Source organism: Podarcis gaigeae (assembly GCF_964106915.1).
Source record: "Podarcis gaigeae genome assembly, chromosome: 12".
Taxonomy (NCBI): Eukaryota; Metazoa; Chordata; class Lepidosauria; order Squamata; family Lacertidae; genus Podarcis; species Podarcis gaigeae.
In genome coordinates, this window is record NC_139688.1 from 31,354,034 (window position 1) to 31,642,391 (window position 288,358).

Consider the following 288,358-nt stretch of genomic DNA (forward strand, 5'->3'; position numbering starts at 1 on the left):
GACAATTATTATTATTTGTAATGAAGTCCTTAAATAATCTAGCCATATTTCCAAGGTCTGCAGTTATTTAACTTTTGTACACCAGGTGGCATGCTGGGAAGAAATTGCCTTAGCTAATTAGGAGGAGCCATAACCTACCTGCAGTATCATTTAATTCTGGTAAATAATTGAGTCCACTATTAGCTGAAACCATTACCTTCGACTGTCTTCAGGCAATTATTATTCCATCTGGGTTGTTAAGAAGCTATTAATATTATGTTATAAAGACACATACACAGTAAAGTACCAATCCTATGCACAGTTACTAAGGAGTAAATGCACATTTACTGTACTGTGGAGTGAGCCCCACTGAACTCATTAAAAAGCTGATGAAAAGGAAAAAGAACTTTTTCCAGTGTGTATCCAAACCCATTTGCTTTTCTTGGTGAAGCTATTGTGGATTCTCCCACCCAATCCAACATTTTTATTTGTTTTTAACATATAGCATGGTTCTATAAGCATCACCATACATATTATATATTACTATTCATAATAAACATGAGTTGCTATCTAATTTAGCAAGCAGAAAGTAGAAAAAATCTAGGGTTGTGGATATATAAATCACCCTGATTAATAGCACATCATTAATAAGTTGTCTTCCTGTGTGATGGTGATGCCTACATACAACAATCAGCCATCATAGTTTTTTCTACTCTGAATGATTGGGGGAAGTGCTCTGTTGCCAATAGCAAACTGCCCATTGATTCCCAATTTTGAGCCACCCAATGCTTCCATTCTGCACAAAGAGGTCCGTCCAGTTATTATGCAAGAGACACTGATGGCTCCATCTGGGCCTGCGGCAAGGATAGTTCACAAACTTAAGAGGTACTTTTTGCCTTGGGAAAAGGATGGATGGAGAACTGATGCCCTCCAGATGTTGTTGGAGTCCAACTTTAATCAGCCCTAGCCAGCATGGCCAATGGTCAGGGATGATGGGAGTTCATAGAAGTGTGGAGTTGGAAGCAGTGGCAGAGCTGGGGGGTGAAGCACTGGGGGGTGAAGAGAAGGTGGGGTGGGGCTGGCGCGTGTCCTGGGGGCGTGGTGCGCCACTTGGGGGGACCTGGTGCCCAGCACGGGCAGGGAGGCAGCAGCAATGGCACCCCACCGGGATCGCGCTGCCGGGGGCGGAGCACCCCCCACTCCTCTTCCTCCGCCAGTGGTTGGAAGAGACCACAAGGATCATCTAGTTTAACCCCCTGCACTGCAGGAATCTTTTGCCCAACATGGGGCTCGAACCCACAACCGTGAGGTTAAGGGTCTAAGGCTCTGCTGACTGAGCTACTGTTTCCCCTAGTAAATGTAGACCAGTAACATCAGGAAGGACACAGGTTCCCCACCTCACCTTCAAATGAAGCCCCAAATGCTACAGCACAATGGTTTGCCTCTGCAGTTTTTAGTATACATTTGGTTTCCTGGGATTTTCTATTCTTAGGAGATGTCTTTGAGCAACGTCTTTAATATTTACAAGGAACTCACTGCACTCTTCCACATTTATTATGCCATGCAGATGATGCTTAGTACCAGACGTGGTTTCCCCCCCTACAGTACTTGGCTGAGAGTTTATATAATCATGAGCCCTATCTAATGAGATCTCCTGAAGCTTCAATCTATGTTAGTCCACTGTTAGTCAATTATGCTATTGTTTTCTCTTTTTCAGCACAGGCACTCTCATGCCCTCTCAAGGAATAAAATGCTGCAACCAGTCAATAGGACTGTTGCATTTGCATAACCTCTCATTGTTAACCACAGGCTGCCACAAGCTGATAAAAGGTGAAATGAACGGCAGCAGCTAACCTCAAATAAATAAATAAATGCTAAATGCATTTAAACCTGGCAGTCGCCCACAAACATAATTGACATATATTGATTTTCAATTGCCACTGGCCTCCAAAATCACATCCTGAGCCGCAGCCGCGCGGGTAAGCGAACAATAACAAACTGCTCTCTTTAAGTTTGTCATAAAAAGCAGCTTAGCGGCTCGAGGTTTCTATGAAGAGAGAACACACCAGGGCCATCATAGCTGTCAGTCATTTCAGCCCTGAAATGTTTGCAGGAATAAATAATGAATCAACCATTAATGCAGGGCATTCTAAGAGTTAAGACTGATGTAGAGAGACAGCCTATTAAAAACAGAGAGAGAGAGAGAGAGAGAGAGAGAGAGAGAGAGAGAGAGAGAGAGAGAGAGAGAGTCTCCAAGTCAATGTACTTGGGAGTTCATGTTTTAGCACACTTGTGTATTGAAAGCTACGGGCGACAACTGCAGTAAGACTAGCACTAGCAGCTGGAAGATCTGGGAAGCTAGGAAAGAGGACTTAAACCCTGTGCACCAAGTCTAGGCGCTATAGGGCACTGCAACTATGCCATTGTGAACTGAGACATAGCGGAGTTGAGAGGGGAGGGGGTGCCCAATTTTGGCCTTGCACAGGACACCGCTGAAATTTGAAAGGCCAGAGCCTGCCCCTAATTTAAACCAGGCTGCTATGGTCCCCACAGAATGCAGCAAGCCCAGCCTTGACAGCAGCATGGGTTAGCTAATCCCCCCACCCACCAAGTTAACTATTTGGTCTAGATAATTTCTTTGGAATATTGGATGTATTCTATGTTTGATGAATCGTGATCTAGACCAAATAGGTACAATTGATAGCATTTCAGTCATTGATACATTTTGTAAACAAATCCCCCAACCCACCAATTTTCTATTTTATTATGCATTATGGCTTTGCTCTGCCTCCACAGTCAGAGGCAGAAATGATTCTGAATACCAGTTGCCAGAAACCACAGAAAAGGAGAGTGCTCTTGTGCCGGTAGAAGGCTTCCTACAAGCCACGGTGAGAACTGGGTGCAGGATTAGATGGGCCATTGGCCTGATCCATCAGACTCTTTTTATGATCTTAGTAGCAAGTTGAAATGTGTCGCAAGCTGCTTTGGGTGCAATGCACTATGGGAAAATGGCACAGGAAATAAATAAGACATGAACTTGGTTAGGATTTTAGTTTGTGCACCAACTTGGGAATTGTGACTTTGGTGCAAGTGAATTTATCCCCCATCCCTACAGCCAAGAACATGTAAGAAATTGTTAGTTATTCAGTTTATAACTACTGTATATTTCCAGCCAGGGAATGGTGCTTGTGGGATTTCCAGTGTTAGGTGCCAAAAATAGATACAAAATTGTGTGTAGTGGTGGTGATGGTGATGGTGGTCATGTATTGTTCTGCCTCAGGCGGCAAAATGTCTTGGGCTGGCTGTAGGAGCAGCAGCAGACAGCCACTTCATTTCACTGCTACAGACTCTACATTAGAAAGGGAGCTCATTGTGCATTCACAGCTTCTTTTTTTATATATTTCTACCTAGGTTCTAAATAAAGCCAGAATGGCAATCACCGGTTAGCAAGAACTGTGCTGTATTTCAAGGGGACCACCATGCGCCAGATTGCAGCCGTTGTAAAACATGTAAAACATGCAGCAACGAGAAACTGCTGCTGGCTCCCTGTATGTTCAGCCCAGTTCAGCTATGTGATCCACAAAGCAAAATATTTGAAAGTGCAATTCCTGTGCAGAGCAGACTGTAATGAAAGAGAAGTGACAATGGCAGTTTGTTGGGAGTTCTCTTTAAAAACCCTAAGCCAGGAACACTGGGATCATTGCTTTGACGTTGCTAGTGCTTCATCGTTAAAATGATAATTTTAAGCACATTTTTGCTGGAATTACTTTCAAGCTCCCTGGCCCCTTTCTTCCACAAATTGTTATGGATGGCAATTGGGTAAAATTAATGACTACTTACGCCATGTAGCAGATATGCATTTAATTAATGGCGATCATTAATTCCCTGTTATTGCCCAGAAAATTTCCATGATGCTGCTGTGATTTGCGGCTCAAAGCAAATTAGAGAAATCGGTTGCCCTTGAGAGGCGCACAGATTCCTATACATTTCTTCACATGAAGGAGCAGCACCCTTAAATACTGAATGCTGAGAATGGAACTGAATGTTACCAGGACATATGTGTCTTTGCCATTTCAGCAAATAATATGCTCTAGGAGTAGAGAAACCCAGAATGTGATCATGTATCATTTAGACCAGGAACGGGGAATCTGTGGTCCTCCAAGTCTCTCAGTCCCATCCTTGGGACTCCAGGACAATAACATACTTCCCAGATCATGCCCCTCTCAAGCCACATCTTCCACTTGAGCTGCTTTGTGCCACCCTCAATTGCTTTTTGCTTAACTGGAATATGTTCTTAAACTGCGGTGAAGTCCACTTGCTAGCCTGGATGAAGAAATGTAAGAGGTGTGTGTACAACCTCTGAATTTTGTGTTCCTGGAATGTAGCCTTCTGCAAGAAGATAAATGCCATGTCCACTTTCTGCTGTTGTCCCCATCTGCCGCTGTGTTGTGGACTGGTTGGACGTAGATGAATGGTGGGAGAAAGTGGCTGGGGAACCCCCAAGGGAAGAAGGCTCAGAGCCCTGGGGGTGCTGGTGCTGGTGGGACAACTATGAGTGGTCAAAGGGAGAAGACTGGGAAGAGGAGGTGTCAGAAGCTGAAGAGGTAGGAGGGCTTAGTGAGCTGGGAGAGTCAGCGGCAGACTGAAACCCAGAATCGGAGGCAAAAGCTGAAGCAGGAGAGGAGGGAAGCCAAGAGGCAAAGATGAGACAGGCTGGTGAAGAGCCAAAGGTGTCTCCCCCTCCTGCTGCAACAAGCTCACCCCCCCCCCCACTTGTCTGCCAGAACCAAAAGCGGCAATCGGAGACACTGCCTGGGTGCATTCAACCTCTCCTCCTCCCATAACCACTACGTAGCCCACAGAAGATTGCCCACAAAGGAATGCAGTCCTTGGACGGATAAAAGTTCCCCATCCTTGCCACAGGTGGTCACTTTAAGTGCAATAAAGTCACATCTATCTGCAAAGGCAATATTGCTTCTTTTGACATTCTGCCAACAGGACATCCCTAAAGTGTCACTGTACACACTCAAGAAGACACTGTGTGTGTGTGTGTGTGTGCGCGCGCGCGCGCGCGCGCAGACTTGTGTGTTATCTACCTTAATGTTATCTTCTGAATAAGCTGTCTATATTATGAATAGAGTCCAAGTTTTCAGTAGACATAATCTGAACACTTCCCCTGCTTTAGATCAAAGCACAAGAGGCATTAGTCTTTATTTACGTCAGCACTTTTCTTTGCTTGATAGCTTTTATATTTTCATGTCAGAAACACCGTACCTTAACGTTTCAGAGTTTTACAGCAAACTCTTTCTATCCTGCCCTGTGTTCCTTAACAACATGGTGCCATCCATCAGCCGTTCGGTGTCAGTTCTCACAAATCAACTGCCAAGAGAATGCACTTCCAAGAATAAAAATGAAGATGAAGTCAGCAACATTTGAGCCTGCTCCAAGTTAATGACAAAAGAGCTGCATCCCATCATGAGATGAGTGGGAACCAAGATCTCTGGAAAGGAGAAGGTAAATCGTTACACATTAGTTGCAACGTGGCTGTCGATATAAATTATATGCTAAGAAAGGAGGTGTTCTTAAAAAACTTCTAGAAAGAAAAACGACTTCATTTATGCACGTTTTGATTCAGTTTTAAGGCAAAAGCAATAAATGGAAGAAAGAATCAGTAAAAATAGTTTTTCCATGATCCCAAGCTGCCTTAATTCTGCAGCCAATATACACCCCACCCTAATCTCTGAGCAGCAAGAGACTCCAAGTGTTCCAATCACTTTTCCGGGGCTGAGTTTCCTTAGAATGAAGATTAACAGCAGATCAATGTCTTTAGGATATATGCTTTCAATTACCGTATTTTTTGCTCTACAAGACTCACTTTTTCCCTCCTAAAAAGTAAGGGGAAATGTGTGTGCGTCTTATGGAGCGAATGCAGACTGCACAGCTATCCCAGAAGCCAGAACAGTAAGAGGGATCATTGCACAGAGATCCCTCTTGCTGTTCTGGCTTCTGAGATTCAGAATATTTTTTTTTTCTTGTTTTCCTCCTCCAAAAACTAGGTGCGTCTTGTAGAGCGAAAAATATGGTATACATTCAGTACATACAACCTAAGCATAGGATGGAGGGGCTCACAGCATTAATACCCCAACAGATCTTGCTTCTCCATTAAGTTTCCAGAGAAGCCCAGCACAGAGCAAGACACTTCCAAGCTGTTTCTGGCTCACCTGACACACAGCTCTGCCCATTGCTATCCTATGTAGCAGCTAGTTGAGGGTGGGGAAGGCCCACCCATTTGTTCTATGGCACAGAGCAACTTATTTTTATTTGCTAAATCATGGTACTTAACTAGCCTGTCAAAGTCATTATTTTAACAAAGGAGCTGGTTTGGCTGGTTTCCCTCTTGTAGATTCTACCACATGCACACAGGATTACAGGTTTGGAAGTGGACCGCAGGTTCCATCCGGACTACCCCCAACTCCTAACACTTTATATTCTATGATCCCAATCTCACACTGCCTCAAATCTGCAACCAGTAAGTTCCATTATACGTAGTGAGCTGGTGACATGAAACCAGTGATTGGTAGCAAGGCTTTTTGCAATTAGACTCTGCTTAAATTTGGTGCCAAACGCAAGCCCCTATTTCCTCAGAAGCGTCTGAATGAATCTGATCCCTTCCTAAAGTAGTATGACTTGCATTTGGCAATGAATTAAAAGGCCAAATGCAAACCCTGGTGCCAAGGAACCACTGGGAACACATGGCTTAAGAGTACATTCCCAATTGCTCATTTGCAACTGGGCTTGCTTTGGAAGGTGCTTAAACTCAACACCACATGCAAGCCCCACTGCCTTCCAAGAGGGATCAGATCCACTTGGGGGTCATGATGACATCAGATGATAGACAGACTTGCCCACCTGTCAAAAGTGATCTATGGAGAGGTGGCCACTTTTTGATCTGACCCACCAAGTAACTGTGGTTCCCCACCATTGTTCCAAAGTTAGGTTGGTGTGAGCAACTTCTGAGAAGACCTTTTCAAATGGGGTAACCCAACTGTGGAATGTTCTCTCCAGGGATGACTGCTGGGCACCTACTATTCTGTGTTTGGGGTACCAGAGAATTTTGTTTTATTTTGTTTTCTTTTTGTTCCACTTAGGCCTTTTAAAACATCAACCGAGCGGTTTCCAGAGTTGTTTCAAACTGCTCTTCTGATACTATTGTTTTCACCCACAGGCTGTTTTCATTGTTGAGTTCCTTTTTATTGGATTGCTTTATTTTATTGTCGAATTCTTTATAATATGCATGTAAGTGCTGCCCTGGGAACACTTTCAAGCTGGAGGTGCAAGATATAAATAAAATAAAAAGTGGCTTTGCGTACGAGAAATGGAAGAAGGGTAGGATGGAGAAAAATCAAATGTTCTGTTTGTGATAATTTATAATGCTGCATGAAAGCCACAGTTCAGATGTAATACTAGCAGGAGTGCATAGCAACTGGGATAAATTATACCTTTTATCCTTTGCTTTCCTTCTCATGTTAATCATCTCACTCATTTGTCAGCCAGCCCACAGCTCCTATCATTTCAGACCACAGATAGCATCAAGAATGACAGTTGTCAATAGCAGCACAATATATCAAATGCATACACCGGATATGCTTATGCTTTATTCATACAGAATAGTGTAATGCAAAGATATCATCATCACAGTGTACACAGGGTTGAGATGATCCACCAAGAAATCTATCTGTGAATTATAGATTGGTGCATTCATCATGGACTTATTCTTAAGGGGAGCATTGGGAAAGCCTTACTTCTTTATACACCCTACCTGCCAATATAAGCTTCGCTTAGCAACTGAGGGCAGGTGCACACTCATGTTGCCTCTGCATCCAGTGCGCTCCCACTGCTGGTTTGGGAAGCAATGTTCACACAACGTTAGGCACAAATCATACCTATTGTGCCATTGCTTATGAAATATTGCATTTTTCTCCAAACCAGCTTTGATCCATAGCAGTTGAAACCTAACCATGTTTAGGCTCCAAGTATTTCAGGAACTCTACTGGCCAAATTTGGATTACAGTACCCATCATCCTGACCATTGGCCATGCTGGCCACAGAAGTGGATGAACTAAATTTGTCTTGTGTGATGTTTACATACAGTGGGACTATGTAAACCTAAGTCTCTCTGCCTTCTGCCCAAGCAGTCCTAATGGTCACCAGCCAGCACCAGAAATACCCCAAACACATGCCCCCTCTCTGTGCATACAAATTCTGCTCAATGCAAATCTGAGGCAGATCCCCCCCTTTTTTTGGCAGATCCCCAAATTTGGACACTGCTGTTTCCCCCAGAACATCTGGGTCTTCTTGCTGAACCCTGCACCCAAACACACAAGCAAACCTAATTACTCTTCTTTTTTTTTGCCTTGGGTGTTTAAGAAATCCTTCTTGGTCAAATATCCTACGTTGTGGTACATCTGAAAAGAGGACTTTTCAGAAATTAGCTACCTGTAGTCAGAGCTGCTTTTCTTAGCCAAAGATAGGAAATTTGGACAAAGGGTCTCTCTCTCTCCCCCCCCCCGCCCCCATTCCAACTGATTGCGAATACCTAGGAAACTCCCCACCCCCTCTCCTATAGGCCACAGTAGTTATCAAGCAGTCAGGTCGCTATACCCAGCTCAGAAAACAAGGCAGATACATGCATAAAAGAAAGGTGATGACTGAAATCCAGTTATTCACCCTTCTTCTATGTTGCCATGTCATTGCAAGCACCTACACATCCTCTTCCTGTGATGGCCAAACCCCTCCCACCCTTATTTTTTTTGCAGCCAGTTCTCCTTAATGACAGTCAATTAGGACGATGATTGCAAAGGGAGGGAGCATGCTCCGTAGAGCATCCTTGGCTCCCCACCCCCATTATAATTATTATTTTGCTCACGCAAATACCGCTGCTTTTTCCTTCCGCCTGCATTTCCCCCCCCCCCCCCCGTTTCCAAGATCAGGCGTTGCACAGCCCTGAGCCACTCCGCCGTTCCCTATCTCAGCTCGGCAGACGGAGCTCCGATTCCAAGGATGGGCAAAAAGGAAGGGCAGAGGGCTTCAGCGTCTGCTACGGAGCATGCTCAGTCGCCTTTCGCCGTAGAACTCGACGGGCAGCTGTTTAGGTTGCTACACCGGGAGCGGAGGGAGGCGCTGAGCCAAAGGGAAAAAGAGAAGCCCCACAAAAACAAGCCGCGCTCCTTTCGCTTGGAGAAAAGGCTCGGGGGCGTGCGGTGAGTTTCGGGGGGGGGGGGAACTGGGCGAGGAGGGAGGGCTGGGCAAGCGGGTGTCGCTAGACGGGTGCTCGGAGGGGGGAGGTCAGGGCACCTTTGGGTGCCGTGAGCGCGCGCGCGCACGGGTGGGTTGTTTTTCTGCTTATGGCATCAGCTGCGCGTTCCGACGAGCAACTCTGGCCCACAGTGGTGGGAGGGAAGGATCGCGGCCTGCACGCATCCTGGGCTTCTGTGTCTGCGTGTGTGCGCGCAGGAGCGTTGCCAAACAAAAAGGGGGGGGGGGGAAAGCCGGGAACGGAGAAATAAATAAATGCATCGCCAGTGGGAGCGATGGGGTAATTCATTGGGAATTTGGGCCGCCATCCTAATACATATACAGCCTTTTCCTAGGCATCAGTTCCCTGCTTTGAGTGCAGATTGGGGGGCGAAAGAGAGGAAAGAGTTGTGCTGCTGCCTGTCATTTCTGTCGGGGCCTCTGAGAGGGTTAGGTTTGGGAAGGCCTTGGAACCGGCAGCCCTTTCTTGCAGCATACATGTAAAATACATTTAAAGAAGTCCTGGGAAGTGTAGTGCTGGTAATCGTAGCGAGGGTAAACTACAGTTCCCAGGATTCGAGGTGTGCATGTCTCATGTATTACTTTCCCCTCCGCCTTTCTGGAGTTAAGCCTCAGCATTTCGGTGCCTAATTACGTTTACTGTACTTCCCATTGTCTGTCTGCCCTGGAAGAGCAAGTGTGGGGTCCCAGCTTTTCTCTGGGTCATTGGGTTGTTGTTTTTATTTTGATTATGTACTTTGTGGTTTTATATTCTGATTATATCCTGTGAATCGCCCTGAGACCTGCGGGTATACGGTGGTATATAAATTCAGTTATGATTAGAAATAATATATTGAGACAGGGTTTGTATATAGGGGGTGTCTGAAATCTAATGCCAACTAAAGCGCTTCTTGAGATAAGCATTTATATTGTAGGTAGATGTTAAGGGCTCCTGCCAATGGTACAGTAGATTAAGAAATGCTAAATCATTACTTCCTCTCTACTTCCTCTGTATTGAGGAAGAGTCTGCATTGCAGTTTCACATTGCACACTAATTAAAATCTTTTTTTCTGAATCTGGAGCAAGCTACTAATAATTACTCACTCCCTACTAGAGTTGCAGAGAAGTGCATCAGTACAGGTGTGTTCATAATTTGGGTGTGAAGTGATACACCACTGCGGGTGGAAAAAACCACCTGATTACAATGTTTTGTTACTTCCCATAAATTCAGATATGGTTCTGAAACCTGAGAAGTTGGTAGCCATTGAGGAATACAGTGGTACTTCTAGTTACGTACTTAATTCGTTCCGGAGGTCCGTTCTTAACCTGAAACTGTTCTTAACCTGAAGCACCACTTTAGCTAATGGGGCCTCCCACTGCTGCTAAGCGATTTCTGTTCTCATCCTGAAGCAACGTTCTTAACCCGAGGTACTATTTCTGGGTTAATGGAGTCTGTAACCTGAAGCGTATGTAACCTGAGGCGTATGTAACCCGAGGTACCACTGTATGGGAAAGGAGAATGATTGGAAAGTCACCCTCTCCTCATAGCTTGGCAACAGGAGACAGGTGAGCTCCAGGTCTAAATGAGTAGCTTCTTGCTTACCTCATCCTATATCTCAGCAGCCTAGGCATATTAAATTACCCTATGAAATTCAGGACTAATCTGTTCATCTATGGTCTGAACTGGACTGATACAGTGTTAAGGGAGAAAGCTTATTTTTGCTTCCCCTCATGGGTTGAGGGATGCATGCCTCATTGATGTGCATCCCTGTTCTCTATTTTCACACCGCTATTTGAATTCCAAGATACTTTAAGCTGTTTAAGGATCTACCCCTCCCACAGCAGAAACAGTCCTCCTGTGAGTATCTTATTTATTTGGATTTGAGAAAGTGCTTTTCTTGTAATCATAAACCTAAGGAAGCTGCCTTTTACCGAATCAGACCATTGATTGATCTAGCTCAGTATTGTCTTCACTCTGCACTCAGAGTTTCAGGCAAGAATTTCTGCTTATACCAAACTCATTGGTCCATTTAATCCAGTATTGGCCCAAGATTTAAGGCAGGTATCTTTCCCAGCCCCATGTGGAATTGAGCCTGGGAAATTTTGTATGCAAACTGCGTGCTCTACCACTGAACTATGATCCTTCCCCAAGTTTGGGAACAAGAGCTGTTTTGAAGAAAGTTTAAGCTCTAGCACCACATATGTTTTACTTAATTATTTAAATTATTTTATTTATTAAATTTCTATACATCTGAGGAAAAACAGGGTGGTTTACAATATAAAATTATTTATAACCTACTCTTAATTGCTCACACAATCCTGGACTGAAGGACGTTAAAATGCAACAAAACAATCTTCATTTAAGTACAACTTAATGTAAAATTAGACAATATACTATCACCATAATACTACAACTGCCAAACAAATGGTACCACTTTGGCCAAATGCTATGTGTTTAACCTGGTGTGCTAGCGGGTGTGGAATTTGTTTAGGTATTGAGTGAGCGGATGTGTACAGAGCAAACTCTGTTTTTTAATGGATTTTTATATTTTATCTGCTTTATGCTCCGTATTATTTATACACTATATCACATATTTTTAATACCCTCTTTAAAACGCTTTGCAATGAAAACAGTAATTCCAGAGTTGGGATTTTTTGAGAATAAATTGCTCATTATGTGCATTGCTCTCTTCTCACTAAGGGCAACTTGAGTGTCAAAAGCCCTACATGGGCAGGCACCACACACACATGCACATAGAGCTCCCTGCTCTTTTCTGCCCTTCTGGCCTGTACTTGCAGGATGTTGCAGCCTGTAAGCCCTGCATCTTACAATTTTTAGACTCATCCATACAAACTCAAGCGACCGTTTTCTTTCTTAGGCAGGCCCGGGAATGGGGGTGAGGGGCAGAAAAGAAACAGGACCTTTCTTTTAATTCCAGTACTGCATGTGAAAAGCTGAGGGGGGGGAGGGGGAAGAGAAACAGAGAGCATGCCGGGAGCTGTAGTCCTGGATGCTCGCTCTCCTGCTCAGCATCCTACTACATCTCCCATAAAGCCAACCATTTTGCAAAACAGCCCCCTCCTCCGCCTCTGCCTCTCTTGGGAAATTCGTCTCCTGGGTCCCGAGGAGGGAGGGAGAAGCAACCTACCGGAGCTACTTTAATGGTTTTTTCTTTTTATGGCGTGCGCCTTCCCTGATGTTGCAGCTTGCAAGCCGCGCAGCTAGGCTGGGCACCAGAGCCGTGTGTGTGCTCGTGTGACAAAAGAAATCCGTGCAGAAACGGGGAGAGCAGGGGTTCCCCTCCGGAGCTTCTTTCTGTCGGGCTACGTCACAGGGAGGGAGAAAATACCCCGGGCCCTGCGCCCAGGCATCGCGGTGCGTGGTGTGTTGGCGCGGCGACTGACCTGCAAATTGATTGCTTCACTGCTTATTTTTATCACTGAATTGCCCGTAACTTAATGTCGGCTGCTTCTGGAGGGTCTTCCATGTCTCGTTTTTGTCCCTTCAGGTGAAGCGCCCATACCTGCAGGAGGAGGAGGAGAAAGGCGGTGGAAGAGGAGGGAGCGGGGCCAGGGGACGCAGGTGAGGCAGGCAGAGCCAAAAAGAAACTGCACACCTGCTGCCTTCTGGAGCCGAGGCTGTTGGGGAAGAGGCAGGTGATAGCAGAAGGAGGGAAGGGGTTAGCCGACCATCTATCTGTCTATTTATTTATCTTATCATCTGTCTGTCTGTCTGTCTGTCTGTCTGTCTGTCTGTCTGTCTATCTATCTATCTATCTATCTATCTATCTATCTATCTATCTATCTCACATACACCCAGCGCTGTTACCTGAGGGATGGGAAGCAGAGGGGAGGTGGGGTTTGGCTGAGGAGCAGGAGGCAATTGTGCTGGTTTGCAGGGGTCACTAGAGGGGTTTAATTTGCTTGAAATTTCCCCTGGTTGGCTACATCTTTTATTAAAAGATAGGGTGCTTTTTAAAGACATGCTATGCATATTTATTATGGCATGTTTTTTTGTAGACTAAATCCCCCCCTTTTTTTTAGTATGGTGCAAGTCCAAAGCTTGCATGCTACTCTGCAACATTACGGTTGGTCCTCCCAATAAAAGGTTTGCCCATTTGTGGATTTGGAAGGATTGTTATTATGTGCTGACATGACTACCTTTGCTTTTCATATTTCTTTCCATCTTTAAGGTGCCATGGTTTTGTTTTTGCTGCAACAGGCTAACATTGCAGTCCTATTCAGGTCTATCTATTCAGAAGTAACTGCTGATGAGTTTAGTAAGGTTTATTCCTCTTAGTTGCAGCCTAAAGGAGATACACATCTAGAAGTTGTTGCACATTGTCTATCCTTGATATATCTGATTTCCTTCCTTCATTCCATAATTGCTTCTTGAGTTAGGTCTTGGAGACATTTGGTGTCTACTGTTTACAAGGCCTCTGTCATCTTATGTGTGCTTTGGCTCTGGGAAGTTTCGAATCTAAGATTCATCATAAAGCTTCTTACTTTCATTTATATTACAGAGTATTAAATATTCCTCCCTCTTCTCAGAGGATTGATGAATGCTAAATGATTAGTAACTTGCAAATTGTGGTTTGCATCAGCAGTCATTATATATTACATATGTACTGAGATTATGACTTCAGTTTGTATGTAAGTCATGTTCAGAGTAGACCTATTAAAATTAATGGATTTAAGCAGGTCATGACTAACTTACCTCCATTTTAAATGGGTTTCCTCTGAAAATGGCTTACATATAACTCTTGATCTCTATTTCTTTTCTAGTGGGAAAGATGCTGTAGCCCTAGTCATTCATTGTTATTAAAATAGAAAGGTGCAACAGAACTGCTGTTTTAATTTGGGTGTTGTGGAATTTATACTCATTTTCTCAGGTAGTTTTAATGAATAATTTTGTTTCTTGGGAAAATGCAGAAAGGGTTAAAATACTGGGGACTATGACCTTTTGTGAGTTCCATTTGTTTTGATAGGTGGATGGGAAGCCTCCCACTAAGGAATTATTTACATATGTATAGCTAGGAAAAATCCCAGGCAAGCCAAAATAAACTTTCTGTTACTGATTAGGACTCTGAATACTTGATTCAGGAAAGAAATATATTATGAGCAGAGCTTAAGCTAATTACTGTAATTAGTTTGCATTAAATTATTATTAGGCATTAGGTTGCTGTGTGTCCCACTTGCATTTTGGGTCAGTTTGTTTTTGTGGACGAGAGCAAACTGCTACAACTGTTTTTTAAATATTTGATTCAGCAGACCTCTTCAGTATTACATAGGGTTGCCATAAAAAAGTGAAAATCACATTTTTCTTAGGAAAATCAACACTTCAATTATGGGCTGCCATAAGCCCACATTTCCCTGGACATTTTAGCCGCTTTTCAAAAATTGTACCCGGACACCATTTTCAACAGACGAATCCCGACTGTGTCTGGGAAATTCCAGACATATAGCAGCCCTAGTATTACACAGTCTTATTATGCGTGTTCTAAAGGATTTATTCCCAGGTTAACGTGCACAGGAATACAGTCTTATAATCAAATTCATACTTATTTTGATACAGTTTGATCTATCTATCTAAAATACAGTGGTCCAAGCCAAGCTAACCATATCAGATACTGGCTTGCACTGAATTCCATTACTGCATAGTTTCACAATTCCTCTAGTCTCACAGCTGTACCTGAATTGATGTTTATTTTTCGTTTCAAGTAGTTGTCTTATCATGGCTAGCACACTGTCCAAATGTCCAGTGTGATAACTGCCTGTTTTATCTTTAACTCAGCTGACTTTAAACCCTGACCCAGCAAGCCTTCCCATAGTCCAGGAAATTTTAGGCTGCAATCTGGCCAGCAAAGCTGTATGAAGTGGCAAGGTACTGCTGTACCTGCAGGCCTGCCATGCGCAGAGGAATATATGTGGGTGCATGTAGCTGCACCATCCTGGATCTGGCCCATGTCATCACATAGCAGTGTAACTGGTTGGGATCCAAGACATTCTGGGGCAGCTCAGCCCCACCTGCTCCCTGCCTCCAGAATGTCCTACTTAAAAGCTTTCTGCTGGCCGACACCCCAAAGACAAAACTCACAGTCAGTAGGAGGCTAGCTTAGCTAGGGGAGCTGGGTAGAGGGACCTCATCACTCATTTCAAACTGCCCCCAGCCCCGTTCTGGGCTCCATTAGTCAAAGTTCTGCAAGTATAGCAGGGAAATGGAACAGACATTTTTGGACTGCAATTTCCATCAGCGCTAGCCAGCATGGCCAGTGGTCAGGTTTGATGGGCCGCCGGTTCCCCATCTCTGGAAGCAGAGTAAAAGCAAAGCAGGGATAGCCCATTCAGCCGAGAACACATATAACATTGCTGTGGATTTCAATTCACAGGAGCTCTATCTTAAAAAGTTGGCGACCCTACATGTTTAGTGTACTTGCAGATGGCTCTCTCGGAGACAGCTGATTCCAGGATTTCAGATCAATATTTACATGTTCTGGTTTCTGGCTGTCAGGATGATTTGTGAGGAACAAGTGTAGGATTAGTGTACTGAGTGGAACACATGAGTAGCTTTGCAGCAACATACATAGTACTGAAAGAAAACCAAGAGGTAGGTATTATGAAGAATGTATTCCCCATAACTAAAGATTCTGCACACAACTAGAAACTTTTGGCATAATTCTCATAAAATGAATGGGTGGTAATAATTCTTGAAACAATATAACTTTTTTCCCCAATCAGAAAAAGCAGATGATGATGATGATGATGATGATATCTTACTTATATCCTGCCTATCTGACCGGGTTGCCCAAGCCACCCTGAGTGGCTTCCAACAGAATATAAAATAACAACAAAACAGTACTAAACACCTCCTCAGCCTTTCACAGACATAATGCTGAACAACTGTTTGTTTTCCTTAATTGGGATTATGTGTTGCAACTGAATACTTCACCTGTGATTAAGAATTGGCTTGCAACCAAACCAGGATGGGAGACCACAATGTCTGAGGTTTGCACATTATGGCTTGCATCAGTCACGGTTAAATATTACATCTGAACTGAGCCAGTCATGATTATGGCAGTTTGCCTCCTTTTCTAGGCTCCCTGCTAACAAGTTGCAAGCAAGTCTCCCTGAATGTTTTCCTGGTGGGCAGTGGTTTATCTCAGCAAGCTGAACCATAGTTTTACTGTTTTCATTTATTCAATTCAACAATACAGTGGTACCTCGGGTTAAGTACTTAATTTGTTCCGGAGGTCCGTACTTAACCTGAAACTGTTCTTAACCTGAAGCACCACTTTAGCTAGTAGGGCCTCCTGCTGCTGCCGCGCCGCCGGAGCTCGATTTCTGTTCTCAACCTGAAGCAAAGTTCTTAACCCGAAGCACTATTTCTGGGTTAGCGGAGTCTGTAACCTGAAGCGTATGTAACCTGAGGTACCACTGTATTTATAGCAATCTCAGTTAATAGCTCTCCAAATGAAGCCTCCTATATATAACATGCCTCCAGGTCTAAAGTCTGCCTCTTAACTTTTCCTACCAGCAAACATGGGGAAGTCTCTTTCAATGCCTTTACATGGATCTAAAGAAGATGGGGTTTCATCAACGGACAACATGAGGAAGGGATTAGTTCACTCAGAATCTCACAGTGAAGATGGAAGAAATGGAGACGTGTCACAGTTCCCATATGTTGAATTCACGGGAAGAGATAGCGTCACATGTCCCACGTGCCAGGGAACAGGGAGAATTCCACGTGGTATGTCTAAAATGCATGAAACATTCTAAATAATAAAGTGTTGTGTTTTTGTCTTCCTCCTCTTCAAGTCCTCATGAGTCCTTATGCTTATCTGTTGTAGAAAGTGTATAATGACTGAGTACTGATATGTTTTGCTGGCCTTTTTTGTATATGAGAATACTATTGAAAGACTTATGGTGGGATATCCTTGGATTTGGGTCCTTTGATTTTCTCTCTCTGCTTTATTCACCAAATTCATAGAAAATCACATTGAACTTTTTAAACAATACTAATGTGATACCTTACCAGTTTTCAGTTGCAAATATGGCAGCTGGGCATTCACAATGCAAGAAGGCAACCATCAGTCAACACCAGGCAAAACAAGCCGTGGTTTATTTTATTATCTGTGAGCAGGATTCTGGTTTCTTCAACAAACCATTGTTAAAGCAAACTACGGCTTAGTTTTTCATCCAGTCATGGTCTATGATATCCTTTTACCATTTTAAAGCTATTTTTTCTCTTTTTTAAATTTGGAAATGTTAGAACTTTTATCTGATGGCCTATGTAGAGTTGTGGTTACTTGTTAAAGTTATGCTAATGTACAACTGGGAATCCCTTAAGATGGTGCTAGTATATTGTACAATGTAACTGGTAGCTGAAGCGAATGTTACTCAATATACCAGTACATTCACATAAGTATAAATTGCTTATACGTTAATAGGGGTAAGTTCTAAACAATGGATCCTATTGATACAGAAGGCTAAACTTAAAGCCTGCAGCAAAGTATGTTTTGAATGAAGTTTGAGGGGGAAAACTTGTTGGGTTAAGTAGCGTAAAACAATATGTGTTGAAATTACTGAGTCGTTTTAACAAAATAAGTGAAAGGGTTTGTGTTTTTACTTTTAAAAAGGCATTTCATAGAAGGTTTCAGAACATGCGGTGCCATGAAAATTATTAATTAATAGATGTTGTTGCGGTTGGGGGGGGGGGGAGCCAGCACCAAGCTAAACAAAATACTGTACTAAATATAATGTCCATTGAAAATTTCCAATGAAAATTAGAAGCTGAGGGTAGGGTGGAAGACATATTCAGTGTTTGTTTGTTTGTTTAGTCATCCTGTTTATGTTGGATCTTTCCTTCCATAGGAGCCCAGAATGAATTAGGCAGATTTTAAATTTAGGGTCTAAAAGTAGAGAGATACCTTTTATATCAACGGCCTCAGATATGCAGATGACACAACCTTAATGACAGAAAGTGAGGAGGAATTAAAGAACCATTTAATGAGAATGAAAGAGGAGAGCGCAAAATAGGGTCTGAAGCTCAACATCAAAAAAACTAAAATCATTGCCACTGGTCCTATCACCTCCTGGCAAATAGAAGGGGAAGAAATGGAGGCAGTGAGAGATTTTACTTTCTTGGGCTCCATGATCACTGCAGATGGTGACAGCAGTCACAAAATTAAAAGCAATGACAAACCTAGACAGCATCTTAAAAAACACAGACATCACCTTGCCGACAAAGGTCTGTATAGTTAAAGCTATGGTTTTCCCAGTAGTGATGTATGGAAGTGAGAGCTGGACCATAAAGAAGGCTGATCGCCGAAGAATTGATGCTTTTGAATTATGGTGCTGGAGGAGACTCTTGAGAGTCCCATGGACTGCAAGAAGATCAAACCTATCCATTCTGAAGGAAATCAGCCCTGAGTGCTCACTGGAAGGACAGATCCTGAAGCTGAGACTCCAATATTTTGGCCACCTCATGAGAAGAGAAGACTCCCTGAAAAAGACCCTCATGTTGGGAAAGATTGAGGGCACAAGGAGAAGGGGATGACAGAGGACGAGATGGTTGGACAGTGTTCTCGAAGCTACTAACATGAGTTTGACCAAATTGCGGGAGGCAGTGGAAGACAGGAGTGCCTGGCATGGTCTGGTCCATGGGGTCACAAAGAGTCGGACACGACTAAACAACAACTTTTATATTGTGTCTCTGTCGTAGAAATTCTACTCAGTATTGATCCAGAGTAGAACCTCAACATATACTTAGCTGAGTAAAAACCTAAACACGTTGTAGGATCCCCCCAAAGTAGACCAGAGGCAATTGTACTTCATCCAGCAGAGCTTTACTGCTACTGAAGGCAAATGAGCATAATGGTCACAAATCCAGTACATTCAGGATTGGCACTGTCCACAGTAAATCCAGTTGCAGCAGACTTAACTTAAACATACAATTGTTGCTTTTTTTCTGGGGGTTTGCAGGGGTACACATACCCCTAAACATTTGGCGAATCTTAACGGGAGAAGGGACGCAGGTGGCGCTGTGGGTTAAAGCCTCAGCGCCTAGGACTTGCCGATCGAAAGGTCGGCGGTTCGAATCCCTGCGGCGGGGTGCGCTCCCGCTGCTCGGTCCCAGTGCCTGCCAACCTAGCAGTTCGAAAGCACCTCCGGGTGCAAGTAGATAAATAGGGACCGCTTACCAGCGGGAAGGTAAACGGCGTTTCCGTGTGCGGCTCTGGCTCGCCAGAGCAGCGATGTCACGCTGGCCACGTGACCCGGAAGTGTCTCCGGACAGCGCTGGCCCCTGGCCTCTTGAGTGAGATGGGTGCACAACCCCAGAGTCTGTCAAGACTGGCCCGTACGGGCAGGGGTACCTTTACCTTTACCTTTAACGGGAGAAGAAACTTTAAAAAATAATTTTTTCTCTAACATGATGAATTGTCAGTTCTGTTACTACTTCCGATGGCGGCCTCATTTGTTGTCACGGTGTTTCCTGAGTCTCAGACAGAATGAAAGTACTCCTAAACCTTTTTTAAGAAAAAAAGCACTGCTTACAATAACTTATAATAAGACAAAACCGTAACACTATATACAGAACACCACACTAGAAGAGAGACAGAAAGAGAAAGTGAAACCCAGGCTCCTTCTGGCCTTACTTTTATAGTCGGCATGACCTTGACAGAAGAGGTAACAGAACCAGTTTAAGCCAGCTGTACTCAGCTTCTTTGAAGGAATAACCCAAACATCAGGAACCCTTCTGCTTGTTTCTTTCACACAGAGAAGATTTCCAGAACCCTCTTGAGCTAATTAGAATAGGAAAGATCTCTACACATCAGTTCAATACTTTCTGTACTAAGAAATGCAAACTGACACTCTCTTCTAAGGAGCCCAGGGTGGCAGACATTTATTTGTGTACAAAATTTCTATACAGCCCATTAACAAAGTTCTCTAGACAGTTTCTCTCTCTCCCCTCTGACATCTCATTTTAGTCTTACAGGCAATAAGTGGGAAGTAGGTTCGTCTTGAGTGTGTATGTGTGTTACTTGACTGAAGTAACCCAGCAAGTTCCCTTTCTGCATGAGGATTTCAGCCAATGTGTCTCCTTGTCAGATGTTAACACTGAGCCCATTGCCCCATGCAGGCTCCCGTGTGAAGCCGATTTATGCATAATTGCAATTTTGCAGCCTGCTTTCTTGACATTTTGCCAAAATCTTTGTTAACAAGAGTACACAAATCAAAAGCGATAGAGGCCTGAAGCCAACGATTTGACTGGTTACTTCAATTCTCAGTGCAGATTCATAAAAGCTTGTTGCCTCAAGCCTCCCTACTATTCCCATGTTTTGCCAGCTCTGTTACTGTCCACCACACACTCCCTACCCCCAGGATCCATGAAGAACACCCAAATGTCTCGTTTCTATTGTGGGAAGGAATCTGCATGAGGGTTTATCCTCATGTCTCATTCTGATTACCAAGTAATTCCGCCCACTCCTTAGGTGCCTCTTTCCCTGCCTCTTCTGCCTCCCCTTTCCTTGGGTTTCAGCTTCTCAGACATAAAGACACCAGAAGAGCCTGCTGCATCAGGCCAAAGGCCCATCTAGTCCAGCATCCTGTTCTCACAGTGGCCAGCTAGATGCCTATGGGAAGCCAGCAAGCACAACAAAACTCTTCTCCTGCTGCAGTTTCCAGCAAGTGGTATTCAGAAGCGTATAGCCTCTGACACTTCCTCTCTCATCCTTTTGCCACCCTAACCTGAGCTTCCTATCCCCTTAGTGTTGCCCTCTTTGTCCTCCTTGTTCCAAAGCTGCCAATGAGCTTCCACACAAGGAGTGGTTGTGGATGAATCACAAGTTGTTGTTTTTTTAGTGATCAGATTTTCTGCAGTAAGGGGAGGGGGAATCCTGATTAAATACTTAAAAAAAAATCATGCAGATGCTACGAATAACTGTTTGTGCATGAACAGGGTTGATTTCCTCAATAAACACTTGCCTGGAAACACCCAAAATGGAAATCTCCCTTTTCATTCAGGGCAGTGGCAGTGAAATGCTTTGCACCTCTTTTCTTAGCCATGCGTAGTGATGTGAGGAGAGAATATTCTCCACAAACTGTAAATTCTAATGTAAGAACCAGTTTTACAACCCACATTTTAAAAATCTAGTAAATAGTAAGTCAAGCTGTGATATTGCCAGTGTAAGTAATGAATAATGATTTCATTTTGATCCAGTTACATTACTAGGCATTGTGTCATTCACCATTGGCAGTTCTGAAATGTGAGCTACAGAAAACTTTTTTTAAAAAAGTTTTAAAAATGCTATTCATTTAATTTGATCAACATTTGAATTTGTATGTATTTCAGCTATATGTAATAGCCTTTTCTCTATTTTGGTGTGACCTTATTCTTAGCAATTCTTGGACATACAGTATGATTTATTTATTTTTACAGAAAATAGCTTTAATGCTTTATACACTTAAAAGTACCTAGGCCTATACAATTATGTGTAACAGCATGTAAGCTGGCCTTGATTTAAATGTTTCTATATTCTTATTTAGTGCCAGTAACTGGTTGTTTATATAATTTTCAATGAATTAAAATGAATATTCTATTTCAAATGAAAATTCTCTAATATTCTCATTAATTGAGAATATTCTCGGGAATAATCTCCAAAAGATTATTCTTGAGAATTTAACATCACTAGCTGTGCGTGTGTTTGCGCCCTTAGAACTGCTGGATATTGGTGATACATTCAGTAAGTGCTACTTGTCACACAACTATAGTCATGGAAAGTGGCACTGGTTGACTTTCTCATTATAATGTAGCAGTTCAAAGCACAAGAGGCACTACTGAAAAAGAAAGTAAGAACTCTGATGAAAGGTAAAGAGCAAATAATTTTCTGACCTAATTGGGACAACAGGGTGCTTAGGTGATTGGAGCAGCTATGCATGTCTTGTACTGGTAGTTTCAGGTACAGTGTGGCCCTTGCCATTTTTCAGCCTTACTTGCCATTTTATCCTTTATTTATTTTAACATATTTATTAGCTGCCCTTCCACCCAAACTCTCATAGCAGTTCTCAAAACTAAAACCATAATATAGTACACAATAAAAGCAAGGCAGAGCTAAATAAAATAAAAGCTCTGAAAGCCATGGGCAAAAGGTTTTCACCTGGCACCAAAAAGAAAACAGGTGCAGACAGGAGTCCTCTTGGGAGAAGCCTTCAGAGGCATTATGCCACAGATGAAAAGGCAGCACAGAACGAAGTGGCGTGTCAATAAACCCCAAACCAGTTCTCTTCTGCAACAAATTTCCTTCAAAGAAATTGCCTCTTGATAGTTTTATTGCACATTTTTCTTAAATTTAGTAGACTGCGAAAGAATTCAGTGCAGAGCTGTAGTCACTGCAGACAAGTCATTTTTATCATCCTAGGATGCTACACGTTTTATTGATTCTTTTTAGCTGCATCGAACATGGGTGGAAACTCAAGATACTGAACAGTTATGTTCTTATTTGTAGGTCAGGAAAATCAGCTTGTTGCCCTGATTCCATACAGTGATCAGAGACTGAGGCCAAGAAGAACGTAAGTTTTGAAGAAGCAATATAAACATGTGTTGTCCATGAATTATTCAAGCTGGGTTTGGTCTATCCAAATCTAGAATAAAAAGATGTAATTTAGATGGTGTTCACTATGTGGCTTTTGAGTACTCGGGAACAATTCCCATTAACTTCAATAGCCATTTTTTGTGTTTGTGATGATAGGTGGCTGCTTTGCTAGATGTGTTCTTGTGTATCAACACTGAAGCATTGTCATGTTTCTTTGAGTGGATGTCTTTACTATGGTTCAGGTCACTGTAGTGTTCTCAGGGGTTTCAGGGAAGAAAGCTGGCATCCAAGGTGTGCTCCTCCATCAGTGCCACTCTTTTTCGTTCATACCATTGGATTTTCTTTGCTATTATTTATCTATCTAAGATGCTTTGTCCCACTGTTAGAAATCATAGGATGGCTCAGATAAACCTAGCTCTGCCTTGACTGGGAAAGTGCTGAACCATGTTGCAGTGGCTGTGCATAATGTCTTCATGCGCTGTGCATAATGATCTTGTGGGGAGGGCGATCTGGCTCTCAGAAGGCTTAGTTGTCTCTTTGCTCCCATACTTGCAGGATTTAGGTAGAATGCAGCCAAGCATTTGCGAAAAAGCATATGCACACTACATGCTCTGTTCAAAACGCCAATTTGCTTTAGAAGGTGAATGGTGAAGGGCAAGTTGGGTGCAGCTTCTCCAAGAAGGTATCACATATATATATAGTGTGTGTGTGTATCTATGTATCTACAGTGGTAACCTGTCTCTTCTTTCTTCCCTGCAGAAAACTTTACGTTACTGCTTCTGTAATTGTATGCTTACTACTTTCTGGGCTGGCAGTATTTTTCTTATTTCCTCGATCAATTGATGTTGAATACATTGGAGTCAAGTCAGTATATGTCAGTTACGAAGCACAGAGGCGCATAATATACTTAAATATTACGGTATGTTCATTGTTAAGTTCTCTTTCGCTTCCTTCTGTGGTTGGCATTTTACTGTATATGGATCATTGAGATATGCATGACTTCTCTTTAATCTAGAATTTTTTTAAAAAATTCTCTTCTGTAGAACACATTGAACATCACAAACAACAATTATTATTCGGTGGAAGTTGAAAACATTACAGCGCAGGTGCAGTTTTCAAAGACTGTTATTGGGAAAGCACGGCTGAGCAATAACACTCACATTGGCCCACTGGACATGAAACAAGTAAGTGTAGTTGACTTAATTCCATACAATATGGCTGAATGTGCAGCAGTCATCTCTTGTTTCATATTCTTTATCCTGATCTTTCTTTTTCTTTTTTCCAGATTGATTATATGGTGCCCACAGTTATACAAGATGAAATGAGCTACATGTTGTAAGTGGTTGGCTCTCTAGAGTACACTGACACACAAGAAGGGGACCCACAGTGAAATATTGCAGGGTATCCTCAGCCCCTAGCTAGCAATTACAGTCGTAATTTGGTTGTCGAATGCCTTGGTACTCAGACGTTTTGCTTCCCGAACGCTGCAAACTCAGAAGTGAGTGTTCCAGTTTGCGAGCGTTCTTTGGAACCCAAACGGAGCTTCCGATTGGCTGAAGGAGCTTCCTGCAGCCAATCTGAAGCTGTACTTTGGTTTCCGGAACAGATTCTGTTCCACTTCTGAGGTACAACTGTATGTCTATACTTGAAGGAAATTTGTCGAAGAAATACAGTAAAGTGTTCAGGTTCAGGTGCCATCACTCTGACTTTATTCCTCTTTAGCTGGGCTTAACTTCTTGGTGTGCATCTGTCTAGGAATTACTGCTGGACAGCCCAGCAGAAATCAGAGAGAAGCACCTTCCTGTTCAAAAGTGGCCTCTACACCTGACCATTAGGCTCACTTCCAGCCCCCCCCCCATTTTTTCATTTTAACCGTTGAACATTCCTTGGGCAAAACTCCTTCAAGTATAGGCATAATTGCTAGATTCAGGTAGTCCTCATTCTCACATGAAGCTAAACTATGGCTTAGTATTACATAATTGAACCTGGTTGATAGAAAAGACTACAACCGGAATACAGAAACAACACACGGACTTTGGTAACTCAAGAAAACCACAAGGAGGAGATTGGAAGCTTTCATTTTTAACTAACTGTGGTATAGCATCCTGCCCCAAAACAGTTAGTCTTAACTATGGGTTACTGAAATAAGCCAGTGCATTGCCTTATTTCAGTAAGCTGTTATTAAGACTAATCAGCTGCTGTCTTGGTTTAGACATGCTAAGCTGATGTTAGTTAAACATTGAAACGAAAGCTTTCTGTCTTCTTGCAGCTGCATGCCAGAAGAGGAGTGCTCAACCCCAAACCTTGCCATGGCTTATTCATATTGGCGTTGTGTGCAAACCAGCCACACAGTCTGCCTAATCTCTGGTTCTTTGGGACCATCCTTTGTTCTTCCGTCCCCTGGCATGGAGCTCTAATAATAATAATAATAATAATTTTTATTTATACCCCGCCCTCCCCAGCCAAGGCTGGGCTCAGGGTGGCTAACAAGCAATAATAAAACAAGTTGAATGATTACAACTTAAAAACAAAATTAAATTACGACATTAAAATACTGAAACATTAAAATATTAAAATGTAGCCTCATCGCAGGAGGAGTAAGGAAAAGAAAAAAGAAAGAGAAGGAGGGAATCAAATTGGCTCCAAGCCAAAGGCCAAGTGGAACAACTCTGTCTTACAGGCCCTGCGGAAAGAAATCAGATCCTGCAGGGCCCTGGTCTCATGAGGCAGAGCGTTCCACCAGGCCGGAGCCAAAGTTGAAAAGGCCCTGGCTCTGGTTGAAGCTAATCTAACTTCCTTAGGGCCCGGGACCACTAGGGTGTTGCTATTTATGGACCTTGAGGCTCTCCGTGGGGCATACCGGGAAAAGCGGTCCCGTAGGTACGTGAAGGGCTTTAAAGGTCAAAAGCAGCACCTTAAATCTGACCCTGTACTCCACCGGGAGCCAGTGCAGCTTGAAAAGCACTGGGTGAATATGCTCCCATGGCAGAGACCCCGTGAGGAGCCTCGCTGCAGCATTCTGCATCCGCTGGAGTGTCTGGGACAGCTTCAAGGGCAGCCCTGCGTAGAGTGAATTACAGTAGTCAAGCCTGGAGGTGACCATCGCATGGATCATAGGAAAGCATGGATCATAGGAAAGCAATCTGAATTTCTCCCATTTTCTTCTGTCACTCTGACTTCAAAATACCTTTGTTTTGTTTTGTTTGTGGAACGGCAGGAAAGTTTGGGGGATACATTTGTGTTCGGTTCAAGCCCGATTCCTGCCATCAACCAATTTTTGTTAAGTACCTCGTTTTACCTAAGCCCATTCCCAATTGAGCTAAGGGGAATCACTAGTTAGAATTAAGAACTTGGCGTGTTTGTTTTAGCCTTGCTAGCTTTTAATTATGCTTACATTACTTTTTTTCTTTCTTACAGTGATTTTTGCACCTTACTCTCTATCAAAGTGCACAACATAGTAGTCATGATGCAGTAAGTATATTTTGCATTTTCATTTACACAGAGCCCTAACTTTCTAAACTATGGGTTGTAACCAACATTCGTAATACTCAAGAGTACTTCCTATTTGCCATTAATGGGCACGACCAACTTAGGTCCATTAACTTCAGTGTGTGAGCTCTGATTATAATTTTAGTTCTGGAGTGGGGAACCTTTGCTCTGTAGGCAATTTTTGACCCTCTGGCAGTTCCAGTTTGGCCCGTGAGGCCATGTTTTCTAAAGCCACATCTGCCTGTCAATCAACTCGTGTCACTCTGATGGATGGGTGGCATCACTTCATTAAAGTAAAGGTAAAGGTACCCCTGCCCGTACGGGCCAGTCTTGACAGACTCTGGGGTTGTGCGCCCATCTCACTCAAGAGGCCAGGGGCCAGCGCTGTCCGGAGACACTTCCGGGTCACGTGGCCAGTGTGACAAAGCTGCATCTGGCGAGCCAGAGCCGCACACGGAAACGCCGTTTACCTTCCCGCCAGTAAGCGGTCCCTATTTATCTACTTGCACCCGGAGGTGCTTTCGAACTGCTAGGTTGGCAGGCGCTGGGACCGAGCAGCGGGAGCGCACCCCGCCGCAGGGATTCGAACCGCCGACCTTTCGATCGGCAAGTCCTAGGCGCTGAGGCTTTAACCCACAGCGCCACCTGCGTCCCCCATCACTTCATTAGATGGTGTTAAATCATGCTCAGTTTGGCTGTGCATGTGGGTTTCCCACAACCAATGTAGCAGGATTCAACTCTTTGCTTATCAGCAAATGATTGGGGTTGGGTGGTGTTCCATTAAGAGCAAATGGTATGGGATAAGATGAGGAGGCGTATGATGACATATTTTTTCTTTATCTTCCATTGAATATCATGAAAAGTGACAGCAGCTAGGGTTTTCTTCTCTTTTGTTCCTTTTCTTTACAGTTTGTAAAAAACAGAGTTTAGTTTGTTGCAGGGTGGATGAAAATCAATGATTTGAAATAAAAATATATTTTTTAATATTATTTAAATTGGATTTTTAAAATAAAATGCTTTTGGAAGAAAAAACCTTTCTAAGGATAGTTTTCTATTTAAGTTACATTGTAGTCCAAAGGCTATTCATCAGGAAATAAGGATTTGTTTTGTTTAACCACATCAGTTAACAGTAAACAAACATATGCTATAATGTTTTTGTTTTAGTTAAATAAATTGTTTAAATTGTTACTAAGGAAATGATTATTTTTCTCCTTCCAATAAAGTACTGCAGAAAAGTTTTCCAAATATAAAGTTAGCTTATTAAACCTCACAATAATTTTATAATTATTGGTCTATGTATTTCCAATAGTATAACCAAATCTGTAATTTTCGATATAACAGTTAAAAACTACTCTGAAAATTTATTATTCCCAAAATGAAACCTTCCTCTGGTTGTAAATATTAAGATGATACCAGCAAGAATGAGTCTGTAAAAAAAATGATTTAAATCAAGTCTTACTGGCTAGAGATTTAAATCGATTTGATTTAAATCAAATCCACCCTGGTTTGTTGGAAAAGAAGGTTGTCAGTAAATAAAAGAAATCTTAAGTCATCCTACTGAGAGCCGTAATTTCTGTTAAGAAAGCCTTGGCTGCTGCAATCCTGGGGCTTAAATCCTGCTCCGTTCAGCAGGATTTAACCCAAACCCCTGATCAAGAAGGTGTTTGCATTGAAGCCCTAAAGAAAAGGAATTTTCCTCCATTTTAGCAGCACCTTGCTGTCTGTGAGGTACCTTGAGCTACAGCACTTAAATCACCAAATCGGCTGATGTCAGATGATTGACAGGGTAGGCCAACCTGTCAAATTTGGTCTACAAGGCCAATCCAGATAGTTATCTAGCTCACAGAGCCAAAATGGTTCCCTACCGCTGAATTAGTTGGTTGCAACTCAGTTGCTGTGTGACAACTGTTTCTTTATAAAACCAGAGTGTAGCACTTTATCAATCCCTGTCTACATATGTTTTATTGTTGTTGATTTACCGGTCGCAGAACTGGAGTTTGGGGAACGAAACTAAAGGACTTGCATATTAAGTAAATGTTTGCATAGTGTGTGTTGGTTGCACTAATAGGAAAAGCCCTGTCAAATAACCATAAGCTCAGAAAATCCTGTAATTGCGGAAGAACGATATTTCTAACCTGTTAGGTGGTAGCAAAAATGGGTTGAATATGCTAGATGGACTGGAGGAGCTAGCCAAATACATCAATCTGGAGCTGTGAAAGATGTTTATCTTTATTCCCTCACTAAACCAAGAGTGTGCAGGCCCGATGTGGCCCAACAAGCCTTCCCCAGAGACCCCACAGTCCCCCAACCCAACTTGGTGCCACTACCAGTGGATTTTTCATCTCAATATGGGTGCCCCACCAACATGGTCATGATTGCGAATGCCCCCTCACCTCCAAAAGCTGAGGTAGTATATAATGTATAAACTCTTCGTTCTCTCTTCCCTGTCCCTCCCCCCCCCCCTTTTAAGAGTGACCGTGACCACCTCTTACTTTGGTCACTCTGAACAAATATCTCAGGAGCGGTACCAGTATGTTGATTGCGGTGGAAACACAACTTACCAGCTGGGACAGTCAGAGTATCTAAATGTACTTCAGCCGCCTCAGTAGAAGAAGTAGAGTTTCTGGCTGCAAGAGGAAAGAAGATTAACTCTTGGTTCTTCTACTACTCATTGAAGTTGAACTTTCATATATAGTACTGCTTAAAGAGGTGGATGTATATAATTTAGCAGCCCTGAAGGCTTCTGTATTTTGGAGGCGTGAGCAGCAAAAGGTCAAACTGTATATATTCACGTTTGATAACTTTTCCCTTTCCACTCTAAATGTGTAAGTATTCTGTCAAACTGTTACAATGGGGAAGCGGGGAGGGGTGGCTGTTAAATCAGCAAATCTGTATTTTCCCTAAATGGAAACATGGGTACATGATTATAAAAGTCAGAGTGAAACCATATAATTGTATAAATTATGCTGTGATGCTAACAAGTATGTATTAGAAAGTAAACTAATAACGCACCAATAGTATGGCTAAGGTGGGGTTTTTTTTTTTTTTTAAATGAAGGAAGTTTGGCCGTATTGCAGCATTATAGAGGGTTACACATTGCATTAATAACAATATGGCAAATTTCACTGTGTTGGAATTTTGATCTTAGAAATTTTTATTATAGGCGAAGTTACTGCTGTTTTTTCCACAAAGAACATAATTTGCTTGAAATCTTTGGGTATATTGAATATATGAATACCACTAGATTGCTGCATATTTGCAGAGCAATAGGTACAAAATGAAGACTAAAATGTATTAAAACGTGGTTTTGTTTTTAAAAAACCTAAAATAATACATGTGCTTCAAAGCTTCACTATAGAAATCTGTAATGAGGTTTTATGGGTTTTGTGTTTTCCATATTAATCAATATAAAGAGATCAACATGCTTATCTCAGAATGTGTTGTGCATTTTAAGCTTAAGTTCACTTCATTGTCATTTGAGTAATACCATAACTAGACCTCTGACAGCTTGAAGTGAATGTAAAATATACCAATGAAAACTGATAATGTCTTGGAAAAATCAACCATGCTTTGACTTAAATCAAATTTGAGAATTGCCATAGGTCAAAGCAATTGCATTGTCTTAAAGAGCTTATGTTTTGACTATCTTCTAACTGAACTGAATAGAGCGGTCACTGAATGAATGGTGTAGTCCTAGTATGGTTTGACTTGCTAACACAGCCTTTCTCAAACTTGGTTCCCCAGCTGTTGTTGGACTACAACTCCCTAGCTAGTAGTGGTCAGGGATGATGGGAGTTGTAGTCTAACAAACAGCTGTTGACATACTCCCATGTTCTTGTAATTTCGGAATGGAAGCAATTGCTATAGGAGACAGAATTGTTGCAGTGGTAGGTTATCAGTCACCTTTCAGGGATTACTTCTTTTCTAATAACATGAGATGCAACTGTTTTACAGTAGCTCCCATGTCATTCTGCTTATGTATGGATAGGGTTTGTTGCATCCAACTTGGACAACTGGTGAAAGGCACATCATTTTGTCATTGCTTTGTTGAAATAGATACATTTTCAATTTTCTGTATTTTCAGTTGTATAAGCTCTGTTTTGTTGGTTAAGGAATACTAAAACTCAGCTGCAGTATTAGGCCCTGCTCATAACATATAAGCTAATTACTAACAATTTGAAAATACTGGAGTTGATCCAACTCAAGTAAAGCAAAGGAACCATTGGTTTATATGCCCATTTTTTTGCTTACATATATGTTTTCCATTTACAGATGTATATATAGACTTGATATGACAGGATTTGGACAGCCACACTTGTAAATTCTTATAGATTTTTTTTTTAATGTTAATGGGGATAATGCACTTTGCTTGGGAACAATAACTGGTATGAGTTTTGCTATTGGAAAGAAAACCTACATGGGATTCTGAATCCTGAGATTTCTCTGGTATAGAGGAGTAAGTACATTGTCACAAACTGGCATACTGCCTTTGTATAGATATTTAGAATTTTGCTGTGTAACATTTTTGGAATCAACCTAGTTAACATAACTGGGAAAATGTCTCATAGCAGGGGTTTTTAACATGCTTTCTGCTGTCTGTGGAGCCTCTATGAATAGCCTTATTAAAATCATGAGACAACTCCAGGATGAAAATAAATAAATATTGGGCTATATTTGGCATCCTGAGTGAGGCCTTAAAAACCACGTTTTACTTAATATACAAACACAGAAGTAGTATATTACAATTCTGAAGATTAATCTTTTCTTAATACAAAATGTCTTAAGCTTTTTGATCAAAATACAACAAACAAACCGACCAACACAACAAATATAAGCAAAGGATAGGGAATATAACACTGTAAAATCACTGAGATTTAAGAAATAAACTCTTGAGTGGTCAACGCCTCTTCTGTAATTCATTTATTTATTTGATGCATTTATATACTGCCTTTGTGACAAGGGGCAACAAATGGAATGAACACATTCTCTTGAGCTCTCTATAGTGACAACAAAACACAGTGATTGTTTTACACCCCTTAAAAGTTTTACATCCAGCAACCAGGCACTTGCGGTTTGGTGAAATGTAATTTTCGGCAATGCTCTTGCGTTCCATCTCACAAAACCTAATTTTGAGAGCATTAATGTTTGGTTGGGTTATTTTTCTTTTTTGGTAGGCAGTATACACACTTGTACTATTTTGTGACTTTACTTAGGCACTCACACTTTGATGAAATTCATACATCAGCAATGTAATTAAACTTTTGGCATAGACTATAAAGCATAGGCCTCTCACAGTGATCTAGTCCAAACATGATTTAGAGGTATATGAGGGGGGCTGCTGTGAGATCCTGGGGTTTTTGTTTTGTTTTTAACCTTATTACAGAATAAACCACATTTCTATGTTTGGATGTAGCAGAAAACTCTGGTTTATTCAAAAACCGAAATTGGATGCTTTCAATCTTCTCTCCTTGCATGTTGGGAGCAGGGAGTCAAGAGATTCATCACAGCACTCCCTTATAATGCTAAACTGCAGTTTGCTTTCCTTTGGGCTAGCATTGAACTTTTTTGCCATGGAGCTTTGGGGAGAAGGAGGAGTTGACATGTATCTGAAGCAGTTTCTTTTAGAATAAAACAACAACAGGGTTTATGAAAACGGGTTTAAAACTAATTCTTTTGTGCAAACAGAATCAAAATGGCATTATTCATTGCTATCTTTCACATGTCTTTGAATGCCTTGTTTCTGGAAATTGTGATTGCTATGTTGGTATAAAAAATGGCTGCTACAAATGGAAAAAAATCCCTTTTTTTTCTTGAGTATGGAGTGCAGTCGTATTTACAGAACGCCAGTGCCACATTTAGACTACCAGCTATAATTAGAGATTAAATGTGCTGTGTCCAAGGCCTGAATACTAGCTACATGTCAATATTCTTGAATTTGTGCTTGTCATTTTAGCCCAACATAAGGTAAATTGTGGCACATCTGTCATTATGCTGCCATGTTTTTAGCTGGTAAAGGTAGGGCAGGCCCTACAGTTTTTCTCTTCCTAACAATTTCTACATAAAACCGTGAAGCAGTAACCTGATGACCTACTTACTACTCATTAATTAACCACTAATAGTGCTCATAGGCAGATAATTTGTGTATAGAAATTCTAAAAGGTTATAACTATTTTTGTAATTTCAGAATTGTAATTGTTCCTGTAATTCTGTGTGGCAAACATACCTGTATGCAGTGTTTTGAAGCATGATAAATAAAACTTCTCTATGCGGTTCTCTTATTTGGACATCCCTTTGGGGATCCTCTGATGTAACTTCAATAATTTGTAACCTCTTGCAATTTTTTATTGGAAAGGAATGACATTATATCATGAATTAATTTGCATTCTTGCCAAGGGAATTGTTGAATTTTATGAGAAGAATGTCACAATGTACCGGTAATCCTATAATGTCTACTAAGAAGAAGGCCCCATTGAATTTGTTAGGACTTCATTCCAGGTAAGTGTGTGCAGGATTACAACTTAAGTTAGCTAGGAGTCCTACTGGTGGTGTCAGGTGTGGGGCAAGTAGAGACTTATTGGATTAGGCCAGGTACGTCCCAACTCCCAAGAGACTGCATTCTACTCCAATACTCCCAAGTATTTAAAAAATGGCAGTTATCTACACATTAACATTGGAGGGAGGAGGAGCATGGGGGGTGGAAGGGGAGGACTGCCCAGAGTTGTTGCGCTTTTGGGGGGAACAATTGCCCACAGTTGTTAGGGAATGATTGCAAAAAGTTGACGACCAACCAATAAACATGCAAACGTGAAGAGCAAACAATTGCACACAGGATGCAATGGAGGAGCAGAGTGAGGGGGTGGGGGGCGGAGACATTCAAATTTTTATACATCCAGAGATTGATAAGGATCCCATGTTCTTTAACAAGGTAGACTTTAGTAGCAACTCAGTTTTATTTCAGTTTAGGTAATCAAAGCTATACTTTCACTAAATCTGCTTTTCCAAACAGTTCATCTCACTCTCTGCTACTTTTCTAACTCTGGTCCTATAAAATTTTACATAATACGGTGAGGATATGCTCAAAATATCATGCATTGTTGATTTCTCTCAATAGATGGTGCCATATACTTTACATTCCTATTAGTGAAGCACATATTTGTAATGTAAGCAGACAGGCAAGGCCCATATTTTTATTAATTGTTCAATGCTATAGAAATATTAAATGTATTGGGTTTTGCTGCAATATGGGAAAGTAAAAGAGATACAATATGAAAAGTAAGAACAATTTATAGTACAGCTTCTGGCATAAACTTTTGATTGCCTAATAAAAGGGACTTAAAAATCAAGCATTGCCCAAAAAGAGAGAATGTACATGTACAAAAAGATAACATTTTTTTAAAAAATATTTATTAAAATTTTTAAAGATAAAGCATAAGCAATAAACAACATTACTTGTGTCGTAACAAAGTTTCATAACTTCTTTGGACTCCCTCACGTCTCCCGCTCCCACTTACATCGTTAAAGAGAAATTTTTTCAAACAAATTATCATCATCTTTACATTCTTGTAAAAGATAACATTATTCCAAACAAAAAGTGTTTGTATGCAAGCTTTTTCTTTTTTCTTTTTTTTAAAAAATAGGCTTACCCAGTTTACTTTAATGGTTTCTTAGAATGATCTGTTGTAGTGCTATGAGCATAGTAACTACATTGCCATTTTAATCTGCTTGAGTTCCTCAAATATGGATTGAGGCCCAATCACGGTATTCAGAATGCACTTCACCTTCCAAAAAAGATATGCTCTAATTAATATATCTAAGTTATTCCGTGTGAACTTAACTCTGTGTATTCAGCATAAACTAATGTTAGCTATCTAAGCTGCTTACTGTAAGAGAAGTGGGTACAATGGTACCTCGGGTTAAGTACTTAATTTGTTCCGGAGGTCCGTTCTTAACCTGAAAATGTTCTTAACCTGAAGTACCACTTTAGCTAATGGGGCCTCCTGCTGCTGCCGCACCACCGGAGCCCAATTTCTGTTCTCATCCTGAAGCAAAGTTTTTAACCTGAAGTACTATTTCTGGGTTAATGGAGTCTGTAACCTGAAGCGTATGTAACCTGAAGCATATGTTACCTGAGGTATATACATTGCATTGTATGCAAATTTATTTCAGCGATAGGCTCAGCCTTACAGGACTCCTTTCACTCCATTGCTGCAGTCCAGCTTCCCCCTTTTTGCACAGGGCATTCACTTTGAGATCAGGTTTAGGGAGTATAGCTCTAGCCTTGTATCCAATGAAGCTGTCATGTTAGCACTTGGACTTTTGTCCATGCAATGGGATGCCCTCTCCTGCTGCCCTCCTTCTGTGCCCTTTGTGCATTCCTCTCCCAAGTCTGTTTGGGTCATTCATCCAACCTTCTGGAGTAGATTGGGGAAGGGCAAGAGGAACTAGGAATGGGAGAGAGATGTAGTTTTGTCCCTTCCTAAGCATTTTAGAGCTGCCAGAACGCACTGCACTTAAACTGCAGCATGTGCAGAAACGTAGCCAAGAGCACAGTCGAATGAATCAACTCTAGCTTTAAGTTCCAAAACTTGGGAGAATAGGAGAAAATTCCCAAAAGTAAGCGTGTGTCCTGCATTACAACTCTTCAAGCCAAGAACTGAGTGAATAACTTTCCACTCACCTAAACCAGCTATTCACAAGACACTAGTGTCTGAAACTTTGCAAAGTCTGTACTTTGCTTAAGGGATGTTTTTCTCTCTATCCAAATGTTGAGGAAGGCACAGTATACAAGTAATAACAGACTTGTATAACTAAGGCCAACTGCATATGGAACTTTTAAGATACAGAGATTCATTTCTATATGCATTCTGCATCTGATATATTTATTTATTAAAGAACGTTTTTTAAAACGCCTTTCTTTCAGTCTGACAACTTCCAGAGCATCTTGCAGACAGCATTTAAAAACAAGAAAAACTATACAAAATAAACAAGAGTACCGTAAGCATGCCAGAGCATACATCGAACCAAGATAATATGACCAATCCAACACTGCAGTTAACACTGCAATCCTCACCACCTGCTCGACTGACTGGAGGCCATATGGGGAGAGAGTTAGAGCTTCACCCCTGGAGTTGCATCTCCACTGAGGAGGCCCCACAACATGTGCTAATGGCTTCATCAGTGTAGATGTACTACTGGTGGTGCTGTGGTGTAAACCACTGAGCCTCTTGGGCTTGTTGATCAGAAGGTTGGTGGTTCGAATCCCCGCAACAGAGTGAGCTTCCATTGCTTGGTCCCAGCTCCTGCCAACCTAGCAGTTCGAAAGCACACCAGTGCAAGTAGATAAATAGGTACCGCTGTGGTAGAAACGTAAACAGCATTTCTGTGTGTTCAGGGTGTTCCGCTGTGCCAGAAGCGGTTTAGTTCTGCTGGCCACATGACCCAGAAAGCTGTCTCTGGACAAATGCTGCCCCCCTCGGCCTGAAAGAGAGATGAGCGCCACAACCCCATAGTCGCCTTTGACTGGACTTAACCGTCCAGGGGTCCTTTACCTTTAAGTGCTGGTGGTTCATTTGCCAGCAAAACCCAGCATTAGGTCCCAAAACAGGATATTTGGGTGGGGAGGCAGGGGTGGGACAGAAGTAGTATACTAAACCCTGTATCTTTTGCTTGTGTTCAGAAAATATTTAAATATTTCTAACCAGGCTTTTAGAAAAAAGTTACAATAAATTGTTGACCATCTAGAAATGTACACCCAGGGTTTTTTTTGCATATTTTCCCCCATCCTTGCTTCAGATAATGATACTGGCAATGATATTGCTGCACTAACAACAGTGGAGGCAAACAGGGCTGTGCCCCACCAACTTCAACCAGCCCTCATCTGCCATCCGTACTTAACATCCAGTCCAAGGGGTGGTATTGGCTGTCAGCTCCCTCCTCCTTAGCCTCAGTGATGCCCTTGAAGAACTGGGCAGGGAGGAGGATGGAGCAAAAATTGAATCAGTTGCCTCCGACACTTACTAGCTCTGGCTGCAGCTGTTAATCTCCCTACTTTATCCCATTCGGCACCAGCCACCACTGGAAGTAGGGTGGCCAATTATGCATTATAGGAAAAAAATGCGTCACCCAAAAAGAAGACGAAAGGGGACACAGGTTTCCAATAAATTTGCACATGCTAATTCATATGTATATATGCAGATATAGATGTCATAGTAACAAAATAGAAATGCATCTCACCACAGTGAAGAAGGCTGATGAAGGAGAAACCTGTGCTGTTCATGAGCTAATCGCTGGCAGGTATTTTCAAGCCCGCCCTCCCTCCCTCTGCTTTCTGATGGTTCTTTATCTTTACACCAGGACCTGGACCAGACAGCTCTTAAAATAGAGGATGCAAATAAAGTACTGTAGGACATTTGACCACTCCAAATGCAAGTGACTCCATACGTGAAGATTTTGAAGGTGAACCAGAAACTACATTTAATCCAGAATGAGGCAGCTAGACTGGTGACTGGGAGTGGCCGTCAAGACCATATAACACTGGTCCTGAAAGACCTACATTGGCTCCCAGTATGTTTTCAAGCACAATTCAAAGTGTTGATGATGACCTTTGAAGTCCTAAACAGCCCTGGCCCAATATACCTGAAGGAGCATCTCCAACCTCATCGTTCAGCGCCAAGGGCCTTCTGGCAGTTCCCTCACTGCGAGAAGTGAGGTTACAGGGTACCAGACAGGCGACCTTCTCGGTAGTGGTGCCTGCTCTGTGGAACACCTTCCTATCAGATATCAAGGAAATAAACAACTATCTGACTTTTAGAAGGCAGCTGAAGGCAACCCTGTTTAAAGAAGTTATTAAAAACTTCTGGGTAGCTCCCAACAGAGTATTAAAAACATGTTTTATCATCAAACATTAAAGTTTGACAATAAAACATGTTTTTAATATTCTATTGGGAGCTGCTCAGAGTGGCTGGGGAAACCCCGCCAAATGGGCGGGGTATAAATAACAAATTATTATTATTTAGTGCATATGCTGGAATATATGCACATGTGCCAAATCTCTAAAATTATTTTAATGCCTTCACGTTCTTAAAAATTGGATGAGTTGTTTCTTTATCTCTCCATCTTTCCTAAAACGGTTTTCTCCACCACAGGGTAAAAATTGCCATGTGCTAGTTTAATTTCCTCCTTACTTACAAAAACCCTTGGATGTTTCCTATCTTTGTCAGTGTAGTCGTTTAATTAAAACCATGAAACAAATCAATGTTAAGTCATTTTGCAAAACTGAAGACCTGGATAATGAAATCTACAATATGCTCTGTGTCATATATGCAAATCACTGAAATATAACAGGTAGGATATCATTAAGATAATTTTATCAGAATTTCAAGTAATTGGACAGTAAGATAAACAACTCTTAGGCCTCTGGAAAGGATGATTCATACTGATGAGAGCTGACATCTTTAAATTAGCTCTCAAAAGTGCATCTGGGTGAGGCCATCTGTTTCCCCTACCCCTTTAGTTTAAAACTTCATGAAAATATACTGTATTTTTTGCTCTATAAGACTCACTTTTCCCCTGCTATAAAGTAAGGGGAAATGTGTGTGCGTCTTATGGAGCGAATGCAGGCTGCACAGCTATCACAGAAACCAGAACAGCAAGAGGGATTGCTGCTTTCACTGTGCAGCGGGATCCCTCTTGCTGTTCCGGCTTCTGAGATTCAGAATATTTTTTTCTTGTTTTCCTCCTCCAAAAACTAGGTCCGTCTTGTGGTCTGGTATGTCTTATAGAGCGAAAAATATGGTAGGTTTTTGATATACAAAAGCTTACGTGAATGTACAGTTGTTTTTCTGTAAATGATAGAAGAAAATTAGATGCTGCTTTTTTCCTCACCTAGGGAATAAAATAGAGTACACTGAAGAACCAGCTGCCTCCTGCCACACATCACAGGGCAGCACAGGGAGTCTGTGGAATCAAGTGGTGTAAATCTTCAAGCATTCAGTTACTGACCCCAGTCCTAAGGTATAGACTGCAAGGGGATAGATTCTCTTTTATATCATTAGAAATTCAACATGACATTATACAGACCACCTAAAAGTTTTAACTTGCAACTTGCTATCAGCATTTTGATCCTAAACAATTTCAGCTGCCCTCTGTGCCTTCCGGCATTGTGCTGGTGGAGTTGGTGGTTTGCTGGGGTAGCCAGTCTTAGGACTGAGCTGTTAAAAAGTTTTTCAGACTGTCTGATAAACCCATTTAGAGCCAGCAAGAAGGAAATGAAATCTGCAAAGCGATACAAAGCCTTGTTCCCTCTTGGAATATTTCACTGCTACATAGGTCTCCAAAAAAAGCAGTCCTGCGATTATGTTTCACCTGAAATGTTTGCCAGTTCTTTCACTGTTACTTTTGCTGCCAAACAAACATAACAAAACAAACTTTTATATTCCATAGCCTCAACATGTAATTCTGTATTATAATTTAAATGGTAATGGGAGTGTGTAGTAACTAGTGTATCCAATGATTGCAGAGTTTATACCTTTGTGGACTTTGGGGCTTTTTAATTGAGCAAAAGGGTGGCCCCAGGAGCGATCTGTACCATTTCATCACCTGAGCAAAATGGGACTGTGCCGTCTTCCACCTCCCTGCTGTCCTCACACTCTGCTGCTCCTCACTTCTACCAACACCAGAACTTGGTGAGAGGGGAACATTCAGCTAGTGGTGAAAGCAGCAGGGTGGGAGCTCCGCCTCTTGCACTTCAGCTGCCTGAGGCAGCTCTGGGTAGCGCTGACTGTCAGTTTGTAGAACACGAGGAGGAGGAGGATGGGGTCAAAACCAGAATTAGTTGATTCTGTGTGTCACTGACTCCAGCTCTCCCTACCGTTGGCCTCACTGGCTTCTGTTCCATCACTCTCAAAGGGCACCAGTCACCATTCTAACTTTGGTGTCCTCCCTGGCAATGTAACTTCTACAGGACATGTTATGCAAACAGCTGATTCTGCTTAATAAATATTTGCACTGCACACGCCTCAGTCAGAAGTTCTAGAGACAGACTGACCTGGGCCGTTGGTTTACTTTAGATAGGTTTTTGCAATATCTGTTTTATTTATAGGTATACAAGAGCATGTTCTTCTGTAAGGCAGCGGGCCATCAGATTCCCAGGGGAGAGACCCTGAATCTCCAAAACGCTTCTAGCTTTCAGTCAACTCCTATCTCTTCCTCCCCACCCCCCAATTGCAGAACTCCTGATTCTACACACACACACACACACACACACAGAGAGAGAGAGAGAGAGAGAGAGAGAGAGAGAGAGAGTGTATATCAAGTCACTGACCTGGGGAGGATCCCATTCTCTAAGCTCTGTTGGTGGCAACCTCTTTCAGACACATAGAGAGATTGCATTTCCAGGGGGAGCTAATGACTTTGGACACAGTTGGCAATCTCTTCAACCCTATAAATAGGTGAAAACTAGGAAAGCACTTCAACTGGGCAGGAAGTAGGAGGGCTTTTGTTCTTCCAGGCTGGCAGTCAAATCCCTGTGCCAGCACCATTCTCTTCTCCGTGCATAAAATAGTTGTTCTGTCCAGCTTGATACCCCCAAGAGATTGCCATCTGCCTCCCAGCTGTATCATCACAAGGCTCAAGCTGAGATGCTATCTGGATTTCCCTGGGACAGCTACAAAGTCCACTGTGCAACTTTCCCTGGGAAAGAGTGCCACGTATAAACACATTTATGGTCATTTCTCTACCAATACTTGACTGGTGTCTTTGACAGAAACACCACTGTGATATTTCAGCAGATGACAGAGTGGATTGCCCTGGTAACTTTCCACGCTAATGCACTTCACTGGACATTACTGCCTCATGTTGATACATTGCACAGTGGACAGGGGGGTTTTCAATGGAAGAAACAGTGAGCTGCTTTGGCTCTCTATATCCCCCTGTGTGTCTTAAAATACTTTTTCTTCCATTATTTCTTCCTCTGCCTTTTATAATTCAGAAAGCACACACAGGAGCCTTTGTTGCCCTAAATTTACTGTACATTTACTGCAACTGTATTATTGGCTTCCGGGTAGTCTCCAGACCTATTCAAAAGCACTGGTTTTAAGTGGGGTTTTTTGGAAGCCTGGGTCCAAAATGCCTTATGGACCATTTTCTTCCATACAACTATGAAGGCCTTCCTCAGACGTCTTGCTCTTGGTTCCCTTATTATCTGGGGGCAGGCAGTGGATGGAGAAGTAATTGAGACAGGGGCCTTTTCAGAAATAGCACCAAAAATATCATCTTCACATACGTGTGTTGCTCTGTCCTTTCTCTGTTGGCCTTTAGCAAGGCTGGCTCAGGATTTTTTGCTGCCAGCAAAACAGGCAAAACAGAAAATGTCACTCCCCTCCTGTAGTTCTGTACGCCATCCACTGCCCACTTTCCTTGCTCATGCATTGCATTTCCAGATTTGTATAATGCCTAAATAAGACTAATGCAGGAAGCATCTGTGTACATGGAGCATATTGCTAATTTCTGCAAAGGTTTACTTCAGGAATGTTAATGTTCATTTAAATAATACCCGAGCACAGCAACCGTGATTTATTAGTCTGCTTTTATTTCAGGCTGACACTGTCCCTCTGCTAAAGTTTAATTGATATATATATATATATATATATATATATATATATATATATATATCCCAGCTTTTCAATTTATCATAGACTTGCAAGCCTCTTTTGTCCCATATTGGCCATCCATTGGCTCTCTGTGAAGCTCCACACAGAATCACGGTTTTAATGGATAGTCTGCTGAGGGGTAAGAGCGAAGGGATGACATGAATTACTTATAAAGTTCAGAGATATACTGTGGCTGACAACAAGACTAATGACTGGCTTCTAGGCTTAACTACTCCATTTCCCACCCACCCCTCACCTATAGGCTGTCATTAACAAACCACAAAGGTGTAAATGGGTTGAGAAACAGTCTGATGCCTGGGTGTTCACAAAGTGATGGAAAAGCTATGAAATAATATGGGACGTGTACATTTTTCACGGCATCATATCTTAGCTTTAAATTCACAGAGATCACCTTCTGGAAGAACATGCGGAGAGAAATGGCTGCGTGCATTCCTTCCACTTCAGATTTAGTGGGCAGGAGTCCTGCTTTACATCGAGACTGAGAGCGCAAAATGCTTTAGCAGGCTACAGTTAAGTCTGCAGATTTTGATATGTTTCCCAAACAAAGCAAATGTGTTTCTGTGCTGGGCTGCGGTTCAACATTCTGTGTTGTCTTCCTGTGAACAATGCAGCAGCTTCAGCAAGAATGCATGTGTGGGAGAGAAGTGGGGTAAATCCTTCAAAACATAGTAACGTGTCATGGGAAATGCTCCACCATCTGCTTTTACTAATCGTACAGGCACCCTGATCTTCAGTCCTCAGCATCTTTTTATCCAGAACACACAAAGGGGCCAAATGTGGTACAATGCAGTCTTCGTGCATCAGCTCCAGGTTCAGCTTCCAGGAAGAAATTGTGGACTAACCCAATGAAGCCGGATGCTGGATGATTCAAGACAGATAAAAGAAAGTGCTCCTTCACGCAGCACATAGTTAAGACTATGGAACTCACTTTTGCAGGAGGCAGTGATGGCCATCAACTTGGGTGGCTTTAAAAGACAATCGGACAAAATCATAGAGGACACGGCTATCAATGCCTAGTAGCCTTTTTACATTACACTTAATGGGAGAGGTTGTGGTAGGGAGAGTTCTTTTTACCTTACACTTAATGGCTGCCACTTCTCCAGCCCCGCACTTGCAAATGGGGTCACGAAGTTGACTAGACTTGATTGCATGCAACTTCTGGTCTAGTTCGTTTCTCTCTTCATGGAGGACAAAGGAAAGAAACGTTATTGCAGTGCAGCTTTGAGAGGAAGCTCTACAAATATATATAATCAGATAGTTCAGCAATATAGGATCTGTTCTTCTAGAACCCAATATAGTTGGGTTAAATGAGCAACAATAACAAAACAATGCACATTGTTAGACGTCTAAGCTTTTTATCTTCAGTAAACTTCTGTCTCACTCACTGGTACATTAGTAATAAGAAGCTTTTTCTCTTTTCATATGATGCGTTGTTTGGATATAGAAAGTGCATGTTGTCGTATTGTAATAGCTTACCCTCAGTTAAATGTGAGACAGTTGATTAAGGTGTTGCCCTGCTAGAGTCAGTTGCAAGTCTTCTGCAGGACATCCATTTGATGATAGAAACCCTGTGTGAGAGTGTGCATACACGCACATTTACGTGCACACACAGACAGACATGTGTGCTTGGAATTGAAAAGAAGGATGTGTCTATAGTTCAGCAAGGCAATCGAGTTGGCTTTTATTATTAGATTCATTGCTCAGACAATAAAACTAAGATCTTGCGGCTGGCGAAGTGCACTTTCCCTCCCCTTCCCAAATGATGTCAAATCACAAGGTGCTTTTCAAAATTGTCATTGTAATAAAGAAAAATGTGCTTTGAACATACTTCATTGCAACTGTTCTCCCGTGTATTGTATTGAAGTGGAACACTTCAAGCTGAGAAATAAAATTTTTGAAGAGAAAATATAACCCGCTTCAACTGTTTCAAAGGAAAATGTATGAGTATATATAAATGATAAACTTGCTGGGTATTAATGGACAAAGAAAAATGGTGTGATAAATGACCTTATTTGTAGAAACCCAAGAATACATTTTTGGACTTCAGCTCTGCTCCCCAACTGTCTGCCATTGATACTGGCTTGCTGAACCAAAAATTGGCTATTTCATAAAGCTTAAGCTGTAGCTAGGTTTTTATAAAACACTCAGTACAATGGTACTGAAGCATCACAATCCATTGGTTGTTAGTATCAACAAAAGCTAGCAGTACGGGACATTTTGCATATGTATACCTTGCACTATTGGAAAATAAATCAATATCGAAAATAAATACGCTATCACACACCCTTTTGAAAGCACAACTGGTGCTTGATGTTCACAGGTTTCCTTTTTCAATAAGATGTCACAACATTAGTAAGAACATTAAGAAGGCCCTAACAAGAGCAAACCAAAGGCCTATCAAATCCAGCTTTCTGTTCTTGCAGTGGCCCTTCAGATGCCTATCGGAAGCCGACAAGTAAGACCTAATGGCACACTCCTTTTGATGCACACGTCTCAAATGTTGCACTGAAGGAAGAAGCCTTGTCTTGGAGAAGGGATGAGGGTGGCGCTGTGGTCTAAACCACTGAGCCTCTTGGGCTTGCCAATCAGAAGGTTGGCGGTTCGAATTCGCACAACAGTGTGAGCTCCTGTTGCTCTGTCCTAGGTCCTGCCTACCTAGCAGTTCGAAAGCACGCATTTCATTGAGCCACACTTTATTGTTTTCAGTGGAACACACATTTGAACATGCATCCCCATTGACATAATGGCACAGCCAGTCATGTGTAAAGGGTACTAAGCTAAATCAGCACCTTGGTATTTTAACAGATAATGTGTGATCAACTTTTGCTTCTAACCTAATACGTAGCTTTTCCAGCCCATTAACAGATATTTCAGACTGAAACAACTGAATCGTGACTGCTATAAAGTTGTCTATGGTATTAGGCATAAGGGGCATAGATAGAACAACAGAATTAACAACATTTGGTACACACATGCAAAGAGGAAAGTTGCTTCTTTGCTTGTATGTATTCCAACACATGACATCAGCTCTACTGCAAGTTTACTTTGTATGGATATAGCACATTTAACCCTTGCTACCCAAAGCTTTACTAACATTAATGAACTCTTACAACGATTGAGTTCGATCCTGTGCTGTTTCAGAAAATGGAAGCCTTGTTAAATGCACACCTAAGAAAAGCACAGATGTAAATAGCAACAATGCCAGCTGCGCAGCTCAGGGCAATGCAACTATGCATGTAATTACCACAGAGTTCATTGGCGCTTACTCCCGAGAAAGTATCCATAGGAGTGAATCAGATCCAAAAAGTAAAAAATGATGCCCATTTTTCTTTATAGGAGCACACAGATAGTTTTTTGTTTTTAAATGACAAGTAGAAAGATCAAGAACAGATCTTGGCATTATTCCTATAAAAAAGAGAGCAAGCATGCCAGAGATCATATTAACAGGAAGAAGAGTCCAAGCACGGTGTGTGTGTGTGTGTGTGTGTGAAGTATGAATAGGAGTAGCAGAGTGAGATGTCAGAGACCTAACAAGACAACGACTTTGGAAAGAGTGAAAGAGGGCATTAAAAAGAAGCTTCCAAAGTTTTAAATTGTAAGTGAAATTCAATAGATAACTTTAAAGTAGGCACACTACTAAGACTCAAAGTCATGGCTACAAGTATTTTTTCCCCTTGGTAAAAGTCAACCTTGCCCATTTTTTCTTGCAGTCTTCTTTCCACCTCTGTTATTCACATACCCCAAAGATTCAGAGGCCTTTTAATAAATTGTGCACCTACATATCAAATCATGATTGTACCGGATTCACATATACTGTACCAAGTTTCAAGAATGTGTAAAGCATTGATCTTAATGCACTGCTATAGAAGGACAGCTTGAAATGGTTCTGGCTGCTGTGGCATTGGCTTCTTTCTTTTGATCATGCACAGCATTATATTTTAGCATCCATTATGCAGAGGTTGTTGGGACCTTTATCTACAACAAGGTGAACTTCAGGAGTGACATTTATTCAGTACAAAGGGCCATAGCTCAGCGGCAGAGCTACAAATGTCCCTCATCTGAATCCTTGTAGAGTCACTGCCAGCCAGTGTTTGCATTCAAGCACCCATGTCAAGTTCAGAAGTGAAAAGAATTCATTTGGCTTTTGGCTTCTGTTCCAAAAAAGTCACAAAATCTATTTATTAAAAAAGAATGTCACAAAACTAAAATAATTTCTAAAGAACACTAAGAGATTGGTTTCATGAAACAACAACTTAGAATGCTCTTATTATTCTGATCTTTGTTTGAAGTCCAGCAATGCTAATGATGGTCTCCAGTATCTAAATATAAGTGAATACAATCTTTTTCCTCATCGTTCCCCTGAATTGATCTAAACGGCTAAAGAATATCTGCAGTTCTATTCTAAGAACAGCACCATTTCTGCTGGGGATGACTGCTCTGTATTTTGCATACAGAAAATGGTTACGAATAGTTCAACATACCCGCCTCCCCCCCCCCCCGCCGGTCGTCAATGCCCCCTTTACTCCAGTCCCTATTTACATAGAGCAATCTATGTATCAATCTATGCATCTCAGCATCAGCATCTATAATAAAACAGCACACACAGAGATGGCACCAACTGGCTCATCCACCTGCAAAGGGGCTTTACAAAAGCCATTTGTAAAGACCCCTGTAACAGCCATTGATTATGTCTTAAGACAGAGATAGACTCTTTGCTCTTCTTCACAGTGGCAATCATTGGTTAGGCTCAGGAGGAAGGAGCTCTCTTTATTAGCATCAAGGCCAGGGCACTGGGGAGAGGAGGAGGGGGGCATGATACTAAAGGGGCTAAACCTTTTATCTGCACCATTTCCCCAATATAAATGAATCGCTCCCATACTGCCCTAGTAGTATGGCTAAGAGAGGGAGCTGTAAAGTCCCCAGTGTGAATCTTGTTTCTGCTATGAACTCATTAGTTTGGCCTAAGCAAGCCACTCTCTCTTATTCTCAGCCTAGAATAGGGAGGATAATAATACTAATTTACACAGGGCTGTTGTACAGATTACACCCAGATGATGCATGTGAACATTTGAAAATGCTATTAAAAAGTTGTAGTTGCTGTTGTTGTTCGCAATACAGACAAGCTTTGAGGGCTGCTTTTCTGATTTAAATTAGGGAAATGAAAAATTGGGCAAATGAAATCAGGCAAAGAAAGATTCGATTCTGGATCGCCTCCAGCAGATCTAGCTTTGTCTTTAGGGCCAACTAGAAGAAAGAGCATGAGATACATTGTCAGCTGCAGCAAAGCAGTCTCTCCTCTCACTGGTATAATTGTAAAGGATTTGGTCTGTTATTCTGGATCTAACTCATATTGTTGTTTCAGCTGCTTATTTAGTCTCAAGGAGGAGTGTCAACACACTTCCTAAAGGAAGGTAGACTAGTCAATGTTCTCTTCCAACATAGTGGGAAAATAAATATTCCCCACCTTGTGGGGTCGGGGAGGAAGCCAAAAGTGAAGTGTTAATTCATGGGTAGGCAAAATAAGGCCTGGGGGCTGGATCCGGCCCAATCGCCTTCTAAATCTGGCTTGTGGACGGTCCGGGAATCAGCGTGTTTTTACATGAATGTGTCCTTTTATTTAAAATGCACCTCTGGGTTATTTGTGGGGCCTGCCTGGTGTTTTTACATGGGTAGAATGTGTCATTTTATTTTAAATGAATCTCTGGGTTATTTGTGGGGCATATTCCCCCCCCCAAAAAAAAAATATAGTCCAGCCCCCACAAGGTCTGAGGAACAGTGGACCGGCCCCCTGCTGAAAAAGTTTGCTGACCCCTGAGTTAATTGGACACATGGCCTGGAAGATAGGGAAGACAACAGCATCTGTTGGCAGTGTAATATGGGAATATTCCTGCCCTTTGTAAAGACACAGGATTTATTTATGTATTTTACAGATTTATATAATAAGCACCAACCAAGGATGGTAACCCAAAAACTGAAAATCTAGATGTATTTATATTAAGAAATGTACTGTTAATTCCAATGACCTTCATTTGAAGGTCTCACCCCCCCTTTAAACTTTTATCAATTAATTACCATTGTTTGTGCATTCAATAATGGTAGGATTTTGTTCGGCCTTTCTTTTGTGAATTGGAAGAACAGTCCCTCCTCTTCACACACAAAACCAATTGAGCAGCTATTGGCTGCAAGGTTTTTGGTTTGGTTGTCACCAAATGTTTTGGAAAGATAAGAGCTTAATAAAGTTACAGCATGATGGTTGAATGGCTAATTGTTTTCGATTTACTGCAGTTAATGTTTGCACTAATCTTTTTACAAGCAAATTAAATGGATGGATTTAATGGATGGCAACTGCAGGGCTTTTGTTTGGTTTGGTTTTGTATCTGCAGCATGCAAAAACCCTCCAGCAACCACATTTTTAAATGTAAAACAGAATGACAAAGCACCAAACTCTGGGTTTTTTTTAAAAAAATTAATACATAATTTGTAGATATTTCAGTTACTAGTCTAGAGATGCTGGTAAAAATATGTCTGTTTCTCTGGTAAAAGAAAAAAACATTATATGCTACTGTAGTACCATGACACTCTGCCAAAAATTTCCATATTCTAGTGCTAAATAATTGTAGGATTGGATGAGACCCCGTCTCGTCTAGTTCAACCTCTTGCAATGCAGGCACTATGCATGGTGCAGCAGGTAGGTGTCAATATATTTACTTTTTTTAAAAAAAACCAACAACAGCAACACCTTGGACAATGTAATGTGCAATGTGTTCACAATGGGTTATCATGTCATTTTCTTTTGTGGCAGAATTACAGTAGCACTTCCCCAACAGACCCAAACCAAACTGCTCAGATGGATTAAAACATAGATCAGTTGCTCTGACTGAATTAAAAACTATTGCTGCCCTAAGCTGCCATTAACTGAACGCTATGATGTATTTTTTGGCTGGGGAAACTGGCGTGATCAATGCTGCTAATCTATGATGTAATTTTTCATTGTCTGGTGTGATAAATCATAGATAGAATGATTATCGTGGTCTGTATACACGGGGCTGCCTTTGAAGATGGCTCAGAAACTGCAGCTGGTGCAGAAACCAGGAGCAAAAGTACTGATGGGAACAAAGCAGCTTGAACATATAACACTGGTTTTGGCACAGCTGGCTAAGCCACTTTGAATATACGCAGATGCAGCATTCATCCTCTTGAGTCACTTCTCCAGGTGGCCCCACTGAGAAACATTCGGGGGGCGGGGTGGCAAGAGAGAGGTTCCCCATCCATTGTAGTTCCCCATTTATGGAATAATCTCTCATGAGGCCTGCTTCGTGCCAACATTAACATCCGTTTAATGCCAGGTTAAAACATACCTCTTCTTCCAGGCGTTTGAAGAAATATGGTCATCATTACTACCGGTGTTTCCAAGTTATACATATCTTCTTTGAAGGGGCATTGTTGAACCACGTGAGTTTCAATTGTGTATGCAAATTGCGTAGAAATGCTTTGTATTAGGCAAGAAGGATGCAGCTAGCCCCATATGCCTGATGTTACCGTGTGCACTTAAAACATGAGCCTGAATATTTTCAAGAACCGGCAAATGAAACCCCTCTCTCTTAAGTAGTATGACTATGGGTATGGGTTGGCTTCATCTGTACAGTCCACTTTTCATCTCTGTGATGCAGATCTAGTGCATGCCATAAAATTAGTTTCCAGGCCCAATTCAAAGTGCTGGTATTGACCTATAAAGCCTTAAACAGCTCAGGACGGTAATACCTCAAGGACCGCCTCTTTCCATATTAACCCACCCGGACCCTGAGATCATCTTCTGAGGCCTTTCTTCGTGTGCCTCCTCCTCCTCAAGAGGTCTGGAGGGTGACAACAAAGGCCTTCTCTGCAGTGGCTCCCCGTTTGTGGAATGCTCTCCCCAGGGAAGTTCGCCTGACGCCTTCATTATACAACTTTAGGCGCCAGCAAAAATATTCCATTTTAACCTGGCCTTTGGTTGATTTGATTGATATCCTATGTCCTTTTAAAATGTGTTGGGCTTTTTTTTGGTGGGGGGGAGGGTTATTGGGTTGTTTTTATTTTGATTACGGTATGTGTTTTGTGGTTTTACATTTTGATTTTGATTTTACTCTGTGAACCTCCCTGAGACCTGTGGGTATAGGGTGGTACATACTGGTATATAAATTCAATTAATAATAATAATACTAATACTAACAACAACAACAACAACAACAACAACAGTTAGAAAACTTAACTATACACTGATGTCATACTCACCTGTGTTATTTCCATGCATCCCTCTTACCTGAGGGGAGCAGTAAGTTGTGATTCTGTTCCCTTCTGCCTCCAGGGACAACAAATGGGCTAGAATATAAAACATAACACTCTGTTAGCCTACATATAGCCAAGTGACACCATTCTGCTTTGCAGGGCAACTGGCATCATTGGGCAAGAGGTTAGGCAGCTACACAAGTGCAAGGAGACAAGGGGCCCCCTGGTGCCCAACTTGTAATATGAGATAGTGCGTGTCTTTAGGATCCATTTGACAACTGGCAAATTTTATTTTATTTCAAGATTATAAATAAATAGTTTTTAAATGGGTATGCTTTTTTGGGGGGGTGTCTAGTTCCATGTCTGTGAACTCAGCATGCATCCCTTTTTATTGTTATTTTTATATTAAGCGGCAATATTATTCAGAAAGGAAAAACATGCCTACTGAGGTTACAAGCACTCCTGTTTTAAATGAGGTACAAACTGCATGACTCAGGCAATTTAAAAATGCAGATTACCAGACTCATAAACCCTTAGATGAATTTTGGTGCACAAAGATAATGACTAGACCTAATCCCTAATATTGGAGATAATGTTTAAACAAATGTATTTAATTTAATGAGACACCTGGACAAGCTTATTTAATTCACCCTTGCATCTAATTAGCTGTATTGAAGGGACAGTTACTATATTTCATCTTAAGGATTCTCCCCCCACCCATTTCATATTAATCCTTTTAATACCCTCAAAGGAAGCACAGATGAAAACAGGGAGGGGCGAATCTTGTTAATTAACCTGGACCTCTGGAAACCCTTTTCTGGGGTGTTATAGAGTGCTGCTAATACTCTGACCTCCTATTAAAATCTGAGTTCTGTGCATGAATAATAATAAGTATGCAAATAAATGTATGCTGTTGCCAGAAAGAGGACTGTGTTAATATTAAGTTGTTCAATAGTTATACCTAATCATATAAAACCAAACATTATATTAATAAAAACTGTGGTGTTTCCCTAGTATTTTAGAAGATTTCCCAGAGAAATGAAAACAACGGCCTAAGGCCCTAATCCAAAGATGTTGCCTTGAGCTCCTTGGGAGGCAGGATAAAATTGTGTAATAATAAGAAGTAGCAGCTTATAATGCCAATCCTGCCCCAACCGCCAATTAGTTTCTGGGCCCAATTCAACATGCAGGCTTTGACCTATAAAGCCTCTCCCCATATGAACCAACCTGGACCCTGCAGCCCTTCTTCATGTGCCTCCTCTGCGAGAAGTCTGGAGGGTGGCAACATGAGAACGGACTTTTCTGTGCTGGCTCCCCTGGCGCCCTTATTACATATCTCTACAGGGGTGCCAACTTGAATAAAATATTGTGGGGGCCCAAATAGGCCCCGCCCCGTTTAATTGATCACAGGACACAGTGCACACAAACACCATTTGAATGGGAATGCCCATCAACTTATTGCCCAATATTTTATTGTGGGGGCCGAAACCCCCACAGCCCCTAGGAGTTGGCTTCTATGCTTAGGTATGTCTCTCAGGCAGGGGACGGACTTTCAAATGCCCTCAGTGTCCTATGTGAGGCCAAAGTTTGGTACCCTCTGCCTTCTGTTCTCTGTGTGTGCAGTATGTCAATAGTTGAATTTGCTTTATGTTTTACTTGATGTTTCAATGTGTTGTCTTTTTTCTTTTTTTGATACAGTGTTACCTCGGGTTACAGACGCTTCAGGTTACAGACTCCACTAACCCAGAAAGAACTTTACCTCAGGATGAGAACAGAAATCGTGTGGCGACAGCAGGAGGCCCCATTAGCTAAAGTGGTACCTCAGGTAAGAACAGTTTCAGGTTAAGAACGGGCCTCCAGAACGAATTAAATTCTTAACCCGTGGTACCACTGTATTTTTATTTAAAATATTAAGCAGTATAGAAATGAAATTAATAATAACTACAATGCCCTGTGGTGCCCACCCCTGTCAGCTTGGTGCCCAGTGCAGGACCGTATTTAGGTTTGATGAGGCTCTAAGCTACTGAAGGTGATGGGGCCCTTTATATGTCCAGCTGTCCTCTGTCAACAACAAATTGTCACTGTTTTTTGTGTTGAATATATGCTGTATGGTAATTTATGGACCTATTAGGTATCTAAAGCCATTCGCACATAACAAAATATGCACATCATAGGAGCCCACGAAACACTGTTGCTGTATGTAGGTTTTATTCTATTTGTTTTTTATTTTATATTTTGGAAATGTACATCCAGTTTTTTTCCCCTTTAATTTTTTTGGGGGGGCCCTAAGCTATAGCTGGTTTAGCTTAAACAGAAATCCGTCACTGGAAGTGCAATGTTAACCTGATGCTATAAATTTGCCTCTGCCCCAGGCCTTTCCCCCTTAATAATTAATTAAACAATTTTTAGCCTTTAAAACTGGGGGTATATTGTTTCTGTTTGTTACGATGTTATGCTTTGTTTCCATTGTAAACCGCCCTGTGATTCTCTCGGATGAAGGAAGGTTTAGAAATCAATAATAGTAATAATAATAATAATAATAATAATAATAATAATAATAATAATAATACTCTTGCATTGGACAAACGCTTGGATTTTGCTTCGGAACATAAATTCACGTGCTCAAGACAGAGCTTCCTTTCAGTGGCTCCAGCCACCCGAAGAAATATGTCGTGTAACGAATATATATATAATTTTTTTAAAAAGTGAAAAAGAGAAGCGAGTGAAACGAGAGAGGGTCCGGGAACAGAAGGCGGGGAAGGGGAAGGAGGGAGAGAAAGGGGGAAAGCAGAAGAGGAGGAAAGTGCGGGAGCGGAGGAGCGAGCGGCAGCGCGCACAAGGGGAGCGCGGCCGGGACCAGAGAGCGCCAGGCCGAGCGATGGGGTGGCGCGTGGCGGGAATCCCTCAGGCGGCGGCGCTGTGGCTGCTCTTGGTGGCCTGCGCGGGGTCGCCGCTGTTGGCGCTGGCGCAGCCGTCCAAGGTGTCTCGCGGCGTCGCCGTGCCCTTCGTCTTCGACCCGCGCGCCGTGTGCGACGCCCCGCCTTGCCAGCACGGGGGTCTGTGCATCCGGAACGGCACCTGCTTCTGCTCCAGGGGCTACGAGGGCGAGCGCTGCCAGTATGGTGGGTAGAACGGGTAGAAGGGCGGGTGGTGGCCGTAACAAGTGGTGGGGAGGGGAAAGCCCCCTTCCCGTGCAATGTGTAGGTCATTGCTGGACTTGAGATGTGTGTTTTCAGGATCCAACCACGTACCTTGAATTTTAAATTGCTGTAAGCCGCCCTGGGATCTTGCTGGGAAAGTGCCAGTAATAAATGTAACCCTAGTCCCTCTGGTGCAGGTTTGCAGTTAAGCTCTCCTGCCTCTCTGCACCTTTCTTCGGGGGCTGCCCATCGAAGTTTTACTTCGAAGTCAAATTGCAGTACTCTGCATGCACCTTTACCTGGGAGAAATGCATGGGTGTTGGTTATTCCAGATTATAAATACGCAGGAAAGGGGTTAGGGCACATTCAGGATCGAAGTTTTGCTGCCCGATCCTATCGTTTACTTGGAAGCCCCGTCGATTTCTGGCTGTCAAGTCAAATATCGAGTCAAGTCCAGGAAAGCTAACAGTACAGTAAGACTGCAATCCTAAACCTAGGAGTAAAGCATCATTGGGCACAACGGGACCTTATTTTGAGTAAACATGATTGAGCACTACACTTCTTCTAAAGATTCCTGCCACAAAGCTCATGTTTTGTGTCTGCTGTGAAAGTTGACTGCCTGGAGTTTGTCAGCATTGATTTCATTGGTGCTGCTTGTTCCCAAGAAAGTGTCTGTGGGATTGCAGTCATGAGAACAAAGAGTGTTTTGGCTTCAGCAAGAGATTCTTCTTACTGAAAGCAAGATCTTGCTTGGCCGACAAGCCCTGCCTCAATTCTTATACTGAAGTGCTTTTACAGGAATACTTTTGTGACTGTGGAGGAAGATGTAACCCAAGTATTCATCTGGTGGGAATAATGTGCTTGGCTGTTCCGCTTGCAAGTCACCTATTTTCCAGCACCAGGGAAAATGTTTGAGCAGGGAATCTAAAAAAGAAGAAACGCTTACCCTACTTTGTGTAATGTTTTTGTCCTCCTGAAAGTCCCAGATCCCAAAGAATGGGGGGGGGGGGGAGAGAGATATGGGGGTGGACCACACTTCAGGGACTTTCTGTAGTGCTTTCCTAAATATTCAGCTTGTTTAAAAGTGGGTCTCTAGCCCTTGTAGAAACTTTTAGAGAAACAAGGAAGAACTCAGTGAGTATACTCTCCAGTTGATCCTTGCGCCCCAAAGTTGTTCCTGCCTTCTGCTGTTCTGATCAATGAGTGCAAAGGCATGGGGACAATTGACAAGTGCTGGGGCAGCTAGGGAATATTGCATGGATTGTGAATGGAGCAACGTTTTGACAAACTTTGTGCAGAAACATCCAGGAGCCACCTATCAGTGGTGAGTGGAGCCTGGTGCAAAAGTGGATGTGACTTACTCAGAGCTTTCCAAACTGTGTGCCGCGACACGTTAGTGTGTTGGCTGCAGTGTGTAGGTGTGTCACACGCTCCTCCCGGGGCTGGAAAGGGTTAGTTTAACCTCTGGTTTGCTAGTAAAACCGAATTACTGTGTTATGAAATGATGCAAAATTGAAGTACTGTGTCGCAAAATGATGCACGTCCCAAAAGTGTGTCACCATCTTGAAAAGTTTGGAAAGCTCTGCTCTTATCTTTGTACTGTAGGCTGTGTTCTAGCTGTACAAATTCAGATGTTTCTACAGAACCTGTTGCATCTCTCTCCATCTTCGTTCTGGCAGGCAAGAGGAATTGCCATCATTCAAGGAAGGATACATTCCAGCCAGGCAAAAGCACTAAAGGACAGTGTGCCCCAGAGAGAGCTTTGAGGGCCAATAGAGAGACCTAGAGGACCAAGGCCTGAGATTCCCCACCCCTACACTAAGTCCTTATTTCTAACGTTGCAAAATGTTTTTAAAAATTTGAATTAACATTTAATTAATTCATTTTATTTACTTTTATGGGCTGTCCAGTAACAAAAGTTCTAAGGGTGGTTTATGATGGCATATTTGTGTGCTCTGGCTGTACTATGGTGATTCCCTCCTTCTTTAGGCTTCCTCACCAAAAACCTTCAAGACCTCAGGATTCAGTCTGAGATATAGGTAAGTTGAGTAAAAGCTGGAAGATAGTGAGGACATAGCGTTCTAAGCCTCAAGGCTAGAAGCAAAGAAGATGAAGGGTTGCAAAGAAGATGAAGGGTAGGGTTGCCATATTTCAAACAGTGAAAATCCAGACAGAAAAGCAAAAAATGCCGTTTTTTAATGAAAAATGGCACTGCCGACATGGGGTGCCATACGTCCGGATTTTTACCAATTTCCGCCCAGACACTGCTGCTGACTCCAGTGTTCCAGATATGTCTGGGAAATCCCAGCTATATGGCAACCCTATGAATAGGCCCAGTCTGTCCCTCAAAACTCAACAATCTGTGGAGGCCATTTTGATATTTTGCCAAACATATCCTAAGGCCAATGCTTGTTTGTTAATTTGTTTTGACATTTACACTCCATCTTTTATGATTTAACTCAAACTCTATGAAATTCCATTTGATTATGAATTAAATTTCAACTTAAAATTATAAATCACAACAAGGTTCAAGCAATCCTAATGCTTAAATGAAACATCTGGAAGAATGGCAGCATAAAATCAGCCATCAACAACTGACAGAAAACCACACCAGTGGCTTATGTTGCCAGTGGCTTTAACTATAATATGCCTGCCAGAATACAGTCTTGGGAAAATGTATAAAAGTAGACACCTTTATTGATACAGCCAGTATAATGAAAGGAGATTATACCAATTAATCAGGTATAGTTATGTCTGGGGTGAAAAGCTACTTATAAGGATTATCACAAGAGGGGGTCGAATATGAAGAATCTTTTATTTGCATAATTGAATTAGGAATAGTTCTTTGGAGAATCAAATGCATATCACTCTCTATTAGTAAAGTGAATAGTTAGCATGGAGCTACTCTGGGTATTAAAATGGGTGGGTCCCTGAAGATGGGAAGAAACAAAACCCCTCCCAAGTATGCAAACAAATCTTGCATTTAAAAAAAGAAAGCCCAACTTTTACTTTAAAACCTGGGTTACAGAGCTACTACCACCACCCTATATCCATGGATCTCAGTGTGGTTCACAATGTAAAATCACAATATAAAAAACAGAAAAGGAAAAAGGAAAAAATACATAATGAATATGTGTATCTATATGTGTGTGTGTGTGTGTGTGTGTGTGTGTGTGTGTGTGTTTGTGTGTGTGTGTATACCTAATATGTACATGCATTTAATAAATAATAATACATTTAAAAAGCCATAAACTGCTTAATTAGCACAAGGCCTGGGAGAAGAGGAATGTTTTTGTCTGGTGCCTGAATATTTGTAACGAAGGTGTTAGGAGAGGCTCTCTGGGGAGAGCATTCCACAAGTGAGGAGCCACTGCAGAAAAGGCCCCTTCTCGTGTTGCCACCCTCTGGAGCCACCTTCATGGAGGAGGTACACAAAGAGTGGCCTCAGATGATGATCACAGGGGCCAGATCAGTTCATATGGGGAGAGGCAGTCCTTGAGGGACTACAGTATTTTGTTGAACATTTGAACAAGTTTTAAAATACTAATTAATGCTTACCGCGACCTTTAAAAAATATTTCAAGGATTTAATAATAATTTTGAAAACACTACAAAATAGAGAAAAAAGAATGGTAGCAGTGGACTACTTATGGGCAATACTTACTGCAATGCGCTGAAATATTTTTTTCTGCTCTTCTTCATTCATGAACAATGATTTAAATAATTCTTGCTCACGTACTTTTCTGAGAAGTGTTTCTTCCTGTGATAAGCTGTTAATGTTTGCCATTCATTATTTTTTGTTAAAGTGCACAACTTTTTATTATTTTTAAAAATTGCCATTTCCAACATTTAATTTGTGCGTTCAGAGACCAGAACCGTCATCACACATTATAGACTCCTGCCAGTAAATTCTTGGTGATCATCTGAATCTCAATTTAATCCATAATGCAAGTCCAGAGGAAAACCTGAAAATGTTCTATTGAAAATTGTTTGCAGATAGCAAATACATCGAAATCGGGATTGGCTCATGAATGATTTATTAGCCAAGAACTAGCTAAACTTGTCAGATAATTTGTTTGCACAAAATCATCGAAGCAGCCGTATGCCAAAATGTGCAATTTCCCAGTTATTTATTTGTCCATCGTGCAGGCACATCTTGTAGCTGCCACAAAGAATTCCCCTAGAATCCACAAGGAATACTGTCTTCTCAGCAGGTTTTCATTTTAAGCCCATATTTAGCATGGATGAAAACTTAAGAAAATGCTGTTTGCTGTAGGAAAACTATGTGTGAAGAAGCTGATTAATCACTGGGAAAGGCTGGTGAAAGGGGTGGGGTGTGGTGATGAGAAAAATGGTTGTTTGAGGACATAATCAGTTTTAACTGTAGAAAGATTTGCAGTTGTGTTGTGCAGTTCCACTTGGCTTCCAACCATAAATCAAAAATTTAAGAGCTCAGATGAAGTTAGATGTGGGTTCACAGCTGCTACCAGAACTGTCCTGAATAACCAGACAGTCTAAGGACCAATGATATTCCCAATGGATTAATAGCATCAATAAAGCTTTAGAACCAACCACAGTTGTACCTTGGAAGTTGAAGTTCCAGCAGCCAATCGGAAGCCGCAGAAGTTGTGATGGATGTTTGGGTTCCAAAGAGCGTTTGCAAACAGGAACAATCACTTCTGGGTTTGTGGCGTTTGGGACCCAAAACATTCAACTCACAAGTTGTTTGAGATCCAAGGTAAGACTGTAGTTCCTTTTAGATAGACCTGTTAATTGTGTATTGCCCAGATCAGTGCAAGGGGTAACAATGAATGAATGAAATCTGTTTTTTGAAATGCAACTTTAAATCTTAAATAAGAAGCCATTCATGAAGCAAAATGGGCACTACTCAGAACGAAGCATGCCAGAAAATAAATGATCAAATTATTAGTGTTACCGAAATGATAAACTCGTTGATTCAGGGAGAATCAATCAGGTGTTCAAGAATAAAGGGAGGGGGGGAGTTAACTTTATGCAGACTGAGCGCTCACTTCTGTCATATCTATCAGTACACCCAGCACTAACTTCAAAGGGACTTCAAGAGCTAAACCTGTCCTACCATCCTTTGACCAGTGAGATAGGAGTGATTCATTTATAATATTTCTGTAGCCATATTCTACTGTTAGATTTGCACCAATGTTCATCTGGATTAGCTCTTAATCAGAGTTTAAAAGCAAAGCATTCCCCATTACTGTAGCTCTTCTCTATTGCCTCTGGTTTAGCTATTGAGGAATAGCTAATCTATTGAAGAATAGCTATTGAAGAATAGCATGACCCTTCACTTTGGAGCTTGGATTTGGTTCAGGGTCATCCTGTCACCAGTTCTTTTCATATAGTATTTGAAGCTAATTAATATAATCAGTTGTTGTGGTGGTTGTTATCGGATGACAAGCTTTGCTCCTATCACTGGATAGCAAATAGCATTTAACACAATAAGAAAGTTCAGTCTTCATTATAGCCATTTCACAAACCAAATTAGTAGATTATATTTACCATTACTGAATGTATAGCATGCAATCATATGAATTGCTGCCCGGACTACTGGGCCCAGGCAAATGTATGAATTAACTGGTAGGCTCCTTGAAGGAGCATGGTGCTTTTGAGTAGACTGTTCCCAACCCCGAAGCCCAGAAATGTCTCATCTAACTTTTTTTGTCCCTTTCTTTTGGTTCAAAGCAACTTGTTATCCGAAATGTAAAAATGGTGGGAAATGTCTCAGGCCTGGAAAATGCAGATGTCAGCCTGGCTATGGAGGACGATACTGTCATAAAGGTAAGTTGAATTTAGACAGTTTTCAAATTGTAGCAAAGAGTGGGGAGTAGTCTAAAACCATTGCACTTGTAGTCCAAAACTTTTCGAGGGTACTAGGTTGATCAGGACTGTAATACAGACATGGTATAATGTGTCTGGAACTCTTATATATTGAGATTAATATTTGATTACTATTTGCATTTCTGGATCTGTCGTGCAGTCGCTTTGAGTGTTTCATTTTGAGGCAGAAAGTCAGGATAGCAACGTTTTCCATAAATAACAATAAGCAGGTATAACGTTATCGTAAACAAATGAGCATGAAATTTCCACCTATATGCCTCAACTCCATTCTAGAATTGTTGCTTGGAAGAGGCAACATTTATGCAACAAAACACCCTTGCTATAATGCTATAATGGCTTGCTTTGTGTCTGTGCTGTTTCCTTCCAGTAAGCTGCGAGGGAGGGTGTCAAAACGGTGGGGAGTGCATCTCGGTCAACGGATTGGTCAAGTGCCTTTGTGCTTCAGGTTGGACAGGATCCAGATGCCAAGAAGGTAAAAATCTTCACTTCGTTAGTTATTGCGTTTCAGTCCCACTCTTCTTTCAACTTGGAGTTTTCCCCATTTTATTGTTGAAACAATCGGTATAACTAGATGAGGCCGAGAGAGAGAGAGAGAGATTTGTTCAGGGTTGCTCAGTAACTTTTATGGCTGAATGGGGATCTGAATTCAGGTCTCCTGTTCCAAGCTGAACTTTTTCCACTATGGTACACTAGTTATCTAATGCCTGGCAGAGGAGTGAAGAGCTCAACTGGTGCTTGGATGCAGTTCATTAAAATATATCCAGTGTGTTTCAGGGGCAAATCGCCTTATATGATTCTGCACGGAGGGGTTCCTCCTACTCTTCCCCCCCCCCAAAAAAAATCACTGTCAGAGCTAACACAGTTTACCCTCTGTTCAAGAGGTAACCGTTTCTGAGAATGACAGCTAAAGTCACTGCTCTCAATCTGTCAGTTTCATGCAAAGGTAGAATGTGGTCACTTTTAATGATGTTAGTGTTCTGTTCTGGTCCGAGGAAGGAAATATTCCCCCCCCCCCCCTTAAACCAGGGATGCCTAACCTATGGGCTTCTGAATGTTATAGAACTACAACTCCCATCAGCCTCACCCAGCATGGCGAATGGCCACAGGTGATGAGAGTTGTAGTTTGGCAACATCTGTAAGACCCCTGCTTTAAACATTCTCTAATGCTCTATAGTAGGGATTGGGAAATCTCATCATCACCCCTTCAGATGTTGGTGGACTACAGTTCCCATCATCCCTGACCACTGGCCATGTTGGCTGGGGCTGATGGAAGTTGAACTCCAGCAACATCTAGAGGACCATAGGTGTCCTCCCCCCCCCCCTGCCATCCCCAGCTCTACAGTATAATATTGAGAGACCGAGATAGAGGACTTTGCTTTATTGTTCTTTCGTTGCAGCGGTTTGTCCTCAGGGATGTCGGAATGGAGCGACTTGCGTCGCTCCTGGAATCTGCAGCTGTGCAACTGGCTGGGTCGGCGGCGCCTGTCATTTAGGTGAGCTACATATCTTTTAGAGGAGCTTGCGGGCCTCTTGAATGAAACGCCTAAAAGCTGACATGATCATTGCGACACCTGCAAGAGCTACAAAGTTTTTGCGGAGGCATATGAACTGCACACAGCTTCCCACCCTCATCTCCTGTTTCGTGCGCGTACTATCCCCTCATCTAAATATGAACAGATCGATGCAGATAGGAAACACTGCATGAGTTACTAATTTTGTATTGGGATATAGCTGAGCTGAGCAGTTGCTGGCATGTAGTTGGCAGTTCATTAACTGTACCTGCCTTCGGTCAGTGGCCTTTTCATGGCTGACCCATGCAAGATTGACTGAAATGAATGAGACAGCAGCAATGTAAGGATAGATTGCTGGTTTGCATTGTTAGGCAAGTCCTACTGAAATTTATGGAAAGTGAATAGTAGTAGGAATGATGATGATCATTGTAGTAGTTGTAGTAAATAATAATAATTAATAATAATAATAAATTTTGTGCTTCATCTAATGCGGTCTGTTCTATATGAAACCTGCAATCTAATCTAACTTCAAATTTCTTTGGGTAAATAGCCATTACCACTCAGATGCTGATATTGGTGAAAGTTGGGATAAAATAGACAATACTGATGCTCCAGAAATGAGTTTCACAGTACAGCAACCTCTAGGATTTCTTTTTTCAGTTCAGCAGGGCTTTAAAAAGAAGGGAAAGAGTCTTCCTCTTCCCTAAAGGCAGACAAAAATAGTCTGTCCATAGCTGCTGCAGGCTTGAAGTGGAAAGCATGCAATCCCTTTAATGCAGTGGTTTGCAAATGGTGGGTCAAAGCCCTTAAAGCAATGATAGATGTCAAGTGGGCGGGTCACTAAACTGAGTAGCGAGTGCCAAGCATGAAGCAATGCAAGTGGATAAGAGAGTATCTTAAAAGCAGCTTCTGGGATCCTTCAGCTAAAGGATATAAGTGACTGTCAAGTATGTCTGTGCCTGGAGCTGCATTTGTCTGGGTCAGTGGCTGCAATCTAGTAGTGCATTCTGAATTAAGGCAATGTGGGATGGATTGGGTACAGAAGCTTCCAGGCAGGACCTTTCTTTAGGCAGAAAGTCAGCTGAATTGAATTGTGCTGCCATCTGTCTTTCCTTGAGACTAACGTGACAGCTACTCTTACAACAAATGACTGAGACTAACTGTATAGGAGTGACTGTGAGGACCATAAACCTCTTGTGTTTACTGTACCTCTAATTCTCAAATATACCATTAAGTTCCGTTGGGACATCATTCTCTTTCAGTACTTGCATGCCATGCGCGCTTTCAGAACTACCAGTGGCAACTTCTTTCTTTTCTTGCTTCTAAGATGGGGGAGGGCTGCTTTCGAGAGATGGCCCTTAAACTGAGTTCCCTGTGAAGTAGTGATTAGCTACTTCCCTTTTGAGTCTCTGGATTAATCTTATGGGTTAATCCTCTTGAAATGAATAATCATTGCAATAGCAGTATGTTGAAGTAACAGGTATAAAAATATAGAACAGCACAGAAGCATGCAAAACAGTGGGTACTGCATTCTATTTGGTTGCTTTTATTAGGAACCCACACAAATCACCATCACTGGCTAAATAACTTGTAATTTGCTTCTCTCACCTGCAATGGTGCAGACCTGGAAACCGCTTTAAAGTTCGAGAACACCCATGAGGGTTATTTATTTTTCTATTTGTTTTATGAGTCACTTCTCAACAAGTTGTCTCCAAAGCATCTTGCAATATTGGAAAAGTTTGAAGCAATAATGAATGATAAAACCATAATCAACAGTAATGTAAACAACAGGCAGAAGTGAAAATTAATAAGAGAGCAGTCAATAAAAATGCAGATCCAATAGAAGGCAGAAAACAATTTAGCTCTGGTAAAAAGAAAAAAGTCGACACAGTGTGTAAATGATGATAATGTTTAGATTTACAGACCTGTCTAGGCAGTTTGTTCAAAAGATAAAGCGTCACCACTGAAAAGGCCCTCTTTTTATTGCCAAGGTGCCAATTACTCACAGTGTCCTCCTGGAAGGGAAAGACGCTTGAGCATCCATCAGTTAGCACAACAGATGTCCGGCGTCAGGGAATCCGACCCCCCATGCCAGGAACAGATAGACAAGGAAGGCTCTTACCAATGTCTTATATTCAATATTCCCAGAGAGAGGCTTAGAAATGCAGCCTCTTGGAGTAATGGCATTGCTCCGAGTAATCTTCACCCCCCCTTCTCTCCTCAATCATCAACAGCACCACCCAGCTTACGGTGGCTGCTTAGGGCCATTTGTCTCTGAGCCCTTTGCTCTCCTACTTTCACTGCACGCTGGGTTCTGGGAGAAGGGGGGTCTGGAATGATTTCTAGTGATAACGTGTTAGCCAGCTGCTCCATCTCTCCCTGCCCCTCCTCTTCTCCCATTATTTCCCAACTTTGCCCCTCATCTGCCTCTGAGCTGTAACCTCCCTCAAACCCCTGTTGTAAATCTAAACTATCTTCCTCTTCTCTGGAAGGTTCAGGCTGGGGAGGCGGTTTCCACCATTCCTCCTCTGTCCAGTCCCTGACAACAGATTGCCCTGCTCAGGCCTAAACTTTGTACTTGCATGGAATTGTCATAGTCCTGCCAAGCCATGTTTCCCTTTCAAACCAGTTTGTAAACTCATGGGCAGGCAAGCAAGCAGGATGGGTGAGATTTCAAGAAGCCGTAGGTTTTGAAATCACAAGACATTTCCCCACTTGAATTATTTTTAAATCACGACAATCGTTTCTCCAAGTATAAGATTTAACAAAATTCCGACACTATAAGGATGAATGGCAGGCACGGATACTGTAGTTCTGCTGTATTTTACTGATATTTTCTTCTTAGGAATAATTGTGATAATTCAATAAAATACTATGCATCAAATGTGGCTGTTGAGATGAAATCTGTGCTGTGTAACTGATGTGAGTTTTGGACTCTGCCCCCCCCCCCAGCATTGTGTAGGTTGCCATGTCAGCATGGAGGCAAATGCATCGCTCCAGATGTGTGCAGATGTCGTTCACCATACTCTGGTATACAGTGTACAAAGAAAATGAAGCAATGAGACAGCCTACTCTGAAGACAAGCTCCTTTTATTTTAATGAATAAACATTTGGAGAAAGGAGAAATTTTGCATTATGCTAATCGGTCCATTCATAGCATTTTAAAGTCTTGATTATATATTAAATGAAAGCTCTCCTATACCGAAGGGCGTTTTTGTTTTTTTAAAGTATGACAATATCAAAGCAGTTGAATGTGTATCAAAATATATGTGTGGGGAGAATTTGGAAGCACGTGGATACCTTATGTTTCATTTTAGCACATGTAACATTGAATATTTTTTACTGAATAAAGCATTCCCGCCCCCCGCCAAAACCTCCCCTGCTCTTGCTGTTTCATTCACTTCCACAAATAGAATATGTTTTCCCATGTAATGAATATAATCTTGGTTTTTAAAGCTCTTTGATCTAGCATGAGAAATCGCTGGGCAGAAGCAAAGAATGAAATGTGGATCTTGCTGCGTCATACGGTTTTATAGACATTGCTTTCCTCTAATAGTGAACTCAATGAATATCAGGATAGCCTCAGTGGGGACACATGAGAAAAAAGAGGGATGTATCAGAATGGTTTTTTGGGGGTGGACTCCAAGGTGTGCAGAAGTACAAATTTTAAAATCTTAAGGGAATCGCACACAAAGTATGCGCGCGCACACACACAAAATAAGAGTCCAGTGAATATAACAGGTGCTTTGGTTTTATAGCTTCCTGGCCCAGTGTGAAAAACCTCTGGGGCAGAAGCAGAGTCTTTGTGTGGATTTTGCAAGCATGTACTCAGGGCTTGGATGCCTATAGCCAGCAGTTGGGGCTGCGCATGTGGTTCTTGAGGAAGCCTGTGCACACACTCTATGGCACTTATGCAGCCCCCGGCACTAAAGTGTGGTCAATTCACCTGCTCTATTAGCTTGTGGTGCAGATAGGAATAACACATGGGCACCCTCTGTCTGGAGCCAACCACACACAGTTATTTCTCTGCATAGCTAGTCACACACAACGTTTTCTTCTATGCAATTATTGCTGGGTTGGGGACAAGAGCTCCAAGGAAAAGTAGCTGCTGTAGATATATTTCCTACTTAGTGATTTCCTCTGTATATTAAAAAAAACAACCTAGCAGTCAACAAGAGAGAAAGCATTTCTCCCCTCCTCCCCCCAATCCCTTTTGAGGCAGTAATCAGAATGTGCATGCGTTCAGAAATCTTATTCTGAAGTTGCCACGGTGCTAGACAAACATTAATTTCATGGTTCTTTAATTAAAAGCATGGTTGCTTTGCCAACGGCAGGCAAATGTTGGCCTCTTGCAAGGTCAGTGAATTTCTGTAGTTTTGGATTTTAAAAAATTGCTTGAAAACAGCTCCATCTGCTGGCTGTTAAGGTTGTTTTCCCACCCCTCCTGCCCAACTTTGTCTATTCCCCTCTGAACCTTCAATGTAATTTTACTATTCAGCATCAGCTCTCTTAAGTCTGGTCTGACACAGCAGCACATAGAATCCATGTCTTAAAGGATCAAATCACAAAGGCTGTGTTAACACAGAGCCTACGTCATAGCATTTACATTTGAAATGGACAGAGTCTGTGCCAAAACTAAATTTAGTTAGTTGCTGTAGTAGCCCTTTACTTTGTGTGTGTGTGTGTGTGTGTGTGTGTGTGTGTGTGTGTGTGTTTTACTACGGTCAGTGGGGTGGATTTTTTTCTTTTCTTATTAGGCTGCATTTAAGATTTTGTCTGGGTAGATGACTCATTGCTAGAAACTGCTGGTTGCAGTCTAAATGTGTTTGTGTGTGTTGTAGAGTGAGGTATAATTATATTGATTTAAAATGGTAGATAAGAACAAAGCCTAATTACATGAATTGGCTTTAGCTGCAAATAGTTGTTTGTGCTCCTTGCTACAAGAGATAGCCTCTTCTGCCTCATTTGCCATAAAAGCTACAAAGCTGTTGGTAAAACAACAACAACAACAATGACACAGGGTTACACCATTGCTGCTGCTGGGCCAAAAGACCTGAAATCAGCATCTCTTGTGGCAACAACAGTCAGTATTTTTGGGCACCTGCTAAAACTCATATCAACATCTTAGGAGGAGAGTGGCTTCTTCTTAGCAAGCAACAGGCCTCTAGCGTTGTTCACTACTCAGCTGTTGAAACAGTATTTAAGCGTAGCATAAGGAGTTTATTTATTTTGAGAAAAATCTTTACTTTTCCAACTTTTAGATTATGGCTCCAGGTGAGCACTGTAACCTCTGGTGAGCTGGTTTAAAGTAAAGGGTATGGAAGATATAACGATAAGACTCTTGCCAAATGGCACCCAGTGAAAGAAAATGTGCAGGCAACAGGTTTTATGTTAGTGCTACCAACCACTCCTGGTCACTCACAGCATTCTTGCTCAGATTTGAGGGGAGGGGCATTGGTGAAGCACAAGGTGCCCTCTTCCCCATTTCACACACAGAAGCCAACTAGACTGGGCAGATGACTCTGACTTCAGCACCGGCAAGAGGACAGCGTCCTCCTCTTGGCAGTTGGCTAGATTAGGATGCACAAGCTGGGCTGTGTCGATACACCTGCTGCTCTGTCCAGCTTCTGGAAGCACTCTGCCTAAGGGTAGGACCAACTTGGGCTCTATTGAGCGCATCTTGCCCAACCTCCTCCAAATACCGGTAATCTCTCATCAACCCCTTTTGCAGCAGAGGGGGAAAAGATTGCACGATGAATTGCAGAGAAAGAAGTGTTTCTTCTGGAATGTGAGTCCATCCAATGAAACTATGGGTGCTGGAAATTTCAGGACGCATAAAAGAAAGTGAAGAATTTACACAATGCATAGTTAAACTGTAGAATTTGCCCCTGCACGAGGTGGCGGGAGCCATCAATTTGAATGGCTTGAAAAGAAGACGAGACGAATTAGTGGAGAACAAAGCTATCCATAGCTACTAGGCACGTTGACTATGGTCTCCCTCCACTGTTGGTAATAGAGGCAATGACTGGCACAGCCAAATGGTGCATTATTGCGCATGTGCACAGAGCACTGAACCCAGAAGTAACCCCAAAATGTCATAAAGGTGTCATGGAAAGGAGCAGGGTGGGCTTACACGTGCTTCACTGATGCACATGAGGGTCCAGAACGTAACCCTCACGTAAAACAAGAAATGTCTATATGAATCTTAACTACCAGTTGCTGGGAATCACAAGTGTGGAGAGTACACCAGCAGGCATCTATCTGGTTGGCTGTTGTGAGAACAGGATGATAAGACTATATGGCCTAGTCTAGGAGAGATTATGTTCTTATTATGAACATTGATCTGATTGAGCAGGGCTCATATGTCTTCTTCTTTGGTGATCATTCGTAGCTGAGTAACATTGTCTTCCATAAACATGGTTTTAACAATGAGTTCATAAGTGACTCTGGAGGCCAATTGTGGATCCACATGTCCTTTCACAGTGGGGTTCAGGAAAAAAGGGAGGCAGACTATGTTTAGGGCATCTTTTCTAACCCCTCCCCCTTTTCAGGGTGAGCAGAGTGGGTCCTAAAAAGGGCTGCTCAGTCATGGATACAGCTGCTGAGCTGTTCAACTGCCTCATTCCTTGAGTCAGAACGACTGAATGTATCCACTGCCCATGTGCCAGTTCATGACTAGGAGCTTCCAGATTTCACGATCCTGCGCCCGTTACCATTTGCTGATCGCCATGGGACTTTTGGGGTTTGGGATGGGTTTTTGGAAGACGCCTGTGCATGAATTTGTTTTATGTGTGTAGATCAGTGCATGCTGACCAATGCACAGTCTTCAAGGTAAGGCTCTGTTCCAGTGGCATGAGTAGTCACGAGGACCAGTAGATTCTTATCTGCTGCAGCTTTCATCTGCCTTCACAGCCATTGTAACATACCGTTTGTTATCACCCGCCTGCTCTGCCATTGAGGACATCTTGGATCATTCTTTGTCTAGCTCCTTCCCTTTGACCTTACCACTTTGGGTGACTCTGCTGGGAGTATGAGATTCCCAACGGCTTTGCTCACAAGGGTCGTAGGAACATACAAGCCCATTCATCACGACAAGGTGATGATCCAGCACGTGAGGGCTCGTATGTACAGTGGTGTGGATCAGTACTGCTAAGGTAATGTAGTGCCAGGTCCAAGTGTAGCACTCGTGCTTTGAATCGTTACACCTGATCTTTTACACCTTTTGAGTTGCAATCTGAAGGCAGAGGCTCATGTGACTCTATTTTAATAGACGAGGAGAAATTCAAAATTACTCCACACTTTTGTAGCTTAACTTGGAATTGAAGTGGGGCTGGAATCATGTCTTTTGTTTCAGACATCCCTTAGGCTTGCACATTTGTCATGTCTTTATATTCTGATGATACCAACATAGCCTCCAGCCTTCCGCAGTGGCACTCATAGAGTTGCTGTAGTGAGATTTCCAGGCTAAAGTCACCTCTGTAGGAAGACTATGTCAAGTTACTACAATGAAATGATAAAAGAAAGTTACAGATGCAAGTCATGCAAACCAATTGAAAAGTCACAGGGATATGTTTCCCTTGTCTCTCTCTCTTGACAGAGGTTGTCATACAGGGCGACCAAAGCAATTTCTGTGCCAAAACTGGGCCTAAACGCTGATTGAAATTGATCCAGAAAATCAGTTTCTTCCAAAAGCGCCTGGATCTGGTCTGCAACCACTCACTCCAGAGCTTTGCTCAGGAAAGGGAGATTAGCAACTGGCCAGTAGTTAGTTAGATTTCCTGAATCCAGGGAAGGTTTCTTAAGGAGTGGCTTTACAGCTGCCTCCTTCAAACAGGCAGGGACCACCCCCTCGCGTAATGAGGCATTGCTCCCTGGTACAGCTAGCTGTTCCCTTCTTGCTGCTTTTTATCAGCCAAGAGGAGCAAGGGTCTAGAGCACAAGCCGTGACAGATCCAAGCACCTTGTCCACATCCTCAAGCTTTGCCAACTGAGCCTTTCCTTGGAACAATCAGGAGTGCAGTCCCAATTATTCCTTTGCAGCCACACATTTACCTGTTCCATGTGGCAGGTGTAGGTCAGGTGGTTCTGGCTTGGGCAAAACAGCTTCCCTAGCCACCCTTGCTTAGGCCTAATTTCTGGCTCAAAGTCTTATTGTGCACTCTAAATGCTGCCTTCAAGATGCACACAAGACTTCAACAAAGTTAGATGGTTTTAATAATAATAAATCTCAATAAGTCTTTTTCCTCCAGGATGGTGCCTCCTCCTGGTTGGAAGAAAGGTTGTATGGTGTCTTCACCAGGGAAAGGAGAACCCAGAGTCTTTATGAAGCTATGTTAAATTCCAGCTTCTGTAACGAATAAAGCTCCCTTACTCCTCCATCCCTCATGACAGCAAATTAGAAACTTGTGAAGCTGCCATTGGTCTACCTAGCTCTGTACTGTCATGATAATGTCTGGCAGTGGCTCTCCATGATTTCAGAAAGGACAGTCTTAGATTTATACTTGGAGATATTAGAACCTTATGTTCCACCACTGAGCCACCATCATGTCAAGTCTGGAGGTTTGATGTGACCCATCTTCTGTGCAGACATATAGAGCACAACAGCACTGCAATGTCAATTTCACACCTTCTCCCCACTCTGTCCTAGGCTGAAATAGCTCCAGAAGCCTTTTCAAAAGATAAATGCCAAGGTTGGACCAGCATTATCTCCCAAAGCCTGGAATCACAAAAGCTACAAAAAAAGTCAATAAAATCTCTGGCAGTACTGCAGAAATTGCAAAGTCAATCCCAGGCACAAAGTTCAGGAACAAGAGGGAAGGTTCAGCCTGCAGTCTCTAATTGAGAGTCTCAATGCCCCGAAGGCTAGAGCCACTGCTTCAGTTAAGGAACTGGCCTAAGGGAATTGCTGGGAGGGAACAGAGAGTCTGGCTAATTGGATATGATGAAGGTATGCTCTTTGATTTAAAGCTTCAGGGGAAAGCAGCAGCAGCATCCTTTTTGAAGAAAGAAGATACCAAACAGTCCTTACATCATCAGTCATGTCCTTCCCACCATTTCATCAACAGACAAACTGCATTCTTCAAGGTAACTGCCATTGCTCCCATCAGAGAGGAACATTTCACTGGATGTTAAAGCCATCACAAATATTATGGAACAAACCAGAGATGGAAATAAATTACATCTATCCTTCTCTCTGTCTTTAAAGTGAAATTCTGTGTTTCCACAATCCCTAGCACAGGTGATTCTCCTATGCAACCCAAGGCAATTCCCATCACTTGTTTGCCCATGGGACTCCAGTGAGCCCACATTTGAGTTTCATAATCTCTCAATACTATAACAAATCTTACATAGGGCAGAAAGGAGATGCTGAACATGACATGTCCCCCCCAAAAAAATATTCATCATGAGCTTGACTTAGATTGCTGAATCAGAACTATAGTCTAGCATTCTGTCTCATCCTATGTGTGGCCAACCAGATACCTATGAGAAGCTCACAAGGAAAGCAGGACGTGAGCTCAATTTGGATAGCTCCGTTGGTTAGTGCATGCTGCTGATAATGCCAAGGTTGCAGGTTTGATCCCCATAAAGGACAGCTGCCTATTCCTGCATTGCAGGGAGATGGAGTAGATGATCCTCAGGGTCCCTTCCAACTCTGTGATTCTATGAAGAACATACAGTGGTCTACTCTTCCACTCATGTTTTCCACCAGCTGATACATATTGGAGGTCATATCTAGCCAATGTTACTAGAAGCCATTGATAGTCCTATCCTCCATATGAGGCAGGTGATGTTTCTGTGGTTTTAAGAACATAAGGAGAACCTGCTGGATCAGGCCAATGGCCCAACTAGTCCAGCATCATCACAGTGGCCAACCAGACTCCTATGGGTAGCTTACAAGCTGGACCCAAGCAACAGAGCACTCTCCCCTCCTGCCGTTTCCAGCAACTGGGAATCAGTTTTGTTGCATTTTCTTGCTTGCCGTTTTAATATGTTTCATGAAGCCTGGTGGAAACATAAAATTGTAATGAGTGTGCGTGTGTTGGGGTGAGAGCTCTGTGCAGGCTAGGCAACTGTTGCCAAGGAGATCAGAATGCTAGGAGAGTGATAGTCGGAGGGCATTTTAAGTAAGTGTGCAGCTGTTGGGAGGGGGAAAACGAAATAATAACTGAGGGGAAAGAAATAGCTGTTTGGAGTTTGTGGAGGACATCTTTGGTGGCGACTGAACAGACGACTCCACAGCATCGAAACAAGACTTGAAAAGCGGAGTGGGGGAGACTGCAGTGCCAGCTCATCTCTCTATAATATAATAATGTTGGGAAAAGGCATCCCTTTCTCCACTTATAATAAACACTGATTTGCCAAAGTGTTTGTGTAGGCTTTCAAACTCCCTTCCCAAACGGCAAACTGAGTGTGGCTGGTCACAAGTCTTCTGGTGTCAGCAACAGGATCTGGGAATGAGGAATTGGAAGCAGAGACAAACAGGGAAGCTGGAGAAGAGCAAGGCCTGCTCAATCTGGGCATCTCCAGGAAGGGCTGAGATGGACTTCTGTCTGAAACTCTGTGGTGGCACTTAACTGGTGTGGCTCATGGTGCCAACCCATGGTAATTCCTCACTTGTGCCCTCTTTGTTATCTAATGACTCTCATGCCCGTCCTAGATTTCAGTGAAATCCTATTTCCAAATTCAGGTTCATGTCTGCTGCTACAGCTGGATGCCCTTTGTATTCCCAAGGTGTTCAGCTTTCAGGGACACGGGCTGAAGGCTGCTCTAAGCTGTTTTTCTTATGCTTCAACCTCAGAAATCAAGCTGCAGGAGCCCTGATTCTTCTGGAAGAGTTTAGCTCATGGGCAGCTATGATGCTGAAACATCTGCGGGCACTATATCAGCTACCCCTGCTTGATTTAAGTTCTCTTCCTTGCCTCTTGTTCTCTTTCCCAGAACCTCTGCACTGTGTTTGATATTTTCTCCAGGTTTAGTCAGGCTTTCTCAGCCAAAAGGCACCAGTCAGTGTCTTTCTAAATGCTAGATTTCCATTTTAAACTATAACAGGGGAACTAAAAAATGAACCCAAATACAACTTAAAAGGGAAAAAACTTTAAGAGGGTGGGAAGCCAGCACCTCCTCTCAAGGACGGTGGTACATGAAGGAATCCCATGACTTGAAAGAGTTGGTGGTAGTCTCCATTTGGGTATAAGAATCTAGACCCCGGTTTCCCTCAACAACCCAAAAGTAATACAGATAAATATCCTAGTCCATTCGTGACAATGTACTTCAGTGAAAATTCAGTTGTTCATTTTTCTTTGTTCACTCTGACAGGACAGGTCACCCTCATATTTCAACTCCTTCACTTCTTTCTGACTTTCACACTCCCCCAATCTTGCTCACATTTCCCCCTCCTTTAGTTGGAACATGTACTGTGTGGCACATGAACTTTGCCTGCTTTTTATCTGTCCTTCCACAAATAAGGTGGGTCTCTAGGACTTCTCCACAAAGCAATTCTCCACCTCTAGCCCCTTCTATTTCCACAACGTGGAATGGATAAACATGCAACCTTTAACCATTTTACTCTTCTACATCAACACTTCAAGCCTCAAAGCCTTTTTTATTTCTTGTTTGGCCAGTTACTTGTGGAGGAGACTCTTGAGAGTCCCATGGACTGCAAGAAGATCAAACCTATCCATTCTTAAGGAAATCAGCCCTGAGTGCTCACTGGAAGGACAGATCCTGAAGCTGAGACTCCAATACTTTGGCCGTCTCATGAGAAGAGAAGACTCCCTGGAAAAGACCCTGATGTTGGGAAAGAGAGAGACAGGGGACAACAGAGGACGAGATGGTTGGATAGTGTTCTTGAAGCTACCAGCATGAGTTTGACCAAACTGCGGGAGGCAGTGGAAGACAAGAGTGGCTGGCGTGCTCTGGTCCATAGGGTCACGAAGAATCGGACACGACTAAACAACAACAACAACAAAGTATTCTAATTATAACAGCAGTGTGATTATTTCCAATTCTCTGAAGCAAGCACTCCTACTGGCATTCAGGGGTCATTGTTAAGTCTCCCTAGTGCAAGTGGCGTAATGGGGTCTACTACAGTAACAGCTATGATGTGCAACCAGCTGCAGTAAAGATCTCCATAGCGGTGCTAACTCTCCTAAACTGGCATTTCTGTGACTACAGGTTCTTCTTGGGCATATGCCAACCTGGTGACACCAACAACAAGCAGCAGGTCCTGCCAGGGCCCTGAAACAGCTTCCCAAGGATGCCAGCTGCTGCTCATTGGGCAATGGAGTAATAAGAATTAGAAACAACATGCTATTCATTCTCTTACATAGATGAATTGCTATAGGAAACCAAACTGTGATTGGCTAAGGCAGAAATGGGTAACATAACAGGAGCACAAGGATGTTTGAAGCAGTAACCCTGAGAAGTAGATGGAGCCATCCAGCATCCGCCAGCTTACTCAGATGCCGGTGTGAGGTTACGGTGGTTCATGATGTCCTATCTTACTCACAGGTCCACAGAATGCTGAGCATGTTCACTGGGTCGAGCCAGTCCTTATGTATGTGGGCGTGTTTGATCTTTAATTTTCAACCTCAGCAAAAGTTCATCGCATACAAATATGGAATTCTCCTGGCTCACAGAGTATGGTGCAGGCATGTTACATATGGGGGGATGTATAAACCGTTCCAGAGTTTCAAATTCATATTGTCTCCAAATGCTCATTTTTCAGTCAGTTGCAGTAAACAGATGGCTTTAAGCGGCACAATTGAATCCTACACCATACATATTGGCAGTGTCGTATTCCACAACTGAACTGGCAGAGGCACCTCACAAATTGCAAGACAGAATCCCAAGCAATATTAGGCACAGGTTTCTTTTCTAAAGCTTGCTCCCTCCAGCTATCATGGATTGGGAATCCGAATTATCTGCCTTATCCAAGTATTTATTACACAAATTTAAACCTGCCGTAACCTAGTTCTGAGGCACCATGACAAACGTGTAAGTGATGGTGTATTATGCAGGATTTGGATGTTTTGCATTAATTAATCTCATTGGTTTTCAAAGCCATACTGAGGCATATTCTTTGCTGTAACAAACTTGGGGTACTCCAGCCAGAGTAGCAGTGTGATGGATGTTGAGCATTTGCTGCTATTCTGAGGCAGCTGCAACTTACTCAGCCATTTGTGGTTAAGGTAAAGCCTGGTCCAACCTCACTTGGAAGTATCCAGCAGCCCAGTCCCCCTTGGATCCCACATTTGATGCCACCATCTTTCTGCTGCAAAGAGTCTGTGCACCACAGCCATGGGGAGAAGCAGGCCACTGGGTGCTTCGAGTGAGGTGAGCCCTAGACAGGCTCCTGTTTAACGTGATTGGCTGGGAAGGTTGCAGCATGCCTGGCAAAGCAGCGTTGTGCCCTACACAGAGGCAGCCTGGTGGGGAAGGGAAGAACTTCAAAGCATTCATACGAAGAACAACTCTCCACTCTGCATGTGGAAGGGGCCAGATTGTGCCACTCGTGTAACATTGTCTTGAGTGATCCTCTCCACACCAGAGATGGCTGGCATCCATGCAGCACATTGTGCGACCCAGAGACATTTGTTCTTCACGCGTGACGTCCTTGTACCTTGAAACATAAGCAGCAAAAAGACCGGCAAATTAGGATGCAGCTTAATTTCTTCCTAAACCTCTTCCATCATTCGAATGCACTGAGTATTTGTACCATGATTACCTGAATTTTTTTGGCACATGTGACTCCCGTGTAGCCAGGCCGACAAGCACATACGTTCGGCAGTATGCATGTACCTCCATAGAGGCATTTCCGGTTGCACGTGGCTGAAACATACATGTGTGAATGTGTTTTAATCTGGCAATCAAAACAAAACCTGCCTGTCGAGGAGAGAGCCCCTGGTGATTCTGCAGTAACTATTAGAGTGCACAAGCATGTGTTTAGATGCTCCAGCTCAGCAAGATAGTGCAAAAAACAAAAACAAAACAAAACCAGAACAACAATAAAAAGCATTGGTCAGAAAGGCATCCCTCATTCAGTTTCCAAATGGCCCATAAATATACAGCAAGAAAGCAATGTTTTCAAGAGTGTGTGGCTCTGCTAATGGCCCAGTCATTTGATGAATGTTGCACTTCTATAAGACGATTTAAAAAATGATATCACACTCCTCAAAGGCTGTGAAAATAATGTATGTATTGACTTCCTATGACACAGTGTTGGAGATGCTAATTTTAGACATATTTGATGAGGCTGTAGGGAAATACAGAAGTACTGGGCTGATGACTATATAAAAGAGATATCAGGGTAAATGGACTGCTAACAAATACAACTGTGTAGCTTTTAGGAAAGCTGGATGGTGCAATCCTGTAAAATGGCAGGTAATATGTGGATTGCAGCCTGTTTGCTAGTGGAAGCAACAGCAAAAGGGTGTAGTATGTATTTTATATTTGCCAATAATGAAGACTAGGAAAGGAATACATGGCATAGGAATTTAATGTGTAAGGGCACAATTTTAACTCCAGCTGGCTGAGGTGCCTCAGGAAGAGCAGGAACCACTGTTCAGCTAGGGAAGATGAAGGTACTATGCACATGTGGAACAACCTGCCACTGGATGTTCCCTGGCATTCGTGCAGAAAGCTCAGCTCTGCTGATGGACTGGAGAGGGGGAATGAAGTGTGTTGGGTGAAAGCATGGAGATGCCATGCTCAAAACCTCTTCACCTCCCCCAACACACCTGCAGAAATGCTGAGGTTCCATGCAACAGCCCTGGGCTGGAGAAGTTAATTCCCTCAAGTTATTGACAAGAGGAGGAATAAAGAATGCCCCCTCGTTCACCTCCAGCGGTTAAACAGCAGGGCAATGGATGCAGAGTCTACTGTGCCAGCAGATCTCTTTGCACAATACTGGAATAGAAATGCTAATTGTGAAAATGTTAAGAGGGAGGTATTAAATCATAGAATTGTGGACTTGGAAGAGACACCCAGGGTCATCGTCCAACCCCCTGCAATGGCCATCCAGCCAAGAAAAGTTTCATTATATTGTTTCAAATATAATGTTAACTTATTCACCAAGGATTTAAAGAGGATCTTTTTTTGGATTCAGGTTTTAGATTTATTTTTATTTTTTTAATGTTATGATCTCGTATAGGGGTGGGGAACTGGATCTGACCAGAGGGCTAGATCCAGAAGTAGCTAGCCCTCCAACAAGCCACTTTTGACAGGTGGAAGGGCTCTCCATCTGTCAGTCACCTGATGTTGTGTATGACATTGGCAGGTGACTGAAAAGTCATGCCTCAGCTGCAAAGAAGAAGCCACAGTTTGAATTCAAAAAGACAATACTGAAGTAGATTGGCAAAAATCTGGCTGGGTATAGGGCAGTCCTACATTCCATGGAACTGACATTTCTGACCATCAGACATAAAAGCCCTATTGTTTTTAAACATGACTGATTACCCTGGGATGAATGGAAGGTGAGGCAAGAGTACCTGATCTCACAGGGAATGCTCTCTTTCAAGTTCCTTTAATAAAGACCAGTTCATATGATGCAGCTCTGGATGAACAAGCTATTAAAAGTCCTATAAAAACACTCACTCCACTGTAATCCAAATATTACATCTGACTCACGTGTTTGACACTGAACTCCTTCCCATCCTGGAGGGCAATGGCAAGTACTTGGTCCAATACACTCACCCCCGTTCCTGCACTTCTGAAGGCATATAGCTGTACAAGAAAGGCATGCGTAGAAAGAGAAGTGTGAATACCCACAATGGCTCAAAATCTGCGCAAACAATGAACAAATGGTACTGGAAACTGTAAGATATACCTTTGCTTAATCCTCATGCCATGTTGATGTGTTCCCACCCTTGATAGTTTTGTGTGAGCTTAGGCAAATTCTAACAACTCTTGGCGATGGCATTCACCGGCTTTTTATACATGAAATTAATGCAACCTAATGTTGACCTCATTTACATTAGTTTAATCAAGCTACAGCCTCATGTCTTCTGGAGGAGAAATGGGAATTTGTCTCCCAGAACTGTGGTAATGCTTCAAAAAGACTGAGGGAGACATGCTGTGCCAGTGAGATACTAAGTTGAGCATTCAAAGCCTGTTTGCTTAAGAACAGAGATAAACAAGGAAATCTGAGCATGCCATTCTGGAGCAGAAGCTAAGACCTGCTTCCATCATTTAGACAGGAAAACCCTCAGGGTCACATTAAGCGGCAGTGGAAAGATGCCCTCCAGTTACAAGCAAATCTAAATTAAATGCTACTTATTGCTGTAGCTTGGACGGAGAGCCTTTTTTATACGCCCAATTTAACAGGCTTCCAAGCGGCTGAGAGTAATACCTACGAGTGTTACATCTTTTGCCTCTCCAGCCCGATGGGCAGGAACAAATGTTTGGGCCCACGCATCTTCCTCTGTTCATGCATACTGGGTCACAGACACCTGAAACCAAAGAACAACAAGAAAACGCTCAGCACACGCGATTGAGCTGCTGGCATTGCCCCAAGTTGGCATGTTGAGATGCGAGAGCGTTTTTTTTTTTATGAAGCAGTCTTACTTTTTTCACACCGTCGGCCACCGTAGCCGCCAGGACAGGTGCAAACATTGTTTCTCATGCAGTGGCCACCATTCTTACAGGCAGGGTTGCAGATGGCTAAAGACAAGAGAGAGAAAGGTGAGGCAGTGGTTCAAGTGCTGCATAGTAGAAGGGCCTATTACTTTCATTTTCTTTTCTACAAGGAAAAGGCACCTTAGGAAGGGGTGTGGGATGCGGCCCTCAACTCTTCTGTATCTGGCCCTCCAGATTCTTCGCAGGCCACATCCCCTCATTGGCTCCCCTTCACATCCTGTTTTTGCCAGGCTGGAATGTGTCCTTGAACTCTGATCATGCCTCTGGTTTCACGGGATGGAGGGCACAGAGGGGTGTGTGAGTGCAAGCACACTAGTGGCCAAAATTGTGGAAACCTTTATTGGAAAAGCCTATTGGTGTTTCACAACTTTCAGACTAGTTGCAGGTCCTTAGCCAGACCTAGCAGAGTAAACGCAGAATCCATGAAAGCAATTGGCAACTTGGCTGCAGACAGGATAGACGAAGTAGGAACCAGGAACTTGTAGTTAGGTGTTTATTATATACAGTGGACTATTTACAGGAAGAGAACATGGATCTTTTGCTAGCTCTCTCTGACACGACTCGTAACTCCTACACTGACACACTGAACCACTGAACTCTTGAACTAACATATTCCAGTTAGTAGGCCATTAATTATCACTCCCTTGAGAGAGCCTGACCAATCAGGGAGCGGTCTCCATGTCTCTGTTATCACCAGGCAGACTTACTCCTTCAGATTGCCTTCTGGCTGTCTGCCAAACCTTAACTGACTGTGTGAGTAGCTGCACGTACAGTTTCCCAACAACCCTTTGGGGGAAAGTGTATTTCTGAGGTTTGACGGCTCATAACACCTGACTGACTCCCTAAACACTTGTGCTCATTGGCTACATTCAAATGAAGGAAAGCAACCTAAGCAAGTTGTGCTTCCATTTTCTGGTCATTTGGCTATAACTTTGGATAGAATACAGATAATTGAACAAACTTCATTGCATTACATTCTTCATTAACTTATCTTTCCACTGATATATAACTTTATGGTATTACTCAAAAAAAGTGTTATGAGCCATCAAACCTCAGAAATACACTTTTTCCAAAAGGTTTCCACAATTTTGGCCACTAGTGTAAGCTACTCATGTGACCCTCAGAAGGAAATGCCACCCATGGTGTTTTAAATGTTCCCCACTCCCTGATCTAGTTAGATCTGAAATTCTCATCATCGAGGGTTGAGAATGGGAGCTGATCGGTTCTCTCCAGCTTCTTAATTAGAACAGCTACTGCTGCTCTGAAGCCTGCAACTACTGACTGTCCACACTTAGGCCTATTCATTCCCCATCAGCACAATCTGATGAAGATCAAAGGTGGGGCAGTGTCCCCTTTTGTGGATCATGTATAAAGCGGGTCGTATATGATGAATGGTGCTGGAGTTGAGACCTGCCTCCTGCTGCGCTGCCACAATATGGTTAAAATGGGAAAGGCAATGAAAACCTTCCTATGGATCCAGCAGTGCTTTTGCAACAAATCGCTCTCCTTCAGCTCCTACAAATTCTGACCAAGTGCTTGGGTTTGCCCAATGCTTGGACCACGATAAGCTACATTATCCCCACCAGGGGTGTTTTTAGAGCAGTGGTCCATGACACAAATTTGCATGTGCTAATTATATGTTCCACCAGCACTGGATTGTGCAGAGTGCCATAACCAAAATGGGTGGAGGCACAGAAGTTGTGGGGTCCACCGCAAAGACACAAGGGTCACCACCCCATTGCAATGCCCTTTCTGCCTGCTATATGATCCATTTGGAGCCATTCTATCAATGTTTCTTCCCTGAAAAGTAGAAGTGTGTGTGTGGGGGGGAAACCATTAATTATCGCACGTTTCTTTTAAAATAGCACAACAAAATTACCATTCTGGCAATAGGCACCGAAGAATCCATTAGGGCAAAGGCAAATGTTTGGTTTAATACAGGATCCGCCGTTGAGACACACTGGGTCACACACAGCTAGAGAAGACAAGGAGAGAAGAGAAGAGTATTTCATTTTAAAGGTTAAATGGAAACACATTTAAGCATGTGTGCCATGTAGCGATTTCATTTCACTGCACGCAAATACTTCGTTAAGTCACTTAACTAAGTTGTAATGGGAGAAAGAACTGAAGTGTAATTTGCTTTGAACTGTTCTTTGGAAGGAGGGCTGCTATTTCTACCAGGCCAAAAGACAAAAGAATAAGCTATGCTCATTTGCATAGGTGGTTTATATAAATATATGCTTAGTTAGAAATGCCTTTTCACAACTAGCACGGAAACTGTAATTAACAACAAAACACCCTCCTTTTCTGGGAGAACAAAACACAAGGGGGGGGGGAGAACATACAAACAAACAAACAAACAAACAAACAAACAAACAAACAAACAAGAAAAACCCTAGTTGGGTGGCTTAAGAGGCCAGGTGACAGTCCTACCCAGTGTTTAAAAAATCAGTGAGAACTACAAGAAACTGCATGAAATATTATTAAAGCTGATCTTGCACACATAAGAGGGTATTTGATTTTTAAAGCTATAGCAACCCCTGACTTCCCCCACAAGCCTCTCTAGAAGGTTGGAACTCACCCCCCCAAAACCCCCAGTTTAGAATAGGAAGCCAGGGGCTGCTGAGGGGAGGAGCAGGCAAGAGCTCCTGTGGCTTCAGTGGAGAGATCCGAGCAGCAAATTCTCCTTCCATAACTTCCTTAAATAGGATTGAAGCCTTGACTGTTTTCTGCAAAGGAAGGCTGAGCAGAGCTCCACCATGTGGTTCCTACAGAAGCTTTTCTTGTGGGAGCCGCTCTCTCTCCATCCCTACCTTAACCCTGGTGCAAATAAATCTCTTACCACAACCAGCGTAACGCTGGTCCTTCAAAGCCTGCCACTTTTCATATCACCAATCGTAATTTCAGCATTTTTGAGCTGATCTTGTCTCTCTTTGTGGCAACGTGTGTGTATGGTTTTACTGAAAATAAATGGCCTTTGGGGATATACTTTTTTACCTGTGCTGCATGTGGGTCCATTCCAGCCAACCCTGCACTGGCAGACATCTGGGGTGAGACATTCACCGCCATTTTCACAGTGCCTGTTGCAAACCACTAAACCAAGCAACCAGTGTTTAAGAAACATAATAAACAGAAGTTAGTAGAGAGAAAAAGGGGTCGCTGTCATACCTTTATTGCATATCTATATACACCCAAATAATTTCCCAGGTGTTGTCTGCAATTGTCTTTCCGCTATGATATTTATTTAATAAAATTCACACGCCAATTGATTGTAAAAACAAACAAACCTCAAAGTGGTTTACAAAGAGAAAATAACGAGAACTACACCTCAAGATATTTAGCTGAATCGGGACTTAACCATGCTTACAATAGGCCTGTTGACATCAAAGAGGTTGCTGTTAGTATGCATTATTCCATCCAAACAGCTAAATAGGTGTATTTTTCTGTTTTTTATCAGAGCCAGTGTGGTGTAGTGGTTAAGAGTGGTAGTCTCGTAATCTGGGGAACTGGGTTCACGTCCCCGCTCCTCCACATGCAGCTGCTGGGTGACCTTGGGCCAGTCACACTTCTCTGAAGTCTCTCAGCCCCACTTACCTCACAGAGTGTTTGTTGTGGGGGAGGAAGGGAAAGGAGAATGTTAGCCGCTTTGAGACTCCTTAAAGGGCGTGAAAGGCGGGATATCAAATCCAAACTCTTCTTCTTCTTCATTGCAAAGTATACTGTTGTAACATACTCTGGGACTAATTGGTGAAGAATGGTTATGGAATCAAATAAACAAATGACCTCCAATTAATTCATTCACTGGCTTAGTTTTGAGGGTTTTGGATGGTGATTTTGGCATTGTTTTCATTGTTTTCTTTTGTTTTATGCTGTATTTTGTGTGATATGGTTTAATTTGGGGGGTTGTTTGTATTATATTATTGATTAGTTGCCTTGAGTTTCTTTGGAAAAATCAGGAAGGTCGATTTTAAAAAAGCAAACTAATTTATTTCTGACAAATTCACCAAGAGGTTATTTTGGGGCACAGAACATCAGAAACGTATAGTGCCTCTTATCTATGTGCATCTTGCGACACCAGGAGGCTTTGTTTATATGTTTGTCACTTATTCCATTACTTACTTGTTTCACAATGTGGACCCACAAACCCATATGGGCAAGTGCAAAGGTTTCTGGTCAGACAGGTCCCTCCGTGTTGGCAAGGTGGCTCACAATGTGCTGGAGGTGGAAAGGGAGACTGGTCAAGATATCAGTTCCAGAAATCAATTAACATTAGAAGCTTTTAAACAAAAGGTGTAGAAATAGAAAGAAAAGATTTCTACAACACTATTTTTGCATTGGTTACTGGCAAAACTATCATGTTGGGTCCATGTCCCCACCTAGTGGTCAAAAGGTAGGACAACAACTTGTGAAGTATGGGACTCTCAGTTCATCCTGCCTTTGAACAAAACCAGTTCAGGTTTGCTTGCGAACAATTTGAAATTGCCAACATCTTGTTAAAGAAACAATTGAAGTTGTTTCTTGGAATATCGAGAATATCCTGGTAAATGTCAGTGCTGAACTCAATCTATGTTTGTTTTTGACAGTGGTCTAAGTAGCTTAATGACAGGAAATGTGCTCCATGGCAGATTTAAGACCCCAAGGGCTATTTCATTTATTTCATTATCATCCTGTGCTTCACAGGCAAGCAATCCCAGGGTGAGTTATATAATCCAAGCAGACCATATACAGTAAAGCAACACAATATTGAAATGTGTTTTTACAATCTTCCATAACTTACTCCATCTCCTCCTTCTCAGCATTAAAACAACTGGCCTACTATATTAATCCTCCCCCTCACCAAGAACCTGGAGGTAGAGCTGGGCCTTTAGCAGGGCTTTTTTCAGCCAGAACACACCTGAACTTAGTTCCGGCCCCTCTCAGGTGGGCTAAGAGAACAAGGGAGGTGTTCATGGTGAGTTCCAGCACCTCTCCAGAAAAATAGCACTGGCCTTTAGATTATCTATTCTAAAGGAAACATTAATTTGGCCGTGAGGGATATGTTTCACCGAGTACTGTGCATTTAGACAATATGTCAAAATGTCGGCCATCAATAAAATAAACACCATTGACATCCATCTTTATACATATGAACAGGCATGGGAACTATGATTCTAAAAAATAGGGTCTTTAAGGACAAGCATATGTACAAAATTGTGTGTATGGATATTGTTAAGATGGAGAGTTGGGAGGTATATTCTGAGCAGCATAGGGAGAAATTCGATTTTGTTTGCCTTTTACTGAGAAACTTCCTAATCCGCGCTTTTCAATTCAATATGCGAACCACAATTTGCGTGTCTCCAAATTTTGTGACGCAGTTCTCCAGTCAAATAATGGGTGCAGAAACGAGTGTATTTGGGGAAGTGTGCACACATGATTGAAAATAACATAAGTAAATGCATTACGTTTAAGAAATTTCCTTCCAAAATGCATACATTAAAAACTGCATAGAGGAGAAAATGTATGTATTAGGTGAAATCTGTCCTAAAATGCTGGTGAACTTTCATGAGGATTCTTTTTAAAATGCAAATTGCTGCAGAAAAGTGAATTGCATTTAAAATTGGAAAAAATAAGAAACGGAGAAACAAAAATTGACAGATTCATTGATATCCCTACTATACGTTCCCTACACATTTATCACACCAAAAATAGAACACAAAGCTGTGATGCAGGGTGGAACTAAGGAAGATGGAATAGGACGCAAACAGAACTGAGAAGAGCTTGGGGGTGACTCATGCATGCAATTCACCCACTCTAAGGCCAGTTACATCGGAACAAATCTTTGCACCAGACATATGGTGGCAAACCGTTAGAACAGAACAAGAGTTGCCTGCCTCATGCAGGGTGCCATTATTGCTATTCTCAGTACAGTTGCAGTTCTTTGGAATATCTTTAGGACCAAGAGTGGCGCACTAGAGCTTCCGCTGTTGTGGGAACGTTGTGATAAACACAAAATACAACTTTTTCATTTGTTTCAGCTGTTTTTTGGAAGGAGTGAAATAGCTGACACTGCAACTTCTGAGAATCAATTTTGACACCGACATTCAGCATGCATTTTGGGTCATCCTTTAATTTTAAAAGGACAGCCCAGTGTTACCTTCATCACAGATGGGGCCACTGAATCCGGGGGGGCATTCACATACATTAGGCTTGGTGCATTTCCCATTGTTTTTGCACTCTGGTCGACACAGAGCTGTATAAAACCAACATTAAATTCTTAGATGTACCATTTAATATTATTAAATGCAGAGGGTGCATAAAACAGGCATCACTCACCAGCCTGACAGCTACGGCCGGAGTAACCAGGCTTACACCTGCAAGTATTGGGTGCCACACATTCCATGTTTTCACCACAGTTATGCCTGCATATCGCTATGAGAGAGAAAAAAACGGGGGAAATAAGATCAGTAACTCATCTGGTTTGTGGTATTTACTTTCAATACCTAGCATGCAAAATTAGCTAACAGCATTGACCTTGAAAACACTATACTTTCTCCGAGACCAGGGAGAAGAGTCGGTGGAGGAAGATTGGAAGAAATTTAAAGACTATCTACAGAAACATTGTAAAATTAATGAATGTCAGAAGGATGTTGGAATGAAGTTATGTGGTTTTAGCAGAAATGTTATAAAGGTTTAGGAAAAAACAGACCGTTAATTGGTGAAAGGAGGGAAAGTAAAGTTACATTATATTAAGATAAATTACAGGACAAAAATTGGAAAAGATGGAAAGGATTTGCTGAAATAGTTAACCGAACTAGAATACAAAAAAGGGAAGTGTGAGGAGGTCAAGGAAAGAAGCAAATGAAAGATAAGTTATGGGAAGATTTGTTGTGTTTTTTAATGGATTTTATTTTTCTGTTTTCTTCTTTTTCTCTCTTTTTTTTTCTTCCTTTTCCCCCTTATTGTGATGTGCTGTTTTGTATTTGTTTAATATGGTGTTTTTATTTTTTATTTTTGTAACTTTTAAAACTTTAATAAATATTATTTTTTAAAAAAGAAAGAAAACACTATACTTTCCATCAATTTGTGCAATTATGAAGTTCAAGTTGTTCTGCAACCCCATCACATGTGGCCACCAGCAGATATGGCGAAACGCCATGATCAGTGAACAGAATGTGCATTTAGGGAGCCATTTGTGCAATTTCTGTGACCTTCTTGATAGCGCTCCTGCTCCCCTCTCCTTCCCCACCATGACTGCTCTTTAGACACAACTCAGCCATGCAAAGTTTCACATAGAACAGCAGCTACCCTAAATTTTTGTATACCCTATGCAGCTTGGAAGCAGCAAGCTGTCCAGCTCTATGGTATGGTTCACACATAACAATAAGCCTTAGCTTGTTTAAGCAAAATCATGAGGTAACCATAAGTTGTTTCACAGGTAATCAAACAAAACATGGTTTGTTCCTCCAAAGTTTGTTTCCAGCTGCTCATGCCTCATGTGTTTGTAGTTTGGTGAACCTCTGGAGGGAAGTGCTCAAGCCAGAGTAAAGGGTGCTGAGTTCACATATAATCAAAGGTTCCTAAGTCAACAACATAAACATGGCTTTACATCGTGTTTGTTAACAGTAAACCAATGCTGGGCTGGGTTTACACACAAACCTAAGCAACGGTTAATAAACCATACTTTAATAAACCACAGTTTTGCGTTATGTGCATATCAGGCCTCTACCACCATTGTAAAAGTTCGGCAAGAACATCTGCTGGAAATAGGATTATGTTGCAACAAAACAGCAAAACATATGTTGCCGCAGTACCTCTACAAATAATACCATCTCCGTAATAACCGAAAGGACAACGACCGCATCTGAAGCTTCCATTTTCACTTGGCTCACAAGGAACCCCGGGGAAACAGGGTGACTCTGCACAAGTGAGTAACAGGGAAACAGTTGACGCAGAGCCTGATTTTCGATCTGTGCCAGGCCTTTGGAGTGTCACAGCAAACCTTTCAAAGGTGTGTTGCAAAGTGCTGTCTTTAGGTTTGCCGAATGGCCTTTGGAATTTGTGGCCACTTCCTCCTCCCAGTTCTTTGCTGGTTATTAGTGTCACATTAGCTTTGCTGCTCAGTGTTATGCTGGCTTCTAGGGGAGAATACATCTGCTCTTGTGCCACCGTCGTCTTCTCAGGAAATACTGTCTTATTCCTAAGTGGCGTGTCAGATGCAGAGCCTACTGCATCTGCTGCTGACTCTTCCTTTGCGGTGCCAGAATGTATGTTTACAGTACTGGCACCTAATGCATAATCAGGGGATGCACTACTAACAGGCTTCCTCAAAGCTGGGCTCTGGGAAATGAATACATGTGAAGACACAGTTGTTTTGGCTGCAGAAACGGATGGACTGCTGTTGGCTACTTCTGTGGGAATGAAACTTCTGGGAACATCTGTGGGATTAAGAGGGAAGTCTGAGGTATTTGGAACCTCAGCAGTTGACAGTTGCAGGAAATCTGCCAAACAAACAGGAGACAGACACAAGAGCATTATTACAAGATTTACACTTCAAAGAGAATAGTTTTAAAACAGTAAAAAAAGGAAGTAGACTTCTACATATATCTGGATTTTTCCAGTCGTGCTTGCTGCGGTGTACTTAGCATTAGAAGTCTACTAGAAAAACACACAAAAGGTTAAACCCAAACAAGAGCTCCCAGAATTGTCGGTGGGGAGCATAAGACATAACGGAGAGTTGGCAGGGAGTGTAAAACATAAACCTAAAATTAATACTCCTTAGCATCTACCTATCAGTAGCCTGCGCAAAAAGTGAGCAGCAGCAGAAACCCTTTCCATATCCTTTCCTGTTTGTCAGTCTATCTTCTTTTAGATAATACATTCTCCAGAACCTACAGCCCAAGCAAGATGGATAGAAAAACAGAAAAGAGTGAGGCCAAGAGCTTATGCAAAGTAAGAGTAATGAGAATAAGGCATAAAGGAAGACCAGGGCCTGCAAAAAAGGGTTTCAGTGAGGAATGCACCTGCTCAGGATTACAGCCAGCCATGCAAATAATAATAATAATAATAATAATAATAATAATAATAATAATAATAATAATAATAATAATAATAATAATTTATTTATACCCCCGCCCATCTGGCTGGGTTTCCCCAGCCACTCCGGACGGCTTCAACAAAAGGTTAAAAATACATTAAAACATCAGTCATTAAAAACTTCCGTAAACAGGGCTGCCTTCAGATGTCTTCTAAATGTCAGATAGTTTTTTATTTCTTTGACATCTGATGGGAGGGCATTCCACAGGGCAGGCGCCACTACCGAGAAGGCCCTCTGTCTGGTTCCCTGTAACTTTGCTTCTCGCAGTGAGTGAACTGCCAGAAGGCCCTTGGAGTTGAACCTCAGTGTCCGGACTGAACAAATGGGGGTGGAGACGCTTCTCCAGGCAGATGTCATTCCGTTTTTAGAAATGGCATATCCCCAGGAATACACTGCTGTTCATTCTGATGTTCAGAAATCAGAAGGAATTCTAATAATAAGGTTTGCCTCCCACCCATTTCTTCTATCTTAAAAATATATATGAATAACATAAACCTGAGCTCTTTACTTGCCAGAGACATTTTCATCAGTATGGGCACCAGCAATGCTATATCCGTGATTTTTGCCCACACCGATTTTTTCACTGGGGTCTATTTTGTTATATCCATCTTCTGGAGTCAAATGACCAGAGGGAGCCTTGCTTGTTGGTTTTATTCCAGCTGCGACATAAACAAAAGAATGCCCAAATCAAAGGGATAGCAAACCAAAGGTAGCTTATTTAAAGGACAGCCAAAGGGTTACATAAAAAGTTGTTAGGCTTATTGAAAAATGTTCAGAGTTCCAGGTTACAGCCACTGCTATCCTCACTATTCCAACTGTGGCCAGAAAGATTCTACGCACAACTTCTGCAAGCACACAGAGGAATGGACTGTACAAACAAACATTTAATTGGAAGTTGCTTATATGGGAAAACACGTACAGCCTCAATTATTTTACTGTGCTGTGCTGATCCTCTCTTGGAAAGTCTTAGTTTCTTACCCAGTAAATGCTGCTATTGTTTTTGTTGTTTGATTCCAACTCCCATCAGCCCCAGTTAGCTCAGACAATTGTCAGGGATGATGGAATTATTGCCCAAAAAATCTGGAAGGCAACTGGTTTGGGAAGGCTGACAGGTCAATCTGTTCAACCTGACTACCAAAACCTTTCTCATTCAAAAGCATGTTTCCTATCCCATATAGACAGAATCAGCTATCAAGCAAGAAAGTTCTATGAATTTCTATTATATGGACAGGATTATTAGACAGGTTTTTGCCTTAGGCACATCCGTTTTAAGCACGGCTTAGTGCAATGAACAAAACACTGGGAAATAAAATGAAATATGATTTTTTTTGGTGATCAAAAAGGGATAGCTTTTTACCATAACATCTTTTCCCATCTCCGTACAGGCCAGTGGGGCAAGGACCACAATAATAGGAATCCATAGTATTGAAGCAAGCTACGCCAGGGAAGCATGGTCTGGATTTGCATTCATCAGGGTCTTTTTGGCAATGTCTACCTAAAGAGAAAGAAAGATATTCGGGCATGCATCAAAGGCTCTTTTCAAGTGTCTGTTCCTTCTCGGGAACTAGTAACTCTCTCTCTCTCACACACACAAAAAGCCACAAAGATTTTCAAAACGGAAAGCAAATGTTGGTTCATTGCCTAACTCTTGGGAGATAGCAAGCCCTTGATTTTCCAGAAACAAAAAAATAAATAAATCTGGGATTTTTATGATGTATTTGTTCTATATGCATTTAAGGCAGGGGTCTGCAACCTTTAAGACAAAAAGAGCCACTTGGTCCCGTTTCCAAAGAAAAAAAATCTGGGAGCCGCAAAACTTGTCATTATAAAAATAACTTTTTTTGTCATTTTTTAAATTATTTCTTTGTTTGACCCCTCAGAATTACTCCTCCTCATAGAAATAAACGTTAAATTAACAAGTTACCTTTGTGTGTGTGTGTGTGTGTGTTCTTCACTCCCCTTCAAAACAGTGACCAGCGTACATGCCCCCTTTCAATGCAGTGACCAGCGTACAATGCCCCTTACAATGTAGCGGGTGGGCGGGAAGGTGACATTGGGACGGTGCGTGACTAACGCACGCACCACCCCCATGCGACGTCACAGCCAGTACAGTGCCTGCCACAGTGGGGAGTGTTGGGGCGCACAATGCACCTCCTCCCCTCGCTAGTATCCGCCCCGGAGCCGCGGCAAAGGTGTAAAAGAGCCACATGCGACTCCGGAGCTGCGGGTTGCAGACCCCTGATTTAAGGGGACGTGGCCACTTTTGCAGAAAAAAACCTCCAGCCTCAGGAAAAGTTATTTGGGATTGATTTCAAATAGCTGGGATGGAGATTCTGAGTTTTGATCATATAGATTCATCTGGACACATATCTCCCCTATTTATTCTTAATGTTTGGTTGTTTCAGATAAGATTTAAGACAAAATGATTTCATGTATATATTTATGCGGAATTTAAAAAATGAATTTTATGTAAAAAAAATTGTTTGTTCTCCTTCTATGCAGTCTGCAGACTAATTTAATAGTACCCTATCCTGTTCCTATACAACCCTACATCCAAGCCTCATTAATCTCAATTGCATGTACTTCTGAGTAGGCATGTATAGGATTGCACTGTGCTTTCTAACTCCTTATTCTAGCTTCCACTGTAATCCGCAAACCACACAAGCTTTTTGAATGCCAAGCTTTTACCCCTCTTCCTCATTGGCTTTAACTGGCCTGAAGAGGCGTACGCGAAGATCTAACTCAGTGATGCTTGAAAAATATTTGTTCTGCTTAAATAAACCTCACAATAAACTGGAGCCTGAAATCATGCATGTAATTGAATTATTGTTATGTAAATGTAGAATAAGTGACAATTCACCCTGCAGCCCAGGTGTACATTCACAGCAGAAGCTATTTATTCCATCAAAACATCTGCCAAGGCCACAGGGGTTGGATGCACAGTCATTGGTATTCACTTGACAAAGGTCACCTTCAAATCCTGGCATGCAGATGCACAGATATTTCCCACTTCCAGGAGGGAAATTGGTATCGGTCACACAGGACCCTCCATTTAAGCAGTCACATGGTTTCACGCTGACCTACAAAACATGCCCAATAAACAGCAGGCTATAATTACTCTTGAATGGGATATTCCATTTGCAATGGAGCTCTTGTCATGGCTGCATGATAGCAATTAGCGTTGGCTATTTGACCACAATAGTTATTACCTCGATTGCAACTTTGGTTTCGGCACTGCAGTCGTCCGTTATGAAAAAGGTAAACAGCTCAGGCTTCTTTGACAGCGCCTTCCATATCAGGAGTCCAGCGGGAGAAAGACTGGCACCTGGCGGGCCAGAATTCAATAAGAAAGCGACAGCAGAGCCTTCTGCGTCCGTCGCTGAGAACTGATACACAAAATCCTCCCCATAAAAGGTCTGCAGCCTTTCTTGCATATTTTGAAATACAGGAGGCTGGTTGTCTGAAAGGAAATAAATGGAACAGCCACAAAGTGAGAAATAGGAAAAATGGATGACATCAGGAAATTTTTATCTGTGCCCCACCTACTTACATAGCCACTGTTAGGGGCCTATACAAAATGTGCACCTGACTGTAGTGCTTTACTTGATCCCATATTATAGAGTGCAACCCTCTGCAATGCAGGAATCTTTTACCCATGTGGGGCTCAAACCCAGAGCCCTGAGATTAAGAGTCTCATTCTCTACCAACAGAGGTATCCTCTTGTGCTTTGTCATTAAGCATTGCAGTAAGTCAGCCTTCCCCAACCTGGTGCCTTACAGATATTGTCAGATACCAACTCCCATCACCCCTGACCACTGGCCATGCTGGCTGGGCCTGATGGGATTTGGGGGTCCAACTGCACCTGGGGGTTGCCAGGTTGAGGAAAGGTGTGCAACCAGTCTGTGACACCAGCTCTAAGCATCTGCTGAAAGGGATTTCACTGGGGTGTGTGAGTTCCTGCACAAAGTGGTTTCCTGCTTCCCACTTCCCTGTGCCCATCATGATGGCAGGCATTGCTCTATACAAGGAATCAGATACAACTACAATTCCATTTCCTGGAATTTCAATGGGAGAGAGTTAATCGCAGGTTGCTCTGAAACCAATGGGACTTCAGTTAAGTTAGTCTGGATCCAACTCAAGGCTCTTTAACATTCAGTGGGTCATGAAATGAGTTTCTTCAAGACCTCTTTGCAGGTGCCAATGGATGCAAACAGGTCTTGAAGAAACACATTTCATGACCTAAAGGTAAAGGTAATGTGCTGCTCCAAACTCTCTGGCAAGAATGGACAGCCTGTGGTCTTCCAAGATGGCGTTGGACTCTCAACTTCAATCAGCTACACCCAGCATGGCCAAGGGTAAAGAATGATGCAGGTTGTAGTCCAAGAACATCTGGAGGGCCAAAGGTTTCCCATTCTTGTAGGAGTAACACTTGACTCACTGCCAGCTCCATGACATATGTATCTCCTCCTCAACTTTCTGGAGATGTGTCTCCCCTTCACAGTTTACTGTAAACATTGGTATGTACATGGAAAACATGCATGAATCTGAGAATACAAATCATTTGTTAGGTTTAGGCATCTGAACCAGTGAGCTTCATAACTAATTAGAACTTACTTTCAGCAACTGACCAAGTTAACTTTGATATTTCCGGTCTGCAGAGTAAGCAAGGGCTTGTAGGATTTGTGTCACCTTCACCATAACAAAGTCCATCTATGTTGCATGTTTTCTCCTTTGCAGAAATAAAACATCATTCATTAAGATTCTTTAAGAATATTTTTCCTGCATGTTTATTCATGTGCCATAAACTGTCAAAGCAGTGGCCTGCTAGTTACTCTCACGTGGCCCAAGGCCCCAATCTAATTTTTGCATGCTTCAGAGAGTTCACAACTTGTAGCAAGCCAGGTCTTCAGAAAGGTATTCTACACCACTGTCGCTAAAATGAACAGAACTTGGGCTGGACTGAGTATGGCCAAGCTCTTGCACAAACAACATGCCTTCCAGTGGGGCATTCAGGAAATCCTTTGTAGTCCACACCTGATAGGATTTCAAGGTGCCGTGTTGAAACTACTGAGTTTGGTGTTTCAATTCTTGATCACACAAAAGGTCCATTATGGGAATCTGAATTATTGGGAGGGTTTTGTAGTAGATCACTAAATTCAATGCTGTATTGTATTGTTCTATAGAAGATTGCGAATTTGGGTTGCAAATATTGTAGAGATTTGCCATAGAAGAATTCTTGCTGAACACAGTGGGACTTACTTCTGAGTAAACCTGCACAGAATTACCACGTCCTTCCCTGAACTGGTGCCATCCATATGTTGTTGGACTCCAACTTCCATCAAACCCAGTCAGCATGGCCAATGGTCAGGGATGGTGAGACCTGTAGTCTAGCAATGTCTGAGGGAACCAGGGCAGGGCAGGCATGATTATATTTATTTATTTATTCATATCATGTTTTGGGGTGGATACCTTGTAATACAATACCATTTTGCATCCAAGGAGTATCTGCCTGTTTTTACTTAGAAAATATATTTTAAACAAACTACTCTGTGCCTGAGCCAATCCATCAATGTTGTGCAGTGCGAAGCTTCCACAAAATCTGTGTTATGCTGATTCAAGGGCTGCTCCGAAGCAGCTCTGCTATTGGTCTAGGGCAGAGTTGGAGAAACTGCAGTCCTTCAGATGTTGCTGGACTACAACTCCCATCATCCCCAGCCACATGGCCAATGAGCAGGGATGGTGGGTGTTGGAGTACAAGAACATCTGGAGGGCCATAGTTTCCCCATCCCTAATTTAGGAGATGTCAGACTCAGTAGCGCACACAAGGAAGTGATATTTTCATGGCTGTGATAACCTCTTAGACCTAGAGATGTATGAGACACCTTAAGGACAGGAGGAGGAGGAAGGGCTGAAAGAGAGCACTTTCCCTTCTGGAAACAACCAACAAACACATCAGAAGTTATTTCTGGAATGAATCCAGTCAACCCAGTTGGAAGCTGGGAAGCAGCATTATGAGTAAAGTTGGGAAGTAAGGCATTACCAGTAACAGACTGTCTACTTCCAACCTGTGAACCTTAAAAGTTTCATGTTCCCATCACCACTGACTATTGGCCATCCTGGTTGGAGCTGCTAGTCAATGGGGAACTCCCCAGATGCTCCTATTTAGCTGGGAGTCTCACTTAACTCAGTCAGGCTTGCTTCTGAGCAGATATGTCTAGGACAGTATTGTTGGTCCTATGCATCTGTTGGTGTGGACTCTAGTCATGAATACATGTGCCATAAATAAACGTGTTGCTCCTTAAGGGAGTATACCCCAAGGAAAAATCTGTACTCGCTCCCTTGCTAAGGAGCAAACCCTACACAAATCTGGAGTGGAGTCCCCAAGATGGTTGGATCACGTCTTGTACACCTCCTTCCAGCAACTCCTGCAGCCAGGCTCCTGTCAAATGTATTGCTCTGCTTCCCCTTGTATCACATCAGCAAGGCCAAGAGTGGGGGGCTTCTCCATCTGGGCAGCCCAGGACCTCCATGCACACTGCCAGAACTTACACTCCAGAGAGGTCACTTTGGTGCTGCTAATGCAGCAAAAACAACGCAGGAGGCAGCAGTTATGAGTTACCGATCTCTGCAGCCCCAGCAGGCACTATGATTCTCCTGCAGTTTGGCTTCACCCCCGGAGGAGCGCCCTATCATCTCTCGAGACAGACAGATGCCAACAACAACTCATTAAGGTGCCACAAGACTCACAGCTATAACGGATTAACACTGTTGCCCCTCCAGAAATTGTGTATTGCATATTTAACTGACTAATTAATTGATCACTCCGCTGAAATTGTACATGATTAATCTATCCCGTTTCATTTAATGAGATGACATCTCTGCTAGATTTATCTCCTAGCCCTAATGAGGTTGTAAATATTCAAAGCAAAACAACAACAAAAATAAGACACTTGCCTTTAACGTGCAAAATCCATGTGATTGTGGGTCGCATATCTGACAAGCTCCATCAAATAATGTCACTGTTTTAGGGTTGCTATAAGTGAACCCGTCATTAGAAATCTGTTTAGACATAGAGCAACAGTTCTGTGAGTTATATAAGCATCCGAAAGGGGATTATGGCGTGTTTCACTATTAACAACATGCACATCCTACCTAGATCCCTACATATTTTAAGCTTGATTCCTACATACTGCAGGGGTAAGCAGAAAATATAACGGGAAGTAATGGTAGATCTCTGGGTGACCTATTATAAACAGAGAGCAAAACTTGTTTCTTTTGTGCATCCGCCCCCCCCAGTGTGCCTTTTGATGATTTTTTAAATGGTTTTACAAGTTATGCTTGTGCACCTCCTCAGCTTACTTCTGCAGGATTTGTTTAAAAAATTATCTCAGTTGCTATATGACTATATGAAGTAAATCTCTAGAGATTACCTTAATTTGCCACTTTGCAATGGGTTGGCCATCCACAAGATCCAGTCCATCATTCTGGTGTCCTTCAGTGGGAAGTTGGCAATCCACAGACCTGGTGTTGTGGAAAGTGGCGTGGGTGAATAAAGATTCCCCAAGCACCCACTTGTTATCACTGTACTGAATTAAAGGACCAAAAATGCCTGATTTAGTGACCCTATAAACAAGACGGTGATATACAAATAGATATACAAATAATCTCAACTGAAGCAAATCTCTACAGAGTACCTTAATTTGCCACCTCTTTTGACCCAATTTGGCAGTTCTGGGGGTATAAAATGGGCAAGTATTCTGCAGCACTAATGCATCATCAAATCAGAGCCATACAGCGTAACGGCAAAAGATCAGTTATTGGATCTCCTCAGGGCTTTTTAAAAAAAAAAAAAAAAAAAGCAATGGAGGCCCTAATTTAGATTTAGGCTATGACACTTGGCAATAACCAGTTCCCACTCCCCACTGAGGAATACAAGTAGGTCCCAGCTTGTGTGTGTGGGTGTCATTTGGATTGCAAAACCAGTGCAAGGAAGAAAATGGTTTAAACCATTGACCTACACCATCTCACATCTACTTCTAGAGGAGGGACTTTTTTTGCTGCATACCCTGAGATGATTCTCATTCAACCTGCGCAAGCACCTAGCTTCATCCACTGACAATGGGTCACTTTTATATTCTGTCAGTGAACTCTTTATTTACAACATAGTGGGTGAAATGTCCACGGGCCACTTAAAGAGTAAAAACCCTTCTGCTTGCTTCTTTAGGATGGTTTCCACTGCTCCCACATATAAGGTAAAAGGGGGGGGGGGAAGGTAAAGGACTCCTGGATGGTTAAAGTCCAGTCAAAGGCGAATATGGGGTTCTGGTGCGCATCTTACTTTCAGGCTGAGGGAGCCAGTGTTTGTCCACAGACAGCTTTTTGGGTCATGTGGCCAGCATGACTAAACTGCTTCTGGCACACTGCGACACCGTGATGGAAACCAGAGCGCACAGAAACACCACTTACCTTCCCACCACAGCGGTACCTATTTATCTACTTGCACTGGCATGCTTTCAAACTGAGGTTGGCAAAAGCTGAGACAGAGCAACGAGAGCTCACTCTGTCGCGGGGATTTGAACCGCTGACCTTCCGATCGACAAGCCCAAGAGGCTCATTGGTTTAGACCACAGTGCCACCAGCATCCCTCATATGGAGCAACTCAAATATATAATACCTTTCTGAGAAACAACAGAAATGCAAAGTACTGCACAAGCTTTCACGTTCCCTCAAACACAGAGTATTCAAGTTGAAAGTTAAGCAAAAACACAAACACAAAAAGGGGAGTCAGGGGGGGGAAAGAAATAAAGATGACAGTGGGTAGGCATAGTGAAAAAAGTATGCCGTCTGTAAGGTGGATTGCAGGAGCTGTGCAACACAACTCCATGCATACAGGCGCTGAAACAGGTCCCACTGTGTCCAACAGAGCTTATTCCCAGAAAAATGAGAATAGGACTGCAGGCCTAATTAGGTCAGGCTGTGCTGTATGTGAGCAAAAAGATCTCAGGTTGTGCCAGAAGTTATAGCAATGGCTGTTCTTCTCCCTTTGCAAAACATAAAAATTAGACATTATTCAGATCTAATGACTCACATGGCAAGCCAAAACTTTATCTGCTTGATAAAAGGATAGGCCACAGAACCTTTTTTGGGGGGGAGGGGAGCATAAGACCAAGAGTCTTGCTGCTGAAAGTGTTATTAAAACCCTCCAGCTTGCAATGAGTGAGGAGTGAGACAGTTCAAGCTGTGATAAGTGAACTCCCAATAATTGTCTCACTAGGAGTTTGGGGAGTAGCTCTTAACTTAATGGAATGTAAATGTGCTGTTGGCTTTCTCGTTTCAAACTGACTTGCTGATGAGAGGATCCATGTTGTGTACAAAGGGAAATCCACAGCCTGCACTGTAATATAACCTGCCAAAATAACCTCAGCATCAGCTGGACGGAGCCAAGTATAAAGGTGCGCTGGAAAAAGAAAATGTTTTCTACTGAGTCAATGGGAAAATTGAATTTCTTAAACATGAGGGATTTTTTATTTATTTTTTGAAAGTTGTATTATATCTCAGAGGCCAGGCGCTAGTTTCAGCTCCTTTAGCTCAGGCTTCTGACACTGGCCAATTGATCAAGGGTCTTGGATAAACTCCAGTTTGAGTAATTGCTTTCTCCCCTACAAAAATTGTCCTGTAAATTTTGCTCGCAGTCTTCATACTTAACCAGTAGTAATGCAGAACCAAGTAGCTGCACCCACAAGTCTGCATGGGACTTTCCAGTTTGTCACCTTTGCACAGGGCCAAAAAATAAAGCTGAGAAAAGAAAAGAAAACCATGCTGAACTCAGTTTCTCATAGCCTTCTATTTGCAGGCTCTACCACTTGTACCACCTATGATTTCCTCAGTCAGCAACTGCTTGAATATGGAGAATACGGATGCAGAATGGCTTACAGGATCTCCAGGTTCTAAAAACCTGAACGCTGAACCTTTATCAATACGACATAAAATAATCCACCTGCAACTTATTAATTTCACATCTGGGGCCTGGCGACTCCATGAATCCACGGCCAAAAACTCTTACAGTTGTGCAGTCATACTGCCGGACATCACACAACCCTCCATTGTTCAGCTCTGTAATTTCCGGAACCTGATCTTGAAAACGAAAATCAGAAAGTGAAACACACCGAGTCAATCAATGGGCTCTTCGTGTAAACAGTGTGACAAAGCTTTTGTGCCAACAAATACCTATCGAACAAATATGAAGAAAATAGGGCACTACAGACACAAAATCTGGGCAAAGAAATAGACTAATTTCAACATATTCCGCATTGAATTTCTTTGAGAAAATTTGACATACCGAGTTCTGTTAAAGGAAGACATAGGTTTCACATACAGTGAGAATGGGGGCACACTTGTCTCTTAATCTCAAATTTCCATTCTGCGGCCGGGGTGGGGTGTATGTGCGCTCATATGATTTGGATAATGTTCTATCCAAAAATATCCCCAGCGCTCAGAAAACTGAATGTCAGAGAGAAGTGTTCTTACTTAGATATTCTAATTGTTTCATAAGCGCAAAGAATATGGGGATCATATATAGATCCATTCCAATCTGGGTTCAGACCTGGCCACAGAATGGAATCAGTCTGGGTTGCCTTGATGAAGAACCTTTATAGAGAGCAGGACACAGGGAGTGGGACCTTGTTCCTGCATCTTGGTCTCTCATCATCAACCATGGCATCCTCCTGGACCAGCTCCAGGAAATGGGAATTGGGTGCACTGTATTGGGTCCTCCCTTCAGTCCAGAGAGTAGTATTTGGAGAGTGTCTTTCGGCATCCTGACAGTGATGCTGTGGGGTGCCACAGAGGACTGTCTTATCTCCAGTGCTATTTAATATCTTCATGAAGCTGTTGGGAGCGGTCATGAGGAGTTTCAGGGTGAGTTACCATCAGTATGCTGATGACACTCAGCTCTATTTCTCCATAACATCTGAACCAGGAGGCCGCACAGTCCCCTGGCAGAGGCATAGTGTGGGGGGTGCCAGGGGTGTCCATGGCCCCGGGCACACAATTTATGAGGGGCTGTGAACCAGGCAACCCCATGTAGACACCCCCCAGCATGGTGCTCCTCTCCACCCACCAAGGGCCGTGTCGCATTATATAAAAGACCCAAACAGTATCTAATAGAAATACCAAATAGAGGCATCCGGCTTCATTCTATAAGGAGGCTGGAATGTGAAATTGTACTATTTCCCCAAGCTAGTAATTGAGACTAGTGTTCCAGTGAGCAGTGGTTAAATCTGGCACGACTGGAGCCAAATATTACATGGCTTACCTCTAGGAAACAGGACAGATGCAGAACAGACTGCAAAGCTGACTGTTTTACAGATTAGAATATAGATGTTGGATAAGGAGTCTTGCTGTCGGGTAGAGAAAGAATGCTAGTAATTGTAACTCGACTCACCAGATGAGGTGCTGCAGTCGTACGAGCTGAAGCCTTGAAAACATGCACAGCCCCATTCAACGCAGTGACCTCTCCCACTGCAGAGGTTGGGACACTTCAGGGCTAAAAGCAAGTCCTCAGATAATCTCTTGCCTTCTTCTCTGGTGTGGTAATTAACTTCTTCCAAAGCTCTCTTTTCACATTCGTTTTCTAGGAGGGCCAAGCCTGCCTTTGCCCAGCTGAGGTCGTCTTTCAGTTGCAGATCCTTGATGCACAAGTCTACCACATCGTTGACCCGCTGGCCGAGGAGAGCCTTGCAAGCCTTCACTATGCTGGAATTGGCAACTGTCTCCTGGCAAAGGTCCAACGCATCCAACTCAGTGAGGCCAGAAGGCGTAGGCCATGAAGAGATGGGCTCTTGGTATGGGTCAGCCATGTGATCTTCTGGGAAGAAATAGCTAAATCCATCCAGATCTGTTTGGCTTAGGCTCTGGGATGGAAACACAGAAAGGTACTCGTAGTCATGTTGGCGCTTTGGGTGTGAATGTCTTTTGCGGCGCTGCTGGCTGCCAAATTTGTCTGTGTAGCTGTCAGCTCCCCGGCCCCAAACAGCCTGTTTGTGTGTTGTAAATCCTGTCTTTGAGTTCAGAAAGAGAGCCGTGCGTTCTGGGGTTGCTGTCTGAAGAGCTCTTTGATTCAGAGAGCGTCCCTCTCTGGAGGGAACAGCAGAAGAAACCTCCTCCAGCACAGAAGCACGTTTCCTCAAGCCCCTGATAGCATCAAGCGAGCTGATGTACTCAGTGGTTACATCCAGCCCCGGGATCAAGGAAGGGAGCCAAGCGTTTTGTTTGTTTCTTCTGCAGGGCAAAGACAATTCTGCCTCAAAAACAGAATTCAGTTTATTTGCTGGTTGGTCTTCTGCCAGGTCACCAGCATTGCAATTACAGAAAACTATTTCCTTGGTTGGAGTTGAAAGATCTGGTATTTGGTCAAACAGACTCTCTCCTGGTGAAATCCTGTCAAAAAAACAACTGGAAAATCTCAACATGCTGCTATCCAAACAAGTAACATGCATGGATGGATGGATGGATGGATGGGGGTGGGAGGAGAGAACTGTTCATGCCACTGGAGCTTTGTGATACTTGTTACCGCAGCAATTTTCTTTTTAGACATTTGGCTGTCCAGCCTCTGTTCCAGCAAAGGAAATCCTACCAGACCTCTAGGCAATTCATTTAAATGTTGAACCAGTCTAACCATCAGGAAATTTATCCTGCCACCCAACCAAAAAGTATCTTTCCATAACTTAACGTCCAGTAGATACAGTCGTGACCTTTGGGGCAGCAGAGAATAAGAGCTTGCTCTCGTCTATGTGACAGCCCTTCAGGTAATTGAAGAATGTCCCCCACTTCAAACCCCCTAGGACTTGTTTTCCATACTGTTGAGCATCTCTGTTGCCTTTATGGACTCTAATTTGTCAATATCCTTCTGAAAGCGCGGTGTCCATTATTGCACAGTGCTATATGTTGAGATTTTTCATGTACAGTATGTATGTATATATAAATACACAAATACATAAATAGTGGTGACACACCTGCCATCCTTCAGCCCAGATTGTCTCATTGTGCGGATAAAAAGATCAGAGACCTTAAGCTATGGAACAGGACACATTCATAATGACAGGGGAAATTAATTAAATGGAAAATGGAAATTGTGTAAGTTTGTGCAGTATCTTTTCATTATTATTTTTTTATGTTATTGAGGAACTAGATTCCACATCCCCTTCCTGCTGTTATCATTTCCATAATTAACTTTAAGTGGCAAGAAGTCAGGGCATTTTGGTACAACATTTCAAAATCCGGTCAGTGCCTGGATGGAAGGCTGGGAACTGCATGTATGTCACCTTGGGTTCCATGACAGAAGAAAGGTAGAACAGAAATAAGTCTGCACTATTGCGAGCCAGTGTGGTATAGTGGTTAAAGCAGGCATAGACAAACTTGGCCCTTCAGATGTTTTGGGACTACAACTCCCACCATCCCTAGCTAACAGGACCAGTGGTCAGGGATGATGGGAGTTGTAGTCCCAAAACATCTGGAGGGCCAAGTTTGCCTATGCCTGGGTTAGAGCGTTGGACTAGGACCTGGGAGACCAGGGTTCAAATCCTCACTCAGCCATGAAGTTCATTGGGTGACCTTGGCCCAGTCACTGTCTCTTAGCCTAACCTACCTCAGAGGGTTTGTTGCGAAGATAAAATTGGAAAGGCAAAAAACCCCTCACATGTATGGCAGCTTGAGATCCTTGGAGGAGAGGCGGAATATAAACAAATAATTGAACGAATAGATCTCCCCTTTGCAATAATATAAAAGATTACCTCCATTCATTAATAAAAGATGTGTAAGTATCAGCTCCTCCAGTGATTTCAGTTCCGTCCACATCGTGGTAATCATTCTCCACAATGCCATCAAATGTTCCACAGAGGCCCAGCGTGTGTTTATAATCCAAACTGGGGGCCCTGAGAGTTAGACTCATTCCCCATTCACTCACGTCGGCTCGAATAAAAGCTCCAGAAGAAAACGAGATCTAAAAACAAATGGCATCACACCGAGAGAACAGGAAGACCTTTTCAGACTGTGGTTTCCATTTATTGACCATTTTGGAGATGAAACAAATTACTGCTTTGCCCTATCTCATCTGACTCCTTTTTTCTGTCTTTTAAGTACAGTAAGCCCACAATTTATGCAAGGAATACATTCCAGGGATGACGCCTAAAGCCAAAATTGTGTATAGTCAAACACATTGGGCTCGACAGCGGGTGGAATTGCCAATGTCTTTTTTCGTTGCCCCCATTCTAAATTTTCTATTTTTCTATTTTGCCAAGTATGTAAAGCTGATTGCACACAAGTTAAATGCCCATAAGTTGCAGGCTTACTGCACAGCACTGCATTTAAATGATGCATTTTCAAAGGAAACGAACCCTGTGCAACAACTCCACTTGCAACTGACTGCTATATTAAAGGGACGGAGGACCTCAGGACAACCAACCACAAATCTGTAAATGGTAGGGAGAATTGTCACTTTGACATAGGAAAAGTTGGCTTATCAACACAAAAACCTCTGTTCATCCCTGAACCTTCTCGTTCATCCCTGGACCACTCCCAAATCCATCTCAACCACAGGTCACCAGATCATGTGAGAGAGGCAGAGGACTGTGACCCAGATTCTACAGATAATATGACTAACAGGACAATGGGGTCAGGAGCTTGTACCGCTCTCCTCCTCTGGTGTGGTCACAAGGAGATCAGAATCTTTTGCTCCTGCTTTCAATTAACAATAGTTTAGGATTTGGACATACGATTCATCTTAATTATGGCTTATTGAAACAAACCTGCTTTATCAATCACAGTTTGAAGTTGGCTTCTTTCAGTAATCATAAAAGGTAAAAGTAAAGGACCCCTGACAGTTACCGTATTTTTCGCTCTATAACACGCACCTAACCATAACACGCACATAGTTTTTAGAGGAGGCAAACAAGAAAAAAATATTCTAAACGAAACAGTGGATGTAGGATTTTTGTGGTTCATGCTGTGGCCACAGACATGTGATCTACGGTGAGTTTGGGGTAAAGGTAAAGGTAAAGGTACCCCTGCCCGTACGGGCCAGTCTTGACAGACTCTGGGGTTGTGCGCCCATCTCACTTAAGAGGCCAGGGGCCAGCGCTGTCCGGAGACACTTCCGGGTCACGTGGCCAGCGTGACATCGCTGCTCTGGCGAGCCAGAGCTGCACACGGAAACGCCGTTTACCTTCCCGCTGGTAAGCGGTCCCTATTTATCTACTTGCACCCGGAGGTGCTTTCGAACTGCTAGGTTGGCAGGCGCTGGGACCGAGCAGCGGGAGCGCACCCCGCCGCAGGGATTCGAACCGCCGACCTTTCGATCGGCAAGTCCTAGGCGCTAAGGCTTTAACCCACAGCGCCACCTGCGTCCGGGGTTTGGGGTAGCCCAATGCAAAAATCCTGAGGATCCATGTGGATCCATGCTTTGTAACCATGTTTTTGCGCCATTGCGGCCCCATGAAACAGTGGGTGCGTGTGTGTTTTTTGGTGCAGGCTGTAGCCATGGACATGCTATGTGATCTGATGGTGAATTTGAGGTGACCCAGTGCAAAAATCCTGAGGATCCATGTGGATCCGTGCTTTGTAACCACGTTTTAAGTGGGGAGGGAAGGAAAAGCACTCAAGGGACAAGGAGCACGCGTGGGGTGTGTGGAGAAGGATGCTGCTAATAATGCAGGAGAGGCTCCTCTCCTCTCCCACTTTGCTCCTTTAAAACAAGCAGGCTCTGCTTCTCTCCCTCCTCCCCGGCTTGGCAGCTGCCAAAACGCTCACACTCACACTTAAAGATAATTAAAAGCAATGCGCTAAGACAAACAAAGGAAACCATGATAGTAACCACTCTGAGAAAAAAAGGAAAAATTGCGACCAACACTCTCCCCCAACAAGCGCAGTGAGGTCAAAACACACACAGAGAGAACCGGCCCTAAAGTCGCAGGGACGCTGGAAGTCGCAGGGGCGCAGGGAGAGTGAACGGGAAGCAAGAGAAGGAGAAGGATCCCTCACACACACACAGACACAGAGTATCAATCCTAAAGTCGCAGGGGCGCTGGGAGAGCGCAGGGGCGTTGGGAGAGTGAACGGGAAGCAAGAGGAGGAGAACGATAGCTCAAGCACACACACACAAAGCCCCTACAGTGGCTAATCCAAAATCGGACAGCAAAAAACTGCAGGCAGGGACAGAGAGCACGGGGTTGTTTTAAAGCAGCCAACCGGACAGGAGCCGCTTACACTCATGTAAGCGGCTCCTCTTCTCTCCTGCTCTGCTTTTCTCCCTCCTCCCTGGCTGCTTACACCTGCTTTGCTGTTTCAAAGCAAGCCACGGACTGCTCATGACTACAGCAGATTCCCCCGCCATCCGTAGGCATTCGCTCCATAACACGCACAGACATTTCCCCTTACTTTCTAGGAGGAAAAAACTGTGTGTTATGGAGTGAAAATTATGGTAAGTCCAGTCGCGAACGACTTTGGGGTTGTGGCGCTCATCTCGCTTTACTGGCTGAGGGAGCCGTTTGTCCGCAGAGTTTTTCCGGATCATGTGGGCAGCATGACTAAGCCGCCTTGGCGAAACCAGAGCAGTGCAAGGAAACAGCGTTTACCTTCCCGCTGGAGCGGTACCTATTTATCTACTTGCACTTTGACATGCTTTCGAACTGCTAGGTTGGCAGGAGCTGGGACTGAACAACGGGAGCTCACCCCATCATGGGGATTCAAACCACTGACCTTCCGATCGGCAAGCCCAAGACTCAGTGGTTTACACCACAGCACCACCCGCATCCCTTTCAGTAATCATAGTTAAGACTAATTGCAGTTCATCAAGGTTCAGACATTTCCTTGTGGCCACACTGGAGTAGCAGAAAGAAGGAATGCACAAGTCCAAGACTAAGCCATGTTTGTTTAGATAATCATAAATCATGGCTTATCTTTAATGTCCGAACACAGCCCATGTATGTTTATTGGATTTTTTAAATTAAAAAATCCCTAATGCTAAACCATGGGTAACAAAAGCTCCTAGTTTCCTCATGGCTAAGTTTGAGAAGGGCTGGGCAATGCAGAAGCCCAAGGTTCAGCCAAGCTTCTTCATGCAACGATAAACCATGGTTTATCATTAATATCTGAAAGTAGCTTATATATGTGCATTGATGAAAAACGAAACAGGAAACTCCTCCTGAATCAAGTTGCTTTACAACAGATATAAAATGGATCAACACACCGTGACTTTTCTTCCTGAATATGATTCAGTGATCCTGACACTGCTGTCTGCTGAACCTCTGCTCTTCACAGATAAGTGTGGCTGCGAATCACGTAGCTGACCACTGCACATGTCAAATGCTATTATATCAGCCCCTTCTTGGGCAACAAAACCACAGTTACATGATGCTGGGTAGTAGAGGCTCCCACAGTCCCACTGGCGCACGTGGACTTCAAAATCACGGGAAGTACTTCTGTATAGCACAAACGTTCCCGTTTTAAAGTTGTCATACAGCCTAGAAAAAAGAAGAGCATGTGAAATTATTTGTGTTTCAAAATTATCATCACTTTTATGAATTGCTCTTTTGATGCATTGCTGATTCATCAAATGTCATTTTTTAATTTAACTTTTTTTGCGGGGGGGGGCTGTTCTAACTGTTTTTTATAAAGACTCTCCTCCCTGGAAGAGAGGGGAGTGGTTGTGGGCGGGAGCCCGAGCTCCACTTCCTGGCCAGGGGCCATAGCCCCCGCCCCTCCTCACCTGGCTGGTGCCCACGCCCACCGGAGGCAGCCAGCCAGGTGTCTCCAGGGGGCGTGTTTAGCAGCTTAATGCTGCGGGGCCAGCTCCACCTCCTCCTCAGTCGTCGTCGTCCCGCAGCGAGTCACCCACCCTCCACTCCCATTTAGCTCAGGGTCTAGGTTTTTGGCCTTGCTATGGACCTTAGGTTGGTCGCCCCGGTTGTCTGGGGGGTCTGGTAGGAATTTTTCCATTTGGCATTAGGCTTTTTGGATTTTTCGCCTACCTCGTAGCAATCGTCACAACTTTTGTGGCATTGGTGGGTAGGTTAGGCATTGGATTCATGTGTGTCAAGGGCTAGGTGTGGCCATCGCCTATGCTATCTACCGTGGGTTATTCCGTTAAAGGAATCTGGCGGTCGTGTATTCCGTCCGATGCCTGCTTGGCGGGAGGCCATGGCACGACCCTCAGTGACATCAGGGGGTGAGCCTATAGTTGAATTAGCATCAACAGGCTCCACCTACTGTTGAATAAACCCACCTCCTATAGTCATCCAATGCCTAAGCCAATACCTTTTCACTGCTGTAATCAATAAAGTTGTGGCCTTTTCTTGCCCATTAACCTTATATTGTGTGTCCTTGTCTGTTTATTTCACATATTGGGGGTCGGGCCCTCGATCCACAACTCAATCCTATGTATGTTTACCCACACGTATGTTCCGCCTAGTTTTAAAGGGCCTTGCTTCATGAACAGGATTGCACACTTCCTCACTGAAATACTAAAGTCAAATTATACCTAGCATTCCATCACATGTAGTTTATCCTAGATTCCTTTTTATTTACAAAATATAGCTGGACTACAAACAAAAGTTGAAGGTCAACATTAGGTGGCAGTGATTATTTCTTAATCATTTTCCTTTTGGCATTTCCCACTAAAAATTGCCCCCCCCCCCCATTTTTGCCCTGCCAAGGAAAATATCATTTTACTTGAAGGATAAAAAGTTATTGAGGGTAAGGAGTAGTTTTTAGGGTGGAAACTGAATGAGGGGAAAGGGTTATGAACACCCACTTTTGTTTACTGCCCCCATAGCTGCATTTTTGAAGAAAAAGAAACTATCAGGGACAAACTATATGTGACTGAGGATCAGGTTTAACTTGGCCTTTGTCAGAGGATGTTTCTGGAACTTTCTTTTTCCTTTCAAGGCTGAAGAAAGATTATTGGGGGCGGGGGTTCTCCCCAGGGAGCTGAAACTGCTATAGGATAGCCACTTTTACTTATCACGTGCAGACTTATTATCTCTGCTCACACCCAGGGTGTAGGGTGAAGCCAATTCCCCCAGAAGAATTCCTGTACAAGGAGAACTGAAAGAAACCACTTTGGATTTGGCTTGGGATATTGGATTTTGGACTCAGAGATGCTAACGTTTCTTTGAGCAATGTGTGCTTTGCTTCAACAGCTCCATGCTACTCATGCAGCTTCCACAATTGTAAATAGCACAATTATTATCCAGGCATGGCAAGCACCCGATCTCCTGTCCTCTAATGGAACCTTACCTTACTCAGGTAATAGCTTCACTGAACTTCCTACTGCTCAGGAAAAGAAGGTAAGTTATTTATTTGTTTGAAAGAGAAACAAAAGAGTATGCCTCAGCCTTCACCAACCTTGTGGCATTCAGATTATTCAGATTATTCAGATTATTCAGATAACTGCCGTTATCCCCAGCCAGCATCAGCCTGGGGCTGATGGTAATTGTAGTCCCAAACACCTGGATGACACTAGGTTGGTGAAAGCTATATTCCACAATATTATTATTTAATCACTCCCTCCCCATTCCTTGGTGTGTTGATGTTCCTCCAACTCCCTAAATAATACCTTTTCATTTTTAAAGGGAAGGTTTTGTGATGACGTGAGAATGGCATGATGGACAGTTTTTTCCAATACCATTCAGGCAGGCCACACTTACCTGTGTGAATTTCAGGTAGTTGCTAGGAGACTGGGCTGAATAAAAAAATCTCACTGCCTCTTTGCCTAGTCAATGCTCACATAATATGGGTTTTTATAAGCACATGCTCATTCCTGGCTACGCATTGTGGGTGCGGAGCATTCAATGTAACCACCATTACTCATCTCTAGGGACATATTCTGTAGAGCTGCTGAGAAGATATGATCATCCCTAGCTGTGTTTCATTGTGATAGAACAGATTTCCTTCATAAATATAGCAACCAGTGTCACTGAGTTGAAGCAAGTCACTAAAGCCTTTCTCCCCAGCAGTGGCGTAGCGTGGGGGGTGCAGGGGGGACCGGCCGCACCGGGCGCAACATCTGGGGGTTAGGGAAATCCACGGGTTAGGGGGCGCAAATTACTTGCCTTGCCCCGGGTGCTGATAACCCACGCTACACCACTGCTCCCCAGCATTTTGATGGGGTGGGAGACGGTTTCGATTAACAAGTGACAGATAAAAAATATTAATGTATTCATCTTAGTGCCCATGATTTTTTTAAAAAAATCCTCTCTTGAAAAGAAAAAGGGGAAAGAGTAAGTTTGTAAATTACCTGCCATCAAATGTAATGATATGTGGGTCAGTAAAAGAGTAGCAATAGGCAGAGGGCAGATCTTTCACAGTAACCTTTAAAAGAAGTGAAGACATTAAGGTAAATCAGCTGATCAGGAATCCTTCAAATATATTGACGTGCTGATTACGGAGATTGACTTACAAGTAAATAACACAGCAATGCTTCAATTCTAAGCCTCACTAATTTCAAAGACACTTACTTGTGTCAGGTAATTGTGCAAAGCAGGCGATGGGGAATCTGTGCCCTTCCCAGATGTTGTTGAACTACAACTCCCATCAGCGCCAGCCTGACTGGCCAAAGGCCCGGGATGTTGAGAGTTCTAGGCCAGCAACATTTGGTCACTGGTTTCCCCCATACATGGTGTATAGAGCGGCTGCTTAAGGGGGTCTACCTCACACATACCAAGGAATATGCTAGTCATCACTGGCTTTTCATTACGTTTTAGCCAACAATAATGTTTTTAACTAAATTTATCCATCAATTAGAGGCTTCTGATGAGGTGGCAAAATGGTTTTAAAATAGCTTTTTAATCAATTAAGATATCCAAGTGCTGTTTTTATTTCATGTTTTATATATACATGTAAGCCACCTTGGGAGAGCCCTGCCCTGAAAGAATTTCACAAAACAAAACAAAACGACATGCTGTGTGAATTAGAAATGTCATTATAAATGATGCTCGTAAGACATTGTTAAAAACGTGCAAAAGAGAGAAAACCTAGCCAGTTTACATCAGCTAACTTCCAAGTGATTTCTTTTTCTTTTATCAAGACTGAACGGAATGGGTTTCCACCTGAATACTTTCCACCATGTAGCCATTCCACAGGAAGTTGTCGCTAACAATAGGTTCTGCCGCAATTCTGGTTACTCTTTCTCCATTTCGGGTGAAATCTGTCACTGCGGTATAATGGATGCTGGCGTGGCCACACGTCCCATTGTGGCAGGGATGCTGAAGAAGCTCCACAGAGCAAAAAGAAAGAGCCACGTTTAAGCTCTGCGGACCTTTACCTGTTCCAAAGCAGACAGCCATTAGCAAGATTTCTCTTTAAGATGCAACAGAGTTCTGTTTTTAGCATTAGTGATTTGTTAAAATCAAAGCAGGTTTTTGGGGAAGTGGCAGGATATAACTGTCAGGTTGCAAATAAACAGAGAGGCAACTAGTTTAACCTCTTGCAGGATCTTGTATACATTACTCACTTCTATCTCATCGTCCTCTCTTACCTCCAAAATTTACTTATTTTATCATGTGCACACAAGCATGAAGCAGGGGTGGGAAAATGTGTTATTGGGGTGTCAGGCTGTGTGCCGAGACCCTTCTCACCCCTGGATACAGCAATGTCAGGGAATGGTCTGAATAGGATTGGGAAGTGTATCCTCAGCCAAATCAGCTTCTGTCTGAAGAGGAGGAGGAGGAGAACGATTCACATCCCTTCTACCGCGCAGTTTCAGTAGGTGAGAGAGAGGAGAATGCTGCACAGCCTCCGCAGGAGTTACCTAGCTACAAGATAGTTGAAGAAGAGGGGGAAGGGAGGGAACAGCCAGCAGAGACCTCCCTAGAGAGACTGGATGACCCCCTCTCTCCTCGGGCTCATAGGTCTCTCCATAATAGAGAACAGAGGATGCAGAGGGGTGAAACTTACTGTTGGCGCCCAGGATGTTGCTGGAGATGGAAGGGAAAGGCTCAGAGTAGCCAACAACCTCTCTTTGTGGGGAGATATGGATTATTGCTTTGCAACCAGATGACTGAATAAAAAGGACTATAGAATACAAACTGCTTGTGATTCATGCCTATGAAGTTACCAGGGAAGGAGAGGACTCTCCATGCCTGACAAGCGAGTATTAAAATATAAGTCAGGCTAGCCTCCTGATGAGGTGATCACTTTGGTAATGGACCATTAAGGGAGACAAAGTAAAGGGGCTCTGTGTGAGACAACAAATGTCCAGGGTGAACAAACCATATGTCATAAAGACACCACAGTCTCCACTGTGTCTCATTCCCAAAGGAGACATGAACCCTGGGTAAGCATCTGAAAGCCCTGAATCTCACACTGCTTGGAGATTGGGGTGGGGGGCAACATTATCACAACACAGCCAGTGCCAGACACCAATACATCTTATTGCCTTAGGTCAAGAATGAAGAATGGAGAACCTTTGGTTCTCAAGATGCCATTGGCGTTCCCATCAGTCCCGGTCACTATGGGTCAATGGTGAGAAAAGGTAGGAATCAAAAATTCAGAACAGACAAAAGGAATTACTACCAAAGAAAGGCCATAGCTCAGTGAGAGCATTTGCCTTGCATGAAGCTGGTTCCAGGTTCAAACTGCAGCATCTCCTGGTAATGAATGGAACATCTCCTGTCTAGAACCCTAGAGGGCCATGGTTATTGTCAGTATAGACAATTATAAGCTAGATGGCTCAATGGCTGACTCAGTATACGGCAGCTTTCTGTATTCTATGTAGCCCAGTTTCCACACCTGTGACTAAGAAAAAGAACATGATGAACCCTCCTGCAACCACACTGGTTTAATCTTAGTTTAATGTGGGCATTGGCATGGTGTTTTCCACTGTTCCAAAGGGCAGCAAGCTAGGCTAGAGGTCTGAATGCAACACAGTGCTGGCTCCTCACACAAAGGCTGCCATGCAACCAGCATGCAGCACCTGAGCAGAGCAATGCATGAACATGTCAAAATGAGGATAAAAAGTACGTATTCAAGGCACAAGCCAATTAAAAAAAAATTGAAGAAGAAATTACCTTCCTCTATTGTTCTTAATTTTAATGAGATTTTGCAGTCATTTTCCAGCTGACTAGCTTGAGGACAAGGAATGGGAATTTTGCTTTCTATCGTCAGTCTGTATTCCTTTCCATCTTCTGATATTATAAATGCCTCAGGATGTAGCTGAATATAAGAAAAGGAACATGCTATGAACACAAGGTATCCGTGTGGAATTATCTCACAGTAAATGTTCAGAAGAATGCTGAAAAGAATTTAAAGTGAAAACTGGTTTTTACAGCTGCAGAAAACAACAGAAAGGCAATCAATAAGGTAACATCCAACTGTAAACCTTGCTGTGATGATGGCAATTAAAAAAAAATTCCCTTGGACTTAATTTCAGTAATCTTGCAAAATAGATTTCTTCCCCCCCTCCCCATGCAAAAGGAATACAAAAGTAGTTTGCTTTTATAAGGAAACTCCACAGAGTGTGCCTAAACACAGGCTGATTTAAACAAATAAACAAAATGATTGCATGCCAATTCGTTAGTAGAAATAATTTAAATGGTTTGACGAAGACCAATTTAGCTTGCACTTAGTTCCCACTATGTCAAGTCTCAGAAAGCTTACGCGCTGCATATTTAAAGCACATGACTTCCCCCAGAGAATCCTGCGGACTGTAGTTTACTCCTTGCATAACTACATATCCCAGCAACCATGGCAAGCTACAGTTTCCATGACTCTTTGAGGGACATCAGGTACTTTAAATGTATGGTGTGTACGCAGCCTTTTCACAGTGATTTAAATGGGACCTAGGTGTAATTAACTCAGGCTGGAATCCTATATACAATGGGGTTTACTTCTTAACAGGGTAAGCTTGAACAGCATGCCTGGGTCCAACTCAGGAAAAAAATTGCATGCATTTGGAGTGCCATTTATTACCTTTACATGCTATCACACCACTAATTTTATTGCCAACAGACAAAAAATCTTGCCCTAGCAAATATTACAATATTGTTCTTCTGAATATTTGCATCACTGCAGTGAAGACAAATATGACTTACAGCACAATCCTATACAGCAGGGGTGAGGAACTTGAGGCCCCCCTCCAGATGTTGCTGGATTCTCCCATCAACCCTAGTATGGCCAATGACAGGGATAATGGGAGTAGCAGTCTAGTAACTTGTGGAGGGCCATCTACACATACTGTATCTCTACTCAGAAGTGAGCCTCACTGAGTTCAGTGGGGCTTACATCCAAGTACAACGTGCAAGTGTGGGTCTTGTGGCCCTCCAGACGTTGTAGGAATTCCAACTTCCAGCCAACATGGATGATGGGAGTTGTAGTCCAACTTCATCTGGGTGTATGGCTTTTCCACCTCTGGGGTACAGGGTTATAACTACACAATGCACTGTTTTCTTTTCAGCGTACCTTAATTCCTGCAAAAAATTCCATGCTCTCGATGAGTGAACTCTGCATTTCTGGTTTCTCTAAGAAAAAGGTGGAACTGCTGCAGTAAATCTATGTAAAGGACAAGAGAAGGGACAACACTATATTAAAGCAAGAATGGCAAAGAGCCTTGCGGCACCTAAAAGACAAACTAACTTAGCTTTCAAGGGTTAGAGTCCACTTCGTCAGAGGCATGAAGTGTCGTCCTCTGTTGCAGAAATATATACAAAATCAAGAGAAGCAGTGAGATCAGAAGGCAATGAAATTCAAGGAGTACAGGCAATGCAGAAGATCACAGAATGATTAAAAAGCAATTCCTGAGACTTGGTGCTTCACTATTTTTGTGTTCCTTTTAACACTCTTATGTATCTCAATTAGATCTCCTTCAGTTATATGCCACTGGGGTCATTCCATATATCAAGTGATCCAACTTTTTTACCTCATGTCATCCAATTATCTTAACATTTTGTACACTCATTGAATGAGCAAAACTAAGTTTAAATCTAAAATTTTAATTTTTAATCTTATCCAGTTTTTCAGTTATGAAGGTTTGAAATGTCAAAAATAATGACAATTTTGGCCTTGCCAGACTACACAAAAACCTTTAAAGCTCAGCCCAGGATTGAGATACATCAAAACTAAAAACACCAGTCTCTTCAGAACTTTAATCATTTCACAAGTGTACAAAATATTAAGAAAGCTGGATGACATGAGGTAAAAAAGTTGGATCACTTGATATAGAATGACCCACCTTGAGAGTTTTAGGTCCTTAAAAATGAGATATAACTACTTTAATTTTTAAAAAAATTATCCTTTTCCTTCGCCAATTTTGATTCTGGCACAGCCTATTTTGCCTCTAGCCACACCCACCACTGGCATGTGGCCCCCAGGAGCCTGGCCAAAAGGGAACATGGCCCTCAGGCTGAAGTCTTCACCACCCCTACTGTAAGCTTTATGGCCAGATGGAGATTTAAACCTGGATCTCCCTGGTCAAAGTCTAGCCACTATGCAACATTGTCTCTTAGGTTGTAGGCACTCCCAGTGTCCCCTAACAGAGGGAACAGCAAGATGCTCTAGGTCAGTTTTCAGTTCACTTTATACTGCCTTTCCATATTACTATACAGTTTTTATGGAACTGCACTGAGATACATGTTATTTGTTTGCTCTGTACCTGGTAAAAATTTGCTTGCTTGTGGCAATTATGAGGGGGTAACTTTAACAAAACCAAGTGTTTAGACAGATGCAGATATAACCGTCTCCATCCCAACCCTAAAATCTCATCCGGTGAGCTTGCTGGATTCTTAGAATAACAGATACACAAACCACAACCTGGGAGTTAAGGGTGCTGCTTCTAAGGGAATCACAAATAAGGAGTTTTGGAACTCAGCATTTATCATTTGGTGCGACTCCTTGCTTAACATGGATTAACTTGTTGGACTTGTAATTAGAAGAGCACTGAGGAGCATTACCTCTTTGCAGAAACATAAAACAATAATACAGAACTTAAACATACCCTGTCTCCTAGCCGGAGGTTTACCCCATCCAGTTCTAAGAGAGAGAATGCCTGGACTGTTGTCTCTTGCTTCAGTTCTTCTTTGATGCTTTCAGGAGACAGTCTGGACCAAGCCACAAGAAAGCCCACAGAGGTGTTTGTGGTAGGAACATCAAAGGAGCACCTTAAGAAAATGCTTCCTGCAAGTAAGACCGCCACTATTTCAGGTGTGCTTGGAGGGGGTGGTGAAGGAAGTGGCAACTGTGAAGTAGGTAATTTCTCTAACGACAAAAACAAGTGGAGAGGTGGGTTAATGCCATTTAAGAAATGTAAAGCAGAGAGAAGACTTCCAGAAACAAGCAGCAAGCAAAATAATGTAATTTCCTGCTAACTATTTTAAACAAGAACATAACAGGAGCCCTCCTGGATCCAACCAACGGCCTGTCTAGTCCAGCATCCTCTTCTCACAATGGCCAACATTTAAATTTAGAGTCTTGATGAAATCAGAGTCAAACAGGTATGGTGGTATAGCATAGCATGTGGTGTGAGAGTGTGTGGGGAAAGGGTGGCTGTTGCGAACAGAAAAATCAACACACAATTAACACACAATATCCATTGAACCTATGAGCAGATCATCATGACACACGAAACATAATGAAAACTAACCTGTTTATTATGTTTATTACTTTGAGCTTTAAAGAGTTAGAAATTAATGCTGGTGTGAAGTCACAAAATGGCCGCCGTAGGGTGATTTTTATACAATGGGAACAAATAACTTCAAACATGGGGAAAGAAAGAAATTGACGGATAATACTCCATAAATTCCTTGTTACTTTTTAGCTGTTGTATTTCATTTCCCCACCCCCCTACCCCAAACTGGTCAACAACAGGCATTTTCCAGTGTCTTTTTGACAGAAAGACTTTATCATTGCCCAAACTTGAGGGTGGTTACAGGACAGGGAAAGAAAAGCCAAGTATGTCAATGGGAGTCACCTCATGTGGGAGACATCACAGGCAACCACCCTTCTGGTGTCTCCCACTCTGGGCCAGTGGGCCACCATTGGGAGCTAATAGCTGCACCCACAAGGAAGCGGGAGATAGTTGGTGGAAGGACCTGAAGTGAGAGGCAAGGAAGTGAAGATCTTGAGAGGCTGCAAGAAGAGACAAAAGCTCCCAGGTGACTGCTCAGCAGGTCTGTCATTTTCTGCGGGCGGCCAGGACTGAGAACTACCTTTGAGAGAAGAGTCTCAATTTGTGTGCTGTATTTGTATTTTAGATACCACGTTGCTGATTTTCTCCTCTTTTTATGCAGTTGCGAGAATTTGTATTGCATTCTGTATTCCTGAATGTAACTACATTTGTATAATTGTTCTGATTTTAATGTTGCACAGATATCCTGTTATGGTATTTGTGTTGTAAACTGTCCTGTGGTCTTCTGACAAAGGGTGGTATGTATAAACAAAACAAATAAATGTCAAATAAAATCAGAGTTAAGACAGAAAATACACAGAATCCCTGGGTCAAAATAATATATTGACAAAATCTGTACAAAACAACTTACCACTGCATGTGTTTTCTTTCCCCCCAGTCTGGCAGGCCTGCAGTTCAGCACCTGAAGTAACTAGAGATATATTTCTTATATATAATTGCATCAGGTGACTGTTCAACAGGAACTCTGAGCATTTTTGCCTTGTATTTTATTAAAGATAAATTAGACAATTAATGGCCTAGATTTTTGAGCCTAGATTAACAGACCCTCCAAGTGTCCCTATTTTCCAGGGACATCCTTGATTGAGAGAAGCTACCCTGGTTTCTGATTTGATCCTGGAATGTCTCCCTTTTCCTTAGGATGCTTCTATTTTCATTGGAGAAATGTTGGAAGTTATGGAGTTATCCAATCCCCAAGCCGTCTGAAGGCAATCCTGTATAGGTAAGTCTTTTTAATGTTTAATGTTTTATTAGGTTTATATATATATATTGGAAGCTGCCCAGAGTGGCTGTGGCAACCCAGTAAGATGTGTGGGGTCTAAAAAGTAAAATTATCATTATGGAATGGGACGTCCCTATTTTCATAGGAGAAATGTTGGAGGATATGGATTGACAGCTGTCAATTGACAAATTCCAGAGTGGTGGCCATGCCAGTTTCTCACAGCAAAAATAAGGGTCCTGTGACATCCTTCTTTCAAAGCAGGTGATGAAAGCTAGCACCTGGTATCAAAAGCTCTCCTTCAGATGCCACAATACTTTTTTGGCTTTTGCTCCAGCAAATAAGCATTTGGATCGGGGATTGGGGGAATGTGGCCCTCCAGTTGTTTGTTGCACTACAATTCCCATCATCCCTTGCAGTTTGACATGCTAGCTGGGGGTAATGGGAGCCGGAGGGTGTACATGTGCTCTCAGAGGCCTTCCTTTGTGCCCACATGTCCCCTCTGACCCTCCCTCAGCTGAAAGAAGCCCTGTTTAGCCCTCTAGTTTTGCAGTGTGGGGTCAATGCAGGTGAGGCTACAACTGGGGTGGGGAGAGTCTTGCTGTGTCTGGAACCACAACAGTTGCTCTGGTTTTCAAATGTGCCCATAGGCCCCAGAAGGGTGGGCAAACCCTTCTATACCTACTCCTGTTTGAAAGTTACACCTCTGGGAAGCTCTGGCCTGGTTTATTTCTTCTTCAAATATTAAACACCAGCCAAGACTGAGTTATAGAGTGGACAGATTGTTCACCCGCAGTGAGTAAGTCCCTGGTATTGTTAAATGTTGACATCTAAGTTCACCCTGAGAATGCTTATAATTAAAAGTTCAGTTTTTATTATAAACTATTCAAGCTGAGTGAACTGTTTAAAAAACTTTTCAGCACGCTGCAATTTCACTAAACAGCGCTAAGCTTTTTTAAAACCAAATGTATTTCGCTTTTTTAAAGACAGCTCATTACTTTCAGTTTAAGAAAACAAGTTGGCTTTTAGTTTAATGTAGCAATGAAAACGTTTTCAATATTTAAATTGTTCTCTGCCATAAAAACAAATGGTGTATTATACTATACACATTTCGCATTTTCAGTAAATAAGTTGCATAGAATGATGAAGAGTGTTTATGCCTCTCACTATCGGCTTTTCGCTGGCATAATAAAGAAATCCATTAAATTATGATAATTTCTTTTGGCACATAAAAGTAATAAAGAAAACATTATTATGGTGGCCTACTCAGGGTAAGTAACAGTTCCTCTTCCTGATAATAAAAAGTTTATTTCATGTCTTTTAATTAAAACACTAGACAGTACGAATTTAAAACCCTCTTTTACTGCAAGTAAAGTGACTTTTACTAAGAGATCCTTTTTTTGTTCTAAGGCCAATTTTCAGATGCAAATGGAATTTTGCTCCAACTAGTCGTCAAGTTTTTGAAAAATAATGCAACTTAGCATGTCAATTGTTCATTTATTCTTTAATGGGAGGGTGTTTCAGAGGCCAGGAGAAGCATCAAATCTCCTTCTATAAAGAAGAGAAAGGGAGAATCACAAGCCGAAGATTCAACAGGAGATGCCTCCTTCCTGCCATTGTGAAAACCTCCATAGCCCTTGCCCTACCGGAAGGGTGTGCAGATTAGTGGATTGGAGGTGGGTTAGTGGGAATTTGGATCTAAAGGATCTATAGACTACCCAGTCCCTCCACACACCTCCAAACCACAGAAGCTGGCATAGGAAACCTCACTTTCACAGTTTCCAATGGGAGGGAAATCATTAACTACAAAATAACAACAATAAGAAGAACACCTGGAAATGGAGACAGAGGTGCTCGTGCCTTGCTTTGCCATTACTTCTGTACTGCTGGTGAGAGGTTGGCAGGATTTTGGAAACTGCCTTTGATTCTCCCTTTCCCGCAGCTTTTAGGATCATCATCATCATTATCATCATAATTTATTATTTATATCCCACCCATCTGGCTGGGTTTCCCCAGCCACTCTGGGCGGCTCCCAACAGAATAATAATAATAAAGCAATAAAACATCAAACATTAAAAACTTCCTTAAATAGGGCTGCCTTCAGATGTCTTCTAAAAGTCAGATAGTTGTTTATTTCCTTGGCATCTGATGGGAGGGCGTTCCACAAGGCGGGCGCCACTACCGAGAAGGCCCTCTGCCTGGTTCCCTGTAGCCTCACTTCTCGCAGTGAGGGAACTGCCAGAAGGCCCTCGGTGCTGGACCTCAGTGTCTGGGCTGAACAATGGAGGTGGAGATGCTCCTTCAGGTATACTGGGCCAAGGCCATTTAGGGCTTGCAATCTAACTCAACTAATTGTTGTAGATGGGGCTGCAGCCTTGTCTGAGCTTATGAGGAACATATGATTTATTATTAGAGACATTTTATGTAATAACTTATATGAATAAAGCACAATGCCTGTCAAGATTTTGGCTCGTGATAGGTGATCGCTGATTGTTTGGATCACTTTTGAGAGAGGACACATTGAGAGCAGCTTTCTAGAAAGGAAATATTTGAAAACAATATTTGAAAACCTCAGCTGAAGTCTGAGGTGATGCTCTATAACACTTCAGAATTTTTTCATGAGTAGACAAGGCCTAATATTCTCTATAGATGTAAAAGGTAAAGGGACCCCTAACCTTTAGGTCCAGTCGCGGACAACTCTGGGGTTGCGGCGCTCATTTTGCTTTACTGGCCGAGGGAGCGGCATACAGCTTCCGGATCATGTGGCCAGCATGACTAAGCCACTTCTGATGAACCAGAGCAGTGCACGGAAACACCATTTACCTTCCCACCAGAGCAGTACCTATTTATCTACTTGCACTTTGACGTGCTTTTGAACTGCTAGGTTGACAGGAGCAGGGACCAAGCAATGGGAGCTCACCCCATCGCGGGGATTCGAACCACCGACCTTCCGATCAGCAAGCCCAGTGGTTTAACCCACAGCACCACCTGCGTCCCTTCTATAGATGTAGAAGGACTTATAAAAATGTAACAAGAGGCCAAATGGTTTAAGACCCATTTGGGAAAAGAAAACATACACATGTTTTGGGATGTAGCAGGCAGCATGTGCTTCCTCACCTTCTGCACAATATCCCATGCACCCCTGGGTGGGCTGGAGTAAGTATACAAAGAAATCTCCACAGTTCCTCACACTCACAGGAATTCGGAAAAGGCAGCAGTCCTCTGTGGTGCTGAAGAAAAACTGCCAAGTTGCACAGGCTGTTAAGTGTTTGATCTCACCAGGCTGAGGCAAGGACTCGGACCCTCTCAGAGACAACCAAACAGGGGCCTGTGTCCCACAGTGATTCATCTTTTAGCACCAAAACCAAAGCAGAAGAAAACAGTTGATCAACAGAATGTTTCCACCATCCAAGATAAGAAAACACACACATACACACACCCCAATTTATAAGCCAAGCCAAAGAGGAGATTATGGCCACTTCACTCCTTGGTTATTTTGTTGGGCTGATCCAAGCCATGGTTTGGCTAGGCTTAGCAGACTGTCTGATCATGGGCTCATGGTTTAGCTCTCTGCGGAGTAACCATCAGCTGTAACCAAGATTTGCTCTATGGTTTACAGCTCATGGTTCAACAGGGAGACCAAGAAGCAGATTCAGATGAAGAACTAAGTCAAACCATGGCTTAGCTCAGCACAGAACAAAACCAAAGAGCAAAGGGGTTGCAATCTCCTCTCTTGGAGCTTAATGCTGATGCAAAATCATGGTTAGCATAACATGCAAAACAGCCTTTTGAGAAATAAGGGACACCATGGGCAACCCATTCCCACCCTGTTGAGTGCAATAAAGATAATGAGGTTGACAAGCACTTGGCAGGCAACAAATACATGCTGGTGGGCAGCCTCAGACTACGGAACACTTAGACTATACAAATTGAGTAGGTCTATAGCTGCAGCCATCTCATAATACAGGGTGGGGAACCTGTGGTGCTGCAGAGGCTGCTGAACCACAACCTCCTCATGCCTGACTGTTGGCCAAACTGGCTGGGGCTGATGGGAGCCAACACTAACTAGAGAGCCACAGATATTCCAGCCTTACTTTAGTGATAAAGGAACATAGGGAGCTGCCTTTTACCATCTTGGTCAGATTATTGTGCCTCCACCTTGCACTATACAAGTTGATTTTGGCACAGATGATAGAGAGCTAGAGGATGTCTTTCATAAGTGGATCATCTGCATGCACTCAGTGTCAATAATGTGGGGAAAGTAAACTTGTTTTAGAACAAGAACAGAAACTTTTTGATGCTGCCTACTAAAATCTTGCCCACCTCAGACCAAACAGAATTTTCTATCACTACTCTAGACGAAGAATATTCAGGAAGGTTTTAGGATGCAGCAGTGGACTTTGCAGCCTTATGGTGGACCAGAAGGACACTTGCATTATAAAGCCAAGCATAACAGCTCAGATTTACATGTATGGAAGATGAGCAATATATATATTTTAAAAGGAGTCTGACATATTATACAATTATAGGTTAAAAGGAGAACATCCATACCTCCACACACTTGGTTGGCATTTCAGCCTGCTTATCGAAAATCAGGAAGCGGTACCACCCTGATGGCAGTGAATGATCACATATTAAGTCCTGGATGGCTGATTGCTGAAGCCGTGATGAATCAAAATCAACACTTCGGTATGGACTCTGAAGGATCTGATGACCGCCTGGATGACATTCCAGAGCTGTAGAAAAATTGGAGACATTAGCATTCTTATGCATTCATATGCAGCGGGTGTTGCCAGTCATAAAATGGCTGCCATGGAGGGTGTACGAGTGGTTTAACACAAAATGGCTGCCTGGAGCATAGCATAACACTAAATCATAAGCATCCTCCTTATGCTTATGACAGAAAGTTAGCTATGTCCTGATTATGGAGGTTACACACACTGATGCTGTCTAATAACAACAGGAGAACATTCTAAGCCAAGGTTGCCACACCACTGTAATTTCACAGAAATTGCTTAGAAGTACCTGCACATTTTGCCCCATAACTACCTTTCTAGGAGGGTTAGAGACTTACTTTTTTCTAAAACAAAAGCTGAAGTCTAGGGTACCTGCCAGAAGCACCACTGGAAACCTGCTGGGGTGCCATGGGCACCAGGTTGGTGATCTCTGATCTACAGCATTCTATCTAATCTTGGTCTGGTTTGCAAAATATGGCAACCCAAACTATGGCTATACCAGAACAACTCTTGGGCACAACTTGTGGTTAGTGAGGAGAAGGCTTAACTATGAGCCTCAGTCTGTAATACAAACTAAGCCAAACTGTGTTATGCAAACCAGGCCACTATTTGCTGGAACAAAATGATGCCTTGCTTTCGCTACTAAGATTTATATTAAATAAAGGTCTATTGGGCTCTATTTAGCAGGGAGCTAAGAAGTTCTGGAACATGAATCATTTAGCAAATCTGTCCCTTCTGTCCATCATAAAGAAGCTATGTTTGCAAACTAAAGGAGTTTGAATCTTCTTTTAAAAATGCAAAGCTTGTGAATCAGTTGCATTATGATAATATTGTGTGATATTTGCCAGAGACTCTAATCAAGACAGGAATCAAATATATAGCTTTTTTTTGCTTTTTTTTGTCTTTGGAACAAGCGCCTAGTACATGTGGCTCTTTTACACCTTTGCCACGGCTCCGGGGCGGATACTAACGAGGGGAGGAGGAGCATTGTGCGCCCCGACACTCCCCACTGTGGCGGGCACTGTACTGGCTGTGACGTCGCATGGGGGCCGTGCGTGCATTAGTCACGCACCGTCCCGACGTCACCTTCCCGCCCACCCGCTATATTGTAAGGGGCATGTACGCTGGTCACTGCATTGAAAGGGGGCATGTACGCTGGTCACTGTTTTGAAGGGGAGTGAAGAACACACACGCACAAAAAAAGTAACTTGTTAATTTAACGTTTATTTCTGTGAGGAGGAGTAATTCTGAGGGGTCAAAGAAATAAATAATATTAAAAAGTGACAAAAAAGTTATTTTTATAATGACGAGTTTTGCGGCTCCCAGTTTTTTTTCCTTCAGAAACGGGTCCAAGTGGCTCTTTTTGTCTTAAAGGTTGCAGTCCCCTGGCCTAGTATATCATGGCTCATTTCACCACAGAGACAAAAAAACAACCATCCTGAATTGAAGAACTTGAAATGCAGTATTAAACAAGAAGACAACTGCTTTAAGTAATCAATAGACAAGGGAGCACAAGATAACTTAATAAGACAGTCTCGGTTACCATGATAAGCTTAGGTCAAAACATATCAGCAATGCAATCTGTCTTTGGTTTGTATAATATGGCTAACTTCTGCCAAGTTGTCAAACAACATTTATATAAATGTTTTCTACTAAAGCCCATAACATCATAAAAAAGCAACTCGGTTGTCACTTTGTGTAAAAAATCATTATCAGCACTAAAATCAGTTTATAATCAGTGCCAAGACAATCGATTAACAATAATATTGAAGCCTTTCTCACTTGGATTCTCACATTTTACGTACTATCTTAACCACAAAGGGTTCCCCATACAAACCACAGCAGAAGTATTATAGTCCTGTCTCTTAACTTCTGATCACCATCATTATTCATTTGATTTATATCCCTCTCCTCCTCCCAAAGGAGTCCATTCCTGTATATATTCTGTTAATTCATCTAGAATTAGTACCCCGACTCCCTACATTCATACAGCAAGAGAAACATAGCATCAATTATTAGCAATTATTTCTAGCAGTAATAAGGAAATCACTATTCTGTTATTGAAATTCCTGAGGCTGTGCGCACACCATATCTTTAAAGCACATTCAAACCACATTTTTTACTCCTAAAGAATCTTGGGAACAGTCCTTGTTAACCCTGTACGGAACTGTAGCTCCGTGAGGGATAAACTACAATTCACAGGCTTCTTTGGGAGTTAAAAAGTGTGCTCTGAGTGTGCTTTAAAGGTACCAGAGCGCGCAAACTGATGCTCAACAGGCACAGAAGGAAAACAAAACCACAGAACAACTTTTGCGGAGTTTTTCTTTTTTTTTTTAAAAAAAAAAAAGAACGATCCACTACAGAAGAGGGCATTCCATTTGCCAGCATTACACCTATGAACGCGCCCCTTTCCGTGAGCCTAAAGATGCTCCAGAGGCTCTTCTTTTCTTTCTTCGTGCCCAGAGCCACCGCGCGCCCTCGCTCTCCTTTCTCCTTACCTTGCTGGCCGCGCGCTACCTCGAAGCACACCACCAGCGCTGCGCAAAGGGAGAGGAAGTTCCCCGGCAGACTTGGGGAGCGCATAGCTCTCTCCTTTCTCGCACTCTGGACAAAACGCTTTCTCCCTTCAGCAAGCCAGCTTGGAGAGCGAGCTTGGCCCCGATCCGCTGGGCACCCTCCGCCGAGCGCGCTGGGAACGAAGTTTGCGCGCTCTGGCTCTGCTGCAATCTTCTCGCTGCTGCTGCTGCAATTTCTCATGTCCCGGGACAGCCTCGCGCGCCCTCTCCCTGCAGGCCGCTCCGCCTGGAAGAAGGAGAAGGAGACAAACAAATGCAACAGCTGGAGCACCAAAGCTGGGAGGGGAGCAGCAACCCGTGTAGCTGCAACCGAGCCTGGTCGCTGACCCCACTCAGGTCGGCGGGGCTTTCAGTTTTGGCTGCCAGAGTAGCAGCGCAGTCCTAGCCGTGCCGCTTACTGCTAGGTAAGTGAGGTTGGGATCGCAGCCTGTAAGCCCCGTCGACCTTACGCTGTGGGTCTCTCCGGCGTACACGGGATTGGCCATTCCTCCGGCATTCTCACGTTTGGAATGCACGGAATGCTACCAGTGTGCGGCAGTGAAGCGTTAAGAAGGGGAGGCCCGGCACTTGTTCTTTCACAGGCCTCTCCACTTGCAGGGTCCTCCTTATTCAAGGTAGTCGTGGGATGATAGAGGCTTCTACAAGGAGATGAAGAGAAGGTGGCAAAATAAAATAATCCCAGGGTAGGAAATAAATTACCAATCTCTCCAACAGAAATAGGGGATGTGGACAACACGCAGAATTATGAAAAACCCAACAAATCAGAAGAGTCCAGCTTTTAGGATTTGGCTTAGTGGTTAGTCTTAATTCCAAACACCTTGGGGCAGATACACAAACAAATTTTTCTGGATTATGCCCATTGTACAGAAATCACTGCTGGCAGTAGTAACAGAATGTTAGACTAATTATGCATACATTTAGTACATTGGGTCTTTCATAGAAGCATAGTATCAAAGAGCTGGAAGGGTCCCCAAGGGTCATAAAATGCTCCACAGCTGTGCCATGGTTTGTTTTGTAGGAAAATATAATCAGCAGGTTAATTAGCCAAATCCTATGTGGAGGATACTCAGTTTTGCTTCTTGTTTCTGTTAACTAATCTCAGGGAGTTACTGGAAATCTTAACCAGGTGTCCAGAGGTGGCTTTTGGATGGATACAGGCGAATGAGCTAAACTTAATTCAGATAAGATGAAGGTCCTTGGGTGTGGGTTGGGAAATCAATGACCATTTCCAAATGGTTCTAGATCAGGGGTCAACAACCTAGGGCCCATGGGCCGGAAGTGGCCCGCGGAGGTCATTTGACTGGTCCATGAGCCACCCCCGAACCAAATTGCCCACTCGTGCGCTGCACTAAATCTGCGCAGCACGGCGCAAGGACCCACTTCCATGACGCCGAAAATTGCGTCTGCACACGGGCCTGCGCGCGATGCGGCCCATGGAGGGATCTCCGCGGGACTGATCTGGCCCAGGCAAGATAAACCTTGCCGACTCCTGTTCTAGATAGTGTCATTCTTCCAAGCTTGTGCCTTGATATCAGTGCAATTTCTGGTAACACACCAACTGCAACCCTTTCTAGAATATGGACCTTGCCTCAATTTCTCATGCCCTGGTTACACCCAGACTAGACTCCCAGTTGGTAAAAATGCAGCTGCCCAGCTGCTTGTTGGAGCCAGATGTTTGGAACACGATAACCTATAACTGCACCAGTTGCATTGCCTGCTTGTTTGTTTCTGGGCCCAAAATCAAATGCTGGTATTGATTTGGAAAGCCCTAAATTGTTCCGGACCAGGTTATTTGAAAGACTACCTTCAAATAACCTGGGAATGACAAGTGGGGGAGAGTCTGTTGCACTTAAGTCCTGCTAGCGGACTTCTCATAGGCATCTGGTTGGCCACTGTGAGAATGGGATGCTGGACTCGGTTGGCTCTTGGGCTATTCCAGCACAGCTCTTACGTTCTGATGTAGGTTCCCCATGTGATGCAAAATCCTGGAAATCAGAGAGCCCACAAGAGTGAAAAGAGGCTCATTGCCTTAAGCAAGGAACTGTTGCCCGCCATGGGATAACTCACTTGGTAGAGCATGGTAGAGCATGAGACTCGTAATTTCAGGGTTCTGGGTTCGAGCCCCTCATTGGGCAAAAGATTCCTGCATTGCAGGGGGTGGAGTAGATGACCCTCGTGGACTCCTCCAGCTTTACAGTTCTACGAGCTTGTGGGAGATGAATGGAGGGGGCAGAGTTAATGCACTTGTCCCTGTATCCTCCTGCTCATGTGTTAGTTTACACAGTAGCCAGAACACCTTAAGAGGGTTCTTGTGTATCCTTTTGTTTATCCTTCTAAGCTTGAAATCCTAAAACCCTTAACAGGGAGTAAGTCTTACTGAACTCAGAGGGACTTAATTCTTAAACACACAGGATTCTTCTGTAAATCTCCTTGGTTTACACATTGCATTGGTATTGAACTCTGCAGATGTATGCTGGTTTTGCAAGAGATTGCTTAAGATCACACATCGTTATATGATTTTTGACAATACTCCAATGTCCCACATCAAATTTTTACTCGGCTTCAATCTTATTGACTTTTCTTTCCCTTTCTATCCTCTCTATCCTTATTTCCCACTCCAAATCGTTCCTTTTCTCCCTGCCTTTCTTTATCACTTTGATCATTTGCATCTGCATTGGGTGCTCAACAAAACTGTTCTGAATCCCACTTTGCCGAGTAGTAGGTGTGTATTTTTATTTTAAACCAAAGTTAGCAAAAGGTACTCCTTTAAAACAGAGGGCCAGACTTTGTTTAAAACTTGGAACCGCTCTTTCTAAGAAATCTGACATGTTGATTACAGGACCAGGCATCAGTGTGCAACATTAATCACTAGAAAACAACATCGGGCCAACTTCCAAAGGTATAATCTGAACAGCAGGCTCCAGGGGAGCTGATTCATGCATATTAGTCTCCTGGACAACTTACGGTAATTATTCTGTCAATCCTGTCCTTGTTACCTTTTTTCGGCCAGGGTAATTTTCCCTTCACAGTCAACTGACCCTCACGCTTTGTCTAAGGAGCTGTGCAAGCGACAGGCAATAAGCTGTCCAGTTTCTTGGCCATTTTGTAGATACTTGGTTATCATCATTGTAACATTTAAACATACTCTTGTTTTTTGTTTTGTTTTTTGTTTTGTTTTGTTTCTTTCTTTTTTAATGATTTTGAAAAAATCCAAACACCACTTAACACTCACATTGATAAAAGAAATAGCGAACTGGTAAATCTGTGCTGTGTTAGGGTCATAGATTATGTTACTTTCAGGCTGCAGCAATGTATAATCTCTACTAAAGTTAAAAGGTAAAGGACCCCTGGATGGTTAAGTCCAGTCAAGGCGACTTTGGGGAGCTGCACTCATCTCACTTTCAGGCCGAGGGAGCCAACTTTTTAGTAACAACAAAATTTATAATTCTCTGTGTGTAGACATATGTGGACATTCTTAATTAGAGGACAGGAGAGCTTATTAAAGGGAAAAGATGTTGTGAGAAATGGCAAGATTATGGTGGATTGCAGTAAAACAAATCTGCATTAGATTTTCACCACTTGGAAGCATTTCTTAAGGGAGTGATGCACGGCAGGGATTTTTCCTATTGTACAAAACAGCCCATCTCACCATTTTGGTCTTCATCTTTTGTGAGTTGTCAGGCACTAAAACTACACTGCTGGTCTTTGCTCTGTAAGAAGCTTACATTTTGTAGCCTAACAATTGTTGCTATGATCACCCTGAAGGATTTCCCTGCTGTTAATCTAACTCTGCAACGCCACCATTGGTGTAAATTTGAGCCAAGGTTTATCTCAATGGTAGTTCTGAGAGAACTTCCATAAAAGTCTCACTATAAACTTCAAAGCCTATTAAAAAAACAACTTTCTGAGATGGCCAAAAGCAGTTGAGGCCAGTTTTGTTGTTTAGTCGTTTAGTCGTGTCCGACTCTTCGTGACCCCATGGACCAGAGCATGCCAGGCACTCCTGTCTTCCACTGCCTCCTGCAGTGAGGCCAGTTAGTAAATGTTAAAAGAAGGTGGAGGTGTTTTAGGATCTTTTTAAAAGACTTTATAATTTAGACTTCAAGTCTCACCTCACTTACCTAAGAGTAAGCCCCACTGAATTCAATAGGGCTTATTTCTGAGTAGGCATCCTCTCTGAGAATGGACCTTTCAGCCACTAATTCCTTGAAACTGAATTTTGCCATCGCTATTCCCTTTAACAGGAAAAGGGAATAGCGATGGCAAAATTCATGAATGGTTTTCTGATTTTATAGTTAGTTTTAATTGATTTTATCATTATTGTACCTTTTGTAACCTCACTGTATATCAGAACACACAATTTACCTCTGTGGCAGCTTTTTCACTACCCTTGAAGAGTGTTCTTAAGTCCTAGCAGGAGTTATGCAGAAGGTGTAAAGTGTGCAGCATTTTTTTAAAAAAAGAGCATGTGGCTTCTTGTAGAGGATGCTATTTAGAACAACGATAATGATGGCCTTCAGAGTATAATGAAACTACTGTGTCTTTAGACCAAGACAAAGGCTGAATTTTGCTTCAGGGCTTTTCTTTCTTTGGTCATCTTGTTCTGCTACAGAGAGAGGTTCGCTGAGTGGCAGCTTCTGATCCCAGAGGTAATGAAAAGCAAGTAAAGGGCTTTGCAGATGGTGATCTGGTCATATGAAGTCAACAATAAGAAGCTAAGGAGAATCTAATTGCATCCGTGAAACTTTTCCTGTACTGAATGAAGAGTGCTCATCCTGCTTTGCCATTTTGATTCAGTTTGGCCTGGGCAAGAGACATTCATCCCACCTCTCTATAATTATCACAATTTTTAAATAAATTGAATCTGAATTAAATGCACCTCTCACCTACTCAGAGGAACTAACTTCTCATTTGCAAGTCAGTCCCTGCCCTGTGGGTCACCCTTCCTCCCATCCTTACCTCCCTTAAACCTTTCCCAAGTTACTTCTGCTGCCCATCATTCTCATAGGCTGCATGCAGACTTAAGGAGGGCCCAGGGCAAGTGCTGCAGACCCTCCAAGTGTCCCTGTTTTCCAGGAACAGATTTACAGAAGCCGGTCTGGTTTCTGATTTGATCCCAGAATGTCCTACTTTTCCTTGGAGGTTCCTATTGTCATTGGAGAAATGTTGGAGGGTGTGGAGTTATGTGACGCCCGAGGCAAGGAGATAAGTAACACTGTAATCTTTAGAAGACATCTGAAGGCAGCCCTGTATAGGGAAGATTTTTAAATGTTTAGTGTATTGTTATGTTTTTATATATGTTTGAAGGCTCCCATAGTGGCTAGGGCAACCCAGTCAAGATGGGTAGAGTATAAATAATAAGATGATGATGGAATAAGACATCCCTATTTTCATCTGAGAAATGTTGAAGGGTATGCAAGTGTTATCTGTGAGCACTGCCAGAGCTCCAGCAGATGGCCAAGGATGCCAGATGTTAATGCAGGCCCTGTTCTACCTTAGTATCGCAAGATTGTCATGAGAGCACTGGGACTAAAATTGTCAACCAAAAGCTTTACTTTTCTGGTTTATCAGCACAACAGTTATTTACACTGGGCTTCAGTAAAGCAAATAATTTAATTAGACTTCCCTATGACTTCGCTATGATATTGAGTGACAGAATAATCTGGCCACTATTAGGAAATTTTGACCATGGTATGATTATTTCCCACCTAGCCATTTTGACACTTTGGCACCCTATTTGCAAAATTTAAAAATTCCAAAATACAGGCGCGCTTTCACTTTCTCAAGATTGAGTATACTGCCTTCGGCTGTTCTTGAGGGTCGATTTCAAAAAATTCCACTGGGAAAACGGTTGCTGTATTTTTCCGTCTATAGGACGCCCCCATGTATAAGACCCCCCCCCAAATACACGGAAAAATATGGTATGTCCCTGTGGAGATGGCAGTATTGGATGAGTGGCTCATGTGCTTCTGGCTTGCACTCTTGATGAAGATTTGAGGAGTGAGGTTATTACCCCTCTATTAATTGTCTACGCCAGGTCGCTCAACCATTGCTACTGTGTCCTTTGTTTCAGCGGATCAAGATGATCAGGTGGCAGCAAAAACTGCAAGGTTTTGAGTGGGAGCAAATAGAATAAGATCTATTATTTGATTATTGACGTAAACCTCCAAAATGTATTTTCCACAGTTAAGTTTTTACCTCTATCTTCAGTACATTTTATTTTATTGTATTGCTATGGCTAGTGGCTGTTGCAAATAAAGATTCTTCTGATTCTGATTCTAACAGAAAACAAACAAACAAACAAACACCCCCCAAGATCTGACACCACTGCAGTAAAGTCACAAAAGAACATAAGAAGAGCTGCATCAGGTCAAAGGCCCATCCAGACCAGCACCCTGTACTCACAGTGTCTAACCAGATGCCCCAATGGGAAGCACCCAAGCCGCACACACACCCTAGCAATACCTATAGCTCGTATTCCGAAGCATCCTTTTCCCAGCTCTATTTCATGTGATGCAGCTGCAGCCATAACTTTGAATAAGCCTCAGATCTTTTAATTTCCTTGTTTATCTTTTTTTTTTAAAGGAAACATTAGCAAAGCTATAACCCTCTGTTTTGTATCCAAGGCATCCATTAATAAAAGTGTTACTCGGAATCCTAAGGAAGGTGTGTGTTTCTGAAACGTAAAAGCTCCATGTGTTTTATCTTAAGAAACAGCCATAACAGAGCTAGTTATTTAAAAGTGACGCACCCATTTTTAACAAAAAGCTTTATCAGATTTCCCACCAATCCATTAAGAACTCTCTTGGTTCTTCCGCAAGCAGCCCAACGTTGACTCTATGACTCAGAGTCTCAGAACCCGTATAGTGCGACTTCTAACAGATGCAGTTAAAGTCACAATTTTCTCCCAACTATTTGCTGCTGATGGGGTGAGCTCCCATTGCTCGGTCCCTACTCCTGCCAACCTAGCAGTTTGAAAGCACGTCAGAGTGCAAGTAGATAAAAAGGTACCACTCCGACAGGAAGGTAAATGGCATTTCCGTGCACTGTTCTGGTTCATCAGTAGGGCTTAGTCATGCTGGCCACATGACCCGGAAGCTGTACGCCGGCTCCCTCGGCCAATAAAGTGAGATGAGCGCCGCAACCCCAGAGTCGTCTGTGACTGGACCTAATGGTCAGGGGTCCCTTTACCGTTACCTTTATAGGACAAGCCAATGAAAGTTAACCATAGGCAACCATAGGCACTTGTCGCCTCTCTGCTATATATTTTTAAAACACCCTGTTTTTAACTGTAGCCTTGCTTAATGCCTCTCCCAGTTTTAGTCATCATAGCAAGTCACTCTGGCAGTGCCTGAGCAAACTTGACACAGCTAGGTAAATTTATGTCATGCATGTCTAATTCTTAGCAGCTTGAAAACAAATCATGTCTTTAAAAACCTTCGTGTTTAAGGATGGGAACAGCAGGCAGCATCTTGGAAAACCTGAAACCTCCATGAAGCAGCTTCTAAAAGCACTTTTTATAAATGCATGGTTAAAAAAAGTTTGAAAAGTTGAATCCTGCATTTCGTTTTTACTTGTACCAGAGTGATTCTATAGTAAAGTAGCTTATGCAAATATATAGATTCCAAGCCTGGATATTTTAATGCCTCCTTATTTGCACCACAGCCAACTTATCTAAGGTTATATGCCCATTAGCAGTTTAAAACTGTGCCCCCCTTCTCCCACAGGGTTCCAAGTTGCATTTGCATGTTTCTATACCAGGCATAGGCAACCGTGGCCCTCCGGATGTTTTTGGGACTACAATTCTCATCATCCCTGACCACTGGTCCTGTTAGCTAGGGATGATGGGAGTTGTAGTCCCAAAACATCTGGAGGGCCAAGTTTGCCTATGCCTGTTCTATACACACAAGAGAAGGGGTAGGGGTGTCTTCTCCTAATGTGCATTACCTGATGTCCTCTCACACACCAAACTCATATTCAGTGAGACTCATCTGCACAAGCACAACGGCTACCTCAAATGCACATACCACAGCTTAACTGTGAAGTGAATGTGGCAAATAGGATGGGAGCTGGTTTGAGGGGAAGTGCATCACGTAGCTCCAGGCTAGATATGGATTGTGACTCATGTTGTTGGGACACAGCTTCAAAGGCCAGGCGTGAGAGCACACTGGAACCAGAGTAAACATTAATGTGTACACAGCCCAAGTGGATCACACCAGAGGTTATTTAGTCTGTAATTCAAATTAATACATCATGCAAGGAATACTGGAACAGTTCCCCACATTTTTGTGACAACAAATAGAACTGCAAAATGGGAAGTTTCCATGTGCACTCATGTTGACGGTACTTAATTTAGAGTGGGGAAAGGATGTTGGGGCTCAAATCAGTCTGGAAAGGTCATCTTCCAGTCTAGAATCGAGACCCTTATTTGGGTGGAGACAGAAATTCACTCTGGACTTGCTCAGAGGCCCTTTTAAATTCTGTTCTTACTGCTTGTGTTCCAGAGTTGGAAACTTGGCACTGGAAACGGATGCCATGACTGAGCCTTGGCACAAATCGAGTCATGTGTAGTGAGTAGCAGAAGTTGGCATGGCATGAAACTAAACTGTGGGCAGGGTACAGCTATGATTGCTGTTTCGGCATGAAGGTCGCTCCCATGCAGATCCTGAAAGTCCCACAAACCTCATGTTCAGCAGGGCGGTCTCGGTTCCAGTCATTGCTACTCTCTCTTTGTAAAACTTCATTAAAAGCTTCTACATAAAATGCCAACTAGGCTCCATATATATATGGAGTTGATTTTGACATGTTTGAAACCCAGGCTTACCTATAAAAATGACCTTTTAAAAATGAACTAAAACAGAGACCAATAGTTTAGGAGCTCTTGCAACGGCAAACTATTTTAGATGTCCAAACACCCTCTTCAAATACAATGGATGGGTGGAAAAGGCCATAGGTGCAGTGGGTCAGTTTGGCTGGCTGTTGACTGGAAGTTTGGTGGTTTGTGCACAACTAGGGATGGCTGTGGGCGATTCTATCCCTGCCCCCCTTTTCCCCTTCCCCGTCTTCTTCTTCTTTTGACAAAGTAATAACCATAAATAAATAAGAATAAAAATGTGCACCCACCACTGAGACCATTCCATTGTAACTATCCAACCTTGCAAAATTTCAACACCTCTTGCGATGGTTTGACCCCTTTCCGTTTTAGCAGTACAAATTCTACAAACACCTCCTTTATCAACTCAAAATCATTTCTCCTGTGCAGTCCTGGTCTTACCTCAGTGACACATGTCAATTTATCAGTAATAGATACATCCCACTCCTCTTTATACCATTATTCCATATTATATTCTGCTTGCCCCTTCCTTGATTCTATTATAAATTGGATGGTCAAGCTGAAATCTGCGTAGACTATCAATAGCCACTAGCCACAATAGCTCTGCTCTGCCTCCATGGTTGGAGACAGTAATTTTTCTGAATACCAGTTGCTGGAAACCACAGGAGGCGAGAGGGCTCTTGTGCTCATGTCCTGCTTGCAGATTTTCCACTGGGGCACTTGGTTGGCCACTGTGGGACAGGATGTAGGGCTGAATGGGACACTGGTCTGATGCAGCTGGTTCTTGTTATGTTCTTAAGGTTTGCTAAAATCCTATTGAACTCAGCAGGGCTTACTAAACACATAGGGTTGTACTGTTAGATCTACGTACGTATTTTGATGGAGGTGTGAAATTTCTCTACCAGGACCGTAAGACTTGATATCCACAGGCAAAACAGGTTTGCCATGCATTAAGCTAGGGGATGTGACTTGATTGAAACTTGCAAGGAAGACCAGCTGACTATAATCAAAATACCACGGATGGAAATTTCTATGCAAATCTGAATCTTTAGCATTGCGGGTGTTGGAGCAGAGTTTGACATATTTTCCAATCCTAAATGGGTTTCCGAGATACAATACCTCTCTCTCTCTTTTTGTGTGGCTTCCCCCTCCCCATTTACATTTTGGTTAAATTACACTTCCTTCCACTCTGCCTCCTATAGCGATGGGATTTCAGAGGCTTCACTTTTCAATCATAATTCGCAGGATTCTTTTAACACGATGTGAGCACAACGCCGTCTTTGTTCATAGCTAGGAGCTTTTCGAAATATCGTTACTGAGATAAGATCTCTGATTCACAGAAGGCCGGACAAAGCACTTTTTAATGCCATTTGGTTAAGAAAGTAAAATGTCTTGCAGACAGGTTAAGTATTTAAAATGATAATAAACACTTAGTGAGGGGAAGATTTGCTGTTCAAAGCCACAAATTTGAGCTTGAGTGATTCACTAATTGCTTAGGACCTGGGCTGGACAGCTGTGATAGAGAAGAAACTGTATCATCATATAGGTAGTTGATGGATGGATGATCTGCAGAGAGTTAATGGATTATTTGACCCCCCTGTAATTTAGCGGGTAATCTGAGCATCAGCTCTATATAACTCATTATTATTATTATTTAAAATGTGTTTATTGAGTTTTCAAAAACAACAACATGCAGACAAGACGAACAATGAATAAAGAACAACAAGTGTGTGGAGCACATTGTTGCAGTTAGAATGAAATAAACAGAAGGTTCAGCACACTTTTGCAGACATAATAAAATAGATTCTGCAAAGGGAATCAATTTTAGGCATGTGCTGTTGGGGGGCCTATGCAGCACATTATTTTTATTTGTGAGGCATATAAACAGAGATCACGCAACCTCAAAATGGTCTTATTTCTTAACCCCTCTTATCAACCTCCTGTGATGGGTTAAATTCTCAGACAAAGCAGCGGTCCCACACCCTCTCAAATCATCCATCCCTAGAGAGATCCAGTGCAGACTTCCAACTTGTGGGGATTTCTAGTCTGGCTGCAGCCAGCAGCAGAGCTAGCAGCTCCTTGTGAACAAGAGTGGGATTTAAATCACTTTCAATTATATCTTGTAGTTTGCTTGTTTTGTGTTATATATTTACTTTTAGCTAAATGACCACAAAACTAGGAAGAGGACAGGAAGAAAAAACAGGACTGTGGCTGTTTTTGGGTCTCAGTGCACCAACACAGGTAGTTGTAGTGCGGCCACAGTCTTGCCTCCTGGACAAGGAGGAGAATGGTCTGAGGAAAGGCATAGAGAACCTTATTTGGCTGCATGGCCTGAGGTTCCTCACCTATAGGTTCACCCATAGGTTTAGCGAAGTGCAAGTTAGGGAAACACTTGTCCTACCAACCTTACTGTATGCTTGTGAAATATTGACCAATTATAAACACCATCTCCAACTCCTCAAAAGATTCCATCAACAGTGTCTCCAAAATTTTTTTACACATCACTTGGGAAGACAGGTGAACTAATATCAGTGTACTGGAAGAAGCAAAGATCACCAGAGTGGAAGCAATGATTCTTCAACATCAACTTCGTTGGACTGGTCATGTTGTGCGGATGATTGTCTTCCAAAGTAACTACCTGTACTGTATTTCGAACTTAAAAACGGAAAGTGTAATGCTGGTTTACAAAAGAGGTTTAAAGGCTCTCTCAAGACAAATCTTTAAAAATGTAGTATAAACACCGACAACTGGGAAACACTGGCCTGCAAGTGCTCCAATTGAAGAACATCCTTTACCGGGGGGCCACCAGGTGGCGCATTGGAAGATGGCCGACAATAACATCTCTCCAACCCACACAAGGTAATAAAGAGGCTGCTATGGGAAGTATGCAGTCTTCCTACCCCCCCCCCCAAGGAGATGGGGGGGCAGCCTTGCCAGCAACGTCCATAATGCACCCCCGGATTTGAAAGAAGGGGGTGCAGGACATTTGGCCTCAGCCCTTGATGGGTTCGGCGCTCCTGACGCTGTCTCCAATCAGCGCCCTGGTTCGCTTCAGCTCGAAAATATAATTGGAAATATATAGTTGGAATGAAGCTGAAGCACTTACATCAAGCAAAGTCCGAGAGATAAGGCTGCTGATTAATGCATCTCTGTATTTGGAGCGACGGGAGGAGACAAATAAATCAAGCGATGTCCACCATTACGAGACTGGTATGTGCGGAGCGAAAAAAGAGGGGGGTGGAGGAAAAAACTTTTATTTTCTTTGCCTCGTGTGAGTATTTATAAACCTTCACCCCAGAGAGACGAATCGTCGCCTTTTACTAATCGCAAGCAAGAATTTAAGAGCTGTGTGGAGTGAATTATTGATTGAAGAGAGGACTGGTAAATATGGAGTGCGGAGGAAAAATTCTATGACGCAGTTTGTAATGGCGTCTTGCTAAGACAGGCTTGTCGAAGAAAGACAAGGGGAGGAGGACCCGGGTCATTGGAATGTAAATGATGGATTGAATGTGATAACTTGGCAGAGCCCCTTTGTGATATACGTGGCAAACTTGGGAAAATTAATAGGACAGACCGAGGATAAATCTCCGAAGAAGGGGAGGAATGGCGGCTGTCCTTATGAGATATGACTTTTGGAGTGTGCAAAACCCACGCAGATGTTGTTTGTTCCTAACCTGCTTGTGAAGACTATCAGAGATTGCAAAGAAAGGAATACATGATAACAACAAGAAGATGAAGAAGTAATAAAGAGACTATCTGGACAGATCTGGATAGAACCGTTTGATAAAAGCAGTAACAGAAGTGATGTTTTGATTCTCGTTCGGAGCTTGATGTAAGGGTACCCCCAACAAAATTTAAAAATCTGGCTGTTTAATTTGGAAGTAATATGATTTGGAAATAATGTGATTGGATTGGCCTGTTAATAAAAATTATGTTTTAAAAAAGAAGAACATCCTTTACCAAAGGTGTCATGGGCTTTGAAGACACTCGAACTCAGGACAAAAAGGAGAAACGCACTAAGAGGAAGGCATGCTTGGCAAACCCTCAGCACGATCAATTTCCGCCTGGAAACCTATGTCCCCACTGTGGAAGGACGTGTGGGTCCAGAATTGGCCTCCACAGTCACTTGCGGGCTCACTGTTAAAACCATCTTACTTGGCTATGAGTGATCGCCAAAGAAGAAGAAGGGAAACACTAACTCAGAGAAAGAGAGATGGGGGGAGGGGAGAGAGAGAGAAGGAGCCCAGTTATTAGTAGAAAATTCATGTTTTTTTTGTTTTTAAAAAGAAGCCTGGAAGCACTTTTAGGTCAGTTTTTAAGTGTCTTTGTATGACTAGAACATTTGCTAGCCCCTTAGTGAGGTAGCATCTGCATATTAAGGAAACTAATGAATGTATGGTGTGGTAAAATAGCACATAGATTTTCTTTTAAAAGCATCAATCAGTCAATCAATCAATCAATCAATCAATCAATCAAGGTGGGGAAATTCCTGATCTTTTAAAACGGTCATTCTGTTCTCAATTTCCTGTTTCTCAGTGTTGAAGGCTATTAACAAAATAATAATAATATGTGTCAGCACCAGGTAGTAGTTCATAAAAGCTGAACTTTGATTCCGTTTCCTGTTCATGGAAATGTTAAGCTTTTAAGATTTGTCAATTGTCCCTTTGTGTTTATTAAGAGGACACCATTGCATTCTGAATTCTGAGATCCAAAGGAAATACCTCTGTTCAAATCCAAACATTGGGAAACGATAAATTGCCACTAATAAAAAGTACCCCTTTCTTTGCTGAGATAAGCTATGGAATCGGAGTGTTGTCTTTTCCATCACTAGCAAAGTGGTCACATACAACTTATGCACCACCAGCCTCACAGCTGATTGTTGAATCGTCTCTGCACAGCATCCACAGAGCCGGCAAATCTTGCACAAGGGAGCAATTCACTGACTCTGCTAATGGATCTACATCAATACAAGTGGCCATTGAATCGTACCAAAGGCTTGTAGAATCACAGAGTGATAATCCTTTGATCTGCGCTTCCTTCCATTTCCTCGTTTCACCCATCTGACAGCATCTGTGAAAAAGATATGGCAAATTTCCTGTGTATTCAATCATCTGCTGGTTTACAGCTTGGACAAAAAAACAAAAAGAAAAGAAGAAAGACTCCCACAAGGACATTAAAAGCATAAATAGCAGGAGCTTAGTGAGGCAAGTGTCTCCGTGGATGGAAGAAACCATGAATTGTCTGATATGCTTCCACAGAAATTGCACTGGTCTTCAAAGGCTGTTCTTCCTTGGAGCTCCTAAACAGAATGTCAGTCTCTCGATTGTCCCCAAGTCCCCATCCATGTGTAAAAGGGCTGGTTTATTAGATTGGGGATGGGGCACCTGTGGCCCTCCAAATGTTGCAGAGCTACAATTTCCATCCTCTCTTACCCTTGGCCTTGCTGGCTGGGGATGATGGGCGCTGGACTTCAAAGTGCATCTGTGCTAGAATGTTGCATGAGAAAAGTTAAACTCAACAACGTACATTGGAAGCTGCCAAGTCAGACCCAGATTGTCTGCATTGTCTGGCAGTGACTCTCCAAGGTTTCAGACAGACCACATTCCCAGAGTACCTACCCATATCTGTGTAGCAACTGCAGGGCTGGACTCTCGTTTAAGCTCTTGCACAAGAGTGCTAGCAAGCTATTTCCCTTCCGCCCACAGTTCTCTGGCTCTGTTTTTGTGAAATTCCAACCTGGTCTCAAGCCAAATAAACAATGAAGAGAGAGGAAACCGATATTTGGGAATACTGTATGTTCCAAAACCCTATATATGCTTTTTCTTATATGTGTCTGTGGAGTTGATCTGAGCCAGGGTTTAACTAGACTCAGCTCCAGAGGCCGATTTCAAATGCTAGGGCTCTGCACTTAAAGCAGAAAAGAAGACAGACTCTGGGGATGTGCAGAATGTTTTTCTTAAGTCCTGACTGGGCTGCTTCCCCTGCATGTGAAGACAGGCTCTGGTGGATCGAGCAAACAAGACCAAGAATAGGTCCAATGATCAAGAAGGCAGTTTCTGCATGTGCTGTAGAGGGAAACAAGGGTGCCTGCCAAGTTGAATAAAATATTGGGGGGACCCAGGTAAGCCCCGCCCCACATAATTGATCACAACACATGGTGCATGCACACCATTTGAATGGCAATACCCATCAACTTTGGGAGCTCCCAGACCCCTCAAATATTTAAGGGGGGGTGAAGCCCCAAGGAACTGGCTCCTATGGGGGGAAGTGAGAAGCAGATGGGGCTTGTCAACCTGGAAAGGGAGCTCATCTAAGAGAAGGGAAATTCTGATCCTGAACCTCTTCTGCCTTGCAGGATATCTTTGGGAGAAGAAAAGAGTAGGGAGTAGACCCTACACAAATTTGGAGTGGAGTCCCTAAGACTGTTGGATGGTGTCTTGTACACCTCCTTCCTGCAACTCCTGCAGCCAAGCTGGTGCCAAACATATTGCTCTGCTTTCCTTTGGATCACATCGGCAAGGCCAAGAAGGGGGTTTTGTCACCATACAGACAGCCCAGGCTTGCACCCCGGAGAGGTCACTTCGGAGCTGCTTCTTAAGGGTGAATCTTTATAGTGTACTTCAGTCAAGCGTATTAAGCACCTCTTGGTGATCAGTAATATAAAAGGGATGGTTCAGGATTAGAGAATACAGTAGAGAAGGATGTCCAGTTGTCCGTGTTGAGTGGAGATTCAATTGCCAATCTGATTGGCTTCTGTATCCGGAAGGGGGAAAGGTGCAGCAAAATGCTTTGGAGTTGCCTAGAGTAACAAGTGCCTGGAATTTCTGATCTCCTAGCTGTCCTTTGTGAGGTCACGCATGGATCTTCCTTTGGGTTGCTTGTCATGAACCGGCTTTTGTGAGATCACAGGCATGCTTCCGGATGGAAGGAGCCCTACATCATCGAGCAGCGTCGTGATCTGAGCCATTCGCCTGCATGGCTCTGCGTCTCATCCAATGGGAGTTGTTAGGGTGTCTTTTGTTTCTGTACGCAGACAAAAGTAGAATTAATGTATGTGTTCTAAAAGCAACCGAGTCAGAGGGAAAGGGGGATCAGGGAAAGAGTGCAGATAGGTAGGAACTTTAATGATCTCCTTCATTTCCAAGCTTCCTTGATATTTTCTGAATTCCAACATGAGTGACTAATATTCCAAATTAACTTTTGCCCCATAGTGAGGCACTGCCAATAAAGAAATAGTTTGTCCACAACTCTGATTGATAACACAGCCTGTAGGACATTTGAAGTTACTGTAAATAAATGTATAAATCTCAGCAATGGTCACAAAGGGCAGTACAGTGTCCCTTGAATTGCAAGAGTATATAAACTTTAACATACCCGATTAACAAAATGTTCCACTTGGCCTGCTTTCCCCTTCCAGTGGCATAAAGAGAGATTTTGCAGACAATCATTAGGTTTAAATACCTGGTACAGTGATCCCCTTTAAGCCTCTCCCACAGGTTTTGTTAAAAGGCAAGCTAAAGACACAGACAATATTCCTACAGTTTTATTGTTCATGACCTGGTGTGGATTTTTTAGGGTTTTAATGATGATGATGATGATGATGTTGATATGGCATATAGTGACCGGGCTTAATCCTACGTAGGACTCCATCTTGTACCTAATTCTATACCTCTGAAATCAGTGAGGCTGGCAAGATTGGAGCTACCCATTGCCAAAGTAGAAAAACAGAAGAAGGGAACGAACCTGTGGGCCTCCAGACATTGCTGACCCCGTCTCCCATCAACCCCAGACAGCAGGGATGATGGTCAGGGATGTTGGAAAGTATAGTCCAACAGTATCTGGAGGACCACAATTTCTCCATCTCTGCCGTAAACTGATTAGGACATATTGCTGTTTTCAGGTTGACAAACAAGGGATTTGGACCCTCCGTTGCTATAGGGAATCACAATGTGGCACAGGATCTACAGTACAGGTGGGAAGAGGTAGGTCGTTCTATGTTATTAACAGCATGTGCATCCTGTGTCAATATCTTCAGATGCGATGGGTGTGACCCCACGAAGGCAGGGCCTTTTTGGTGGTGACGCCTCAGTTGTGGAATAGGTTCTCCAGGGATCTTGGCTGCCACCTAGCACATGACCTTTTGAGCACAGATTGAAGGCAATTTTATTCTCTCAAGCTTTTAATCAGTGATGTACAATTGACTCCTGCGTTTGCTATTTCACTCATTTTATTGCTTACTTTTATGGTGGATATTGCCGTTTGGCTTCAGCTTTCAATGTCACTTTCTAGCTCAATGTTAATTGTTGATATTAAACCTTCATTCGTAGGAGCCTTGGGCGCCACTTAAATTGCAACATGCGATAAAAAACCCCAAACTTTATAATAAGTAAATCACTAATACATAGTTCTTTAAGCTGGTATTATTTCCATTTAAAGGACCGATAGATTAATCTTGGAGTCTCTGAAAACGGAACATTGTGTGTTGTTTGATTTGCAGTTTCTTTAACAGTATATAGATTAGGACTATGCAGCCTTAAAATAACTTTTGAACTCTGAAACTAAATGTCTCTTAGCTCTGGCCTTGAATCTGAGGTATGAAGGGATTGTTTAGGCTATAACAAGGGGTGTCTCTAAATTTCCCACTAGAGATCCTGCTTTTAGTGTTGGCAGTTCCAGTCCTCTGAAATAGGCACCTACTGCAGAAGTTGATTTTGCTTAAGAAGGCTGTCCCAAAGTGTGAAATATTAGGAAATACTAACTGAACATTTGTATGAATTGGTTTGTTGTTTTTAGAGTTTGTTGAAATGGGTTTGATTGTTTTTAGAAATTGTGTTTTCTGTACAGGCAACCCCTGATTTGTGTGGGGGTTGCATTCTAGGTCATTGTATGTGACGGGGAAGGTGTATAAGCCTGGTCTACCCTACTCCCACCCCCAGTCCCCTCCCCTTTTCTGGCCACTTCCAGGTCACCACGATGTGCGCAGTTGCGCACATATCAAACGCATGTCAATCAGTCATTACCTGCATTTTGTTTTTATCTTGTTTTGCATCACTTTGATGGCCTCAGGCTGCAACATGGTTTATAGACTCCTAAGATCATTATGTCCAGGGTCTGAAATTAAGTACTTGCACCTCTAGTGAGAATCGGGCTCCCCACTATTTAATTAGTTATGGAAAAACAAATTATGTATTGAAGAATGTATTAAGTATGATGTATGGTTTTTGCCAGTGAATATAATAATGTATAATCTATAGATTAAGCTAACATGGAAGGGTTGACCCAAACTTGGTTGCAACCTGAGAATCCAGGCTGTAGGTGTTTTTAGCTGAACATGGCGCAAACATCCTCTTTAATTATCTGTAACAAAATCTCCTAATCCTGTATCCTCAGGAGATGATGAGCAGTCATCAGTTAACTCCATTTAATATACGGCTGTTTGAAATGAGAGGAAGTCTGTGTAGTCAAGCATTTTCAGCACAGTGAAATTGAGTAAAAAAAAAAAAAAGGTAATATAAACCTGTCGGAGAAAATATCAGGAAAAGTAAGTGCTAGGATGATGGGGGCCTACAGGAAACAGATTGAATTATTTACACACATAGAATGATAATGCAGTAAATATATCCGGAAAGCCGTGGCTTATCCTTTATACACGGCAGGTTCCAATTAACCTACAGCCTGTGAACATCCAAATCCATTATATTCAGAGTTTAGGAAAGAGAATGTAATTGATTTAATGGTAACTTAATGGCACATAATTTTATACCATATTAACAACAATTAGATTTTTTCTCCTCCTGTTATGGGATGGCGACTGTGGAGCAGTAGTACCACTGCTTCTGTGTGTTTTAAAAAATTCTGTTAGAACTTTGAGGGCTTTTGGGGGGGTGAGGGAAAGGATTTGTACAACTCAATCCTTCTCCATTCTGAACGTTTAAGACAAGTACCATCTTATATTGGGTTGGATCCTGACAAAAGCTGCGGTCCGACCTAAGCCCACTGAAGTGCCACTGAACCCAGGAGGACTTACTTCCGAGTAGACATGGTTGGGATTGCACTTGTTCTCCACTGAAATCAATGGGACGTAAGTAATGACCAATGCAGGTTCAACTAAGTTAGGATTTAATTACCTATTGACAAATCCAGGTTGCATAATTAAGGTAGATTTAAAGCTCTTACACAACAAACCCACTTCCCCCTCCCATACTCATAGCTGTCAACGTTTCCCTTTTTCAAAGGGAAATTCCCTTATTCCGAATAGGATTCCTCGCAAGAAAAGAGAAAAGTTGACAGCTATGCCCATACTGGATGGGGAGATGCACTTGAAAGTGCGAGGGAACACCTGATGCAATGTTGTCTACCCTCTCCACAAGCAGATCAGCATAAATGATCCATAAATAACAGCCAACGTTGCTGAACAGCAACTTCATGCAAACGAACAAGAATGAACATTCAGTGAGGTTATCTGGCAGTGACTTTAGTCTGTTTCCAATCAGTTATGTACTATTCCCCCCCCCCCCTTCCAGTTGTCATAGTTTTATTTGGCATGTATACTATTGTTCAGCTTCTCACACTGTACAAGTAACAATAACTCCAGTAACTTTCTGGACCTTTTGCTAAAAAGTATGAATCTCTGGTGTCTTTTTTCGTTGGTTTTTTTAAAAAATAATTTTTTATTGATTTTCCAACATAAATTAAGAACAAAACAACACACACACATAAACAAACAAAACATATAAACATGTATAATTTCAAGACCTCTTTTTCATAAACCTTACTTCCCAGACTTTCCCTTACCTCCCCTTTTCTGCATCCCTGTTTTGAAATTTCTTCAACAACCCCTCACACCAATTAATTAATTAATTATTTTCTTTTTTGGCTTCTTCTCATACTTAATCAATTACAGCTGTAATTCTATATTTTCCTTTCCCTTGACATTTTAGCACTCATTAATTTTACAACAGTTCTTAAGATATACTTTAAATTTCTTCCAATCTTCTTCCACCGTCTCTTTTTCTTGGTCACGGATTCTGCCAGTCATCTCCGCCAGTCCCATGTAGTCGATCACCTTCGTCTGCCATTCTTCCAGCGTGGGTAGTTCTTGTGTCTTCCAATACTTTGCTAAAAGAATCCTTGCTGCTGTGGTGGCATACATAAAAAACGTCCTATCCTTCCTTGACACCAATTGGCCGACCATGCCCAGGAGAAATGCCTCTGGTTTCTTATGAAAAGTACATTTAAGTACCTTCTTAATTTCATTATAAATCATTTCCCAGAAGGCCTTAATCCTCGGGCAAGTCCACCAAAGTTGGTAAAAGGTACCTTCAGTCACATTACATTTCCAGCATTTATTATTGGGCAAATGATAAATTTTTGCAAGCTTGACTGGGGTCATGTACCACCTGTAAATCATTTTCATTCTGGTGTCTTTTTTCGTTGCCCCTGCAGCTGTTGTTTTGGAAGACTCATGCCAATAAACCAGTGCAGAACCCATAAGCACATCTAAGATGGCTGCTCACGCTGGTCACATGGCATGATCAGGAGGGCTTTCCATCCTCCAGATGGTTTGGTGCAGAGAATACAGCAGCACTACTAGCCCTTATGGAAACATCCAGACCTTTGAAATTGTAGCAACAGAGATGGTAGCCGGTAGTTACAAATACACTGCACAGGAATGTCTACCAAAACTCAAAACCAGGCATAGGCAAACTCGGCCCTCCAGATGTTTTGGGACTACAACTCCCATCATCCCTGACCACTAGTCCTGTTAGCAAGGGATGATGGGAGTTGTAGTCCCAAAACATCTGGAGGGCCGAGTTTGCCTATGCCTGCTCAAAACTATCAATCTCCCTCTTTATACAAGGAGCGTGTCTGCACCTTGGGTGATGATGTCCGCATACAGCCTCACAAAATCCTTCTTCTAGCTCTATGTTTTCTGGAACGCAGAGCATGTTTAACGGTGGAATCATGTAATCCTAGAATATACAATTGTAGAATTGGAAGGGATCCTGAGGATCATCTAGTCCAGCTCCCTGCAATGCAGGAATAGCCAGCTGTCTCATATGGGGATTGAACCTGCAACCTTAGTGTTTGTGTAATCACTCTGAATAATAACAATAACAATAACAATAACAATAACAATAACAATAACAATAACAATAATACACTCTGGGCAGCTCCCAACAGAATATTAAAAACACGATAAAACATCCAACATTAAAAACTTCCCTAAACAGGGCTGCCTTCAGATGTCTTCTAAAAGTCAGATAGTTATTTATTTCCCTGACATCTGATGGGAGGGCCTTCAACAGGGTGGGTGCCACTACCTAGAAATCTCTCTGCCTGGTTCCATGTAACCTCACTTCTCGCAGTGAGGGGACCACCAGAAGGTGTCTCTGGACCTCAGCTGAACGATGGGGGTGGAGATGGTCCTTCAGGTATACTCCTTCAGATTCCCTTTAGCACTATGATTCTCAGTTTCACAAGTACTTCATCATGGGTGGGTGGGGGGAATCTAAGGACCAGGGATTTAATGTGCCCCCCACTCTGGCCTCCGGCACCTTTCAGTGCTCACTAGAGATCTGCCACCACCCCCGTCACCGGGCCAAACCTCTGACCAACTTTGCTCCAAGCCCTCTATGAATCCTTTTGGCTGGCTGGAATGTGCCCTCAAATTTGATCTGCTTCTAGTTTTTGTGGATGGAGGATGGATCTCTGTGTTTGTGTTTGTAGAATCCTCTGACTTTTGAATGGCAAGAAAGTTGCATCCATTGCCCTGCCCATGCTTGCATCTGGCTGCACCCATCTTTGACTTCTGGCCAGACGCGTCACTGAAGGGATTGCTGCACTCCTACCTTGGCTGCATTCACACCATAAATATAAAGCACTACAGTACCACTTTAAACAATCATAGTGTCATCTAGTCCAACCCCTTGCCATGCAGGAATCTCAGCTAAAGCATCCATGACAGATGGCCATCCAGTCATGGCTTCCCGCAAAGAATCCTGGGAGCTGTAGTTTGTTTGAGGTGCTGAGAGTTGCTAGCAGATCCCTATTCTCTCCTCAGAGCTAACATTCCCACCCAGAGAGGTTTAACAATCAATCCTTCTTCACAGGGAACTCTGTGAGGGAGAAGGAATACTTTGTTCTATCTTTCTTTCGTCTTTCTCCAAACTGGATGCCATTGCCTCTTGCTTTTATTCATTTCACAATATTTCTGCTTTCATTTAGATGTAAATAAATAATGCCTTGGGTTAGAAAAATATCGATTTATTTTGCAGAACTATTTGTGCTTGCTTTTCTAATTTTTTTCATTATTATTATTACTATAGCAAGTAATACCCTGCCATCTAGTGGAGAAAAGAACCACCCAGTTTTACACTTCTGATGATGCCGAATATAGGAATTCCCTTCACCTTTAATACACAGGAATCAATTCTTATGATTAGGAGTTAATATCATGGATAGAAAATCTCAGGCTAATGCTAGTTTGATGCCAGTACTTATTCTCAGCTTAAATCACTGCAACATCGACTATTTAAAATGACAACTTTTATACATTTTAATATTCTGTGCATTTCATTGAAGAAGAAGAAACACAGCAAGAGCAGAAAATGGAACTCTGAGTACAGGCTGATTGTCATAAAGGCTCACTATTATTTGTATATCATCCTTTTGAATTGCAGGTTTGTTATGTGATGTGTTAGTGGATGTGTCCATCTTGTTCCTAGAAATGTTTTTTGTCTTTAGCGTTTCTTTGCTTGCAGCAAATTGGTTCCCCTATATTTCCTTTGCCGCTAGTGCTCCTTGGAGTTTTGCATGTCACTAATGATGGTGATGGTGTACAACCAGTGCTTTTTTCTGGGGGTACAAGATGCATACCCCTAAACATTTTGTGAATCTAAGTTTGGCCTCATTAAGGGGCAGTATTTCAATATGAGTAGGAAGATGAGAGTACCCCTAAACATATTTTATTTTATTTTTTAGAATAAAAGCACTGGATAGAACACTTCTTCCAAAAGCAGCCAAGGGCTGTGCACAACGATAATCAAAACATCTAAGTGCTACCACAGCATGGTACTAGAACTGCTAGATTCAGACTATGTATTCATTTGCATTTGGTATACACACACACACACACACACACACACACACACATACATATATACACACAGAGAGACAGTGGAACCTCGGGTTATGTACCATCCTCCTTATGAGCTCTGCTAACCCGGAAGTAGGTGTTCCGGGTAGCAAACTTTGCCCTGGGATGTGAGTGGGTCACGCGGCAGCAGGAGGCCCCATTAGTGAAAGTGTGCCTCAGGTTAAGAACAGTTTCGGGTTAAGAACGGACCTCCGGAACGATTTAAGTTTGTAAACAGAGGTACCACTGTGTGTGTGTGTGTGTGTGTGTGTGTGTGTGTGTTTGTTTTGAGACTGAAAGAATAAAGAAACTTATGGTTTATTACGAATGGCAAGCAAAGCCATTGTAAGTACAAGCTTATATGTGGCCATCATGGAGTCATAACAAAAGACAGAACACCAACTGACTGAGGGAGGAGGAGAAAGGAAGTAAAGCCTGAGAGAAAACAAATCATCAGCAAGGGAAGAGAAGGTTGCCTTTCTGTTTATTGCCTTCCACTGGTTCAGATAACTTACTGCAAGTGTTGCAACTCCCAACAGTACTGGCCCTTTTCTATCTGCTGTTCCTGGAGACAGGACTAGTTTTCCATATTTTAAAACTGGATCCATTGGCCATAAATTGTGGAGTACTACTCAAGTACAAAGGAACTAACTTGGCAAAAGGTATACCATACCCTCCAAAATTTTCTGATGAAATGGGGACGTCCTATTCCATAATAATAATTTTACTATTTGTACCCTGCCTATCTGACTGGATTGCCCCAGTCACTCTGGGCAGCTTCCTACACATATATTATATAAACATTAAACATTAAATAACTTCCCTATATGGGGCTGCCTTCAGATGTTACGGATAAAGACTCTCCTCCCTAGAAGAGAGGGGAGTGGTTGTGGGCGGGAGCCCGAGCTGGATAACCTCCAACATTTATCCAATGTAAATAGGGATGTCCTAAGGAAAAGCGAGACATTCAGAAACTGGGACGGCTTCTGTAAACCTGGGATTGTCACAGGAAAATAGTGACACTCAGATAGTCTGGTATATGGGAGAGAGCTTGTCCTATAAGAACAGGAATAAAACGACTGTCTTTGTGCCGGTTCTCTCTCAATGGCCTGTTTCATCTTGTTCATTTTCCCTCAGTTTCATTTCCCTCAGTGAACTTTTCTGTTTCCTAGCATTTGAAAAAATAGCCTTGAACTGGTGTAGCTTGTTGCTAGGTTTCAAGCTCATTTTATACAGCCAAGAGAGGCACTCTTTTCAGGGTTGTTTTTCCCCTCTTTTTTGAATTTTGAATGACGTCCTGAGGCAAGAATTGTCCTGTTTCTTAGCAACCCAGATGGGTTGAATACATTTATGCATTCAAACCTCTTTGTATAACAAAAAAGAAAGAAAAAAGAAGAGCACAAACATCTCCCAGAACAAACATTGCTGTTATGAGACTCTCCTCTCTCTCTGTGTGTGCTTGCTTTGCTCTAACCAGGGCTGCAAAGGGAAAAATGTGATCCGGCATGAAACACTTGGGAAAGGACTTGGCTTTAGAGAGGGTGAGTAGAATCTCCTTGCTTCTTCAGCTCTGCCTCCTTTAAAAGGGTTGCAGTTTTACTGTTATTAATAACTAGGGCAACACTTAAAAGAATTGTGATGGTATCAGGGAGAACTGTGTATATAGCCAGGGGAGATTTCAAAAGTTCTCACCGCAATTCCTAAAAAATGCAAGTTTGCACTCCATGCCAGCCTACTCCATGCCAGGTTCAGGGTTCCTGGGCTGATATACAAATCCCAGAACAACTTAGCCCCAGGATAGCTTAATATAAAGCTCAAACACTGTGATCATCTGGAAGAGTACAGTTAATTGTCCCACCTCCCACTCCTCCCCGTAGCAGAGGCCCGCCTGGATGAACTACAGGCTGGACATTTAGTGTTGCTGATCCCATGCTTTGGAACACCTTCCAAGAGAGATTCAGTAAGCATCCTTGCTACTGACTTTCAGGTGTCCCTTGCAGACTTGTTTAGCTGACAGGCCTTTGCAGTTGTCTAGTTTTTATTTTTGCTTAGCCAGTCACCTTAAATATTAACTTTTAACAGTGTTCTAACCATGTACACCGCCTTGATATCTTGGCAGTACAGATATACTTCTATAAAGGCATAAATATCTGGCTGCGAATATATCTGCATATGGGAATACAAGCTAGCTATTGATTGCATTCTACCTTCAGGGAAGGAACTTTTTTTGTTTTGTTTTGCATTCTTGTTGGGTGGGGGGGGAAATGTATGTGGTGATGTTTTGCTGGGTACCATGTGTTGCCACAACCCCAATTTCAATTTGCTCATTGCCTGAGCACAACTTAGTACAGTGATACCTTGGGTTTCATATGCTTCAGGTTACAGACGCTTCAGGTTACAGACTCCACTAACCCAGAAATAGTACCTCGGGTTAAGAACTTGGCTTCAGGATGAGAACAGAAATCGTGCTTCAGCGGCGCGGCGGCAGCAGGAGGCCCCATTAGCTAAAGTGGTGCTTCAGGTTAAGAACAGTTTCCGATTAAGAACAGACCTCCGGAACGAATTAAGTTCTTAACCCAAGGTACCACTGTACTCAGCTACATTCGGAATGAAAAAGCACTTTATATGCATTATAACACTGTGACACCAGATGGCGTTGTGGAATCCCATCTTTCGCAAACACGATTTCCCTTGATGAAGTTTACAACGTGTTTAACTGAAACACTTTATTGATGTGTCTCAGTCCAGACCTAGCCAGTTTTTTTCCGATGGTGACTTCTTCTGTCTGCCCAAAGGAAGCAATGCAGTGGGCTTATTTTCATGGGTTGTTGCTGTTGTTTCTAAACAGCTGTTTTCTGCAGAATTGTATTAAAAATAAATTTGTATGATAAATCAGTAATAATCGAAGTCTTTCTTCTTATTCCTCTTCCTCTTTACCTTTTTACCTTGTTTAGGCATAGAGCGGCGAGTGCAGAATGTTCCCCAATATCCATGCTGGGAACCAATCGAAGTGTACTTTCGATTTGAAGGGGAGATTTGCTACGAACCTGGAGCTAGCCTTACAACGAGATCGAGTCAATGAGTCTCAGCCACTCACAGCCCCTCTGGTAAAGGATAGCTGCCTAAAACAACCTCCCGATTTCAGCTACAGGCTTTATATCACCCGAGGCCTTCTCAGGAAGCCGCGAGGAAAGTCGAAAGAGCTGAAAAAGAAATTGCCCCCAAGCACAGTGCAGGAAGAGTTGCAGAGGATAAGGTCCAATTTATTTTTCTCCATCGTGGAACGCGAACAGGAGCCCAAGATCATCACAAGGTTTCCCCACATGGGTCCCTACGAAGCCCAGATAATGTTCGTGAAGATGGGAAAGTTCAAGAGCAGCAAATACCAAGATCCAAAACCATTTGACTATAGACAGGTAAAGGGAAGGATGAATTGAGATAGAGGCAACTGGAAAAGGGTGGTCTTTGGTGGGGAGGGGGCAATGCGCTGCACCAGGTGTGGGTAGACTACAAGGCTTCTGGAATCTACTTTGTTCTGCCCCAGATGTATTGGGACATTTATGCACAATCTCACTTTCAATACCGTTTACACAGTTTTGGGGTGGACATACCGCTTTGTTTCCAGTCAATGCATGTCCCATGACTTCTTGCTTAAAACATTTAACTTTTCATACTACAAATGTTCCGGGTTTGTTTGATTGCTTTCCTTTTTCATTGTGCTGCAGCGCAAGACTGTCCCTCCAGACAGCAATAGTAACTAACATCAGGGAAGCGTCACAGAGCAAAATGACCTGTGGATGGTCCACAGCATAAATCTACCACAAATGTGTTATTATTGCATCAATGGCATGTTGCAGAATAACCTGCAAACAACAACAACCAGCCAAGACGGACTGTTTGGGGTGGTTTATTTCTTTATTTGCTTTAACTATACGGTCGTACCTTGGTTCGCGAACACCTTGCGAGTTGAACGTTTTGGCTCCCGAACGCCGCAAACCCAGAAGTGAGTGTTCCGGTTGGCGAAGGTTCTTTGGAACCCAAACGTCCGACGCAGCTTCCACTGCTTCCGATTGGTTGCAGGAGCTTCCTACAGCCAATCAGAAGCCGCGCCTTGGTTTCCGAACGTTTGACTTCCGAGGTACTACTGGAGTTCTAAGATCTACAAGTTGGAGCCAAGTCTTTACACAGTCAGACAGATGTACATATAGAATTGAAAAAGGCTAAAGGGTACTTCTGAGAACATGCTTGGCCCAGAAATTTGCTTTTATCACCAGGGTGGGTTTCTCACAGAAATTCAATCCTGGTCCGTCCCCCACAAGTTTTCTTCATTTTAGCAGTGAGAGAGGCACATATTTTCATTTGATGCCTTTCTTAAGGAGCCAGATGTCAGAAACCCTTGCAATCTAACTCAACTCACCTAGAAATCTACCATTAAAACTTAGGTTTTTTTCTGCCTTTACACATAGGGATCGGGGGGGGGGGGTGTGAACCTACGTAATTCACGCTTCCCGAAACAATATGTGAATCAAAACCCAGCCATCCTTTGAAATTTGCATTTCTCCAAATTTTGCAGTGTGCTTCTCTGGCCAAGGAGTATGTACAAAAATGCATGTACTAGAGGAAAGCATGCATATAAAAGCATGAAATAAAAAAAACATACAACGGGAATACTGCTTTGCAAAAATGTCAGTATTGGGCAAAATTGTATGCTACAATGCTGATGAATTTTCATGAGGACTTAAAAAAAAAAACTAATGTGAAGAACCAAAATAAATATTAGGAAAATGAGAGAACCCTAAATTGACAGTTTCACCTAGCCCTACCTACATAACACAGAAGCTACATCATTTCTGCTTGGTGTGTCTATAACAGGCATATGCAAACTCCGGCCCTCCAGATGTTTTGGAACTACAATTCCCATCAGCCCTAGCTAAAAGGACCAGTGGTCAGGGATGATGGGAATTGTAGTCTCAAAACATCTGGAGGGCTGGAGTTTGCCTATGCCTGTTCTATAAAGTACACACACACACACCAAGAAACACACACAAGCAACAGAATTTAGTGTCTCCACAAGATGGCACTATTGCAACAAGTGCTTTGGTCAAATGAATTCAGTGATGTGGCTCACATTTATCTTTTCCTTATAATGTATTTGGGTTATGTGGTTATATTAGCCTTTGAAAAATGTCTTTGAAGCCTCAGGGTTCTTCAGAAACTTTTTAAACATTAAGATCTTCATCTTCAATCAGGGTACTCTGTTGGTGACTGGATTTTTTTCATGAGACTTAAATTATTTTATAGAGGCACATTAATGTCCAATACAGCCATTTCTATTGCATTTCATTGTTTTTCTCCATTCACCCACAACACAAATTAACAGGTTAACCCTCTCCGTGGTATTAAAAAAACCCCCAATATCATTACTTTTATCACACCAAACTTTTAAGGTTGCAGCTAGGACAGGAGGCCTTTCCACCTGGTCCTCAGGACTCTTCCTAGGCCTCATCCCTTCCCAGGCCAAACCCCTCACTGGATCTGCACCCTTCTTGAGTGTTTGGCCTGGAGCAGTGGCGTAGCGTGGGGGTGCAGGGGGGGCTGGCTGCACCGGGCGCAACATCTGGGGGTTAGGGTTAGGGGGTGCAAATCCACGGGTTAGGGGGCACAAATTACTTGCCTTGCCCCGGGTGCTGACAACCCACGCTACGCCACTGGCCTGGAGGATGCAGAGAGGTGTAGGGCAGTTCTGAGCTAGGTGGACCAACAGTCTTCCTCAACAGAAGGCAGCTTCCTATGTCCCTATGAGTGTTTATGAGTGGCTGGAATATGTTCTTCTGCCCTTACTTCAATGGAGGACAGAGAAGGGTGCATGAATGCATGTAGGAAGTAGCCTACCATACAAAGGTAAACTTTAGAATTGTTGTTCTCCTACTTTCCCCTCTCATCTCATGTACCACTAGCATGAGCAGCAGGTTGCTTAAAAGAAAATGTGGCCCCAAGCAGAAATTGGTCCTCAGACCTGACTTAAAAGTGTGGGTTTTTTTCATTGAAAGACGGCCCTGCTTATGCAGTCACATGTGAACCTTATGATGTTAACAAGGGGCAGGTGTTTACTAGTAGAACCGGTTAAGAATGTGTATACGGAGATGATTATCTGAGGTGCTTTGAAAAGCTAAGATTAGCATTTCCATACTAAACTTACTGGATAACTTATTCCTGCCTTAAACCAGGAAGTGACTGTATATTATTAAAGACAGCTGTGTGTCTTCTGTTGACTTTTGAGAGCCTCAGAAGTTTACAAATCAGTTTTATTGATGTTAGCTGAGCTTTAACAACTGAGTATGTGGCAAGAAATGAGCTCTGTCCGGTTCCAGGATCACTTTTTGTTTGTTTATTTCTTTTAGAGAATCTCTACCCTACCTTGCAATCTGCTAAAATAAGTGTCTTCAACCTTTTCAGACCCATGACCCACTTTTAACCCAAACATGCATTTCTTAGTCTTTATATTTGCAGAGGGCTCCTGTTGCCACCCACCTTGAATCAGGCTGCCACCCACTAGTTGAAGACTACAGTGGTACCTTGGTTTACAAACTTAATCTGTTCCGGAAGTCCGTTCTTAAACCAAAGCATTCTTAAACCAAGGCGTGCTTTCCCATAGCAGCGGGGGACTGAGTTTACAAATGGAACACACTCAACAGGAAACAGAACATGTTCTGCTTCCAAGGCAAAGTTCACAAACCAAAACATCTGCTTCTGGATTTGCAGCGTTCTTAATCCAAGTTGTTCATAAACTAAGCTGTTCTTAAAACAAGGTACCACTGTAGTGCCGTAAAAGGACCCCAGTGTTGGCTCGAGACTGAAACACAACAATACCAAAAAAAAAACAACAACCCCAAAACCCACCCTAGTAACATAAATAAATAAAGCAAAATATGGGATATAAATCCATTAAAAATAGCAGCATGAAAGAAATGTAGAACGGCTCACTTATTAAAGCTATGTACACAGTGTATATTTAAAACACATTACTTCCCACCCAAAGAATCCTGGGAGCTGTAGCTTGTGAGTATGCTGGGAATTGTCATAATGTGAAAGATAAACTACAGTTCCCAGAATTCTTTGGGGGGAAGTCGTGTGTTTTAAATGTGTGGTGTATAGCCTTTGCTTTAAAAGTACAGTGCCACAGCAGGAGGCAAAAAAACTCGACAAACCTAAAAAAAATTAGAAGTATGTCAAAATAAAATAAAATAACCCTGTTTGCTATATACACAAGGAAGTCGCTGTGAATGGGCAGTAAGAATGACAAGCGCCAAAGCATTGCTCCCAAGTTGTTTGCCAACAAATCCAGGTGTTCCCTCTTCATGTTTTTCCCCGTGCAGTATGAGCCAGATAGACCAAATTTTGTGACCAGCTATGCCAGAGACCCTCTGAATCTAAAGTTGAAATCCCAGTGTCTAAGCAAAGGTAAGTCCTCGCTGATCTTCAGAAGAAGGTATGACACCCGTTTAGTGCATCAGAGGAACATTATAGTTTGAACATCATGTTCTCTCAGTAATAAATTAGATTGGGAAGCTTGCATTGTGCTGGGCATGGGGTGTGGTGTGGGGTGTGGCTCTCAAGACTCTCTCCAGGCTGCGCTTCATCCTCCTGTTCCTGCTTTGCACCCTCCTTCCTTAGCTGAAATATGTCCTTGAAATCTGATAATGCTTCTTACTTACTTGGGTGGAGGATAGATAGGGGTGTATGAGTCGATATACTATATACTGTATAGCGGCCTACGGTATAATTGCACTGGATAGCTCAGTTGGTTAGGGCATGGTGCTGATAATGCCAAGGTTGCAGGTTCGATCCCCACATGAGACAGCTGCCTATTCCTGCGTTGCAGGAGGTTGGACCAGATGATCCTCAGAGTCCCTTTCAACTCTAAAATTCTATGATTCTATAAAGGTAACATTAATGTCTGCTGCTCTACCAACTTTTGCTGCTGGCCCTGCAAAAGTGAGCCCACATGACAATGTGGCCCCCATAAGCTGAAAAGGGCTCCTCATCCCTCTAATAAATAATAGAATCATAGACTCATGGAGTTGGAAGGGACCCTGAGGATCATGTAGTACAACCCCCTGCTGAGCTATCCAGGAAGTTAAAGAGGGTTGCAATTGGCTCCTAGTATGTTTCCGAACCTCCTGCCAACCTAGCAGTTTGAAAGCACGTCAAAGTGCAAGTAGATAAATAGGGAGGGTAAACAGTGTTTCCATGCGCTGCTCTGGTTCGCCAGAAGTGGCTTAGTCGTGCTGGCCACATGGCCAGGAAGCTGTACGCCGGCTCCCTCGGCCAGTAAAGCGAGATGAGCACTGCAATCCCAGAGTCGGCCATGACTGGATCTAATGGTCAGGGGTCCCTTTACCTTTACCTACCGTATTTTTCGCTCTATAACACGCACCTGACCATAACACGCACATCGTTTTTAGAGGAGGAAAACAAGGGAAAAAACATTCTGAATGAAACAGTGGATGTATCATTTTTGTGCTTCATGCTGTGGCTACAGACATGTGATCTGATGGTGAATTTGGGGTGACCCAATGCAAAGCTCCTGAGAATTCCTGTGGATCCATGCTTTGTAACCACGTTTTTGCACCATTGCAGCCCCAGGCAACAGTGGGTGCGTGATTTTTCTGGTGCAGGCTGTAGCCATGGACATGCTATGTGATCTGATGGTGAATTTGGGGTGACCCAATGCAAAGATCCTGAGAATCCCTGTAGATCCATGCTTTGTAACCACATTTTTGCACCTTTGCAGCCCCAGGCAACAGTGGGTGCGTGATTTTTTGGGTGCAGGCTGTAGCCATGGACATGCTATGTGATCTGATGGTGAATTTGGGGCGACCCAATGCAAAGATCCTGAGGATCCATGTGGATCCATGCTTTTTAACCACGTTTTTGCACCATTGCAGCCCCAGGCAACAGTGGGTGCGTGATTTATTTGGTGTAGGCTGTAGCCATGGACATGCTATGTGATCTGATGGTGAATTTGGGGTGACCCAATGCAAAGATCCTGAGGATCCATGTGGATCTATGCTTTGTAACCACATTTTAAGTGAGGAGCGAAGGAAAAACAAAGAAGGGACATGAGAGGGGTGTGCAGAGAAGCAGCTGGCTAAGAATGCAGGAGAGGGATTTAACGGGAGGGAGGAAAGAAAGGCAAAAGTTTCCCCCCACCCAAGCCAGCCATCTCTCTCTCTCTCTCTCTCTCTCTCTCTCTCTCTCTCTCCCCCTCCCTCTCTCTCTCTCCCTCCCTCCCCCTCTCTCTCCCTCCCCCCCTCTCTCTCCCTCTCCCCCAGCAGCACCGGAGCACAGAGACCACACGCTGCTTTCCCCTCTGCTTGCCTGGAGGGGAGGGGCTTTCCCTGCTCTTTGTTCCGTTTCAGCAAACACAGCAACGAAACAGAGGAGGGTGGGCAGTAAAACCCTGAGGCAGAATGCAGGAAAGCAGCCACTTCCTCTTTTCAGGTTTCCCTTCTCCGTGAAGCGCGATTTGATTTTTGCCTGATTTTTCGGCTCCAGGGACCACACATTCGCTCTATAACACGCACAGACATTTCCCCTCCCTTTTTAGGAGAAAAAATCTGCGTGTTATAGAGGGAAAAATACGGTATGTTTCCGAGCACAATTCAAAGTGTTGGTGCTGACCTTTAAAGCCCTAAACAGCCTTCGTCCAGTATACCTGAAGGAGCTTCTCCACCTCCATTTGTTCAGCCCGGACACTGAGGTCCAGTGTCAAGGGCCTTCTGGCAGATCCCTCACTGCGAGAAGTGAGGTTACAGGGAACCAGGCAGAGGGCTTTCTTGGTAGTGGCACCCACCCTGTGGAACGCTCTCCCATCAGATGTCAAAGAAATAAACAACTATCTGACGTTTAGAAGACATCTGAAGGCAGCCCTGTTTAGGGAAGTTTTTAATGTTTGATGTTTTATTGTGTTTTTAATATTCTGTTGGGAGCCGCCCAGAGTTCTTCTTCTTCGACACTGATAGTATTAATCTTCATTAAGCAGACATATTAAGTAGTTGGCCCTCACAACAGCCATTATTTCCTTTAGGGAACAGTAGTAATAAAGGTTAGTTTCAGGCATATTTATAACACAAAACATTAATGTTAAGATTCTCATTTGACTGTTTATAACACTCAAAAGTCAACATATCATTACAAATGGGTGATTGTGAAGCTTGGCTAGGGCAGTCCAAAGCTTCCTCTTTTGTCTGTATACCCCACTTAAATTTCACTTGCCATATTTGACCATGCTGCTGCCATTTAGCAGTGTCCTAGGTGCTCTGGAGAATGGGTAAGTGGCACTGATAGACGAGTTCAGAACTGAACATCTACGCTAACTGGTTGCGATCTATGGAGCAGCAAACTCGGCAGAAGGCCGAACATCTGCTGTTGCATTTACAAAACTTCATGCGAATATGTGTCCACCTGTTAGGTAAATGGGATACAGCAAGACGCACAGGTGTATGATGTGCCTGGTGCAAATCTGGCCGCTGATTCTTGATTTATTAAGATATGCATGGCACTTGAGTATAAAAGCAAATAATTTTAATGTGGTTTGCAAAATGAGTAAAAGAATGGAATTATCAGTAAAAAAGAGAGTTTAAAACAACTATTTAAAACATTTTTTTTTGGGGGGGTGACCCACCAATAAACAAAAAACAACAACCCTACCCCAGAATAAAACATATATCGATGTTCTACCTATCTTGGTAGGCTTGCCTAAATGAAACTGTTTTACCAGGCACAGAGAAGGCCCTTGGCTGTCCCCTAGTTACTTTCAATTTATATGTACGTTTTTCTACTAAAGCTAATCTCCAAGCACTTTGATACCAGTAATCCAACATCACACCCTTTAATAAATCTACCCAAAATCTAGCCCAGTGGCAGACATTGGGCTCTCAAATTTTTGTGTCACCCTGTGCAATGCTAAAAATTGGCACACACAAACCCCACCTCTCATGCTCCATTCTGCATAGTGGTTGTGGCACCCCTTGCGGTTATTGGCACCAGGGCAGCCAGACCAGTGTGGCTCCCCTAAAACTGGCTAGTTGCTTTGGCTGCAATACTATTAGTCCCATTGGCTCTTGTTGGACTTTCTCCCAAGTAAACACCATAGGATTGTGCTGCATGCACTTTCAAATCCTTTCCCTGTCAGCAGCAATGCACAATATGGATTCTGAGCACAAACTGCCTTTTGTTTGCTGTCCCTCTTCAGTCCACGGACTCCATCCTCTCGCGGAAGAAAAGAGGGGACCCCGATCCAAGGAAAGATTCACCACCTGCTACAAGCCTCAAGAACTCAAGTGGGATTCGAAGTTACTTCTGCCAAAGGAGCCTTGGCCTACTAAACCTGTTTCCTTCACAGTTAGTACAACACTCCATAATTCCCTTCCCTTCTCCGCATCTTCTTCCACTGAGCTCATATTTGGAATAGAAATCTGTGGGTGTTCTGAATGGTGTTTTTTTTTTTTTTTTTAAAGTAAAATAAAATAAGGGCATTGCTTTGCTGGAGTACTTGGGAGTTTCTGCAAAGCTGATAGCTAGCCAGATTCTAACCTAAGGTGATATAATTAGAAGACAGGCTGTGGGTTGTTTTTTTAACTGTCTGTCTCATATACAGGTTCTCACAGGTGGAAGATATTTGTAGGCCTGCTGCTATTTATAGTTTTGTTTGAAAACTGTAACTGTTTCTCTTGCAAAATGCCATGAACGACAGTGTGTTGCTTTCCGCTATCAGATATGGGGATACTTTGTAAAAAAAAATATTTTTTTTAGAAAAAGCAAAAAATATACTGTAGAACCTTGGGTACATTGGCTACATTGCAGGCTGAAAGGAACAGATTCACCCAGTTTTCCAGGGATCAGAAGCGACTTGGGCTTTCTGACAAATTATAGACTTTTCCTAATGAGGCATGAATGACTCTTGTGTTGCTTTAAACGGAAACAAGCCAGAGCCATTTCAGAATGTGGGAGGCGTAATTTTCCTGAGCTAGTCTTGGAGATTCAAATGCATGTCGGCAAATAGTGTAGAATCTTGCCTACTGTTTAATATTGCTTGAGCGGCAAATGCTCTTAAATTATAAGCACTAATACATGTGGAAGAAAATTCCATTGTAACCAGTAAGGTTTCCGTTTGATCCCCTGCTATAGATACGCTATATTGGGGAAAAGGAACCTTTGACCCTTCATATGTTTCCAGACTACATTTCCCATAATTCCTGAACTTTGGCCATGCTGGCCAGGGCTGATGGAATCCAAAAACCTCTAGATGCCCGCATGTCCCCCATTGATGCCCCATATGGAATGGGGCACCTCCCTGACATTGGGTGAGGATGCCCCTGTGCACATGCAAAGTTTTGCGTCGTAGCTATGAAGATATCAGTTAAGAATTTTTAGTCACTTTAGGTAATAACATACTACGATTATGTCGTTTATGGTGAATGCTTGAATTTGTTCCTGCTTAGATGCTACATAAAGTAGGTATAACCACAGATGCATGTATTCACATGCCAGCATTTGCTGGGCAGCACAGAATCCAAATTTCTGATGCAGAACCTTTTTAGAGCCACATGGAAAATAATGGGCAGAGATTTTTCTTGCAAAGCAGGGCCAGCCCAACTATGAGGCAAGGGGAGGTGACTGCCTTGGGTGGCAGAATTCACAGGGGCAACAGATCTGGCCTCCAAGGCATGCATTGCCCACTGCCACTGCTTCAGTGGCAGCAATAGCTGCGGTGCGCTCCTTGGAAGCTGGGTTTGCTGCCTCCTTGGTAGCCCCCCCCCCAATGCCAACTCTATAGTGGTCTCTTGGCTAATAGGAGGTGCTGCTGGTCTCCTCCCTCCCCTTGGGAGGAAATAGCAAGGGCTGCCTTCTGGAGTCTCCTAGGCTCTGCACCTGCCTAGTGCAGGCGTAGGCAAACTCGGCCCTCCAGATGTTTTGGGACTACAGTTCCCATCATCCCTGACCACCGGTCCTGTTAGCTAGGGATCATGGGAGTTGTAGTCCCAAAACATCTGGAAGGCTGAGTTTGCCTACGCCTGGCCAAGTGTGATTCAGATTGGGCCCCTCCGACCCACCATGATTCACTGCTGGTTAGGTGCCCTGTACATTATCCTGTCCCTCCTGTAAGTTCAGATGTTTACTGCTGCCCCCAACCTATGCTTTCTGTTATTTTATTTGTTCCTCTCTCTTTTTGTTCTTCTGTGTTCAGCTTGATTTTTTAAATTTAAAAAACACATGGCATATTTTTAGGCATTGTGCAAAATCATATCACAGTACAAATCTTGCCAGTCCTCTGTATGCATGATTGGATGAGGTGCTTCCTGTTGTTGCTGAAGGGACTTCAATCGCTTGAAATGAAGCACACATCATGGAGGCTTTCAGGAACTTCGGCTTTGCCAAGAAACTGCAGGAAAAATAGTGCCAAAACACAAACATGCCACCACCGTTACATAAATGGATTGCTAACACCCCAGTACGAACCATGTCTGCTCTGATGTAAACCCTGTTGAATTCAGTGGGGCTTATTCCCAGGCAAATGGAGGGTGACAGGGATGGTGTAGAGCTAGTTTGCTCGCACCTACTCTCCCCAAACCCCTTGCATGTTCATGTTAGGCATGTACTGAATGCCTGAAGGAGCGTCTCCACCCCCATCACTCAGCCCGGACACTGAGGTCCTCCTCTAAGGGTCTTCCCTCACTGCTAGAAGTGAAGTTACAGGGAACCAGGCAGAGGGTCTTCTCAGTAGTGGCGCCCTCCCTGTGGAATGCCCTCCCCGCAGATGTCAAGGAGATAAAGGATTTAGCAACTTGTAGAAGACATCAGAAGGCAGTCCTGTATCGGGAGGTTTTTAATGATTGATGTTTTTATTATGTTTTTAGATATGCTGCAAGCCACCCAGAGTGGCTGGGGAATCCCAGCAAGATGGGCAGGGTATAAATAATAAAACAACTGTTGTTGTTGTTGTTAGGCTTATATCTGCTGAGGCCAGTGCTCCTCACAGGCAACCACAGATATGTGAGGAGACGGGCCTGCTGGGGAAAGTTTTTTGATAGGCTCTCATCATATTTGGCAACTGTGAAGCACTAGCATTAAAAACACTTGAAACAGGCTGAGTACATATCCTAACTAGTAAATGGGTGTCTGTATGATATTCAATTTGGATGGGTATTCAATTATTGCAGCTAAAGCCTTTTTTTGCCAGTAAATGTTGTGTATCTTCCCTTCAGGCTATGCTTATGTTATAAAGCCTAGCTGCAGAGCAAGGCCCTTTCGTTTTAAGATGTTTGATATCTGTGAATCCCCTTTTGGTTAAAACCATGCTCGTCAGTAGTTTTCTTATATTATTTTAATGATTTTGTCTTCAGAGGCACAGAAGCCAACGAGCTGCACACAGTGCCTTTCTGGAACGTGTAGAAGAAACGCTAAGCCAGCTGTGGTTGAAAGAGGTATGTTGCCTTCAGGAAATCTATAAACCCAGTTTAAAACCTGTTTATGCCCCTCTAAGGAACTCTTATAGTATAAAGTACAGAGAATATTTAGACAACTCCCACCAGTTCCATTCAAGACACAGAGAGCCACAGGTTCCCCACATCAGGGGAGGAACTGAAGGAAAGTTGGGATAGAAGTTGTGGTAGTGGTTAGTTGTCCATGGGACTGGTGGGGCGGAAGGTCGGTAGACCAGCAGTAGGTAGAGTCAGAGCCAATGACAGGCAGTGCCACCTCCTGATTGGTTCTAAGTAAGAAGATGAGGGCTGACTGAGGACAGACTGACCCTAATGGACTCACCCAACTTGCCCTAATGGACCAGCCTTCACTGAGAAGAAGTGAGGAACGTGCTCCAGGAACACACCTACAGCCTTCATGGGTCACGTAGATAAGATATGGAGAGCCCTCTGCATTGTGCCAGAGGCCCATCTAGTCCAGCTTCCTGTTCTCACAGTGGCCTTATAGGAAGCTGGCAAGCCAGAACTGATCACATGAGAACTTCCTCTTCCTGTGGTTTCCATTCAGAAGCATTACTGCCTCCAGCTATGGAGGAAGAGGAACAAGCATTGCAGCTGGTTGGTAGCCATTTCCTCCACAAATGTGTCCGTTCCTCTTTTAAATACTTCCAAGTTGGTGGCCACCACTGCCTCTTGTGGCAGTGAGTTCCACAGCTGAACTGCGCTCTGTGTGAAGCAGTGTAGCATTTTATATGTCCTCAATCTGTCCAAATTTTGGCTTCATCGAATGCCCGTGAATTATAGTGTTGTGTGTGTGAGAGAGAACGAAATTAGGCAGGCTTTCTAGATATGGATGTTGACCTTTTGTGACATTTCCTCCCTGCTTTCCAGGCAGCCCAGAAGCAGGCCCAGGACAGAAGAAAACCTGCATCTAGTCTGAGGCAGAAAATGCCAAGCACAGCTGTTTCCATTGTCAGCGATATTGAGATGCAGCAACAGGCAAGCAGGCAGCAGGAGAAAAGCCTGCAAAAAGGACAGCTCTCACAGCCACCACCTATGGCAACACTGGGGTTGCAGCTGTCAATGCATATAAAACCAGAACCTTTGGGCTTCTTGCTGCCAAGCGGCGTTGCCCAGAGTGTCGAGGAACTGAGGTGCAAATAATGAGGGAGAGACCACAGAACACTCTGCAAACACCTGGATTGCATTATACTCATTGCTGCTATTCTAGTGCCAGTAGGGTTCTGTATTGCAGGGGGATAAATCTCATCCTCTCTTTAGCACAGTGAATGTAATAATTGTAAAAAATAATAATAATAAACAAACATACATACATACAAGTGCAGCAAGGGGTGGTTTTCTTTATATAATACACTCCCACATCTAATGGCACTCAGGAGTGTTTTGCTAAAAATGATATACAACAGTACCTCGGGCTACAGATGCTTCAGGTTACAGACTCTGCTAACCCAGAAATAGTACATCGGGTTAAGAACTTTACTTCAGGATGAGAACAGAAATCGCTTGGTGGCGGTGCAGTGGCAGTAGGAGGCCCCATTAGCTAAAGTGATACCTCAGGTTAAGAACAGTTTCAGGTAAGAACAGACCTCTGGAATGAATTAAGTTCTTAACCCGAAGTACCACTGTAATCAAAACCATCAATACATATTAAAATAGGGGGAAATTAGCAAATATATATATATATGTTAATACTGTGAGAATGAAGTAGAACTTCCTTCGGAGAAGACAAATGGGCCTGCTGCAGAATCTGCACCATGATGGTGTGAAAGCTCTGGGATAGCTCAGATTCCTGCATTGCGGGGGTTAAGTTAGATGACCCTCGTGGTCCCTTCCAACTCTATGATTCTACGAAGCGTGTCTCACATGAGGTGCTTCACAACACCTGTACCAGTGTGGGGTAGAGAAACAGGCTTTGAGCACAGCAGAATGAGCAAATGGAATCACACAGTACGTGAAATCAGAGGGACAGGCTAGAAACAGATGAAAGTTTATGTGCCCTCATGGAATAATTTCACATGGGCTTCTGACTGCAATGATAGTTAATGGCTTCTGGAGCAGAATGGGCATCCTTCATCCCAACTAGGTATGCCTCTTGAGGCATGAATTTGTATAGCGCATTCGGAGATTTGAACATGTCATTTGATATAGCATATAAAGATGGGTTTGGATCAGATGGATTTGATATTCATATGGGGGTTGGCAACCTTTTTCAGCGGGAGAGCTCTTCTTTACAGCCAAGTTCCGAGAGTGGGCACATGCCCACACAGAAGGTGTGGCCAAAGCAAAGGTGGGTGTGGCTGAAGTGGGCATGGCCACAGCTGTCACTCCAGCACACCACACAGAAATGCAGGCGCATATGCACTCAGCCCATGCATGAGCACACATGCAGGTGTGTAAAAGAAGTTCATGTCACATAAAGGCAATAGGATGCATGCATCTAAAAACAAAGGGGAAACCATCCTACCACAAATGAGTGTTATCTGTCCCATGCGTATGGAAGCACACTGTAGACACAGCATTTGCCAGGCTGCTGAAAAAAATTCTCACAGCTCCATGAATGAGTATAAAGGTGGTTTCCCTGGAAAAGCACATCACGTGCGACAAAAAGCTCTCACCCAAACGAAAGGCTGTGTCAGCGGTTGCTGTTTGTCTCTAAGCCTCGAGTCCATTCAGTGCTTACTGCAGGGGAACAACAAAGATGTTCATAGTGTATGGTGCCAGATTTGCATATAAACTAAACAAGCTACAGCCTAGGGCCCCACTCTCTTGGGGGCCCCAAAAAAGTTTAAAGGGGGAAAAAACCCTGGATGCACATTTCCAAAATATAAGATAATAAATAAATAAAAGAAAACCTACCTACAGCAACAGTGTTTTGTGTTGTGTAGGCTCCTATGATGTAAATAATGGGCGCCGCCTGCTAGCCTGCTCCCTAAAATATCACTGATTTGCTAATTTCTATATATAGGGTGCCTGTATTCTGCATGGACTGGTTGCATCAGTGACTACAGTATCATATGAGCACTGATGCAGAGCATATTTTCTACAGAGCTTATATTTGCTTACATGTAAGATTGACTTGTTAAGAAATTGAACTCCATCCTTCTCATATTAATTCTTACAAGTTTGGCTGATGAAGAATTGATGAAGCATTGAACGAAACAGATTGGTTATCCAGAAACTCTGTTCCGGCGATATTTGGTGACAGATTATGTATATATCAAACTTTTGAATTATTCTACTGCGACTGGTGAAGAAGATTTAGAGACTTTGGTTGTAATTTCTGATCATTTGTATTAGTCTATAATAGTGTTTAGTGCCATTGTTATTGGCCATCGTGTTGTATTATATTTTTCAGCTTGTCTATATTGCAACATGGGTCTGTTTACAGAAGGACTGGTTGCATGGCTTTAGATATCTATTAGGTCCATAAATTTCCATATACAATATATTCAACACAAAAAACAGCGACAATTTGTTGTTGACAAAGGACAGCTGGACATATAAAGGGCCCCATTACCTTCAATAGCTTAGGGTCTCATCAAACCTAGCTCCGGCCCTGACTGTGTAGATTTTCTTTATTGAACTATAAAAAGCATTCAAAGTTCTTCAATGAAGAACTTTCAATGAAGATCACTTCATTCTTTTATTGAGCTGGTCTCAAGATATGGTGTTGAGGACTCCCAGACTGCTGGTTTTGGGGGACGTCAACATCCATGACAAGGCAACTGGCTCTGGGATTGCTTCATGGCTGCCATGATGACCAAGGGGCTGCCCCACATTTCACCATTTGGCAGGCTACACTCTGGACCTACAACTGGGCACATGCTTAGAGTATTTCTTCTTTAAAAAAAGAGCTCACGGTTGTTTTTGCTGTAACACTCTTAAGGAGTGTGGAAGCAATCGTAAAGCATGAAACAGTGTGTGCTTCACTCCCCCTCCCTCACTCCCCCCACCCCAGCAAGACCATTAAGTCCAGGGTCTAAAATGATGCAGCTGCCCCAATGGAGATGACTGGTCAGCTTGCTACATCGACACATCACAAGTTGTCATGATCATCTTGTGCAATGGTCTTTGTGCCCCATTCAAAGTACTTTTTGTTGGCATTCATGACCCATGAGATGAGGCCTTAAATTATTTCATGTATTTTTAACAGTACGAACGAAGTTTTTAAAGACAAGTCAAATACATGTAGCTTTTTGGACCGATAATCCACATTTTTGACAGGGATCCTTGTTTTCTCTATTAGGCTTGTTACATAACTCTGAAAACGACAGCAGTTTTTTCTCTCTCTTTCTAACGTCAAGGCAGCTTCCTCTTGTTCCCTGGAGTCAAAATAGCCGTCAGAAACAGAATAGGAATTTCCTTGTGTTTTGGAGATGTGCTTATTAATATCTGGAAACAGGAACCATCTAAAGCTTTGATGCAGAAGGGATCTTCCTTAGCACTGGAAAGCTTTTAGGCAACTTTGCTTTGGCCACTCTTTAGCATACAATGCTTGCTTCTCTCAGGACCTTAAAACATGTTGGGGAGTAGGAAGTAAACACTCTTTTCCTTTCTATTCCTAGAAGACAGAGCCAGATCTTCTGTAAATGCCACTCGAGACAGTTTGGAAATAGACCTGTCCCTCTCGCCTCTGATCCAATTTGCTGGACTGTCCTTGTGAGGCCTTGATCCCTTTGAAATCAGTTGAAAGACCAAGCGCTGAGTTTAATGGAATTTGAATCTATCCTTTCCTTTGCAAGACAGAGCTGTAGAACAGTTCATTTCCTGTCTTGTTCAAATGGAAACACAATACTTGAAAGTTTGTAGAGTGCTTTTATAGCAAGAGAGGCTCCTGGGCTCTGAAGCAGTTTGGCATTGTTGTGCATGTCTTGTCTAAGGTAGCTGTTGACATCCATTTTGCAAAATACTATGGGAAAAGCCGTTGCGTGTCGAGGTCCCCAAGCCACCCCTCAAAATAATTCACAATTCACACATAATTTTTGTTTAAGGTTTTTGGCATAATTTTGACCACAACTTTATTAAAATACATAATCTGTGAGTGGTTGCTTAGGCTATCTGTCCCCCCGCCTGGGACAGAACTGACTTCCAAACTCCCTCAGAAGCCAGTGAAGGGAAAACAATATTGGGGAGCAACGGAGCTGAGTCACAGGCCCTCACCGCTCACCCAACCTGCTCCCCAGGGCTTGCCGGCCCTGGTCCCATTTCAGGGATTGGATGAAATCGTGGCAAGCCCCTGGATTCTTTTAACGGAATTCCCTTCCACACCACCATTGGAGGGGCAGGCCCAGCCTATCCTTACCCCTCTTCCAACCAATTTTATAACCAATGCCTAAGCGCAACCTTACAAGTTGTGACGAATTGCTAAGTAGTAGGCAAAAACCAAATGGCACCAGCCAATCAGCCAAATGGACAAAATTCCTACTAGGCCCCTGCCCCAACAGCAGACAACCCCATGACAGGCAGAGCAAGGTCAACCGGAACTCAGGGCGGTCAGGTGGGTGATCCGATGCACTCAGCAAAAGAGAAAGCAAAAGCTGAGTGCCCCAATATTTAAAGCCTTTGGTCCCACCCACCACATTTCAACATGCAATTAGCCCCAGCAACCCGGCCATCCAATCATTGCCCCAGGCCAGCTCCCCTTTACCTGCCTGGCAACAGAGGGTTGGCTTGGCAGACCCCCCCGCAACATGTGCTCTTATTTTAGGGAGAACACGCTTTGCAAAACAAGAACTGGAAATAAATTAGGCGGACTTTGTACAGTTGCAGTTTATCTGCACCAGCCATTCTGATTTCTGCTCGGTAGAATATGAAACACGATTTTAATTCTGGCCACTTAGCTCATAAAGATTGTTACATCATAACATGATCGTGAGATTTAATCACAGAACAATGCAAGTGCTCTAAATAGCTTGAGGGTTGTCTCAGCTGCTGCTTAATGTTCTGCTAACATTGGATTCTTGGATTTTGAGACAGTCAAGGGGAGCTGTACTGAAGAAAACTCAGCTTGCTATTTGCTTATACAAACTAGATGCTTCTCACTCCTGTGGTTTTCTTCAGGCAGTGATGGCAAGTTAAAGGGAAGTGTCTATTCAAAGAATAATAGAATCATAGTTGGTAAAGATCACGCCTTTCGCACATTTGTTCAGTGAGAGACAAACTGTGTGGTGTAAACAAAACGTTGGAAAGTAAAGGTGAGAATGCTCTGTGGTGTACTGTGTCGAGCGGGAACAAACTATGAGGGGTTTATTTGTTTATTAAATTTATATCCCATCCCTTCTCCAAAGGAACTCAAAGAGCAGGGAGAGGACATAAAAGGTAAAGGTAAAGGTACCCCTGCCCGTACGGGCCAGTCTTGACAGACTCTGGGGTTGTGCGCCCATCTCACTCAAGAGGCCAGGGGCCAGCGCTGTCCGGAGACACTTCCGGGTCACGTGGCCAGCGTGACATCGCTGCTCTGGCGAGCCAGAGCTGCACACGGAAACGCCGTTTACCTTCCCGCTAGAAAGCGGTCCCTATTTATCTACTTGCACCCGGAGGTGCTTTCGAACTGCTAGGTTGGCAGGCGCTGGGACCGAGCAGCGGGAGCGCACCCCGCCGCAGGGATTCGAACCGCCGACCTTTCGATCGGCAAGTCCTAGGCGCTGAGGCTTTAACCCACAGTGCCACCTGCGTCCCCGCGCCACCTGCGTCCCCGGGAGAGGACATATCACCCAGCAAAGCAGAGCTTTCCAGGTGCTATTCAACTTCATGTTAGTAGTACATGTGAAAAGGATCCAGGGATCTTATCATAAGTCAACAAGCTTAACATGAGTCTACAGTGTGATGCAGCAGCAAAAAAGGCTAATGCTGTTTTTTTAAAAAGCTAATCCCACTCTGTTCTGCTTTGGTCAGGCCATACCTGGAGTACTGTGTCCAGTTCTGGGCCCCACAGTTTAAGAAGGATATTGTGCAGAGGAAGGCAACCAAGATGATCAAGGGTCTGGAAACCAAGCCTTATGAAAAAATCATTGAGGCAGTTGGGTGTGTTTAGCCTGAAAAGAAGAGACTGAGAGGAGATATGATAGCCATCTTCAAATATATAAAGGGCTGTCACAGGGAAGGCTAGGACCCAAACAAATGGCTTCAAGTTACAAGAAAGGAGATTCTGATTAAACATCAGGAATAACTTTCTGACAGGAAGAGCTGTTCAACTGTGGAACAGACTCCCTCGGGAGGTGGTGGACTTGGAAGTTTTTTATTAATATTAATAATAAAATAATAAATTTTTATTTATACCCTGCCCTTCCCTGTTCAGAAAACCAGGCTCAGGGCAGCTAACAACAAATTTAAAACACTTAATTGATGCAACAAAAAACAGCATAAAACGTGAATAACAATAAATTCAGAATTCAAAAATCAGTTTAGGGGGGAAATCCATCCAATAAACATTAGATGATCACCAGGGATAGCTGGCTAAATTAGTCCTATTTGGACCAGCGAGGAGACCAGGGGAGAATTAGCTGTGGGATCCCAGAGTGGGTAATCTTCATAAAAGGGGGAGAGAGAGGGAGGAAGGGGAATAAAAAATCAGGCTAAGTTCAAATTGAAAGCCAGGCGGAATAGCTCTGTTTAAACAGATGGGATGACCATCTGTCATGCTTTGGTTGAGATTCCTGCATTGCAGAGGGTTGGACTCGATGATCCTTGGGGTCCTTTGCAACTCTACAATTCTATGAATGTATGATTCTGTGATGCCATTCACTTCAGCAGGCATTGTTTATGAAAAGACCCTGGTGAATTGTATCTCATGGAGTCTGACTGCTCTGGATTTTTGTAGGGTGAAGTTGTGGGACATCACTATACATTACTATGTAATGTATATTATGTCACTATACACTATACATTCTGTGAAAATACAAAACTGACCCCTGTTACCTCAGCACTGTGGATCATTTAGGACAAGATTAGCCCATGTGGCACCCTTCAGATGTTGTGGACTATGACTCCTAATCAAACCTGACTACTGACCATGCTGGCTGAAGTCCAAAACGTCAAGGAGAAACCATATTGGCTACCCCACACTTAGGGTCACTCAGAATAATAGAATCATTGAGTTGGAAGGGACTCAAGGATCATCTAGTCCAGGGGTCAGCAAACTTTTTCAGCAGGGGGCCAGTCCACTGTCCCTCAGACCTTGTGGGGGGCCAGACTATATTTTGAAGAAAAAAATGAACAAATTCCTATGCCCCACAAATAACCCTGAGATGCATTTTTTTTTTAAAAAAGGACACATTATGACTCATGTAAAAACATGCTGATTCCTGAACTGTCCGCGGGCCAGATTTAGAAGGCGATTAGGCCAGATCCGGCCCCTGGGCCTTAGTTTGCCTACCCATGATCTAGTCCAGCCCCTTGCAATGCATATCCCACACACTTCACTCATTACAAAACTCCTCCACAGGAGGCATTTCTGTGGACATGTGGAAATTGTAAGGACAAGTTGGGAAAGTAGAATAAACACATGTCTATGCAACTTTGGTGTTTCCTGTGTGAAGACATGGACTACTTTGGACCTAAACTCCTGCCCAGATCTGTTAAGAAACTGTCCTCTGGCCCCTCCAGTTCTTCACTGCTGCCTTTGAACTTATCTTTGCCTCCTGCCTGTTTGGGACCACATAGCTGGATAGCTCTGTCGGTTAGAGCGTAGTGCTGATAATGCCAAGGTTGCAGGTTCAATCCCTGTGTGGGACAGCTGCATATTCCTGCATTGTGGGGGGTTGGACTACTAGATGATCCACAGGATCCCTTCCAACTCTATGATTCTATGATTTGCTTTTGTCCCACTATGATTGACAGGGACCCAATGTCTTTGGAGCCTGACTTGACAAGGCCTCACAGCCTACAAACTTGTTGTTCAGTGTGTGTGTGTGTGTGTGGTCTTTAAACATGCTTCCTCTTTTGATAACGCATAAATGGCCACCTATACAGCTCCAAGCAATCTCAGGAAAGATCAGCCCTGGAGTGCATGGGGAACCCTTTGACCAACTATCAGAAAGCTTTCTCCTTTTCCACCACTGACCAAAAGATTGCAGTCCCATCCATGGCCCATTTGACAGCCTGTTATTAGGGCCACGTGACTTACAGGCCAACACACCTGCTGACCAGTAAATCCCTCTCCCCATTTCCCCCATTAAAAGCAGGAAGAATACATAAATGCTTCCTTATGCAATTCTCTGGAGGGAGTAGCTCTTAAAAGCATTTGTAAACCTAAAGCCCCATAACCTGCTCTGAATGACCTTAATGTTCCGCTGTGTATGCAAACAGTGACCATTAATGAGCACAGTCTAAAGTAACTCAGGAATAGCGACTCAATCTGAAGAATATAATGGTGTTTTTGAAGAGTATAGTGAGCAATAGTTGGCTTAAGTTTAGATTATAAAGCAGTGAGAAAAAGCAGGTAAAAGAAATGACAGATAAAGGCAATTCCAGGTTTAAATGCAAGCTAGACTCTTAGTGAGAAGGTGTGTTAAGCCCAGTATTTAGCAGTGACTTTTACTTTGGGGATCTCTCTATAATCAGAGTGAGAAATATATCATTAAAAAAACTTTGAGCTCCTCCAAAGCTTATATGGAGGTAAGATTTATTGAGTGTGCATTCTGATCTGCTTTCCCTTCTGTGACTTCTCACTAGTCATTCATTCATCCTGTGTTTCACTTTCCTAACTGTAAAAAGTTCAGGTTTCTTTAAGAAGCACATTTGTTGCACCAGGGCAAAAGAGCACTCTAATCCACTTTAATCGTGCTCACCTAATTTCCAGGATGCACTTGAATCTTACCTGCAAAATACTGACAGTTTGAAGGCAGTCATAATACGTTGTCAATGATGGAGATACAATAGGAACAGAAGGCCAACTGATAGGGCCATCCTGTTGTTGTCAGTATGTGGCATGACAGGACCTGCGCTGAGTTTGCCACATAGCAAAAGCAGTCATCGGATGGATTGTTAGGCAATGAGTTTGTAATGCAATGTTTCCTAAGTAATTTCCAGTCTACTCTGAGCATATCTTTAGTCATTTAAAAAACAACAACCCACAATCTACTCTTGACGACTTTAGTTTTGGCCTACATATGCAAGTAGGGATGCGGGTGGCACTGTGGGTTAAACCACAGAGCCTAGGACTTGCCGATCAGAATGTCGGCGGTTTGAATCCCCCTGATGGGGTGAGCTCCTGTTGCTTGGTCCCTGCTCCTGCCAAACTAGCAGTTCGAAAGCACGTCAAAGTGCAAGTAGATAAATAGGTACCGCTGCAGCAGGAAGGTAAACGGCATTTCGGTGAGCTGTTCTGGTTCACTAGAAGCGGCTTAGTCATGCTGGCCACATGACCAGGAAGCTGTACGCCGGCTCCCTCAGCCAATAAAGCAAGATGAGCGCCGCAACCCCAGAGTCGGCCACGACTGGACCTAATGGTCAGGGGTCCCTTTACCTTTACCTTTACATATGCAAGTAGTGGGCTTTAATTGTCTGTCCAAAGTATCTCAGGAATGCCTGAAATACAGTGTTTCTAAAAAGTAAAGTGAGCTAAGTCAAGCAGGAAGTTGCTCTACAAGCTGAGAGAGTGGTGAATCAATTAAACAACCATTTCACTAAACACCAAACATAGCCTAGACCCACTCAGCCTTGATCCTTGCCACGGTTGCACCAATTGGTGTGAGACTGAAGCATTTTTTAAAGTGCAGCAGTGCTGATACACATACTGTTTTGGGAGTACCCAGGCACTTTGGCGGGACACGTAAGAGGAACCAGCCTTCCCTTTTTCTGTCACATTCTTCTAATAACTTGTTAAGAGGATGTTGTGGGAAAGTGGGGCTGTTGTTTTTTGTTTTGTTTTTTGAAAATGTAGCAATCAGCTATTGAGAGATCTTCAAAGCAGAGCTTCCCTTTTCTCAGGACTTAATGGCATCTATTGAGTGCTGGCACCTGGCACCGCTTTCAGGTGAGAAACTTCAGCTTGGTAAAAAAATGAAAACCTTTGAAAGTTCTGCTGCACACAAAATCCAGGGCTTTTTTCCAGCAGAAACTCGACACCTCTCAGGTGGGCACCATTGCCATTATAAGGGAACAAGGGAGGTGTTCACGGTGAGTTCTGGCATCCTTCAGTGTGTCCATTGGAAAACAGATGTAGGTGGTCCTGGCAGCGAAAGGTGTATCCACACCTGCCTGATAATATGTTATGGTTACCAGACATTCCCATTTCCCGGGGACAGTCCCCAGATTTACAAATCTGTCCCCTGACAAAATCCATCCCCGGAATGTCACCTGATTTCATTTAATGCAGGTATGTCCAAAGTCCGGCCCGGGGGCCACTTGTGGGGATTGTAACAAAAACACTGGGTCCTAATTTGAATAGTAGAGTGCCTGGTATCTGGTGGGCAGACCAAAGCACTCGTCAGGAGAGCTATGAGATTCAGGTGAAGGTCAGATGCCTTGTCAATCCCAGCAGGTATATAACAGGAAGACCCAGCCTGCCCAGGCCTGCCGCCTGCCCAAGGCATATTGAAACTGGCACAATTGATGCAAAAATGAAAGTATGGTAGTCAGCAGTTAAAGACACCCACTTTCTCCAGCATGAAACAAACTTAGTCAGCATATGCAGCAGATGGTTGCTAAGGTCTGGCAGTGGGGGCAGGGGTCATATGGCATGTCAGTTTCACAATATTAGTAGCTAACAGAACTGGTGCAAACCAAACTGCTTACTCAACAACTTAGCATATTATAAATGCTGGATTACCACAGGTAGGATATTACCAGTTTAGAAGACACGAAGCAGTCTAAAAGACTCTATGTGGCGTATAGTCTAAAGAATATTACATTAAAACAAAATATTAAAACACAACCTAAAACTAGCAACCACACCCACCCTTGCAGATGGCAGGATTAAGAATCAATCATGAATGAAAGAAGCTTGTTGAAGATAAGCCTGAACAATTCCAGATCAAGAAAAACTACATTTTTGTGTTCCAGATGGATTAGTGGGTATGCAGCCTAAGTTGCTGAGTAAGCATTTTGTTCTGCATTGATATTGTTTGCTAGCAAATATTGTTAACAAGCATCTTACTTCCTTCTCTTATATCCAAATATGTAGCTTTCCGTAACCTTTGTTCCTGCAGCTCCACCACCCTCAGCAAGCTGAAGGTCTACTTTTCTCAGTCTGTGTTTCCCACCCCTTATGCTTCAAACTGCCTCTGAGCTCAGCTTGTGTGATGCCGTCTCTTGCTGTTCTTTCAGATCCCAGCTCAAAACCCACCTGTTCCACTAAGTGTGTTGTTTCAAACCAATACTGTTAGCTGCCAATATTGTCAGTCAAACTCTTCTTTGACCCCTGAACTTAGCAAGCAAAGCATCTCATCTGATTTCCTAGCAAGCTGCATATGCTGTCTTAGATTTTGCCCTCTTCTTTTAATACTGGAGAAAAAGTGGAAGGTTTTTTAATTTAATTGCTGAGTGCAGCACTTACATTTTTGTGCCCAGTGTGCCAGTTTCATTATTGGACAGGGGTAAAAGGCTCAATTTTGCTGTGGTGTGCTTAAAACCTAGGGTGGCTCTAGTTCCTCTTACTGGTGAATCCCAGAGGGCTGATCTTGCGAGTCTGTTGCAATAAACTCACACAGGGTCCCCTGGCATTTCAAGAAGTTGGCTGTATGCCACCTGAGTTTAGGCCACCCCCATCCTATTAATCTTTAGAGTGCCACAGGGCTTGGGGTGTGTGTGTGTGTGTGTTTTCTTCTATCAGTCTCCTGTCCTTTGCTTTGGGCCAATATTTAACAGGTGCAAAAGTAGAAAAAACTGATTCATTGCACTCAGAACTCTCTATGTTTTAATTGAGCACGCTGCTGAGATTGATCACACTGGGGTTGTTGGTTTTTTTTATTGTAACTTGTACATCACCTTGACATCAGTGTGTGGAAGGTGATAAACTTAATTAATTTATATTAATAACCATCCTCCTCAACACCTCTCTTATCTGATCCACTCTTGCATGATGAAGCCAAAGCTGCAATCCATTCTCAAACTGATATACTATACGGTGCTGCATAATACACTTTAGACATATCATTCAATCAAAAGGCAGATAACAAACAAACAAACAAGATGGGAAAATAAACTGTCAGCAGCCAGGCTGTTTCCATGTACCATTTCCTCAAGGCTGCCGAGGGTTTTGGGGACACACTCTCACTTCATGTAGAGGCCTGGCTGTAATAATAATAATATTTTATTACTTATACCCTGCCCATCTGGCCAGGTGTCCCCAGCCACTCTGGGTGGCTCCTAACAGAATATAAAAAACACAATAAAACATCAAACATTAAAACTTCCCTAAACAGGGCGGCCTTCAGATGTCTTCTAAGGCAGATAGTTGTTAATTTCATTGACATCTAATGGGAGGGTGTTCCACAGGGCGGGCTCCACCACCGAGAAGGCCCTCTGTTTGGTTCCCTGTAACCTCACTTCTTGCAGTGAGGGAACTGCCAGAAGGCCCTCGGAGCTGGACCTCAGGCTGAATGATGGGGGTGGAGACGCTCCTTCAGGCAAAGCAACAAAGTGCTTTCGACATGGACTGGCTTCCCACAAAAATAATTCAGCCTATAATTCCCTGCAATATACATTGTAATGGGGCCAGTGTGGAGCCTCAGTGAGTGAGGAAGGGCCATAGCTCAGTGGCAGAGCCTTGCATGTAAGCCCCAGATTCAATCCCTGGTATGGCTTGGGAATATCCTCCATCAGAAACCCTGGAGAGCTACTGCCAGTCAGAGTATGCAATACTGAGCTAGATGGACCTTTGGCACACCCTATAACTTCCAAGAGGGACGCGGGTGGTGCTGTGGGTTAAACCACAGAGCCTAGGACTTGTCGATCAGAAGGTCAGCGGTTCGAATCCCCACGATGGGGTGAGCTCCCGTTGCTCGGTCCCTGCTCCTGCCAACTTAGCAGTTCGAAGCACGTCAAAGTGCAAGTAGATAAATTGGTACCACTCCAGTGGGAAGGCAAACGGCATTTCCATGCACTGCTCTGGTTCGCCAGAAGCGGCTTAGTCATGCTGGCCACATGACCTGGAAGCTGTACGCCGGCTCCCTCAGCCAATAAAGTGAGATGAGCGCCGCAACCCCCGAGTCGGCCACGACTGGACCTAATGGTCAGGGGTCCCTTTAACCTTTACCTTATACCTTATGTGTCCAAAACACATTCTTTCCCTCAGAAGATGGTAGGTACTGTAGTTTGTCAAGGGCTGCTGGGAATTGTAACTCAGTGGGGGATAAAACTACAGGGCCTGGAATTCTTTGAAAGGGGAAAATGTGCTTCAGGTTTGCTTTAATAGCATGTACACAACCTTGTGTATAATGTATAAACAGATATGTTGACTTCCTGTATCCCTTTATCAACCTTGCCCTGCCTCTCTTCTCACACAGGAATACCACTGTACTTTTGCTCTGTCCAGCTGAAACTGGCACAACCACCAGAGCTGGCACTGCTTCACCAATGTAGTGTAAAATTTATTAAAGTGTATGCATTTCTGAAACAGATAGATGAAGGAAGAGTTTTCTCCAGTTGCAAATCCACCTGGGGATCCTTTCCTCACCAGCTCCTCAAAGGCAGAGGAAAGGGAAGCGCTCTGTGCATGTTAAGAGACTTTAAAAACTTATTATTTCACATATTCAAGGAATGACGTCTCTGGCCCTTAAAACTGGAGAAAGAAATGGCCCCGACAGCTTTATATAGATTTGTAGACAGGCGTTGGCTGGAACTGCTGTAAGAATGAATCGCTTCCAAACAGGAGAGAGAACAAGGCCGGGATTGAGAGGAGAGTTGAGCAGCACTTTGGAGGTTTTCCTGCGGTTCCTCGACGCACAAGCGGCCTTTGAGCAGCAGCAGCAGCTCCTGCCCTCCGCGCGCCCTCGCCTTGCCATAGGTGCGCTTGGGGCAGGGCGCAGCGAGGCCTCTCCCGGCCGCCCCGTCGGCTCTGTGGAGAGATACAACCGCAAGACCCGCCTCTCGGGGAACTGACAGGCCTCGCCCCTCGGCTGTGCAAACGCAGCGCTCGTGCCATAAAACAGGGGAGCTGCAGCGCCGGCTTCGCAAACTCCGTCCGGCTGCGTAATTGCAAAGTGGGTTTAAAGCTCGTGCGCTTTTACGCTCAACTTTGGGCCACTTCGGGAAGGACTTCGCTGGTTGACACCGGGGCAGGAGGAGCATCGATGGCGCCCCCGGAGCTGTACCACAAAGAGTTCGCCAGTGCGGGCCACCGGGCTGGGCTGCAGATCTGGCGGATCGAGAAATTGGATCTGGTGCCGGTGCCCGAACCGCTGCACGGCAACTTCTACGTGGGCGATGCCTACTTGGTGCTGCACACGGTCAAGAGGAGCAACGCCACCTTCTACAATCTGCACTACTGGCTAGGTACGCGACAGCGGGGGTGGATGCAGGGAAGAAGGGAGGGGGCAAAATCAGCCGCCTCCTGGTCTAGCGGCACCTGCCGCTAGGCTTTAAGGGGCCACATGATGCGCTTTTGTTTTTGGCTGCTTCCCCCGCCGGTCTGGAGAAGTTCTTGTGGATGAGCCAATCTCTTCTACTCAAGCGAGTTTGACACGCTCAGGAAGGTGCTTTTTCCATATCTATATTTTCTCACGCTTTGCTTAAGGGAGCTTGGGAAAGCGGCTCCTGGTCGAAATGCGGGGTGTTCCCATTTTATCCTCCCAAGAACCCTGTCAGGTAGGTTAGGATGTGAGACTGTGGCTGGCCCAAGGTGAACTTCATGAGCTTCAAATCCCAAGTGGTGATTTGAATCCTGTTCTCCCAGGCCCTCGTCTGGTGCTCTAACCATTACACCATACTGTCTTGCCTTCTGTGTTGGCTCCTGACACGCCCACCTTCCTTGTTGCTGCTACACATTATTAGGAAGCTGCTTGGTATCATTGGTGCAACTTGCCCAGTTATAGACTGACAGGCATCCACTGCCCAGGGTTTCAGGCAGGAATCTTTACCAGCTTTTACCTGGGGATGCTGAGTTTTGAAACTGAGCCCCTTCGTGTGCAGAGCAGATGCGACACAGTGTTCCTCTCAGCTGCCTGAGTTTGCTGTCAAAAAGTTTTGGCAGTGTTACCCAGCTGGTGCCACAATGTTTCTGCAGAATTCTGTTTCTCCTTCGGGGCACAGATTATAGGATTTAAGGTACTGACGGGGAGATGTGTGTGTGTGTGTGTGTGTGTGTGTGTGTGTGTGTGTCTTCTTTGATGCTGATTCCAGAAGATGAGTTGCAAAGGAGCTCAGCACCGGAGCTGTTTTGTAAGCAGCAGATATCTGTTGTAGGTGCTACAAAGAGGAATCTTATGGCACCGTTCAGTCTAGATTGTAAACTCCCCGCAGGCGGGGACCTGCCCTCTTGTGCCCTTTAAAGCTCTACACACACATGTGGCTTTGTAGAAAGAATGATATTATCAACATATTTATTGTGGGTTCCCACAATGTGGCTAAATCCGGTGCCTTCCAAGGTGACGTGTGCCGGAAAGATGGAACCAGATTTGCCTCCTACAATAAATGCAAAAGAGACTCTCTTGTTACAATGAATCTGTTAGCCTTCAAGGTGACATAAGAGTTTGTTTCTTTGCAGATACTAGGAACTTGCAGGTAATGTGAATCTTGGTCTTAGGGTCCAACCCATTTAGCGTCACCTTTTCCCTGCTTTGGTCCTGCTCCATATTTAAAGAAACAGTTATGAATTAATATTTTATAATAATTATAAAAAGTATTCCTGAGCATGTACAGAGCAATTGCCTTAAGTCCCTGCATATCTGGAACTGAGGTTCAAGGCTTCCTTGTAGGAGAGATAGCAGGACTCCCATACTGTCCTGAAAGACGTTGCCTCTCTTTTTAGAAATAGTTTTTAAAATAAAATAATGTTTCTCTCCCGCTCTTCCTCCAAGATGTTCAGGGTGGCATACATGTTTCTCCCTCCTTATCCTGGCAACAACCCTATAAAGTCGGTTAGATTGAGAGAGAATGACTGGCCCAAATAACCTAGTGAGCTTCATGGCTAAGTAGGAGTTGGAATTTGATTTAATGTTTGTACACTGTGTTTCCAACTGCAATATTGAGCTCAAAGCAGCTCACAATCATGACAAAGCACTAAAAAATAGTGGACAACATTTCCATCAAGATCATCGCATCAGAAATCTCAATAGCATATAAGTAACGCAAAAGCAAATAATGAAAGCAGAACAATTGAAAGCAATTGAAAACAAAATAAACATTTATTTATTCCACTGATAGTTACCTTTCCTCCAAAGAGCTCTTTTCTAGATCACCTCATTCCACAGTGCCAGGTGGATGCTGCAAGGAGTAATGTGAGCATGAAATGTGGTAAACTCATTTTTCTGCAGAAAGAACCAGAGGCTATTGGCAAGGTGAGGGAGTTGGCAGTTTTGCTAATTAATTTTGCCACCCGCGGTGCTGTGTTGCGCTGTGTTTAAGTATCTCCTGTGGTTTGCAGAAGAGGCTGTGTGCAGGGCTGATAGGAGTGGGGGGAGGGTAGAAGGAGGGCCCTTTGGCCTGGGTCTCAAGCTCAAATGTTGGGCCCCTCAGATTTAGACTCTTGTCAATTTTGGAGGCATTCGATAAGTTTCACAGCTTGTGCTTATGCACATAAGACCAAAATGCAACACACTTTGTCAGCTCAGAGCTGCATAGTGAATCAGCGAAGAGATGTGGTTTGGCGAAAGGCATTTTTTGGGTTAGCTGATAATAGGTTTTGTCACATTAAAGAATCATAGAATTTGAAGGCACCCCAAGAGTCATCTAGTCCAACCCCTTGCAATGCAGGAATCTCAGCCAAAGCATCCCTGACAGATGGCCATCCAACCCGAGTTTAAAATGTTCATCCATATTAATTAAAAAATATTTCTGTTCTGATGGCACAAGATTGGACTGTGATGGACATGCTGTCTCGGATATGCTGATTATATAAACAAACCATTCATTATTTTGTGCTTTATTTTGTTTGCGTGTATCATCATTTTTTATTATCATGGCTAGGGACCTAAAATAGTGAAAGTGGCCCAGGCCTCTCAGGAGAAGGTCTGGCAGTGTGTAAATCTTTTTCTGCTTGGTTTTGTGCTCAACTCATATATCCCTTGATGAAAACTCTCTATCTACATCTGCCAATTTCCATTTTGACCTGAGGTTGCACCTGAGGTTTCGCACACACACACGCACACACACGCACAGCTTCTGTTTGGTGCACAAAACAAAGTCCTGGACCTGAAGATACCTTCTTTGGCTGCATGTAACGGGAAATTATTAAAGGTTATATTGGTGATTAACGATTATATTTTGAAGTTGTGAATTACCAGTACTTCTGAAGTACAGACAAGAGCATCAAATGGGGCTTTGATTTGGATTTGCATGGACTCAGCCATGTGGAAATGCAGACATCAAGAGTGTTACGCAGCATTCAATTCAGTAGGACCCCAACTAGATAGAGTTCAACTTGGACTCAGCCATGAAGCTCAGAGGACGACCCTGGACCTGGCACTAGGCTTCAGCTTAACGTATCTCAAAGGGCTCCTGTGACAAGAGGGTGAGGAAAATCAAGTAGAGCACCATGAGCTCCTTGGAAGAAAAGCGGGATATAAATGTAATAAATAAATAAATAGTAAAGGTAAATGGAACTCTGACCATTAGGTCCAGTCGTGGCCGACTCTGGGGTTGTGGCGCTCATCTCGCTTTACTGGCCGAGGGAGCCGGCGTACAGCTTCCAGGTCATGTAGCCAGCATGACTAAGCCGCTTCTGGCGAACCAGAGCAGCGCATGGAAATGCTGTTTACCTTCCCGCTGGAGAGGTACCTATTTATCTACTTGCACTTTGATGTGCTTTTGAACTGCTAGGTTGGCAGGAGCAGGGATTGAGCAATGGGAGCTCACCCCGTCGTGGGGATTTGAACCGCCGACCTTCTGATTGGCAAGTCCTAGGCTCTGTGGTTTAACCCACAGTGCCACCCGCGTCCCTATTAAATAAATAGACATATGTCAAAACTGCACTCTTTGGAACCTGGTCAATGTATGTGGAGGACATCATTGCTTCTCCCATGCTGGCCTCAGCAAACCGGATTACCCAAAGTTCCTTAGGAGGAACTCATGGCATCTAAAATAATTTAACTGTATTGTACAGGAAGGCATTTAATCTGTAATGGTTTGCCCTTCTTTGCTATTTTTGCTCCTCTAAATATTCTTATTTTAGGAAAATACTTTAGGAAAAATACTTTAGGAAATTGAGAATATTATTAAGAATATTCCTGTTTGGTTTTAGGAAAAGAGTGCAGTCAGGATGAAAGTACCGCAGCAGCCATCTTTACAGTTCAGATGGATGATTATCTTGGAGGAAAGCCTGTTCAGCATCGGGAAATCCAGGGATATGAGTCTACGCAATTCGTTGGATATTTCAAAGGCGGCATAAAGTATAAGGTACGTAATAGTGTGATTGCATGATGTTTCTACAATAATTGGAACCTTTGAAAAGGGAACTAAAAAGAAGTTACAGTTCCGACTTGGTGTTAAAGCAGAGCTTGAAGCAAACAATAGTCTCTAAGTGGTTTACAAACATACGATACAAAAAAATCATAATCATTTAAGACTGTAAAATCACACATCAATTAAAATGCATGCTGGATTTATTTTTTTAAAAAAGTCTTCAATAAGTGCTAGAAGTTCAATAGGGCAACCCAACGTAGAGTGTATTGGAATAATCAAGTCTATGTCCCACCAGTCGGTTTAATCCGGCCCCTGTGGCAGTTTATTTCCTGGGGTAAAATCCTAAATAAAAAGCTTAAAAGGTCAACAACTTTGGTTGGCCCTTTGGTTGGCCCTCACAGCCCTTCACTTCATCAAATCTGGCCCTCTTTGAAAAAAGTTTGGACACCACTAAGGTTACTTATGTATAGATCCTCTTGGCCCAACTATCCCTGTCGAAAAATGGCTGCTGTTGATGATGTATCAGCTATAGCTGGTAAAAGGCACTGAGGCCACCTGATCTTTCAGTGACAAAGATGGATCCAGGTACAGCCTCAAACTTCAAACTTGTCCTTTCCAAGGAAGTGCAAGCCCATTGAGAAGAAGCAACTGGTCTATCTCCCTGACCATCTTCTCAGGTTTCAAACTCAGTTTTCCATGTTAGTGCAAATCTGGTTGGGTGTGATGTATGATCTGCTTATGTATATGTGTACTAGGTCCTTATATACTCCATCATGGAAACCAACTAACCCTAAGTTGCTTCACTTTATTTAGGCAGGTGGTGTTGCCTCGGGCTTTAATCACGTGGTCACCAATGACCTCAGCGCAAGAAGACTTCTGCATATCAAAGGCCGGAGAGTGATTCGAGCCACCGAAGTCCCTCTTAGCTGGGACAGTTTCAACAAAGGAGACTGCTTCATTGTTGATCTTGGAACGGTAAGTGGTCAAGGAATGAAGTTTTCCAAAGCAACAAAATCTCCCACAAAAACTACCATATAATTAAGTCTGAGCCCCAAACCAAGATCTTCTCTATACATTACAAACACTTCCTCTGCAGTATTAGACTCAAAATAACTTGTGTCGCAAGCACTGGTGGTTTGCTGCTGACCACATCCCTTGAAGCATTTAAGCAGATAAAAGACCAACAGGAAATAATATTTTCTAGAATTTGTGATGCCCTAAAATGGTCCCAGCAAAGCTTGGTTAAAAAGGAATAAAGGTAAAGAGAGCCCTGTCCATTAGGTCCAGTCGTGGCCGACTCTGGGGTTGCGGCGCTCATCTCGCTTTATTGGCCGAGGGAGCCGGCGTACAGCTTCCGGGTCATGTAGCCAGCATGACTAAGCCGCTTCTGGCGAATCAGAGCAGTGCATGGAAATGCCATTTACCTTTCCGCTGGAGCGGTACCTATTTATCTACTTGCACTTTGATGTGCTTTCAAACTGCTAGGTTGGCAGGAGCAGGGACCGAGCAACAGGAGCTCACCCCGTCGTGGGGATTCGAACCGCCGACCTTCCGATCGGCAAGTCCTAGGCTCTGTGGTTTAACCCACAGCGCCACCCGCGTCCCTTTAAAAAGGAATACTTTCATCTTAATGTAGTTCTGATTCAAAGACAGAAACAATCATATGTAAGAGGCATTGAAAAAAGCCAGGATTTCTCAAGATTGGAATCAGATTTGCTATTTCCCTTCATCTTTACTCCCCTTGTGTGGTCAAAAGATTAAATTTGACTTAGGGCAGTGGCATGAGACCTGGTTAAGGATGTAGTATTCATTATCAGGTGGTCAATATGGGACTCAGGCTGGATGTTCACGATTTAACATTACAAAGAACTGAGAATAAGCAGCCCATTGTGAAAGGTTGGAGAGAATGCAGAAGGAAGATGCTGTGAGCTAAAAGCAGGGAAGGGGAAACCTATGGCTTTCCTGTTGTTGTTGAATTTCAAATCCCATCATCTCTAACCATGCTGGCTGGGGCTGATGGAAGAGGGAGTCCAGTAATTTCTGGAGGGCTACAGATCCCCCACACCTGATCTAGAGTTTTGAAGGAAAGACTTGCTTTTCTCTGAATAAGAATACTGTAGAAGAAACATATTTATGTCCATAATTACAGTTGGGTCACTTCAGAATGTTGCTTTTGTGTGTGTTGAAAGGTCATTCAGCTCTGTTGTACTGCTGTCCTTCTGAGGAATTTAGGGATCACAGTGATACAATTTATTAGACAGTGTGGCAGATTATTTTGAGCATGTGGTGAGGAAACACACAACAACCTTCAAATCTTGTTGATTTACTTTTGTAACCAGATAAGGTCTATGGATTGCAAACACAGCTTCCATGGAGCCATGGTGTTTGCCCATGCAGTATATTTCCATATGTTATTTGCATATTTATTTATTTTTTAAATGCTTTGAGCTTTGTTTTCTGCTTTTTGACTAAGCCAAGAGATGTTGAGATTTTCTCATTTCATATCCCTACGTGGTTGTGCATCTGGTTGGCATTTACTGTATATGAAGCAAGAACTGGAAATTCAGGTGCCTTACTAAACAATTAATCTGATTAATTTGGCAAGCCTTCCATAGCAAATGCACACTAGCGTTGCTAAATGAGAATATTCTGCTATGTTCGCATAACCGTTTGTACTGGCCACCAATAAACATTGCACAACTAAGATAATGAAAATGCAGAATACTTTGTAAAATCAGCAATGAGATGCTATTAGCTGCAGCCGAAAGAACATTTCTCTAGAAGGCAATATGTGCTTTGAAGCAACTTGGACCTGCAATAAAATGCTGCAGAGTAAAAGTGTGTCCTGTCAGGGTTCCAGCCAGCTCTTCCAGGAAACTCCATTTTATCTTCCTCACATATTCCATTTGCCCACCAGCAGTGAATCTGCAATCTGTGCCTACCGAATGCAGTCAGTTTGCATTGGGTCTTCCCCAGCTTAGAGTTTTAAAAATAACTTTTTTTGGACTTCTCTGGGTCTCCTCAACCCTACTCATACTTCCCTCTTGTGTGTGGGTGATTCCATTTTGGCTACATAAGAATGCACACATACAGAATGAGTTCACTGTTAATGTACAGAATTGTGCAATGAACACTTTGAAACACCCCAATTGCTGTTTCTTCTTTTTGTTTCCTTAATAACCCCATCTCTTTTTATTTAGTTTATGTATGTGTGAGGGGGGAAAAAAGAGGTTTTCATTATCAGTTCAGAGGTTGTGCTGGTGACATGTGTTCGTCTGTCTAAATATTGTTCTGGGGTGCCTTTCAACACTCAAAAATGATGTTAATTGGCTAATTAGATTTCTCACTTGACTGCATTGCCACTACCTCATTTCCAGGCCAGTAAGGATTCCTTACTGTGTGAATGATGATACACATAAACACAAGTGTTAAACAGATCATGTAACTGGGAACAGGCATCCAGACCACAAAAGGAAAAAAGGATAAAATTCAGTTTTATTAAATGATAAAACAAGGCCCCAGTATGATAAATATGCCACAAGGCTGCAACCAGAGCAGGGGATAAAAAGGACTGAATAATGACTGAATGCCCTACCATGAGTTGTCAGGGAGATAACTTTTAGAAAAAATCTGAAGGCAAAGTTTTTAATGTCTGACACACACACACACACACACACACACACACACACACACACACACTGCTGGAAGCCACCCAGAGTGGCTGGGGAAACCCAGTCAGATGGGCGGGGTATAAATAATAAATTATTATTATTTATTATATTATATTATATATACACCCCTCCTGCTATGTAACTAGCTAGGCATCTACTCCTCTCCACGCTTGTGCCCTGAACTGGACCACTGATGCAACAGCATGACCACACCTCTTCCCAAACTCAAATCCCCTCACCTGACGGGGCTCATGCAGGTAGCCGGCATCTTCCGCCTCTGCACCTGGCGCAAAGGGCCTCTCCTTGACCTTGGAGACATTGGACTGAGGAGATCCTAATGGCCCAACTCTCTCAGGGACCGGCTCTTTCTCCTCTTCCTGCCCTCCCTGCAACGCTTCCCCTGTCTCTGACAGCCCTGACTTTCAAGCCCTGACTCCTGCCTTGTGCACAAATCACTGGCCCCATGATCCTCCACCCCTCTTGCCTCCTCACACACCCCTCAGAGTCCTGCCTGTCTCTGATGACAACAGCAGTCCTCACCCTTTCAGCTGAGCCGCATGTTTATGTGCCCAACGCCTGGTGATGCAGGATGTGGCTTGGCGAAAACCGACTTGTTGGTCAAAAAGGGAGGGGATTTGCATTAGATGTTGCTGTCTAGGAATCTGGAATGTTTATCTACTCTTGCTTTTCTGAAAGTTTCAAAACCTTTTCACAGCTGGGACTCTGAAAGGCTTTCAGATACTCGGCTTTTATTAAAATTGTAAAGAGTTGTGTGAGACCTCACCAACTGGGACCCATTCACAGCAGGCAGGGGAATTAATAGCTGTCTTGACTTTAGGCACATGCCAAGTGCTTTTACAGTGGTACCTCAGGTTAAGAACGTAATTCGTTCAGGAGGTCCATTCTTAACCTGAAACTGTTCTTAACCTGAGGTACCACTTTAACTAATGGGGCCTCCCGCTTCTGCCACTTGATTTCTGTTCTCATCCTGAAGCAAAGTTCTTAACCTGAGGTACTATTTCTGGATTAGTGTAACCTGAAGCGTCTGTAACCCGAGGTACCACTGTAGTAGCATATTTGGAATATGAATCAGAATTCAGAATTGTGAATTGTGAATAGTGAAGCTGTTTGGTCTAGAAAACAGGCGTGGGCTTAGTTTCATTTAGTACTCCTTTCACTCGGACAGTAGAAAACGCTGTATTCATGGGTGTGTGCTCAGAATGGATTCATTATATGCCAAAACGCCTGTGGACTGAGGAACAAGACGTTTATTAATGGACATAAATTTTAGGCAAACTAGGAACTGTAGTTCTTTTAGAGTCCTCTTATTCCACCTTTCTGTTTTCCTACTTTCAGGCTACCAAAATCTGTGCATTCCATGTGATTCTGTCATTAAATTATTTGCAGCTTGTCTTTGAATTAAGGCTTCTGCTTCCATACAAGCTTATTTGGATGAGTTTGTGGGATTTATTTATTCAGTCAGCTTGTTAGCTGTCCTTTAGCATAATCTCCCAGGGCGGTGAACAATTAAAAGAATGAAATGAAACAATCAAAATGCAGCAATCAAAGCCACAGTGACAGCAATTAAGAAGAGCCAGCTGTGAACTGTGAAACAATAATTAAGAAAACAGAAATGACTGGCTAAACCAACGGCTGGGATGCCAGGGCAAATCAAAGAAGCCTTCATCTTTGGCAGCCAAGGGAGCACTAGGCAGGGCTGGCATCAAGGGCTGACATGAGTTGCCTTCACACCAAGTACTTACAAAGCACTGTGATGCCACTTGAAGCAGTTATAGCTTCCCCCAGTAATTCTGGGAGCTGTAATTCATTAAGGGTTCCGAAAGCTGTTAGGAGACCTCTATTCTCCACATGGAGCTACAATTCCCAGGTTGGTTCCACAGTCAACCCCTCTTTATAAGGAACTCTGGGAACCTATAGCAACCAGCATATAGTGTCAAATAACCATACTTGCTAGTCCTTAACAGAAACAGTTATGAATCATTCTGCCATATAGACGCAACTGATCTGTATACTAATCTGTAGACACAGTTGTAGCTTTGTGATGCCACAATGAATAAACCATGGTTTATTGTGTAAGGAATGAACTTAGGTAAGGCTTGTGGTTATTGCTTTCCCTTCTCATGGGTTATGGTGTTGGCTTGTTTCCATAAACTGTAGTTAAGATCAACCACAGATTAGGGTGTAGACGTGATCCTAAACTCCTCACAGCCATCCTAGAAAAACAGAGGAACAAAGTGGGGAGCAGGTAAGCTCTAGGCTTGCCTTAGATTTGGTCCCATAACAGTAAACCAAAATTTACTTAACATCCAGGTGCAGTCAGTATTAACAAATATCTGCAGCTGCGTTCCAACAGAGAATTTGGAGTTGTAATGATGCTGAAACGTTGCAAGCTGTCCATGTGAAGCTTTCTCCTGAATAATTCTGCTGACTGATGTGTTCTAGGAGATCTACCAGTGGTGTGGCTCTACATGCAATAAATTTGAGCGCCTGAAAGCTACGCAGGTTGCTGTGGGCATTCGGGACAATGAACGGAACGGAAGAGCCCAGTTGATTGCTGTGGATGAAGGAAGTGAGCCAAAAGAACTCCTAAAGGTATTGTATATTCACTTGGTGGCGAAACCGCCCCTCCCCCGCTCCATTAGCTGTGTTGTTTATCTGGCCAGTCACCCTGCCTCAGGCTATGGCTCGAGATACCATGAAGTAGACAGAACAGGGCTTGCCTATTGCATACATGGGGAACAAGAGTTCAGTGATGGACCACATGCACTGATGGACCACCTGGAGTGCGTGCTGAAGATCCCAGGTTCAGTCTTTGGCATCTCCAGGAAAGAGCCTGAAACCTTGGAGTTCCATTGCCAGCAAACATGGCAGCTCACCATTTGTGGGCTGGACCCAGGTCACATTATGAGCTATTAACCTAGATGGTAATAAATGGTTAATGAATGATATTTTTAAGTTGCATTCTCCCTCGGTTTCTAATGGAAAATAAGTTAGCAATTAAGTATAGTAGTGCTAGAACCCTTCTTATTTATTTTTGGAGTCAGTAGGCTTCACAACTGTTTGGAACGTTAATATTGGTTTGGGTTAGAGTCCCTCTCACATCCGCATGGGGAAACCAATGGAGTGTGCATGAGAGCACTGTTGCTGATATTTGCGTCTCTGCTTTGTCGTGCCGATTGCGGCTTGAGCAACCGAGTATGACAGATGTTGTGCCTCGAGGCATGTTGGCCATGCATGATTCATTGATGCCTGGGCTGGTGAGGGGGAAGGAAGAAGGCCATAGTTGAGCACGGCCTGTAATTTTTGCTGAAGGAAGAAAGGCCGGTTGACCTTTTCAAAGCCAGTTTCTTTTAGCTCCGCTTCCTACCATTTAACTGGTGCCGGTGCTAAAACAAAGTGGCAGAGGAGCAGCGCACCATGGGAGCCTTGCTGGATCTAGCCCAGCGTTCTGATCTCGCAGTGGCCAACCAGATGCTTCTGGGAATCCTGCAAGCAGGATCTGTGTGCGGCCACGCTTGCTCCACTTGCGATTCCATGCAACATGCATTCAGAGGCTTGTTGCTTCTGCTTTTTACAGTTGAGGTAGTACAAGTTCCCTCTAGTGTGAATCAGGCTTTCCACATGAACAGCTGATGATATGAGGGCCTGGTTGATGTGGATTGGAGATCATCTGCAGGGAGACATGGAGGGGTGCGCTTTCTTCCACCTCCATGCTCTTCCAGCTCCGCCACTGCCTTAATATATGAGCCAGGGTATTAGAATCATAGAATTGTAGAGTTGGAAGGGACCCTGAGGATCATCTAAGTCCAACCCTCTGCAAAGCAGGTATATGCAGCTGTCCCATATGGGGATTGAACCTGCAACCTTGGCGTTATCAGCATCACGCTCTAACCAACTCAGTGGTGTAGGAAGGGGAGTGCGGTGGTGCAGGCCGCCCCGGGTGTCATCACTGAGGGGGTGACAAAATGGCAAAAATATGTGTTTTTAAAATAAATTTTAAAAATTGGGCTCATGACACTTTCCCCCCCTAATAACTCCTGCACCCATCGCGCACCCCTTCCTATGCCACTGGTAGCTAGGTGAGGTGGGGGGCACTGGGCGCCACACCACGGGGCCTGCAGCGTGCCTGAGCCACACGTCACTCCTGAGGGGGAGGCGGTGGGCGGACTGCCTGCAAGCTCCGTGCTGCTTTTTCGAGCAGTGTGGAGCTTGCATCTGCCCACCGCCTCAGCAACGCTACAGCTGAGGGGGAGGCTGCAGAGAGGCTCCACACAGCATGCCCTGCCTTGGCTCGCCTCACCCCCATGGGCAGCAGGACGTGTGTGCCGCACCGGGCACCATAGTGGCTAGCTACACCACTGAACCAACTGAGTTATCCAGGCTCCATTAGTTCATAGGTGTGGAACCTTAAGCCCAGGGGTTCATGCAGCCCTCCATGCGTGTCTGTCTCTCTCTCTGACCCTTGACACTCTCCTCAGGCCACACCCCACTTCCCAACCACACCTTTTCTCCCCACACCTCTCAGCAGCCTTGCTTCACACCCTCTTCAAGGGCCTTTGCCCAGCTGGGATGTGACCTTGATGCCTGGTAATGATTCTTGCTTGCCTGGGTGCCGGATGTGTGGAAACTAGCCTATAAGAGTAAAATCTGCATTTGTTGATCTGTCCACTTTTGCCTCTGGGTCTCCTCCCCACCACTGGCAAGTGTCCCCTGGAAGCCAACACAGCCCTCTGATTGCATAAGGCTCCCCACCCCTTTGGTACAGTCGCCGAAGGAATCTTCCAAGCTATTTACTAGCATAGACTGGCAGAATTCCATCTAAGTTAGTACACTCCTTTTTACAGCTGCAAAGACCTTGAAGCTATGAACATAGCATTGCATGAGTACAATCCGCTCTCAGTTTATTTTTTAGGAGGTGGACTCTCCAGGACAGAATAAAAAAAAGGGGTATTCCCTTTGCCCAGTGATTTCATATAAAGTTTTCATCTGTGTTAACCAGCCACGTGTTTAAAATATGGGGTGTTTTCCTCTATCCTTTTCTTTGGAAAAAGGTCTGTATCTTTAAGCAGCTACAAACAACAACCTCATGCTGGCATCCTTCCAAAGTCAGTGGGAACTTCCTTATAGACTCCATTCAGCCATAAAGGTCAAACAGCACATTTCCCTAGTTAACTTCTAGATAAGATCACAGATCATTCAGGCAAATGGGCATGGAGTACCGAAAAAGGCACATGTCAAACATAAATGTTTGACAGCATATGTCTGCTTTTTCCATTTTTTTTTGCACTGAAGTGCATGGATTTGAATTCGTTTCATAGAGTCTCTATGCTTCATATTTTTTTTTATTTACAATAAAACAAAACAAGTTGGTTTCAGTATTTTTAGGAAGTGTGTGAATTATATCACTTCTATGTTGTATTGATCAGGACATTCAAAAATAAATCCCACCGCACTCAGCGGGGCTTCATTCCTACTCGCAATGCGTTTCAGATTACGTCCTCAAAATACCTTTTCCTAGGAAGGTTTTATCTTGAGGAACTTTGGGCAAAAATTTACCTCTTTCCAAAGCAATTGGCCAAATGGTTCAGGAAACATGTGGCAGTTACTGGGCTGGCCCACCAGTGAGCTGAGGCGACTGTCTCAGGTGGCTGGATCCACAGGGCCAGCAGATCTGGCCTCTGAGAACTGTGTCACCCATGGCTGCCACGGTGGCAGCAAGAGCTATGCCATGCTATTTGGAAGCTGTCTCTGCTCTGTCTCTTTAGCTGCCCTTCATAATGCCGTCTCTGCAGCAGCCTCTTGGCAAATAGGAAGTGCTTCTGATCTCCTCCCACTGTTGTTTCTGATGTAGACCTTTATTTTGCCCTTGTTCCTGATGTAGTTCTTCACTGGTGGAGGGTCCCCCCTCTTGTGGTTCCCATCAGGTGCCAAAATGTCTTGGGCTGGTCCTGGGCAGTTGTAAAGGTGTGCAAGGACTCAGAACGACTTGTGTAGTTAATTGTGTGAGCAAGATGCACCTGAAACAACAGATACTTTGGCTTATTGGGTTGTTCTGGTTTTTATTTTGATTATATATTTTGTGTTTTTATATTGTGGTTTTTATCCTGTGAACCACCCTGAGACCTGTGGGTATGGGGTGGTATACAAATTTAACAAACAAATAAACAAACAAACAAAAACCAACCAACCAACCACAATAGATATATCCTTGCTCTTGTAAGTGAAAGTCGAAAATGGAAGTGAAAATGGAAATGACTCACCACTGCCTAGACTGATTGGGATACATTTTCTACACAAAGGGGTCTGTTACCGCCTTGAGCTGGTTCAGATGATCATATTACAAATTTACAAGTTGAGATTTGAAAAACAAAAACAAAAAAGTTTGCCTTCTTCACTCAGGGGCGTTTTACCCATAGAGGCTAGTGGTGCGGGGCGCCAGGGCGCCAAGTTCTGGAGGGTGCCAGAGGCTGGAAGCGGCACCTCCCGGCATCAGCTCACCGCCCTCACCCACCTCTGCATGCTGTGCCAAAGCAGTGCCGCGCCCGGAGCCTCTGTCTGCCGTGGCCACCGCGGCACGAAGCGGCCAGCTGAGCCGGGAGGCGCCACATCCAGCCCCTGCCTCTTCCCTGCCAGAGGAGCTGCCCTCCAGCCACTGCCCGCTGCCTCCAGCCCCGCTGGCAGTGCCGTCCTCCCTAAAAAAACTCTGGGAAATGGGGGGGCGGCGGAGGGAGCTTTGCACCGTGGCGCCGGATATGCTTAAGACGGCCCTGTCTTCACTCCTCGTTTTTTGTGAGACACAATTAAATCAGGAAGTTTCAAAATAACCAGTTTCCCATTTGATCTGAACTGAGAAACTGTGGCTGCCAACTTCAGAACAAGCCAGAAGTTTGTTCAATATTCTGGCTTGTTTTGAAGCTATTAACCAGAATTTCTAAGTTTGGACAAAATGGGAAACTGTGGTTGGTTAATTTCCTGGTTATGTCATGGTTTGCTCAGAGGGAAGGAACAAAGCGGATATGAGCACAGGTGAAAGGCTCATTCATATCTTAGCTTGTTAAGCAGTCATCTGATCTAACTCATTGCAATGCAGTTGTGCACCATTGGTCATAAAATGCTTGTAAGTTAGACTCTTGCCTCAGTGTTCTGAGAAAGCATAAACTCTTCTCCTGACAAGGACAGGTGTCCTCTGGACTTGCCTCTCATGCTTTTTGATTACATAGTGGCTGTCACAATGGGGATTTTGGCATTTATTTGATTAGCTTTTCAACATGATGATAATTGAGCTAATCTCAAAGTAAACTTATTCCTCTCTACCCCATTCCCACATCTGTTGTGGGTTTCTGCATATTGTATTGGGAAAAGTAAACTGAAAGATTTTTTTCAAACAAGTTGATTATTTGAGTAGAGAATATCCACTGGGCTAGGCTCCAGTAATTTCCATCTTTCATTGGTTGGGGACAAGCATAATGTGCTCAAATGCTGCTTAGAAAGTTTCACATGATATTTAGGCAAATTAAGATAAGTTAACAAGCAAAACACCTGTGTACAGTCGCCTTCGCCTTAATGTGAGCTGGGGCTTAACACACCCACCCACCCCCTATAACCAGAATGAGACAGACAGTAGATCAGTAGAAATGAAAAGATAAACAGTTATCCAAGCCATTAAAAATCCTACTCCTTAGTTCTACTTCCTTGACCAATTTGAGCCTCAGTGGCCAGATTCAGCTCCTGACTTCTGCAAGAAGGGCTGGGAAAAACTCCATACCCTCCAACATTTCTCTGATGAAAATAGGGACATCCTATCATCAGGTCCGTATAGTTAAAGCTATGGTTTTCCCAGTAGTGATGTATGGAAGTGAGAGCTGGACCATAAAGAAGGCTGATCGCCGAAGAATTGATGCTTTTGAATTATGGTGCTGGAGGAGACTCTTGAGAGTCCCATGGACTGCAAGAAGAACAAACCTATCCATTCTTAAGGAAATCAGCCCTGAGTGCTCACTGGAAGGACAGGTCGTGAAGCTGAGGCTCCAATACTTTGGCCACCTCATGAGAAGAGAAGACTCCCTGGAAAAGACCCTGATGTTGGGAAAGGGCACAAGGAGAAGGGGACGACAGAGGACGAGATGGTTGGACAGTGTTCTCGAAGCTACAAACATGAGTCTGACCAAACTGCGGGAGGCAGTGGAAGACAGGAGTGCCTGGCGTGCTCTGGTCCATGGGGTCACGAAGAGTCGGGCACGACTAAACGACTAAACAACAATCATCATCATCCTCATCCCTCCCATCTGACTGGGTTGCCCCAGCCACTCTGGATGGCTTCCAACATATATAAAAACATAATAAAGCATTCAACATAAAAAGAAACTTCCCTATACAGGGCTGCTTTCAGATGTCTTCTAAAGGTTGTATAGTTGCTTATCTCCTTGGCCTCCAACATTTCTCTGATGAAAATAGGGATGCCCTAAGGAAAAATGGGACATTCCAGGATCAAATCAAAATCTGTGTACAGTTCTGAAGAAGTGTGCATGCACACGAAAGCTCATACCAAGAACTGACTTAGTTGGTCTTTAAGGTGCTACTGGAAGGAATTTTTTTGTTTTGACTATGGCAGACCAACACCTATCTGTAATCAAAATCTGGGACTGTCCTTGGAAAATAGAGACCCTTGGAGGTCTGAGACTCCTGTCCAAGAACCTGGTGACCCACTGCCAGATAGCAAACACACCGTAGGGAGTTAGATGGACAGTGGTCTGACTTGGTCCAGCATCATGCAGCTTCCAGTGTTCCTGATCATGGCTCTCTTTCGCCATGTCTCGCCTGATGCTCAGCTCAGTTGTTCTGGAGCAAGACTTTATTTGGACATTTCTGTCCTGCTCTCCATCCTAAGATCTCAGGATGGGGCACAATTATTCATTCCTTGGCTTCCAGGATTCTGTTGGAAACAACTTCTTGGGCTTTCATTTTCCCCCTTACAATGGTCATCTTCCTTCAGGCAATGGTAAAGAAGGTATTGAGAACACTAGGAGAATCCAAGGTTCAAATAGATAAGGTCCCAATTCACTTGCTGATTTCTGCTTATGGAGAGAGGAGTCTGAGGCTTACTTCCAGTTTGGCTAGGAGTCAGTAAGTAATGAGCCTACCTTAAATTCCAAGTTCACATAGTGTGATTGTGCTGGCACCTCTTTCTCAAAGCCCGGGAAGCCTCTGCCCACCTTAGGGAGGGAGGTGCAATGCTCACGCTCATGACATCGGGACCTTGTGACATCACACATGCGACATCCCCTCCCCCATCACCCTTGCAAGCTGGTCCTCTGGCCCCAACTGTTCCCCTATGAAAAATTCCACTGCAAACCACTGCTGAATGGGGATGGGTGGATAGTGTTGACGGTTTGGGGGAATATGTGGCCTTCCAGATCTTGCAGAACTACAACTTCCATCTTCCCTTGGCCATCAGCCATGCTCACTAGGGCTGATGGGAGTTGTAGTCCAGCAATGCCCTGAAGGCCAAAAGCAGGCTTCCTCAACCTCAGCCCTCCAGATGTTTTGAGACTACAATTCCCATCATCCCTGACCACTGGCCCTATTAGCTAGGGATCATGGGAGTTGTAGGCCAAAACAGCTGGAGGGCCGAGGTTGAGGAAGCCTGGCCAAAAGCTCCCCATTCCTGGTCTACAGCTTGCTATTTGCCAAGTTAGGTTCCTGACGTACAAGATGTGGTACTTCTCCAGAGGCCTAAATGCCAATTTGTGTGGCTTGCTTAATGTTTCTTCGCCTGACAATTATTTCAAGGCATTAATCTTAGACTTCAGGAGAAACTCTACAGTGGATGGTTGCCAATGCAAATACTCTTTAATTCCTTGAGCAAGCGGAGACACCCTTTTATTAGGTGTTTAAACAGCTTTCTAAAGCAATTACAACTCTTTTGGGGGGGAGGGTAGTGCTTACAATTAAATTATAGTATACAGAATCTGCATGCTGAAACCTACTCATCTGTGTTTTGTGTGGTCTCCGACTTGGCATCATAACTACACAGAAGGTTAGATCCTTAGACAGTTATAAATTACTTTCATGCCCTTACCTTACAATTATCAAAACAGCGAAGCTTTCTTTCATGCACTAGGCTATAATTCACTTGAGATAGAAACAGTTGTTGGTTCCATCTTCCGCCCATCAGATATGGGAAAGGTGGTAGGGAAAGGGGTGTTGCGCTGCCTTACCATGGAAGGAGTCATGGTTTATCTCCCCAGGAACCACGCCCATCCCTGCAATTATTGCAGGACCCACTTAAAAGCATTGTATCATCTGCACTGCTGGATGCCCAGATTCATTATGCTTAAAAGCAAATGGTCCACCTACTTTCACATAGCCTTCTGTGCTAAGATGACATTCCACTTGAGGTGAGTCCAGGGCCGGATTTAGGTTTGATGAGGCCCTAAGCTACTGAAGGTAATGGGGCCCTTTATATGTCCAGCTGTCCTTTGTCAACAACAAATTGTCGCTGGTTTTTGTGTTGAATATATGCTATATGGTAATTTATGGACTTATAGGTATCTAAAGCCATTTGCACATAACAAATAGGAGCCTACACAACACAAAACACTGTTGCTGTTTGTAGGTTTTATTTTATTTGTTTTTTATCTTATAGTTTGGAAATGTACATCCAGTTTTTTTCCTTTAATTTTTTTGGGGGCCCCCAAGAGAGTGGGGCCCTAAGCTATAGCTTGTTTCTCTTATACATAAATCCGGCAGTGGGTGAGTCTCCTGATCCCTTGTTGCCAGATATCTAAAAACATTATTACCCTGCTTTTCAGTTTTCAAGGCAGCATCCAAATTAGTAAAACAATGATTGCAACTATCGAAACTATAAAACAACAGAAAGCATTAGTCAGAAGCCATAAGTGTGCTTCACCTTGGCCAGTTCTAAAGTCTTCATTCATGGATATAGTTGGTGCATCAGCCTAACTTGAGCAAAGGCAACCCTCACTTGATACCTGGGCTTCCAAAGTCACCATCCTTGCTAAATAGTGTGAAATCCTCAAGATCCTTTTCCCAGCTGTCTCACTGTAGAATATACAGCTCTCTTCCCTAACATAAACAACTGTGCATTTCTTTCTAGTTTGTGCAAGTAGTTCCAAGGAACTTGAAACCGCTTTCCATTGTCCGATAATGAATTCAGTTTTCAAGCACAAATATGAAGCCTATTGTTTGGTGGCATAGCGTGAAATAAATATTTGTTTTGATCGGGTGGTTAGCTAGAAAAGAATGACTTGCAAAAGCCTTGTTGTCAAGACATGGCACTCTTCAGGGATAATTCTTGAAAACAGCACGGTTGTGATGAGGAGGATTAATCATGGCAGTGATTTGTGCCTGAGAATCTTCCCATGGCTGTGGCAGTTGCAGCTCTAAGGAAATCTTAATTAAATTATGGTCATGGATATCATGAGCTGATATGACTGAATGATTTGGTCTATGTGTGTGTCATAAGCACTCATGTAATCATGACTGCTACTTTTAATTATTGTACTTAGAGTTCTATTGCAGGGACCCGGGTGGTGCTGTGGGTTAAAACCACAGAGCCTAGGACTTGCCGATCAGAAGGTCGGCGGTTCAAATCCCAGTGACGGGGTGAGCTCCTGTTGCTCAGTCCCTGCTCCTGCCAACCTAGCAGTTCAAAAGCACATCAAAGTGCAAGTAGATAAATAGGTACCACTCCGATGGGAAGGTAAACGGCATTTCCGTGTGCTGCTCTGGTTCGCCAGAAGCAGCTTAGTCATGCTGGCCACATGACCCGGAAGCTGTACGCCGGCTCCCTTGGCCAATAAAGCGAGATGAGCGCCGAAACCCCAGAGTTGGCCATGACTGGACCTAATGGGGTCCCTTTACCTTTAGTTCTATTACTGTATATTGGATTTCTGTTTCTTTTGTGAGTTGCATTGGATATTCATTTGAACCGGAGAGTCGGGCTGAAGTATATAATAATATATAATGAAATAACAACAATAATCTCAACTCTCAAAATTGGCTGCCATATTCAGAGAGGTTCATAACAACAAGCCCAGAAACTAAGAGAGCTAAGTACTTTGACTGATGCGCGAGTATTTCAGAGCTGTGAGTATGGTCCATTATCTGTTACGGTTTTTGAAGCTGAGTGCTCACCTATTGCTGAACAAAGGGAAAGAGATTCCTAATATTTATGCAAGATCTATGTGTAGAGTGTTGTAGTGTAGAGAAGAGAATTCATGCCACCTCAAAGTGCACCTTACAAAGTGCTTTCAAGCAGCAAACGTTTTATTATTATTATTGGAATGATGCCAAAGTGGAATGCCTTGTGTTGTAGAAAATTGAGAGTGATACACTGTGAACAAAGAGTCACAATACTTATGAAGCTGAAAATTGAAAAAAAGAAATGTTGCCTGGTGATTTCAATTCCATCTTGCCATTTTACAGCATCCTAAATAGGGACACATTGGGTTGAATGCCCTGGTGCAATAAAACCTATTTGACTGCATTGTACAACTGCAGGAGAAGGTAAAATAATAAGTACCTGGGCAGAAAAACTGTATCTTCCTGAAGTCTTTTGTCTTATTGCTCTAATTTCTATGGGAAGCCTTCTGTTAGAAGCAGATATTGTCATTCTACATCTCTGAGCATTCTACTCGTAATCTTATATACTAATAGGGAATTCATTTCCTCAAGTGCCAATGCTTTTACAGCCAGCAAATATTCATAATATGAGAACTGTGCAAATTGCAGAGCTCAAGTTGTTAAAGAGGAGAACAGTAGGAGTGTACAAGATTACCCAGGTGGATACAGTAGATGATCTCCCATATTCTGGAGTCAGTGGATTGAATCTGGCGAAAGGCATTTCTAAATCTCGTTATATTTCTTAATTGGCATATCAAGGCCAAGACATCTGTGTCACCAACAACTGCATTACAAACTACCTTTGTTAATTATGCAATTTTCACTGTCGACATACTTTCTGCATTTAATTTTCCTCTGACCTCATTGCTTACAATCCACTCCTAACCTGCCACTCCCCTGACCTCTGATCGATTGCATCACGGCTGCTTACTGAGAAGGAGAGGAGGGAGACGGCTGCATAGTTGGCAAGGTGCGAATGCCCTGGCAGGAGCACCAAACTGGCTCTGGTGGAGAGCTTGCACCACTCTGACCTCATAGTTGCATCACCCTTCCCGCTCTGCCTCTGATAGGCAACAAGAGGTCAGGTGGGCGCCAACCCCCACCATGCTGTCCACTACTGCCTTATATAAAAGATTTGTACCTGAGAAGACAAATCAGCCTCTCACTGGGCTATTTCTTGCCTGACATCATGATGGGCCTGTTGGCGATGTTTTTATCAAATCTATCAGCCACTAAGTGACAAGGGCTATGCATACAGGTTATTTATTTATTTGGATATGTCTGTGAGCAATGAAATTCTATTTGCATTTAACCTGATATAGCCTTTTTATAGACTCTGTAATAATATTTATCTTGCTGAGAGAGAAAGCTGTATAGGTAGGTTGGCTCTTTGAAATATTTAAGGTGTTCTCCATCAGCTACCTTTGCACTCCTTATCTTGGCAATTTCTCCTTTATCAAATATTTACGTTGTCAACATGCCCCTCCTTGTCTAAATACAAGTATCTCCTTTGAATGGGTGGTACAACATTGCACTTACCTTATTTCAGCTAGTTTGACTTTAAGCCAAATTCAGCCGGCCCTTCTCTGGTGAATAGGAGGAGAATTATAGGAATGGTGTCATATCTATCAGTTGGTGCATATGAGGCAGCAAGCCATATTGGGTTACTATTTTGCTCTATGCTTGAGACCTAGATTTAGAAATTTACTGTAAGCCAATTTTAAAACTTTTTTATTTATTAATTTTCTCTTGCTCTGTAGCTATAGCATTCCTGAATGCCTCTCATCTCCTCTTTCCTGCATGGGTGATTGCTGGTTGGTTCCCTCTTTGTGGCCACAATTGCTTATTTATTTTGTTGTAGTTATTCCAATTTATTTTTAAAAGAATTATAACGCCAGATGAATTGTCCAATGCATTTCAACCAGTTTCCCCTCTATCAGAAGGTACTGCATTCCTATATCCACTTATAAGGAAGCAAGTCCTATTGAATTCAGTGAAACTTCCTTCAGAATCAACATGCATTGAGTTAAACCACAGAAGTTCAATTCACCTCTGATGAAGGGATTTGTGAAGCACGTTTAGCAGTTTGTTCTATTTCAGCACCTGGTTAAAGTTCACCTATTATTCTTTTTCTGGCTGGCTTTTGTGTTGCGGCCATTAAAAGGATTCAATACACTCAGTACATAAGGAATGTATTTTCGAATGTGTTTTCCTCAAACTATGGGTTGGCGTCACTTGGATTTCTCCTAAGATGACCACGTGGGAGAACATCTGAACTGGCTCCTTGGCCCACCCTAATCTGTGTTTAAGTTATTAATTCAGCCTGCTCTTCCACTCCCCCTCCCTCCAGCACCATAAAAGCTAAGGTTGTTTTAAGCCACTGAAATTAGAAAGGAGTCAAGTCAGGCTTCTCCAGCCTGACTACAAATTCTACCATCCTTAATTATTGGCTTTGCTTTTTCTCTGGGGGTACTCAAGGGTAGGAGGAGCAGGTGGCGCTGTGGTCTAAACCACTGAGCCTCTTAGGTTTGCCGATTGGAAGGTCAGCAGTTTGAATCCCCGCAACAGGGTGCTCTGTCCCAGCTTCTGCCAACCTAGCAGTTCAAAAGCACACCGGCGTGAATAGATAAATAGGCACTGCTGTGGCGGGAAGGCAAACAGCATTTCTGTGCACTCTGGCTTCCGTCACGATGTCCCATTGCACCAGAAGCGGTTTAGTCATGCTGGCTATATGATCCGGAAAGCTTTCTGTGGGCAAACGCTGGCTCCCTTGGTGTCAGGATGCTGTCAGCGGCTCCCAGCTAGTTGCCCGGAAAAATATAAAGACAAGGAAAAGTTTCTTACCCTCCTTTTTTTATTTCAATCTTTACAGAGAGAGGCTATAGAACCCAGCCTCTTGGATCATGGTGTTGTCCAGAGTGAATCTTTACACCCTGTCTCTCCCACTTCCTCTCCCACGTCTACAGGTGCTGCTATGTGCCCTCTGTCTTCGAGCTCTTTGCTCTCCTACTTTTAAGGCTCGCCGGGTTCTGGGAGATGGAGGGTCTGGAATGCTTTCTAATGACACCGTGTCAGCCAGCTGCCGCTTCAGTTCTGCCTATTCCTCCTCTCCCATTCTTTCCCAACTTTTACCCTCATCTGCCTCTGAGCTGTGACCTCCTGCAAACCACTGTTGTACATCTATACTGTCTTCTTCCTCCTCCTCCCTGGGAGGGTCAGGATGGGGAGGTGGTCTCCACCATTCCTCCTCTGCCCAGTCCCTGACACTTGGCCTCAAAAGTTAGATGAGCACCTCAACCCCATAGTCACTTTTGACTGGACCTAACTGTCCAGGGGTCCTTTACTTTTTTAAAAAAAACCTTATTGAAGGGTAGGCAGTACAGTCGTACCTTGGTTCTCGAACAGAATGCGTTCCGGGAGTTTGACTCCTGGAACTGTTTGAAAACCAAGGCATGGCTTCCGATTGGCTTCAGGATGCTTTCAGCCAACTGGAAGCAGTAGAAGTGCCAGACATTCCAAAAATCGTTCGAAAACCGGGTTTTGATCATTCGGGAGCCAATTTGTTTGGGAACCAAGGCGTTTGAGATCCAAGGTACGGCACCTTAAAAAAACCCACACAAAACATTAAAACTTCATGGCAAGTATTGGCACCTTTTATTCTTAAAAAAGGTACTTGATAGGACCGAAGGGAATCTAAAAAATCTGTAGGATTCTTGGTTGGGAAAGCCTCAGTTAAGTTATTAACAGCCCTGGAGAGGGGAAACCCACAACCTGAAAATGCAAAAAGTTTGTAAATATGAAAAACATGTCCATAGCATCCCTGGAGCGGCCATTACAGCCCATCAGTCAGGAACTGTGCTGATGGCACGTATATGCTGCTCACACACAGAAGCAGCCAGGGCACTCAAAGAAGGCAATGGCAAGATTCCCCCAGCACACAACCCTGCCTAGGCAGTGTCTCCTTGCTGAGATTTCCATTCCACCTTAAGGAGCAGACGTGTGGAACTGTTGCATGTCACATGTCTGTTTACATTCCAGAACAGCTTGCTGGGAACTTCCGTTGTGTGTATAGCTTCTGCTTTTAGCTGTTCTCTCTGAGAAGACGGAGAGAGAGAGACGACATGTTTCTTTGTTCTGATTTAGGATTAATAAATCTGTAGTTGTAGTATGAAGACAGGAGTGCCTGGCGTGCTCTGGTCGATGGGGTCACAAAGAGTCAGACACGACTAAACGACTAAACAACAACAACAAAAGTTGTAGCATTCTTTCACAAGTCTCACGCCTATTCTGTGTGCACAGTTCGATCTGCTGATAGTTTGCCCGGGTCGCTGATTTATGTCGGAACAGATGCCGATGAGTCTTTGCAGTGGGATGGCTGGAAGGAGACGGCTCAGCTGGGGCTAGCCAGCTGGCTTTGTGTGCTTTGCATGTCAACACTCCTGAGCAGCCATGGCACAGAGGAAAGGGGGCTTTCATTCTTCTCCCATGCTCTTTTCCCAAAGGAATTCATGCTCCCAGGCTTATAGGCAGACAGGAAAATATACAGCTATCGCTGTTCCTGTCCTTCCTCCTCACTTCATGGCTAAGAGCAGAGTCTGGTTGGATCTGGGAGTGATGTCTATTGGAGAGACGTCATCACAGAGTGACAACCTGAATCCCACCCCTCCTCACCCCTAGCACTGTGGCCCCAATTCAAATCACCTCCCAACCGGCTTATTGCCCAAGAAAAATATTTCGTTAGTATACCCCATCATGGAACTTTTGTACCATGCCAAATGTAGCCCTAAATCATGCAACATCTTTTTTTTAAAAAATCAAATTTCAATTTTTTCCCAGATTTCTCACGACGCTGCTAATAAAGCCATAACTAAAAATGACTGGGTTTTTTTAAAAAATCATTTTGTTTATTTACTTACTTGAGTCTGGGTGCTTGGCTTTTGTTTCTTTTTATCGCAAACATGGTGAAAAGAAGAAGGAAACAACATCTGCTCACGTGAACAACAAGAATAACCCATCAATCCTAATTTAAACGGGCACATTAATCTAAGCAGTCCATCTGTCCAAATAGATAGCCAAACAACCGGATGATAACAAGATTATATGTTCAAATGCAGAAAGGGGAGTAAGATATTCAGACCTTTGAGTAATGGATGGTGATCATTTTCTCTTTCTCTTTCTCTTTTTGTTCTGAAGGTCTTGGGACGGAAACCAGAACTTCCTGAGGGTGATGATAACGATGATGAGGCTGCTGATATTACCAACAGGAAAAGTGCCAAACTCTACATGGTACGAGCAGAATTGCCAGCTTGCTGCAGGGCTGTTTCTGAACAGAACCCTGTTTCAACTTTAGAAGTCATGACAATATGTGTTTGTTTGCTTTTTAATTACTTGAATGCAGATTTGTAGCTGATCTAAATGTGAATGTCCTGTGTCCTTAGGTATCAGACGCCAGTGGATCCATGAAGGTTTCGATTGTTGCAGAGGAGAATCCCTTCTTGAGGGCAATGCTTTTGTCTGAAGAGTGCTTTATACTGGATCACGGAGTAGCCAGGAAGATATTTGTGTGGAAAGGTATGTGGCAAATCTCTTTGCTTCTCTTTTAACATTACAATATTATAATTTACTATTATAATCAACAAAGGCTTCTGGGAGTTTCGCTCTCCTTTTGCCGTTGTAATTTTTCCTTCTGCTTTGTTTTAACAAGGTAAAAATGCTAATCCAAGTGAGAGAAAAGCAGCCATGAAATCGGCTGAAGAATTCATTCAGCAAATGAATTATCCTGCCAACACTCAGGTATACCTCTGCAAGGAACAACCGTACTTTCCGTTTTTCCCCAAGTAAACCCCCACAGGTGACTAAGGTCACTTCCAGATGACCTGTTTGTCTGTTGTTCATCCTAATTTGTTTCCAGGGAGGCTAGATGATGTTGCTTCAATTGATACCTCACACTTTCGGGTGCATTTTCCTTCCTCTTTTCTTGTTGCAAAAGGTGTGGTTTTGCAGGGGTCGGTGGGGAGCATTTTTGTTGTGCAAGAGCACCAATTCAAATTGAATTGTGCAACCTGAATTTGCTGGTATGTGGATAAATCACACCGGAAAACAGTGGCAGTCTGAAACTACCCTGAGTATAGTTTATATAAGGCCAGCCACTGGTATTATTATTATTATTATTAATATACCGCCCTATACCCAGAGGTCTCAGGGTGGTTCACATAAAAGGATCACAGTATATAAAATTAAAATAAGAGCAATAACCCAATAATGCCCCCCCAAAAGAGCTACATTTTAAAAGGGTATGGGATGTTGATCACGTCAACCAAAGGCCTGGTTAAAAAGGAACGTTTTTGCCTGGCACCTAAAGGTGTGTAATGAAGGCACCAGGTGAACTTCCCTGGGGAGAGCATTCCACAGACAGGGAGCCACTGCAGAGAAGGCCTGTTCTTGTGTTGCCACCCTCCGGACCTCTTGAGGAGGAGGCACACAAAGAAGGGCCTCAGAAGATGATCTCAGTGTCGGGGTAGGCTCATATGGATAGAGGCAGTCCTTGAGGAATTGTGGTCCTGAGCTATTTAAGGCTTTATAGGTCAAAACCAGCACTTTGAATTGGGCCCAGAAACTAATTGGTAGCCAGTGCAGTCTGACCAGAATCGGTGTAATATGCTCAAACTGTCTTGCTTGGGTGAGCAACCTGGTATAGGGGGCTGAGGTAGAAATGATGAGGCAGTCTAGGAACACTCTCACTTAAGAGTTCAAGTAGACTCCCCCTTCTGATATGGCAGCATGTTAAGGAAATATACCATTGTGAAAAAGTGGCAAAACTGTAAACTGGGGAGGGGGAACCTGCAGCTTTCCAGAAGTTGCAGGACTGTCATCATCCTTAATCACTGGCCATACTTGTCAGCCCTTGCTCCTGCCTGGTATATATTTAGAGATTGGGTTAACTGGCGAATGTTTTGCTTCTCCCACACATTAGCACACAGCGGGTACCCTAGGAAGGAAGGAGAGCTGTCAGTTATAGGCTTTCCAACCCTTTGCTTCTTGGTTTCAGATTCAGGTTCTTCCAGAAGGAGGTGAAACACCAATCTTCAAGCAGTTCTTTAGAGACTGGAAAGATAAGGATCAAAGCGATGGCTTCGGAAAAGTGTACGTCACAGAGAGAGTGGCGAGGATTGAGCAAGTTGAGTTTGATGCCACCAAGTTGCACGAGTCTCCGCAGATGGCAGCCCAGCACAACATGGTGGACGATGGCTCTGGGAAAGTGGAGGTATTTATTGACATCTAGCTCCCGGGTTTCTCTTTTAGCTGCTGTTCTGCTTTACGGTTGTAGTTTTGCAGTACAGTCGTACCTGGATCCCAAACACCTTGGTACTCAGACATTTTGGCTCCCAAACGCTGCAAACACGGAAGTGAGTATTCCGGTTTGCAAACGTTCTTTGGAACCCGAACATCCAACAGGGCTTCCATGGCTTCCGATTGGCTGCAGGAGCTTCCTGCAGCCAGTCGGAAGACGCACTTTGGTTTCCAAACGTTTTGGGAGTCGAACAGACTTCCGGAATGGATTCCGTTCAACTTCCAAGGTACGACTGAACTTTGCACCTATTTCCCCCACTCCCATACAAATACATCTAGTACATGGTTTTTTTTGGGGGGGGGGACTAGATTGTATATGGGACATACAATTGAGTCTGAGAACTATCTGGAATCCGAACGCTGTAGATGGGGAAAGGGGTCGTCTGAATGCAGAATCCACTGCAGGTGTGGAGAGGTTCTTTTATGACTTCTGCTTTTAGCATTGTTACAAAAGTTGGGTGCCTCCCCCCAATCTTTGCTGAGCAGTAGCAAGAGTCCAGGGCATTCCAGGCACTCACCCCGGGGTCTGTGCTCCTTTGGAGAATCAAGACACAGAGGAGTATGTTGTAGCTTTAAGAAATATGCTTTGTTCACCTGTTACACCTTCAGTTTGCATGGGAGGGGGTAGTCCAGATCCTACAGCATGGTCATTTCAAGACAGGCTTGGACCCCACATCAGTGCAGCCCTGGAGCCCAAGGCATCTCTCCCAGCAGGCCTGCAGCCAACCTGCCCAAGATGGATCCCAGTCTCTCTTCTTCTTCCTTCTACACAGCAACCTTTGCCAAAGACTCCCTTTTCCTGTCACCTCACAACCTTCCAAACACCCAGTCCCTGTTCACACCTCAGGGCAATGGGGAAAGGACAGTTCTTTTCTATTGCCTGTGGCCTTGTATTGTTTCTTAATGGGCCTTGCTCGGCCAGGTCGTTTTGCATACACAACCTAGGAATTCCTCTACAGCTGGTATTTCTCCTTTCATACCCCAAATAATCAAAATCCTAGCATTTATTAATTTCTAGGGGGTACCCAAAATTATAACAGTATTATATTGGAGCCTACTATATTTACATTTAGGGGAATTAATGTAGCTCAGTGGTAGAGTATCCGCTTTGCCTGCAGAAGGTCTCAGGTTCAATCCCTGATAATGATAATTGATTGTGATGCCTAATAGTGATAGAATACATCTCACGGCCTTTTGGACCTACTGTTTACATGGGAATTGATTGCAGTGCATGAAAGCTTCAGCTACAATAAATCAGATTAGTGTTTCTGCTGCAACTAACACAGCTAACCAGCTCTCTTGAATCTGTCACCTTATCAAAATGCTCTGTTTTGAGAATTTTGCAAATGCTCTTCCCCCGTGACATCTTTCATGTCTTAGATTTGGCGCGTCGAAAGCAACGGCAGAATCCCTGTGGAACCTCAGAGCTATGGGCAGTTTTATGGTGGAGATTGCTACATAATACTGTACACCTATCCCAAAGGACAGATAATCTACACATGGTATGTTTAATGGAAGCCATGCTGCTTCTTAGATTACAGTACTGTTGTTTTTATCCTTGATGCGTTGCAAGGAGCCTCTCTGAAAACCAGTATCCCCTTTGGCGGCCACAAGATGTTTTGGTGCCAGGAGCAAAGGGCAGAAAGATCCCTCCCCCATTCCATAACCAGAAGCTGATTGGATTGGCAGCTGAAACATCCTCTCTCCACCCCCCGGAATCTGCCGCCTGAAGGAGCCACCTCACTCTGCTGATAACATTGTGCCTGCATCAGGCCTTCAGAATCGGACTGAATTGTGCTTTAAATAGCTAAATCTGAAATAGGGACACTCCAGCTTTGGCCTATAGGAAGAGCCCTCCTGCCTCAAACCGTGGGGCATAACCCAGTTCTACATTCTAGAGCGCAGTGGCGTAGCATGGGTTGTGAGCACCCGGGGCAAGGCAAGTAATTTGCGCCCCCTAACCCGTGGATTTCCGCCCCCTAACCCTAACCCCCAGATGTTGCGCCCGGTGCGGCTGGCCTCCCCTGCACCCCCCACGCTACGCCACTGCTAGAGCGAAACCTGAAGGGAGTTGACCTGAGGAGTTCTTGGATAGATGAGCGATCACCTAATTCATGATCTTTTCAGGTCCCACATACTCCATACTTAATACTGTCCTATCAATAACCTCCCTGAATCTTTTGGATGGGGTCGGCTTTGCAGTTCCGAAGGCAAATGCAGGTTCTCCCAGCTGGTCATCTCTGCCACTCCCATGTGCTTTGACTCCTATAGTCAGGAGCTTCACCTTTCTAAGGGGACTTGTGTTTTATCTGCATCTTCTCCATCTACAGGCAAGGAGCTCATGCCACTCTAGATGAGTTGACTACTTCAGCATTCTTGACAGTTCAGCTCGACCGGTCACTAGACGGGCATGCAGTCCAGGTTAGTGCCTTCCTGATGAACCTGAAAATATTGATGGTGCAAACAGGAGGTCACACAAGCAACTTGAAAGCTACATTCTATTTCTTGCATACAGCGGTTCTCAACCTGTGGGTCCCCAGATGTTGTTGGACTACAACTTCCATCATCCCTGAGCTCTGTCCATCTGGGGTGATGGAAGTTGTAGTCCAACAACATCTGGGGACCCACAGGTTGAGAAAGGCTGGAAGCCCATGCTCCCTTTGTCTTTGGAAACCCTAGAAAAGCAGGGTATAGGAGGCTTTGCCATTGCAGGTTGTGACTTGTGGTCACACGGAGGGAGATTGAGATGCCCACTTCTGTATGTCCCCCCTTCATTGCATATTTAGTTAAGCCCTATTCAAAAACAGGATCACAATTAAGGTTGGGGCGGGAAGAGAAATTCAATTAAAGTCGGACCTAATTTGCACTTTCTGAAACCATATGCAAAGTAAAATACAATTATCCTTCAATGACACAGTTCTGCAGCCAAGTAATATAAACAAAAATGCATTTGCTAGTGTAGAAGGTTAACATAGTTGCATATATTAGTGAAAAGAACATGTGGAGATGTGTTATATTAACAGAAGCCGCTTTGCAAAAAATGTGTATATTAGGCAAAATTGCATACAGAAGGGTGTTGGAAAAACAAAATAGCAAACTCATGTGGAGAACTGAGCTTCACACTGGGAAAAATGAGAACCTGAGAGAAACCAAAACTGACCTTCCATCCTTAATCACAATACACTTGTGGTGCAACTATATTTTTTGTCATTAGATGGCACTGCAGGCTATATTACAATAAAAGGAGGCTTGAAATATTGTTTATCTTTGTAAGTAGTTCTGCACCATGCTTCCCTGGGAGTCTCTATAGTGCTGGGTTTGGAGAATCCAGTCCCTTTCCCCCCCTTCTCACCTGCGAGGAAGGTGGGTTCCTGATCTCCTGCCCCTGCTATGCTGTTCAGCCGTTAGGGCAGGTCTGTTCCTTTTATGAGCAGTCAATCCAAACGCAGCCTGCCCACTCCTGCCAAGCATTTATTGTGGCCTGCCCTCCCCTTTTTGTAGTCCTAGGCAGGCCGAACAATGTTCAGGTGAATACATGGACTCTATGGGTGGAGTTGCAGAATGACACAACATTTGTACGTCTGCATTAGGACTTTGATAGACGTGGGTGGCACTGTAGGTTAAACCACAGAGCCTAGGACTTGCTGATCAGAAGGTTGGCGGTTCAAATCCCTGCGACGGGGTGAGCTCCCGTTGCTTGGTCCCTGCTCCTGCCAACCTAGCAGTTTGAAAGCACATCAAAGTGCAGGTAGATAAATAGGTACTGCTCTGGCGGGAAGGTAAATGGCGTTTCCATGCACTGCTCTGGTTTGCCAGAAGCAGCTTAGTCATGCTGGCCACATGACCTGGAAGCTGCACGCCGGCTCCCTCGGCCAATAAAGCGAGATGAGTGCCGCAACCCCAGAGTCGGTCACGACTGGACCTAATGGTCAGGGGTCCCTTTACCCCTTTTAAACCCCCTTGCAAAATGCCAAAGGAAGCCATTGTGCTCTTTGGTGCTTGCGCAAGAGAAGCGCCACATGTTCAGACCACATCCAGAACATGTTTAAAGCATGTTGCTTCCCCACCAACAGTCCTGGGAACTGTAGTTTCTTAAGGATACTGAGAATGCTAGCTGTAAGGGGGGAACTACAGTTCCCAGAATTCTGGGCGCGGGGAGCAATCTGATTTAAATGTATGGTTGGGTCTGCCCATAGTTTAATTTCCACATGCTCTCTAAGGAAGCAGTTCTTCAACCACCACCCGACCCCAATTCTATCCATCTGTAGTTTGCTTCTCATCTGTTGCCTGTGTCTTTTCCTTCTTGCACTACCATTAACAGCCATGGGGGCGCCTTTTTCATTCATTCCCTTGTGAGCAGCCTTCCAGAGGCTGCATGCTGGTGGTGGCTGGAGCCAGAGGCAAAAATTGGGTGGTAGCACGGCTGTGACTCTTACCTCGGTACAGTAGGCTACATCCCAGATACACAAAGGTCGGAGGTTTCTGCGCACAGTCTCCATCCTCCATCCCAGAAAAGCAAGAGGTGTTATCATGGTTCCAGCTTGGAAGTACAACCATAAAAACAAGCACCTTGTTCACCCCTGTCTCCTCTTCTGCTGCTGTTTCCCATGGGTCAAATTTTAGATTGTAGGCTCCTCGGGGCAGGGTTACCTATCCTCTTGTATTCTGGTTAGGTGCTGGGAACATTGATAATATTATAAATATTAGCAAGTACCAAGTCTTTGACACATGGTAGATTAGGTGCCTCAGAACAGGCCGTAAGAGATGCTTGCAATTAACTTGCAGCAGGAACAGGGTATCTGCAGCCCTCCAGGTTTTGTGGGATTGCAGTTCCCACCATCCTTGACTATTGGCTACGCTTGCTGGGGCTGATGAAGCTGGAGTCCACCAACCCCTTCTGTGCAGCATTGGACTAGCTGAAATCTCAGGTACCTGAGTGGGAGGATTCATGGTCCATTGATGGACATTAGTATTTCTGTCCTCCATGCACTGGAGTGTTGGCGCTGACCTTTAAAGCCCTAAACGGCCTCGGCCCAGTATACCTGAAGGAGTGTTTCCAACCCCATCGTTCAGCCCGGACACTGAGGTCCAGCACTGAAGGCCTTCTGGCGGTTCTCTCACTGCGAGAAGTGAGGTTACCAGGCAGAGGGCCTTCTCGGTAGTGGCTCCCACCCTGTGGAACACCCTCCCATCAGATGTCAAAGAAATAAACAACTATCTGACTTTTAGAAGACATCTGAAGGCATTTTTGTTTAGGGAAGTTTTTAATGTTTAAACCCGTATTGTGTTTTTAATATTTGATTGGGAGCCGCCCAGAGTGGCTGGGGAAACCCAGCCAGATGGGCAGGGTAGAAATAATAAATTATTATTATTAGATAATGCACCCCAAAGATCAATTGATAATGCATTCCAGGGATCAGTTGTAAGAAAGAGCTCTTCTCGCTTCCTTCTTTAACGACAGCCTTCTTGATAATCAACCTGGTTGGTGCATTTCCATTCCCAGATGGCTTTATGCTCCTTGCCTTTCTCCCAGCTCCAGGCAGGTACACAAACAGGGCGCTGCTTCCTGCTGCATTTAAATGCAAATCTCAAATCTGAACCAAACACACATGCACACACCAGAATGTTATATGAGGAATATTTAGATTGCAACGGCATGCTGCATTTCTGCTTCCGTGAGAGGCAGGTTTAGAACGCCACGGCTGCACACACACACTGCAGTCACATAAGCTTGAATTATTCAAGAGAAACGTGCCACTCTTCATTCTTGCCAACTTCCAGCGAAGCATCTGTTGGCCAGGGCAGGCCAGGGCAGCAGGCAGCCTCGTAAAAATCTGTTTCCTTGCTGTTCCCTTCAAACGTCGCTGCAGATCAGAGTCAGCCAAGGCAAGGAGCCCCTGCACTTGTTGAGTTTGTTCAAAGACAAACCGCTCATTGTTTACAAGGATGGGACGTCCAAGAAAGGCGGACAGAAGCCTGCTGCTCCAACACGCTTGTTCCAAATCCGCAGGAACCTAGCATCCATCACCAGGATTGTCGAGGTAAGAAATAGGCGTTCGGAAACCTGTTCTCCGTGTAGCAAGATGAAACGGACACCAAATTCCAGAGCCGGGGACAAACTAGATGTGATGGTAGCAGACACGTGTGTCTGCCTGCAGATGTGTCCCAGTCAGGTAGAAAGGTGTGATAAGACCCTAACAAGCTGTTTTCTATTGAGAGAGGTCCATCTAGCTCAGTGCTGAATACATTGATTCCATATGTATGCAATCAAAGCAGCTCTCCCCTCTCGATTTTCATAGCATGGGGAATCTCCAGATTTGGGGAAGAGATAGGGTAAAGTAGCAGTCGTCGTAGGAGAATGCCATATGAGGGGGGAATTAAAACGGGTGTGAGGGGTTCACAATCCACATGAAACCAAGGTATGGATGGGCCAAAGCTGCACCTCTCCAGGGCTTCAGAAAAGAGACATCCTTGACCCTCTGGAGCAGATTCAGGGAGTCCTGTTGTGCTACTGGGCATGCTTGCAATGTCTTCCACTTGTGCAACCATTCAGCTGAATGGCCCTGTATACTGATTTCAGGTCCCACACATAAATGTTTGCTGACTAGGTGGTATCATTGCCGCACTGAAACTGGATTATATTGAAGCTCGTATGTATTTTTCAGTGTTATCCAGATCCAACTTTTATGAGTCAGTTGAAAGTCCTGCCAAAAGCACTTTCCTAAAAAGTTGTTGTTGTTGTTGTTTATTTTGCTGGGTGGGAATGGAGATGTGTGTACAGTAAAACCTTCCTTTCACTGCTAGTTTATTTTTAACATCATAATTAGGACTCACTCTTTGTGTTGGCCTTTTAAGAGCTTGCATCTTGAGTGGCACCTGTGAAGTCAGAGGGATTGTTCTGGGCTTAAATTAATGTTGCAAACTGCAAAAATGAGAAAGAAATAAAAAAGAAGAAGCAGGAGACTGATGCAATCTCACTCCTGTCTCAGGTTGATGCGGATGGCACTTCGCTGAATTCCAATGATGTTTTTGTTTTGAAACTGCCAAGTAATGCTGGGTATACCTGGATTGGGAAAGGAGCAAGCAGAGAAGAAGAGAAGGGGGCACAGTATGTAGCTGGTGTCCTCAAGTGCCAAACCTCAAGGATTGAAGAAGGCCAGGAACCAGGTGAGCACAACTCTACAATTCTAGCGTTCTATTATTTGATGCATTAAATGTCCACAGTCCTTGACATTTGGAAAAATGGCTTCCTAATATTAGTGGCCGTACCAGTGGTGTAACGTGGGTTGCCAGTGCCCAGGGCCATACGGAGGAGGAGGTGGGTGGGAGGGAAACGGACAGAGTATGCACACACTTTCAACTGCCTAACAGCGTCTGCATCATCCAGGAGATTGCAGCTGCAAACATAAGAAGAGTCGTTCCGTTGTTTGGAGAGGTCACTTCCTGGCTTGCATGGAGGAGCCCCATGATGGAAGCACAGCTGTATTGAGGCAGCACCCAGTGTTGAAATTTTACACCCCTAACAATCTTGTTTCATCAACACTTGTTTGCAGGGCGTTTCACCAAGGAAGTGTTTTTGTTGTATCTTCCAGAGCCATTTTGGAGTGCCCTTGGTGGAAAGAAAGAATACCAGACATCGGCACAGTTACTGACTGAGTCTGAAGACCATCCTCCACGTCTTTATGGCTGTTCTAATAAGACCGGCAGGTTTATAGTAAGTATATGGCAGATAATTTCTGCTCTGTCCCTTGATTGCTATGGTCATTCCATCTCTGGGTCTTAAATGAGATTACTCACATCCTTTGCAGAGCAAGGAAGAACATAATTTGCAGGGCATAGAGCAAATTTATCATAACATGGAGGGCTCAGACGTAGGCTGCCTTATAGTTGATCATATTTCGGAGGAATGCTACCCCACCCACTGACAATCCTGCCATTCTGTCTTTTATTTTTTCCCTTTTCATTTCCTTCTGGCCAGTGTTTTTCTCCATGTCCACTGAGCCACTAAGCAGTATATATATATTTATTTGTAATATACTGTGGCTCAAAAGCTTTGTCAAAGAGAGCTGAAAAACCTCCAGGTATATAGCTGTGCTATGTTTGGAGTTCAATACATTCCTTTGGCCTTGAGAAATGTAATAGGTGTGAAAACAGAAGAGTCTTTTAAGAATTCTGAGTAGTCAAGCCCAGAATAAGCAAAGAAGATATTGATGAACTGAGTCAACACTGGTGGATAAAAATGTAGGTCACACAAAGGATCTTCATGAGGCATGGATTAAAACATTTTTTTCCAAGGAAAGCTTTGTTGAATCTCTCCCTTTCTCTCTTTCCATACATACAAACATACATATACACAGTGCTTTTTTTTTGCGGGGATACAGGGGTACGCATACCCCTAAACATTTTGTGAATCTTTGTACTTTTGTCCATTTACTGTATTTATTTTCCCCGATTTGAACTATAAAATGGTGATTTTCTTGTGTCAAAATGAGAGTACCCCTAAACATTTTTTTTAGAAAAAAAGCACTGCATATACATACATATAATTTAAAAAAAAACTAGAAGAAACATTTTCCAGGACCACTTTTCATAATACAAACATTTATAACCAATAACATTAATTAAATAAAAATAAGACAGAGAGATTCTTATCTGCTCATTGCTTCACCTAAATGTCTAATAAATCATGGCTCCTTGTGTCCATCAAGTGTATCTGGACTCTGAAGGAAAGAAGCTTATAGGCTCTATATACTTGCATACTAAGCTGGTACTCTATTGAGATCTTCCAATTTTACTATATAATTAAGTTAGAACAAAACACAGGAAGCTTTGAGGAAGAACATATTAATGCAACAAAGCTTGGCTTGATTATGAAAATACTTTCTGCAGTGTAAGAGGGCTTACATTTTGTTTCAAAGTTTCAAAGTTGTATGAGAAGGACTGAAATATCCAGTTTAATTTTATCGTTTAGCAGCAGTCTAGTTGCTCTGTGTACAAAGGGAGAGGGAGATGAACTTTTTAGTAGTCACTATCCTATTTTCTCTTATTTGTTAACTTTATATTGTATCGAATGGCGGCGGCTTACTCATTAGTCAAGTAACGAGTGCAATGCAAATTCCCACACACATCTGCCCTAATTTTCTAAAACGCAATGTTCTGTACCAAAAAAGTGTTTCTCTTAAAAAAAATAATCTGCTAATTGGTTTTAAAAAATAAAGTAATGTCACCGGGTGTCTAGTTAATTTAACAGATTTACTGCATTTTATTCTTTATTTAAATCCTTTCTAAATCTGGTTCCTCAGTGCAAGCACAATATGTCCATTGCTTATTAAAAATAAATCAGCAGCAGCCTCAAATTCACTGCCTGGGTAAGTTTCCAGACAGCTAAATAACAAGCGCTGCCATAGGTGTAATGCCACCTGGAACATCTCTGTCTTGTGGCTAGTCCTAGATTCTGATTGGCCAAGAAGGATGTGTTCCACATTATTTGGTTTGTGAAAATATGGGTGCCTCCCGACTGTCACTATTTTGTAGGAAGAATTCAAGCACATAACATCAATTTAGGTGTGTGCGATTAAAGTAGATTAAAGCATTTTGTTGTGCAACAAATCCATATATTTTTTAAAAAAATATTTATTACTTTTCCAACAGTTTAAACACTACAAAAAAAAGTTAAACAAGACAATACAGTACAATACAAAAACAACATTACATAACACTAACACATTAAACTAACAAAACAAAACAGAAACAATTTAAGACACATCAAACAATTTCAATATCTTATCTTTCATTCACTTGTTTCAACGACCTCCTCACACGTCCCTTTTTGTATTCCACTTCTGTTAATTGTTTCAGCAATTCCTTTCCATCTTCCTCTGTTTTCTGTCCTGTAATTATCTTAACATATTCTAACCTTATTTTTCCCTTTAGTACACTAATAATCTATTTGTACTTAGTTCCTTATAACATTTCTACTAAAGCCATATAACTTCATTCCAACATTTTTCTAACGTTCATTAATTTTACAGTATTTCTGTAAATAGTCTTTAAACTTTTTCCAGTCTTCTTCCACCAACAAATCCATTTTTTAAAAAAGGAAAGAAGCCTTTCTGAGGTTTGGAACGTGATGGGGAAATGCACCAGAAAGTGTGGGATGAACAAATTATTAATGGAAAGCCATATGAACACCTCACCAGCAAATTAGGATGAGTGCTCACTGCCGTATAACCACTGTATAATCAGAGTAAATGCTCAATAAAGACAAGATATAATCTAACCCTTGACACTTTGGCCTCCCCCCTTGCTGCAGCTGGTCCTGAACGCCTGACTGCATTATCTTGACTGTGACTCAGTCTCTAACTGTTCTCCTGGCTGTGATTTCTCCCTTTCAACCACCCACAGTCCAACCTATACTGTCCATTGCTTGCGATTTTGACCCCCAACCTTCACCAGCTCTTAAATAGCTTCTGCCACTTCCAGCATAAGATGGACTCTACCTCAACATCCACTCATAAATCAGAGAACATTGTAGACTAGTCTGTGCTATTTTGTATACAGGAACGTATGTCGCCAAGTGTTGTTGTTTTTAAACATAGATTGAGGAGGTTCCTGGAGAATTCACTCAGGAGGACTTGGCTGAAGATGACGTCATGCTGCTAGATACTTGGGATCAGGTAAGGCACATGTAATTAACGGAGCTGTGTGGGACGAAAGAGACATGTAATCTGGTTTACACCTATAGCAGCATTAAGTGGAAGGACAATTAAGTGGAAGGACAAAGCATTAAGTGGAATGCACCACTTCAGGTTGCAGGTGGAGTAATCACATCTTCAAATCCTAATCCCATTAAAGATACATGCAAATAGAAAACTGGCAAAGCAGGCTGGTTTGTAATGCTAGCTTTTTATGTGCAGGGAGCTGTGCTTCTGTTTTTTTGTTTTGTTTTTGTTTTCCCTTCAAAAGTGGCAACCCCTATTTCTAGTCTGAAATGGTATAGCCTATCCCAGGCTCATTCTGTAGCCATGGTCTAACTCAGTGTTTCCCAACCGGTGTTCCGCGGCACACTAGTGTGCCGCGAGACGTTGCCTCGTGTGCCGCTTGGGAAACACTGCTCTAAGCGAGAGGGGACTCTGCTCAGGCTGCATCCGCCGTGCGCGAGGGAGGCGCTTCCTCTCGTGAGGGAGGCGAGAAGAAGGGAGGCGGGGCCGAGCAGGCGGATTGGCCCGGCGGCGGCCGTGACGTCACCCTGCGCGCGGCGGCAGATTCGAAACTCCTCAGGCGCAGGCGCGGCTGGAGCAGGAAGGCCGCTCTGCTTGAGAGGAAAGAGAGGGAGCCGCTGCCGGCGGGATGAAGAACACCGTTCCGCGGAGCACCGTGAAGAAGCTGCTGAGCAAGCACAAGCCGCACTTGCCTCAGGGTCTTACTGCCCACCCACCTCTGTTTCCTTGCTGTGCTTGCTCAAACGGAACAAAGAGCAGGGAAAGCCCCTCCCCTCCAGGCAAGCAGGCAGGAGGGGGAGAGAGAGAGAGAGCGTGCGAGCTGGCTGGCTTGGGTGAGTAGGTGAGGGAAAACTTTTGCCTTCCTTTCCTCCCTCCCCGTTATACCCCTCTCCTGCATTCTTAGCCAGCTGCTTCTCTGCACACCCCTCTCGTGCTCCTTGTCCGTTCTGTGTTTTTCCTTCCCTCCCCACTTAAAATGTGGTTTAAAAGCATGGATCCACATGGATCCTCAGGATCTTTGCATTGGGTCACCCCAAATTCACCAACAGATCACATAGCATGTCCATGGCTACAGCCTGCCCTCCAAAAATCACGCACCCACTGTTGCCTGGGGCTGCAGTGGTGCAAAAATGTGGTTACAAAACATGGATCCACATGGATCCTCAGGATCTTTGCATTGGGTCACCCCAAATTCACCATCAGATCACATAGCATGTCCATAGCTACAGCCTGCCCCCCCCCCAAATCACACACCCACTGTTGCCTGGGGCTGCAATGGTGCAAAAACGTGGTTACAAAACATGGATCCACAGGGATTCTCAGGATTTTTGCATTGGGTCACCCCAAATTCACCATCAGATCACATGTCTGTGGCCACAGCATGAAGCACAAAAATGATACATCATTAATATTCACTGCCCACGGCGGCAGCCAATTGGCTGCCGCAAAGGGCGGGCCCTCACAGGTTCACTGAATAAAGTATTTTATAATTTTTCATATTTCTGTTTACTTACTATTTCATAATAAAGTAATTATAAAATACTTTATTTGTGTTTATTTGATTCCTATTAAAGAGAGTTACTTTATATATAGTCAATATAGGCACAGAGTTAATTTTTTAAACATTTTCTAATGGTGGTGTGCCTCGAGATTTTTTTCATGAAACAAGTGTGCCTTTGCCCAAAAAAGGTTGGGAAACACTGGTCTAACTCAGTTGTAGGCAACCTAAGGCCCGTGGGCCGGATGCGGCCCAATTGCCTTCTCAATCTGGCCTGCAGACGGTCCCGGAATCAGCGTGTTTTTACATGAGTAGAATGTGTCCTTTTATTTAAAATGAATCTCTGGGTTATTTGTGGGAGATAGGAATTTGTTATTCCCCCCCCAAAAAAAAATAGTCCGGCCCACCACATGGTCTGAGGGACAGTGGACCGGCCCACAGCTGAAAAAGGTCGATGACCCCTGGTTTACCTGAATTGTTGTGTAGATCAGTTCAAAGAATGATAAAAGAAAATCTTGGGATGTGCTGTGAAGGAAATGAATGGCACACAGAACTCCACATAAGTGAAGTTAAAGGAGGAGACGTGGGGAGGGAGAGACCTCTATTTTAAAACAAGCAGTTGTAAAAGATGTTTATTTGGATGTATTTGAGAAATAACTATATTTGCCAGAAGAATGTCCTAGATGTTTGGCTTTCTTGGGGCCCATTTCAACATGACATTTGGCATCTCTGGATTGACTATTGAGCAATTCCCTTGAAAACATGTTTAAATGAGTCATTCACACCACTTTCTCAGAGATGACCTGGAGAACTTAGCAGATGCTCTGCCAAAAGTAAAAAGATGACTATTTATATATATGTATCTGAGAATCCACCCAAACCAGAAAACAAGTCCGTTGAACATAAGACATATCTTTAATTAAGGAACATGATATTCAGCACAAATGGTCTTCATATACAATTTTTTTTATAGTAACTGTCTTCCGTTTCATAACAGCTATGCCAACTCTCCTAAATATGTAATTTAATATCTCTCTCATTTCAATTCCTCCTCTCTGTCCCTCACAACCACACACTCCAACTCTCATTTCTCAGCTGGCACAAGCTAGCAGTCAGTCCCAACTCCATTCCCTCCCTTCCTGTCAATCATTCTTCCGCTAGTTCTTCTGTCACAGTTTATTTAGCTGCCCATCAATAAATATTCCCTGGCCAGCGTGCAAGCAAAATAATGCTAAAAATTGCAATATATCATAATTAAACCAGCAAAAAACTGCTGAAAAGATAACAGAAAACTGCCATTACCCAGAGGAAGTATAAAACAGCTTGAATTCAAAACACAATAAAAGATCTGGGTGAATAAAAAGGTCTTTGCCTGGTGTTCATAGAGATGGTGCCAGACAAGCTTCTCTGGGAAAGGTATTCCTTAGCCAGGGTTCTACTAGCAAAAAACCCCACAAACCTTCCTAGACACCCACCTCCCTTCACTTGGCAAGGTCGCCCACAGTGCATGCAGCCTCTTAGGAGTATCTTAAGGGTTGGGGCATGGGTTTCTGAAGGAATTTTTCTGGGAAGAGGGACAAGTAAACACTCCAAACCAACCAACAAATGTGCATCCATAACTGAAAAGGGGGAGCAGGCAAGCACCTTGCTAAATAAATGAGAAGAGTGCCTGCACATTTTGTTGTGTATCTCGTGCTCTACAAACACTAAAAACTTGCTCTTTAAAAATAAATAAAATAAAACTGGGAATCTGGGGATTGTGCTTCATCTGGGGGGAAGGAGCCAACAGCCCTCCCCCCCCCCCCGCCGAAGCCCATGGTTTGGGGAAGCATATGCAGGTGGGGAAAATTTTCCAGGCTATTTATTATATTTACATCCCACCTTTCCTCCAAGGAGCCCAATGTGCACAAAAGCAATGGAGAAAACTGGGGGGGGGGGGGATATAAAGGTCTTTGCCTTGCATTAAAATGACATCAAAGTAGGCATCAGGCAAGCCACACTGGGAAGAGCCTGCCATAGATGGAGTGTCACCACCAAGCAGGCCCTGTCCCATGAAGCCACCTGCCACATCTCTGATGATGTGGACACCGAAAGAAGAGCCTTTGTTGTCCTAAGGGGTGCAAATGGCTTGAAGGCGAGGAGGACAGATGAATGTCGGACTTCTACAACCTTTTGCCATCTAGATGTTTTGTGCTGCAACTCCCATCATCACTGCCATGCTGGGTGGGCTGAGTCCAAAACATTTAGAGGGCACCAGATTGGGGAAGACTGGGAAAAGTTGGTGGCCAATAGAGAAATGAGGTGGAAATAAGACAACATGCAGCCTGAAAGAAATTTTCAAGGCCATGGGACTGCAAACCCACAGAGGTGGGCAAATCATGGAGCTGAATTTTAAATATTGACTAGAAATCATCCCTGTCTTTGAATGCTGGGCATTAGTATTTTATGTACAGGTCAAACTGTGGCGAAACCTCAAATTTATACCACTTTGTTGAAGCAGTCTCTCTCTTCATCACATCCTAGATATTTCTCTGGATTGGTAAGGATGCAAATGAAACGGAACGCACTGAATCAGTTAAATCAGGTAAGCTATGATTAAAATTGATGCAGTCTTTTTTAGATGAATGAAAGGAGATATTTGAAGAGCTTCTCCCAAGTTATTTATACTAATCAGACAAGGTAGTCAGAGGCAACCCCAGTAGAATCGGGCCTATTTGGGCGGATGGGGTATTGCCCCACCAACCCCTCAGTCAGCCCTCAGTTTGCCCCCCTACTTTCTGCCAATCCAGATTCCAGACAGGCCCATTGTGAGAGGCAAAGGCAATTTTCCCAGGGTGGTGCTGGCTGTCAGTCTCCTCCTCAGTCTCCGTGTTGCCCATGTAAAAATCCTCAGGGAGGATAATGGGGCAAAGGTAGAATTCTTTGGCTCTTCCTGTGACTGCCCCCATCTCCATGTTCTGTTGGCCTCCTAAAGTTCTGCCCGACCAGCCCCACTGGGTGCCAGCCACCACTGCTGACCCAGAATAATTTGGGCCTGTTCCCACATTACCTTTGGGGCATAGTGATAGCCTCTGTCCATATAGGACATCTTCATTTGTGTATGAGTTAGTGAAAACCCTGGAGAATTGTAGGTTTAGCTGGTGTGTGTTTGTGATTAACCCTGCATTTGTGAACGTGCCTTATTTCCCCCACTAATGTATCATTTGATGGAACTCTTCATATGACCTCTGCATGATAGTCACTTAAAACTGTATCCTTGTACAACAGAAAGGGTCAACATTTTAAATCCACAAAATTCATCAAAGCAGTTATTAAATAGAACCCCCCCTCCCAACTCTCCCCTTTTCTCTGTCTCATTTAAAGAAGCATTCTTCACTTTGATAAGGAATATTTGGGGACGCTGTTGTGAGAAAAGCCAGATTTGATCTTAACATCTCAGCTTACTAAGCTGAGATAAGAATTTCCATGCATGCATCCTCTTCGCAAAAGTGAACAGGCCAAAGTCTTCAATTAACTGTAGTTTTCCATTGCACCTGAACCAGGAAACTATGGTTATTGGCTTTATAACAAGCCAGGTTGTGAACCCATGGTTCAAAGTTGTCTTAATATCTTTGCTTGTTCCAAAGACATTAATCACAATTAACCATGTTTCAACAAAACTGGGAAACTATAGTTTACTGAACAGTTTCTGGTTTGTTTGTTTGTTTGTTCCACAAAAAGGAAGAGCAAAGAAGCTGCACACACATCCAGAAACCTCAATTTGCATCTTGGCTTATTAAGATTCATGTCCTGTGTGCATTTGATTGCCCAAAGGAGCCCAATGGGTGCCCTAGGTGGTCTATGGGGGGATCATTAAGACAATGCAATGTGTATCTAACATGAGACAGACTGTAGTCCCCCAATAGTCCTTGCAGTATAAAAGCTCACACATTCCCCATTTGCTTTAATAATAGTCATTTTGCTGATTATTAAAATGCCTGCAGGACTCAGATCTTTCGTATGGACAGGATCTGCTTTGCATTTTTAAAATGTGTACCTATTAAATTTCCAGATGGCTCTGTAGCAAAGCTCTTAGTGGTTTACAAACAAGATTACAATAAGACAAACAATGAAATCAAAGCTAACAACACAAACCCAAATAACATTATCCAGCTCAAAATGAAATCAATAAACTCATTCATTTGGAAAAGTTGCGGAAGTTTATTTGAAAGATAAGAGAACGCTGATGTGGGTGTTGAAGAGCAGGAGGCCTTCACAGATGTTTCTGCATTTTGAAAAATGTCTGAATGAACCCTACAACTCAAGGGATGGAGTGATCCTTCAGCACCTAATCAATGGAGCTTACAAGAGTGTTTTAGATAGTACTATAAGTCAATTGCAGTACAATCCTATGCATCTTTACTTGGAAGTAAGTCCCAATTAATTTAATTGGATTTCTTCCCAGTAACTATGCATAGGATTGGGGTGTCAGAAACAGAATAATGGCCAAGATTTACAGTGCGAACTGGCTTACATATCCGTATGAGAAGATTCAGTGATCCCAGTTTGGTCTAGAACTGTGGTTCCCAACGTGGGGGCACGCTCTCCGCAGGGGGATAATTTGATTTTTAAAGTGGGGATTCGATAATGAGTTATTAACAGTTAATGGCCTTTTAGGCTTCCTCCACATGAATAGGAGTTCACTTTTTGAATAATAAGAATTATATGTCACAGGAGGGGGCATCAGGATTTTAGAGATGCTTAGGTGGGCCATGGCCCAAAAAAGGTTGGGAACCACTGGTCTAGAACCTAGAAGTGAAGGAAGCAGTGCCAGGAAAATGGCTACCCCGGCATGGACTTGCCACTTGCACTGATTTTTCAATTCCTCTGGTCTATCACGCAGGCTACAGATCAGGGCAGGGGCAGGCTAGGTGTGGTTTTCAGTGACTGTGCACTGAACCAACATATTGAAGCCAGGGTAGGATGTGAGGGGCATGAAAAAATATATGGACATATCTTTCCACCGAGGGCAAGGTCACTCCACACACACATATGTGAAAAGAGGTACACACAGAGCAGCCTGTCTGTTGCAGTGAACAAAGAAGAGAGTTTAGGATTGCGGGTGGCGATCTGTGTTTGAACTGTAATGTTCAAGTTACTTCCCTCCTCACTGATAAATTAACGGATTACTATCTTGCATATTCATGTGTTTCAGCCAAACGCTACATTGAGACTGATCCTTCTGGGCGAGATAAAGGGACTCCACTTGTTATTGTGAAGCAAGGTTACGAACCCCCCACATTCACAGGCTGGTTCTTGGGCTGGGATTACAACAAATGGAAAAACTGAAGCTTCAACTGCAGAAGAGATATCCCAGGACAGCCATTCTCTGGCAGCTTTAAGCATGTGTTTGCAAATCACTGTATATGTTGCTGCTGTTGTGGTCCATGTGCCAGTTTTTGTGTGTGTGTGTGTGTGTGTGTGTGTGTGTGTGTGTGTGTGTACAGCACAGAGGTTGCCAATATTTTTCTAAACTGGAAAAAACTGCTGTGGGCACCACACACAAGAGAGTGAAGGACCTGCCAGCTTTGGTTCTCTCAGTTTCTCATTTTTGAATTCTGTTCTCCACATTTCTGCAGCAACTTGCAATTTTTTTAAAAAAAGATCCTCATGAAAATTCTTAAGTGTTTTCTTAAGAATTTATCACAATAAACACATTTTCATATGCAGTTTTGACCAATGCATACATTTTTGCAAGCATTTTCTTCTAATATAATGCGTTTTTGCATGCTATTTTCACTAATAATGTTAGATTTTATGCCCATTTCTCCCCAATATATGCATTTTTGTAAACATTTGTTGGGGAACTGCATCACAACATTTGGATACATGCATGGCTGTGTTTTGGTTCTCGTATTGTTTCGGAGACTGCAAATTTGATCAATTGAGCTTTAAATGTAAACTGAATAAAATTTCTCCACCATCCCTACTACACACACACAGCTCAACCTATTATTTTGGCTGGCTACAATACAATGCTTCTTTCAAGCCTAATTTCAGTGAAAAGTGGGGTGGGGAGGAATGGGGCCCTATGAGCACCGGGAAAAGCCTGCGCAGGTACCTGCAGGTGCCACATCGGTGACCCTTGGTATAATAATATGCACACATTCTCTAAACATGTTCCCAGATGCAACTGGAAATGGCCCTTCTCCAGTTCCAAGTCTGTGCATAACTCCCCCAAATCCAAGGCTTAATTCAGTTTTGAAAAGGATCAATAGAACACCCCCTGCATAGCATTCCATTGTGCCGGTGGCTTGGCTTGTTATGTAATTGAGTGCAGGTCTTGGTTAGGAATAGCGGTGGATGAGTTACACTCAGCTCAGACCTAGCTTGGTAATCATGACTTCTCAGTGAGCATTCAGAAGCTCGCCTGATTTCTCAGAGCTCTCGCCTAGCTCATAATGCTGGTCCGGTCTTTTTAGATTGCTTTCACTTTAGTTATTGTTGACAATGTATTTTTCAGTGAATTTTCATTGTCCCCTCAAAATGTCTCCTATTTTTAGTTCAAGTACTGGATGCTAATTCTGCCTTATCTCTCAAAAGTTTAAGGCTCCAGGGGACTGTAATTATATATATATATATATATATATATATATATATATATATATATATATATTTACAGTCCCTGTACCTCCTGACATAGGAGCCAACTCCTAGGGGCTGAGGTCACTCCAACCTCCCAATAAAATATTTGAGGGGGCTGCCCCACCAAAGTTGATGGGCGTTGCCATTCAAGGGAACTATATCATCCCTGAACTTGTTTGACCAATTCCCTGATCCCAGTGAGCCAAAGCTTAAGCACAGTGTGTTTGTAGAGTCTCTATATTTGAGCTCCTCTTAGCCCATGTAACTGGTAAGAGCCACAGCCTAGAGGGAAATACTCAAGCTATTTCCAGCTGTGCTCCTTTGCTGAAAACTCTATTTGTTCCTCTTTCTGTGCCAAAACTGTGGTCTAAACACATTTCAGCAAAGCTTGGTTCCTCGCCATGCTACTGTTTTGGGTTTACCACTCTTTTCACGTCATTGCAGGGTTGTGTGGAGGTTTGTGGCCTGCCAAAAAAAACCCCACACATTGGGACCACCTCCTCCTCTACCACCTCTCCAGATCAATCTGCATAATCCAGCCATGGCGTGTTATATGAGTAGAGGCAGAACTGGAAATGGAAAAAATGTATGTCAAATAGTTCTCATGAAATAGCTGTAAAGAATGGATGAGCAAATGAATGCCACACCATAGAGTGTGAATGAAGATCACAGTGGATTCGCATTGCTGTTTGGGGGAATATGTGGCTCCTGATCTAGCAAGAAACCCGCATGTAGAGGCCTGCTTCTTCATAAAGCGTTCCTTTTCTGGACCTGAGCATCTATGTGCTAAGTCATATTTTGATACATTGCTATTTTTTAAAGTATATATTTCAAAGAAGCAAATACATTACAAAAAAGTGACAGCCATGATGACTATAAATTTTCTAAATTATGCACTTTTACAAAAAAATTAAACACATTTATAGATGTATGAATCCAATAAATAAATGCTTTCCAATCCTGAACAATCTAACTACATTGTTGTATTCCTTCTTTTATCATAATGTAACTAATTTTGACATGATGTTATATTCATAGAGTTTATTTTCCCACTAACTGAAGAAATTATCTTTTATTTAGCTTTCTGAGGTAGATGTAAATATTTCTGTATATTTATTTGTTACATTTTTATCCAACCTTTCTCCAAAGAGTATTGTACGTGGTCCCTCCCATCAACAGCCCCGTGGAGTTGCTTTGGCAGAGACAGTGTGCCTGCTCCAAGGTCACTCAGTGAGCTACCCAACTGGGGCTAATCTAACATTCTTAACCCCTTTGTTCCACTAGCTCTTGCTAGCAGGATAATTAATGTGCATCTTCAAAAATACCACACTGAGATTAGTACTGGTTTAGTAATGCAGTGCATATTGCACACCATGACTCTTCATGCTTTACTAAATTTCAGATGAGATGTAGCTGCCTTCAGCAAAGGGATAATTCAGTCTAGAAACAGATTTTGATTTGGAAGGAACCTTAGAGGCCATCCAGTCCAAGGATGGATCTATACCAGGCTTCCTCAACCTTGGCCCTCCAGATGCTTTGAGACTACAATTCCCAGTATCCCTGACAACTGGTCCTGCTAGCTAGGGATCATGGGAGTTGTAGGCTAAAAACATCTGGAGGGCCGAGGTTGAGGAAGCCTGATCTATACTGATCTGTAAAAACGCTATGGAAGGCTATTTATAAAAAGTTATATAGCTCTCAATGCAATTTCCCATTGCCAACAGATTGCTGCTCTGCAGCGCCCTCTGGTGTCACCTTTTTTATAAAACATTTTTAGCGTTATAACCAACCAGTGTAGATTCGCCCCAACTCACTAAATTTAGCAATTGCTCCTGGAAATTTAGCAATTGCTCCTGGAAGGTTAAAGACCCCACTTTTATGGCCTATGCTTAGTACTCATGGGAGTGATTGGCCATTTAATGGCTGATTATCTTTGACTGCCCCCCACCCCATTACAACCTCCTGTCTGACTGAAATACACAAGATTCAAATCCTAAAGAATATATGGTATGGTTACTTATATAATGCTTTTTTAACTCAAGGCCCCCAAAGCAGTGAACAACAATATATATTAATGCAAATAATATATATAATAAAAGTACAATGTATAAATAAATCAATAAATCAAAAGAAAATAAAATAACATCAGGACTCGGCCATGAATATAGATCCTACAATAAGATTTGATTATCACTAGGTGCAATGCACTGGAGATTGCAGAATTCTGTTCTTTGTGGGAGTGAACAAGTCATCAGAACCACCTAGTTGGCATTTCTTACACACCATGTTAGTCAAAACCCCTCAACACACTGGCCATCATAGCTCATGTGCATAGGGGTTTCAGCTGCTTCATAGTTGTTAGGTCTATTACTTTTTTTGGCTCCAGATATGTAGAACAGAAAGATTTGTACAGCTGCATCCCATTTTCTCACAAGAGATTTGCACAGCTTGTAAGGGGTCACCTTATGGAAAACAACAAAGTTTATTACTATTTGCGTGAACACAACAATGGAAGGCTTGATTAGCAATTTCCTTTTATAATGCAATCAACAAAAGACAAATGAACCACAATGCTATATTTTCCACCACCAGTAAGCAACTTAAATTGTTCTCTGTGTTGTCTGATTCTGACATTAACCTAATAGCAAAAACTCTGAACATCAATTCCTTCTACTGGCATTATCTGTACAGTGTGTGTTAACATACTTCTGTATCATTAAATTGTACATCAAGAGTGTCTATCATGAAAACAACATGATTGTTAATCAAGTTGATGCATGCAATCTACTTTGAAAACATATTTTAGAATGGGCATGTTAGTGGCACTCCCTTGAACTTAAAAAATGTGACTCATACAGAGGTGATGATCTCAAACTGGTTTGTTGAAATAATTGCAGTCACCCCAGAAATGTGTGTGCAGCAGAACACCATGTGCATGGGCATATATTTGTACAGAGGGAGTCGAATGAAGAGCTGCATTTCTTTCATATATGCCTGTGATGGTTGTACTGGCACCCATCCTATTGTATGCCTGATATAGTATCTGGAATATGGTTTTTGCAGACAGAATATGGAATGTAGTTTCTGCAAGTAACACTTGGATCATTTTTTGGTTTTGCATTTAATGCATCTGCTATTTGAATGTAAGATGTATATGCGTTAGAATGAATGTTTCATTTTAAAAATAGGCTTTCAGAGTAAAATAAGGTATAATGTTGCAATCCTATCAGTGGCGTAGCGTGGGGGGTGCAGGGGGGGCTGGCCCCACCGGGTGCAACATCTGGGGGGCGCGCGCTTGCACTCGCAGCTCTCTGCCCCTACCTGGCTCACTCACTCTCTCTCAGTTAGGGGGTGCAAATTACTTGCCTTGCCCTGGGTGCTGACAACCCACGCTACGCCACTGAATCCTATATAATGTCTATGGCAGACCATAGAATCCAGACCAGGATTCCAGAATGCTCTGTCCTAAGCATAGACTAGTCCACCCCAGGACATAGAGAATTCTGGAAGGAAGAGCATCCATCTGTAATTGTGAGCAAGGAAAGTATTCTAAAACAAACATCTTCATTTAAAATCATAGTCTCGGTCCATGTTCTCATTTCTAATATAGCCTCAGGCCTCTGAACTCAACAACACTAACCTGGAAATATGCTTATTTGAACTCAATGGGACTTCATTCTGGATAGGATAGCACTCCTTGTTTCACTAGTATGGATTGTGGAAGGAGGTTAGAAATAACATCAGATCCATTAACCTAGGGGCAATATCTACTTTAAAGCAGCAAGATGTAATGTTCTTCTGTCTGCCTTATGGCTAGGTTAGACGGATAACCACCAAAACACAGCATTCGTTCAGACTCAGCTGTCTTGAAGGAAAATGTCAACCAGGAATTAATATTTTATTGCCAAGAATGGCTGGATACCAGATTCCATGTGATTTATTTATTAGGTATGAATCACCTTACATGAATCATCTCAAGGTGATGGATAATATAAAAATAGCACATCTCAAATACAAAACACATGGGATTCAAAATTTAAAACACTGGTGTATTCATAAAGAAAACCTTCACAAGAACCCCCATTCCATTGTCATGAACACCACATAATTGACCTGTAAAACTAATTCCACCCCACGAAGCAAGAATCAGCAGGATGCCTGGCAATACAGTTTTTGCCTGACACTGAAATAATGTCAGAGCTGGCACCAAGAAAACTTCCTTACAGACATCATCTTCTTGCCTATGCACATGCACCTCCTTATAAATTAGCACAGATAATTGTAACATAATTTTCCCTAAGGATTCTACTTTGCAATTTAAAAACTGGAACTTGGCATGAGAAAACCCAGTCAGCATTTTCACTTTGCTGTCTGAAATCATTTGGATTTCCTCCTCATAAACTACAAAAATAGCAGTATCAGGTTTAATGTCTTTCAGTGGATTGAAAACATTGATACAGTTTTCAGGCAGGTGGCAGGAAAGGACTACTGCTAATGTTTGTTGCTCTGATGAGGCCTTTCCACCCTCCACTTCCTATTATGTGTTAGCTTCCCTCTCTCTGTTTTCTTGCTCTAATCCTAGATGAGAGGCTCCCAGTTTCAGGAACAAGCCTTGACTGTATAATGACTGGACAATCCCTAGCAGAACAAGCCATTAATCATCTGGAAAATAGCAGTGCCTATAACTCCACAAGCAGCCTGTAATGAGCCGCAGCAATTATAATTCTCATCGCTGCTTTCGTGAAAGTTTGATATATTTCTTGGATATGGGGACTCAACAAAGCGAGAGGAAATATGGCCAAGCAAGACATAAGAAAATAAGAAGACCAATAAGTTTGGTTCAAGGGATGAATGGGAAGCAACAGTAAAGATCCAAATAGGAGATGCTCCCTGCAGCCTTCATCCATGCACAGTAAGACCAGTGCATACTAGGTGTGGAGTTTGCCACTAAATGAAGCTCTTCTCTGAATCCCGCATACTTACAATGTATGCATGCAACCATCATTGCTACCACCTTCTGAGTAAAGGAGATTTGTTTAGACAGTTGTTTGGCAGTAGGCTTGCTTCCTGTTCCTCATTTAGTACAAAAAATGTATTCCTAAATAAGGAGCTGGTGACAAACCTACTTGGTGATATGCTGTGACTACCTGCAGAATTACCATAGTTTGAATCCAGAGTCTTTGTACTGATGATGAAGAGGAGTTTTAGGTGTGTCCGATAGGTGCACAACTGTGCATGCACACATCACGCTAAACCCAGAAGTGACGGAAAAATGAAAAAAAAAAACAGAAACCTTTTTGCTAGATATTTCAGGTCAAAAATTGCAGAAAGAAAAATGGAAATTTTTTTATGTATGCTACAACAGTGACAAGAATTCTATTAGTTCAAGGTTGGAAGACTGGAGAAGTACTAACGAAAGAACAATGGCAAGAAAAACTGGTGAACTATGCAGAATTAGCAAAATTAACAGACAAATTACATGAAAATGACAATAGTGACTTTAAAAAAGAATGGGAATCTTTTACAACTTATCTACAGAAACAACAAAAAGAGATGGACTCATTGGCAGGTTTTGAATAAACATTCACAATTTTATTTAAGTAAAATATGGAGAAAAACAATGCAATAACATTTTATGTATATTAACATGCAGATGATAACAAAAAAACGTAACAAACCAAGGAGGGGAAGATGAGGGAAGTCAATGGGGTTTTTTTTTTTGAAAAATGTAAAATTGGATAATTGTTTTTACAAACTGTTACAAAAAAAATTAATAAAATATTTAAAAGAAAAAGAAGTGACCCAAAAATGTCACAAAAGCTCCACGAAAAGGGGCGGAATGGGGCGGAGGCAGAATGTGGTGTTTGCACGCGTTTCAAATATACATACACAATTTCACTTAAACGCGTGGTGCTTGGAATGTAACCCCCTTGTAATTTGGGAGTCGCCTGTATTGTTAATTTCATCACCTCTCTTATAGGTGTATTGGTACGCTGTTGTCGCACATGAGACTGAGTGAGAATAGGCAAGTGGCTGTTGTTATTGCTTTTATTTATCAGTTGCTTTTTACAGTAAAAAAGCCTCAAAGCAATTTGACAAGAATAAAATAACAACTTAAAACTAGAGAAAGTTTAAAAACACTAACAATACAAAATGCTTGCTATTATGTAAATGAACAGTTCCTCATCCCACCTTCTCTCCAACGTCACCAAGCTCTGATAGAATAAGGATTCTGCAGTACCCACATAGTCAGTGCACCTCCAGGCTCTGTTGAGAAAGGTGGATTTAGGAGCAATCTTAACCCCACCTGGGTTGGCTTAAACAAGGAGTAGGATTGCAATGTTAATCAAGTAGTCCAGTCAGGTAAACAAATTTCCATCATAATATGAATCACTGCCAACTCCTGCTGATTATAAGCTTTGTTATTTTCTAAAGAATAAAATTGATTTTCGTCCAGCAACTACTTTTTCCAATATCAAAGCAAAACAACTCAGGCTGGCAACATGCAAATTACTGGAGAAGTGTTCAGCAGACATTGCAGAGATTATGAAAATCTACTTTGTTCAAATTACATTGCACGCCAGTTAATTTTACTTGTTATTTGCATTATGTTGCGCTTCTCCACATTTTCAGTCAAATGTTAATACTCTAGTAATAAAATCCCCATAGAACATGCATGCCATTTTGCCAAGAAAGATCCTTATTTTTAAATACTAAAAAATGAACTCACTGTAAGAAATGTCTGAGTTTAAACTGAGGATTAAAAAATTAATGATATATTTCTCTGTTCCCAATGTTCTTTCATGGTCTTCTGAAAACTCTTTTGCACCCTCTAGAAAGATAGCATAGGGATGGTGTAATGGCTCTCCAACTGTTGGACTGCAACTCCCACAATCCCTGACCATTTGCCATGCTGGCTGGGGTTGCTGGGTGTTGAAGTCCGACAACAGCTACAGGAACCACATTTTATTCATGTAAAAACACATATGTAACAGCAAGCAAAACACTAAATTAAAACTCAAAAAAAAGACAGCAACTTAAGTAAATTCCCCGATAAAGCAGGAGTTCTGAGGTAACCGTGGAACTCCTCAGGCCGCAAGAGTCTTCTTGTTTATTCATTATGGCTTTTTCAATATAATCTGCAAATGTAGGGCTAATACATGACATGTCAAATATCTATTAGGAACCTGTGCACTTAGAAACACATTCTTAAAATATGGCCCTCTTTGGATAGCCCTGGGCAAATACTCTGGTGACTACAAGGTTGTAGAATGTCCAGATAAATTGGAAAAGAACAAATTAAAGGAAGCCGAGAGCGAAGTCCCGGATTTCTGCATCTGAAACAAATGAGTTCTGCCAAAAATGTATTTTTGGAAGATAAAATGAAAGGTAAATTAAATTCACATCAGCACCATTTCAATTTGTTTTTGTTTGTGTACACACCAGGGGGCGATGACTGGGTGGGGATGTCTTTACCCTATGCAAAAGGGTTCACATCTTAGCTAGAGATGAATTAGAAATGGCTTAAGGATTCCAGTGGGTGTGAAGTTGGTTTGAAAAACAATACAAGTGGGATACATACACATTTGGGATGTCATGTGAATATGGATTAAAAACCCAGTATTGGAAATGCAGAATGTGCACGGTAAGCAGGAGTGTGAACAGAACCTTAAGAGTCTTTTTTTAAAAAAATGATTTATTGCAGTGTGTTTTATTATGTTAGGGTGGACTGATATGGTAAATTAGAAATGAAGGGCGCTTTTTGAAGATTGTAAGGAGATAGATTGCTTCCAACCTCATGAGCCAATTCCGTGAGGAATAAGCCTTTGCTCCAGTACAAATATTGAGTAGGGTGGGAAGGTGGGTGGACAAAGATAAGTAAAATTAAGTAAGGAGGAGGGGAATCTTTCTCTTTGTTCCGCAGTTGCAATTCATCATTGTGACCTGCGCTTGTGTATAAGTCTGGAGGAATTCTCCAAAGTTATCATTGCCATTTTCTAACCAGATGCCTGCACCTTCAATGGAACAGGCAGAAATCCAACAGGTGTCCATTTTTTTTCCTGGTGTGAAAAGTGCTCCCTCCTCCTCCCTACGGGTTAAAATCTACCGCTTTCGTTATGAACATATCACATTTTCAGTTCATTAGACCCAGTTATGGGACCAGTAGCCCTTGGCAGGAGAGAAAAGCAGCAAGCAACGCGCCCAAACGAGGACTTGCGCGGAATGAAACCGGGAGAAACCGCAGAGCAGAGGCAACAGGAAGGAAAGGGCTGGGAGGCTGCGGCGCAGCAGCAGCAGCGGCGGGGGGCGTGGCTTAGAACTAGCAGCTGTAGAGGCGCGAGAGGGGGCGTGGCCCAAGCGCCGGTGGCGCAGGGACGGACACGCGGCCAGCAATCTGACAGCTCACGTGACGCGGCACATGGGCCGCCGAGACGGGCTAGGGAGAGCTGAGCCTGCGGCGAGCACACGGATCTCTTTCTGGGAGGAGAGGGGCGGGGCTTTTCGGGAGGGGCGGGGCCTCGGCGTTGGCCGTTGAGAAGCTGCAGCTCCGCGAGGGCGTCATTTGAAAGGGGTTGCTAGGCGACGGCTCGCCGGTGGGGGCGGCGCCTCAACGGAAAGGCTTTTCCGTTACAATGACGGCGTTTCACCGCCAGTCTGAAGGGGAAAGGCGAAGGGGCGGACGGCTGGTGTGGTGCGGCTGAAGCCAGCGCGTCTTTTTTTTTTTTCTTTTCGTGCTTGATGCGAAGACGTGTGAGCGAGACAACGCGGCGTCCCTTCCTTCCCTCTGTTCGTGACCGAAGAACACGACGGCTGTCGAGGGTGGCGTTCCCGGAGATGGGCCGCGGCGCGGCTAACAGGTGGGAGGAATGGCCGACAGGAGAGCCGTTAGGCGGCGCCCTGAAACCCAGGGGCTTCGTGTCGGGGGCTCTGGACGACCTTCGGCGCTGCCGGAGGCAAGTCGGGTGTCCTGTCAGAAAAGGGGCGGGGCCTGAAGGGTTGAGGGCGGCTAGAGCTGGGGGTTTATTATTACACTTCTCCACCCTCAAGACGTGACTCCCTTTACCTTGATGGCTTAAAGGGCCCGGGCGCTGCAGCACGTCCCGTTCCCGGCAAAGGAGAAAGCGTGGGTGGGTTACAGGCGAGGGTGGCCGCAAGGAGGCGACGTGCGCTACCTCCCGCCTTCCAGCAGCTTCGCGGCGACCAATGGGCGGGAAAGAACACGAGCAGTCCGGCGGAGTGGCGTGTCTCTGGCCCAAAGAGAAAAAGAGGGAGCTGGAGGGTCGGCTTGCCTTTGCGCCGCCCCGCTGCCCGCCCACCGCAGCTCTCTGCGTCCAATGGGAAGCGCGCTGTGCGAAAAGGGGCGGGAAGCGTGTGGGGTTAGGTGAAGAGGGAGGAGGCGCGGCCGGGCCATAGGCAGCGGCGCTCCTTTGCTGCAGCGTCACTGGGAGACTTGTTGGAGCTACTGTTAGCGGCGGAGGGAAAGCTGCTCCTAGGGGGTGGTGGGCGCCTCTCGACAGTCTTTTCCTGCGCCCGCCACGGGCTTTCGTCGTCGTCCTTTCCCCGCCCCGGCCCCGCGATCGTCCTCAGGGTCTGACCCTGCGCTTCTTTCCTTGGCAGGGAAGAATCGTGACTAGGAGCCTGAGACCAGCAGCGTGCGGCTTGAGGCGGCGGCGGGCGACTGGTGCCCCCAGCTCGCCCCGGGCCCCTCCCCTGCGATGGGGAATGGGTTGTCGGAGCAGACGTCGATCCTGTCGAGCCTTCCTTCCTTCCAGTGCTTCCACATCGTGATCCTGGGGCTGGACTGCGCCGGCAAGACCACGGTCCTCTACCGGCTGCAGTTTAACGAGTTCGTCAACACCGTCCCCACCAAAGGTTTCAACACCGAGAAGATCAAGGTGACGCTGGGCAACAACAAGACGGTCACTTTCCACTTCTGGGACGTCGGAGGCCAGGAGAAGCTGCGGCCCCTTTGGAAGTCCTACACCCGCTGCACGGACGGCATCGTCTTCGTGGTGGATTCTGTGGATGTGGAAAGGATGGAAGAAGCCAAAACGGAACTGCACAAAATCACGCGGATCTCGGAGAACCAAGGGGTGCCCGTGCTCATAGTGGCTAACAAGCAGGACTTGAGACACTCACTGTCGCTCTCGGAGATGGAAAAGATGTTGGCCACAGGCGAGCTGAGCGCTTCCACGCCGTGGCACCTGCAGCCTACCTGTGCTATCATAGGAGATGGGCTGAAAGAAGGACTGGAGAAACTGCACGATATGATAATTAAGCGAAGGAAAATGCTGAGGCAGCAAAAAAAGAAGAGATGAGCTGCTGTAGGCATGAGGGGTAATTCCTTCTTGGCATTGAACTAAAACAGTTCCCAGCACCTGGCCTGCTTGTTTGGATCCTGTACAGCCTAATAAAACACTCAGCCTGGTGGGAAGCTTTGCAGACACAGACCCTTTTACCTGGTTTCCCCACAAGTTATTGGCACTACAACTACTTTTTTTTTCTAAAGAAAGCAAATCAGAAACAGCTCCCTTGTTGCATAGTACAAAATGATCAGGAAACAGATGGGTGGGTAAATGTGACCTGGATATCTTAAATAGCCAAATAAAACAATGAAGAGTGTTCTGCTTGGTGGTGTAATACTATGTTTGAGAGTGCCTTTGCAAGAAAACTGCGTTCAAGGCATTCAGTGTTTTTTCAACTACTGCTTGTATGTGGAGTGTTTAGATGAAGATATGCAGCTTTAAAATAGTATCCTTTAACATATATGGAGCTAGTATACCATTATTTAAGGAGGCTGTGAATGTGGAGGGATTTTAATGAAAGATTGGCAGTATGGTATGCTTTTAGATCTATTCTCTTAAAATAACACTTGTGGCTTGGATGATTTGAACTACCACTACTGTGGTATTCGTGTTATCTGAAGCTTGATAGAGGGAAAAAGTATGGAATATATAAGAGCATGGATGAGTTTCCTGATAATGTAGCATGTCTTGGTGTGTAGGGGTTCTTTAGAAATAGCTGTGCATCGTTAAGCAGTGCTAATCAGGTTTGGACCATACTTATTTGTCCTATGGAGACATGTTCTAAAATGTTTGCTCGCAACAAACACTGAACAATGAGACAAAAGTAAACTATGACCATAAGGGACTTGGGTTTCTGGATTTTTATAGTGCAATATTACCTTTAAATGAAATTGATGGCAATAAAATTTGATCATAATGAATTGTAAATTAAGCTAAATTCAACAAAACTACATGTCCCACGTGCCCAGTGCTGTTAAAATGTACTGCCAGGTTATTTTATTACCCTTGCAGTACTCTTAGGAATGTATCGAAGCTTTATACACTTGAAACATTTTGACACTGTGGAAAAACAAGAGTTTAAAGATGACCTGTGTCTGCTCAAATTATGCTTTAAGCTTTCCTTGTTTACAGTCATGCAAACAGTGTTAAGTAGGTGGGACAGCATATGATGGAAAGAAATGAGTTTTCTTACTGGTACAGTTTTTTAAAAAATAAATAAATGGGCAACTTGGGTAGCAGGTTAAAGGGCTAACGTGAATCCTGTATTACTCTACTGGTGCTGTGAAACATAAGAATAATTCCATGGTAAGAGAACAGCTCAAGGGGCAACAAGACTTCTCCACTTGCCACAACCCACAACACAGTTAGCATGTTCTCTTACCTACTAGTCAGATAATAGGGAAGATTAGTTGGAAAATAGGGAGGCTATCTGAATGTCAGGAAACATAACTTATTGATACTTGTATAAAATCAAATTTTATAGCCAGATACTGCTTAGAAGGTAACCAAAAATGCACTTTAGTGTTTTCCAATACTGAAAGTGACAGCTTTTTTTTAATTAAAAAAATAATGAAATCCTGGTCCTTTTTGAAAGAATTGAAGTAGCTTCCAATGGAGCTTTTGTACGTTGGTTATATGTACCTGCACTAGTGACATTGAAAAGTCACTTAATGTCTATATTTATAGAAATGTGGATAACTTCTTAAACCTCAATAAACCCAACTCCAAATGAGTCATCGGCAACAGAAGTTGACAACATTTTACTGTGCGGATCATACTTTTTATCAGAACTGTCTGCATGAAACTGAACCCTTTATTCATGTGAGATTTGTAAATGTGACAATGTTAAAAATCGCAGGTATCTTATTAAAGATTTAATGGCAATTTGCATTACGTTCTATGTTTACAACAGAAATATTATTGATACAGTCATTTGTGGTTTAAAATTCTTTTTTTATTACAGTGCCTGATACTGTGGTATAAAATAGGTTTTTCTCATTAAATTGTGGAAAAGTTCAACTGCTTTAAAAAAAGGTGTGACATTCTTTGTTGCTTTGTCACAGTTCAGCATTCTTCATAACTGCTCTTTAACTCTGAGGCCCTATGTACACAACTGAATATGAAGTATAAGGGGCTAGCCATGGTGTTCCCTTCCTTCATTGATAGCAAATACATTTCCAGAAGAGTATGCATGGGTTTTATCTCCCCATGCTACATAGTTTTAAAGTACACTTTCAGTGATTATAAATAACCAATGCCAAACAGGAGTTTAAGCAAAAGTAGCAGGACCCTGACTGTCCGAATTAAGCCACTGGGCACCACAGGATCCCAATACAGATGAATTTCGCATAAGACTCTTATGCTACACAAACAATTCTTGCAAGCACCTATAGTGCTGTGTCCCATATGCATGTGAGAGGTGAAAATACCTGCAGCTGCCAAGAATTCCTCTACGTTGATCCTGTGGACTTCAGTAGGTGACTGACAGGGTCATACTACCATTGCTTACGTTTGTGTACTTCAGCCTTTAAGCATTTTAGAAGTCTTCGTGGTTTTCCAATATGTGTAAGTATACTTTATAAAAGCAAATTGTCAAACATAAGGTGATGCCTTATTAAATCAGTGCGATTTTGCTGTGTTGTTTAGAGACTGAATAGTCAATTTAGCTGATCTAGATGGAGCCAGCTGTCTGCTGAGTACTACTTTTCAATATTTTTGTAAAGGTGTGTCCTCTTAAAACTACAGCTGTGAGAATTTGCAGTAAGGTGTTTTTTAGTCTCCCCACCTCACACCTTCATGGTGTGGCAGCACCAGGAAGAACTAAGTATTCTGCTGCTGGGAAAGATCCAGTTTGCCCAAGCCAGACGTTCAGCATTCTGAGGCCATTGAATGTGGTGTTTTTTGTGTGTCTGCCAGAGAAGGAAGTCAATTGCTTGTTTGAGTCTCTCCCCACCCCCTTTCAGGGTTTGCTGAACATGGTTCATTTTCTCCTTACTCTTGCTTGAAAGGGGTGTACTTACTAGAAGCAAAATATAGATTTACTGGAAACTAACAATTCTGGGTTAAAGCTAGGGATTCTTTGAGACTAGGTGAAACTTTCCACTAAAATGGACATGAAAGGGAGGAAATACCTGCTGAGAGAAATACTTAGTGGGTGGGAAAAAACATTTTCCTATTTTTTTGTCCCGCTTCCTGTGCAAGACTTTGATGTAGATTAATAGGATTCACTCTGTAGATAAGGTTGGTTCTTTGGACATTCAGTAACTACACTTCAGCCACAGATTTAAGGGGGAGGGGAAAGCAGCCAATTTTCTTTTTGTTGGCACAAGCCAGTATATTATCCATGGTACTCCATGGTTCACCCAGTTTTGCAAGAACTCAGGGCAGCCACACATCCTTAAATCACTAAATGAAATTCTGTTGTGCTTCTAAAGGCTAATTTATGGAACATTTTAGTAAAGCTTAGTATGATATTGAAAGAAGTTCTTGTGATATGATGCACCAAGACACACATGTTCTGATAGTGCAACTGTAATTGTATTGGTTTATTCCATCCATGATTAAAGCCAAGGCAATATTACAGCCACACATCTGTAGTATGTGTTATGCCTCAGTAGCAATAACTAGTTACGTGTGTGTGTGTGTGGCAATGAAGTTGGATGACATTCACTGCAGGATGAATGTTTCCAGACATTTGAAAGAATCTTAATCTGAAGGAAAGTGTTACTAGTTCTTCTGAGATCTAACCATGTAGAATTAGGGAATTCAGCCAGGGAGATAGTTGTTTATAGCTCTTCTATGGGGAAATCCATTGTGTTGCAGTGATTCATTAAAATTATGCTTGGCTGTTTCTCCCTATCTGAATATTTTGAAAGAGATGCTATCTATGTTGATAAGCAATAGATAGAAAGGTTTTGTATATAAGCACCATATCATGCTGAATATAAATGTGTGGCCAAGATAGCTACAATGGGTTGGATCCAGATTAGGTTAGTTGCACGTCAACCCCATTACTTTTAACATAGGTTATGTGAAAAGTAGTGGGATCTAAGTGCAACTAACTTAGTCTGGATCCTACCCAATGAGCATAATTGAGCATTTAGAAAAGTTTAACTTGCTCACAGGTACTTTATTTCAATCTGTTTTGATTTTCTTAAGTAGCTTACAGGTACTCTAATGCAGACATATTTTTCAGTCTCTTAAAAGTTTATTGCAGTGTTTCAATCTATATAATCCCTAATGAATTTGCTAGATTTTTCCCACATCCTCATCGAGTTTACAGGAATTTATTTTAAGAATTTATTTTAAACTTCTGCTTCTAGAGAAATGGGGCAAGTGTAGGTTCCAGGTGCACCTGGAAGTACTTCCATAATTATGGACTTCTGGTAGGTTCCTTTCTCAGCCTTAATATTATTTTGCACATACAGTATTCACAACCTCCTTTCTTGGCAACTGAGCTTAGACTTCAGAGCCGACCCATTCTGCTGACAAAATCACATCTCTTTTTGTTGTTACTCTTTACTGAACAGCATGATTGGTTCTTCCATTGTTTGTTCTCTAGCAACTACCTGTTAGAGCACCAGTTTGTTTTTTTAATATAGGGTGCATTTCAAAGGTGTTTACAAACTGAATAAATTCGGATGATGATGATTAATTTTCTTATACCCCACCAGCCACTCTGGGCAGCTTCCAACAATGGCTGTATGGAGCAAAAAAACACTGAAGAAGTGGGACCTACAACAAAATAAAGCAGTGTAGAGTGGTCCAATCTGCCCCCGGCGCCAGTTAGTCTGCTGTATTTCCTTTCAGAATACTTCATTCCCCATCTCATTGTGTGCCACTGAGCATGTTCAGTCCTAATTGGGGTGTCTTTGAGCCCCCAAGTAGGTTTTTTCCCCTAGTGTGAACATGGGCTGGGGGAGAGGGTCTCTCACCTGATAATCTTCCTTCCTGCAGATGGATGGTGCTATTTTGGTTTCGTAAGGATCAACACCCAGAGAATTAGTTCACTATTAACACACTATTGGATATAGGATGATTTCAGCTTTGGGATGGACAGGAGGTGTATAGAACAAGTCTTCTCTTGGTAGGAGGGAGGAGACTGTTTGAAACCACAGTAGTATTTAAGGAGCAGTCTATCCTGTTACACACTTAAGAGAGTTAATGGGGCCTGTGCAGGTTTTGGGCATTCTTATATTTTGCTTAGGGGCAAAGTCATCAAAGAGTTTTTGCCCTGTAAGCAGATTGTGAAAGAAGAAAGAAAGTGGCAATAGTTATGTTTCTTTTCAAATGAGAATATTGTGGCAGTGCAGAGGAAGCAGGAAATAGACGTGGGGTCTGGACGTTTTGGGAACAGTAGGGGGAAATGGGAAACTTGGCAGTCAGGATTTTAGTGATTGGAGATTCCTGTGTGGGTTTGGCATTAAGCTATCTAGCACCTTGTTTTGGTCAACAAATTGAAAATTAGTTTAGTTTCCTGTTTAATGCTAAGGTTTTTGCAGCTGTTTGGAGCAGCTGGGTGCCTGCTAGAACTCATTTGTCCAATTCCCTATCAAACCTTGGTCTTTGTTTTTCCATCTCTTATAAACCTGAGTTTTGTACAACAGTCTTTCCCTCCACACCCCCCCCCCCGAACCATAAGTAACTTAAAACAATGTATTTACAGTACTTGCCAGAATTATCAGGGTCTTGATGGCAAAATTAGCTTTGGGATGAGGCTATTTCAGAAGCTTATTACGGGACAGGGCTGGGGGGTGGGGGACATTTTGCAGTGTTGGTGTTCTATTCATGTTTGCCAGAGAAAGTCCCAATGCAAAGCTGGCTTATCTGAGAAGCAATGGAAAGGTGGAGTATTTTCAGCTTGTGTACAATAGGGACAATTTCTAAAAATATCCCACTGTTGCTAAGATCAGATGAGCTTCGTTGTGTTAGCAGCCTTAGGGAGCTCTGCTTGAAATGCTCTGCTGGCATTTTTAACACCCATCTCGTGATGCGACCCAGTGTTAAATGCTTGTAGTTTCTGGCAGACCTCAAGCATGACAGATCTCGTGCTTTAATGTGGTAGACAAAACGCTGAAAATGTCCAGAATACGCATCCTGCTCTGTTGAGCCATTTTCTTTTTCATTGGGGGGGGGGGAATATCTTTCTTTGATCATTGCACGAAGGTATCTGGCAATTGTTTCTCTGTGTAGTCTTGGAAATGCAAGTTGTGCTTAGAGTACATATGAAATGGGCTACTGATATATATATATATGCGAAATACCACTTCTGCATTATTAATAAGAGCATCTTCTGCATGAAGCAGCGATTTCTGGAAAGGCAGGGAGCTCCCACTCATCTGCAGAGTGTGCATCAGAATGATAGGCTATTGCTCTAAGAAGGCTGGGCCTTACTTCCTTTATCTAGCCCCGACCCAAGCTCTATCAATGGTAACAGCACTCATGACTTGTCCGGTTCTCCTCCCTTTTCCTCCTAGAAATGCTTTCATGCAGAACAGATGTGCCTGACTCAGCTACATCGGACAAGGAACAGAAGTTGCAGGATGGTTTTCTGGCACGAAGATAAAGTGATAGGGGGAAGGTTATATTTGATTATTTGATATATTTGAATGTAACTGCTGTTAAAAAGCACAGGGACAAAACCAGCCGAAAAGGTGGCAACCTTAATCTCTCCCCCAACCCCACCACTGCAGCCCCCCAGCCTGGCACTTAAACACCACACTGGAAATTCAGGAGACATTTTCTTCCCTTTCTCTCTCTCCCCACTTCTGCCATCTGTAAGATGTAGCATAGATCTGCTTTGTGCCACTTGCATTTTAGCACAGTCAACCCTCCACTATTCCCTCTAAGGAATGCAGGGATCTTGGAGGCCTCTGATTGACTTACCCATCTTTTGTTCATTCAAAGACTGGTAACAGTTCAAGGGGACTCCAAGTTGCATTGGGATTGCATACCACAGGAGGTATTTAGCTCCTTCTAGCACCACTTTCCTAGATATATGGTCTGAAGGCAGAGGAGATCACCCTCTCACTGAAGCTAAGAAGGTCCGATTCTGGTCACTGCCTGGATGGGAGACCTCCTGGGAATCATAATACACATACAACTCATGATGGAAGAAAGGTGGAATATATAAGGTAAAAGATTCATGAATCTCCAAGGCCATGCCCAAGGCTATTGTGTGTGACTCACAAAGCTGAGTGCAGCACTTGTCATACATTATGTGCCAGGCTGGTCTACATGACACACCATCCTATCCCTGCTTTGCTGTTGTAGGCATGTGTCAAGAAATGAAAATGTATATGCCATACATTTAAAGCACATTTCTTTTCCCCAAAGAATCCGGAGAGCTGTAGTCCTCAAAGAGCTACAATTCTCAGCACCCTTTACCAACTAGTTTCCAGGATTATTGTGGGGTGGGATGTGCTTTAAATCTATGGTGTGTACGCTGCCATATAGAGCCCTGGAGGGGCCACCACTATCTGCATGTGGCTGAGGAGCCACTTTGGGGGAAGGTCACAAGTTGTGCAATTAGGGCTCCCCTAAAACGCATAGGAAATTCCTCCCTGTTAGCTTCTGTCAATAATGTGTGGCCATCCAGCAGCGATATCAGACGTCAGTTGTGGGGTGGCTAGCAGAGATGAGGTTTTGAAGGAAGAGAGCTGTGTGTGCTACATAGCTTGCCCTGCAGTCCTTGAGTCTGTTGTCCTCAGGTGTGGTGTAGGAAGCCGTCTCACCCCTGGAGCCGAAGTAAAATTAAAGTACCAGTCCAGTTGCCTTCAAGATATACAGTGGTGTGGTTTGGCACTTGTCCTTTGCCTCAGGCAGCAAAATGTGTTGGGCACGCGCTGAATTTAGAGGATTCGTGTACTAAATATATGCATACATTATCTCCTCCATGCATATGCTGCTGTCAGGTAGAAAACTGCTTCTACCTCCTCCTGTGTCTGGCAAAATGGAAAAGCCACCCTTGAATGACAGAGGGATATATTCAGTGAAACTTTTGAATGAATGGAAGAAAGCTGGGGAGTGATAAGCAACAGAGAATTATGAATGAACTCCATATTCAAGAAGTAGATCACAGCTAGGTGATCCCGAATTCTTAAAACAGCTAGTTTTCCTTATAGCAGCAGGACCGTAAGAAGAAAAAATAAAATCAAAAGGTGCAATTTAAAAGAGGTGCCTTTGTATCCTTTAATCCAGGTCTAGCAGAGTGTTGAAATACCGCCCCCCCCTCCACCCAGACATGAGGCTTCATAGATCTTCCATTCTGACTTTGTTGCTTTGTAATAGAGCTGTGGCACAGGATGTAGCTGCTACCAGATGATAATGCAAAGTGAAAGGCCGGACCATCAGAAGCCCCAGGGTGGCTCAGCATGGTGCTGGATTCTCACAAAGAACTGATTGCTTTCCCATAATAAGAAAAGGAACTGGGGCAGATAATCCATCTAAATACACTTGCTTCTGCTGCATGAACTTTGTGTTAGGGAATAATGTACCCTTGCTTTCTGAATTAAAACGTCATACCACTAGTAGTCCTGACATTGTTACCTTTGTACTAAAGTAACCGTGCTTTGGGGGGGGGGGGAATGCTGCGGCATTATTGTATAGCCTGAAAGCAGTGTCCAGTGTTTATTCCAGCACTGTAGTAAATAGTGTACACAATGCAGAAAGGATGCAACCCTGCCCAGAAGGTGCTACAAGACAGGAGTGAGGAAGTTGCAGCCCTTTAGATGTTGTTGGATCCAGGTCCCATTGGCCCTAAGTCAGCATTGCATGGGAGTCCAACATCTGAAGGGCCGCATCTTCCCTGTCTCTCCTGTAGGGAAACATCTGTCCTCAAAATTATGTATCTTTACAATGGTAGGCAAATTGTTGTTGTTTACAGGTGAGCAAATAAGGTTGAGAGAGAGACTTGCCCAGGGGCCTGTGTACACTACGGTGGAACTAAGATTTAAACCGGCCTTAGAGAAAAGTCCTATTTGGTAGATCATGTTGACTCTTTTAACATCTTAATATATTGTACTTCCTCTGCCCTCAAAGAGGTTATTCCAAATCTACTGCCATGGAAAAGACTAGTTGCGGTTAGCGGCAAGGAAAAACAGGAGTGCTTAAGAGCGCTCTTCTTCTTTGTGAATGCTTGCCTGCTACTTTTGGAACCCTTCCCAATCTGAGGCTTCTCTCCAAATATGTTGAAGGTACAAAATCTGTTTAGCTCAGCAGTCAGCCCCACAAACACCTTGACTCCCATTGTCCCTGAGTCCTGATGGCTGCTGCAACAATACAGGATTCACATTTTCAGTTTTGCTGGTAATCAATAAAAGAATGCTGATTCCTCTGTTTTTTTTTTTAGAATTGTCTGGTAATCACATTACCTGTTCCGTTATGCATGTACAGCCATGAAGCATCATGTTTCTATGTGAAATATCTGTGTATGCACTGCTGCGCCTGCAATGGAATCACTAGAACGAACACAACACAGTTCACTTTGCTTCTTTTATTGTAAATTATGCTTTTTTTCCCAAACTATGTGAGCGCCACAAAGTTTTAAATTTAGCATAGTGCAATTAGATTTGGCTCAGAGTTTGGGTTTGTCAGCATTTCTATTCTGTTACTGTTTCAGGAAGCATAATAAAGTTAAAAGCCATGGAATCACATACTAATCTGAAACCTGGCTCATAGGCTTTCTGCTTTAGGACTTCTCTCAAAAAAAGAAAAGAAAAAGGAGGGGGAGAGTTATTTAATTTGACATTTTGTACTGAAGTGTAGGCAAATCAAACAAATGGGGGGGGGGTGAGAGCATTTTTTTTTTTGGTAATATGTATAACCCAAAATTGGATTATTCCTTGTTAAAGGAAATAGTATTAGGTCACAGTTCTTAGCAGAAATACTAGAGGTTTAAAAATTGCCCATGCTAGTCTTTTAGTCAAACATACAAGTTCTCAGGTTCTATCTTGCTAAATAAGCTGCTGTGGCAGTTTCAGAGCAGTTCAAATTCTTGCTGAACTGTGAAACTCATAGATTGGCATTTGGCCAAGTTTCACCTTTTGTTTTTAATAGGGTTTTTTCTGGGGGAGGGGTACCATCTCAATGTTTTACATTACAACAGGCTGACAACAGGATCGGTTCTTTCCTGTTCCCTCCTTCCCCTTCCTACCCTCCCCCACCAGCTCTTGCCCAGCCAAGTTTCAGATTCTCAGCTAGGTTTGAGGATTTTCTGTTTTGCCTCTCAGGCTCCTTACCTTGGGAGCAGCTGCATAACAGGCCAAAGTTCAAGGAGATTGTGAACCCCTTTGGAAACAGAAAGTTTTATGTTTGGGAAAACTGCTGCAAGCTATTCTGAGCCCACGGGGCAGAGATATCCATCTAATAAGTTAGCTGAGTTTGCCAGACCATCTCCCTGCTGAGCACCTGTTGCAGCAACAGCAACAACAAAGGATCTTCTGGTACCTTGAGGGCTAGTAGATTTTAGTGTGGCACCAGCTTTTATGGACTGGAGCTACTTCAGCAGGTACATTAAGGTGTGTGTGTGTATATATATATGTGTGTGTGTGTGTATGGGAGCTGAATGCCAGGGAATTTCCTTCTGATTTTGGGGTGCATACAGTTGCCCTGCAAGTGTGTGTGTCTCTCACCCACATCATACATACATAAATAAATAAACAAACCAGAAAACTGTCAATGGTGGAGTCAAATAACAAATAAAAGGCAGGAGGTAATGTCTTTGACAAGTCTGCGTAAAACTGAAATATTTACAAGGTAAGTATAGTGACCAACAGCAGTAATATTTTATTGATTAAAGTACTTATATCTTGCCTTTCCACTTAAAAAAAATTACCCAAGGCAGCAGACAGTATAATATTAAAACGGCACAATAAGATTCTTTTGCACTTAATTCTAAGTCGTGGTTTTGTTTAAGAGGGTGAGCCTGAGCAAGCTGCAGGTTTGCTGCCTTCTCTCCTACAGCAATGCCCTGAGGAGCTTTGTAGCTCTTGCTTCTGGTTTTAACTAACCACAACTTATGTCCAAACCTGGACAATCCATGGTTTGCCCATCTATGGCTTCCTAAAAGGAAGCCAGCTTCAAACTGTGGTTTATGAGATTGGCTTGTTTAAGTAAACAATACAGTGGTACCTCGGGTTACATACGCTTCAGGTTACAGACTCCACTAACCCAGAAATATTACCTCAGGTTAAGAACTTTGCTTCAGAATGAGAACAGAAATTGTGCTCTGGCAGCAGGGCGGCAGCTGGAGGCCCCATTAGCTAAAGTGGTGCTTCAGGTTAAGTACAGTTTCAGGTTAAGAACGGACCTCTGGAACGAATTAAGTACTTAACCCGAGGTACCACTGTACTCTGTAGGGACGCGGGTGGCACTGTGGGTAAAACCTCAGCGCCTAGGACTTGCCGATCGTATGGTTGGCGGTTCGAATCCCTGCGACAAGCTCAGCCCCCGTCGTTCGGTCCCAGGTCCTGCCCACCTAGCAGTTCAAAAGCACCCTTAAGTGCAAGTAGATAAATAGGTACCGCTTTATAGCGGGAAGGTAAACGGCGTTTCCGTGTGCTGCTCTGGTGCTGGTTCGCCAGAGCAGCTTCGTCACGCTGGCCACATGACCCGGAAGTGTCTGCGGACAGCGCTGGCTCCCGGCCTCTAGAGTGAGATGAGCGCACAACCCTAGAGTCTGTCAAGACTGGCCCGTATGGGCAGGGGTACCTTTACCTTTACCACTGTACTTAAATTGAACGACAGTTTAATGTGCAGAAATAAGTGGTTAATCAAAAACGGAACTGGAAGTTCCTCATCTTTTCCTTACAAACTGATCTTTCCCTAGCAAACTACAGTTCTCAGGATTATTTAGCAGAAATCATGGCTGTTAAAACATTTCAAACAGGATCATACCACATTAATGTGGGGCCCTAATTTTACAGAAATGCAGCCATCTAGCAATAGGTGACAGCAAAGCTTGGATAATTGTGTTATGTTAATTAGCAGGTGCTTGGGAAAAGATATAATTGATCCAGCCCTAAACTAAAAGAATAAAACTCAACACACACAAACTATTTTTCAAAATTCAAAAGACATTAGGTACTTGCATCACCCCATCACAGGGGGAAAATCCAAATGGCACAGAAAAGTAATACATTTATTAGGACCAATGAAAATGGTGCATTTTGCTGATCCTAATAAATGTATTACTTTAGTGTAGCTATCCAACAGTTTCATGTTACAGTTTCCCTTTGAACATCCATGGTGACTTTCAGGGTAGCAGCAATAAACTCAGGATTTGCTACCCTACCCAGTTTGAGCTATTACTTGCAGGAGTGGCACCCAGTTAAATGTTTGCAAGATCTATCGTGCCCTTACTAACCAATATTCTTTATCAGATATATTCAATCCTTAGTTACTTGGGAACAAGCCCCATTAAACTCAGAGGGACTTCTGACCTAACATGCATAGGATTACTCAAGGCTTTCATGCTTCTTGAGTTTGCTACAGAAAAAAAAGCTGGTGTTTATCCCAGCCATTGCAGCAGGTACCACTGCCCTAAGCATAGTTTATTTTCCAAAATGATTCAGAGTGCTATGCTTGCAGAATTGGCCTGCTGTGAAGAGAAATTATGCACACCATGATTATTACTGTAAATTAAAATGTTTGCCAAAGTGTGTTGAGGCACTAAAAATGAATGTCCCAGACTTGACAATTGTCCATGCAAATAAATTGGATGAGAAGCTGTTCTCATGAGTTAATTCCCCTCAACCCCCGTAGCTTTAAAAAAAATATTTCTGATTTAGGGGACAGGTAACTGATAAAGTAAATCTAATAGTTCAGTTCTTTTTCTTTCTTTTAAGTCTTAACATAGGCAGAGCTCTCATAAAGGAAAGGTCATGTGTTTTACTGGTCAGGGAGTAGCACCTCATTATTTTTCACAGCTGGGAAGCAATTTTGGGAGCTCTGACAGTTGCTGTTGCCAAGATTTACTTGTTCAGAGACATTAATGGCATGTGGTTATCTATCTATTGATAGATACTTTTCCTACATTATGTCACATGATCCTGTGACGAAGAAATAGAGCCCAGCACGGACTGTGAACAGAGGAAGAGGCTTCTATCAGTTCCATTCGTTTCTCCTAGCTGGAGTCCACAGTTCAAATCTCAGCTGAGTTGAGTTCATTGGCTGAGCTTAAGAAAAGCCACTGTATCTCCCCTACAGCTCCTACCCCAACCCATCTGCAATAGGAAGATAATAATGCTGAAATGCCATATAGGATTGCTTACAATTACTGATATAGTTTATTTGAAGCCCTTCGAGCACTGAGCAAAAGTGTTGCTATAGATAAGAGGAGGTGGTGGCGGTGGTCTCCAAAGGAGCAGGAGTTCACAGGAAACGGTTCCCCATGGCACTGTTACCCATTTGTAGGCAGAAACTTACATTCTAAGCCAGTGCTGTTGTATTTGCGGGTATGCTTTTAGCTCAAGTGTTTCTGTAATGGGGAACAGTGGATCAGGCTGCAATGAAATGTTGCAGTTTTGAGAGCTGCCGCTCAAAATTCCAGACACGTCAATGCACAGCTGTACCTCAGAAGTCGAACGGAATCCGTTCTGGAAGTTCGTTCGACTTCCAAAACGTTCGAAAACCGAGGAAGCCCCGTCGGACGTTTGGGTTCCAAATAACATTTGTAAACCGGAAGACTCACTTGCGGGTTTGCAGTGTTTGGGAGCCAAAACTTGCAAGGCATTCGGGGTCCAAGATACGACTGTATTCAACAAAAGTTGTATATAGTGAAGAAGCCAGATGCACCTCTATTGGGAGGAAATTCCACAACCTAGGGGACAACAATCATACCGTCAATCATTTCATTTCTCATTTTACTTTTAATGTGTATACCGCCTTTCTATATTACTATACTCAAGGTGGTTTACAAGCTGAAGAAACAACAAAATAGACAGCAAAGATCACACATACAATAACAATATGATCTGATACAAAAAAGTCAAAATGATCAGATGTTCCTTGGTGTAAAAAACAACAACCCAGTCTATAGCCTCTATGTTGTAAAATATTCAGCTGTTATACGTGGGTCCCAGGCTTTAAACAAATAAACAATCTAACAACAGTTGTTTCGAAAAGAAGAAGACCAAATCTTGGTGTTAAGAATATATATATGTGTGTGTGTGTGTGTGTACGTGCATGCATATATATGAATATATATGTATATGTAAGGTAAAGGACCCCTGGATGGTTATGTCCAGTCAAAGGTGACTATGGGGTTGTGACGCTCATCTCGCTTTTCAGGCTGAGGGAGCCGGCGTTTGTCCACAGACAGCTTTCTGGGTCATGTGACCAGCATGACTAAACCGCTTCTGGTGTAACATATGTGTGTGTGTGTGTGTGTGTGTGTGTGTGTGTGTGTGTGTAGACATAGACCATAAATTTAAAGCAATTTTTCCGAGTCATTTTCCATTGCATTTCCACAGTCAGTCATCAGGGATGGCTCTGCTTAACCTCCCGGCCCTATCAGTGTGCTGTCTTGGAATCTGTTTCTGAAGAATTGTCGTTTTCGTCATCTTTGTTATTTGGGCTGGCCAGATTCTTGCCTGTCTTCTAAAGAGTTTGACATGGGATTCATTGCTATAGCATATTCATTCCAGGGAGGTTGGGTGGAGCGGAGGCGAAGAGATGAAAGTGCGTTGGACACAGGTCACGGTTTGAGGACAAAGGTTGAAGAGCGCCATCAATTTCCCATCTGACAGATGCTAATCGTGGGGCCGGATGTTAATGGATGTCAATGGATAGGACCTGACATTCTGATGAGTCCACTGCTTCATTTTAAGTTTGTGCCAGAGTTGCGATGTGATGGATGTGCTGGCTGAAGTAAAGTTTGACAGTTTGATGAGCAATGAGCCTTCCAGTTCATCTTCCGAATAATGGAGATTGGTGGCGTTTACCATCATCTGGAAGTACAGCTGGCCATGGCTTTTGTTCGGGTATAGAAAAACTAATTTCCCAGAAGTGCTTGCTTTTCTCACTAAGCACAGCCTGCCCCAAAGGACAAGATGGTGCCCAGCTCCCAATTCCATGCACAGCAGCTGAATGGATTGTCAACTGAATGATACTTTGACAACGGCAATAGGATAGCGTCCTCCAGTAAACCTGATGGTAACAAGCTAGCTTAGGGGACACAAAGCAAGCCTGTGTCATACAGCTCTGATTTCCAAGAGGTGTGAATAGCCAGGGACTTCCACTGGTGCCTGCTGGAACCTACAAGGGTCAGATTTAAGGTGCTGCTTTTGACCTTTAAAGCCCTTCATGGCCTAGGACCCTCGTACCCATGGGACCGCCTCTCCCGGTATGCCCCACGGAGAGCCTCAAGGTCCATAAATAGCAACACCTTAGTGGTCCCGGGCCGTAAGGAAGTTAAAATAGCTTCAACCAGAGCCAGAGCCTTTTCAACTCTGGCTCCGGCCTGGTGGAACACTCTGCCTCATGAGACCAGGGCCCTGCAGGATCTGATTTCTTTCCGCAGGACCTGTAAGACAGAGTTGTTCCGCTTGGCCTTTGGCTTGGAGCCAATCTGATTCCTTCCGCTCCCCCTCTTTTTTCTTTTTCCTTTCTCCTCCTGTGATGAGGCTGCTTTTTAATATTTTAATGTTTCAATATTTTAATATTTTAATATTGTGTTTTAATCTTGTTTTTAAGTTGTAGTCATTCAACTTGTTTTTATTATTGCTTGTTAGCCGCCCTGAGCCTGGCCTTGGCTGGGGAGGGTGGGGTTTAAATAAAAAAAATATTATTATTATTATTATTGCAACCTAAGGCCTTCTCACACATTGCCACCAGGAATGTAAGAAGTTGCCATATGCAGTGGCAATGACACATGCAGGGGGGTCACACAGCGTGTGGGATGCCAGGGGGACCGTTGCCTCAGGCTGGGCCCAGTGCATCCCAGTCTGTTGCTCCACTTTGCCTGCCAAGGACCATGTCAGCCGGCCAGGCTCCCCCCTGCGCGGGCAGGCAGGTGGCTCGGTGTGGCCCTGCTTTGCTCCGGTGGGAGTGTGGTCGCTCCGGCAGTGTCGGTGTTGAGGGCTGGTGCTTCCTTGTCCGGCTCCCATGTATCCCCTGCTTCGTGCACCTGCCCTCCTGGTGCACATACCCACCCCGGGCATCAGCAAGCGACGCTATGCCTCTGGACCAGGGGTCAGCAAACTTCTTCAGCAGGGGACCGGTCCACTATCCCTCAGATCTTGTGGGGGGTAGGACTATATTTTTGGGGGGAGAATGAACGAATTCCTGTGCCTCTCAAATAACCCAGAAATGCATTTTAAATAAAAGCACACATTCTACTCATGTAAAAACACGCTGATTCCCAGACCGTCCACGGGCTGGATTTAGAAGGCGATTTGGCTAGATCAGGCCCCCGGGCCTTAGTTTGCCTACCCATGCTCTGGACCCAAGCAATAGGGCAGAACAGCCAACCTTAAAGGATGGGCTGATTCACATAAGATGATCTGGTCTTTCAACTAGCTTCTTCTCAATTGAACCAATATACATGCTTGATTATAGTGCTGCTGTGCAGAACATAGTTAGCTTTGCTCGTAAGGAAGGCTCTGGTGTTTTTTGGTTTTATTTTTGTGTCTGTTATTAGAAGGGATGAGACAGACTCTCTGATCTTATTTAATTATTATGTATCATTTCTACAGTGCTGTAGTTTCGCTGCACTAATCCAGCCGAGGTGTATTATCAAGCTGAGTTCAGGTTCTTCCATATAGGGGAATATTTACACCTACGAGGCCATTCCTTTTCTGTTTGATTACTTCTCTGGTTGTTCCAAACAAAACAAAACATTCAGATGCGTTGGGAGCAGACATACCAATTTAGCAGTTCGTATGATCATTTGATGTTAAGTAATTAACAAAATAGGTTTGCCTTCAAATGATTCATACTTGACCTTAGATGGTTTGGCTACTGAGGTGGCTGTGAGCAGGATTCAGACATCTCTGGTACTTAGCGACAGAAAACAAAAATGGAATCAACTATTTTGTCTGGTTCAGAACTGACTGGATTTCCTTCCTGAGTGCCACAATGCAAGGAATTTTTTTTAATGTATGAGGAGACTTGGTCCATCAGGAAGAGTACTGTAAGACGTCTTGTACCCATCTTGCTCTTCAGAGTCACCCACTTGGCAGAAGGGCAGAGCAGGCAGAGGTCAGCTTATTTGAAAAGAATGGAGTAGTGTCACAATATTCACAGGTGCAGATTGATTTTTTTGTACACTGAAATGCCACCTTTTCTTCTATCATGGATCCCAAAGTGAATTACATGTGGTTCCAGGAGGTTTTTCATCCAACCACTGATAGGCCCAGACATGAAAAGAAAAAAAGTGAATCTGTTGCTCTAGGGCAGGCATGGCCAAACTTGGCCCTCCAGATGTTTTGGGACTACAATTCCCATCATCCCTGACCACTGGTCCTGTTAGCTAGGGATGATGGGAGTTGTAGTCCCAAAACATCCAGAGGGCCAAGTTTGGCCATGCCTGCTCTTGGGCAACAGAACAATCCATTTCATTGCAGAAACCTAACGTTCTGGAATACACTCAAAATCCCCATGCAAAATACTAATATAAAGGACCCAATAGATGTCCTTCTATTAACAAGAGTGAACAAAACATGTCAGCTACACCATAAATGTGTAAAGGTAAAGGTAAAGGTAAAGGTACCCCTGACCATTAGGTCCTGTCACAGATGACTCTGGGGTTGCAGCGGTCATCTCACTCTATAGGCAGAGGGAGCTGGCATTTGTTCGCAGACAGCTTCCGGGTCATGTGGCCAGCATGACTAAGCCACTTCTGGAGAACCAGAGCAGTGCACAGAAACACTGTTTAGCTTCCCGCCAGAGTAGTACCTATTTATCTACTTGCACTTGAAGTGTTTTCGAACTGCTAGGTGGGCAGGAGCTGGGACTGAACAACGGGAGCTCACCCTGTCGCAGGGATTCGAACAGCTGACCTTCTGATCATATTAGAAATGCATGCAAAGCAAAACCATATATTTTTTTAGATTTCAAAGTTTTATTTTTGCTTCTTATATTGATACCCACAGCACATTGCAAGACAGCATAATTCCAGAAAAGGGTGAGGCTTCATACAATTAACAATTAAATTAGAAATAATAGAAATCTTAGAAATCCAAAAAACAACATAAATCCCTAAATAATGAAATGTTCCCCACATGGCTCAGTTTTTATTCATATGGTATGAAATGGTGACTCCTATACAGGTAGGTAAACAAAAACATTCTGTAACATCCGATATAGACTGATAGAACTGTGTCCTTGTCATGGATAGCACAAACCCAACAACAATAAACATATGGTGATCCAATTGCCACGTCTATAAAGGAATTAACATAAGAAGACATGTATCTCCTTTTTTCATCTATTTTCAGGTACAGTGTCTACTTCAGCGTCCCTGTCTGATGTTCAGAGTTTCCCTCCCTTCTGCTCACACGGGAAGGCAAATGGCGTTTCCATGCACTGCTCTGGTTTCGCCAGAAGAGACTTAGTCATGCTGGCCACATGACCCGGAAAAACTTTCTGTGGACAAACGCCGGCTCCTTCGGCAAGTAAAGCGAGATGAGTGCCCCACCCCCAGAGTGGTTCGTGACTGGACTTAACTGTCAGGGGTCTTTTACCTTTACCTTTTTTACTTTTCACTATGGTTCACTATGGTTCTCTGCTGCTCCAGAGAAGCGGACACGGAGCAATGGATCCAAACTACAAGAAAGAAGATTCCACCTAAACATTAGGAAAAACTTCCTGACAGTAAGAGCTGTTCGACAGTGGAATTTGCTGCCAAGGAATGTGGTGGAGTCTCCTTCTTTGGAGGTCTTTAAGCAGAGGCTTGACAACCATATGTCACGAGTGCTCTGATGGTGTTTCCTGCTTGGCAGGGGGTTGGACTCGATGCCCCTTGTGGTCTCTTCCAACTCTATGATTCTATGATTCTATGTGGAAAAAGGGTTAAAAGTCAATGCCATTTTGGAATGTAGAAACAGAAGCAGGGGGTTGTAGAATTGGGAAGTTGTAGCTCATTTTTCTTCTACAAATCACTTCCCACAGTAAAAAAAAAATCAAAAAGAATAAATTTCATGATATTAATTATGAATAATAATCATTCTTATTAATCATAAAAATGGATTGTAACAATACTACTCTGTTCAGTTTTGTTTAGATTCATGTAGAATATTATACTGGATTGTCGTGTCACAGCTGAAGGAAGAAGATAATAGACTGGAACAATTTGGAGGAGGGCTATTAGAATGATAAAAGGGAAAGTTGTACTGTGGGAAGTCCAGCTGAGGAAAGAGGCCATGCTGCATCCAGACTGAAGTCAAAAAATTAGTTTAAATATCGGTATATTTGAAGTCTGGAAGCTTTTCCTTCACACTGAAGTCACAGTCAGGTCCCACAGGGGAGAGTGTTTGGTCCTACAAGTGGTCAACTGAGTTTGGAAGATTGTCTTATCAGAAAGGTGGACATAATTGTAGTAGACTACTAAGGGATTGTTTTAAAAAGATCAATTTTCTTGAAAAGCCAAACACTTGCAGGCACAAACAGCATTGTATGTGGGATTGCATAGGACCACCCCGATAGCATCATAAGCACATATAATCATGAATGTGCAATGGAAATCACTGGAAGAACCCATCTTAATGTGGAAATAAGGCCAAGGAGTAACCGCGGCTGGGGAAACCCAGCCAGATGGGTGGGGAATAATAATAATAATAATAATAATAATAATAATAATAATAATAATAATACAGAATGAAGCCCCTAAGATAGTTGAATGGTGTTTTGTACGCTTCTTTCCAGACAATCCTGCAGCCAAGCTAGTGCCAAATGGATTGCTCTGCTTTCCTTTGGACCTCATCAGTGAGGCTGAGGGAGGGGACTTGTTGTCTATGGTTACCAGATATTTTTCAATGAATCCAGGGACACTTTTTTTTAAAGCTGAGTAGCAACAGGGAGTCAGTAGTGGGGATGGTGAGGCAAAAGAACCTGGGCCCAAGCACACATGCAAAGGCCTTCTTTCGCACCCTGTGAAACAAATGCGCAGAGTTTTTAAAAAATTGGGCAATGGTGCGCCACCCACCTGTGGCTCCCGAGCCTTCTCTGATCTCCTTCCTCCTTCCCTCTTCGTTTTGGCAGATCAGGGGAGGCTTGGGAGTCATGGGCGGGCGGCTGTTGCCCAGGAGGGGCACAAGGCATGCGGTTTCTCTGCCAGGCAAGGTGCAAAGCCCTTCTTTCACACCCTGTGAAACATAAATGCGCAGAGTTTTTAAAAACTGGGCAACGGCCACCCGCCCATGACTCTCAAGCCTCCCCCGATCAGTCAAAACAAAGGGGGAAGGGGGCAGGAGATCTCTACCACTGGATGTCCCCGGTTCCCCTTTGACAGTGGCGGCCGCAGCGGCAGTCAGCAGCCCGGAGCCAGCCTGGTAGCGCAGTTGGCGAGCAGCTCCTGAAGCCAGCCAGAGCCAACTGCGCTACCAGGCTGCCTCTGGGCTGCTGAGGTTGCTGCTGCCACATTTCCTCCGGACAGATTTGCAAATCTGGGGATATTCCAGGGATGGAATTTCTCCGGGGACAGATTTGCAAATCTGGGGACTGTCCCTGGGAACTGGGGACATCTGGTAACATAAGTCTGGGGAGCCCAGGACCTCCATGCACACTGCTCAGGCTTCGGTGCTGCTAATGCAGCAGTTTGACTTCACCTTCAGAGGCACACTCCATTGTCTCTCGAGACAGATGGATGCCAACAACAGTCCCAGGTAGGGAGCCCAAGGAGCCAGCTGTAAGACATTTTCATCTGGAGTTATATTCTGACTTTAATTCCTATTTGGTTTTAATATGTAGTTATGGGTCCCATGCCTCCAGGACCGGTGAGACTGAATTAAATTAAATTAAATTATTATCTGGGGGCGGTTGGCCCACTCCTTTCAGATCCCTTTTGATCTGCGGTGTGCACAGTCCCCCAAGTTAAAAGCAAGACTGAATCCCCCAGGCAAACCACCTGGTTTTTTCTTTGGTATGAGCCGCTGAGAGAAGTTGCCTCCATATGCCCCCAGCCCTTCTCAGAGTGTGTCTCTGCACCTAGGGCTCTCCAACTTTTTCATTAGGCAACCTGCTTCAGGGGCTGAGGGTGGATTGATGAGGAATCGTCCACTGTTACATGAGCGTTCAGCTGCTTCTTAGAACAAGAAGAGGAAAATAACAGAGCACCAGATGTTGTTCCTGTAAGAACATTGCAGAAGATTCCTCTGCCACTCTGTTGATCACACTGGGAACTGGAGTATACATTTTGACATCTTCATAGAACATTGTGGGGGAAAACTGTGAACCTCCAGATTTTTTGGGACTAGAATTCCCACCATCCCTGACAATTGCTTGGGGCTGATGGGAGTTGGAGTCCAACAACACTGGAGAGTCTTAGGTTCCTCAGCCCTGACTTAGAGGCCTGGTGCAGACATAATGCTACCTAACATCCTGGAAGCCCCCTGTGGGCTCCTGTGCACCTCTCTGTTCTCTTTGTACCTCCCCTCTCCTATGGGCATTTGCTTCCCTTTCAGACCTGTTATGTCCCGAGCTTGAAGCCTAGAACAATAGGCAGGTAGGCTCCCAGCATGCAACAACCTGATTGGCCGTAGGAGCAGACCAATCAGACCCCAGGAGGTAGTTAATCAGCCTATTAGGCCAGTAGGATCCTAGAATGCAACAACTGATTGGCCTGCAGTAGCAGCCCAATCAGGCTCCAGGAGGGAAGCAGAATCAGCCAATCAGACGGAACCCATTGTGTAAATAATGTATATAAAGCCGGAGGTTTGGGGGGGGAACTCACTCACTCACAGATTTATGAGCTGCGATAAAAAGCATGAAATCACTACGCGACTCCGAGTATATTTCAAGACCTAACTGGTTTGTGCTACGTCTGCACTGGCATTTTTGCTAATCATAGTTGTCCCCAACTGCAGTTTGAAAACATGCTTCATGGACCATGTTTGCGAACTGTGGCGTGGTTTGGCACCAATTGCGGTTAGCTAAAATGCAAGAGCAAAGGTACCGCTAACCATAATTAGCTCCCAGACTGAAAGGGATTGTTGTTCTCAGTTTTCTAACTAACAAAGTCTGTTAGCTGGTACCAGGGTCTTTGTTTAAAGAGTCACACTAGCCACACTAGCCATTCAGCGTGGTCATATAGAAGGGCTCCCAGAAACTTTGAAATGACACCACTATGCATGATGAATGCACCACAGCAGATGTCTGGGTACAATTTAGAGGCAATCCTCACCCATCTGGATGCAGTGTTCAGTGGGTACAGAATATCTGCGAATTTGGAAGATGTGAATCTCTCCTAAACTCTATTAACCCTTTGTTCAACATTTCCAGATGCTCTACAAGATGGAAGAAGTACTAGGATAGAAGTGCTTAAAATGCTAGAAAATAAGAGATCAAAGTCACAGATCAAAGCATTCAAGGTGGCTTGGCATTGATTCTTTCACACAACCATTTCAATAAGAGACTATCTGACCAGCATGCTAATACAAGCAAACCTTACAGTGTCAGCAACCTACAAATTAGAGGTAGACACTGGGAGACTTCTTTTTCTCTTTTTCTTTTTTAAAAAGCCTTTTCAAATTTGAAGAGGACTGAGTTTGCCAGCAGTGTGTAGGGGAAAGGGTAAGCCTGCAAGATGCTTCCTGTTCCAATGTTTTATATAGAAGGGAATTCAGAAAAAAAGAATCCATGAACTGAATGTCATGGGATGCGCATAATTTTTTCATTTAAGAGTATTAATTGGGGAAAGCTAGATCTAGCAAAGAGGAGAGGGGTGCCGCAGCTGGCATTATGCCGAAATGTTGGTGTGTGAGCGAATGGACAAATGGCCAGATCTTTACTGGGTGGTTGGAGGTTTATGGTTTTCAAAGTGAGAGCTCTGTGATTCTTCAGAAAGAAGATCAGCAACAGTTGACAAACATTCCAGACAGGCGGCTTGCCTACAACTGCCCACAATTACAACTCTGTAATGTACAACTGCAGGAGAATGTGGATGTCTTGCATTCATCAGGGCAATGTCAAGATGCAACAAGACTGACCAGTGCTCCTCATGAGAAGGACTGGCTCCAGGGATGAGGTGGACATTATTTGACACTGGCCACATTCACACCATACATTTAAAGCACTTTTATATCCTTTTAAACAGTCATTGGCCTTCCCCAAAGAATTCTGGGAGCTGTACTTTGTTGAGGGCACTGAGCATTGTTAGGGTACCCCTATTCCTCTCACAGAGTTCCCTGTGAGGATGGATTGGTAAACTCCCCTGAGAAGCATCGGGCAGTCTCCATTTTCATTTCCCATAATGCTCCTGATGTAGTGTTGCTCCAGAGCCTTGTGACAAGTACAAAATGGTGGCCAGGGCGTTCTGTTTTTTTTATTATTATTTTTAAATATATATATAAAGGGGAGGGGCTGCATACACACCAAATGATATACAATATTTTACAATATGCAGAGCTTTTGTGGCATATAGCAATGAGGGAAGAGTTCCCTGAAGGCAGAAAATTTGAAAGCCCCTGATCTCGGTAGGTCTGGATTGGAGTAACAGTGATCCCTTTCCTCACCTGTAGTTTGCTGACTCTTGTCTCTCGTCTCCTGCTGATAAAATACCTTTGAAATGAAATTGATTGTAGGCAAACTGCTGATAACCTTTGGTTAATTAAAGCCTCTCAGAGAGCAGAAGTATCATGCCAGTTATGAAGTAACTCTGCACACTTCTGTGTATCTGTACCACGCGGTTGTCAGGAAACAAAATACTTGGTGTAGACTGGCATAACATTAAGCAGACGTCTATTCCCCTCGCAGAGCTACAATTCTCAGAATGGTTTAGCAGTCAATCCCGCTTCAGAGGAAACTCTGGAAACTGCAGCTCTGTGAGGGGGACTGGTGCTTCCTAACAACTCTCAGCACCCTAACAAACTACAGCTCCCAGAAGTCTTTAGAGGAAGCCACATAGGCGCCGATTCCATGGGGCCTGAGGGGGCCCGAGCCCTCTCAAAAATTCGTTTGGGGGGGCTCTGCCCCCCCAATAATTTAAGAAAATTATTAGTTATATGATGCTTTGTAAAATCACAAAATTATGTTGGTATTTTTTATTGTCCTTGTTTGACGATAGTTACCTTTTAAAATACATTCAGTAATGAGTTAAAACAAATAATTATTACGGTAGTAAAAGAGGCGGCGCGAGTAGTTTTGCTCAGTGCGTGCAACTGGCCCAGCCCCTCTTTCCTTTTCCTCTCTTCTGCTCTCCCGCCGGGCGCCTGAGGGACAGTTACTTAGCGGTTCTGAGGAGCCGCTGTTGTTTCGGCAGGGGAAAAACCGCCGCCCGCGAACCGCCGAGCTCCCTCCCTCCCTCTCTCTCTCTCTCTCTCTCTCTCTCTCTCTCTCTCTGGCCAAGGAGGAGAAGAAGCCCTTCAGCCAGTCTATGGCCGAGTGGCGGAGGTTCATCTACAACCCCAACAGTGTCGAGTTCCTGGGGCGAAAGGCCAAGAGTTGGGGTGAGGAGGGTGAGCGAGTGAGCGAGTGTGCGCCGTGCGCGCGAGGGGAAGGGAGGGGAGGGGGCGGCCGGCACGAAGGGCGGTGGGAGGCGAGGCGCGGCAGGCACTTGCCTTGCCCACCACGCATCTCTCTCCTTCTCGGTCTCTCTCCCTCCCTCAGCTGGCGAGGGGGCCACGAGGAGGGCGGCAGCAGCAGCAACGGGCCGGGAGCGGCTCTTAGAAAACTTCCCGGGGCAGGACCCTGGTATGGGCCCCCCCAATATTTTTTATAAGTCGGCGCCCCTGGGAAGCCATGGCTGTTCAAAATGGTATCATGGTGCTTTAAATGCATGATGTGAATGTGGCCCTAGTTACAACCTGGGAAAGAGAAGGGTCTCTATCATGAGCATGCTCAATAGCAAGTCATCTGAAAACCCTAGATGATACTGTTGCAAGCCAGCCCAATTTCCAAGCGGTGTGAGATTCCAGGGGTTCCAGGTGCTCACCCAGGCTCCTTTGGAATGAGGGACAGCAGAGACTTTTGATACATGGTTTATTTACACATATATACAATTTGAGCCTTAGCACCCCAAGAGGGTCTTGCTTCTCCCATAGCCAAAACCTTGGATTCAAGCAAAAATCAGGCATGATTCTGACCCTCTGTCTTCCCAGCCTGCTGCCTTGCTTCCAGCTTTTAGCTCAGCATAACTCAAGTCTGAACTTTGGCCTTTGTTTTTCTAAGTACCAGCGAGTTGACCCAAATGAATCGAGATACTGAGGGAGATGCCTTACACATCTGAAAAGAGGTTGGGCCAGGGGTGGGGAAAGTGTGGACCCTCTGGATGTGGCTGGTCTAATCTCTAAGACCAAAAGTTTAACCACCCCATGTCACATGTGACTTCTTTTTCATGGCTGGCTCTGCGTTGTCTTAGCCCTGCCGTTGTTAAGCTCTGCCGTAAGCTGCTCCAGCCTGAATCACAAACACAAAATGCCAAGCTAAAGATCAGCATTTCTGAAAAGAGAGTCAATCCCAAGCCCTTTTCATACCTGCTTGATATAGATACACTGCAGAGAGCAGAAAAGCGCAGAAATACAATTGTTTTTGTGCTGCAGGTAACCTTTAGCATGGTAATTGCAGTCTCCATGTCAGGGTTCATTGTTTCAGGGCTTAAATGTATTTTGCCATTATCCTTTCAAGCTCCAATGACAATATGAGCTGAAATATGTACCAACATGCCTCTGTTTATTGCCAAGCAGAGACTTAATCCTATGCTATGTGCGTTTTTTCTGAAGCCAGTCGGTGCACTAGTGATTTAGTTATATAAAACAGTGAGCTCAGAACCTTGCCCATCAACCTTTGTTTTGATTGGATTTTAAAAAAAAATACCTGGCTGTGTATGTTGCATAAGAAGTACTATTAAAAAAAGTTTGTACACCACAATATTCAGCTGCATTACATAACAGAAAGTAAAACAAAACTCTACATTTATTTTCTTTTTGGAAAGAATGCAATTTCTGCTTCAAGTCTGGTTTGTCTTGCTTTGGGGGCACTTGGATGGAGCAGCCCAGCGAAAACAAGTTTAGTGTCGCGAGAAGCTTATTGGGCTAAGAACAAGAAGCTCCGGAATTTCTGAGTTCTTCTGTCCATCATAAAAGGAAGTATCACTTGGGCTTTAGAAGCCAAACACATTCCATTTTACAGGTGCTGCCTGATGCTGGTCAGGTAGGGAAAGTGGCTTGTAACAAGCCCATGGAGCTGACTCACTGAGCCTCTGTGACAGAGAAGGGTTGTAGCATCTGCTCTGCATCCAGAAGGTTACATGTTCAATCCCTGGCATCTCCAGGTAGGAATGGGAGACATACCTGCCTGAACCACAGTCAGTGGTAGATAACATTGAGCTAGATGGACCAATGTTCTGACTTTGTTTGACTTCCTATGTCAGTGTGGTGTGGTGGTTAAGAGTGGTAGACTCGTAATCTGGTGAACTGGGTTCGCGTCTCCGCTCCTCCACATGCAGCTGCTGGGTGACCTTGGGCTAGTCACACTTCTCTGAAGTCTCTCAGCCTCACTCACCTCACAGAGTGTTTGTTGTGGGGGAGGAAGGGAAAGGAGATTGTTAGCTGCTTTGAGACTCCTTAGGGTAGTGATAAAGTGGGATATCAAATCCAAACTCCTCTTCTTCCTATGACATAGGGCTGGACTCCTGGACACCTAGGATAGGACAAGATAGCCTGCCTGGCTTCCATTCATCCTGGGAGCCTTACGTGAACACTCTCCTGCTGCATCCTCTATCAGTAGCAACTAGGGTCCTCCAACTGGTGTTAGCCTTCAGCTTCCAGAAGTTCCAAATAGCACAGCCAATGGACATGGATGATAAGAATTGTCCAACAACATCAGTGGGGGTTACATATTTCCCATCCCTGAACTCAGGAGAAACAAACAAATATCTCTCAACAGCTGGGTTTAGGGACTGGAAGACAGGCATTGTAAGAGAGATGGGGCTGGAGAAGTGATGGGGTAAACAGAGGGAGAATGTTTAAAAGGACTCCATTGGTTCACGTTCCCTCCTCTGTTTAGTGGTTAAGTGGGGAAAACTCTCATGGATTCTGCACAAGGGCTACTAAAATTCTAGAACGCATCTTGTTCCTGCCCTTTTCTTTCTGGATGCTTCCAGGCTGTGGCTATTTTGGGCTGGAATTTGATCATATACTGAAAAATTCCGGTTACACAAAGCTTACACAACAAATCTGCTTCCCCCAAAGAGCAGACTTTCTCCTATTTGCATTGGTAAAATGTGAAATAGCACTTGCTTTGATACCATTTCATCTAACCTCCCTGCAAACAAATCAGGACAAATGTTCATTAAACAGGCAGGTCATCTGAATGTGCTCCCTGTCTCCTCTTGTGGTATGGAGTGTCAAGAACAGGCAACAGATAGGCTTCTTGGCTGGGTTATTTATTTATTTTTACAGTTCTATTCAGCTTTACTTCCATGGGACTCATGACAGTGCAAATGGGATCCCTGTGGGGACTGCTTTGCAGGTGCTGACTAGGGAGCCGCAGACGGAGGGAGAATTAGGAGGCCTTCTCCCTTCCATGATGAAGGCGAAACTGATCCTCCAACTGGTTGTTTTCAAAACTCGGAAATATTATATATTACAATGGAATTTAATGGTTTTTGCCTGAGAGCTTGTAACAGTGGGTGGGCGAATAAAAAAGGGCCAATAATGATGCCCAGGAAGGCAAGAAATACTTGATAGGCTTGACAGCCTCTGCTTCTTGTCCTGCCCTGAATTGTCAGTCTATGGCTAGATCTAGGCACATTACAGAAGCATTTCAGTTAAACACATTGTAAACTCGTACGGGGAAATCCGGTAGGGAAAGATGGGATTCCACAGCACCATCTGGTGTCACAGTGTTATATCACATATAAAACGCTTTATCTAGCTGAGTCCTTGCCTTAGAGTGCCTCTGCCAGTCAGCCCAAATGATTTGGCTGCCAATTAAGCCACCACTATCTTTAGCTCCAATCCCTCAATAATTCCTAATGTGTTTTTAATAAGTCCATAAATCAACCCCCTGCATATTTCTTATCACCAGTGGTTATATTATTTTCCATGAGACAGGCAGTGACTCCAATTACCATCGAAAGGGCATGAAGACAAGGATTATCTGAGAATGGGATAATTATTACATGCTAACTGGGAACAGTTTTACTACTCTGTGGAAAGACACCTGTCTCACACTTGCCAAGAGTTCTGTGGATCTTGTGTTATTCTGAATTTATCCACTTTGTGAAACCCTGGTTGTGTCACAGCTCTCGAGAAGTACCTAAAGTGGAAGATTATATACCGTAGGTATGAGAGAACTACTGAGGTGTGTGATTGCATGACCTATTGGGCCATAGTTATTAATAATCTCTGGTCATTAAGCCCTCAGTCTGAGGAAAGTACCTCTGCCTTGTAGCTGTGACAGAAGAATTTGAAAAATGCTACTTTAATGAAAATGTTTCTTTTTGTCTGGATGGGATATAAACCTTTTATTTCCCTTTTTGAAGAGGGAAATGTCTGTTTAAGCAGAACTCTCTGGAGGCAGGAAGAATCCTATTTTGACAAATATGTGTTTCATTGGGGCAGTGGTGGAATGATTATAGCCAGGAGCCTGTCCCAATCCTTATGTGCAACAAGGGCAATGGAAAGGCCACACAACAGTAGGCCATTGGGAACGTTTGAACAACTTGCATCAATCCAGTGTGTTTCAAGAAAGCTATGCACAAAACTCTTGAAACTCCCAGCGATTTTGTCTTTTGCTTATCCTCTGTTTGGATTCCGGTTAGTTTATAGAAGTGGAGGCCAGTCCACCATTTTGCTTCACCTGCTCTGAGGAAGCATGAGATAACATAAGCACAAAGCTGCAGTTCATTGGTAAGAAAGGTAATCTTTAATACCATCTTCTCCATTTCCTATGACATTGATATATTAAAACCCAAATCAACCAGAAATAAAAATAAACAACACTGTTTAAAATGTTGTAGATTAAAATTCCCTTTGCATTAATCATCTAACATGCAAACAAGGAATGGAGAATGTGTGGTTCTCCAGATGAGGCTGGCCTTCAAGTCCGATTAGACCGGCCACTAGCTACAGATAATGGGAACTGTAGTCCATCAACACTGGAACAGGTTCTCCAGATTCCCGTAATTTAAAAGGATTAATCTGCTGAGCAAAGCTTGTGGCTCTAGTTCTTTTGCATTGCTAGACTAGCGAAGGCTGGTGTGGCAGCTTAAATTTATGCACATGCATGAATGTCACTATGTGCCAAGATGTTAAGGAAGGGCCGTGACTCAGTGTGTAAGCGTCTGCTTGCATGCAGAAGGCCCAGGTTCAATCCTTGACATCTCCAGTTAGGGTTGGGAGTGTCCCTTGGCTGAAGTTCTGGAGAACTTCTGTCAGTCAGTGTAGACAACACTGAGTTAGACAGGGCAATGGTTTGACCCAGTGTAAGGTCACATCCATACCAGACAATTAAAGCACGGCTATACCACATTAACAGGGATGCGGGTGGTGCTGTGGGTTAACCCACAGAGCCTAGGACTTGCTGATCAGAAGGTTGGTGGTTTGAATCCCCGCGATGGGGTGAGCTCCCGTTGCTCGGTCCCTGCTCCTGCCAACCTAGCAGTTCGAAAACTTGTCAAAGTGCAAGTAGATAAATAGGTACCACTCCGGTGGGAAGGTAAAGGCGTTTCCGTGTGCTGCTCTGGTTCGCCAGAAGTGGCTTAGTCATGCTGGCCACATCACCCGGAAGCTGTATGCAGACAAACGCCGGCTCCCTCGGCCTATAGAGCGAGATGAGTGCCGCAACCCCAGAGTTGGTCACGACTGGACCTAATGGTCAGGGGTCCCTTTACCTTTTATACCACATTAACAGTCATGGTTTGCCCCAAAGCATCTTGGGTACCACTGTTTAGCTCTCACAGTTCTACAATTCCTAGCACCCATAACAAACTACAGTTCTCAGAATCCTTTGGGAGGACTGTTAAAGTGGTATACAGTAGTGCTTAAAATGTGTGGTGCAGATGTGACCCAAGGCAAATTCTTACGTTCACACAGTCTCAGAATGGTTTAAAACCCTCTTGTCTGTGTTTCCCCCCAGTTATGATAATTGCATTGTCCTTGGGAATTCTCTAACTTGCCCAGAGGAGTAACAGCGAGGACATTTGCTGGGACTTAGGGATGCCACGTGCTCATGTTGTGGTAGGAAAGATTTATTCTTACCATTAATACTGCTGGTGATGGGGCATGATCTTTCGAGGTGGAGCAAATGATGCATTGTTTTGTTGCCTTATAAATCATACCGAGAATGCTACTTAAGCTAATGAAAGTGACAGAGGTTATGCATAACTCAGGCACCAGGCAGAACTCTGCGACTCGAAAGATCCATAATTTAGAATGGGGATGTGAAAGATGCGGAATGTAACTGGTAAGGGACCCAGTTCACATCCACACATTTAAAGCACACCCATCCTGCTTTAGCAGCCATGGCTTCCCCCAAAAGAATCCTGGGAACTGTAGTTTGTTAAGGGTACTGGGAATTGTAGTTCTGTGTAATTCTCTCAGCACCCTTAACAAACTACAGCTGAATGCTCTTGGACACAGTTAAATCCCAGGATTTCAGACAGCTGAAAATATTAACAGTTACTTGGGCTGCAAGGCTTCATTCCAAACAATGCATTAAAAACTTGACAATAGATTGTTTAAAACTGTTTTTTGTAAAAAAAAAAAATACTTATCAGAAGGGCAGGCAGCCCTCTTAGCAAAGGCATTCCCTGGCCTGCAGTCTTTTATTCCTATGTAAATTTATGCATATCAAATCTGTTAAAACTCATATGGTTAATTGGCTAGCATTTCTCCAATCTAAATAATAATAGTAGTAGTAATTTTAGCTGTTCTTATTTTTATCAGTAAGCTGCCTTGAGTCCCCTGTCAGGGAAAAAGGGCAGGGTATAAATAAATGAATAACAATATTAGTAGTTGTAATAATAATAATCATGTCAGGCTTAAGAGAGCTCAAGGTATGACACAAATATTACCTCAGCAGTCTTTATAGCATCCCTATATTATCTTTTGAAATGCCCTGTTCTGATATCAGTTAGCAACAAGGCTGCCTTTGATACAGGAAAGTCGGCCAGATCTTCAAAAGAATGGCTTTTTGCTAGCTAAGATATATCAAGAAGTATTACTTGGGTCAGCAGCTTATGTTTTTTAGTGCTGTCTGAACCCCAGGCTGCTTTTATGGAAACTCACGCTGTGAATTGCTACCACGACTGCTGTAGCGGCGATTCATTTTGGTTGATCTACCTCTTTCTTAATGGGTTACACTTATGTCCCATCGACCTCAACCAGCTCCATCTGTCATTGGCTGTGTCTCTGCTTCCTGTCATTCATTCTGCCTGCCAGCTCACCAGTCTCAAAGGGCACCAGCCAGCACGGACAACTGTTAAAGCTACTCGGCAGCCGATCTCACATTTGCACCTGATCACTCCACATTAAACTGATCCCTTTCAAACTCCAGTGCATCTATAACATGCCCATGTGTGTTGTGTAGGATTGGTTGGCATATGGAGGAGTGTGCCTTTGGGGGTGAGGTCAAACTGTTGGAAGGTTACAGCATCTGCTGTGCCAGAGACCAATACGGGAGAGGCATGTTTTGTTGCAGATGGGGTAGATGAAGGCGTCCAGTTGTGTTGCTGCAGATGCACCATGACGTTTCTTCACTCTGCATTCCTCCCAGCAGTCATTGTTCCTCTGGTCACTGCTATGGATACACAACGTCATAGAATCAAAGAGTTGGAAGGGACCCTGAGGATCATCTAGTCCAAGGCCCTGAAAATCAGGAATAGGCAGCTGTCCCTTATGGGGACTGAACCTGCAACCTTGATGTTATCAGCACCATGCTCTAACCAGCTTAGCTATCTGGCACTGATTGTCTGTCCCCTGGCACTGTGGTCATCTGCAAGATATTTCCCACATAGTGGGGTTGATATTGCTAGCCTTCGTGTCATGTTTGCCGACATCTTTGTGACACAGAGTCAGCTCCTTCTAGGGCAGGCATAGGCAAACTCCAGATGGTTTGGAACCATCATCCCTGACCACTGGTCCTGTTAGCTAGGGATCATGGGAGTTGTAGTCCCAAAACATCTGGAGGGCTGAGTTTGCCTATGCCTGTTCTAGGGCATGCCTGTGTAACGACCTCCCTCAGGAGGTTGTGGACTCTCCTTCCTTGGAGGGTTTTAAGCAGAGGTTGGACAGCTATCTGTCATGGATGATTTAGCTGAGATTCCTGCATTGCAGGGGGTTGGATATGACGACCCTTGGGTTCCCTTCCAACTCTATGATTCTATTATTCTATCCATCCATCTTCTATTCTGTGGATGATGGCCAAGCCATTGTAGACATCGCCGATCCATGTTACTAAAAGACTGCTGAAGTCTCACATAGCAGGCTTTCTAACTGGTGTGCTTCATACTATAATGTCTTCCCGCTATCTCTGTGTGGACTTCTCAGATAGACTACAAAGGTCCCCTAAGCAGCACTCTCACAGCAGCAAAAGTAGGTCAGGAAAACTTTCTGAAGATCAGTGTGAAGCTTCTGCTATTCTGCGTAGGCCCTGTGCAAATGTTTTGTGCTGAGTCCAGCCAGAGAAGGCCCCGGGTGTCTGCTGCTGTTCAGCATTCCACAATATTTCCCTGGGGCTATCTGAGTGACAGCTCGAAGCAGTGGTAAATGTGACAGCAAGGAGAAGCCTCCCTTTGCAGGACACTTAAGGGTGGTGTGGAGATAGCCGAATTTTCAGGAGAGTCTTGCTTCAGGGAAGAAGAGATTGAGAAATGAGCAGCCCACACAATAGAGGCAGGGGAGGGGGAAGGGCAGGGAAAACCCAGAGTGCTCTTTTGCAGCCTAAACAATTTTGCAAGAAAGGAGTCAGGAGAGAACAGGTGGGGAGAAGAGAACCGCCCTAGATAAATACAGGAGGTGGGGTGGGACTGGGAGGAATCCAAAACTATAGGTTTCCCTCTGAAATGTAAGCTGTTTGATTGAGTGGCTTTGCCCATAAAGAAATCTCTGTGTGGCTTTGAAGGGTCTTTATTAACATAAAGGGAGTTCACAGACTTTCCCTTCTCTTCCCCACCCCAGCCCTTTTTTTTTAGGTGGGTCAGGGATTTTCCTCCCAGGGAGCCTTGAAGGAAGAGACAATGCCTCTGTTTCGACAAAAGAATTAAAAAAAAAAAAAGTTGCCATTGTAATACAAGAGAGGCCTGGAAAAGTCATTGTTTAAAGAGACTTTTGGGGTCTAGAGAAGAGAGCGAAGGCCACCCACTTAAAACAATGCAAAAGGCCCCAACAGCTCTTCCTTGTTTCCCTGCCTTTTCCCTGAACTTCTATAAGTGTGTTTGTTTTTAAGAGGCTGGAATATTTATGTGTGGTGATGATGATGCAACAGGTACCATGTTTTCGCATTATTTAAAGTAGGTGATGATCCTTCCGATTGCCTGGAAATATTCTCTGATGCAAAACCTTGAGCTGCTGCAATGTTCAGTTAATTGCAGCACAGTTTAATGTGTGTTTGTTCAGCACTAAACCACAATGTGTTCAGAGGAATTAAGAAGATAAAAACATGAGAACAGCATGGCTGGGTGAGGCCAATTCAGTCCATCAGCCTGTTCTCATACTGGCCAAGCAATGTCTTTGAAAAGCCTGCAAACAGGACCTGCGATTCCCAGAAACTGGTATTCGGTGCAGGCAGAACATAGCCATTGCAGCTACCTAAGTGTGCATAGGACTGGAGCCTTAGTTTACTTAGATTAATTGATTTTAAAACATTCTGATGAACTAAAAAAGTGCCCTTGATCAATCACTCGAATATTTTTAATGCAACTATATGTAATAGCTGCAAATGGCAAAACGCTGGCTTAAAAGCCAAATTCCTAAAGTGTGAGAGACAAGTGTTCTATGACGATGTCAAAAAACAACAGCCCCAAGACATTATTTCTTCTTTAGAACTATTATTTTTCTTAGATGCAGATTTATGCAGATTTAATTAATTGACTAATTATCTTGGCTGACAAGTCTAGTGAAAACCTGTCTTTGACATCCTGGGTGGGCAGAACCCGTTGTAGTCAATCATTGATGAGGGAGAATATTTGTGAAGGACAGAGCTATTAATGATTGATAGGCATGGCTCCCCGCAGAATCTCAGTGTTCAGATGCAGCATATATTTGATTCCTATAAGCTGAAGGCAAACTAAAGGAGGTGCAACGCACTTGGGAGCTTCCACGAGACAGTTTGGTTAGCGTGCTGGGAGACTCAGGTTCAAATCCTAACTCAGCAATGAAGCTTACTGTGTGACCTTGGGCCGGTCATGGTCACTCAATGAAACCTACTACTCAGGGTTGTTGTGAGATAAAAAATGGATTGTGTATTGGTGGGTGGGGGTCTAGGTATGTCACCCTGAGCTCCTTGGAGGAGAGGTGGGATAAAAATGTAATGATAGATAATAGATCTGGCTGTTGACCTTTGGAGGCAGAATGCTGAACCAAGCAGACTTCTGTCTCACCTACCAACCTCACACCTCAGCAACGTCTCCATCATTCCTGGAACCTTAAAAAGCTGTGCAGTTCCCTCTCGCCTCTTTCCGGAACTACACATCGCACAGTTTTGAAGCACGATCCATTTTGCCGTCTTTCAAAAAGCAGAGAAACGGAATTGACAAAGCTGTGCCACTTTTGATAGGAAGAAATGTTGACCAGAGCTCCTTTCTCCTCCTGTCAAGTCGGGATGGAACAGAGGACTACGGTAACTCGCAGAAGGGTCAAGGAAAGGGGAGAAAGAAAAGAAATATGCTGCTGGGCTGAGTTGACTCAAAAAAAGAGGTAAACGAGGAAAAGAAAATTGTAACCTCAGATGAGAATTCAGAAGAGGGTTGACTTGCAAAACACCCTGTCTCATGATGAAGAGAGCTGGATCCAGAAGAAAATCTACAGCACCTTTGCTTGATTGCGAGGCAGTGTTAATAAAAAATAGGGAGAGCCGGCCAGATATTGCTCAAGGTGAATGCATGGCTTACAGCTAACCTGATCTCTGATCAACAGGTTCCATTCTTAAACTTTGGAGATTCAAATCTACATCCAGAGATTAAGCCTGCTGGAAAGAGTGCCAGAAGGAACATCTGCTGCATGATGTGCTGCAAGACTGTGGATGTGAGAGAAAGCTTGTGCCTATAAAACATAAATCACGGTAACTGCCCTCTAAAGCAACCTGCTACCTTTATATACACAGAGAGAGCAATGAATGTTTCATGAAATTCAGCAGCCATTTCAAGTTGGAGCCATTTTCCCCGTCTCAAGTTTGTGGTTAAAATTATAAAATGCCACCGGTTGTAAAGTCAACTCATAAGGAACTTAGTCTCTTTGTTAACAGCTGCAAGGATGTTGTTTGGCTAGAAAGTCACATTGCCCCCTCCTTGGAACGAATGGCTTAATAAAGTTTAGGACTTTGCTGTAATGGCAAAAAAAAAAAAAAAAAAAAAAAAAACCCATCCAAGAGCAAGTATTGCAAGTGAATATTGAAATAAATTCTGGGCAAACTGGTTGCCCATTACGCAATACAGTATTGCCAAGAAAATAATTACCTCCAGTGAAAGCATATTCAAATAGGTTTTGAATTCTTTTAATAAAAATATTGTAATGGTATGATAATTCACATCTCTGTGTAGAATAATATGATATGGAGTACCTTTCCCACCCCCTGGAGCAGAGTCTTGTTGATTATTGTTTAATAGTTGTGAAATGAGAAAATTTGATAAAATGATTAAATGTGAGCAGCTTAACAGCAGCCAAAATTGCTGTCCTTCCCTTGTGATTCTAAGCACAAAAAACTCAAATGAGAGCTATGTGACTTTCTTCCTTTCAAGTAAAAGACCAGAGGGACTTTTGAATTTGGGACCTTTTACAGGCAAGGCAGATGCTCTACCCCTGAGCTGTGGTCCTTGCCCTGAACCTTATTGCTCCAATAAATTATATTAAAAAGTATCCATTTCTCTGTGAAGCCGTTATCTGACTCTTCCCTCCGGTTCTCACCATATTTGTGAGCTGAGCCCAGTGGCGTAGCGTGGGTTGTCAGCACCCGGGGCAAGGCAAGTAATTTGCACCCCCAACCCGTGGATTTGTGCCCCCTAACCCGTGGATTTGCGCCCCCTAACCCCCAGATTTTGCGCCCGTTGCGGCCGGCCCCCCTGCACCCCCCCGCTACGCCACTGGCTGAGCCATACATGCAACGTGTAAAGTACTCAAGACTTTTTCCAGTTTGATGAGCTAACACAGCTATCCCTCTGGAGATTGAACTCTGCTGCACGTGGACACACACCATTTATGAGCTACCCTTCAGCATAAGCTCCCAGGGTGATGTTCTATTGAAAAATAAAACACTACAATAAAAGCATCAACAGTGGAACAGTACAAAGCACATGAGGAGCAGCATGCAAGCTTTTCCTCGTAAATCCTAGCTGGCCTCTGCTCATTGGACTAAAGCTCATTCTAAGGCTCTGCCTTGTTTCCTTCCAGCGTAGCCAACAGCCAATATATCACAATGAAGTTCCATAGCAAACGATGGTAAGGAAACAACACCACGATCAGCAAATGTGGGATAATCATCCCCTTGCAATCGTTCCTTTCTGTCTAAAGTCTTTCAAGTTGTGACATCATTGAACTTTGCTTGGTGGGGCTCGAAGTCTAAGAATACATTTCCTTTCCCACCGCTTTCCACACTGGGAGCATAGTAGCAGGGTTTTCCTGGTGGAAGTGAACTCCCTGCGCGTAGACGTTTTACAACTGGCGAAAGCCACACCTCGGCACAAGATAAACAGAACACTTTGTATCTGCTAGGAGTTCTGTGTACTCTGACCCCTGCGCCAGCCTTTGCTCCATGCTGGCTGCCTCCTCTTTCCCTTTTGCTGCGGAAAGCGGAGTACAGCTGGACTGCTGTTAAGGGGTGAGTAAGCCATAGGGAGAGTCAGGCATGAAACTCTGCCACGGACAGATTTTTAACAGATACCATCCTTGAGCAGAATCCTTTGCACTCAAACGGAATTTCATAGACGCTTACTTACAGCTGAGTCACCTATTATTATGTGTCCTCCACTGTAGTGTGGAGGCCCATAAGGCTCAGCCCCTTAAGATTGGGGGAGGGGGGCCCCAGCCCCATCCCTACATACTTTGGGGGGGACTGAGCTGTCCTCTGCCCCATAGAGTTGATGCCTTTGACACCAGAGAAAGGACTTCCTCCCCACATTGTGCCCATGCCCCTACAAACTGGTTCAAGGAGGGAGTGTCATGAGAACCCCCAGAACAGCATGCAGAAGCAGCAGGAGGAAGTGGGGTGTCATTCTGTCTGGCAAAAAGAATTGCTTGCGCTGATAAAGCAATAATAACAGCATGAAGTTGAATTCCATCCCATAGTTAGATGCCATCCAAACAGGGATCCAGTGCTCACCCAAAGTTCAGCTTCCATGGAATAAAGTTCAGAGGACACTGTAGTGTCTTTAGGATATATGGTTTTATTGACAGATACAGACATACCTCGGAAGTCAAACGAAATCTGTTCCGGAAGTCCGTTCGACTTCCAAAAAGTTCGGAAACCAAGGCACAGCTTCTGATTGGTTCCCAATTGCGCAGGCACGCTGGAAACAATAGCCGAAGCTGCGCTGGATGTTCAGCTTCCAAAAAAAGTCCAAAAACTGGAACACTCAATTCCGGTCTTTGATCGTTCGGGAGCTGGAATGTTTGACTCTCCCTTGGTGTTTGGGAGCCAAGGTATGACTGTATATACAACCGGAGCATAGGATGGAGGGGCTCACAGCGTTGCCATCCTGAAAGATCTTGTTTTGCCTTTCTCTGCAGCTTTGGATGCAGCACAGAGCAAGCTGTGTCTTCTTCTTTCAGCTCAGGTCACACACCACTCTGGCAATTGTGCTAGCAATTGTGCTAGCAGCTAGGGTGAAGGGTGTGGGGGGAGGCCCACTCATTTGTTCTATGGCACAGAGCACCTTCTTTGGTTATGCTAATTGTGGCGATTAAGTAGCCAGCCAAAGCCATTACCTAGACAAAGGAACAGGTTCAGCAGCTCACACACATTCAATGCCCACAGATACAGGATCGCAGGACCTGGAAGGGACTCAGGGCATTGTTCACACTGACACCCCCCAAAAACACACACACACACACATAACACTATAATGTAAAAATGAACTTTTGACCAGTGCAGATACTTGTGGCTTCAGCACCAAGCCAGGTGTCTTCCATGCCCACTTTCCCTTAATAACCAGTTGGGTGGACTCAAAGATCGGTCACATCACCAACATCATTCTTTTTTATTTTTTGCTCGCCTCTCACCAGAAGGCCCCAGGGAAGGTTACAGCATATAAAAACACAACTGAAACAGTAAAACAGCAACCGCCCCACTCATAACCTCAAACTCAATAATCCTTCCACACATTACAAGGAGCAGACAGACCAGCATGCAGAGGTGCATGTTCAGCAATTGACAAAGGCTATGATGCCAGCCCCACCTCTGTGGGGAGGGAGTCTTGTGACATCTTAGTAGCCACCGACAACTTCCCTTGCACAGCTTTTGGGTGCATTTCTCCCTGAGAAAAACTTTATTTATTTGGCAAGCAGTGGATCAGCAAAGAGAAGCCCAGCAGTTGACCTCATTGTTCCTGCGGTGAAATAAGGAGGAGACCCCACCCATCTCTCTTCTGCCACACCAGCTTTTGTGTTTACTTCTCAGTGTACAAATCAGCAAGCACGCCTTCTTTCACATGCATGCTTGTACACAGGTAGAGGCAGCGTGTACCAGCGTGTTCCATGTAATGTGTGAACAAGCCCTTGTGTGGCCGTTGCTTGGGATCTTTCGGATCCAGAAGCAGACGCCTCAGTGTTTTGAAGACAGTTTTGTAAAGGACAAGTCAATATAAACCTCTCTGTCATTTTTTGGGGGGGATACCACAGGAGAAGCCAAAATAATTTCTTGCTTTTTTATGACCGGTGGTGGTAGGGAGGAGGTTCTTTTATTTTTATCCTGTTCCACTGAACACCCCCCCCCCATTTTCTTTTTGCTTCTTTCAGGAGGAAATCTTTTCATTTTCTTAAATAGGTTGGCTTTCCTGCATGACAACCACTAGGTGACATAATAATTTGTATTGGAAATGTTCCCTTCTTGGATTAAAAATCAGCTTCGACTGCATTCCAACGTTCTGGGTGCATTGCCAGTTTTGGTTATCAATGGACTAAATAATTCAAAACTTGGTGTCAATAAATGGAGCGGTGGGAGGTGTAACTAAAATGAATTTTCAGCCATGCAGCTGGTATTTTAACCCACAGGAATCTGAATGCATAATGTCTAATTGGGCCTTTATATTTTTGGTTATTATCAAGTATAAAAAGGTAATCATGGCAAATGTTCTTCAAACACACTGCTATATCTTTTAACTCAGAAGTAAGTCCTGCTGTATTCAGTGAGGTTTACTCTCTAAATGTCATTTAGGGATGCAGCTTCAGGTCCAAAAATATGCAAAGCCAGGTCTTGAATCAGAGAATTTTAGGGTTGGACATGACCTTGAAAATGGTGACTCATACCTACTGGACTGGTAGGGCAGATGATATTAATATCCCCGTGGCACAGTGGGTCAGTGTGTCTGGCTGTTAGCCAGAAGGTTGGTTCAAGCTCTCTCCATGGATGGTTGTTGGTAGAATTCCTGCATTGGAGGGGTTGGACTAGATGATCCCCAGGATCCCTTCCAACTCTACAAGTATATTATTCTATTATTATTATTATTAATAATAATAAATTAATTAATTATTCCAAGGATCTCAAGTTGGTGGACATGGTTCTAACCCTCACTATTTTATCCTCACAACAACCTTGTGAGGTAGGTATGGCTAAGAAAAAATGACTGGGTTACGATTATATGGTGTTTATTTTCTTATTTTAGGTAGGGTTTTTCTGATTGTTAGATGAAGGGTGCTCTAGAAATAACTGCCATTATCATCACCCAGCGACTACAAACTCATACACTCCAATATGCTTCCTTGTTTGCCAGAACAATTCCTATTTCTCCTGGTCCCAGCTTTCACCCTATTTCAATTTGCTTGCTAGGGATGCATTGCTAAACATGTGTATGTGAGACTCTCATGTCTTCAGGGTTTAAATCTTCAGAAATTAAATCTCAAGAGTTGTGAGCAGATGCATGTTTCCTTTAAGGGTACCAGGTAGTGTGCAACCTACCATTTTCCACACTGGAGCTGCTGAAATCATCATCATCATCTGTAGAGCACTTTCAAATGTTTAATATGCTTCACACAAATTGTCATCCTCACAAGTGCCCTAAAAATTAAATCAGTATTAATACCCACCTCCATCACAAACAGAGAGGAGTGAGGCTGAGGAAGAGAACAGCTTGGCTAAGGCCATCCAGGGAGTACACTGAAGAGATAAAAGTTAAAATGGGACATGGGTGGTGCTGTGGTCTAAACCACTGAGCCTCTTGGGCTTGCTGATTGGAAGGTCAGTGGTTCAAATCTCCGTGATAGGATGAGCTCCCGTTGCTCTGTCCCAGCTCCTGCCAACCTAGCAGTTTGAAAGCACACCAGTGCAAGTAGATAAATAGGTACTTCTGCGGTGGGAAAGTAAATGGCATTTCCGTGCGCTCTGGTTTCCATCACAGTGTCCCATTGCGCCAGAAGCGGTTTAGTCATGCTGGGCACACAGCCCAGAAAGCTGTCTGTGGACAAATGCCAGCTCTTTTGGTCTGAAAGCGAGATGAACGCTGCAACCCCATAGTCACCTTTGACTGGACTTAACCATCCAGGGGTCCTTCACATGGGAGAGTTGAGATTTGAACAACTCTTTAGTCATTCCTTGCTGTGTTTTCTTACTGTACTGGAGAGAGCTGGATCAGCATTGAAAGAAGTTAATGATAAGCAATGGACATAGATAATCCCTGTTCTGTGAAAGCCACTAGCTTTTGAAGGTGACTCATCCATCCTCCTCACCACAGCTAAAGGTGAGGGAGGCCTTATCTGAGGCCTCTGCGTGTGTGCCTATGTGTAAACTGCTGTCTGAGTCAGAGAGGGTGCTCCCAGGTGAGGGTCAGAGTTTGCGTACACACCACATGTCTTTCCCCACAGAATCTTCAGAACTATACTCATGGAGCTACAATTCCCAGCACCCTTGATAAACTACAGTTCCCAAGATTTTTTCCCATGGGCTTTAAATGTTTGGCATGTACACATCCTGATACCAAAAATGGCCCTCATAGAGTTGCTCAGAGGGGAATGCGGCCCTCAGGATGAACAAATTTCCCACACCTGGTGTAGCCAGTCCTAAGCTAGATGGATCAATGGTCTGATAAGACAGCTTCCTGTGTACATATATATATATTCATTTTCTGCCATCAGTGAGAAGTCAGAATTCCTCCTGGTATCAAGGAGTGAAGTTCAGCCCCTCCTATGAAGGCAAACCTTTCTTGACTGGGTAAAGGTGGAGTTTTTGGCTGGTGAAACAAAGACTGTGCCAAAGGTCAGACAGAGTGCATGCGAAGGCTTTTTGTCCTTTTTCGTTCAGATTGCCCATAATGACATCTCGTTGTAGGTGTGCAAATAAGTACCAGGAAGCCATAAACCCTGCTACGTGCTCAATCTGCACACCAAGCCATGAGTGCTGCCTGACAAGACACATTGCCTGGGAACCACATCCGATTAGCTCCCTTTAGATAACTCTAGAGCTATTTGAGTAGCTGATTTGCCACAAGGCAGATATTAAATCCTAGCATGAAGCTCGGAGCAGCAAAGCAGTGAAACCGGGGCACTTTCTCTGAGCTGGAGGAATTGGATTTTGTGGGGAAGGGCTAAGTCTGCGCATGGCCTCAGTCGCTGCCGCCTAATCGCTTACTGTATGCGTCTGGCTGTTTTCAGTGCTATGGCAAGATTTGAAATATGCTGTGGAAGGCTGATCCTTGCCTGGAAACTGAAACTTAACTACAGTGGGAGCTGCAAGTCAACATGCATCTGTGTCAGAAGCAGCAGAAGCCGCTTAGAGCTTTAGGACAGCAATCTGTAATTATGGTAATACCACGGCCGGCAAACTCTGTGGGTCAAAACACCAGCCAGTCCGATTGCAGACTTGTCTACACCAGCACCTACAGCTGTGAAGAAGAATTTTCACTTCCTTGAAGCATTTTTTTAAAAAAATATTTTGCTTGTGTAAAAGGAGGGACACAATCCGATTCGCAAAAAGTGAATCCCTAAATCATACCTGCACTGTACATCTAAAGCCCTGTTGCATCACTTTAAGGATCACATTTTCTCCTAAAGGATCCTGGGAACTGTTGTTTGTTTAAGGATCTCCTAAGAACTCTGAACACCCTTAAGAAACTGTAGTTCCTAGGATTCTTTGAGGGGAAAGCTCTTAAAGTGGAGTAAGAGTGCTTTAAATATACGTTGTGGTTGTGGCCACAGTGAAACATCCAATTCAAAATGCGATTCTTCTGTACCAGGAAACAGAACAATTCCTAAGTAGCCATTTGTCAAACTAGTTATTTATTTATAAAAATGTTTAAATACCACTATATCATGAGAAGAAATATATCAAAGTGATTTACAGTGAAAACACAAATACATACAATAAAAACCATATAAAACAAAGTTATAAACAGACAATAATTAACCATGGTGGAAAGGTGTATTCTTAATTGTCTCCATAGGCCTGGTGGAATAGAAAAAGTTTTTGCAGAAGTTTAAAAGTGGACACAGTAGATGCCTATGGAGGTTTGGGGGTGCACTGGATTCATTATCCCAAGACTGTAATTGGCACAGGGCTCTTTTGAAAGGACAAAAGGGCATTGCTAAAGGAGTAAAGACTTCTTTACACATTTTTACTTAAAATAAATAGATAAATGAAAAAGTTACTCCTGTTTATTTGCCTGACAGTAAAAGATATTTTCAGCACACACAGGCCTTAGTATGAAAAGAAAAACTGATTAACCGTACACATTACATGGCCGGAGAACTGCATTGCGAAATTTGGAGAAATGCAAATTTCGCATTACGGCTGGCGTATTGATTTGTAATATACAAATTAGGAAGTTCGCCTTTTAATGCAAATGGAACCACATTTCTCATATCTCCCTCCCTAACACTGAGAGTCTGGAGGCGACCTACGGTACCTACGGTAAGTCTTGTTCCCCAAGAGAGGTTTCTAGCAGAAAACAAAAAGAAAACCCCGAGTCAGGCGGCAGCCTTGGCTTCCTTTCTGCATTACGTTATCCAGGACAAAGGGGAGTTAGGCGCATGAGGAGCCTGGCTGGGAGCCTATTGTCAGAGAGAACAGATTGGGATGTCTCTGCTGTTTAAATAGTGTTGCAGGGGTCAAAGGCAAGGGCTCTGCCGTCTCAGAGGCTGGAGGGTTTACTAGGCAAACCTAATCTCCTGCATCTGGTTGATCTTAACTGCCCTCGACAGCCAAACCAGCTTAACCTGTGTACAAGACCCAATGCAATTTATATCACTCGGTTAATATCCATTGTAGTGAAACTAATCTGCTTAGGACATGTCTGGCCAGCATCTTTCCCCCTTTCTTTTGTTTTTTTGGGTTCACTTGTACCTGGATTCATTGCATTACTAGTTGACACTTCCAATCCTGTTTGAATGAAGCAGGTGGGATAGAAGCAATTGAAAGGAGGAAGAAAATGTACCATGAATGACCAGTGTGATCTATGAACATCTCAGATCCGTTCCTTGCTTGTTTTTGTTACTGTTCAAAGGAAGTTTGCATTGCATTAAGTGGGTTAATTTGTGCTCATATGAGAAGCCTTCATGGTACTTGAAAAGTGTCTGATCCTAAATCCTCAAGAGCTGCCACCAGCCAGTGTAGAGTTGGCAGTTCTGAGCCAAATGGACCACTGGGTCTAAGGCAGCTTCCTACAACTTTTTGTCCACACTTCATAATAAGGTTCCTGTGGAATTGAAGGGGTGACCTGTGCTATGCCATTCCCAGCTCTCATGCTCTCAGGGAATTATGACAAAAGATATTGAAGGAAGTCTAGAAGCTGAACATCTTTCAGGTCATTCTACCACACCTTTCAGTTTTACAAGCCAATTTTGCAATGGTGTTCCTGTGCATTTTTTTTTTTTTTAAATCCAAACTGTAATAAAAAAAGAAAAAGAAAAGGAAGAATATTTTAATCAATTCAATCCATTCTGAGCTGACATCAAGGACAAAACCCAAAAGGATATGCAAGGGTTTCAGGTAGTGTAATGTAAAAGGTAAAAGACCATACCTGCTTTTTTTTAAAGGAGAACTTATGGTCTGAGTGTTGTCAAAGAAATAAACTCCAAATGTTGTATTTCTGTAGATTATTGTTCATTCTCGATTCCAACTCCCTACTCCCAGGGTTCTTCCAGTAACTGCTCTGGGTGTGCCTTTCGAATGTGTTCTCCTTTGATAAAGCATTCCATTTCCCCGAAGAGAAAGCAGTTGTCATTACACCAGCTTAGTTTGGAACTGGACCAAAGCATCATTCCAAAGATTTCTTCCCCTCCACACACACAAAAATGACATAAATTAATTAACTGGTCAAATTCAAATTAACTGGCCAGTGAACAGACTCGGTTCGCTTCCTGGAAAGCGAACTCACATCCTCTGTCCATCACCTCCACATCTGATGTGGCCAACTGGTAGTCTGCAAGCAGCAACTTTGACTGTTGGGCTGGAGCTCAGTGGTTTTGAGCATCTGCTTTTCATACAGGAGGTCTCAGGTTCAATCCCTAGCATCTCCAGGGAGGGCTGGATGAGAATCCTGTCTGAGATCCTGAAGAGCTGCTTCTACTCAGTGTAGAACAGTTGTTGAAAGAGGGACCAATGGTTTGACTCAGTATAAGGCAGCTTCTTCCTATGACTGTCATCATTGTGGAAATTATTCCCCATGTGCATGTATGGAGAAGCCCAGGCTTCTAGTTGGTGGAAGGGAAGCATGAACACAGAAGATAAAGGCTTGGCTAGCTTCAGAAAGGATAGAAGCTCCCAACATCCTTTTTCATTCTCTCATGCAAGTGCCTACAAAACTCCTCTGTACTTCAAGAGCAGGGGATGGGGAAACGTTTGGTCTGAATCCTGGCCAGTGGTCAGGGATGATGAGTGTTGTGATCCAGCAACCTCTGAAGGACAACAGGTTCCCCGCCCCATGGAAGGGCTGCAGCTAATGCGTCAAATGCAAAAGGATCCCGCTTCAATTCCAGGCATCTTCAGGTTGAGCTGGGAATGTCCCTTGCCTGAAATCCTTGTCATTGTAGACAATATGAAGTGAAAGGGAATGGCTGATAAGGCAATTTCCTAGGCACACAGATGCCCAAGCAGGACCTGAATGTAAGAGCCCTCTCCCCTCCTGTGGTTTCCAGCAACTGGTATTCAGAAGCATTGCTGCCTCCGACCATGGAGTCAGAGCATAGCCGTCATGGCTAATAGCCATAAATGAGCCACGAGCTTTCCCACTGCTAAGGCAGCTCAGATGTGTTTGGGACCCTGGTGCTCATTCTGTTGTTAGATACACTTGCAGTGGTGTAGCGTGGGTTGCGGGCACCCAGGGCAGGGCAGGTGTTGTGCCCCCTGATGGACTGGGCAGCTGGGGTGGGGCACACCAGGGAGGTGTACACAGGGCCTGCACAGAGGGTGAATGGAGCCCGCTTCCAACCAGCCCCTCTCCTGCTGCCTCCATCCACCTGCCCACTAGACCAACCCGCCTGCCGCTGTGCCTCAGCTGCCAGAGCTGCCAAAGCTCAGCTGCTCAGTGCCTGTTATGGGGGCACCTGATTGTGCCCCCTCAAAAATGTGTGCTCCCCCACTCCCATGCTACGCCTCTGATCATTTGTCACCAAGCTCTCCAAGCAACTTGCATTTAAATACATATACCAACATACATTATATACCATTATCACCATTAGGAAGAACTTTCTGACAACAAGAGCTGTTTGACCGGGGAATGGAGTATCTCAGAAGGTGGTGGACTGTTTTTAAGCAGGAGTTGGATGGCCATTTGTCAGACAGACACATGCAAAACACACACACACACACACCCTTCCCATAGCAGCCACAGGAAGATTTACCAGCATTCTAACAGCAGAACAAAATCATGTCAGTCCTTTGAAAGCCTGGGGAAAAGGATACGTCTTCACCCCGAAAAGTGGGGTGCTAAGTGTGTTGAGTGTTGCCCTGGACCTCTGCCCCCAAGGCACCCCAGGATTAATTTAAGTCCAGAGAGACAGAGCTGGAACTGACCAGACTGACAGGGGATGGCAGGAGAATTTTTGCTTAACAGGCGGTGATTGGAATAGCCAGCGCTGTCCTTTAAACTCACAAATGCAAAGCGGAATTGAAATTTATTGCTCTGCTTGTTGCGTTTGCCTCCAGCAGGAGTGCCTGAGCAATCAATGATTGTGATTTGCCCGGCTTGCGGTGGAGACAGGTGATGGGCATGAATAAAGCTCAGGCCTGCCTCGCCTGTGTAAATGTTCCCGCTTCCTTTATTCTCCTGGATAGGCAGACGTGTGGGACTCTGCCGCGTCAACAGCAATTCCACTCCTGCCTCTTTGCGACTTGCACTCAAACCTTTCGCGATTTGCATGTGAATCCGCTTGGGGCCCCCTCAGGAGGCGGCGTCTGACCTGCTGAAATGCAGGTCTCCAAGCCTCTCAATCATCTTATTATACATAACAGCTAAATAATTCTGCTTGCCTGCATATAAATGACTCGGAAAGGGAGGGGAAAGGGCAGATGGGAGGCCTCTGTGAGGCTTCTGCCAGAGGCAGCATACTGTCCAAACATTTCAAGTGACAGATTTCGCAAGAAATGGAAGAGCTCTGCTGAGGAAAAGTCCCCACCGTGGTGAAAAGTCTCCCAGGGACCTTAAAATATCTGTCACCTTTGGACCAAACCAGGCAAGTTCTTCACAAAGCAGACTCACAGAAAACAGAAGCTCTTGAATCTACCCCTCTGCATTAAAGAACCCTCCAGATATCCAGTGGGATATCAAATCCAAACACCACTTCCATCAAACAGCCTTGCTTATTTATCATTTGTGCGGTTAAGGCCCCTCCAGATTACCTGTTTATTGAGTATTAGTCCTGATTTGCTTGCACAAAGCTTTTGTGGAGATTCGATTGCATCCAGTCTTTACTGAGGCTTCGTTCTGATCTGTTTGTGGGGACAGTTACAGGGCATTGAGCACTCATCTCGCATTCATCCTGAATGGCTTGCCAGGTTTGTGTATCTTCCAGATTAGTCATGAGTTTACCATACAAGTTGCGATACAGTTCTGTGTCCAAACAACAAATAATTCCCTGTCCTTTTGAAAGCAGACTTATTTATATATTTACTAATTTACAATACTTAGATTCAGGCCGACCTCACAAAGTGGATTACACAAGATTATTATAACAATAAGCATCAATTTAATTCTGCCCCCCCCCAATGGGAAATACACCATCTTTTTTTTTTAATAGAAAAGAATGACTACTGCTTTCTCTCTCCACACCCCCTTAGTGGAAGATGGCCCTTCAGATTCATAGGAGCCAACTCCTAGAGGCCAAGGGGTCTTCGCCCCCAATAAAATATTTGAGGGGCTTGCTGGGCATTGTCGTTCAAATGGTGTGCCTGCACTGCATCATGTAATCGATTATGTGGGGTGGGGCTTACCTGCCCCCCTCCACTGCCTGGAGTTCACACTTTTCTAAAGTCTTTATTCCCCCCTCGAAAGAACTGCAGGTCAAATGAGACATGACACTAAAAGTTCAATCCTTTACTTGAATACTCAGAACTAAGTCCCACTGAATTCAATGGGACTGCCTCCCAGGTATGTGTGTGTATAGATTGGAGCGATAGATCAATAGATATACAGTCTAGATATACCATTAGAAACCACTTTAGGGCTTGTAACATTTAATAATAGGCATGGGGTAATGTAATTGGGACCACAGTGCATGGGGCAGGTTTAACTCTCCTCTCCCTGACTGGGATCCTGATGGAGATAACTCCCCTTTCACACACACACACACACACACACACACACACACACACACCACAATTAGCCTTAGGGAACAACCTTCTATTGGGCATCTCATGTAGCTCATAAAGTTCTTGTGAGGGTGAAATGGGATGCTCCTTCTATAGTGTCTCTTTCCTGCCTCTGCTAGCTATTTTTATAATGTTTCCACTGAAATTGTGCATTTCCCTTGGTGACATGGTTTGTATCAGATGGACGTCTGATGGCTATTAGGTTTTTAAATAGATTTTCAGTATAGCCAATGATTACGTATAATTACATTTCCCATGCCAGTTCTCCACATTGTGCAGTGATTGGGATTATTTCTCCCATAATCTTTAGATTGGCTGGATTGCAGAGGGTCTCTGAGTGCGTCTAACTATCTGCCACCAGCTTTTCAAAAAGTTGGGTTGCTGGTTGTTAAGACGGATACACCTGGAATATAATGGCCATTCTTCCAATCTGTTGAAAAAAAATCATTTGGGCAGCCAGAAAAGACACTTCCCCATTGCAAATCCTAGTTCACTTGGTAGCTGCTCAAGATTTGACAGATTGCAAAGAGGTTAAAAATGTGCTTGGGATTCCAGCCCTCTGAAAACTGTTCTTTTAATAGGTAACATATCACCGCCCCCCCCCCCCCCGCACACATAAGAACCTCTTTGAAATGATTTCCCATTCATTAACCTAGAAAATAATAGAAATGCACTCTGTCTCTATTATTTTATGAAGGCGTCAAAGAAAATTCATTATTTTTTTTACCTTGCTACTCAGACGTGAATAGGAAACTGACCCACAGTGCCTTCCATCCTGTAAAGAAATAAGATAAAACCCAGAAAGTGGAAGGTGCCATTTCTTCAAGTCTTTTCCTATTTGCTCCTCATGGCATTAATGAGGCCAATTAGCAATTTGTCTTTATGTGCAGTATCCCTGGAAGGAAAAGCAGCCATTCCTCTAAATGACAAAAGAGATGATAGTACTTTGATAGCTTATGCTGACTGACAGATGCTTGTTGGTCCTGGCAAAGTAATTTATTGGCCTCTGCTTGGCTCCTCAGGGCACAAGGCTATACAGAATACAGGAGGTGCACTATGAATGAATATGGTGATGGCTTTGCCTGCATAGGCTTTTGTTAATCCATTGAGATCAAAGCAAATGAACCTCTCATCTTCTGGGAAGCCATAAACCGCTGCATCATCACTGCAGGGCCTGTCCATCCCAGTAGTTCTTGTGCCAGAGCAATGCTCCAAGGCTATGTCTGACAATAGGCTACGGAAGCAGGCCACACATCTGTCAACCGCAGCGCAAACACACTTCTGATGCTGTCGCCTGATTCACTTGGGAGCATCCAACTGCTTTTTCTCAGAAGCTCACCAGAACCATGGAGTTTTTGACAACAGCTCTGAATGAGGGATGTAGGTGGCACTGTGGGTAAAACCACAGAGCCTAGGACTTGCCCAGCGACGGGGTGAACTCCCGTTGCTTGGTGCCTGCTAACCTAGCAGTTCAAAAGCACCTCAAAGTGCAAGTAGATAAATAGATACCACTCCGGTGGGAAGGTAAACGGTGTTTCCGTGCACTGCTCTGGTTTGCCAGAAGTGGCTTAGTCATGCTGGCCACATGACCCATAAGCTGTACGCCGGCTCCCTCAGCCAATAAAGTGAGAGGAGTGCCGCAACCCCAGAGTCGGTCACGTTTGGACCTAATGGTCAGGGGTCCCTTTACACCTTTACCTTACTGAATGAGATGCTGAAATTGCAGGACATGTATTATTATTATTATTATTATTATTATTATTATTATTATTATTATTATTTGCTTTGCATGCAGTAGGTCACAGGTTCAATTCCCGGCATCTCCAGGGAGAGCTGGGAAAGATCCCACCTGGAGGAGGCACTGCCAGGCAGTGTAGACAATACTGAGCTAGATGGAGCAATGGTCTGATTAAGGCAGCTACCTACCTATGACTTTGTGGCACTGGATGTGGCTCCAGCATAGAAAGGATTCACATGATCTACATGGGACTATTTGAGTGTGGCTCAGTTGTCCGTTCTTAATCCACCCCCTTTTAAGCCACTTTAAGGAAGGCTTGTCCCAAAAGGAAGAATAGAAGGAAATTAAAAAAACAAATAAAGAAAAAAGCATCTCTGAGCCAAATAGGATGTGATGTTGGCACCATCTCTCCCTCTCTCTCCTTAATGTTAATAAGAACTGTGGTGGGCGAGGATTTAGTGTGGCCAAATTGGTAGAATTGCTCTTGTTTTGCCCTGTGTGGCAGCAAAATGTAAAGATTGCATTTTGCCGGGCAAGGCAAGTTGCTAGAAAACTAGAAAATGCCGTAAGGGAAAGGATTCTTCTGTGCTTTTCTCGGACAGTGGTTTCCTCCCCAGCAACAGCAACCGATGTCTGGTGGGAATGACCGCTCCCCGCTTAAAACGGGGGGTGCCCTTTGTGTGGACGCGTGCAGCCCCTAGATCTGGAGCGGCTCCAGCAGCATAGGCTTGGCTTTGCCTTCCCTCAGGTGGGATAACCTGGAGGTCTCCGCCTACTGAAAGGCGGCGCTTTGTCCTTAGGCAAGTCAATCGGAAAATTGTGGGTTTTTTGTTTTTGCTGTTTTTGAAGAAGGAAGCTCAACAACTTCGGAGTTTGTCCCAAAAAAAGTTGTGACTCAATTCAGGACTTCAAAGGAAGTTTCACAGAGCTCCTCCATATTGCACATTCATGATTACAGTAGTTCAGCATCCTGTTCCCATAGCTCATAGCTGCTGATAGCCTCGTCCTCCATGCATTATCTTTTAAGGCCTCCAAGTTGGTGGCTGTTATGTATTCAGTGATCTGTGTCTGCCTGAGACTGAGTCTGGACTAAGGGTTCTGAGCTCCTGTATTCTTAATTTATGGTTTTTATTTATTGTACCTTTTCCTTCAAGGGGCTCCTGAGCTCCTGTGTTCTGATTCAATACATGATATCCAATCACAGAACATTTCAGGATTTGGGCCTCTGCCATTGGCCCTTAAACTCTGAGTTATGATTCGTAGCTTGGAAGTTTAGACAGCCAATCACTTTGGGAGTGGGAGTGGCCCAGGCCTTCAGAAATGTATATATGCAATTGCTTTGCCCATGTTGTCCAGTTCTGTTAGTTCAATAAAGGTTCTTGCTGTTATCACAGTGTCTTCAGTGGCCATCACTGCCTTCTGTGGGAGTGAGTTCCACAGTTCAATTCTGCACTATGTGAAGTCATATTTGCTTTTATCTTTCCTGAATTTTCAATATTCAGGTGCACTGAATGTCTGTGAGTTCTAGTACTATGAAATAAGAAAGACCTGTCTCTATCCACGTCCTCTGTGCAATGTGTATTTTTATAAGCCTCTGTTATGTAGCATCTTACTTGCTTTTTTTCTATAAACTATGAAGTCCCAAAGGCTGCAACCTTTCCTCACAGGGCAGGCCCTCAAACATTTTGGTTGCCTTTTTTTTGGAACCTTTTCCATAGCAACCCTTTTGAAATGAAACAAAGTGAAATATCCTGATGTTTTCCTGTTTGGTAAATCAAGCCCTGTTTGCTTCTCTCTAGTTGAAGGGCCGGAACTGCACAAAGCGGCCCAGATAACCAGAAAGAAAAGAGCCTGCATGCCTTTTTTTTGTAACTGGCATATTTGGCTTGTATTATGAACGGCATTAACATGTGAAAAAACAGTTTGTATCCTCAAATTACAGCTGCTGTTTTTCCAAAGGCATCTGCTTCAGCTGGTGTGGAAAACTGCTAATCTCCCCCCCCCCCACTTCTCTCTCCCCCTGACAGGAAATTATAATTGCACTTTTGAAAGATGAGAATATATTTGGCATATTGCAAATAAAGGAGATAAAGGGATTAAATACATGAGGAAAAGTGAACTGAAAGAAAATGCTAATGAGGAGTTATATTCAATATTACAAACTTCCACCTCTTGAAAGATGCCATATGTGGCAGTGCATGGTTTTTGATTGGCATTTTCAAACCATTTACACTTGGAAATCAATAGGCTTGTTCCAGAGGAGGTTGCTCAAGGAGGATATTTTTACACCCCAAATCGGAATACATTATGCAGTAGTTCAAAAATAAGTGGGATAACTGAAGAACCATACCAATAAAATGAAGTGGTCATATAATTTTATTTTATTTTATTTTTTGCCTGACTGGAAAGCATTATTGAACTCTGATCATGCCTCTAATCTGCCTGGAAGGAGGGCTACATGAGGGTGTGAAGGACCGAGCCTATTGTCCAAGGGTAACAATTGGATCTGCATATCTGCTCACTTTTGCTCCTGGCTCCACCCAGCATTGACATGTGGATCTTGTAAGGCTGCACAGAAGAGAACGCACCCTTTGGGTTGAGAAAGGTTCCCAAAGGAATATTCAGTATTCAAACCAGAATTTATTATTCTTTTTCACATGCAGACACCTTTCCCTGCCCTACCCTGCAGCTAGTCCTCAGCTAGATGGTGGTGGAATCTGGATAGGTTATCTCCTTTGACCATTGTCTTGCCTTTTGGGGCCATCTTCCTTCCCATGGTAGCACATTGTCTGAATGTTATCAGCTAATATCACTCTTTAGTTAAAGTGATGACATCTCAAGGAGATGTCTCAAGCCAACCCACACTGAGAACCCTCTTAGCAAAAATCTGATAGGAAACCCATCACAATATATAGTATACATATGTGCGGCATCTGTTTAAGAAACGTAAATGCCTATATAGAAGTAGTCATAAGAAACAATCTGCTAGACAATGCAGATATACTCTAAACAACCATATAAAACTTTCCCACTAAGTTTTTTTTGTTAGTTGTTTTCACTTTATATTGGAGCTAATCCTATTGATTTTAACTGTACTTATTTCAAATTATAGCTCCAGTCTACCGTTGTGCATTCAGAGGGACTCCAGTGTGTAAATGGAAATTTCAGCAATCAGAACTTATGGTTGGTATTTTTGAAGAAGGAATAAGAAAAAGAACAGAGATCTGCTGGATAGGATGACTACTTGTGCGTTGCCAAAAAGCAAACTCATCAAAGAAAGAAGGGGAAAGAGGATGCAGATCTGCACATGCTAATTCACATGGAATTATTTATTATTATTATTATTATTATTATTATTATTATTATTATTATTATTATTATTATTCCACCCTTCACCTCCTGTGCTTGATTGTGCCCTTAAATTGTGATAATGCCTCTTGCTTGTCTGACGGAGAGTTCTGCATGTAGGAATGCCTGACCTTTGTGTGTAGCTGGACTGCAGCCTACTGTACCAAGAGTGGTGCCCACTGCCCCAGCCACCTCTGTGCCCTCTCCCCCCTAAAAAGTTGCCTTTGCGGGAATGTGGCCCTCCAGCTGACACAGTTTCTCCACACCTGGTCTTTGAGCATGTTGGAGCCCAGAACTCTGCCTTGAGGCAAATGCATTTAGGACTGGGTACTCTCAGTTAAAGTTCTAATACAGGGGTGGCCACCTCTCAAGAGACTGCGATCTGCTCTCAGAGTTAAAAATTGGTAGTGATCTACCCCGTTTCAGGGGGGTTCAGGTCAAAGTCGTTGAGCTTTGAGCTTTTTTTGGGGAAAAGGGAGGCCCCGGTATTCTGGGGTGCAGGACAAAGATGTTTAGATTTTTTTAGGGGAGCCACAATTGTTGAGCTTCTTTGGGGGGAGCCAGTGATCTTGGCAGTGATCTACCTGTTGGACATGCCTGTTCTAATAGTAACTCAACATCTGTTGAGTTGCAAATTGCCTTTGGCAATGACTCTTTGTCAAATGCCAGGGTCCATTTCTAGTTGTGAGCCACTAATGCAACTACCAGAGGCCCCAGATCATGCTGATAAGCATCTCCATATCAATATTAAAGGTAAAGGTAAAGGGACCCCAGACCGTTAGGTCCAGTCGCGGACGACTCTGGGGTTGCAGCGCTCATCTCGCTCTATAGGCCGAGGGAGCCGGTGTTTGTCCACAGACAGCTTCTAGGTCATGTGGCCAGCATGACTACGCCACTTCTGGCAAACCAGAGCAGCGCACAGAAACTCCGTTTACCTTCCTGCCAGAGTGGTACCTATTTATCTACTTGCACTTGAAGTGCTTTTGAACTGCTAAGTGGGCAAGAGCTGGGACCAAACAATGGGAGCTCACCCCGTCACGGGGATTCGAACCGCCGACCTTCTGATCGGCAAGCCCTAGGTTCTGTGGTTTAGACCACAGCGCCACCTGCGTCCCTCCATATCAATGTTATGTCCCATCAATTCAGTGGGATCTGCATTATAAATGCAGATGAAGATCAGACTGCTGCATCACTCTCAATGTGGTTTTGGCAAAACAAGTTCATCCGGTTTTGAGGTTTATGGTGTAATAGAATCATAGAATCATAGAGTTGGAAGAGACCGCAAGGGCCATCGAGTCCAATCCCCTGCCAAGCAGGAAACACCATCAGAGCACTCCTGACATATGGTTGTCAAACCTCTGCTTAAAGACCTCCAAAGAAGGAGACTCCACCATACTCCTTGGCAGCAAATTCCACTGTCGAACAGCTCTTAATGTCAGGAAGTTCTTCCTAATGTTTAGGTGGAATCTTCTTTCTTGTAGTTTGGATCCATTGCTCCGTGTCCGCTTCTCTGGAGCAGCAGAAAACAACCTTTCTCCCTCCTCTATGTGACATCCTTTTATATATTTGAACATGGCTATCATATCACCCCTTAACCTCCTCTTCTCCAGGCTAAACATGCCCAGCTCCCTTAGCCATTCCTCATAAGGCATCATTTCCAGGCCTTTGACCATTTTGGTTGCCCTCCTCTGGACAATGAAGTTGTCTGCAAGGCTAGTGAGGAATCTGTTTGACCTTATGCTCTTGGCTGAGTTTGACATCCAACAAATATCCGGGTAATTGAAGTCCCCCATAACTACTATCTCCCTTTTGCATGCTTGGCCATCTGTTCCAGGAAGGCATCATCTATGTCCTCTGTTTGGCTTGGGGATCTATAGTAAACTCCCATAATGAGGTCACTGTTATTCTTCTCTCCCTTAATTTTGACCCAAATGCTCTTACATTTTTATGCAGAGCTTTAAACCCAGTGACAGATGATTTTGGATTCAATTTTGTTTGCAATATGCATATTCTAATCGAGTTTCATTGCTGGTTCCCTTTTACTTTGAATGGGGGAGGGAAATAAAGGAAAATAATATTTCAAAGTAAAAATGGAATAGAGCAGTGAAGGTACATCACCTTAGGGTTTTCTCATCAAGATTTCACCATAGGGTTTCTTGATCATATCTGGATAGTTCAGGGTGAAATGTAATGTTATGAAGTGGATCTTTAAGGATACCCTTCTGCTATTATTTCCATGATCAATGTAGCTTCTAAAAGTACTTCATTCATGAAAATCACAGCTGCAACTTTGGTAAGTACCATTTCTCCATTCAGTCTCCATTTCCCAATTTGCTCAGCAGGGATTACATGACATGTTCTCAGTTATGAGTTGCCTCTTTACTGAATTTTCCATTTTCTAGAAGAATGTTCTAGGGCCTGCTCCCAGATAGACTAAATGCAAATGATGCAGCCAGCAACCTTGTCAATACATTGGGGGCCGGGGGTGTGGGGAAGAGGTCTGACAACCCTGTCATAAAAAGAATTCTCTGATAATTTGCAGTTTTACATTTTACACTTACTTAAATCATGACTTCAGGAAGAAAGTGGAGTTTGCTTCTGCTGCTGTGATGCTAAACACATTTACTTGGGAATAAGTCCCATTTGCTGCAGAAAAAGAAAATACATTTTAAAGACAACAACCTCTGTAACCATGACTATAAGTTCTTCTTCTTCTTCTTCTTCTTCTTCTTCTTCTTCTTCTTCTTCTTCTTCTTCTCTGGTTTATATAAAGGAATCTCAAAGCAACTCAACACGATAAAATACAAATGAGGAAAAACCAGGGAAATAATTGAAGCAATGTACAATACAAAATACCTAAAATGTTTTCTAAGGGAAAAGATGCTGTGGTGACTGACTAGCAAACGCCAGACCTGTTGGCTGATGCTTGTATTATCTGCTACTCCCTGGGTGGTCATTTGGGGCCCCTTGCCTTGTGGGAACCTGTACTGAGGCCATGGGGTCCAGCCCTAGCTGAACCACTGAACTTTGTTGAAGAGAAGCAGTGACCGGGTGGGAATCCACTTTGGAACTCCAAGTACACTGCCTGGAATTCTATCGTGGAAGAAAAACAGGGAATAAGTAAATGTAAGGCTTATTTCTGAGAAGACATGCATAGGACTGTGTTGTCCTTCTCCCTTTGAACATGGTTGTGAACAAGAAGTTGCAATGTGATTTTGACCCAAGAAGTGATGCTTCTTGAAAAATGCTGAAAATGCAAAAGGTTTCAAATAGCTAGATTGCTTCCTCTTTACAGTGGTTAATGGAACTTCCTTTATTCTTCACTTATCCTATTTCCTTCCTCTTTCTCCAAGGACTATGTGTTGGAAGTTCTGTACTATCATCCTGTTTATGTCATGTCTATTATGTTGCTAAGCAGTAGTATTTTGATCTTATGGCTAAATCAGCTCTGCGCTAGGACCAAAAAACATTAAAACTAGAAAAAAAATGTTTCCAAGAAATTATTAGTTTGAATCTATTATTTGGATAACATGGTTTGAGTGCATCATGGGGAGAATTTAACACAGGCGGAAAGTGACACAAAGATCATAAAGTGAGTTGTAATGTTTGGTCTAAGCAGTGTGAGAGCTCAGAGATAGGGTCTGCCTAAGGAACAGTGTGACCGTATCCTCTGAATGAATTTGTACAAAACCCTAATGAAGACAAACACTCTCTTTAAATGTAGCTGGAAAGTCCCCATTCAGATAGCAGCTGGCACAATTGTCCTCCGCCAAAAGATAGAAGCCAGTGACAAATAGCAGAATTCATGAAAAAAAAACAGGGATATGACAAAGGAGCAAATGCTCATTAGCACTTCTTTTCTTCTCTGGCAGCTATTATAAACCCATTGGTTAGCATTCGCATTAGCAGCCCAGCGTTTGGCAAATGCCAAAAGTCAACAGGATGAGTGAATGCAGATGGGAAGATGTACTTCTTGTGCAGAGCTCGCTGTCCTAAGATTTGCAACAATGAAGGATCTTGGAAGGTGAAAAAAGGGGGTGGCGAAGGTGGCGTGGTTATTGTGCAGCTTAAAGATGGAGACATTGTGTTGGGATAGAAAGAATGTCAGCTTGGCTAAGGTGGGGGCAGGGTGGCCTATCCTGTGGTCCTCCAGATGTCCCATCAGCCTCAGCCAGTGTGGCCTGAGGGTCAAGCATGATAGGAATTGTTGGTCAGCAGTATCTGGGAGGTTACATGTTCCCCATCCCTGCTCTGTTTGAAGATTACCTTGGTTTGAAGAGATCTTCTGTTAGTTGGCTGTCAAAGTTTCCCGGTGTGGGATGTTTTGTGTGTATCTGTGTGGGTGTATAAATGAATTGTAGGCGTGTCTATGAGAATGTAAAGGTTTTATACAATTTTGTGAGGGTGTAATATATTTACGTTTATGCTTTCAAATGTAAGTCAGTCAGAGACCTTGGTACACAGGCACTGAGTTGTGCCTGACATTGGAAGGGTGGGGCGGGGCTGACATCACACATGTGATGCGTGTTGTACGTTGCATGTGTGATGACTGTCATATTGGGAGAGGCCAGTCGGGCCTCCTCTTGATGTGACATTTTCCACCAGGCCATGATGCTCTGTGCTGCGTTCCCAACTCTGTACAGCCTGGGATGACTTCCTGCCAGGCCTCTCCTCTCTCTCTCTCTCTCTCTCTCTCTCTCTCTCTCTCTCTCTCTCTATATATATATATATATATGGGGGGGGGGGGCTAAGACTCATCCCATGGGTTAAACCACAGGCACTAGGACTTGCTGATCACAAGGTTGGCAGTTTGAATCCCCGTGACGTGGTGAGCTCCTGTTGCTCGGTCCCTGCTCCTGCCAACCTAGCAGTTTGAAAGCACGTCAAAGTGCAAGTAGATAAATAGGTACCACTCCGGTGGGAAGGTAAACAGCGTTTCCGTGCACTGCTCTGGTTCGCCAGAAGCGGCTTAGTCATGCTAA

At 43.4% G+C, this 288,358-nt stretch overlaps 7 protein-coding genes and 1 long non-coding RNA gene across 19 annotated transcripts; 5 read left to right on the forward strand and 3 right to left on the reverse strand.

The window, feature by feature from the left end:
* The first annotated feature begins 9,073 nt into the window (after positions 1-9,073).
* TMEM106B (transmembrane protein 106B) lies at positions 9,074-32,632 on the forward strand. Of its 3 annotated transcripts, XR_014556749.1 has the most exons (10): positions 9,075-9,239; positions 12,783-12,856; positions 16,808-17,020; positions 22,779-22,842; positions 23,625-23,784; positions 23,909-24,049; positions 24,151-24,200; positions 26,283-26,336; positions 28,825-30,100; positions 30,150-32,632. XR_014556749.1 is itself a non-coding variant. In XM_083705406.1 (9 exons), exons 3-9 carry the CDS (start codon positions 16,813-16,815, stop codon positions 28,961-28,963), a joined length of 816 nt encoding a protein of 271 aa, XP_083561532.1. In that variant the 5' UTR covers positions 9,075-9,239; positions 12,783-12,856; positions 16,808-16,812; the 3' UTR covers positions 28,964-32,632. The 3 variants fall into 3 exon arrangements, 2 of the variants coding, with proteins under 2 accessions (XP_083561533.1, XP_083561532.1); XM_083705406.1 differs by having other exon boundaries at positions 28,825-32,632; XM_083705407.1 differs by lacking the exon at positions 12,783-12,856 and having other exon boundaries at positions 9,074-9,239; positions 28,825-32,632.
* Positions 32,633-33,944: 1,312 nt separating this feature from the next.
* LOC310828232 (uncharacterized protein) lies at positions 33,945-52,104 on the reverse strand. 3 transcript variants are annotated; one of them, XM_083705447.1, is made up of 4 exons: positions 51,859-52,104; positions 49,295-49,381; positions 42,098-42,201; positions 33,945-34,132 (listed from the first exon to the last, which is right to left on the reverse strand). In XM_083705447.1, exons 1-4 carry the CDS (start codon positions 51,896-51,898, stop codon positions 34,055-34,057), a joined length of 309 nt encoding a protein of 102 aa, XP_083561573.1. In that variant the 5' UTR covers positions 51,899-52,104; the 3' UTR covers positions 33,945-34,054. The 3 variants fall into 3 exon arrangements, 1 of the variants encoding a protein (XP_083561573.1); XR_014556756.1 differs by lacking the exon at positions 33,945-34,132 and adding an exon at positions 36,137-36,710 and having other exon boundaries at positions 51,907-52,104; XR_014556757.1 differs by lacking the exon at positions 33,945-34,132 and having other exon boundaries at positions 41,011-42,201; positions 51,907-52,104.
* A 47-nt stretch (positions 52,105-52,151) lies between these two features.
* On the forward strand, positions 52,152-72,119 carry LOC310828214 (uncharacterized protein). The gene is made up of 6 exons (XM_083705408.1): positions 52,152-52,410; positions 58,143-58,238; positions 58,666-58,770; positions 59,696-59,791; positions 68,777-68,893; positions 71,984-72,119. The coding sequence occupies exons 1-6, from the start codon at positions 52,167-52,169 to the stop codon at positions 72,106-72,108; spliced, it is 783 nt and encodes a 260-aa protein (XP_083561534.1). The 5' UTR covers positions 52,152-52,166; the 3' UTR covers positions 72,109-72,119.
* Positions 72,120-72,364: 245 nt separating this feature from the next.
* VWDE (von Willebrand factor D and EGF domains) lies at positions 72,365-121,089 on the reverse strand. Its single transcript, XM_083705453.1, has 31 exons — positions 120,639-121,089; positions 117,956-118,140; positions 116,522-116,753; positions 113,039-113,098; positions 111,499-111,758; positions 109,968-110,057; positions 108,578-108,722; positions 106,619-106,833; positions 105,808-105,881; positions 102,760-103,033; positions 99,308-99,516; positions 96,961-97,955; positions 95,515-95,651; positions 92,948-93,103; positions 92,472-92,576; positions 90,132-90,246; positions 88,727-88,977; positions 88,378-88,597; positions 86,875-87,012; positions 86,030-86,176; positions 84,235-84,921; positions 82,757-82,852; positions 82,578-82,673; positions 80,564-80,659; positions 79,442-79,537; positions 78,324-78,419; positions 76,373-76,468; positions 76,162-76,257; positions 75,437-75,532; positions 73,536-73,639; positions 72,365-73,430 (listed from the first exon to the last, which is right to left on the reverse strand). The coding sequence occupies exons 1-31, from the start codon at positions 120,895-120,897 to the stop codon at positions 73,410-73,412; spliced, it is 5,847 nt and encodes a 1,948-aa protein (XP_083561579.1). The 5' UTR covers positions 120,898-121,089; the 3' UTR covers positions 72,365-73,409.
* Positions 113,385-159,452, forward strand: LOC310828206 (uncharacterized protein C7orf78). Of its 8 annotated transcripts, none has more exons than XM_083705380.1 (8): positions 136,493-136,588; positions 137,450-137,531; positions 145,164-145,227; positions 146,641-147,102; positions 151,063-151,147; positions 154,944-155,092; positions 158,095-158,175; positions 159,064-159,452. In XM_083705380.1, exons 4-8 carry the CDS (start codon positions 146,662-146,664, stop codon positions 159,334-159,336), a joined length of 1,029 nt encoding a protein of 342 aa, XP_083561506.1. In that variant the 5' UTR covers positions 136,493-136,588; positions 137,450-137,531; positions 145,164-145,227; positions 146,641-146,661; the 3' UTR covers positions 159,337-159,452. The 8 variants fall into 8 exon arrangements, with proteins under 8 accessions (XP_083561512.1, XP_083561506.1, XP_083561509.1 ...); XM_083705383.1 differs by having other exon boundaries at positions 137,450-137,521; XM_083705381.1 differs by having other exon boundaries at positions 136,498-136,599.
* Positions 133,548-136,380, reverse strand: LOC310828263. The gene is made up of 3 exons (XR_014556795.1): positions 136,191-136,380; positions 134,982-135,030; positions 133,548-134,619 (listed from the first exon to the last, which is right to left on the reverse strand). It is a non-coding gene; the product is annotated as an uncharacterized lncRNA (long non-coding RNA).
* A 13,215-nt stretch (positions 159,453-172,667) lies between the features above and the next one.
* On the forward strand, positions 172,668-220,695 carry SCIN (scinderin). Its single transcript, XM_083705278.1, has 16 exons — positions 172,668-173,628; positions 177,533-177,687; positions 178,507-178,668; positions 183,828-183,977; positions 198,723-198,815; positions 198,968-199,100; positions 199,234-199,322; positions 200,578-200,793; positions 202,260-202,381; positions 203,210-203,300; positions 206,750-206,920; positions 207,869-208,046; positions 208,472-208,593; positions 211,478-211,555; positions 215,622-215,682; positions 218,293-220,695. Exons 1-16 carry the CDS (start codon positions 173,427-173,429, stop codon positions 218,424-218,426), a joined length of 2,157 nt encoding a protein of 718 aa, XP_083561404.1. The 5' UTR covers positions 172,668-173,426; the 3' UTR covers positions 218,427-220,695.
* Positions 220,696-228,114: 7,419 nt separating this feature from the next.
* On the forward strand, positions 228,115-231,913 carry ARL4A (ARF like GTPase 4A). The gene is made up of 2 exons (XM_083705431.1): positions 228,115-228,580; positions 229,341-231,913. Exon 2 carries the CDS (start codon positions 229,439-229,441, stop codon positions 230,039-230,041), a length of 603 nt encoding a protein of 200 aa, XP_083561557.1. The 5' UTR covers positions 228,115-228,580; positions 229,341-229,438; the 3' UTR covers positions 230,042-231,913.
* Positions 231,914-288,358: the final 56,445 nt, after the last annotated feature.

Excerpts from the sequence above, each read along its gene's own strand:
- TMEM106B (XM_083705407.1), top strand. The coding sequence starts at position 16,813 with ATGGGGAAGTCTCTTTCAATGCCTTTACATGGATCTAAAGAAGATGGG. Across the intron at positions 22,843-23,624 it reads AGACTGAGGCCAAGAAGAAC|AAAACTTTACGTTACTGCTT; the intron begins GTAAGTTTTGAA and ends TCTTCCCTGCAG. Across the intron at positions 24,201-26,282 it reads GATGAAATGAGCTACATGTT|TGATTTTTGCACCTTACTCT; the intron begins GTAAGTGGTTGG and ends TCTTTCTTACAG.
- LOC310828232 (XM_083705447.1), bottom strand. The coding sequence starts at position 51,898 with ATGTTCCGAAGCAAAATCCAAGCGTTTGTCCAATGCAAGA. Across the intron at positions 49,382-51,858 it reads AGCGTTTGTCCAATGCAAGA|CCCATTTGTTGTCCCTGGAG; the intron begins GTATTATTATTA and ends TTTATATTCTAG. Across the intron at positions 34,133-42,097 it reads TGGCAGCCATTAAGTGTAAG|GTGAAGTGCATTCTGAATAC; the intron begins GTAAAAAGAACT and ends CTTTTTTGGAAG.
- LOC310828214 (XM_083705408.1), top strand. The coding sequence starts at position 52,167 with ATGGGGTGGCGCGTGGCGGGAATCCCTCAGGCGGCGGCGCTGTGGCTG. Across the intron at positions 58,239-58,665 it reads AGGACGATACTGTCATAAAG|TAAGCTGCGAGGGAGGGTGT; the intron begins GTAAGTTGAATT and ends GTTTCCTTCCAG. Across the intron at positions 59,792-68,776 it reads CGGCGGCGCCTGTCATTTAG|CTTCAGGGGAAAGCAGCAGC; the intron begins GTGAGCTACATA and ends TTTGATTTAAAG.
- VWDE (XM_083705453.1), bottom strand. The coding sequence starts at position 120,897 with ATGAGAAATTGCAGCAGCAGCAGCGAGAAGATTGCAGCAGAGCCAGAG. Across the intron at positions 95,652-96,960 it reads CGACTGCAGCACCTCATCTG|ATCAGGTTCCGGAAATTACA; the intron begins GTGAGTCGAGTT and ends TTCGTTTTCAAG. Across the intron at positions 76,469-78,323 it reads CGGTGCCTATTGCCAGAATG|CCATCTGCAACCCTGCCTGT; the intron begins GTAATTTTGTTG and ends TCTTGTCTTTAG.
- LOC310828206 (XM_083705386.1), top strand. The coding sequence starts at position 146,662 with ATGTTCCCCAATATCCATGCTGGGAACCAATCGAAGTGTACTTTCGAT. Across the intron at positions 147,103-151,062 it reads AACCATTTGACTATAGACAG|TATGAGCCAGATAGACCAAA; the intron begins GTAAAGGGAAGG and ends TTCCCCGTGCAG. Across the intron at positions 158,176-159,063 it reads GCCAGCTGTGGTTGAAAGAG|GCAGCCCAGAAGCAGGCCCA; the intron begins GTATGTTGCCTT and ends CCTGCTTTCCAG.
- SCIN (XM_083705278.1), top strand. The coding sequence starts at position 173,427 with ATGGCGCCCCCGGAGCTGTACCACAAAGAGTTCGCCAGTGCGGGCCAC. Across the intron at positions 173,629-177,532 it reads CAATCTGCACTACTGGCTAG|GAAAAGAGTGCAGTCAGGAT; the intron begins GTACGCGACAGC and ends GTTTGGTTTTAG. Across the intron at positions 200,794-202,259 it reads ATGGCTCTGGGAAAGTGGAG|ATTTGGCGCGTCGAAAGCAA; the intron begins GTATTTATTGAC and ends TTCATGTCTTAG.
- ARL4A (XM_083705431.1), top strand. The coding sequence starts at position 229,439 with ATGGGGAATGGGTTGTCGGAGCAGACGTCGATCCTGTCGAGCCTTCCT.